The following is a 243,793-nucleotide window of genomic DNA, read 5'->3' as shown; positions in this document are numbered from 1 at the left end:
AGGATGACGATCTCGACTCTCGAGATGGAGATCTGCGTTCCCAATGCGATCTGCGTGACTCTCGGCTGGAATGCGATGAGTTTGGGGACCGCACGTGCTCTCCTTGAACGGCCCGGATGTGGTGTTTTCTTGTGTCTGAGCGAGACGATCTTGTTGTTTCACCTCGCCTTTCCTTGTGGTAGTCCCCACACATTGCTTCGAAGTGGTTCGATCTCCCACATTTCCGGCATCGCTGGCCCATAGCTGGACAGGAGTCTATGTGAGGATAATCATATCCACATCGGTAACATCGTCTAGTCCTTTCTGGTTTCCGATCTCTTCGCCCAGGTTCTTTTCTTCTGTATTCCGGGCGTCGTTGGTGAGATGATTGTCTTGGTCTCCATTGCTTCTCTTGTGAATACTTTCGTCTGCTACGGTGTTGTTCCTGGACGCGGTGTACTTTCTCATGACTCACACTGTGTCCTGTTTCAATGGTGGCGGCGTGTTCTTCCGCTTGGTCATACAGGCGAGTCATCTCCTCAATCTCTTCTAACTCGTGGGGTTTTCTTAGCAGCCGCCTTCTGAGCGTTTCTGAGTGGCAACCGGTTATGATTTGAGACTTGATGGCAGCATCAGGCGAGAAGGTTTCGAACTCACAGTGTCTCGACAGCCGTCGTAGCTGGGTGATGAATGCACTCATCGCTTCCTCCTTTCCCTGATGTGCCTGATGGAATGTATGGCGCTCATAGTCCATGTTTCTTTTATGAAGAGACTTCTTATTTAATGCCTCACGTACCTTGTCATAAGTATCAGCATCCGCAGGTGGAATGTCCTTAATTAGTTTGCTCACTTCTTGACCTGCTAGGTTGCGGAGGGCAATTAGCTTTTCCTTATCTGCCGTTACTTTGGACCCCTCGATGTAGTCTTCAAAGTCTTCCAGCCATTCTTGCCACTTGGGGCCCATGCTCCCTCCGGTGGTCACGGTCAGGGGTTCTGGCGCTTGCAGCTGTGTTCCTCCCTTGACTTCATTTCGCGGTGGTGAATTGGCTGGGGTCGTCATTGTGTCGCTGTGTCCTTATTTATCCTCACCACTGTTTGTGTTTTTTTTCTATTCGCCAATGCTTGTTTATTTGCTCTTTTCAATGCTTGTTTGTTTCTTTTCGCCAATGCTTGTTGGTTTCTACTCGCCAATGCTTGTTTACTTGCTCTTGACAGTGCTTGTTTCTTTCTATTGGCCAATGCTTGTTTATTTGCTCTTATCAATGCTTGTTTGTTTTCAATCGCCAATGTTTGTTTATTTGCTCTTGACAGTGCTTGTTTCTTCCTATTAGCCAATGCTTGTTTATTTGTTCTCATCAATGCTTGTTTCTGCTGGGTGCCTGACTTCAAAATGGCCGCTCTGCAACAATCAAGGGTTCAGTCCTTAAAAGCGCCTGACTTCAAGATGGCCGCCGTCACTGCAGGCACACACGAGGCTTTCTCTCCAGGTTCATTCAACTCTAATTCACTCAGGACTCACCTGCGGTCGACTTTAGGGGCAGTCCACACCAGGATTCACTCTTCTTCAGTCACTGCGACCATCAGGTGAGGTTGGGGTGGGCTCCCACCTTACTTTCAAAGTTCCCTCTCTTCTGCTAAAGCTCACGCATCGGGCGTGAGGTTTTCCGACCTCCGACGGCACCAGAGCTCCGGTTCCAACGCGGTCAGCGGCACTTGCCAGCGGTCTCTCGGAGACAGCGTCCTCCACGCCAGGGTACCTTTGTCTTGCTCTGGGGGCGCTGGGCAGGGTCGGAGTGGGCTCCCGACTCCTGCTTCTTCAAGGGTGCCAAGTCTCACGCATCCGGCGGGACTTGCGCTTTCGGCGCGAACAGCTTCTTCCCTCGAGCGTTTCAGCGCTCGTTACAGTGGCTCCCTCTGGGCTCCTCTTGGTCACTGGAGGGGCAGGGTCACCTGCTGCTGACTCATTTTCCAGGCAGCAGGTTCCTTTTCTCGACGCTGCAGGGGACAGGGCACTTTCATAAGGTTCCGTGGGCTTCAGTCATGCCGATCCCACCCTCGTCGCCAGTTGTAGCATTGTGCTACAAATAAAGACAGGCTCTTCTTGGTATTCTACTGGAGCTTTATTACGTACTTCTAGTGTCGACCCTGTCCCTACTCTAACTGACCCTCATCCTGTCCTGACCCCTCCTCTTCCCCTCAGCCCACCTAGCTCCGCCCACCCCAGCTACTAGACTGTCAACTGTATTACAAAGATTAATACAAATACATCCTTAAGAATTGAAACGTGTAAATGCAAACTCCCATGAGTGCTGTGATTCACTGCAGCTGCGTATTAAACCAATTTTGAAAGTGAACAACCCCAAGCACATTCTCGCTCTGTCAATGATATAGGCTCTCTTCATTTGAATTACCTTACATCTTCTCCATCTGCAGCAGAGTGTAGATACCAGCAGATGCAGGGTAAACACAGTACTTGTACGACTCCATACATTTGAAGGGAATATCTTCAGTAGTGCTTCCCACGTGTCACCTTGACACCAATCTTGACAGAACCACACCCCACCTTTGTGGCACACATGAAATCATTCACAGCATTTAGACTTTAACCCACAACTCCAGTGGTACATGTGAAATCATTCACAGAGTTTAGTCTATAACTCATTTGAGCAGCCACTATTCCTTCACGCTGTAGATACATCAATACAGCAGATACTAAAGGAAGTGGTAGAGTGAATCATTCATACCCTAACATACAGACCATACCTGTGGTCAAGTCCATGGAGCAAATTCAGGCAGGACACAGGTTGGGGCCGTCCGCTGACAGGACACTCGTGGGGCTGGCTTGCCTTTTACTCCATTCTGCTTCATGTATTTTCCTTCTTTTTTCTTTGTAGTTGCGCTGGTTACAATGGTCTCTTTATAGTCTCTGGGTTTCTGTTAAATCCTTATGTACGCTTGGGTCTACGTCCGCTCGTCGCCAAAAGATGTTGTACTCTCACCACTCATCGACACAGGCACCCAGGCATTCCATTCATCACAGTCACACCAACATTCCGTCACAATCTCTCACTCTGGCTGAGCAGCTAGGAGGACCTAGGCTGATTCACATAAGAATGTAAACCTTAGGATATAACAGAAACAATTACTATTAGTCCATATCAGACTTAATAGCCATTGGGTTCTGAACCTTCTCTAAGTTGGGAGAATCGAAGGAATATTTTTTGAGTTATCTAGCCGCAAATGAACTGAATAATATGTTATCTGAACAAAAGAAAATAGTTTTATTGCATGCCTTAGGTTATCTGGGATTGTTTTGTACAGCCGAATCACTAAAGCGTTTGTGGGTGCTGATGTTTTTTTCTTTACTTCAGCCATTATAGATCTCAACAGTTATTTTACCCTACAAATATGCATAGATATCATAAGGTACACCAGCAAGGTAAATATGAATCTGTTGATGGACATATGACTAAATTTAAAAACGTCTTTCGAATTGAAGTTTGGCATTCTACATGATAATTTGAGTAGAGGTCAAGTTATCATGAAGGCTCGTAATCCTGTCATTCAGGAACGCTTACAGGTGAATGGGGATTCTGTGTTTGATGATGTATTAGCTATTGTACGCAAGGCTAGATTTCAGGAAGATGTGCTGTTGCTTTAAAACGTGAAGTGAAGGAGTGTGAGATAGTAAAACTAAAAGCAATGACATTTTGAAGGAGAGCTCAGAACACAAGGAGCAAACCAGATATTATCAATGTGAGAGCAAAGAACATTTGGTAAACAGAAATAAATATCCTGCATTGAAATAAATGTGAAGTAATTGCAGTATTGTTGAACATGTTGCTAAATGATTTAGGAAAAACATAAAACGTATCAAATGTGTCGGTAAAGTGGATGATGAGGATGAGAAGAATGATTCAGAGTGCAGAGACTAAAGCCATAAATGTTATGAGGTTGTGTGGCACTGGCAACTATTTCTGAATGTGAATGAAAATTCTTGTTGAACAAATCTGTGTGTTGGTTGACAAATAGGGCTGTACATTTAAAAGCCTTTGTGGGCTCGGGTTCTCCAAATACTTTTATTAACAAGAAGATCTTGGGGAATACATTTGTTGTTCACATTTAAGTTTAAGAATAGGAATATTCAAGGCGGGAAGGAAATGGTGCCTGCGGCCGCTGAGGCAGGAGCCTAGTGACCCCGAAGCTGCAGAGACATCGGTGTGGGACCCCCAGTTAGCAGCCGCCACAGTGAGATTGCGTGGGGCTTCCCGACTGCCCAGGAGAACGAATGGTACATGTTACGAATCGTGGCACTAGAGAACTACCCACGGTGACAGACGGCAACAAAATGGTGCCCGCCGCCACCGGTGTGGGACCCCCAGTTAGCAGCCGCCGCAGAGAGATTGCGTGGGGCTTCTGGACTGCGCAGGAGAACGAATGGTACATGTTCCGAATCGCGGCACTGGGGAACTACCCGCGGTGACAGACGGTGACAAAATGGCGCCCGCCACCACCAGAGCTGATCGGTGAAGCCCGCAGCCCAGCCATAGAGACACTGGTGTGAGACGAGACCCCTCCCCCCGCTTGCAGTCACCGAGGCGAGACTGCGCGGGGTTCCCGGTCTGCAAAGAGTGGCAATTGTCCTGTATACTGGCACCGGGAACCTACTCACGGTGGGAGTCAGTGACAAAATGGCACCAGCCACCGCCGGGGCTGCCCTGTGATGCTCGCAGCGTGTGGGTGTTTCGGTGGATCAACAGCGGGCGGCGGCTGAACTACAGTGGAGCTAATAGACGGACTGAGTCTACAGCACGTTCTGTCTGGCCCTGAGGTGAGCCCTCGGGGGTGAAGTGCTGAAAGGAGAGCAGGTTGGCGGTGCGGCCCGTCCCGCTCCGGGAGGCCGGGATCCCAGCGGGCACACAAGAGAGGAGGCGGGTAGACCCCAGGAGCGGGACCCAGCGGTGGCGGTCGAAGCCGCAGGGAGCATCAACAGCGGTCCCCAAGCGGGAACAGGTCAGTGTCGGGCCTGGGGACGCGAGTTTGACAGCAGCCGAGCGGCGGACGGGGCAGACCTGACCTGACCTGGTGACAATAAAGGAGTGGCCTGCGGCAAACATCACCCTATAAAGACCGGCTTGGAGCCCGGGGGCCCAGAGGGGATCTCAAGGTTAAATTCAGGCCTGGAGTGTATGGAGGGACTCACTATGACAAACACACGAGCCCCTGCAACAAGGATAAACCCTAACAGGGTAATAAACTTTTTTAGGAAAAAGTCCCTGAAACAAGGATAAACCCTAACTGGTAAATAAACTTTTTTAGGGAACAGTGTCTGGAGGGACTGCCCTTGTGGGTTCCCCTGTGGACTGCGGTGTGACCGAGACGATTGTGACGACCCTGGGCGGTCGCTGGCCAGCAACCGAGTGGACATTTGGTGGCCCCCCACTCCTGTACGAAAGAACTCCCTTGTGGTATTACTGGGCCAGACCCAACACAGAACCAGCGCGCAGGTTTTGGCCGCGAAGGACAGCGAATTTCCGACTGCGTGGCCCAGTGGAGTGGCGGGACAAATAGCGAGGGAACTGCCTGTGGCAAGGGGCGCAACATCTGCCTTGTAGAGCGAGGTAGCTGTGGTCGCTTTCTGGTGCCTGTCCAGAGTGCTGCCAACAGGAGTGGCACAGTGGGCAGCGGCTCGGACTGAGGTGGAATCCAGGACCATGGGCTGCAATAGACTCCTCACGCAGGGACAGGTCAATCAGATTGACAGGTACACAGTCAGTGTGGGGAGGGAGGACGACCCACCAGGAGGGAGCCAGCCAAGCGAAGGTGCAACTAGCGGGGCAGACCCTTAGTTAAAACACATTATGGTGGCCATCATGGAGATGCGTGGCGCCATCAAAGAGATGAGGGGTACCATGAAACCCAAGCTTGATTCGGTGACTGAGGAGGTTGATCTAATACGGGCTGACTTGGGCAAAATGTCGGACAACGTTGCGGAGATGGAGTGTGGGGTTGGCAGCCTGCGGTCCAAAACTAAGCGACTTGAGCAGGTTGTTAAGCTCATGAAGAACCAAGACCATATGTCTGCCCGCCTGGAGGATCAGGAAGGCCGGGCGCGGTGTAATAACATTCGAATCGTGGGAGTGCCGGAGGGCATGGAGGGCCTGTCCACGGACTGGTTTGTGGAGGATCTCATAAACAAACACCTCCAGCCGAAGCGTCTGTCAAACTTTTTCTCAGTTGAAAGAGCGCAAGCCCGGAGCCCCTCCGCGTACCATCAATGCCCGTATTTTTAATTACAGGGTCCCTTCTGGCGGATCTACCACAGGGAACTATGATATTGGGGGGGGGGGACACTAACACGGTAATGGACACAGTCCTGGATCGCTAGGGGGAGAGGCTGGCCTGCGAAGTTTCACCTCAGCACTTGGTCTCTACGACATATGGCAAGCACATCACCCTACACAGAGGCAATACACTTTTTATTCTGCTCGGCATGGGACCTTCTCTAGAATAGACCACATTTTCGCTAGGGTGGACCAGTTAGGAGACTTTATGGATTCCTGTATCTTGGCCCGGGGGATATCGGATCATTCACCGGTCGGAGTCACTCTTCAAGGGGTGGCGATCGTAAGGGCGGCCTTCCAGCGGATAGACGCTTGGTGCCTCAAAGACGACTTCAGAGCAGACAAAATGAGGGAGGGCTCCCAGTTGTATTTAGAAGAAAATCATGGCTCGGTTGATTCCCAGGTCATCCTGTGGGAAGCTTTCAAGGCCGTTTTGAGGGGCCAAGTTCAGGCGCTGATAGAGGCGCAGATGAAGAAAGAGGCGCTTCAGACGGCGCAGTTGGAGAGGGAGGTAGAGGCGTTGGAACGGGAGGTGGGGGGGGGTCCCATCGGCGGAGCACAGCCACATGCTTGCCCTCAAACAGCGGGAAGTTCGTTCATTGGCGGAGGGTGAGGCACGGGCCTATTCTTTTGCCGTGCAACACTGGATATATGATGCTGGGGATAAAAGCATGAAACTGTTAGCTTGGCTGGAACAAAGAGATCAAGAGCGTTCCTGGGTTGCGGAGGTGAGGACCAAGGCGGGAACCCTGGTATCGGCGGGCGTTGACATAGCGGAGGCCTTCGCTTCCTATTATGAGGCTGTAAACACTCCGGTATGTACCAGGTCTGAATCAGACTGCGAGGAGTTCCTTCGGGACTTTGCGCTCCCCACAGATCGACAGCCTAGAGGCGGACCAAACGGTCCTGGAGCTGGGCGAAGCCCTTAACGCGCTCCAGATTGGGAAGACGCAGGGGCCCAACGGGCTCCCGGTCGAAATTTACAAATGCCAAGCCAACGTCACGATAGATCCCATGTGGCGAATGTTCTTCGAGGCAAGGCAGAAGGGGTGGTGGGGTTGGATGTGGTGGTGGATGTTGTGGTGGTGGTGGATGTGATGGTGGTGGATGTGGTGGTGGATGTGGTAGATGTGGTGGTGGATGCGGTGGTGGATGCAGTGGTGGTGGTGGTGGATGTGGTGGTGAATATGGTGGATGTGGTGGTGGTGAATGTGGTGGTGGATGTGGTGGTGGATGTGGTGGTGATAGTGGATATGGTGGATGTGGTGGTGGTGTTGGTGGATGTGGTGGTGGTGGATGTGGTGGTGGATGTGGTGGATGTGGTGGTGGATGTGGTGGTGGATGTGGATGTGGTGGTGGTGCTGGATGTGGTGGTGGTGGTGGGTGGTGTAATGGTCTTGCGCCAATAGTAAAGGAGAGTGCACGGACGAGGCCACGCCTCACTTCAGTGGCCACCAACCGTCAGGTTCCCTAAGCAGGGTCTCTGAAGTACGGTTGAGGAAATTCATCTCACTAAATCAAGTGACGCACCTTTTTCAAAGCGAGGTACTAATCAGATTGACCTGATCGCCATCCTAACTTGTTACTGGGTCATGCTGATATTCGCACAGGAAGAACTAGGTAGCAAATCTTACGAGCGAAGATCCCGCGTCTGAGAGGCAGGAAGAGGCTGCAGCGCGGAGAGCCAGTGACGCATCTGAAAATAACAACCCTTGGCAGTACACACACTAACACTGACACGGGGAGCGAGCTCAACCCCTCCCCCCACGGACAGGAACGTGACACGCTGAAAATAACAGGCGCGAGGTGTTCGCTCAAACACAGAGGGGGAGTGGCCTATAAGCAGCGCAAGACACCGTACCTCACCCCCTTAGAACCTGTGACGCTGTAGCACAACAAAGGTGGAGGAGGGATACACACAAGCTTAGGTACATGAGCACAGAGACAACCCCTTTAGGCCTCCTTTCGCAAACCAGTGACACAGGTCAATTCATATAACACTGACTATTTATGCAATCACAAGGTGATTGCACAGATTTTAATTTTTTTTTTAAACGCGACAAAATTCTAAAGAGTCGACCGAAAATAGCAGGTACACCCCTCAGGAAGGATCCTGTAGAGGCAGTCGCATGCATTGGGGGATCCACTCGTCCACCGCGTTCGTTGGTCACACCAACATGCACAGGCATTTTTAACACAAAGACGGCGGCAATAGCATGGCTCCTCACAGCACGCCCAGCAGTGTGGAGAGGAGGCGGCGGGCGCCTTTCCCAGGCTCACCGGGCTGCAGAGTGCGTACCCGGGCAGGGTGAGACACAGCGAGTTTACAGGGAGGGGGCAGCTCACGGGTCTCCTTCCAGCAGAGACAGCGGCAATGGCGTGGCTCCTCACCGCACGCCCAGCAGTGTGGAGAGGAGGCAGAGTGCGATCCCGGGCAGGGTGGAACACAGAGAGTTTACAGTGTGTCTGCTCACGCTGCCTGCACGCGCCAGTCGGCCGTCTGATTGGTTAATAAGGAACACCAATGGTAGTGTTTATTTGGTAGTTGTCAACGAATCAGAGAGCCGACTTGGGCGTGCAGGCAGCGTGATGGGGGGCGTATTTTGGACTGAGGATGTCACGGAGAAAAAGGTCCGAAAAAACACCCCCCAATCCGAAAAAGACGGGGCTGAAATTGACAAACAAACCTCTTCTCCAATGGCTGGCTGCCGTTTAGGAAGCCAGCCAATGGAGAAGAGAGGCGGGTTTAAGCCTCACTACTAAGAAACATAAATCTCGCCAGCGAGACTGCACAAATGCAGCCTACGCTAGCCGAGACCTAAAAACTGCCGGACTCCGCTCCTCTGTACTAGTCATTCAGCGAAAGCAAAACAAGCAGTGGCGGAGGCAGAGCTTGTATTTCCACAAGAGACAACCACCCCTACATGTGCCCAAGTCTGCTCCTCCCCTCGCCCATTACATGACTAGAGCTCTGCTGAACCTGTCCTGGGCCAAGGCAGTAAACGCCCCAAATCAAAACATATGTATCAGTGATATAAACGCATACGCCTTCCACAGTGATGTCTCCTCTGGTTTGTGCCATCAAGACAAGAAGCTCCTTCGTCTGGCACATGTGCAGGTGCAAAACCACCCTCCGATCACCTAAAAACTAAATTAGACTCCTTCATCCCTGAGTACCTATTAGCTCTTCGAGTTGAGCTGCTTATTAGTTCTTCTCCTCCTCCCCCCATGATTGAAGAGCGACACCCTTCCGCCCCTTAACACCAACTGCCCCTGCTCAGCTGGCATTATATATCTTGGAGGCTCCAAAGGGTGTTTAGGGGACTTAATTGCAGGAGAGTGTTTCAGTCTAATTTTGGGAGTTGTTGAAAATGTCATGTCAGAAACCTCAATGTTGATCTCCCTGGTGACTTTTAGGAAGATTTTGTCACTAGTGCTGCCACTGAAGACTAGCACAGCGACATCGAATGAACAAACCTTAGCAACGGCGAGCGGTACCTTGTGAGTTGCCTGGATCGTAGTAACGTCATGTGTCTCGGCCACAACAAGTTTGTTATGGTGTTGATGTTGAACTCATCCGGATGGTAATCATGTCAGTGCCAATGCTCTTGGTGACAATGCCATGATCTTTGAAGGGAAATGGACCGATCAGCAGTGAGAATGAGGCAATGATGGTTTCTCTCACCTCTGTAACTTGTTTCGGTCTCTCAACCACCCTGTGTGCGGGCCATAGGAGATTTTTTTGCTTTCCTAGTGGAACTAAAGTATTCCTTGGAGGATTTTACGGTCTTTTTTTCTACTGAGCCCTCAGGTCTTCCAGCTTGCTTTTCAACTTTTTCCCCTCTCTGTCCTTAAGCGTCCGTATGGACATTTTTGGACAAAACAAACTCTCCTCTAAGGAATGAGAACAGGGCAGCCACAGCACACACCTTGCTGGGGTCCAAAAGCATCATTCTTCCTCCTACAAAAGGGAAAATTCACCGAGGGATGTTTTTTGATAGAAAGAATACTTAAGGAGTGCAGGAAAAAGGCTGCATACTGATGTTCAATAAAGATGTCAATGGAGAGCAGAGAGAAAAAAAAGGCTTCAAAGTGAATATTCTCCGAGATAAAGGCATGAAGACACCCAGTGTGTTCCTAGGATCCGTGTCAAATAAGCTAGAAAAAAGAACTGACAGTGTAAGGCAATTACTAGTGCAATACATAATGGGTAGTGAAAGCTCCTGGAACCATAAAGGTACAGAATACTATATAAATTTTTAAATGCATGCCTACCAGATGCACTTTATCTCATTCCTTATACAGAACATAGCATGCTTTTACAACAGGTACTGCAATTGAGAGTGAGAAAAGGTTTGTTTTCGCTTATATTTTAAAGTCTGGAAATTGGTAACATTGCCTAGAATGGGCTTCCAGAAAGTGTTCATCAGCATATAGACATACTGAAGTCGTCGTCTTTTTCTGATGAATTATGGACAAATATAAGACATATATAGTTGAAGAAATGCTCTGGTCAACGTCCATCTATGATACAAAGTAGCAGCCAACTTCCAGTGGTGTAGGAAGGGGGGTGCGGTGGGTGTGGGCCGCCCCAGCAAATTGCAAAATATGTGTTTTAAACACATATTTTTGCCATTTTGTCAACCTGTGGGGGGTGATAAGTGTCAACACTGAGGGGGGTGACAAAATTTAAAAAATATGTGTTTTAAACATATTTTTGCCATTTTGTCAAGCAGGGGGTGACAGATTTTCTGCACCGGGTACCACCTGACCTTACTACACCACTGCCAACTTCACAGGTCTTTTATCAGACAGTATGTTTCTTGAATGGCCACTGATTTCACATGCCTAGTAAAGGATAAGTTCAGGAGTGTTGAGGCAGTGTGTTGCCATAAAATGTTGTGAAGAACAACTATCCTGTAAAACAGGACTAGGAGGACTGGAGGGAATGAAGGCCTACTCTATCTCCCACAGGTGCAAATATGAAAGTCCCTCAGAATAAATAACGAAGTACAGACTTCTGTCTACCTCTGTGGCAGCCTTGTGAGCAGCTGGTATTTGGGTCATTTGTGTGCAGAAACCAACACGCTCCTTAAATGCATCTAGCCCTAGCCCAGCGGGTACTTATTGCTAAACAGGCCTTTAAATGTGGTGGAGAAGGTACAGGAGGACAGAAGGCTTTGGAAGAGAGGGAGTTACAAAACGGATTGAATGCTGGCAGTAGTGCTTGCATACACACTGGGCTTATAGGATTGGGTAACTTGGTTTCTGGTATGAAAATTGTTCTGCACCTACCTGGTAATGTGAATTTTGACATGACAGTGTTAGTGGTTATATCTGGGCAATGTGGATTCTGGTATGATTGCCAATGGTGCTATATAAACCAGGGTAACATGGAGGCTTGCACTGCAATAGTTCAACTTGGACAATACGACAGTGGTGCTTTACTTGGACAGAATGACAATGGTGCTTTACACAAAGGGTCAGTGTACTTCTGGATACAGATGGGGTGTTATACATACTCTGGCATGGTAGGACCTGCCTAATAATGGGACATTAATGAAACTGGCGTCTGGCACTACTTGCAGCCTAATTGATGCCTCCTTGACATTAGCGTTAACTGCACCAGTCTTTCTGAGCAGCCTATTTAAGCAATAAGCCGTCTCCTCTCACAATGAGCAAAACTGGCCTTTTTGAGTATTGGAGATCACTTCTTAGAAACTGATATTTTTAGCTGCACTCTTGTATACTCGAGTGGCACATTTGAAAGATGGCATATTTAGCATTAAATTAATAGAACCACAAATTGTTGAAAGACTCTTGATTGGCATGCCACAGTGATGGACATTATGTCCTGACACATGTGAAGCTTTTGCTGCTTCTCTTGACATAGGATTCTGTACAGCAAACAGCATGTGATTGGTGCTGTATGTGCTTTGATATTAGTATTTGTTTACTGTGTATCGATTTATTTTTTTCTATCTGGGACATACATTTGTTCATAGACACATACATGCTTTCGTGTTTTTTAGAAATACTGCTTGTGGGTGGTATGAAGTACTGGAATAGTCCATTAGTGCCCTAGCTGAAATTCCTGTAAATCCAGAGGCCATTGGCCTATATATTCGAAAAATTGTGTTGCTAAACATATTGGTTCGCCTCAAATTTTCTAAAATTTAATTTGGAGACAATATTAAGCCCGCATTCTTCTGGAGAGGGTCAGGTTTGCTTGCTATGGTCAGTCATGAGATGGATTGTGCACTGTTTACAAAAAGTTTGCGAGGGCTGATACAATATGCTTTCGGCCCTGGACACAGAGTATTCACACCATCATCTCACACCTGGGCAAGACTTAGATGATTGTGACTTGAGGCACATTGGCTTGCGTGTCTAGTGAGGCTTACCTGACATGTGACTGGTTCTGCCCCAGGACCATTTGGGTTTCTGTCACTTTCATTACTGGCCAATACCTTTCAGTTGTGAGTGAACATAAAATGAAAAAAAGCCCTTTGGTCTTTGGGTGCTCTGGTCTGCACTCACAAGACTTAGGCAACTTTACCAAGCCTCACTCGGCTGTCATGTTTAGAGATTTCAGAGGTGCTAGATGTGTAGGCAATCCCAGAATGGCATTCTGTTCTGTGCTTCGTTTATTTGACAGGCTGCTAAGTGAAGTGGCAGAAAATTTCACATCTGTGAGGATAATCATTTTGAACTTTATCGCATTTGCACACATTGAACCATTTAATGTGTTAGTGATCCCCCTCTGATCCATCACATGTGTGCAGTGTTTAATTTAGAAAACAATTAAGTGATAAAGCTAAAGATTTTCTTAGGAGGCAGCATCTAGTGCCACCTACTGCTGGCACTGCCCACTACAACCACTGGTACAGCACTTATTTTTAGGTCTCGACTGGCGTTCACTGAGCAGCCGAGATTTTTTGATCTCCAGTCCTGGGGCTTTAACCCGCCTCTCTCTTCCATTGGCTAGCTCCATAAATGGAGGCTAGCCATTGGAAGAGAGATGTGTCAATCATTGTTGAGGCAGATTCGTGGGCGTTTCTGGTTTTTTAAAGCTCGGCCCCTTTTTTCCGCCATGCGGCGGTGGGCGTTTGTTTATTTTTTTCTTTTTCTTCAAGGCATGTTTAGGTCATTCCTAACGTGTCTGTTGCAGGAGTCGGCTGCGCGATTTCTGTTGCCGGGATGGATTTATCTATTTGCGAGTAGGTAAGCAGCATTTTGTAATATTTTTTTTATTTACCTTGTACATCTACCCCGTCTCCTGTCGTCTCCGTGTACGGTTGTCCGTGGCTTGTCTCCGTCTTTTTTTGTTGTTTACTTTGTAGGTCCTACCCTGTGTCCTGTCGTCTCCGTGTATCGTTGTGCGTGGCTGTTGTCTTCGTTTCCGGTCGTCTGGGTGTCCTGTCATCTCCGTGTATTGTCGAGCGTGGCTCGTGGCTGTCGTCTCTGTCTTCCGTCTTTGCCTGGTATGTATGCTCCCGTTTTTGTGTTTAAGGTAAGCCATCTGTTCAATGTTAGTAATCTCATCTGTTTTGTTCGTGCTTGCTGTCCTGCCCCCCCCCCCCCCGTTGGTCGTTGTGCTTGTTTAATCCTTGTTATTAATGCATGCGTCCTGAGACTTACTGCTGTGCTTTATAAATCTACACCTTTGCTGTGAGCGAGTCCCTTGGCTTCCTGGAAAGCATTTCGCAGTGTGTGCAAATCTGATACAGCGTGGGCGCGACAGGTCTGTGAGGCGCTCAACGGGGAATACCATTTCTGTTCAAATATTAACTTCTAGTCCTGTGTTTATGCCCTTAGCACATCAGGGGTACCAGAACATCCCAGGGGACTTGCAGGGGGCACTGTCTATGGCTGCAAGCAAAGACCCCTGTGCGCCATCATTACTCAGGGTGGATTAGGAGTCCGTCCTTCCCAAAGCCATGCTCTGCCATTTGCGCCTCACTCGCTGCAGTGTAGATTAGGTTTGGACCGAAGTAGAGAGAGAGCCCCGCGTTGCCCCCACCCCCTCCCTCGTCGGAGCTTCTCAGAGTCCCGGCTCTGCCAGTGGCCCCCTCCCCCAGGCGATGACCTGAGGCAGGGGCGACGGGATAACACAGATCTTCACTACTGAGGGGGCTTGCTTGGGGTGGGGGAGGAGAGACTCTGAGGGAGCTGTCCCTTGCAGGAAGCTGGACTCTACCTAGCAGCTGTGGAAGTGTTCGTCAGGCTGCGGTGAGGTGGAAGACGGCTGCCGGAGAGGAGTGGGCTTGGCGGGAGGCGAGGAAGATGGCTAATGGGGAGGGGCATTGGTCGTGCAGGGGAGAGGGCTGGGAGGAGAGCGAGGCCTAGGCAGAGGCATACAAAACAAATATTTCCAACGTTTCTGCAGACGTGAAGCATAAACATACTACGAATTCAATTGTAGAACATAGCTGTCTAATTATGTTACCATATCACTGCTGTAGTAGCGCAAACACAATTTAGGTTCTATACTAAAACCCAGCGGGTACGCGATAGTACTCTGCAACGTCACGTGACGAACCTGGATGTGAGTCTGTGGCATCATGTTGCAATGGAACGTGCGGAAAAGGACCCTCCACCATATTTGATGGGGAAGACGGGGGGTCTCTGCCATGTTGGTGAGGGGGGAAGCGGTTCTTGGCGCCCTTTCCTGCTCTCTAATTGCAGCATGGCAGCTCTGAGCGGTATTACCAACGGGAAGCTGGAGGGTGGCGACGGGGGCAACCGGGTGACAGTAGTGCTGGGCGCACAATGGGGCGACGAGGGCAAAGGGAAGGTAGTCGACCTGCTTGCCATGGACGCGGACCTGGTGTGCAGGTGTCAGGTAAGAGCCCGCTTAGAGGAGACGGAAAGCACCGCCCATCACAGAGGTGGAAGTTTATTGATTGAGGGGTAGATGTGAAGGTCAGTTAGTCAATTTGAAGGACAGTCCACTTTATTGAAATGTACATTTTAATGGGAGACTGCGGTGAAAGGATAGCCATTTTCAGGTCGGAAGTGATCTTTTGTCATATTAATACACATCTCACACGGCGAATACGCTATAATATCCCCATAATGCATCATCAAAATTTTGCAACTCTGATTAAATGCTGCATCATTCTCGGACGATGTGTCGACATTGCCCACTAGGGCATTTCAGTGAAAAATATTTCTTCAGACACTACGTTACCAAATGAAAGACTGCCCCTATTAGATCAGGTGTACTGTAAGACAAGGCAGTGGCAGTGGCGTTACAGGTGTTTCGTGTGCCCTGTAATACCACCCTCCCTTTCCTCCCGCTGTTTGAACTGTGGAATAGTCATACTGAAGGTTCAGTCAGTGGGCCCCTATGGGTCACAGCGCCACTGCACCCGCTACACAAATAAAAGCTACGCCCCAGGACAGTAGTGACAGCCAGGCACGCCCTTGAGCTGCATGGGTATCGACTGAGTGGCGCAGGTGTTGTGTAGCAAGGGGAGTCTGGCAATGACCGTGCCACCTTTGTGTTTTGGCGGGAAGTGGACTAATTTGACATTTTACAGTAATCCCCTTTTGTGTTTTAATTATTCTGCTGCTGTTTTACTGCTCCTGTTCTCTCTGTGAGCTAAACGTGCACCATGTAGTCTTACACCGAGCCTGTTCTCGGAGTGAGAAAGGGAATCCTGCCAGCCTGAATAATGACTGTTTGGCACCTGTTCTTGGGTGTGAGGCAGCTTGCAAAGTTGCCACCATTGCCAAGCTTGGTCTGTGTGTGAAGGAAGCTTGCACTGCATCCTATAGTGCACATCTGTGGTGACTGCATGAGGGATGCATGTGCAACTGGCTCCGAAGCTCTCCCTGTAATGTGAGTGGGGAGCTTAGGATGCTACTGTGAGACCTGCACCTGTTCTGGCACAGCTCTCTGTGCAGTCCTTGCTCCCTGTGCGAGAGGCGCGGTCTGTGCTGTAGCCTTATGTGTGTGGGAAGCTCGCTCAGCTCCCTGTGCAGGAGGAGACGCAATAGGTCTTGCATTTGCGAGAGATTAAGCTATTGGCATTGTAAATGACAATGCCATTTATTTATCTGTTTTCAAAACCAACACATAAATAAAAAGTTTGTCATTTACAATGCCAATAGCTCTAACTTTTGCAAAGGCGAGACCGTTGCATTGTAAATGCTTGTTCTGTCCTTCTCTCGGTCCTACTTTAATTTTTCTGAGCAAAAGAACAATGGAATTAACCTAGATCTCTTGGGGGTGAATGTTAGATTTATTCAGCATTCCGTCCATCATTTGTTGCTGCAGCACTTTTCACTCTCGGTGGAATGGGTATGCCCAGACGTGGGCCCCTAGGTCGCTGTGCCACTGGATTCAAGCTAGCCTGGCTGAAGGGTGGTGATACCCCGAAACTGGCCACAGGATTCTTGTCTCTGGTCCAGGGAGGGCCTGACATAGCAGTTCGGAGTGGACTGTTCCCATGAGGAACAGGTCAAGACTGATTTGCATATAGCTGGGTCCAAACTGGGGTGGCATAGTGAGCAAAAGAACGATGGATTTAACCCAGATCTCTTGACTGGGGTTGAATTCAGTATTCCGCCCATCATTTTTTGCTGCAGCCATACACAGCGCTCCACATATCCTCAACAAGATTTGCATAGCACTCTTGAAATATCAATACATAGGTTACAATTTACCATTTAGTTCAAATAAGCAGTGTTCCAGATTCACTCAGAGATATAATGAACCTGAGTTGTACCTTGGCTGGTGTGAGTTAAGCCTGTGAGCTGGAAGTATAGTTCTGGCTTTCCCCGCCTTGGCTAAAATCAGTCAACAGAAGGTGAGTAAGAATCTCTCCATGCTTGGGTTGTGTTAGGGTTGGGAGTGGCCTTGTGCGCCAAAGACACTGCTGCCATTGTGTTATGTTAGTAGTACTGTTCTTGAAACAAACCAATTGTGTTTGTCTCTCACAATTATTAATGCTTCTCCATCACAGCCACATTTTCATGCACAATTTTCAACTAACAACAGCACAGTAACTGAACTCATGGATACAAGGACCTTAATTAAGTCTAGATGTATTTAAATGAGTCCCGAGCTGTGCTTAGCAAGCACTTGCTCAAATTAAGCACTGCATGTGCGGCAATTCTGTGGTTAAAGAAGCAGCTTGTAAATTTATGGTACGGCCTTAGCTCTGGTTTGGTTTGGCTGTGCCTTTAGTAAAGAAGAGACAGAGACAAGAAATATGGCTTGTACATTTGTAGAAAAATGCATAGAAAGTAGACCTTTAATCAATGGTGCTGCATCAACACAGGCAGAAAAGTGAACTATTCTCTTCCGCGGGACTACGACCTACCCCAGGAGATCTTAAAGCTTTGAAAAAAATGTTAAGGAAGACATCCATAGCTATACATGCCATGCACTAGTGGAGGCTATGGGCGATTCACATCTACTGGTGAAAAACCTGCCACAAACAAAAAGATCCCTCAGCTTTCCTTGCCATGCACACCACAGACTGAGAGAAACCTTCTCTCTGGCATGCAAAAAAATCTGAACAGTAGAGGCATCATGGTGTGCCATGCATAAGCATAGACTAGGGGAAGACATCCCTCTCTCCTACGATTCACCAGACCACCCTCAAAGGAAGTCTCTCACTGCTGGCTGTGCATCACAGGGAAAAAGACCGCCATGTAGCAAATCTGGCCAAATGGGGCGATTTATATTTGTGATGCATAGGAAGACTTAGGGCGCTCTCCGGCTATGCTCTTGAATAAACTGAGGGAAGCCTCCCTCTCATTTCTCTACATGCTCAAGCACAGACTGAGGTAAACTTTCATCTCTCCTGCCATGTTCTGGCAGTGATGGTAGGAGATCTCCATCCCTCCTGCCAAGCTCTGGCACAGACTGAGGGTGGTATCCATCTCTCGTGCCATGCCCTGGCGCGGACTGAGGGAGATACCCATCTCTCCTGCCACGCTCTGACACAGACTGAGGGTGGTATCCATCTCTCCTGCCAAGCTCTGGCGTAGACTGAGGGTGGTATCCATCTTTCGTGCCATGCTCTGGAACAGACTGAGGGAGATATACATCTTTCCTGCCATGCTCAGGCACTGACTGACTGATGTATCTATCTCTCCTGCCATGCTCAGGCACAGACTGACAGAGGTATCCATCTCTCCTGCCATGCTCTGGAACAGACTGAGGGAGGGATTCATCTCCCGTGCCATGCTCTTGCACAGACTGAGGGAGGTATCTGTCTCTCCTGCGTTGCTTTGGCACAGACTGAGGGAGGTATCTGTCTCTCCTGCCATGCTCTGGCACAGACTGAGGGTGGTGTCCGTCTCTCCAGCCATGCTCTGGCACAGATGGAGGGAGGGACTCATCTCTCGTGCCATGCTCTGGCACAGACTGAGGGAGGGATTCATCTCTCGTGTCATGCTCTGGCACAGACTGAGGGAGGAAGTCATCTCTCGTGCCATGCTCTGGCACAGACCGAGGGAGGTATGCATCTCTCCTGCCATACTTTGGAACAGACTGAGGGAGGTATCCATTTCTAGTGCCCTGCTCTGGGGCAAACTGTACCGAGATCTCCTCCTCTTTGCCATACTCTGGCGCAGGCGTAGACAGACCTCCTGCTATGCTTTGGTACTGACTGGGGGAGACCTCTCTCTTTCCTACCAGTGCAGATTGGAAAACCCACATTCCCAGCAATTTATTGTACATGCTGAAGAAACCATCATACTGCCATGCAAAGGCATAGACTTAAGGGAACTCTCTCCCGACTAGGCATTATTAGTAAAGGGTGCTTGTTCTCCCTTGCATGCAACAAACAGTAAAGGAACCATTTTGCTTATGCGCAACAGAACATACTCAAGGGAGTATTCAATGCTGTTTACCAGCACACCTTCCCTCTCAGGCAAGCAGTAGCACTAACGAGCCCTTATTTATCTCTTCCATGCACTAACACACACTGACAGGGATCATGCGCTTTCATTGGTCGAGGACATCACTCTTCCTTGCATGCAATAATAGAGTCTGGAGAAGCCTCCATATACCTGAAAGAAACACATATTGAGACATCCTTTGTCTGCCTAGACACAGAACAGACTAGGACACTAAGTCCTGAAGTGGCCAGCACTAGCTCAGATTCAGGAGTCCCACTTTCTCCAAGTGCAGTAAAGGCACAAACTGAGGGCTCCAACTTGCCCCGAGTATGGAATTAGCGCAGACTGGGGGGGCTAACTTTCTCCCACTCTGGTATAAGCACAGATTGAAGTGGACATAACTTACTCCCTTTTGGATATCTCAATTGCAAGCATATTGCCTATAGGAGTCACTGTGGCACCAGTGACTGGATTGAGGGCCATGAAATTACTCTCTTATTGCTCTTCACATAATGCAGCAGCTGTTCCTCTGCAGCGCCCCCTGAAGGCCTGTGCTGGAATGGTTATTTTTGCAGCCGGAGGCCGCAGCACTCAACAGGAGTTCCTTGAAGAGGAGCACAATGTGCCAGTTGTACTTGGCCGAGCATTCGATGTAGCCGCACTTCCAGCTCTTCTTCACCAGCAGGGAGACTGTATGGCGGGAGGTGAATCGGTGCTTCTGCAAATCTCGCTTGTTTCCCACCACAATGATCGGCATCTCATTGGGGAGGCCTGCCCTGGGAAGGTGAGAGAAGTGATATTAAGTACAGTGTAAACGGGAAAGATGATGTTCCAGGGTAAGGCATCAATTTCCTACATAAAAGCTGAAATTTGAAAAGAAACCTTCTTTTCCATTGCCCTACTGCACTCCGCTATGTATTATTTATCCTCATACTTTACCTTACCCTTGGTGTTCCCCAAAATGCATGACCTCATCCTTGTCTTCCCCCACTCCACTCCCCTAATTTACCTTTCCGTCTCTACCATTTATACTTTCCTCTAGGTACATCTCTTTGCTCGTGCTCCTCTTTTTTCTCAACTGGTTGCCCACTCCCATACATCCTACCTACTCCGATCAAATATTCACCCCTTCATCCTTGTCCTTTGCTTAGTTATTCTGCCCAAGTAGCTACCATCCCATCTACTGCTCTCGTCTTATGTCCCCTCCAACTATTCCACTCTCCTCTCCTTCCCTTCACCTATATTCTGCATGAATCAGCCATTACCAAGAAAGACATCATCTCCGACTCTACCTTCTTCACAGGGACAAAGCAATCTCTCTTCCTAGTAACAGTGGCCTGAATTGCTATTTATTCCATGTGTCATGAAAAAATAACGAATCTCTAATGTACACCATGGTTCAGTAAAGTAAATCTTACACATAAATAATTTAAGCACTTATGGGTGTCATGTTCTAAAACACAGGAAACATAAGGCAATGAAGGTACAAATTAGACAGGAGGGTTCTCTAAATTATAAGAAAAGGCAAATTACTCCGCATAATGCGACACATTCTAGGACAGTAATATGTTGCTAATTTGTTATTTCAACACTCATTATTATTGTCAAATGTTTACCCTTATTACTACCAGTTTCACACCTAAATGCAGCAATCAGCAACTGAATAGTCATCAGTTACCCTTGGCAACGGCTCCTAGCACAATTCTCCGGCCCAGACTGTGGGAGGCCTCCCTCTTTCCTACCATCACAGATGGCAAACCCACATTTCCAGCTATTTTCTGTGCATTCCGAAGGAACCATCAGACTGTCATGCAAAGACAGAGACTTAAGGGAAACTTCTCCCAACTAGGCATTACTAGGGAAAGGAGCTTATTTTTTCCCTTCCATGCAACACACAGTAAAGGAACCATTTCATTCATGTGTGTGGATTTAAAAAAAAGAACTTTTCATTTGTGTGACGTAGAAATAATATTCTGCTTGTTGAAATCTGCAAAATATGCAAAAGAGTATATGGGAATTGTGTTGAATCCATAATTTTGTGTAAAATGCAGAACTTGTACATTGTGTAATTTCAGTGGCCCTGGTCATGATTCAGCCATTATGCCATCAAATGCAGCGGCCTAGGGACCTCTCATGACCCTGTCTGCAATATGAAAACTAATCTGAAACTAGTGCTGCACGGTTTCAAAATGGACCCATATAACAATACGTTCCAGGCTTTGCTTCAAATGAAGTGCTGTATTCTGCAAGATGTTTGCCTTCCCTGACTCAAAGCTGGAAGCAAACTCTTTAAGCCCTACATTAGAACTTGTAGCATGCCTGCAAGTGCCTTTTCATGTTTTTTCTGGCGCTTCCACTCCAAGCATAGAGTTGAATCAATCTTTTTGAGTATGTTAGACGACATAGATGAGACGATGGACAATGGTGACCAAGTGGGTCTCTTGCTACTCAAGCGCTCTGCTGAGTACAAGACTGTCGAATAGTCAGCTGGCTTGGAAGGTCCCTTTCTGGAGTGGTTCTGACCCTTACTGGGTAAGTACACTCAGGTGGTTTCTTTGTCTTCTTTTCATCCAGATGAGCTGCTTGTCACCTACGTGGTCCCTCTAGGATCTGCAGTTTCTCTCATACTTTTCCAATTCTAGGTGTAAATCCTGGTTGAGTTAGTCCAATCGTCTGGCTTCGATATAATCTATGCTGACAAGAGTAACGTCTGCTGAGATCGGACCATCAAACTGTATCAGTAACTCTGGAGGATGCCTGGCTGCCTTCCACAATAGGATGACTGAATACTGGCAAGACCGAGGTTCCCATCAACGGAAGTAAGTTATCTTGTTGTAGGCTCTACCTTGAACTCGTGATCTTGTGTCTCTGGTTTGCAACGCAAAAAACCTGAGCATCTTCAGGGACACAGATCTCAGCGCTGATACCAAGGTAAAAAGAGTATGGTCTTCCTTCTTGCTGCATACCCTCCAAAGGAGACTAAAGAAGACACTACTAGTGCAGAAACACAGTAATATATGAGTGTTGTCTCCGCCTGGGCTTGTCAAAATATCAAAGCTACCACTGAACATGATGGCTAGACGTCTGTAACAAAAAGTATTAACGCTTGCTACCAAGAATTATGCAATTTGTTGTAAACTGACATCCAGTGCTGTTGGATTTATTGTAAGGGCTGTTTCTTTTTTCTATTGGCTTTGGAGATATTTTAGACAAGGACTATGTAATGTGCTTTGTAATGTATTGTAAATGTATACTTAGAGCGTTAATAGGTTTATATTTTGATATATATAAAATTAAGAGGCAGGGTGAATGAATATTTGTGGTTGAAATACTGATCATATCTGATTTTGCAGAATCCATCCCATCCTCAGCCGTGTTTCCATTGTCCATCACACCTCTGGCCATGCTTTAAATATGTTTTAAAATATAGGTCTCTCCAATAATCCATTACATCTCCACCCTCTCCTGTGTTTCGAATATATATCACATCCCTAGGTGTCCTCTGGGAATCTATTGCATCTCCTGTTTTTCTCAGGTAACCATATCACCAAAAGCCCAGCTCCAACTATACTTTAACCTCTAGTCTATGTGTTTCTCACGCATAAAGCATGCCCCTCAAACCAGTCTCTCTTCCTGATACGGATACAGAATCCAGCTTACTCTTAACAGTACCCCCAGCAATTATTTAACCGTCATCTGAGCACCAAAACCCATCATAAATTCAATGGTGCAACCTGCCCCAGCTGCCTTTATACTCTTTCTATAGGATTTTTCAAACATATAAAACAGATGCACATGCTGTACCATCACGTTGCCATTAACAGTATTACAGGTAGGTAGAAAAAGCTTTATTCGAGTTATACACTCATAAAAGCACACACATAAAAATGCATACATTTCTAAAAGCATCAACATCGTATGACAATAATTTTATAATTAAAAACACATAATATATAAGATAAAAATTGTTATCAATTAGAATTAAAAATAGCTTTTTCATAGTATGCGGAAACTAGATGCATGTTACAATATAGCAACCTCCAATTTGCGGACCATTCCTAAATTTATACAATAGGAGCTGATGCCATACATATTAGCCGCATTTTTAAATTTAAAATTCATATATATCTCCCAGTTGTTGCCTGCAAGGATAAGTCGTACATAGGAAAGTGTAAAATTCATAACACATTAGAGGTTAGAGCCCTCCTCCTAATAGACCAAGCCCACCCCAGATATTTAGCAGTTCCAACTACGATTGGTATTTCAGTGGAGGAACAAATAATTCTCAGCCCCTCAACACCACTTTGGACACCGAGGTTCCTACAAACTGGTGCCAGCCAAGAATTTCTTGGATTTACATAAGCAACGCATAAAAAAAGAAAGTGTGCGATGCTTTCCTTAGGGGCCCCACATGTCGGACAACACGAGTCACTATTAGTTCTCCATCTCGACGTCATGCACCTCAGGGGGAGAGAACCTGCCCTTAATTGGAAAAATAATTTCCTGTCTAATGGGACAGTTATGCTGTCCCAATATTTTTCTAAGGAAGGTCTTTGTTTAATTTCCAAAAATCTACCCCCCATGGATTCCGAGGATACTCTCCTCCAGAGTTTCTGGTCGACATAATTCCAATATAGTTCTTTAATACTGGATTTACTTGGGAATACTTCCCCAAGGGGGTTTTCCCATAGTTTGGAGAGCCCAAGCTCAGCAAGGGTGTCCCTTAGCATTTTTAACCATGTGATTTTGTGAAAAACATCTAATTTGGCTAGTGCTAAGAACCCCTCAGCGTAGTGTCTAATTTCCATTGTAGTCCATAGGCGTCTCCAATAGAGGATAGGCCTCAGACGGGCACGGTCACTAAGCGATCTTCTACCTAGATAAAAACCAAGCGGTATCAGTGGTGTACTTTGGGGTAGGCTGGTTATCCCTCTCATGAACCTGTTCTCTGATCTTTGTAGGGTAGTAAGACTCTCAAAGCCCCAGACTTCAGCCCCGTAGAGGGTTGCGCCCAAGGCTTTAGCGTCGTAGACCATCAGAACAGGTTTTACAGGCCTGGTTTTGGATTTTACTTGTTCAACCCTAAGGGCTCCCGAGATCTGTTGGTGTTTCAACACCGCCTTCTCTATGTGACGTGACCAACCAAGTTTGCTTGAAATCTCAACCCCAAGGTATGTGAAAACATTTACCAACTCTAATTTGGCGTTATTCAAAAATACATTGGGTCGAGATTGACGCTTTTGCCCAAAGGCCATCAACTTTGTTTTGTTTACGTTAACCTCAAGACCCCTTTCTTTGCAGAATGAGTCAAAAATGGTCAAAGCTCGCTGAAGACCCGACGGGGTTTTGGACACGATCAAAGTATCGTCAGCGAACATCAGAATTGGAACTCTGATGCCCGCTAGAGAAGGTGCGTCAACCATTGCACCCGTCATCCTGTCTACAATGCCATTAATGAACAGGGAGAACAGCAGGGGTGCCATTGCACATCCCTGCCGGACCCCCCGCTCAACTGGAAAGGTGGTAGTGGTTTCCCCATTCCTCCCCCACTGGACCTTTGCATAGTTACTTTCATGCAAACGCATTATCAGCGTAAGCAAATCAGGTGGGACCCCTATTTTGGACAGAACCTCCCACAGCGTGCACCTGGGCACCAGATCAAAGGCAGCCCTTAGATCAACAAATGCTACATAAAGGCTGCCTTTGCCCAGGAGTACAGTCCCCCACCGCAGCATGGTGAAGCGAAAAATTTGGTCGACCGTACTAGTTGCACGTCTGAATCCTGCCTGGAAGGGGGATAAAGCATTATTATCATCTACCCAGGCCATAAGTTTGTCGACCAGCATCTTCCCCACTACTTTTTGCATGGTGGCCAACAAACTTATTGGTCTATAATTTGCCGGGAGTGACCGATCCCCTTTCTTGAAGATCGGTATTATTATTGCCCCCTTCCATATACTTGGGATTTTTGCCCCTTTCGCTAGGCCGTTTCCCAACAAGGTCGCGTATTTTGCCCACTGGACCTTGTCGTGTTTAAAAATATCTGAGGGGATTCCGTCAAGCCCAGGAGCTTTTCCCCCCTGCAAACTTGCTATTACGTGTTCCGCGTCCTTAGTTGTGAACAAATCACCCTTGCAAAATACCAAAGGGATTGGGTCAATGGCCATTGTATCCCTACTCTCAGCATACTGGGGTTTAAAATATTCGACCCACAACGCCTCATCGACATTGTTGTCGGGATTGTTAGGGGCGCCCCCTCTTCCCCATTTCACAATTTTCCAGAAAAGTCTGGAATCCTTTTGTCCTGAAGCCTCGAGTAAGTCCTCCCAGTGCTCCTCATCCCACCGCTTCTTAGCCTTATGGATACTGTCCTTATAGAGTTTCCTGGTGGCGCTAATCGAGGCCTTGTCCCTGCTTTTGAGTGCTCTGCCCAACTCCAGTCTAGCTACCCTGCACTGTTTGTTGAACCAGGTCGCCATTGTAATTGGTGCTTTCCTGGTAGTCTTTGGAGGCTTGGTAAAGTGCGGTTTTATCAAGGAGAAGAATGTGTCGTGTATGTCAGCTATTTGGGCAGAGTCTGGTGTTACCTTGTCTACTTTTGCCATGGCATCAATAGCATTGACTATCTCCATATTAATGGACTCCATAGTGGACGAATTGGCCAGGACGTATGGCCATCTCACCCGTCTTGAGTCATTAGCCATAACAGGTACACTCCCACAACCTGAGACTAGGTTAGTTCGTGCAGCCTTCCACCATGAGTGGGAGACACAGAGGGGGTTATGGTCACTTTCTACTCTCCCCACAATTTCCATGTCGCCCACTCCACACCATAACTCAAGACTACAGATGACATAGTCAATCCTACTTTTATTGTGCCCATTGTCGAATGTACAATTGCCACCTTGGTCACTTTTTGTCCTGCCATTGAGGGCCCTCAAACCATACTCCAAGCATAACGCGTTCAACAACAAAATGTCTTTTGTCCAGCGCTTCACAGGTATGAGGTTTAGATTTGGGATGCCCCAAAGGGCATCTTCCTCAATTCCTATTGGGTATGCATTGTTTTCTAAAGGCTCAAAAGTCCTATTCAAATCACCAGCCAAGATTACTTTGTTTCCAAGTGACCGGGATTCGAGGGAGGCGGCTAGGACCTCTAGGGTAGGAGAATTCCCAAGACTCCTGCCCCTAGCATATATATTGTAGATGTCTATCAAACCACCCTTTCCTACGGATAATCTCAATAATTGTATGTCCTTGCAACCTAGGTCAATAATTTTTGCTTTAACATTAGAGTTTTGTTTGATCCAAATTGCGAGGCCACCCATAGGTCTACCCCTGGGGCCTCTCGTAGCTGGTATAAAAAAATTTAGATATCCTTGGAGGTAAATTGGGTCAGAAGCCCACGTCTCTTGGAAAAGGCACATTTCGAATCCACTTACAAAATCAATCCAATGCTGTGACAGTAGTCTGGCCCCCAACCCCGCTATGTTCCATGACAGAAGTCTCTCCAGAGTGTTTTCTATACAAGTGCCCTTTTCGTTACATGCCATGGGCAAGAAATCATCCAGCTTCCCACCATCACAATCCTCTCCTAAAACAATATTTACACAATTTACATCTATTACCTCCTTCATACAAATAGTGGTTGAAATGCCTAGTTCACCCGCACAACCTGCCGGACTTGCAATGGTGCTCCCATCATTCACCTTCACTACTTCAGATGATGGGCTCGTTTCAACTTCGTTGTGTATCATTGTTTCAACAGGGTTACTCCACCCAGCTTTTTCCCCTTCCAGGTGTAATTGCGTGACTGATCTATGTCAACATCCCCATCTCATCTGCCCCGGCCCATTTTGGGGAATAAATGCTGGTATATAGCAATTATTTGGTCTTGGTATGGGAGCGGCTATGGGGCCAGCCTCTACCCCGGTATAAGGACTGGATCTCAGTAGCTCCCTACAGCCCCCTAGGTGAATGACCGGTCTGGGATAAAAGAAAGTGAGGTCCACAACCCCAATCCCACCTATATTGGTATTCCAGCCAGGTCCCGTTATCAACCCCACAACCCTTGGATCCTGGAAGTTAATTATAATGCACTCACCCCCCTGCTTTTTTAAAGTATTCCCTATCCAGTTAACCCTTCTTGCCCCAATTATCAAGCCATCCACTCCCCCTGGCAGGGGTCTATTGACGCTAAGCCAATGCATGGCCTTATTTTTTAGCATGTCATAGGTTTCTCTTTGGCCCTCCATTAGTGGTGGTACATTCATAAGTATGGCCACATATGGGTGGGAGTCCGGGGTGAGCTGTACTGGGGGGATCCTAGTCGGTGGTTTAATTATATGGGATTCTGGTTGTGCTTGCTCAGGAGGAGCACGGCACTGTGTAAGGATGTTTTCCACTGCCACAACAGAATTAGTCCCGTTCCCGGTACTAGGGGCATCCCTTGTGGGACCACCACCCATTGCTATCTGGGATGTAGGCCCCCCCTTATTCCCGTTGCCATTGCTACAATGGATTTTGTCCTTTCCTGGCCCTTTGGCCGCAATTTTCCCCGGTCCGGTCGGCAGAGGTGTGGCATTTTTAATAATAGTGGTGGGCAGGTTTTTCACATTATCCTTGCTACCCTTGTTGGCAGTGTTATTGGGCTTGGTTTTCCCACTATTGCTAACGTATTTGGTGGACACTAAATCAGATACATCCTTGCTATTCACCCCTTTATTTCCCTGGACAGGAATAACATTTGCAGGCGCGAATTGTAAGTCTACCAACGCGACTCCCTGGTCTTTATCAACTATCTGTTGGTGTTTCCCAATCTCACCCATTTTATTGCCAGCCTTAATTAGTGATTTGATAGAAAAGAAATTATCTAGGCTAGCTTGTTCTAGGTGGTCAAGTTGTTCAGTTAACTTTTGCAGTTTAAGCTCAACTGGATGTAGGAGGGAACGCATTATTTTTTCCACTTCTACCAGGAAGTCATGTTTGGGAGATAGTGGCCCCGGCATTACTATGGAGGTTGGATCTACGGCTGGTGCCACCAGTTTTGTAGGAGGCACCATAGTTACAGGGACCACTTCTGATTGAGCTGCTATGGCCTCCCCCGTTGACATTACAAGGTCATTACTTGAGAATGGTTTGGAACCCACCTTCCTATGCTTTCTAACAGGTTTTTGGGGTTGTAGTTTTTTGGCAGTGACTCCCCATTTCCTTTTGACACCGGGCTTGGGTTTAGGCACTTCCAAATACACACTAGATTTTACCACATCTCCTTTCTCTTTGGATAGTTGGCTAGTTACATCAGATTGCTCAACAGATAGACTAGTTGCTACGGAGACTAGTGGTAAGATGTCAGTTAGCTCATTATGGGAGGATAAGTCAAGTAATAAGTCCTGGGTGACTGGTAAAACAATAGATGACAAAGGTGTGACCAGCGCAGGAAAGTTCAGACCTTGATTTTTATCAGGCGGGTTTTTCAAAAGCTCAATCGACAGCCTACGCCCAGCTCGCCTTTCCGCCAGTGCGATTTCTTTATCTATATCCTGTGGCAAGCGTTTAAAGTAGGAATCAAGGGGCCCCATAACAGCCGGCTCCGTCTCGGCCATTGGAGGTAGGAGGGTGGAGGTGCTTGTTGAAGATGCCATAGTAGAGGGATCCCCCCTTCAACCCACCAGTAAGCCCACAAGACACACAAGTCACAAGTCAATTGTTATATCAGTGGGTGGGTCAATACCTGGACCGTGGATGTTAATGGGGTGGCCCAGCCCGGCCTCCAGCGGCCCCGGACGGCCACAGATGGTCCCGCCCTTGTCCCGGGCTTCTCCCGGCGCCCTCCCGCGCGCTCCCGCGCAGCGGGGATGCAAGGTGCGTAATGAACGTTATGAACACAGATTGGTGCAGAAGGGGGAGGGGTCGGGGAGAGCGGCCCAGGTGTAAGCAGTCAAGCAGGCAGGCGGGCGCTCCTGGGATATGCAGTCCCAGTTTAGCGCGCACACTCGCTCGCAGCCCCGTCAAAAATCCTTCCCTCAGCGTCCCCTTCTGTAAGACAGCAGGCAGCACTCCTGGCGCAGCGGGACCCGCGGAGCGGGTTCCGCAAGAAGTGGGCTGGTGACGAACTCCAACAGGTCAGGTGGCGAACTCCAAGCAGGTCAGAGCAAAATGCAGAGAGGCGTCCCACTCGCCAGATCCAGGGAAAGAGTTCATAAGCACTCGTTGAGAGGGGGGAGGGGTCGGGGAGAGCGGCCCAGGTGTAAGCAGTCAAGCAGGCAGGCGGGCGCTCCTGGGATATGCAGTCCCAGTTCAGCGCGCACACTCGCTCGCAGCCCCGTCAAAAATCCTTCCCTCAGCGTCCCCTTCTGTAAGACAGCAGGCAGCACTCCTGGCGCAGCGGGACCCGCGGAGCGGGTTCCGCAAGAAGTGGGCTGGTGACGAACTCCAACAGGTCAGGTGGCGAACTCCAAGCAGGTCAGAGCAAAATGCAGAGAGGCGTCCCTCCCTGCAGTAAATCAAACATGTTGCAGTTGCGTAACCATTCCTTATGGGGCACATGACATATTGCACTAGCTCTCAGCTGATATCGATGAAAGAAATGCTGTGAACGAACTTCAGATGTCTTTCGGTCTAGAAGGCTGTGGAAGCCATCTGCGTAGAATTTAAAGCTGGTCTCTATAGTATGCCATGTCTCGTAACCATTGGTCAATTGTGGGGGCTGCCCTCTTGCCCCAGTAGACAGCCCCCTTCTTTTTGTTAATAGCAAAGCTACCGCCACCATATTTCGACTGGCGGGCTGCAGTGGTTTAACAAGGACAAGCACACACATTTGGGGAGGTCATTTTGCATGCTACACTACTATATATCGGAGAAGGCCTGCACCACTCAACCCCAGAATCGACACAGAGGATCACATGCCCAGGCCAGATGGATATAAAGTCCACCTCTAAGGTTCCACACCGGACACAATATGCGTCGGCACGAAGCCCATATTTATACAATTAAACAGGAGTATGGTACACTTGCAGCAGGCATTTAAAGTTAATGATTCTTAAATTACAATTGGAAGTAAGCTTGCCCATAAGAGCACAGCAGAAATCCTAATCCTCTTGGCTCAGTGGTTCCTCTAGGCAGGTGTTCCATCTTTCAAGCATGTGATTCAGGGTCACCCTCATCTTTTTGTGAGGCATTGCACAGTCTTTGATGAGGCTACTACATGTGTTACTCGTGAGTAAGATCTGCAGTGCCCCCAGTGTCGATGGTTGGTCTGGGAACTGTCGGTTCAGTGCCCTCATGGCCATTAGGAGTCGGTGATATGTAAATGTATATGTCAAGAGCGGGGTCAAAAGAGATGTTTGTGACTCCTCATCCAGAGTTTCCCACCCAGATAAATGTCTCCCATTGTCCTCAGCCCTGCCTTCGCAAGCATGGTCAGTGCTCTGGGTTTTTGTGTGGCTGGGATGGCCTGTTCATGGAGCAGCGACAATGCTGGTGCACATAGAGGGGACTTAGCTGCCTCAGCACTGAGAGCCCTCCAGGCCTGTGTGGTGCAATGTATAGTACTTGATTACTGGTATGCGCTACGTCTGTGCGCATATGTGGAAGGATGGCCTTGAGAGGTATGGGGTCTGCTTCATCCCCTTTTATAGCCAGGTGAGGTGTGTATTTTGGGGGCTAGTACCAGTAATGGGCGAATTGCGCTTCTGAGCACAAATAATATAGGTGGAAGCAGGCGCAGCCAGCACAGGTAAGAGGTGGGGCGGGACACAGTTAGGGGGTGAAGTCAACAGATGACGGGATAGGAAAAATTAAATAAATAAATAAATAAAACCTCTTACATTGCGCTTGCCGCATCGGCGATACGGCACATGCAAGGTAAGTGGTTTTATTTATTTTTGATTTCATTTTACCTATTCCATCGTCTGTCGCCCCGCCGCTCTTGCCTGTGCCGGCTGTGCCTGGGTGGAAGTCTGGAGCACTAAATCCATCTTGGTCAGAAAGGCGTGTGAGCGTGCTCCAGTTAACTCTGGGTTGTTTCCTTACCCAGGCTAGTGTGATCATGTATGGCCTAAGGGTTTCAAAAAGGCTAGCGTCAGAGTGAGTGGGATGTTAATAAAAATTTAGAGAAACTTGGGCAGGACTATCATTTTCCTGATTGCCACCCTCTCTGCAAGTTGACAAAGGCAGGCGAGACCAACGAGCCACTTGATCCTCTAGCTTTGATATTACTCTGCCATAATTGCATTGAGTGATCAATTCTGGGTCCCTATGTTCCCAGGTACCTAAATATTTAATAGGATCCGTACACCATTCTAGCTGGAGGTCCAGCGACTGAGGCTTAGTGCTTGGGGTCAAGGGGAAAGCGGTTGATTTAAACCACTTAATGCACAGGCTCGAATACCACTCATATCGGACATGACCGGCACCTTGTGCTCAGCTGGATCGGGTACATAGAAAACCACGGTGTTGGCATATAATGATATGGCTAATGGACTCTGGCAAAACCTAAGTGCAGCGTCTGCATGGCACTGCCGTATCACACATGCCAGGGGCTCCAATGCCAGCGCAAATATTAGGGAGAACAATAGGCACCCCTAAAAGGTGCCCCTATGTATTTTTAGTGTGCCCGAATTGTTGCCATTAACACGCACTCGCGCTGCCGGGTCCACATATATAGCAGAAGGATCCATCACAGGAAGCCCAGCGGTATTATCATGCGGTGGAGTTCCGTGAACATGTAAGTCCACTGTATAGAATCAAATGCTTTGGCGGTGTCCAACAAAACCGCCGCTGCCCGTACAGATGCATCAAGTTGGTGTAAGAACTTTTGCGCGGTAGAGCGGGTGGGAATGAAACCGGACTGGTCAGGCAAGACCAGCGTGGTGAGCAATTGCTGAAGTCTGGCTACTAGTATTTTAGCCAAAATTGTGGCATCTGTGTTAATTAGGGACAGTGGCCTATAGGATTTGCACCGCTCAGGTGATTTGTCAGGCTTCAGCTGTGCTATTATTAAAGCTTCCCTGAGAGAAGGTGGCAATAGCTGTTTGTCATAGGCTTCTGTACACATTTCATGTAGGTGTGGTACTAATAAGTCAGCATATTCCTTTTAGAATTCACTGGGTAGGCATTACCCACCTCAGGCTTTTCCATTAGGAAGTGTGCATATCCCCTCCTTCACCTATTCCTCAGTAATTGGCTGCACCAAGTATTTTCTTTGCCACGGTGTGAGCCACGACAGAGCCACATCATTCAGACACCTTGCGTTCTCTTCCTTCTTAGCAGATTCGCGGGCTCCATACAATTGCACATAGAAGGCCACAAATTCTAACAGGATGGCTGGTGTGTCATGATATGAGCTACGGTCTGAGGATGTGATTCCCATGACACTTTAATTTACTAGGCAAGTTGCGGCCTGGTCGACCCCCTTCCCCGTAGGCTCTTGCAACACCCAGCCTAGACAGGTGTCTCACTTCTTGTGCTGCTGTATCATTGTAATTTGAGATTGGTTCTCAAATTTCTGCCAATGTGGTGGGGTTCGAATAGGCCTCATGCTCTCGTTCTAAGGACCCCTGATTCTTTTCTATGGTTTACTTCTGGGAGCGTATGGACCTCAGAACTCCCGCCTGCAATCCAACACATACTCCTCTAATGGTGATTTTGAATGCTTCCTGTTGTGTTCCTGCTCCTTCTACTGAGCCTTTATATATCTCAAAGTATTCAAGGTTTGCCGTGTGCACTCAATCTCAAAACACTAGATCTAGTAGGGCTGTGGCCTGGTGTCTCCATTGATATTGGATGGGTAAACGTGTGGGAATTGTGAATACTAAGAGCGGAGGGGCATGATCTGATAGTGCTCTCGGAATGTGACGCGCATCTATCGCCCATGCACTCACCTCTCGCGTCACCAACCAATTGTCTGGTCTGGACAATGTACCATGTATCGAAGACGTGAACGTCAGATACAAAAGGCCATAATCTTCCATACCCTCGCCCAGCACCCGGGCTGACTGTTTGCCCTGCCAGTCTGTCATAGTACAGAGATCTAATTCGGGCCATGGTATGCTTTGAGATCTCCACCCCATATAATAGCAGATGGCTGCAGTCCATGTAAGCAACTCCAGATCTGGGTGTAGAGCTCAGGGTCTTCAATAAGGGACACATATGAATGTATTATATTACTGGGGTGGCACGGAGACATCCCTGTGCAATCACGTATTGGCCCTGATCATCACACTCAGTGGGTGGCAGTGAAACGCACTCCTTTCTTGAGCAATAGAATTACTACCCTTGAGTATGATGAGTATGGCAAAGCCACTCGGACTCCTGCTCACCTAGCACCTTTGTCCTGTTCTGTGTGACGTGAATGATGAGTCTCTGTAATAGTCCTACTTGCACATGGTGTTGGTCTAGATAGGCGAGTACCTGGCATGTTTTTTTGGGGCATTAAGCCCCCTCATATATTCCATTCAAGGAAAGTCATGAAACCTACGGCTGGGGTCATCGCACAGGAGTGTGAGCTAGTATTATTCTAAGCAACAGTAGAGGCATTACCTGCCATGACACCTGACAAATGAAAGCACTGGCGCATTGGTGGCATTTGAGCAACAAACATATCCCCCCCCTTCACTTCAGCATCTCAAACATGCTAAAGATTCCCCTGCAACAGAAAGGAAAAAAGAACCAACATCCTGACATACCCTCACAGTACATAGCCTAAATCATATCATCACATTTTAAAGACGTGCGGTGTACCCTCGTTGGACTTCTAGAGGCCAAGGTTTCCTCCTGGTGGTCGGAGGTGGCCAGGAACCTGCATGTAGACTGTGAAGTACAATTATAATATAAAGGAGTCATTAGTGTGTCATCTATGCCTGGGACCACGGTCTTCACTTCCCCACCAACCACTGCGGAGCATGAGTCGAAGCCGGAGGGAGCTGGTAAATACTTTGAGTGGATTTTACCAAACCTGGTCTGTTCCAGCAAGCCGTATTGTGGTCAGTTCTGTGGGGGGCCAATTCTTACAGCGGCAGCGAATCTGCATGCAGCAGGCCCCATTTCAGGGTCTATATGGCACCAATTAGCTACGATCAGCATCTCTTTCCGCTCCCGGGATCAGTGGTCCTTGGATTCTGACTTGTATCTGAGCGGGCTCCGATGTGCTTAAGTGACTGTCTTGACAAAGTTCATTGCCGCTTTCAGTGAGGTGAATACTTTCTCTGTACCACAATGTTCAATAAGTATGCAGGTCGGATAAACAATGGCAATGGGTATTTCCACTGATTGCAGCCTCTTTCTTTACCGGGAGAAATTTCTTGCAGGCAGCCTGCATTCCTGCTGTGAAATCAGGATAGAAGGACATATTGTTCCCTTGATATTGTATTGTTTGTTTCTCTCTTGATAGGCAGAGTACTGTGTCCCAGTCACAGTAATTCAGTGATTTGGTGATGATTGGGAGCGGGATGCCCCAGGGGGAGGTCTAGTCAGAGACCTGTGCGCCTGCTCCACTATTTACACAGAGGACATTCCCAAATATCTCCCTCAGCATGGTCTCCACATAGTGCTCTAAGTGTTGGTGGATTCAGGAATACTTGTGATTCTCAAATTCTTATAGCGGTACCATGCTTCCAGGTCTTCCATTTTAGCTTGGATCACCACCAGCACCCTTTCCATGTTCAAGCATTTAGTCGTGACCAATTACAGGTCATCTCAGCTCTCTATATGCGTTTCTCCGCCGTTGTGATCCGTATCACTGGTTTGTCCAGTTTTGCAGTCATTTGGTCCATTCGTAGATTTAGTGAGTCAATCTTTCCATCAATTGATGGCAGGCTTTGCAGCATAGCCAGCAGTGTGGTCTCTATGGACGAGGTGCCCTGTGATTGTAGCTCTTGCTCCGAGTCTGACAGTGCATGTTGTTGGAACCGAGGCATGCGCCTGGTTTCAAAAACGTGAACCGGGATTGCGGTTTGCCTGCTTTCTTCATCATTCCGGTTGCATCACCGCTGGGAAGTGTATACCTGCGGGGCCCATCCACCTGCAGGCTATCACCCAGGTAAGGCCCCTGGATAGTCCAAGCACAGGAGGCTGCAGCTGCTCAGAGGTGGTGACACCCAATATGCAATGCAAAGGTTTTGAGTTAATCGGGCTGCTAGGCCTCAGAGCTAAGCAGAAATGTTAGTCCTCGAACCTCCATAAGCCCTGACCTTCAGTCGTAGCAAGTATCCGGTCTGGATATACTTTAGGATGCAAGTGCTGCTATATGTCTCTCGCAACACGCTCGTGACAGATGGAGCACCTAACTGCCCGCCTGCCTCAGCACACGTCCATAGCTGCTTCCCTCAGTGAGGCATGGGGGGCTGCAGCCTGTCGATTGTTATTGTTCTGGAGGTATTTTTCAAGGCAATCTTCTGACCCCATCGCCTTTGATGAACATTCAATTTGGACGAATCCTGGGCTTACTCTGTGTTCCACCTGAGGCGCTCGGCCAGGCAGCCCGGCCTCACAAGCCCTGTTCAGTCACTCAGCGCTGTGTCCCACTCCGCACTAAATTGGGCAGCATCGCACTCACCGCCCGCAGCCAGGCTGCCCCGCTCATAACTTACTTGTTGCAGTGTTCAGGGGCTCCCTGCTGAACTGCGCTGACTGCCACACTCCAGCTCAGCATCTCCTGGGGCACCCCGCAGCCTATCCCCGCTGCACCCCACACTGAACTGTTGCCGCAGCTCCACAGCACACGTGCCCGTCAGCCCTCCATGAACTACCTCAGCACCCACGTCGCTGTCCCCGTCCACTGACTACTATTATGGCTCTCTGCACCAGCCCACTGCTGTAACACGGGTTCAGCCATCCGGGTGCGGGGCTCGTCTACGCCTCTTTTCGCCAGCCGTCAGAGCAACCCACAACCTCAGTCCCTGTAACTTTAGGGACTGGGACCACCGAGCCACCTTTAAAGTTGAGTCACTTTACTGCCAGCTGTTAGCCGCCATCTTCTTGCTGGTCATGCCCACACGCGACATCCCAGCCCGAGCATTATCTTGCTGCCACCTCTGCTCTGGGCTTTATTTCTAGGCTGTGCAAACGCCAGTGGCTGCTTAAATATTATGTCCCCTCAATTACGGGCAGATGGCCGTCTGACTGTAGGAACGTTGGTGGATTGGAGTTTCTGGCCAACAGAGCTACACTAGAGTGCGGCCATCTTGCAGTGGGCTCTCTAGCGCCCCCAACCAGCCCCAACTGAGTTGCTAACAGTGCTCCCAATATTCACCAAATGTCTAACTGTACGTGAAGCACTGATTACATCTTCTGCTCTACAAAAGCCCAGCAACAATCACAGGTCCAGCTCTATATGTGGAATCTATAAAAATTCAAACTATGGGCTTGGAATTAATATGTGTATGTCTCTACAAGCAACAACTATAAAAATAACTGACCGACCACCATGGAACACACAAGATACACCTACACCAGGCTTATACAACCACCTAAGCGCCAAAATGATGGCACCTTTTCACTATTCAACAGCTCAAAAGCAACATAAAACACAAACATCAACACATTACCATTCAAACATCATAAAATACTACCACCACATTATTGTGCACCCAACACAGACTAAGGGTCAACAAAGGGCGTCAGTTTGCCAGTAATCATGCCCATCAGAGGTACTACGCAGGCAGTGGTGCCCTTTCCATGTACTTTCCCACAAAGGAATATAGACAAACCTTTGGCAGTATGTTGCTAAAAACACAGCACTCAGTTTACTCCTGTTCTGCTTACACTCCTTCACAGCCATCTCATCACAAGTTCAACACTACATCCCGTATCTAAACCACTTCAAAAGTAGGCACAAAGTCAAGCAAGTTATGCTATGTTCAGTTCTAAAGTCAATATTTGCAACTCCTACAAATTTAAGTGCAACATCAAACATGTCTCCCAAAGAAAACTACCACTATACCTACAAGTTTAAACTACCACTATACCTTCAAGTTTAATTTAAGCAATACAAACAAAACAGGATATATCGCTACAGACTTGAACCAAGGATCATCATATTACCTCACCAGAAGAAATCCATAGGAGGCACTGCTTTCTCAGTGCAAGCCGGCAAGCTCTGAAACTCACTACCAGCTAAGATTCAAAGCATTCAGAAGCATAAACACTGTAGAAGACATCACCCCACAACCGTGGCACAGACCCCGGACCCCTTCCAATATAATTTACACCCCACCGATGTGGAAAAAAAAACCCAGCACACTTCTTTCTATATTGCGGTAAGCTTATAAGAGCTGATCTAGCCTGGGAATTATATATGGGATAAAGTACCTCCTGCCGTACATTTTAAAATATTGCAAGTCATTGTGGAGTTCCATACCCATGTAGAGGAAAAAGAAATAAGGCTGAGTTCCTTTGTAAGGTTATGGAACACCGAGGTGACTTGCAATATCCTCATGATGTACACCGCGGTTTACTTTAAACCATAAAACACATGGAAACACCATCACCTTTTCCATAAACCACTTAAAAACCTTGATGCGTAGTTCTTACATATGAAAAAGCGAGCATCTTTGCAAACATGAAGAATAAAAATAAAATCTGTAGTGCAAATTTAAACATATCAAAAACCGGTTCGATATTTGTTGCAAACAGATATTAGAAACAGTTCAATACAAGCCAATTAAAAAAAAAGTGCAGTAGGTCAGAATGTGTAGAAACATGCACAGATTCTAGCTTTTCTCTATCTAAGGAGTGCAAAAAATAAATATATTCTCTCTGCATGTCATTGTAAGCAAGGCCATTGTAATTATGCACTCGAGTGGCTGTGGCAATTTTCGGGACCTCGGGACCTTTTTACTCTATTTTAAAAAGGTCCTGAGGAAAGCCAGATTTAGTTTAAGGCACTGGCTGAAACATGTCGACCAACTGATGGATGTAGGAGGTAGTAACTCGCCTCACTTAAACATCCCCAAGCCTTTTTTTAACCGCTGACGGGGGGCCCAGTTATTAAAATGTAATTTACCCTCGGGTACTGGGACCCTCGCAAGCCGTTTTAACTCACACTTCACGTTACACCTCACATTGCACTCTCAGTAAAATACCAGCTCCGCTGTAGTCAGGCGTCGCAGTACACCCGGGACACATTAGGTGTCACTGGGTGGGCCCGATGATGAAGCATGCCACCAACCAGGTTGGTGGATGAGGGCTTCATGAACTCACCAACGAGGTGCCCATGACAAATCTAATCAGAGTCCTAACAATATTGGTCATATTTAAGCCAACAGTAATGGCTTGCCCGCCAGCTGATAAGCCAACTTAATACAGGAAACAATCCATATGGAGATGGATCTCTTGACAGCTGGAAAGCCTGTTCTCATTGAACCATAGTTGACAGAGCTGATCCGTCTTCCTAATACTTTTGGTATTTTCCAAATAAAACTTAAGCACTCTCTTAAGATCTAAAGAGTGCAGAGACCGCTCAGCCGGGGTCGTAGGGTTTGGAAAAAAAGATGGAAGAGAAATGGACTGATTAATATGAAAATCAGAGACCACTTTAGGTAAAAAGGATGGATGTGCTCTTAAGACTACTCTGTTGTGGTGGAAAACAGTGTAGGGTTCTTTTGTACACAGCGCTTGTATCTCACTTACTCTTCGCGCTGATGTAATTGCCACAAAGAACGCAACCTTCCAAGAGAGGTGTAACGAGGCCTTGTGAATGGGCTCAAAAGGAGGCCCCATCAACTTGGATAGAACCAGGTTCAACTCCCAAGGAGGAGAAGGATTCCTCACAGAGGGATAGACTTTCTTCAACCCCTGAAGGAAATCCTTGACCACTGGAACTTGAAAGAAAGAAGTTTGGCTTGGTGATTTCCTATATGCTACAATAGCTGACAGATGTACTCTAATGGAAGCATACTTCAACCCAGATGTTGCTAAGGAAAGGAGGTATGGTAGAACAACCTCCTCCTGCCCCGTAGTAGGGTCAAGATGACGCTCTCTGCATCACATATAAAACCTCTTCCACTTGAACGCATAAGACGCTCTTGTGGAAGGCCTCTTAGCTTCTTTTAAAATGTGTATACATTCAGGAGGCAGGTAGAGATGTCCGTACTGCAGGACTTCAGGAGCCATGCTGTCAGGTTCAGTGATGGAAGGTTGGGATGCAGAATCCTCCCGTTCATCTTGCTCAACAAGTCTGGTCTGCAAGGTAGACGTTTGTGTTGACACGCAGACAGATGAAGAAGTTCTGGGTACCACCACTGTCGTGGCCAGTCCGGAGCTATTAGAATCATCTCCATGTTCGACCTGAGGAGCTTGGAAACCACATTTGGGATCAGTGATAGGGGAGGAAATGCGCAACCAAATGTCTCTGACCAATCCATCAAGAGAGCATTCCCCCGCGTCCATGGCCGGTGGAATCTGGACGCGAAGGCATGGCATTTTTTGTTTTCGTCGTCTGCAAACAAGTCTTTAGTCGGACGACTCCAACAACGAAAATGCTCGTCTACCACCTCGTCGTTTAGCACCCAGTCTGGCTGATCTTCGAAATGCCTGCTGAGTGCGTCTGCCTTGACGTTTAACTCTCCTGGAAGGTGCACTGCTACCACTGTGAGATTTCGAGCGATAAGCCAGTGCCAGATCGCCTGTGATTCCAGGGAGAAAGGGCGTGACCTTGTGCCTCCTTGTTTGTTAGAACATGGTGGTTGTATTGTCTGTCTGAACCAGGAATGAGTTGGTCTTGATCGCTGGAAGAAAAGCTTTGAGCGCAAGATGCACCGCTTGGAGCTCCAGCATGTTGATATGGTAGGTCTGCTCCTTCGCCGACCACCGACCTTGAATCTGAAGGTACCCCATGTGTGCCCCCCAGCCTTGTAGAGAAGCGTCTGTCACTATTGACTGCGTTGGGAGGGGTTGGTGAAAAAGCACTCCCACCAGAACATTCTGCGGTCGAGTCCACCATTTGATGGGAGTCTTTGCTGTTTGGGGCAGACTGATCCGGTCCTCCCAACGCCCTGTCGCTTGGTCCCATTGGTCCTCCAGAGCCTGCTGTAAAGGACGCATTCTCAACCTGGCGTTCGGTATGAGAAAGATGCAGGACGCCATGGAACCTAGCAGGGAGGCAACCTGTTGGACTGTTGGGTAACTTTCGAGACCCGAGCAGGACTCTGCATTTCTGCCGCATAGAAAAAAGTCTCTCCTCCGAAGGAAACGCTTTCCCCAATTTTGTGTCCAGAACAGAGCCTAGGTAGTGGATGGACTGTGTTGGCCGCTAGACTGACTTCTCCATGTTGACGTGGAGCCTGAGTTTGTGCAACTGGCGCAGGCAAAGCTGGAAATCGTTTGCAACCTTTACAGGAGATGGACCTTTTATGAGCCAGTCGTCCAGGTACGGATAGATGAAAAGTCCCTTTTTGTGAAGGAAAGCCGCTACCACTGCCATGCATTTGGTGAAGACTCGTGGTGCGGACTTGAGACCGAAGGGCAGCACTTTGTACTGGTAATGTTTGTTGCCGATCACAAACCTCAAGTACTTTCGGTGACGCAGTGCAATCGGGATGTGAAAGTATGCATCTTGCAGATCCACCGAAAACATCCAATCCCCGACTTGCAGATGTGGACATATTTGGTGAAGAGCTAGCATGCGGAACTTTTCTTTGACTATGACCTTGTTTAGAAGACCAAGGTCTAGGATGGGTCTGAACTTGTCCTCCTAATCTCTTTTGGGAACAAGAAAATACCTGGAGTAGACTCCTTTTCCCCTTTGAGAGGGAGGTACTTCTTCTATGGCTCTTTTTTGCAGAAGAATCTTCATCTCTCTCCGGAGCAGTTCCAACTGGTGGGGAAGAGACTTCTTCGGAGGAATGTTCTTTGGGAGTGCACAGAAACGTAGCGTGTATCCATTGCGCCGTATATTCAGCACCCAACAATCTTTTGTGATGCTGACCCACCCTGCCAGATGTTGTGAAGCACTTTCTCCCATTGGAGTGGGCAACGGCGCCAGAGGAAGCCATTGCTCAAGCTTTTCCTCCCCTCGCTGTGCTAGAGGACTGCTGGTGACCTCCTCTACTTCTGAACTATTTGCCTCCTCGAAATTGGGACTTGCCTTGACTCTTGTTTTGGGACCACTGAGGGGTTTGAACCTTCTGTTGAGCCCCTTTGCCCTTGTTGGTCTTAAAGCGGCGCTTGAACTCCTTTTTCTTCTCTATACCGACTGCTTTCACAGTGCCCAGCTTGGTCTTCATTCGACTCATCTCCTCGTCAGCGTGTTCCCCGAAGAGAGAAGAAACAGAAAAAGAAAAGGTTTAAGATGCGTTGTTGTGCATCGGGCTTGAGGCCTGTGAGGCGCAGCCAAGAGGACCTATTGGCACAAACTCCATGAGAATAAGAATGAGCCGCTAGCACTGTGCCGTCCGCCGTTGTGCTAATTATTTGATTAGACAATAGGCAGCCTTCTGTCAGCGTTTCCTCAAAGTCCTTCTGGTCCTCTTTTGGCAGTTTGGACTTGGACTTGAAACGATCCATGGAATCACATAGGGCTCTATCATATCTACCTAATAGATCAGCCGCACTGGAGATCTTTAGAGAAGAAGAGGCAGAATTGCATACTTTTCGACCCCACGAGTCCTGTGATTTGCTGTCTTTGTCTGGTGGCACCGAGGAGGAGGCAGACACTGCATGTGTCTTCCGAGCCGCTGCTACAATCACAGAGTCTGCTGGAGGGTCAGCCTTCACAAAGACTGGGTCGGAGTCAGCTGGCTTGTATTTTTTCTGTATGCGATCCGGCACCGCCTTAATAGTCGCTGGAGTTAGAAAAATGCCTTTAACAGGATCCATAATACCCGGAACCAAGGGTAGTAATGGACGTGAAACAGATTTTTGATGCAACGTTTCAAAAATCACTGTCGTAGCCACTTGGGGGGCAGACATTTCAATGTTCAGTTTCTTAGCCCCTCTCTGCAAGACATCTAGATACGTGTTGATGTCGTCCACTGGAGAAACTCTGGAGATAGGACTATCTGTAAGCGTGGAAGAATAATTTCTCCTGGAAGATCGGGTTGAGGAAGAAGAAGGAGAAGAAGACGATGGAGTTCTTCGACTCCTGTGATGAGAACCATGCCTCCTTTCACGCGATCTTCTTGGATGCTCCTCTCTTCTTGGAGAGCGAGATCTGGCTGGATCTTCCCTTCTGGGAGAACGAGATCTGGCCGGCTCTTCCCTTCTGGGAGAACGAGACCTGGATGGCCTCCTCACAGGCGATCTTTCAGCTTGGCGCCTGGGACGGCTGCATCTGTCCACTTCCGCCACCAATCTTTGAAGTGGAGACCTGTGCTCGGGACTGGCGTACTCTCGCATCCGCTTTGCAGCCCCTGAGTCTCGCCAACGATCCAACGGTTGGTACCATCTTGGGGACAACCTCACCCCCTCCGAAGAAGGATCTGTCCATCGTAAAGGTGTTTTATTGACCGGACCTCTGGACCTGGAGGGTGATTTTGAGGAGCCAGAAGATGAAGAGGAGTGGGGCGAAGCCGATTCAGCCACCATAATCACAGAGTCCCTTGCGTCGAATTAGCCCTTTCATGAGGCCTCGACGTCGGGTGTTCTGATGTCGAATGCCTCGACATTGACAAACGTTGGTCTCTCGGCGTCAAACAGCGTTGCACTGCTGATGATGGAACCTTTTCTCTCGACGTCGGAAACCTCTGGGGCGTCGACGGAGCAAGTAATCTCAGAGTCGAATGTCTCGACGGCGAGCGATGCGAGGAATGATGGTCCCTCGACGTCGAACGGCGATGACCAGCCGACGACGGAGCTTCCTCTCTCAACGTCGAATGTCTATGCGACGACGGCGGAGGGGTAATGGCCACCCACGACGCCGAGCGCCGATGAGACGCCGACGAAGATCGTCTCCTCGGCGCCGATCGACGCCTGGTTGTCGGCGACGGAGGGATCTTGGGCCTCGACGCCGATCGTCGCTTTGTTGACGACGGCGAAGGGGTCACCCTTCTCGACGCCGATCGTCGTCTGGATGACGACGGAGAAGGTGTAACGTCCCTCGACGTATATCGTCGCCGGGTTGACGACGGCAGAGGGGTCTTTGTCCTCGACGCCGATCGTTGCCGAGTTGACGATGGCGGAGGGGTGATGGTCCTCGACGCCGATCGTCGCCTGGTTGACGACGGCGGAGGAGTCACTTTTCTGGACGCCGATCGTCGCCCTGTTGACGATGGCGGAGGAGTGACCTCCCTCGACGCCGATTGTCGCCTGGTTGATGATGGCGGAGGGGATTTCGACGACGGAGCTGGAATCCTAGACGTCGGCGACGAACCTGATCTTCTTTTCGATGGCGAGCCCGCCGTCGACGGTCGTTTTTTCGATAAATGACCCACCGGTAGCTGTTTCTTCAGCGCCGAGCCCGACGCTGAAGCTGAAGGACGTGAAGACTTGTCCCTTGAAGGTGATCTAGCCCTCTTGGAGCCCTTCTTCACCGGAGATCTTCCTCTGGATGACCTTTGGGCTAGGTCATAAATGTGATTCCTCTCCCTGTCCTTAAGAGTTCTTTCTGACAGGCGCTCGCAGTGAGGACAGGTCTTTGGGTCATGATGATCAGGCAAACAAAGTATACAGACATCATGACTGTCTGTTTTAGCCTTCTTGTTGCCACAAGGGCAGTTAGCACAGAGTGAGGGCATTTTGAGAGAAATTACCTCAAAAAAACTGCCAATAAAGACAGATACTTACTTGACTTGATGTAAAATGTCAAAGTAAGTAAAAAAAAAATCAGAATAATGAAGGAATTTTCTGACAGAAAGCCAGGAAAGAGTGCAGCTGAGTTACCAGGGTCCTTCCTGAAGGAGCCGGAAAGAACAACTGACCTAACTGTCACCCCTTTTAGACTGTAGTTTTGCAATGCAGCCTGGGAGCTTCCTATGCTTTCAGTGTTTTATGAGAATTTCCACTGCTTTCTTTGCATTAAAACAGTTCTAAAACAAAACTTTTGTTGGCTTTCATGTTTATAATGCATGTTTGTCATGGAAATTCTTTACAGCATAATTCAGCTCTGGTGTTTATTAGGCTGCAATTGCTTATTTTTATATATATATATGTTTATATATATATATATGGATTTATATATGTGGGGCACATGTAATATAATGTTTCCGGGGTCCCGCCCATGGGCGGGAATATTCTAATGCTTATGACTATTGATGAGGATCCCCTGGAAGAGAATTCATCTTTCCTTTATTTGACAGCTCTAATCAAACTTTTATCTGTGTACAGTTGTCAAAATGTTCAACTCTGTGTACCCAATTTCACCCCACCCCCAGAAACGATGCAGAAACTGTCTACCCCAAAATGTGCAAGCAGGCCCAATCACACTACTCGCACACCCGGCACACTCCACATTTCAATTCAGTATCCTTCACACCTGTTTTCCATTATTTGTAGTCGAAGGGTCTTCACATACTCGAAGCTCTCAAGACTGCAGATGTCATAGACTAAGATGTACGCACAGGTGTCCCGAAGACCACGGCACTTCATGTCCGACCACTCCTAGAAAGAGAGAACAAGAAGCGAGGTGTGTGAAGGAAGGTCTACATGTGTACACCTGTGAAAGGAAGCAGAGAAAATGCAAGCTTACAGTTCAGTGTAATTTTGCGTGAACAATCATCCTTTCTTCAAGCTCATCCATTCTCCATAGCAAATATTTGTGTTATTAAGATGTGTGGCCATGAATAGGTTGCTTTACTGGTGTGTGGCACTAAGTCAAAAGCAAGTTTCGGTATTGTCTATGAGGTGTTGAGGTTTTGGGGTAGTCAACGCTTTTGTGCGTCACAGTTTTTCATTATGTGTATGCCCATACTGGTGAGCGATTTCACCGTTCTGGAAATAAATGGAAATTAATGGGTTTCTGGAGTGCCCAGTAGGCGTGGTACCATGTCTGGGTGCCAGGAATATCTCTTAGCTACGCATTAAAATTCTGCCTGGACATAGATAAGGGACACCATTACATCAGCAGTTCCCCAAAACCAACCCACACATAATTGAGATGTTCACTTGCACTGGGAAGCCCCCTGGCGTAAGTCAGCATCACTTACCAATAAACTGCATCTCAGACATAACAAACGTTGGCAAAGCCAACAGGTCTCGCCTTTATGAAACGAGGGCTGACCTGATGGCTTTACCAATGTTTGTCTGCAAAGCATTGTTTAAATGATTTAAATTTAAAGTAATAAAACGTTTCAAAATAATGGAGGAAAAGCAAACACAAATGTTAGGGTATAACAAAACAGTACAGTGAATCCATTGTTTTCAATTTATTTTATACATGGCATGGTTTGTTTTTCAAATACTTTTCAATTAGGAAACTCCAAACAGAAATTAAAAACAATAAGGAAGCGACCGAATGTAAAGAGAAATGCTTCCCAAGGCCGAATTTACTTTCCACATGATTCAGCCATTTCCTCCTCTGCACCTACCTTGGGAGCAGGTTTGTGGGTCTCTAGAAGTGTCATGCTAAGTGAAGTTTCTGTCTCACACGCATGCAGAGTGAGTGCAGCAGAAGCCCTATTCCCCAGCGCCATGAAAGCATAAAGGCCTTTGTGTGTCAAAGCTTGAGCTTTGCGAAATGCAGGAAATAAAATACACACACCTTTAAAGACTTCTTTTGCGTCATACCCAGCAAAAATAGACTGGTTGCTTGCTTTTATGGACATGCTGAGAGAGGAGGGGTGTGGGGAGGGGTGCAACAAAGAGCGGGGGAGGAAGTTTAATTTGGTGAAACAGCACAAGAGGAAGTAAACTAGCAAACACATGCACTCTCAAGGGGTGTTGAATGTAAAGGTAATACCATAAATGTAAGAAGCGGAAGGATACAAGTCAGCTAATCAAAAAGATCGTAATCAGGAAATGCTCAAAAAAGGTAAAAACACACGAGGGAGACAAGCCACTGAATAAGAAACGAGCAAATGAGAGGGCCAAAGCCAACCAATGGTCATCAATGGGTGGGCTGTAAGCCCACTGTAGGCTCACGATAGCGCTTTTAAAACCCTATAGCTTATGCTGTCTGGTAGGTTTGACCTAATAAATATGACCAATGGTAGGCCGCCCCCTCCCCTGCGTCAATTACCAGTAGCTCTAACAATGCAGTGGGAAATTGCAGCAAAATATGAACTCTAGGCAATAACACCTGGGCATAAGTGAGTCACGCTTCAGGGGTAGAGGACCAGACCGACAAACTGGCCCGGGCATTACTAGGCAGGACACAACTTGACATCGATGAACAGCAGTCTAGTGCTGGCCATGCAACTCTTACTCAAAAATAAGTTGCACACTAGCTCGAAGCGGTGAATTATTTACTAAAATGAGAAGAAATCTGGCACTTGACTTGATCCCAGCAGCACCACTGATAATGGGCAGCAGCACCCAGCCGTTCATTAGCAGAGTACTAGCACAGCTCTCCAACATGCTTCCCATTCTTCACATAATTATGCAGCACCATGGCACAAGCTAGATCCTTCACATGCATAGTTTATCAGCATACACTGGTGTGGAAAAGAAAGGATCTGGATCAGTTGAGCAGGACGTGGAAATTTAACAACTGCTTCTCTTTGGTCTTACTATCACTCTTTGACTGGGCAGTTCCCTGGAGTACCGGAGCAGTGCCCCTGGCACCAAGGTACCTCTCAGAAGAAGGGAATAGTAGTGAGCAGCCCTGTGCAGTTACATGCTATCATTGAGTGGCACTATAGACTTGGTCATCCCTGGGTGTATTAATCAGGTCAGTATTTTTAACTGTTCAGATAGGCAGTATTAAGAGCCACCCGGCATAATTGTGACACATATAAGCAATAGCGAGACTAATGGGAAGACTCTGGTTATAAGAGAGCACCGTGGGTATACGCGTCCAGCCCTTGGGCAAAATGAGCAGCAACGCTAGCATAGAAAAGCAGCATCAGGCATTAGTCCCCAGTGGAATATGTCACTCTATTATATTTGAGTAGCCCATTTTTAATAATTAGTCACAGTTTTGCTTACATGGAAGCTGATGGCACTTCCGACAAGCCAAGCAGGCGCTGCCACCAGCAAACAAGTGTGGCTGGCAGAAGCTGCTTTGGAGTGTTGGGCCTCAGATCCTCTCGGGGTCACTTCCTGCAAAGATACAAAACATACAATTACTAAGTTGGTCTGAAGAACCAAACATATAACAATAATTGTGCTCTAAGATGAGAGAAATGTAAAGGTGAAATATCAGGAGCTGACAAAACGCCTACACTGCCTAGATTGAAAGATCCACTCGCCGGACTGCCGCCAGTCAATTTAGCACCTGGGGTATGTTTGACAATTCTTTGTCCAAGTTCTTCCATCTTCATCAGCAGGCATGAACAGCCAGGGAATCCCATACAGCATGAGGACAACTATTCTAATATGCAAAATCAAACCATACCTGGCCGACTTAAATTTCAGTACACACCCCGGTCCACTCTCACTTGGGTGATGACAATTCCTTAACATTAATCTAGCTCTACTTAAAAAAAAGGCAAGAAAATGTATACCACAACACCCTCGCCTGGAATGAACACTCCCGGCATTCCCCTCTAGGATGTATAACTTTCAAGACCAGTTGCATCATCAACAAGACAACAACCTGCAACCGGTCACCCAATGTAGAAGAAAAGATTCCACGAGGAAGGTTTGACCAAGAGGTGTGCAAGGGGGAAAAGGTGAGAGTGCTCTTGCTGTGCAACTAGGATCTAGATTAATAGTCTCTCTCAGATCCAAGTTGCCTCGTTCAATATCGATATTGCTCCTAGAACACTAGATTCAGACAGCGAATGATAAGAAACTTTTTTTCGGATCTTGCTTTTATCATGTTTGTTCCCACATTCATGTCCAGTACTTTGCTGCTCACCAACTAAATTTGCGTTCTATAAGATGCATTGGAAGATAACAAGTAATAAAGCCCGACAGGCATTTATAAACAAAGTAAAAGCACTTAAATTAGAAGAATGATGTCTACACACCGCAAAGCAAAGAAATTGCCATCAACTTCACAAAGATCCAACATGAGGAATGTCACAGGTTTAGACTCTCTTCTTAGCCTGTATGGAGGGTGAACACGATGGCAATTGTTCGTGGTCCAATAAGGGAAATAATAACTGCAATTGTGGTAACCCAAGTGCAACAATTTGTGGCTCAACACTGCACCACAAAGTGCGCCTGTGAGATCTCTGCTTCTACACTTGTCATTACCTATAACCATGCTACTGAGCACGACGGCGTGGCCAAGCATTGATGGAGTAGGGTGCAAGAAACTGAGCCCCCACAGCCGGTGGGCCCCATTCAGCAGAATATTGACTCCCTTAAGGAGTAGGGGCCCATAAAGTGATGGGAGCCCCTCTTGCCCCGGAGTGAGTGCAGAAAGTGAGAACATTTCTGCATTCACCCCAGAGGGGTGAAGCGGAGGGCAGCGGCCACATGATCGACTTCCTTAAATAGGGGACTTCCTTAAATGGCGGCCGGGGATGGCCAATGAGCAGCAGATGCAAGCCTCGAACGTGTGTGTTGGCGGTGCTCTTGGTGGATGGCGATCTGGTGTGCGGCATGTTGGGTCCCTGCTGGAGAGGCAGTGACAGACCTGGGGCAGAATTGGCCCCGCAAATGAGACCAATGGCCAAGGCAAGGCAACACCTGGACATGAGGGGGGTTGCCAGCAGCCATGAATCACAGAGAGCCGGCTGGCAAATATGGGCGTCAAAGAAGCTGACGGAGGGGTGCGCTGGAAGGAGGGAGGCCTGCACAGCAACCCACAAGCTACTAGAGAGGTGTGGCATAGATCTCAACACCGGGGGTCGCTAACAGTCACAGCTGGTGTGGCAGCTGCCAACTAAAAGGGAGTGGAAGGCCTGAGAAAACTCTCTGCTGTACCCCTATACTCGGAACGCTGCATAATGTGCCTGGATGAGGTCTCCTTGAGCAGTACAGAGGGTGGTGTGGCCTAATACCCCAGAGAAGGAAGCGGCACCCTTGCCCCCCCACTCTGACTGAGGCAAACAAAAATCGGAAAATCGGACCGAGACTTGTGGCCGTATTGTTGGTAGCGCCAGAGGTGTTCCAAGAAAACTGCGAGGAACCCCCTCACTCAGTGTTTGAACTGGTGTGACCCCAACTCAAGGGTCTACCCTGAGAACTGCTGTACGTCTGCCTGAGAAGCGGGAGCAACTGGGTGCTGAACAGAGATGAGAAAGGGACGCCCTTCAGGAACTGTGAGTAACACCCCCACCGCCCCCTCCCTGGTGACGGTTGGCTTGTATGGTGGGAGAGTGAAGGGTGGCCAGCCCTGCAACGGGGCCCAACCGAAACAAAAGGTGACTGAGGGGAATGGCGAGGAGGTACTGATGGGGATCACGACAGACCTGGATGTCCTTCTTCAATGGTGTTCGCACTCAGGAGACCTACAGGGCTAGATGGCTCACCAGGTGTGAAACGGTTCAGCCATGCAAAGGTGTGAGATCAAAAGCGGGAACCAGGGGCACAGTTGTTGACATCAAGCAGTGAAGGGTGAGTAAGGGTCCACCGTTGACCACCCCAATGGGCACTGGGCCTGGCAGAGGTGAGATTGCGCCAACTTTGATGGTACCTGACACTATGGTGGCAGTTCACAATAGGGAAGTATGGCGGCAACGAGGCACATGAAGAGTTATCATTAAGCTGCAGGTTGCCGACTACTGGAACACGAGTGGAGGGGGTTCTTCCTACTCCATCCCCCTACTGCTCCTTAGCCACCTATGGGGAAGGGAGGAGCGCAGCGGTGTTGCGGTACAAAGATACGACTGGATGGCCATAATCATGGGTAAGCTGATGTAATCGGAATGAAGATGAATACTCTAGGATTGATTCATTAGTTACTTTATTAATTAAGATGTTAAGTTATAATGTTAACCCCATCAGGAGCAGCTGTCCTGCTGCTCAGCCCTCACTCAACTGACATTCACAGCACAGCAACATTCCAATCATCAAACATTCTATTTCACAAGCACTCTAGCTGAGCAGCAGGAAGATTCAAGATACAACATATCTCCCTTCGTTATGGGTACAATTGCAATGAGCAATAAAATGGTTGTCAATAAAAATGCACTTTAGTACACATAGTCAAAGATATTAAAACAATGCACCAAAGTACAAATGGACAACACAACAAAATATTTTAACACATCCCGCACGCCACAGTCTAAAAAGGATTCCTGAAATAAACAACTATCTTCATCCTACATCCTTATGCCACTAATTATACAAGTTAGCCAGACAAGTATAACAAGCAAGACACAAAGGAACAAACTTAACTCAACCAATATCAGGAAACAACGCGCACACCATAGACTAAGAACAAGCACTCACATAACTCATTCTCGCCCTAAACAAAATAATGAGTGGCAATATACGGCATAACTAACTCCTACACGAGCTAATGAGTGGCGAACTTCACACCAACTCACACACAACATTTGTCGTGAAACAGCTCTTTTGACCTCATATATGAACTGATGCGTGGCCTTGCCACTGCACACCAACTCACACACAACATTTGTCATGAAACAACACTTGGCGAAATAATCACCCATCTCCTACATGAGCTAATGAGTGGCCTAACAACCCTGACGCCAACTCACACACACTACCAGTGTGGGACAGCTCTTAGTAAATCAAACAACACAACCAAGGAGTGATCATATACAGCATAACCATCTCCTACATGAGCTAAGGAGTGGCCTAACAACTCTGACGCCAACTCACACACACTACCAGTGTGGGACAGCTCTTAGTAAATCAAACAACACAACCAAGGAGTGATCATATACAGCATAACCATCTCCTACATGAGCTAATGAGTGGCCTAACAACCCTGACGCCAACTCACACACCACCAGTGTGGAACAGCTCTTAGTAAATCAAACAACACAACCAAGGAGTGATCATATACAGCATAACCATCTCCTACATGAGCTAATGAGTGGCCTAACAACCTGACACCAACTCACACACACTACCAGTGTGGGACAGCTCTTAGTAAATCAAACAACACAACCAAGGAGTGATCATATACAGCATAACCATCTCCTACATGAGCTAATGAGTGGCCTAACAACCCTGACGCCAACTCACACACACCACCAGTGTGGAACAGCTCTTAGTAAATCAAACAACACAACCAAGGAGTGATCATATACAGCATAACCATCTCCTACATGAGCTAATGAGTGGCCTAACAACCCGGACGCCAACTCACACACACTACCAGTGTGGAACAGCTCTTGGTAAATCAAAAACCTACACCCAAACAACCAAATTCACAAATAAGACTATACAGCAGTCACCCCATACACAAACACAAATAAGGGTGTACATTTTTTTTTTTTAAAAAACACTTAAGAATAGTACAATAGTACACCACAAGTACTGGAAACATAGTCTTGTTACTGCAAATTTACATTTTCCACTGCACTTCTCGTACGCCGATCTGCTTCTTCCTATTTCCTCAACCACGAAGTTCGCAGCTCAGGGATACCAAATACTTTTCCTTTTTAATTCTTGACAAGGCTTATATCGATCCTGAACGCTGTGTCAATAACCACTGAGCGTCTTTCTGCTTCAATGTAAGTCTCGTGATGACTTCCTTAGCAAAACGTTTTTTCCACATTTCTTTTAAAATGTCATTTCATCTTTTAAATTTTCACTAAACGCTCGACTACACACTTCCTTTCCTCCTAGACAAAGTTAATCAGTACCTTTTACACATCCCAGTGTGTGGTGGCATTCTCCTCAAGTGCGATTGTATTCTGCGATTGTATTCTCCTGTCAACAATACTTGGAATTTCCTTCCTCCATAATGGATGCACGCAAACCTACGTCGTGCCGGTTGGTTCACGGCTCGAACACGCACTAAGTGATGTCGGACTATCGTCATAAGGAAAGACGCTGAAACCCGCTGATGAGGTAATCCTGCTTCTATTCTTTGTCATGTAGATTTAAAAAAAATGTAAAGTTAAACCGTCAACACTCCCCTCCGAAAACAGCGGTCCAAGTTGTAGCAATATTTCTTTTTTTTTTATTCCAAATCTACGATAACTCTCCAGACTCATAAATGCCTCACATACTTTCCACTGAGGCTCGATTTCCTGCCTCTGAACAGTTATCAAACTACACAGCATCTGGTAATTATCACTAAATTCACGCTGACAGTTCACACGGAGCTGGGTCTTTAGGCAACATTTTCTTTTCTGCCATCAAATACATCGCTCCGAGGCCTATTTTACTGCGTCAAATCCACAAACAAATGAAACAGCAACAGATATTAACCTCTTGGCTGCTAGGCGTTTTCCCGCTGTGTGCTGGAAAATGCCATTTTAGTGGCACTATGACGAGCTCAGCTCGTCATCAGCACACGACACCCGTGGGTGATGACGAGCTGAGCTCGTCATCAGCATCGAAAGGGTTAAGCCTGTACTTCAGTCCGAGGCTCGATTTCCTGCCCCCGATCAAACACGGCACACTGCAGCTGATTTTAATCACTGTAACTAAGTAATAATCACTTAATTAACGCTGACAGACCACGCAGTCCTGGCTCTTAGGACAACAGATGGTTAAATGCCATCATAAACATAGCTACGAGGCTCGATTTTCTGCCTCCGAAGCACAAAATAATTTTTTTCAGCAACTGTTATTATGCTACTCTTCTACGCAGATGAATCTGGCACACCTGGGTTTCTGGGCGACCAATGTCCTGGTCACTGATGGGGTATTATTGCCAGACAACGTTACACACACACTTTTAATTACCGATAAAAGTCATTTACCTCGAGATCTCCTTTGTTCCGATTTTCTTTACCTGTCAGATATCCTTTTCCAACAGGCTTTTACTTCGCTTTCCTGTTTCTGTCAAGTCTCTGTTAGGCTTTCATGTTCCTTAATGTTGCATGCATGGATTCTTCTTTAAAACATCGCCAAATGATGTAATCGGAATGAAGATGAATACTCTAGGATTGATTCATTAGTTACTTTATTAATTAAGATGTTAAGTTATAATGTTAACCCCATCAGGAGCAGCTGTCCTGCTGCTCAGCCCTCACTCAACTGACATTCACAGCACAGCAACATTCCAATCATCAAACATTCTATTTCACAAGCACTCTAGCTGAGCAGCAGGAAGATTCAAGATACAACATAAGCCCCCCAGGAAAAAGAAAATTCCCACTTGGGGCCATCCTCAGGTCAAGTTAATGAGGTTCTGAGTGGCGAGGGGACACCTGCTTCGCAGCCGGGGTCCTCCAAAGCGACCATCCTCGAGGGGACATTGAAAATAGACCACATAGGCATGACTTCACAGTGATAGGCCTGCCCAAGCATATGGAGGGAGACCACATGCTCGATTTTCTTGAACACTGGGTAAGAGACGAGGTTGCACTGGAGGGGCTCTCTCCCTTCTTTGTGCTAGAGGTCCAAAAGCAGCGGTCAACATTTCTGGAAGCTAAAAGGTGACTCTGCCAATGGGAAATTAGCTATGCAATGTTGTTAACGGCCAGATTGCGAGTAACAATGATGTGGGATGAGCAGTTCTTCCTGATGCCACTGGAGGTTGATGAGTCGCTCGCTTGACAGGCACACACCACCTGAAAATAGCCAGGCGCACCAGAGTAGAAAACAATGTAAACCAAGTCGAGGCGCAGAACCAGGAGCTACAGCAGAGCAGCCCCCTCAAAAGCAGAAGTTCAACAAGAACAGCTGTGGGTGGTGGAAGTGGTGGGGCCGATGAGCGTATCAGGGGTGAGCCCCCCCTCGACCCTGGGAGAATATTATGCCTGGGACTCAGTCTCTAACCATAGGTAAACCTCCGGAGAGGGCATCAATTCTGTGCTGCCTGTCATGACACCAGGAATGGCTGAACTTCTGTGGCATGAACACCCTTTGCTGTCATGGCTCCAGTCACTGATTGAGGTCCCCATTCGGACCCTTTAGAGAACACAAGGACCCCCCCTTGACAACCTGCCAATGATTGCTATAAGTTGCTGGATGGCGAGTCACCAAACTTGGGAGGCTCAGACCAGCACAACCCTTTTTTGCTGTTTGGTTGGGAGTTGTTTCCACAAAAGTCGTTTCCACGAAGGTTTACCGAATAAGCTACAACCCATGGAGGGTGTGATATGCAGGAAGGCCAGGGCTAGCATTGGATGCAAGCTGTTGGGCAAGTGAATTTCTAATGGAGCGTTCCATAAACTATTCGTTCATATCCTGGAAAATTCAGGGGATAATATGGCTAAGAGGTACAACGTGTTTTCCTATCTTAAGAGGAGGGGGGTCCATATTGCCCTATTCAAGAACCACACCTCACGGCTCAGGAGGGGTTGTTGCTCAAGAGGAGGTGGAGGGGCCTGGCATTCTACAACACGTACTCTGCCTTTGCAAGGGGAGTACCTATTTGGTGAGTTACAGGGTCTCCTTCCAGAAGACTGGAAAACTGGTAGACCCGGCAGCCCACTATATAGTGGTAACGTGAGGCTTAGCTGGACGAGATCTGGCAGTGATTAATATTTATGCCCAAACATGGAGGGGAGTATTCATTGAGGACCTGTCTAGAGTAGTGGCACCCTACCTAGTCCTCATAGGAGTACTACAACTGTGAGGCTTATCCTGAGCTGGATAGGTCCCATTCCCCACGGAGAGATTCCCCAATCATTAGGCCTGCTCGTATGTTTGCAGGGTAGCAGGCCCAATAGGGACTGGTAGACTCTTGGCGCCGCACCCAACTGGCGCCCATGGATTCTTTTTTCTTTTCAAGCCTTCAGGAACTGCATGTGCATTTAGACATTTAGACACCTTCCTTTGTTCCCTCAATGTGCATGGATTGGTACACAATATACAATACCTAGCAAGAACTATATCGGATCATATTCAGCTACTGCTATAACTGAAAATGGGAGCAGACTCAACCCTGTAACCCTATGTGGAAAATGAAGGCGGAGTCCTTGGAGGACCCAATCTTCCAGTCCACCATTGGAGATAGTATCAGACAATAGTCTGAGGGCAGTACCGGCACAGCATTCACCCCACAGCTGGAATGTGACGCTTTCAAACCAGTGATTAGAGGGCAGTGCAAAGCAGAAATAGCGGGTGTCCGACGCACGTTGTTAAAAGAGGTAGATACACTAGAATTGGAACTGAGGAAGGTAGAAAAGCAGACGCCGGGATACCCAGAACTACAACAGGCTCTGGTAGACTCTAGGAAACTCTTAATGTGACAAATAAAAAAACTTAGATGTTTCTACTATAGGGAATACATGATCCGGGCACATGCAAAGCGTGACAGAGCTGGCTCGCTAATCCGGCTAAATGGAGATCAGTGATAGTTGAAATGGAAACAGACCTAGGGTAAAGACTCTATAGGCAAGCTGATATTAATGATCTCTTCAAGGAGTATTACTCCCACCTATATGAGAGAGCTTCCACACACCCAGTGAGTGCCTCAAATGATTTCCTGTAACCACTGGCCATGCCAACACTCACACAAGAGGAGGCTGAAGAATTAGGCTCTTTAGGAAATAGGAAAATAATAAGAAAATAAGAGCGGCACTGAAGAGCATGGCATGGAAGAAAACATCTGGGACAGACAGGCTCCCTGTTGAATTCTATGTTACATACGAAGATATACTGACGCCCAACTTAGTAGAACTACAGGGCTGCAAGAGATATAAGGCACCTGCTGACCTCCACCTGTGAGGCCTTAGCGTATCAGTTGCAAAAAACAAGGAAGTCGCCACATGATTGCAAAACATATCTACCACGGTTGATGCTTAACATCGATTATAAACTGCTTAGCCGTATTTTAGCATTAGGCTTCTACCCATCTTGACTAAGCTAGTGCACCCAGATCAAGTTGGGTTCATCCCAGGCTGTAACACAGCAGTTAACATACGGAGGCTGAGGACGCTGATGGCAGCTGACACCTTTGACCGAGGAGACGCAGTGATATTTGTGGTCGACATAGAGAAATCTTTTGACAGCTCAGAGTGAGACTTCGTCTATAAAGTAATGGGGAAATTATGAGTGTAAAGGGGATTCATTGGCTGGACCACACTGATATATACAGACCCTACGGTCCGAGCGAAAACTGGCCGAATGATCTCCGAGGGGTATGCAGTGGAGCAGAGCACCAGGCAGGGCTGCCCACTATTGTCACTGCTCTTTGCGCTGGTGATGGAACCATTAGCCTGCAACATGAAAAAGGGAGACAATTACCGGGGGCCAACTTCATCATGCTGCCCTATATGCTGGCAATCTGTTGCTATTGTTACGGTATACTGACGCATAGCCAGAGGGAACAAGGAGGCTTCTGGATATATTGGAGTCATAATCTGGCTTAGTGGTGAATTAGCAGAAATCACGACTGTTCCTGGTGACAGAGGTCCAAAGGCACCCAGAGGTGCAACGGGAACCGTGATACTCCGCAGTACCCAAGGTTGAAAATATTCCTTGACAAGTCCCTACTACTAGAAGGGAATGTGGGGGTGGCTGTCTGATTCCTCCTGGCGAGTGGTGATTTTTGGAAGACGCTTCCATTGACAGTAGCTGGGCATATAGCTCTTAAAGATGGTGACCCTCCCCACACTGCTAAACTTTTTCATGGTCCTGCCAGTGTGTATTCGCTGATTATAGCCTGTATCTGGGGCATGAGCTGCCAGAGAGTGGCACTAGCGACCTTTTAATGACCTGTGGGGGTAAGTGTACTAACAGTCCCTGACTGTAAATCCTACTACATTGTGGCGCAGTTACAGTGCCTCACGGAATTTGTGGTTGGTAGGTTGACCCCGGAACGGGAGGTTAGACCATTTGTACCAGAGCTTCAGCAGCTATGCCGGGTGCTCCTGGCTACCGACAACCTTTTCTGAAGTGCACTAGTGAATTCAAAGTGATGCAGCGCTGCTGGATAAGATACTTACCAAAAATATAGGTGCAATTTCCGTACTCACCTGACCTACCCACAGTCATTTTAGAGTTGATACCACATGGGAGAGACTGGCGGGGGCTGTTTGACTGGATAACTGCAGGTGTGGCTCGTGTAGGTGACCTGTTTCGAGCAGAAGAACTGCTCTCAATCGAGAAGTTCAACCTAGAATTCGACCAGCCCCAGGGGCACTTTCTGATCCACAGGGGTAGAGGCGATCAGGAAGCACTGGGAGGTGGCCAAGTCATAGCAACCCAATTATAGGGGTTGCCAATTTATTGGCCAAAATGTCTGGTACCTTCAATGCGGTCTCCTGCTTAAACAGTGTGATCAGAGCAGACATAGTGACACCACTGGATTCAATTTCAATTATGATTTGGAACTCCAAGGAGTTCCAAATCCAAAGGAGATATAAGGAGATATACAATAAAAGCTCCAAGTGCAAAATTCATAGCAGCAATGATCAAACATAGAACACACTCCACGTATGGTAAAAGTCCATGACGTATAAAACGCCAGTGCGACAGACAGTGTATATGGAGACAACTGCGCAAGTCAATTACAGTACAGTGCAAAGTCAGTACAAGTGGCTTTAAACCATTTAAATACTCTAACAGCGTCAGCAGTACAATCCAAAATGCCCTGAGATTCTACTTATAATGTGGAAATTATGTTACCCAAATTGGCCATATTCAACATACCAGAGCTAAACACAATATAATAATCATTTCTAAAAAATATTTTAAAATTGTTTTAAAAAGCTGAACATTTTAAAACATGCTTATTCAGAGGGAGGGGCCAAAAGACAATTCCGGCCATCCACCGCCGTATTGATGTTATACTTTAAAAACACTGGTCTTAAAAATCAACGTCGTAATGGCTGAAGTGGGGGACAGACCAAAAACCCATGATTTAAATCCAGCACCAAGTATCCACACAGGTCAGAAAGTCTATCCTCCCTGGCTAATCCCTCCCATGCTCCTGTTATATCTTGCAAGGGGAGCAAATTCAGCCTTATTAACAGGATACTTCTACGCACTCCATGGGGAAGATTCCAAGTGACATATGGTTGGGGTTCTACTCTCCACTTTTGTGTCATTCCTTAAATGCCTTAAACACAGTAGAGTATCTCTTTTTGTGAATGACTGCGTAGACTGTTTTTTATGAGAGTTTAAGACCTGCTTTATAAGAGGGCATGCTCCACTTTGGCCAATTTCAAACAGGTCTAAGGCTTTCTCATAATTTCTATAAATAATGCTTTTTCCCTTCAGGCAATGTTTTTTTTCCATTTTAGCGCACCCCATATAGAACTCTTATCCCTATTCAATAAAGCATTACCCCACCTTAGGCTTGCTGCCATAGCAAATACATAGGTAGAAAGGAGCACAAATTCGAGCCCAAGGGCAGCTGGAGTGGCTGCATGATTCAGGTTATAGATTTGGTGCCAAATATGCCCTTCCACCTTTAAAAAAAATCCTACTGCTGTTCATCCACGGTTTCGCAAGCGTAAATCAGAATAGATGGCTGCTATCTTGTCCAAGAAGAATTTAGTTAGAGTGTTACACCTATTCTCTGAAGGAGGGGTGGAAGCTGAGACTCAATCCAATGAAGAGAGAGCATTAACGATGGTAAAAATCTCTCTAGATGTTATTGCCATAGAATTTCACTTGTATATTTAACGGCATTGGGGGAGACTCTTAGTCTTTTCCCTCCCCAAATAAAATCTAGCAGCCCCCTTTGAAGTGCAACTATTTTTCTTAGAGGTGTAGGTATCGGAAGCATTTGGACGCTGTACAAAACCCGGTTAGGAACTGCCTAAGTTGTGGCAAGTTAGTTTTCTTCCACATCTCTAGGTGGCTGGCTAGCTTGAGCACAATGTATTTTCTTGACTGCTCAACCCACAGAAAGGGGATTTACCTTCTGTAGTATTCTGGCTTCCGCGACTGGAATCAATCTGCTGAGAATAACTTATGTTTGGTTGGTAACTTTGAAACCAGAGGTCTAACAGTTTAATCGTGGCCATGAGTAGGATGGTGGAGCTGGACAACCTGAAGATTGAGTCATCAGCAAAGTGTCATGCTTTATATTCCACCCCTGAAGGGACTACCTTTTTTCCCAAACACCCTCGTATGTTAATGGCTAAAGGATCTGACACCAGGGCACATAGAAAAAGGGGCCGGGGGCAGCCCTGCTTCATGCTTCTGTATACCAAAATGACGGGAGCAACAAAAGTCTTGACTCACACAGACACTACCGGAGCATTATACCATGTTGGGATCCAGCCTTCTGTGACCACATGTCTCGAAATGAATGTTCCTTTAGGATTTGTCCCTGTACCATTCTAACACCTCAGGATTCCAGTGACCTACTGTGGGCCTGTGTTCTCGTCAGGCTTTGCTCAGTAGCAGCCTCTAAAATATCCTTGCATGCGGGCCCTCCGAGGTCTATTATTCAGAAGATCCATTGGTTTGAGTTCACATGCGGATTAGCAGTCTTCAGACCCTAGTTATGCAGCCCTTACCCAGTCATGAAAGAGTTGGGCCTCGGCTGAGCCCACAGGCGATCACACAAAGTCCAAGTTCCCAACTGGCCTTGGCTCGACAAAGGGGTAATCATTTAACTTTGCCCTGTCACAGACTACTTCAGAGATTTCCAGCCGACAAAGATTGCGCCACAGGTTAATCGCTATGGACTTGCAGTCCCCCAGAAGTTTATCTTGGTAGTTCTAATATAGTGTGGCCTTTGCAGTGAGGCCAGGCTCTCTTTCTACTGCCCAGGACTCATGCGTTATGGTCAGTAATTTGTGTTTGCCGTCTAGATGGCTGTATTGCCTTGCAACACAATGACAGGAATCACAGATGGCTTAAGAGCACAGCTGTTTCTAGATGTAATCTGATCTCCCTAAGAAAGAGAGAGGCTATAGCTCCGCCCACATGCTGGTAGCCAAGAGGCCATATTTCTCGCCGCCGTCAAAACTTACCATCGGGCTGTTTGTCGAGCGCGGGCAGCCTACTATGCCGCTGAATTCGGCAACAGCTCTAACCCCTCCAAAACCATCTTTAAAGTGATGAAAGATCTTCTGGCAAAGCGAGCCTGTGTTCCGACGACTGGCTCGACCACTCACTGTGAGGCTCTTGCTTTGTTTTTTCTGGAGAAGGTCCAAAACATCTATAAGACGTTCACTTACACAGGGCCTCCAGTTGAGTCTCCGATTAACATCTATGGAGGTACCTCTTTGCACGTGCTGCCCCCATTGACATCCGAGGGGTTTGACCTCCTGGCTCAGCAGGTTAAATCAGGGTCCCCCGCTGATCCGCTCAGACCGACTGTTTTCAGAGATCAGGCGTTCGTGGGCCGGACCGCGGTACACTCCATGATTAATATCTCGCTGGAGTCAGGCACGGTACCTGCTAGCTGGAAGCGGGCGGTGGTTTCTCCCATCTTAAAGAAACCCTCCCTGGATCCAGAGAAACCTGAAAATTATCGGCCCATCTCCTTGCTCCCGTGGCCGACCAAGATGTTGGAGGCCCACGTCAACAAAGTTCTTTCGGCCCACCTCATCCATGCTAACATCTTGGATCCCACCCAGAACGGGTTCTGTGCCGGGCACAGCACGGAGACCGCCCTTCTCTCCATGGCCGAACATCTTCGCATGGTGATGGATGCGGGGCAGACAGCAGCGCTTGTCTTATTAGATCTGAGCGCCGCGTTTGATACTGTCTCGCATCCCATCCTATTGCATCGCCTGGAGGAGATTGGTCTGAGTGGTTTGGCTCTCCAATGGTTCCGGTCCTTCTTAGACGATCGTTTCTTTAGCATTGCCATCCCACCGTTCCAGTCCCAATTCCATCCTTTGAAACAGGGGGTGCCGCAAGGCTCCTCGCTGAGTCCCACGTTGTTTAATCTCTACGTGAGACCGCTGGCTGAGGTCGTCAAGCAATGGGGCATGACCATGGTCTCGTATGCCGACGACACTCAGCTAGCGGTTACGATCAGCGGGGATGCGGACCGGGATGCCCCCAGGTTTCAGAGTGGACTTAGGGCGGTGGCGAGCTGGATGAAGAACAACGGTCTCCAGCTCAACTCAAAGAAAACGGAGATCATGATCGTCGGTAGGAGGCCGGAACTCTGGGGGGACAGATGGTGGCCAGTGGAGCTGGGCCCGGCCCCCATTCCGGCCACAGAACTGAAGAACCTTGGAGTATGGATGGATCCCTTCCTCAGCTTTGTGGGCCATACGAAGAGAACCGCGGCCTGTTGCTTTGGCATACTACGGTCGCTGCGCCCTGTTTTGAAGTTCTTTGACCATCACACCAGGCAGCTGATAGTCCAGGCTACTGTGCTATCTCGCCTGGACTATGCCAGCTCGCTCCTGGTAGGGGCTAACGTGGCGGAGGTCACTCGCCTCCAACGCGTTCAGAATGCCGCGGCGAGAGCCATTGTTGGCCTACCTCGAACCTGTTCCGTCTCCGGCACATTGAGATCCTTGCACTGGTTGCCCATCAGAGCAAGAATCCAGTTTAAAGTGCTGTGTCTGGCGTTCAAGATTCTGAGGGGTGGGAGTCCTCAAATTCTTGCGAACCTTTTGACTTGGTATGTGCCTACCCGGTCCCTGAGATCCCTGGGTCAAGCTCTTACGGTGATTCCCCGATACAGGCTGTGTCGGGTTGGCGGCCGCTCTTTCAGGGTTAGAGCGGCCAAGCTTTGGAATTCTCTTCCTGTTGAGATGCGGTTGCTCGTTGATCTTTTAGCTTTCCGTAAAGCTTTAAAAACTTTTCTGTTTGAATAATTTGCCTTTGTTCCCTTTGCTGTTATGTTCCCAGTAGGTGTTGCTTTTTTCTTGCCATGCGCCAGGACGCCCCTTAGCTGGGGCAGCTGTGCGCAATACAAAAGCTTATAACATAACATAACATAACATAACATAACATAACATAACATTTGAGTGTCCACTGTTTGTGCTCCAGACCTCCTGATATGTTCTCAGGGTCCAAAGGGTCCATCTGCTCTAGTCTGCCCAGGGCCCGAAGTACACCGGTCCCAAAAGGGCATGGTTGAAATGCACAGCTTTACCTAGGTGTGTGTCCCCGTCCCCCAGTTCCAGCACAGGTGATGTTAGTCCTGATTCTAAGAGGGCCTTAGAGAATACCCCAAGCCTCTTTCCAAATACCCACGTGGTTTCCTTTATACTCTGAGGGAGCCTAGGTCCACAATTTCTCCTATGGAACTAGTTCAGCTACCTAAAAGGCTCCCAGACACAACAATCATGTCCAAATTGCCCTAGGGCCCAATTCGGCCTCCTGCAGTGCACCTTTGTTTCGGTCTTCGGGCTCTGTGCTTCACTCTGGCACCTCCACCAACCCCTTTAGGCCACCCTGGATTTCCAGTTCTACTTCAGGGTCTGGGAGGGGAAAGGCGGAGAGCAAAGAGAACAGGCTGCCTGCCCAAGCCCCAGGGCAGGTCCTGGGCCCACCAAGCCAATCAAATATCTTCACAGCTACATTGCAAATGATTCTTCCATGCTTCCTTGTCTCGAGAGGAGGCTAGTAGCAGCTCTTCTTCATAGTGCTAGGGTGGCTCTGGAGCCTCAGAGCTGGCTGCTATTCTATCCCCCGTGATGCTTTTCACTGGGGATGTTGACAGCAGGAGATGCATATCTTCTCCAAGGGTGTCAGCCCACTGTGCCACTCGAGCCTCCTTCAAGATAGCAGGCATCACAGATGGTGATGGTGTACCACTAGGGCCACAAAGAATCAAAGGGCATTTTCTATCTCTTGCTGCCTCTTCTGTGGACTCAGAGAGGGGCTGATCTGGCCAGATGGTGGATGCCGGAAAGGTTGGGATGAAGCAGAGCTTCAGTTACTTACGTCTCACTCTATGCCAAGTCAAACCACCTCCCAAACATCAGTTTTCAACAAATATATACAAATTCCTGAAACGTGGATTTTTTTCTAGACTGAGAGAAATATTCTTTCAATTCATTTTAATCTTATTTAATCAGGGTGTGAACCTCAACGTATCCTGCGACAATTCATCTACAATCAATTCAGTGTCAATTGTTTGAACCACAGCCAGTGCTTTATAAAAAAATAGAATTTTTTGTGCTATAAAAATGTTTTCCTGTTTATAGATGTTTTAACTTCGAAGATAGCATACAGGTTAAGAAGGAAATCAGAACTATTGCAGACAGAGAACTCTCTACACTTAGTAAGAGTTCTAACTCAAGCTCAGTCAATGTGTCCAGCTTGGATTCATTCAGTTCTTTTTGTTTGGTCCATAGCCATAGGACAAGCAGAAATTAGTTTAAATTAATTCAGTTAATTTTGCTAGATGCACAGTTTTACTTTTAAGCTACAGTTCACCTGGAGTGGCTAATAGGCATCGACCGACAGACAGTCTTATGTAACTTTGCAGTAATGGCCCTGAAAAAGTATAAAACATTTTCTCGGACTGTTTATCTGTGTGTGTTTGTGAGTTATTATGTGCGTGCATGTGTTACTGTGTGAAAGAGAGAGAGAGGAGAGGGGCAGACAGGGCTCCTATTTATCACTGTACACCCACAGCCTTGTTGGGAAGGGTAAGTTATGAGACTAGAAAGATGTATTTTACTGGACTCTTTCTAAGTCTGTTTTAGTTCCCAACCAAGACAAAGCTGCGTGGCACCGAGTCCCTCGAGATAGAAAATACACAGTTCAAACTATGTGCTTTAGAACCCCCTTGGTACTTGGAAGAGGAAACAGGAGCTCAACTCTGAGAACTGGCTCTTGGAGTTGCACCAGACAACACTGGGTTGCATCCAACTGCAATGCAGCAGACAGTAAGATATTCTTCCACTTACTAAATTACCATTACATTGACACATGCATACAGTTTTGCTAATAAAACTGTACAGTGCACAGACAAAAATGTGTGGAAAATGCATCACCTAGTGAAATTATGTTTTGATCATATTCAAGTAGTTGTGCCAACACACTTCAGAAATAACAAAAAAGGTGCTTCATTTGTGTTCCTAATTCTGATGTATTCCGAAATACTTGTACAGTTCATTTATATGTTGTTGTGTGCTAGAAAAAACTCTTTCCTACTCCCAGTATCCAGCAAGATTGTCACATAAATCCTCTCACTTAGAAGTCAGAGAAAAAAAGTAAACAAGCGCCCTAGGAAGACAGCACCTGACATTTGACCTCGGTCAAAAATGCACAGCAAATAAGTGGCGTACAGTTGATTGGTTTAGAGTGCAGGGGCATAGTGTTAAGTGTTAGAGAGTAAAGTGCATTGACACAGAGTGTATTGGCCATCGTGCGCTCTACAAATAATTTCATTCATTCATTCATTCATCACCTTGTGAAATTATGTTTTGATCATATTCAAGTAGTTGTGCCAACACACTTCAGAAATAACAAAAAAAGGTGCTTCATTTGTGTTCCTAATTCTGATGTATTCCGAAATACTTGTACAGTTCATTTGACCTCGGTCTAAAAATGCACAGCAAATAAGTGGCGTACAGTTGATTGGTTTAGAGTGCAGGGGCATAGTGTTCAGTGTTAGAGAGTAAAGTGCATTGACACAGAGTGTATTGGGATAGAGTGCAGTGGGATAGAGTGCAGTAACATAGAGTGCTGTGTTATAGAGTGGCGTAGAGTGGAGTAGTGCAGAGTAGATTGGTGTGGCCTACACTGGAGTAGTGTAGATTTCAGTGGAAAATAGTGCAGTGGTGTAGAGTAGAGTGGTACAGGGTAGAGTAGAAAGGCATGGAGTGCAATGGCAAATAGTGGAATGGCGCAAGGTGCAGTGGAGTGGAGTGGAGTGGTGCAGAGTAGAGTAGAATGGAGTAGCGTAGAGTGAAGTATTCATGGTGCGGTAGCAGACTACCATTACAGACAACACATTTTCTTTTTTTTTTTTTTTTTAAATTTTTGAAAACCTTTATTGTGCATGAAGAGTGGTACAAATACGGGCCTACAACCGTCAGGCCGGCCACAATACTGTTTAGCACATAAGTAGGCAATACGGTCCCCCAGCGACAGCAGGCAATAAGGCAACAATTAACAGTAGTTACACTGAACGGAATAGTATCGCTAGGGAATAGGAGCATTGAAGGTTAAGATTTTTTAATTTTTAGTCTAAAGATAAAACAATGAAGAATAAACCAAGGAGAATCGAGTCCGTACATTAACTACACCACATGGGCAGGCAGCATCAAGAAGTAGCATCAATAACGAGGAACCTCCCATCAAATCGGCGGTACAGTATAAATCAACAGGAGAGTCATTCGCATTTACGCACCACCCACAGTGCTATCCACCCTCACGAATCCCTATCACAGACCCAAAACAGAAAGAAGAAAAAATTATAAGAGAAGATCAGACATAGGCACCATAGAAACTAACTAAAACTAAATATAACCCCCCACCCTACACACATGCAAAGGCTACGGCCTGCCCCCCCCTAGCAGAGTGTCTGTCGCCCCAATAAACCCGAAATTTAGAAAGAAGAGAGAAGTAAAGAAAGGAAGAGAAAGAGGAAGGAAAGAAAAATTAAGGAAAGAGAAGAGAAGGAAGTTAAAGAAATATAATGAAAGAAAAATATAAACCAGTGATATAGGGAGCAAGAAAGGAATTCCATCTTATAACTCCCACTAAAGAAAGGCCGGGAGGAGGGCTAGTTACACATATGCGCGGACACCGCCGGTCCCTCAAACATTCTCCACCCCAATATTGGCAACAAATAATTTCAGCAAAAGTCTAACAGTTAGGGAGAGGCAATTAACATTGTGCAATGAGACAAACCGAATTCGGGTCCCTCACAATCTCCACCCGCCAGCGTATCAGTGTAGCAAAGGGACCACCTAGCCCTGGCCCGATCTGGGACTCATCCTCTCACCCACTCTCCGTAGTAATCCAGTGCAGGCCAAGTTGGAGATAGAAAATGGCCGCTTTGAAAGGGGGGGAGGTGCATACGCACAGAAGTATCGTCGCCTGTCCCCTGGAAGTGTACCTCCCCCAGACACAAACTGCTCCGAAACGCCCAGACGACCAAAGTCACGAAGCAGGGAGATCAAAAAACCTAAGAAAAGAGCAGGTGAAGGGCCATAAGGACCGGCTGCTGTCGTCCAGAGCAGCGAAGCTGTTAAACGTGGCGTACAGTCGGGCTCGGGACAAAGGGGATACAATGTTGCAGCCACAGTCTTGATGGGTGGCGATGAATCGCTGCACGCCGCAGCAACAGCTACTGTAACTTCGGCAGTGTCACTCAGAGGCGGTAGTGTGCTGATAGAATGTAGCGATGCAGAAGCAACACTCTGCCAGGGATGTACCTCCTGCTCCCGGCATAGAGCACGGGCACATGCATCCAGTCTCGCTCCCAACAAGCTGCAAGTACGCGCCATCTCTGATCTTAGCTCACCCAAAGCCGTTAACACATCCTTGTTGGTCCAGTCAGGATATAGTTCCAGCAGCTCTGAACTCACGAAGGAAGACTGTGCTCCGGCCCGCTTCACGGTAGTAAGCTCGCAGTCCCATGCTGAGGGCTCGTAGTCGCCCCCACCGTGCAGGATAATAGGCATCGCCATCTTGTCCTCAGTCCACCGGAGTGCTGGGGGAGGGGAAGGGGGGTCGCAGGGCGCGACCGATCCACAGCTGTCGTCCCCAGAATATTCGGTATCCCCCTCGATCTAAAGCGTAGGCAGGGAACCGCAGGCAGGATAGTGGATTAGGCAGAGTAGAGAGGGAAACACCAATGCCGGGCAGATCAACACTGGGAGCCGATCAGTATCATGGCGGCCACGAACAAAGGAGCCGCGGGCAAAGCACGTCTCACCTCTGCTCCCGTGTAACTCAGTGTACACGCAATGATTCTTGGCGGCAGGCGTCGGCCAGGCAGTATGGAAGTAAAGATGCCTCTCCACTGTTACAGTGCCTCCGTAACAAATCGGCCGTCTCGAGGCACTCGAGGTCCAACAAAGCACTGTGGAGCGAACGGGGTCCCGGGCTTAGGCGATCCGTCCGATATCTTCTGTCTCCGGGCGGGTGGAGAAATCGGAGGAACACCGTCGAAATCAGCGCCGCTTCCCGCACCTTACAGTTCGATAAACATCAGGATGGCAAGCAGAATTTCAGTGCGGGAATCCAGGGCCGGCGGTGCCGAGGTGCTGCACGTCCGCTCAGGTCGCCATCTTGGCTCCTCCCCACAGACAACACATTTTCATTTGAAATTACATTACATTGACACATGCATACCGTTTTGCTAATAAAACTGTACAGTGCACAGACAAAAATGTGTGGAAATTGCATCACCTAGTGAAATTATGTTTTGATCATATTCAAGTAGTAGTTCCATCACACTTCAGAAATAACAAAAAATGTGCTTCATTTGTGTTCCTAATTCTGATATATTCCAAAATACTTATGCAGTTCATTTATATGTTGTTGTGTGCTAGAAAAAACTCTTTCCTACCCCCAGTATCCAGCAAGATTGTCACATAAATCCTCTCACTTAGAAGTCAGAGAAAAAAAGTAAACAAGCACCCTAGGAAGACAGCACCTGACATTTGACCTCGGCCTAAAATTCCACAGCAAATGTGACGAGATAAAAAGAAAAATTACTGGCCTGTTTACAGAAAGGGAGCACTTGGAAGGATACAGTTAATAAGATTTGGGCAATGGAAGGTATGAACTCGAGCTGGACAGCCTAAAACAAATAAAGCCAGCAATTGGATGCAAGAAAACGTGAGTTACAAACCAGAAAACCAATGGCAAGCAACAGGCAGAATGTATTCCTAGGTCAACGTTCTGAATGACACCAAGATGTCTTTAGCAAACCAGACAGCTGCGGTAGGCTGCCACCTAAAAAGTGGTGGCGGATTATTGTCGTAAAGTACTGGGCGTAACATCTGTTGTGAAGCTGTGCAAGAGAAACCAGCGAGTTTGACTTTCTAAATGGGTGGTTTGGTGTGCCTATTCTCAAGAAATTATGAAAAATTCTCTCAAGTACTGCAGGTCACAGAACATTTTTAAGATAAACTTTGTACAAAAAGACAGAGGCTGTGAAAGTGCTCATGAAATATTCCAATATTTGTAAGACACTGTGCCCTGCCATTGGTACTAGTGCTGACTGGAAGCGCCACGTGAGATAGACGTGAGACCCGCTTGAAAGCCCACTCCTTTCAGACATAGCACTGCCTATCAGGGCTCTGGATACACAAACTGCAAATGATAACCTGGGTGAGTTCTCCTTGTCAGCTAAGTCAGGCGCAGTTTGTGTATGTTTTTTTTCTCTTGTCTCTGAGAGTCTGATGGTGCGGTGCACCCCCTCAAGCTCTGACTGAGGGTGGGGAAAAAGTGTCTATCCTATCGTGACTGTTGCCACTAGTGTCCAAGGGCCCCAGTAATGGCGATCTCCGTTTGGATAACCATGTCATGCCCTTTGTACACATCACTCTCAAGGGTAGTGATTTTGAACAGTCAAAAGGCTTTCTGTAGTCGGCGGTGGTACTGGGCGCAACGTCAACTAATAACATTAGTGGCCGTTGATGCAAGAAGATATTTTTCGCTGAGTCTCACAAAAAGCGCTATATTACTGATCACTAAAGCCCACTGCACAGCAACGTACTGGCTCATAACATACTACACTTAGTTGCTAAATACTGGTTAAAAAGAGCCTCCATTGTAACACCATGCAAAACAAGCATTGGCAAAACAAATAGGTCTGGCTTACGAATGAAAATGCGTTTTGTGGTATTGATTGGTCTAGGCACTCAAGTCATTTTGCATGCCCTCTGTCACTCCTTTTTGCACTCGTGCATCTTTTCATCCATCCACTGATTCATTCTTGTATTCATCCTCTGACACAACCGCAATAAAAACACACACAGACTAAACAACATATAATCACAATTATGTGTAGAAGCTTACATTTTTGCCCAATTAAAATATATACACTTGGCTACCAACAAGTGGGCAGAGCTAAAGAGCCTCTCTGTGGTTCACCTGAAAGCCATTTTATAGGGTGATCACATTACGTCTAGCAACAGCTGTGCTGTCAAGACAGACCTCAAAACAGTGGAATAGACTTTACAGTTTAAGTATTCAAGGTAGCCTGGCTGAAGAGGGTTATGAACCAGAAACCGGTCCCAGGATGCTTGTTTCCGGTCCAGGGAAGACATGGCTTGGCATTTAAGGCTGGACTGTTCCCATGAGGCACAGGCTCAGACTGATTTGCATATGGCCATGTCTGAACTGGGGTGGAGAAGTGAGCTAAAGAATGATGATGGACTAAACCCAGATCAGTTGACTGGGGGTGTTTGATTTGCTCAAACGCTCCGTCCATCATCCCCTTTGGTATCGCTTTGTTCGCTTGTCTACTTTTTTTTCTCTGACTTCAAAGTGAGAGGATTTATGTGACTATCTTGCTGGATACTGGGGGTAGGAACGAGTTTTTCTAGCACACAACAACATATAAATGAACTGTACAAGTATTTCGGAATACATCAGAATTAGGAACACAAATGAAGCATCTTTTTTGTTATTTCTGAAGTGTGTTGGAACAACTACTTGAATATGATCAAAACATAAATTTCATTAGGTGATGCATTTTCCACACATTTTTGTCTGTGCACTGTACAGTTTTATTAGCAAAACTGTATGCCTGTGTCAATGTAATGGTAATTTCAAATGAAAATGTGTTGCCTGTAATGGTAGTGTGCTACCGCACCATGAATACTTGGCTCTACGCTACTCAGCTCTACTCTGCACCACTCCACACCACTGCACTCTACTCTGCACCACTCCACGCCACTGCACAATTCCACTAGATGCCACTGCACTCCATGCCGTTCTACTCTACCCTGTACCACTCTACTCTATGCCACTCTACTCTACACTACTGCACTATTTGCCACTGAAATCTACACTACTACAGTGTAGGCCACACCAATCTATTCTGATCTACTCCACTCTACACCACTCTGCAACACAGCACTCTACGTCACTGCACTCTATACCAATAAACTCTATGTCAATGCACTTTACTCTCTAACACTTAACTCTATGCCCCTGCACTCTAAACCAATCCACTGTACGCCACTCGAATCTACTTTATGGCACTCTACTATCAACCACTGCACTCTGCGCCAATTAACTCTACACAACTGCACTCTACTCTGCCACTCCACTCTACACCACTGCGCTCTCATGCTCTACTCTGCAACACTACACTCTTCATCACTGAGCTCTACACCATCCTACTCCGCACTACTCCACTCTGAGCCACTGCACTCTATGGAACTATACTCTACTATGTCCCATTCTATGCTACTCTACAAAACTCTACACCAATGCACTCTATGCCACCCAACTCTACTCTGTGCGACTACCTTCTAAATCACTCCACTCTGCAGCACTCTACGCCACTCTTTCCTACGCCACTGCACTCTACGCTGATCCACTACACACTACTATGCGCCATTATAATCCACTCTACTGCATTCTACAAGGCTGAATTCAAAGACACTGCACTCTACTGCACTATATTCTGCAACACTATTTCATTCTTTACTATTCCACTCCAGTGTATGCCCCTCTACGAGACTCCACACTATGCTACTCCAGCTCACATCAAAACTCTCCGCTACTCTACTCTGCAACACTCTACTCCTCTCTTCACCATTCCCCACTCAATGGCACTCCACACCACTCTCCTCTACGCCACTAACTTTTAGCCATGCTGAACAGCAGCCAGGCTGGAGAACAACGTGGCTAAACACATTGTCAAAGCCAATAGCTCTTGCATAGGCAAGACCTATTGGCTTTGCCAGTGCTTTTTGTACATTCCCCCCATACGCCTTTTACTGCAAGGACTTTTCAGGCCCAAGCATTCTAATGTGCTATATGGCTTGGCAGGCAGCATCAGTAAAGCTTAGTATGTTCCCACTGCTTTATTATATGTGGAGGCATTGTTAAGAAACGGGAATACAACTCACTTAATGTGTGAGTTTGGCCCCTTCCTCTGCACTCTAGTCCCATTCTGGTTTGGTATCTGCGTACACTGTAAATGTGCATGCATGAACGCACGCTCACATTTGCGACTCGCATTCCAGTGGCCACCCACACAATGCAATTCAAACCATTATAAATCGGACTCATTATTCAAGTTATGCCATTAAAAAAGCCATCACAAAAGGCAATAGCGAGTTTCTTGGCTTTGTGTAACCTTTTCTAATTTTCAACAAAATACTAAGTGAGAGGGCAGGGTTATGGATTAATAAATATACAGCTCTTAACCTATGTGAAGGTAACAAAGCAGGGAAACAGCTTGCTTCCTATCTGAAACACAAACAAAACCAGCTTGTCATCTCATCCATCAAAGACTCCAACAATAAAACCATACCAAACACAAAGACATCCTTAGGACCTTCAAATAATTCTATCAGGAACTCTATAAGAATGACCAGGCCCTAAATCTAGAAGACTGTACCTTATACCTAGAAAAATTCAACCTCCCTCAACTAGACGCTGAAGATAAAATCAGGCTAGGGCAGGAAATTAACTACACAGAGACCGAAATTGCAGTCAGATCCCTAAAGGATAACAAAACCCCTAGCCCAGACGGGTTCACAGCCTCGTTCTAAAAAACCTTCTTAGACCACCTAAAATCAACCATGAAGCAAGGTTTTAACTACACAGCATCTAAAGGGAACACGCCACACACCACGTCGGAAGCAAACATAATAGTCATTCCGAAGGAACGGAAGGACCAACTCTCACCCAAAAATTATAGAACTATCTCACTGATTAACGTAGACTGCAAAATATACACGAAGATTCTAGCGGTCAGACTCAACTCTGCCCTACCAAAACTAATAAGCAATTCCATGGTAGGTTTCCTCCGCACGCGCATGTCTAATGATAACACCCGTCTTCTGTGCCACATCATAGGGCATGCCGCCAGTAAGGATGTACCCGCAGTAGTTATCACCCTAGACGCTGAGAAGGCCTTTGACAGGGTTTTCTGGGATTTCTTGGAATGCTGCATGATTTCTTTCAACCTAGGGGAGGAATATATACGTATGGTTATGGCCTTTTATGGAAACCCATCAACCTGCAATGTCTTGAATGGCTCACTCTCAAAGCCCTTCACGTTACAAGGTACTAGGCTAGACAAGGATGCCCACTATCTCCATCCTTATTTTAACTATCATTGGAACCCCTTATCAGGGACATCAAATCAAACGACAACATCAAGGGGGTGGATATCAATGGCGCCCAAATAAAATTAGTTGCTTATGCAGACGATATACTAATTGTAACTGAACAACTGAAGACATCAATTGAAGCTCTGATGGACACAATAACTAGATATTCCGACCTCTCAGGGTACAAACTCAACAGAGAGAAATCAGAACTCACGCCATTAAACATCCACTGCACAAGGGAGATCCTGGGAGGGTCTGGACTAGCAAGGTAAACAGGAAACATAAAATGCCTAGGCATCGAATTTGGCAGCAACATGATAGATACCCTACACCAGAACGAGAAAACATTATTAGGCAATATAAAGAAGCTTTTGGAGTCTTGGTCACCAAAATGATGATATCCCCCCCGATGGATAACTACCTCATCAGTATGCTCCCGCTCCTTCTTACTGACGACTTCCACCGCAAACTAGATATCTTCATCTCTAAATTCCTCTGACACGGGAAAAAAGCAAGGATCAGTACCGAGAAATTAAGACTAGATAAAACACTAGGAGGGGTGAACTTAGCTGACTTCAGGCTATATCAGCTGGCTTTCCTGGTGAAACAAGGCTCCCACTGGATAACACCACCTACCGGCTACACCCGGCATGGCTCAATAACCTAAGCCCCCTTGCACTGCTAACAACAAATAGACTATACCCACATACCTCCAAATCCATTTTTACGTCTCGGCTAGCGAAGGCTGCGCTTGCGCAGTCTCGCTGGCGAGATTTTAGGTTTCTTAGTATTCGGCTTAAACCCGCCCCTCTTCTCCATTGGCTGTCCTCCTAAATGCTGGCCAGCCATTGGAGAAAAGGTTTGTCTGTCCATTTAAGCCCCGGCTTTTTCGGATTAGGGGGTGTGTTTTTTAGGTTCTTTCTCTCCTCTTCCCATTGGCTGGAATGTAAACAACAACAACAAGTCAAAACACGCCCGTTGTTTATATTCCAGCCAATGGGAAGAGGAGAGAAAGAAAAACACACCCCCCAGTCTGAAAATGACGGGGCGTTTCGGAGATCCATATATGCTTGACCGCCGCCGGAAGAAGAAGAGAAGCTGCCGGTGCGGGGCTCCTGTGGTTAAGGGAGAGCCCCGCAGACGCCCCTGGTGCAGCCCGACGGCTGAGGGGGCGCGAGACACATTGCCGGTGCCTGCCCCCACCGCGGGAGAAGCAAGGGACGAAAGGGCTGGCAGCTTAAGGCGCCAACCGCTGAGTGGGGGCAGAGCGGGTGGCGGTTTCCCCGAAAACGAGTCCGCAGGCAGTGGAGGTGAGATGTGCAGTCGAGAGCCGGGTTCCGACCCCCACCTCACGTTTGACAAGCTATGCAAAAAAATGCTTTGTTGTTTGAAATGTACTCACCATATGGCGCATGTCTCCTTGCCGGGTGGCCACAGGGTGCTAGAGCGGCATGCCGACCGCGGCCAAACGGGGCCAGTGGCATCGGGTAAGGCGCATTGTTTAGGCGGGAGACTCCAGGGCTTCGCACTCCCCTCCCTCAGTGGAACTATTAGTAGCATGCTCCGAAGGCAGTTTAGACTTAAACCATAGGGGGGCAGGCTCGAACGGGCAGCGAACGTCTGCTAAAATTCCGCTCATTGCCGCCGAGGGAAATTCAAAGTGTACCTCCCCCACAGTTGGCGCCCCCGTCGGTAAAAAGGTAGTGGCGGCGTGGCTCCAAGCTCAGGTGGGCGCATGATCTGAACAGAGAGAGACTGAGACCGATTTGGCTTTACCTTCAAAAAACGTGCATCCAGGGTGCAAAGAATATCACCAGCACCTTATAACGCACTGAACCATCCTGGGTTAACAGTGGGACACCTGGGATAACAGGGATACCCATTTCAGTTACGAGGCATAAGTTACGGCACAAAGGAGCAGGAAAGGGTGAAAATGACAGGGCGTTTCGGAGATCCATTTCTGCTTGACTGCTGCCGGAAGAAGAAGAGAAGCTGCCGGTGCCGGGCTCCCGTGGTTAAGGGAGAGCCCCTCAGACGCCCCTGGTGCAGCCCAACGGCGGAGGGGGCACAAGGCACATTGCCGGTGGCTGCCCCCACCGCGGGAAAAGCAAGGGAGAATGTCAAGAGTCCTCCGCCCTAGGCAGTGAGTGCTCGCTTTTCTTGCCTCTGTTCCCTGGTTGTGATAGTTTTTCTTGCCTCTGTTCCCTGGTTGTGCTAGCTTTTCTTGCGTCTGTTCCCTGGTTGTGATCGTTTTTCTTGCCTCTGTTCCCTGGTTGTGATCGTTTTTCTTGCCTCTTTTCCCTGGTTGTGATCGTTTTTCTTGCCTCTGCTCCCTGGTTGTGCTCGCTTTTCTTGCCTCTGTTCCCTTGTTGTGATCGTTTTTCTTGCCTCTGCCCCCTGGTTGTGCTCGCTTTTCTTGCCTCTGTTCCCTAGTTGTGATCGTTTTTCTTGCCTCTGGTCCCTGGTTGTGCTCATTTTTCTTGCCTCTGTTCCCTGGTTGTGATAGTTTTTCTTGCCTCTGTTCGCTGATTGTGATCGTTTTTTCGTGCCTCTGTTCCCTGGTTGTGATCGTTTTTTCGTGCCTCTGTTCCCTGGTTGTGATCGTTTTCTCTTGCTTCTGTTCCCTGGTTGTGATCGCTTTTCTTGCCTCTGTTCCCTGACTGTGCCCGTTTTCTTGCCTCTGTTCCCTGGTTGTGCTTGCTTTTCTTGCCTCTGTTCTCTGGTTGTGATAGTTTTTCTTGCCTCTGTTCCCTGGTTGTGATCGTTTTTTCTTCCCTCTGTTCGCTGATTGTGATCGTTTTTTTCTTGCCTCTGTTCCTTGGTTGTGATAGTTTTTCTTGCCTCTTTTCCCCAATTGTGCCCGTTTCTCTTGCCTCTGTTCCCTGGTTGTGATCGTTTTTTCTTGCCTCTGTCGTTTTCTTGCCTCTGCCCCCTGTTTGTGCTCGCTTTTCTTGTCTCTGTTCCCTGTTGTGCTCACTTTTCTTGCCTCTGTTCCCTGGTTGTGATCGCTTTTCTTGCCTCTGTTCCCTGGGGCGCTATTGGGCAGAGGTGGGCGTGTGGTGAGGGGCAGTGGGTGCCCAAGGCATGGACGCTAGCGCACCGGCTGACCTGGACTGAGGGAAGCAACGGGTGAGCTCTGGGAGTTGGTGGGGGCCTAGAATAACCCATTTGTAAATAAGGAGAGTCCCCCGGGGTGAGGGTGTGTGTTTGTCTCTATGGCTTTCTGTGTGTGTGTGGCTCTGTGTTTGTGTGTGGCTCTGTGTGTGTGTGTGTGTGTGTGTGTGTGTGCGTGTGTGGGTGGGTGGGTGTGTGTGTGTGGCTCTGTGTGTGTGTGTGTGTGTGTGTGTGTGTGGCTCTGTGTGTGTGTGGCTCACTGTGTGTGTGTGTGTTGGGCTCTGTGTGTGTGTGTTGGGCTCTGTGTGTGTGTGTTGGGCTCTGTGTGTGTGTGTGTTGGGCTCTGTGTGTGTGTGTATTGGGCTCTCTGTGTGTGTGTTGGGCTCTGTGTGTGGTGGGCTCTCTGTGTGTGGGGGGGGGGCTCTGTGTGTCTGGGGCTCTGTGTCTGCTAATACTCTCTACTACTGCTCACCTATTGCCAATGTAAATGACAATACCATTTATTTATGGGGTTTTTTAAAACAAAAAGTGAAAAAATGCCATTTGCAATGCCAATAGCTCTAACTTTAACAAAGATGAGACCATTGTATTGTAAATGCTTGTTATTTGTTCACACAAAGATTGCACTGCTTAAGGTTGAAAAAAAAACTGGAAAACAGCATTAAAGGGTCCAATTCAGAATCCCTCTGGGCCAATGGCAAGATTAAGTACAAAGGCAAAAGCCCAACCCTAGACACATGGACCAAGAAGGGAATCTTCTTCCCTTATCAACTAGGAAACACCACATACCCACTCACTTTTTCAGACCTCCAAGTGAAGTATAACATAGCTGACATTGAATTCTTCAACTTCTTAAAACATTAAAGCGGCAATCACAAAATCAAAACTATCTACCGTCTAACCTTCAATCTCCTCATTTGTGACGTATATTAACAAACTGGATAACCAGGTATTGCAGATATTTAAACTTCTCTGCCTAAAATCTGACAAAGTCATAGCCTACTGGGGACAACCGCCCTCAGAGTCCCCAAAAGAGCAGGAATGGCCCTCACTATGGAGAACCGTCTCACATAACAAGATCACCCCGGTTCTCTCCCAAACCATATACTGGTTACTACACGGGGCATTCTGGACCCCTGCTCGTTCATTTGCATTAGGGCTCCAAAACGATGCAACATGTAGGCGCTAGGGGGCGCACAGCGGAATGGCTGCCTGAGTAAGCAGCTCCACCGGGCAGATACGGATCCAGCGCTGTAAAATCATCCAAAATGGACCAAAAACCAGCGTGAACTACATTGCAGTGGATGGGAAGATCTGCTGCATAGATGGAGCGGAGTATACGCACGTTGCAGGCTCTATTTTCATAAAAAACGGCACCGGAAAAGTAACAACTGGGTCGACACAACATGGCGACCGTTAGTCCTCGCAGCCCCTGAAGAGCCACTACGCACCGTCAGACACAATGTGGAATGGCCGGCGCAGATCGCGATCGACTGCTGCCCGGATCTCAAGGTGGGCCAGCTCCGAAACCGGAGATATTGAAGTATGACATCAAAATACATGCTAGACTGCAATAAAGTGGTGGAGGACTCGGGGGCTTAAAATGGCGGCGCCCATGTCCTCACAGCACCGGTGACGACCGGCGTCCGGAACTGGGGATGCGGCAGAGAGGTGAGCAAGCGGACTATATTCTACAAGAGGCAAACACTTGCGGGACAGTGGGGGCGCATGGTACAACTGCTAGATCCCCACTTTATTAAATCACCGAAGCGCTAAACGCATTCTACATTATTATTGAAGGCGGACCCACAAATTGGTGGCGCCCATGTCACGAAGGCGCCAATAGACAGTTATAAATATACACTGGTGCCTGCAACACGAAATAAAACCGGAGTATCAGTCAGGATTAGCAGATGCATATGGAACGACTGGGGTGATTGCTTTAAATGATGGTGCCAACTGTCTGGGTTGCGGACTCATTCTCGCGCTGTGGGCCCATCCCCACTACACTGGCGATCGTGCATCGTTGCGGATGGCAGGTTCCATGGTGACAAATCGAATCATATGGCTGAGGTAACACGAAGGCAGCTATATGGAGCCGGCAGATAAGGGGGCGTGGCTTGGGCGCCGATGGCGATGGTCGCCTGAGAGCTCGGCTCCGGGACTGAGCCCGGATTTATCCTGTAAATCGGAGGCTGCGGGGCACCCCAGACCCCGCATTCGGCTGAGCGGACCGACGGAGACCTGCCGGGGCCCTTGGTGGGGCTCGGACGAGGGTTGCTCCGGAGTGCGACCGAAGTTTGCGGAGTCGCGGAGTGCGACCCAACATGGCGCCCGGACTTCTTTGTCCCCCTGGTCGGACCCACTGACTTGGAGGAGCGTCGCAAGCAGCGACTTGCGCCCGACTTCGCCATCCCCGACTGCTCTGTGCACTGGCTGTCTATTGGATCGGATTTCTCACGACGAGTTTGCACTCGGTTGGGTGGCCGGGCGGATGCCAACATTATAGGGGACCCCGGGAGCGGACGCCCTGCGATCCAGGCGGTGGCCCGTCTCGCGACTCCGCACCTAGCTACGTCTTCCCGGCCAGCCCACTTCCATGGGAGGCGCGACACCTTGGCGCTACACATCGTCCGGTGGAGTTGGAGACCCTCACCCTGGATCTCTAGCGGGTGAGCGGGCCTGCCCGACACGGCGACGGTTGTCTCCGCCTCCTCATCGGTGCCCTCGGACGCCGTGGCGGTGGCGTGAGTCGAAGCGGAGAAGTCTCCACAGGCCCTGGAGACGGAGGTCTCCCATACTCGATCTGAGGACCAGCAGCCGGGAGGGTCGTGCTCGACGTCTGCACCCGGAGACGCCTACTCCGGGACCTTCACGGAGTGCCCCCGGCGACATGGGGAAACCTAGAGGAGCCAAGGGGCCTACCCCGACCGCCTCGGACTCGGAAGCCCAGGACAAAGAAGAGCTTGGGGACCCAAAGAGTTCTGATGGCGCGTCGATGCAACGGCAGTTCGACCGCGTCCTAGAGGCGATAACGACCACGAGATCGGCCCTCCAACAGGACATTGCCCAGGTGGCGACGAGCCTAGGTCTCCTCAGAGCGGACCATGGCAAACTTTCGGACCGGGTCAAAGAAGTGGAGAGCTCGGTGAAAACCTTGGAGCCGGCGCAGCGCACCTTGGCTGCGACGATGAAGGATGCCCTGTCCCGAATAGCGACCCTGGTGTGGTGGGCTCTCTGTGTGTGGGGGGGGGCTCTGTGTGTCTGGGGCTCTGTGTCTGCTAATACTCTCTACTACTGCTCACCTATTGCCAATGTAAATGACAATACCATTTATTTATGGGGTTTTTTAAAACAAAAAGTGAAAAAATGCCATTTGCAATGCCAATAGCTCTAACTTTAACAAAGATGAGACCATTGTATTGTAAATGCTTGTTATTTGTTCACACAAAGATTGCACTGCTTAAGGTTGAAAAAAAAACTGGAAAACAGCATTAAAGGGTCCAATTCAGAATCCCTCTGGGCCAATGGCAAGATTAAGTACAAAGGCAAAAGCCTAACCCTAGACACATGGACCAAGAAGGGAATCTTCTTCCCTTATCAACTAGGAAACACCACATACCCACTCACTTTTTCAGACCTCCAAGTGAAGTATAACATAGCTGACATTGAATTCTTCAACTTCTTAAAACATTAAAGCGGCAATCACAAAATCAAAACTATCTACCGTCTAACCTTCAATCTCCTCATTTGTGACGTATATTAACAAACTGGATAACCAGGTATTGCAGATATTTAAACTTCTCTGCCTAAAATCTGACAAAGTCATAGCCTACTGGGGACAACCGCCCTCAGAGTCCCCAAAAGAGCAGGAATGGCCCTCACTATGGAGAACCGTCTCACATAACAAGATCACCCCGGTTCTCTCCCAAACCATATACTGGTTACTACACGGGGCATTCTGGACCCCTGCTCGTTCATTTGCATTAGGGCTCCAAAACGATGCAACATGTAGGCGCTAGGGGGCGCACAGCGGAATGGCTGCCTGAGTAAGCAGCTCCACCGGGCAGATACGGATCCAGCGCTGTAAAATCATCCAAAATGGACCAAAAACCAGCGTGAACTACATTGCAGTGGATGGGAAGATCTGCTGCATAGATGGAGCGGAGTATACGCACGTTGCAGGCTCTATTTTCATAAAAAACGGCACCGGAAAAGTAACAACTGGGTCGACACAACATGGCGACCGTTAGTCCTCGCAGCCCCTGAAGAGCCACTACGCACCGTCAGACACAATGTGGAATGGCCGGCGCAGATCGCGATCGACTGCTGCCCGGATCTCAAGGTGGGCCAGCTCCGAAACCGGAGATATTGAAGTATGACATCAAAATACATGCTAGACTGCAATAAAGTGGTGGAGGACTCGGGGGCTTAAAATGGCGGCGCCCATGTCCTCACAGCACCGGTGACGACCGGCGTCCGGAACTGGGGATGCGGCAGAGAGGTGAGCAAGCGGACTATATTCTACAAGAGGCAAACACTTGCGGGACAGTGGGGGCGCATGGTACAACTGCTAGATCCCCACTTTATTAAATCACCGAAGCGCTAAACGCATTCTACATTATTATTGAAGGCGGACCCACAAATTGGTGGCGCCCATGTCACGAAGGCGCCAATAGACAGTTATAAATATACACTGGTGCCTGCAACACGAAATAAAACCGGAGTATCAGTCAGGATTAGCAGATGCATATGGAACGACTGGGGTGATTGCTTTAAATGATGGTGCCAACTGTCTGGGTTGCGGACTCATTCTCGCGCTGTGGGCCCATCCCCACTACACTGGCGATCGTGCATCGTTGCGGATGGCAGGTTCCATGGTGACAAATCGAATCATATGGCTGAGCTAACACGAAGGCAGCTATATGGAGCCGGCAGATAAGGGGGCGTGGCTTGGGCGCCGATGGCGATGGTCGCCTGAGAGCTCGGCTCCGGGACTGAGCCCGGATTTATCCTGTAAATCGGAGGCTGCGGGGCACCCCAGACCCCGCATTCGGCTGAGCGGACCGACGGAGACCTGCCGGGGCCCTTGGTGGGGCTCGGACGAGGGTTGCTCCGGAGTGCGACCGAAGTTTGCGGAGTCGCGGAGTGCGACCCAACATGGCGCCCGGACTTCTTTGTCCCCCTGGTCGGACCCACTGACTTGGAGGAGCGTCGCAAGCAGCGACTTGCGCCCGACTTCGCCATCCCCGACTGCTCTGTGCACTGGCTGTCTATTGGATCGGATTTCTCACGACGAGTTTGCACTCGGTTGGGTGGCCGGGCGGATGCCCACATTATAGGGGACCCCGGGAGCGGACGCCCTGCGATCCAGGCGGTGGCCCGTCTCGCGACTCCGCACCTAGCTACGTCTTCCCGGCCAGCCCACTTCCATGGGAGGCGCGACACCTTGGCGCTACACATCGTCCGGTGGAGTTGGAGACCCTCACCCTGGATCTCTAGCGGGTGAGCGGGCCTGCCCGACACGGCGACGGTTGTCTCCGCCTCCTCATCGGTGCCCTCGGACGCCGTGGCGGTGGCGTGAGTCGAAGCGGAGAAGTCTCCACAGGCCCTGGAGACGGAGGTCTCCCATACTCGATCTGAGGACCAGCAGCCGGGAGGGTCGTGCTCGACGTCTGCACCCGGAGACGCCTACTCCGGGACCTTCACGGAGTGCCCCCGGCGACATGGGGAAACCTAGAGGAGCCAAGGGGCCTACCCCGACCGCCTCGGACTCGGAAGCCCAGGACAAAGAAGAGCTTGGGGACCCAAAGAGTTCTGATGGCGCGTCGATGCAACGGCAGTTCGACCGCGTCCTAGAGGCGATAACGACCACGAGATCGGCCCTCCAACAGGACATTGCCCAGGTGGCGACGAGCCTAGGTCTCCTCAGAGCGGACCATGGCAAACTTTCGGACCGGGTCAAAGAAGTGGAGAGCTCGGTGAAAACCTTGGAGCCGGCGCAGCGCACCTTGGCTGCGACGATGAAGGATGCCCTGTCCCGAATAGCGACCCTGGAGCAGAGGGCGGAGGATGCGGAAGGCCGCAACAGGCGGAACAACATTCGTGTAGTGGGCCTCCCGGAAAAAATCGAAGATGGCGACATGGTGACATACTTGGAGACCTGGCTCCGTGACACGGTGGCCCCGGAGGGGCTATCCTCCTTCTACACTCTGGAGCGTGCCCACAGAGTCCCGGCGCGGCCGCCGCAACAGGGACGCCCCCCGAGGCCGGTGGTGGCGCGATTATTGCACTTTCGGGACAGGGATTTAATCCTCAACGCCGCCAGGCATAATGGTCCATTCAAAGTAGCGAACAGTCAGGTGAACATCTTTCCGGATTACACCTACGAGACTCAACGCAAGCGTTTCTCCTTCCTGGCGGTCAAGCGCGAGCTCAGGAGCGAGGGCATCCAGTACTCGCTTCTCTACCCTGCAAGGCTCCGCATCATAGTCGACGACAAAACTCAGTTCTTCGACACCCCGGAGGATGTCTGTGCCTGGCTCGAGCTTTATAGGACAGGGAAAGATGGCTTCGGCTCCTCGTCCCAACAGGCAGATGAGCCGGAACAGAGACGGCGATCCAGGAGGATCAGGAATCGCCGCGGCCGCACGGGAGGGCCCTCCACTGCGGAGACGTCGTCGGAGCGGAGGGGAGTGCTGGAAGTGTTGTCGGAGTTGTCGGGTGCACGGGACGAAGCCATCGAGGAGGAGGAAAACCTGGGTGAAGAGGTGGCGCCATCGGACTCGGAGGACTCAGTGACTGATAGTGCCCATACACCGGTGATCACACCGAAATCGGTGGAGGACCTTTTGGATGGACAAGGGTAACGGTGTGTGCTGCCTTATTTTGGGTGGGGGCCCGGCAGGGGGGAGGCGGGTGCCGTCCATAAGCTGCTGACAACAAGGGAGGGGGGGGGGGGGGTGCCCCTGTTTCTGCCCCGGGAGAGGTTGTCGACACTGTTTAGGGCTTGCTATGGTCCTGGTGGCCTAAGCGTCGAGGGCCCACTGCCTCCGCCCGGCCCGCACCTGGCCCTTAAGGCCTTCCCACGGTGGCGACCGTGGGATTAGTAGGGGTTATTGGGTTGATAGAAGGCGAGGTTTGGATGGGATCTAGATGGTATAGTTTGGGTCCTGTTCTGGGGTGGGTGGGTGAGGGTTTGGTTCGTTCTCGGGTGGTTTGGTTTTGGTTGGGGGAAATGGCCGCCATCAGTGCTGGGAGGAATGATGTCTTTTCCTTGTGGGGACCCGGATGGGGAGATTGTGCGAGAACGTTATGGGACAATGGCTGATGTTGCTAACTTGAAATGTGTCACTTGGAACGTGAGGGGGCTTCATACTATGTCCAGGCGCCACAAGGTCCACGCTTATTTAGTGCGTAGGGGAGTGCAAATGGCGCTGCTGCAGGAAACTCATCTGAACAAGGCGGAAGGGGCGGCGCTACAGCGTAGATGGCGGGGGCAGGTCTTTTCCACCTCGTACTCCGCTTATGCCAGAGGGGCGCTAATCTGGATCAGGGCGGGGGTCCCCTTCCAGGTCACGAGGACAGTGATAGATCCGGAGGGGCGATACGTGGCCATCTCGGGAACTCTAGGAGGGAGGGACTTGAACGTTTGCTGTGTGTATGCTCCTAACATGGACCAGACTGCCTTCCTTTCCAGGTTATCGGGCTCGTTGGCCCACTTCTTCTCCGGGCCCCTTCTGCTTGGCGGAGACTTCAATTCCGTAGTGGACGTAGACATTGATCGCTCGCATCCACCGCTTCCCGATTCTCCGGTTCGTCGCACAGCTAAGGGTCGTCAGGATTGGCAGACTCGCTGGGGTTTGACGGACATCTGGAGGGCACATCACCCCGCAGCTCGGGATTATTCATATTTCTCGAGCCTTCATGAGTTACATGTCAGACTGGATGGCTTTCTTGGGTCGCCCGAACTGGTCTCGGCGGCGGTCCGATCCGAGTACTTATCCAGGACCATTTCAGACCATAACCCCCTCCTGCTGGACCTTCGCTGGTTCCCCGGGAGGCCGGCGGTGCCCACCTGGAAGCTGCAACCCGAGACCCTTGAGGACAGTGTTTTCAGGGCGGACCTGGGGGACAAGGTGGTGGAATTTTTTGCATCCAACGGCGGCACCGCGAGTACCAGAGCGTTAGAGTGGGATGCTTTTAAGGTAGTGGTGAGGGGTTACTGTATTTCTAAGAAGGTGGGCATGAGGCGTGTTATCCTAGCTGACTTAGATGCAGCGGATCGGAAACTCCCCGAGCTTGAACTTCGGCGCCCCGGACACCCGGAATTGCAAATACGAACGGCGGAGGCGAGGGAGAAGGTGGCGGCAGAGGTCGAACGGCTCCGCTGTTTTGACTATAAGGCCTACACGGTCCGATCCATCGCAGAGGGGGACAGATCGAGCGCGTTGTTGGCGTGGTTGGCGAACCCTACGCGCCAATCCCAATCGACGACAAGTATGCGACAGGCAGACGGCACTGAGGTACACACCCAACCGGAGATTCTTAGCTGCTTCCGGCATTATTACGAATGTTTATACCGTAGTCGCTCCGCACGAGACCCTGACCGACTTGAGGATTATTTACGTCCACTGGAGCTCCGCACGGTGGAGCAGGAAGTGGCGAAAGCCCTGGGATCCGACATTGAGCTGGGGGAGATCCGCGGGGCCATCAAACGGATGGCGAGAAACAAGACCCCGGGCCTAGATGGCCTGCCGGTGGAGTTTTATGCAGCTTACGCTGACCTCCTAGCCCCTCGACTATTGGTGGTCTACAGGGAGGCGAAAAGGCTGGGGCGACTCCCGAGCTCGATGTGTGAGGCGTTGGTGGTTCCTCTCCTTAAACCAGGCCGAGACTCGTCCGACCCGGGGTCTTACCGTCCCCTATCGATGCTGACGGTGGACTATAAAATACTGAGCAGCATCTTGGCCTCGAGGCTGCTGGGACACATGAGTTCCCTGGTGCATGTGGACCAAGCTGGTTTCATCCCACGACGGAACACGACTATGAATATCCGCAGGTTGTTCCGTTTGCTAGGGGAACCATTCGTGGATGCCCCGTCCCCGGTCGTCCTATCGGTGGACTTAGAGAAGGCTTTTGATAGCCTGGAGTGGGACTACCTCTGCACGGTGCTGCGGAGATTCGGCCTCGGGGAGGGCTTTATCAGGTGGACCACGGTTCTATATGCCTCTGCATCGGCCAGGGTCCGGGCGGGACCACTGATCTCCTCGCGGTATCCGGTAGAACGAGGCACGCGGCAGGGGTGTTCATTGTCCCCACTTCTCTTTGCGCTGGCGGTGGAGCCACTCGCGCTGCACCTTCGATCGGGAGCCCATTATACGGGCTTGTGGACGCCTGCGGGCCCGCATTATGTTTCACTGTATGCAGACGACCTGTTGCTCTTCCTGGAGGACCCGCTCGACGCTTTACGTGGAGCGGCGGTGGCGCTCACAGAGTTCGGGGAGGTCTCGGGTCTCCGTGTGAATTGGCCCAAGACCTGTCTTTTTCCGATACGCAAGGGCACTCCTGCCCCTGCCCTAAGTAGGGAGATTAGGTGGGAACCCGACTGCTTTAAGTACCTCGGGGTATTTGTTTATCACGACCAACCTGACCTCCTAGATGGGAACATTGCCCGCAGCATTCGGGCACTCCGAGGCTGCATGGCCTTTTGGGCCACGCTGCCGCTTTCGGTGGCGGGACGGATCGCCCTGCTTAAAATGGTGGCGCTTCCCCGGCTATTATACTATTTCCGGACTCTACCGATCTGGGTCCCACCGGCCACGTTTCGACTGTTACGCTCCATGGTGGTCGGATACCTCTGGGGATCGGGCCGCCGGCGGGTAGCCCTCAAAACCCTGATGAGGCCGAAAGACGAGGGGGGGGCTCGCGGTGCCGGACTTTGAAAAGTATTATCTGGCGGCGCAGCTCCAGACCTTCACCCAGGAGGTCGCCAGGGAATTCCGGGGCCCGGAGGACGGGAGGGGAACGGGCATGGCCAGGCATGTTCTATCCTTTATAGCGCTGCGACAGCGATTGGCCCTTCGGGACTTGTCGATGGAGGAGCGGACTGTCCGCCTGTGTTGGAACCGGGCCCACGCCCGGGGCCAACTGAGGATCCCGTATGCGCCTGAAATACCGTTGGGGATGTTGACGGCCCTCCCCCATGGAGGGGATTGGTCACGCTTGGCGGCCTGGGAGGATGCCGGCTTACAGCTGGTTGGGGATCTGTACGAGGACGGAGCGCTCTTGTCCTTCCAAGATCTTATTGACCGCTTCGAGATCCCCCGTGGTGACTTTCTGCTACACTCGGCCATTATGAGAGCGATCCAGGCACACTGGAAGAACGGGCAGGAGGAACCCCCCTTATCTCAGGTGTGCCAGTACGTGATGATGTCGGCGGGCACGGTGAAGGCGGTCACTTGCCTCTACGGCAGGTTGATTAACGAAGGGTTAGCTCCTCTCACCACTCTCAGAAACCGTTGGGAGGAGGACATTGGTAGGGAGATCCCGGAGACGACTTGGTCCCAGTTGGTGAGGCGAGCCTGGAAGGGCACACGCAACGCCCATTTCCAGCTGGTACACTATTACGTTCTCCATAGAGCGTACCTAACCCCGGTGAAAATCAGGCGATATTTTGCCACGAATTCGGCGGCATGCCCTAGGTGTCCGGCTCCGGAAGCGGACCTCCTACATATGTTATGGGCCTGTCCAGGTCTGTCATCTTACTGGAGGGAAGTAGAGACGACCCTGGAGGAGGTGACGGGGAGAGCCTTATCATTCGATGCGGCGGTGGGGCTCCTGCACTGGTTCCCCCATACCCCCAGAAATAAAATTTCTAGTAAATTTATCGACCTAGGGCTCCTCCTGGCTAAGCGAGAGGTGACCAGGAACTGGAAGGCACGGGTTGGACCGACAGGCAGCAGATGGCACAGTGAGCTTTTGAAATGGGCGGCGGGGGAGAGCGCGCTGAGATATCAACTAGCTTGGAGGCAGCGTAATGAGAAGGCGCAGGAGGCCGCGTTGGAATGGGAAATGTTGGTGCAGGCCCTCAGGGATTATTGTGCCCCCAGCGACTCTGAAAGTGTAGAAGCGACTCGCCCCGAGTCCCGGTAAACGTTTGTACTGATGGTCCTATTGCTTTCCCCGTGGGTCCCAAGGCAGATCCTGTGTAGGTGGCTCCCTGGCGCTGGTGGTGGGGTTGGGTGGGTTTTCTTTTGTTTAGTAGTCCTTTGTGGGTGGGGGTTCTTTTTTCTTTTGGGTTTATAGGCTTGTTTAGAAAAGCAGATGACGGACAGTGAATCATCCGGACCAGCTCAAGCATCCTACTGATCCCCCTCTGTATTTCGCCGCCCGACCCCAGGGTTGTGGGCCGGATGGCTGCGTTCGGGACTGAAGGTGGGGGGCCAGTGGGTCTTATTCTGTTGATACTGCTTATGATACAAAGCTGGTCGATACTGTAACGATTTACTAATTCCTGCAATAAAAATATATTTAAAAAAAAAAAAAAAAAAATGGAGCCGGCAGATAAGGTACCTCTCCTGTGTTTATAGCGCGAGAGCGGCAGGTTGATGACAGTAGAGGCGGCACAGACGGTCGCGGTGATGCACGCTGGCAACTGGAACAAAAGCTGACCAGTTAACTACTTTAAGGAGTCACCGATATCTCCTCCAAGCCCTGGAATTAACCTCTATAAATATCGTAACCAAACGAGGGGGGGGCACAAACGGAGACATTAGCCTATGACGCCTGAATACTAACTCTCCGTCATATAATGGACCCATGACACGAGGAGGTAACATGGAGCCCTAGAAGTATCACAACGCACGGCGAGGATACCACCTACACCACTTCCTACAATGCTACGATACCCTGCAAGAGTTATACGGAGGGCACCAAGGTGAGCAGCAGCTCAGAAAACGAGGGACCCACTTAACATAGGGAAATCGGCACGCTATTAGCTGGAACATTCACCCGAATGCATATGGCGGTCATCTTTAAACACACAGGCTAGCTGTTCACAAGATACAACTGGTGCGAAGCCCGCTACGCAGGCGTAGCTAGCTTACCGCAACGGCATACACATTACAGGTAACTGCCGACCCTTGCTGGAAAAGACCCGATCAAGACCGTCTAGAGCTGCAGACATTGCATCTTTGCCAGTACAGAACTTGACTACAACACTACCAGGTGGCCACCCCGCCTAGATTAGTAAATTTACACTATAAGGCCCTTTCACGAAGACGGTGCTGAATAACCCCTACTGAACAATTTAATACAAAACGCTCCGCAACTGGGCACCATGGGTAAGCCAGACAAGCAACAAACAAAGATAACCTTGGAAGCAATTAAAACACCGAAAGGTCTGACTGAGCCCATAGACGACGAAGAGACTGGAAGCATGGAAGAAAGCAGTATGGAGAGTATTCTTAAAGCCATCAAAACCAACCTACAAGATATTAATGGCAAGATGGACAACCTAACAGGACGGATCGATAGCATGGCGGTCAAGATCGACAAGCAAGGGGAGCATTTGGAAACAGCTGAGAATCGCATATCTGCGGTGGAGGATGAATCACATTCCACAACAGCCAAATGCACCGGCATGGAAAAAGTCCTGGAGGTCATCAAAGCAAAAGCGGAGGAATTGGAAGCTCAATCTCGCCGGAATAACATCCGTATTGCAGGACTGCCTGAAACTACCAACACAGGGTGCATGGAAACATACATTGAGCAAATGTGCAAAGAATTATTCGGAGACGATTCCATGTCACCTATATTTATTGTCGAGAGAGCACATCGCTCCCTGGCACCAAAACCTCCACCAGGCACGGGCACCAAGACCCATAGTCGCCCGTGTTTTAAATTATAGAGATCGAGACAACATTTTGCGACTAGCACGTGAAAAAGGAGAGATTCAATACCAAGGGAATAAATTGGAGTTCTACCCGGACTACAAGGTTACAGTGCAACAGGCGAGACGAGAGTTCAACGAAGCCAAAATCAAGCTACGAGAATTGCAGATACCCTACGCCATGCTCTATCCAGCTCGGCTGAAGATTACCTGGGAAGGAAAAACAACCATTCTAACTACCCCAAAAGCTGCAATGGACTTCATCAAAAAGATTGCATCCAAAGGAAAAAAGGCGAACAGGAGACAGAGACAACCAGATTCTGACTGACGGTAAGGTATCGACCTAATGAATATATTTGTGAACTGTACAGCCACCCAGAAGTGTGGTTAACTGACTATCCACGTCACTCAAGGGATAGAATGATTGTTAGATAATGGCAAGAACACTCCGTGGTTACAATGCACAAGACAATGTTTGATTGTAATTCGTCTAGATGGATTGCCATTGAACCACCACACAAAGGTGAGCTGCATAACTTACCTTACATGTCCTGCACCATAACCCGCAAATAACAGTAGACTAAAAAAGTGCGGGACGGAACTGGTTACTGTAGGAACCACTGAGTGGAGATCTGAAACCTTCACGATGTATACATTCACGGTCAGGTTCACAAACTTTGGTATGAACTATACACTAAGAATGTCGTGCCTTTATAAGGAGTACTCCTTCCACTTTCCACATGAGGTCTGTTCAAGAGCAATAGATCTGCCCCCATCCTTCCAGTAGGATGGTGAAATGTGTCCCCGGCAGACCTCTACATGGGTGATCCCCACAAAGTTATGTTTTTTGATAAGGTTCATGGGGGGCTATGGCTTCGGCAAAATTGGGATGCTGAAGTGGGAGGGACTGGGGCAAGTTGGCGTCTAGTTCTTGAGCAAGTGCCAGGGCATTTAAGATGCATTGCTGATATCCATGTTGTGCTACGATTTGAGCGAGCAGGGTCAAATGAAATGTTACCAGTGAACATTGTGTCGATTGGTCTAGATGTGAGGTATGTTCACTTATATGCTACATTACAGCACAGGTACTTCAGGTAATAATAGCTTAAACCTGTTAACTTGGAATGTGCGGGGCTTTACGAATCCTAAAAAAATTAAACTCATTTTTGCATGTTTGGACAGATATCATATAGATATAGCACTATTGCAAGAAACACACATATGCCCGACGATGTGTAGGAAAATTGGGACGAAATGGGCAGAATCCAGCCACTCTGCTACCTATTCCTCCTACTCAAGAGGGGTAATGACGTTAATTAGGAAGGGAGTCAATTTCAAAATCACCCGGACAATCCTGGATGCAAATGGGAGATATGTAATTGTGTCAGGAATGTTAAGAGGACAATGTGTGACATTGTTAAATATATATGGTCCAAATGTAGACTCCCCCTAATTTTTTCAGGAAATATGGAACCATATGCTTGAATTCACTGACACAAACATCATATGGGGGGGAGATTTTAAGGTGACATTATGTGACTCACGTGATCGCTCTACTGCTTCATCGGAACCACATAAGAAGGCCAGGGGGAAAATATGTGATATCATGGAAGAGCTCTCCCTTAACCCCATGGCTGCTAGGCGTTTTCCCGTCCTGCGCTGGGTTTTATTGTTTTATATTGTTTTATGACGAGCTGGCCTTGTCATCCGCGCACGGCAGGTAAGCGCCATGACGAGGCCAGCTCGTCATTAGCCTCGAAGGGGTTAAAGACATCTGGAGAGTGAGATATCAAGATAGGACAGGGGCAACACATGTAAATATGGCACACAGTAGTTGGTCCAGAATAGACTATTGGTTAGGGTCAGATAACGCATTATTATGGGCACGGACTCTGAAAACGCTACCCAGGACCTTCTCCGACCACAACTCGATTATATTAACGCTACAGATACCACACTACACGCCACCTCCATTTAGTTGGAGGTTCAACGCTAAGGCACTTCTAGATCCGATATATGCGGATACCATAGCTACCGCTATCAAAGAATACTTCCAATTCAATGTCACGACGGTAGACGATCCAGGCACACTCTGGGACGCATTTAAAGCGTACTGAGAGGGGTATGTATGAGTACCACAGTTGGAATTCTGAGGGACATTAGAGAACAGATCACTAAACGTGAAGCAAGAATGAAAGAACTAGAAATGGAATATGAGCGTACAAAGAACATTGCACTATTGGGCGAACTCAGACAGATATGCACTGAACATCAGGTTTACGCTGCAGATGAACTAAAGTATGTCACTAAGCGCCCAATCGCTAGACAGTTTGGGAAGGTGGAAGGCCAGGTAGAGTGCTAGCAACGAAAATTTGCGAGGGGAAGGGACCACAAACAATAACACAAATACGAGATGAAGAAGGCACACTACTAACGCACCCAGAGGACATACTGCGTAGTTTCGTAAACAGCTACAGCACATTATATGAATCCAAACAGACAGCGCTCCCAGAGGACACATTCCGCCACCTGAATGATATAGCTATTGCATGGCTCTCAGACCATCAGCGAGAATATTTATCACTGCCTATAACCGTGGAGGAAGTGACGGAAATCATTTAAACGCTACCTAATGGGAAAGCACCAGGCCCGGACGGATATACATGTGAATTCTATAAAGCATACGTAGATATTTTGGCCCCTCACTTGGTTGCAATGTATGGCAATGCATTTGATCAGACAACGCTGCCCCCGTCACTACGAGAAGCAGTGCTAATAGCCCTCCTGAAACCAAATAAGGACCCAGAACTCTGTGAATCCTACAGACCATTGTCATTACTAAATGTAGATTCAAAAGTACTAGCCAAGATTTTAGCAGTCCGCCTGCAGCCCCTAATGACAAATCTGATCTTACCGGACCAGGCAGGGTTTATACCCACAAGGGCGACCTCGCACAATACCAGGACACTATTTGCGGTGTCTCACTACTTAACACCAAGCACAAAGGCGGTGGCGGTCATGCTCGATGCCGCCAAAGCTTTCGATTCGATAGAATGGTCCTACTTGCTGACGATCTTACAACGTATGGGATTCCCCTCGAGTTTTATAACCTGGATAACGCTTTTATACACAAACCCAATAGCCAGGGTCCGTGTGAATGGATATGTATCAGATCCCTTTCGTATTGCTCGTGGCACAAGACAGGGGTGCCCTCTGTCACCATTACTATTTGCACTCGCATTAGAACCACTGGCATGCATCATTAGGCAAACACATAACCACTCAGCCCTGCACTTCCCTGGACGGACGTTACACATATCACTATATGCAGACGATATGCTTTTATATATCCGAGACCCAGAACAAAACTTAAACCCATTATTAAGGGAATACATAAAGTTTGGACGACACTCAGGCTTACAAATCAATTGGGATGAATCCTCTATAATTCCACTCACCGACACTACTACACCGCATACCACAGACTTCCTACTAGACTGGCAAACTGAGTCGATTAGATATTTAGGGGTCTGATATAGTAGAGATCCGGAGGAAGTAATACCTACCAATTATGGTAGAGTACTGGACAAGATAGGAGAGAAAGTTAACAGGTGGATACAACTGCCACTATCATTGGCTGATCGTATTGCTATAGTGAAGATGAATATTCTTCCTAAACTTCTGTACCTATTTAACAATATACCAATACCACCTCCGAAGACAGTGTTTAAAAACATAACATCGTTAGTCCTGAAACTCATATGGGCAAGTTAAAATAGCACGCATAGAGCTGCGGACGTTGACACTACCCTACGAAAAAGGGGGTTTCTGCGTTCCGGACTTCTTCTTACACTACCTCTGTGCACAGGCACAATATGCTGCATACTGGTATCACACAACACCTTATTTAACACATACGGCGGTTGGAAAAGGGAATGCTTTGCCGATACCACTAACAGCGGTACTCACGCATAAAAGTCCACCGTTACACTCGGCGGACATCAACACAATTGACACGACCACTCACGTGTGGAGAACACAGGGGCGTTCGGCGCACAAAATGCCACTTTACGCACCGGCGTTGCCCTTACACTACCATCCTGAGATATCAGTAACTACCGAAAAAGTCGGTGTGGATCTCCTGAAACAAGTAGGAATCGATACGTTTGGGGACTTATATATCGAGGGTGGTTTTCGCCAAATTGACGACTTGTCGTATATAAGCAATCAAACCATGTTATTTCGCTTCACCTATTACAGACTGCAAAGAGCTATCCAGGATCTATATCCAGACTACCCGGCGGAACCACCGAGTGTGGAAGCACTACAGTTAATTTTAATATCCTCAAACACCACGCACCTAGTGTCGCGCCTATACACGGTGGGCCAGAATGTAATCCCATACACTTCCACTAAAGCAATGCTACGGTGGAACGAGGTATTGCCAGATCCGATATCAGAGAAAGAGTGGTACACCACATGTACATTAATTAGGCTGCTCACACCGAATGGTAACCTGCGCATCCTACATCTAAAATACCTACACCAAACATACCACACCCTGGTACGACTCCATAAATACGGACTACGGGAAGACGCTAACTGTAAAAGATGCGGGGGCGGGAGTCGGATTTTGTCCATCTGGCCTGGTACTGTGTAAAAGTGCATGACTGTTGGGAGACAATAACAGATATGCTTAAAAATATGGTAGGTGTGGAAATTGACTGCTCCATGAAGGTATGTTTGTTGGGTCTCCTATCAACTGTTAAAGATGAGAAACGTAAATTCTGTGCAATTGCTATGTTAATGGCCAAGAGGCAAATATCTCAATGTTGGGGGGGGCAAGAAAATACCAAGCCCTAAGCGATGGCTGCAGGACATGACATATTGCAGAGATAGGTTGTTGACGTACGAGGAAGAATTGCCAGCTAAATCAAGACCAAAGAACTATTGGAGCTATTTAATAGTTTACCTACAGAAAAATGATGTAAATGCAATGTTATAAATAATTGTGACCTATGCCTCTATCCTGACGCGTCACGTAATTGCTGCATATACTTTGTTGCTCTCTAAACTGCTTGACTCGCTAACTTATAGTATTGTTCTACCTGTGACAAACACAACTGGATGAAGAATGCAGAACTGACATTTTTTGTATTCCATTAACTGATGGTTATACTTTGTTTGTTTGATGAAAATCAATAAAAAGATTTAAAAAAAATAAAAATAAAAAGGAATCATATTACTGCCGTTCCATCTGTATAACTGTATTCAAGAGATATATTTCATGGGTACACTCACAAGTCTGTCATGTTATGTAAAGTTGCCAATATCGACCATCCTTGTGCAATGATATGTACAGATATGCAAATACGATGCTACAGCTCGCCTAACCGTAGCTCCTCCCTCTCTTTTCTTTTTCTTCGCTTTCTTCTTTCCTTTGCCTGTCCTGATTATCGGCTACCAATGTTCGCGGAGGTAGGCGTGTTTATCCTTTAAGACTCACCACCCTCACATTATGCATGCACATGTAAAATGTTGCCTTGGATACCTTTGCGTACCCTGCTATACGCCTTCTGTATACCTTGTGAAACACAGTAACGTATTTTGAAAAAATAAATAAAATAAGTGTGATTTACTACATTCGCTTTCGGTTTCTGGTTTTAAACTAAATTCTCTTTTAATGTGTTTAATTTTAGACTGTATTTTTTGTTTAATGTTTAACATTTCTGATTTTAGACTGTACCCTCTTCATGTGTGATGTTTCAGATTTTACACAATATTATTTGTTTACGTGTAATTTCTTGTTTTACACTAAACTCTTTTTTTTAACTTTACTGATTTTTGCGGCATATTCTCCTTTAATGTTTAACTTTTTTTTATTGAGTTTTTCAAAAACGAACAGATAAGTGAATAAACACAATGATAATAATAGACAATATGAAAACAAAATGATAATGATAAAAACAATAATAATGATAAAAACAATAACAAATACAAAGAAAACAGAAATAGAACCAACAAACATCAGATTGCTCAAGTGCCTTACCATGGGAGTCGCAGTTATGCTGTAATAACATACCGGTGGTCAACAATGACAGTTACAGCCGAATAATAGTGTAAAATACAATACATTACAGGGTTGTCGTGTAAGTACAATAACAGCGTAGTAAAAATAGAATACATTATAAAATACATTACAGGTGCCGCACATTTGAAATTGCTTTTGGTATTATCTTGTGTGAAGTGTGAGACAGTTTTCACAGTGGGTCATATGAGAAAGAGAAGGCATCAAGGGATTTCCAAAGTTTCCTGTGTGACCTGCGCCAAGGAGAGTCGTGAAGTGTACGGTACTTTAATGTTTATCTTTTTTTATTGTACACAGTATTCTATTTCAGTGTTTCTGCTGTTACCCAGAGATCTGTTTTAATGTTTCTTATTTTACAATAAATATATATATCTCTACATATTTCTGTCTTTATTCTTCTGTCTTTATTCCATTTTAATGTTCCTGAATGCAGTGTATTTTAAGTGTTTAATGATCATAAAAACCATTCAGCATTAAAAGACGATACAGTACACTATTAGACATCCATAAAAGAAACACAATGTGCGAAAACCTTATCTTTAACATAGAATACCATGGAAAGTCATACTGATTACAATTAAATGCAGCACACAATCAACACGTTATGAGAAAATGCAGCATTAAAAACACTAAGAATCCAGTGTAAAAACACAAATTGACACTGCATTATATGTTTGTGATAAATTAACAATTAATATATGGAATACCCGTACTGGGTGTCCTTTCTCTTGATACCTTACTGGATGAAAATGTAAATTTGTATAAGCGTTTGGTTTTCTTTCTAGACTTCATTCTTTGTGGAAGAGAGGGTGGAGCTCAAAAAGCATGGCTTCCGGACAGAAAATCTATTTTATATCTTCTATCAAGCAGCACACGAAATGCGTGTCTGTTAATTGAAGAGTCTGGTGTATCCAGCATCATAGGCAGTATACTTACGACCTAATCTTTCCTTTGCACTATGCCCAGTTGTCGTAATGAGGGAATCCAAAGAACAAATAACAAGCATTTAAAATGCAACAGTTTCGCCTTTGGAAACGTTAGAGCTATTGGCATTATAAATGACAACATTTGTATTTATGTGTTGCACCAGATGACGACGGTCATAGTATTTTATGCCTGGTCAATAAAATGCATTGACAGCCATCCGAGCCCTGTGTAGATTTAGCTGAGCTTCAGCAGAGACGTTCTAATCTTAGGGAAGGTAGGCGCAGGCCCCCGCCCGGCTCCTCTTCCCCCTCACGTAAAATGAGGTTACAATCCAGAGTTGGCGCTGGGCTGGGCCCGAAAGGAAGGTCTCCATGATGGACTAGGTTAATGAGGCGTTAAATCCTCACCTGCAGAGAGAGGGAGGGGTTCTGTCCTCGGAATGTTTTTTTTAAAATTATTATCACACTCCGCATTGTGAAGTGGCTGCTCAAGTGGGACATGGGAAGTGTTGGAAAAACAAACCCTGTTCGGGGTCATAAAGAGTGAGCGATTCCTGCCCCTGCTCCCTGGGGGGGCCGACGGCTCTTTGCAGCTCCCATTGCGGGGCCAGCGAAGAGATGTGTGCAGGGAACAGGCCGCAGACCTCCGACCCCCGCCCCGTCACATCGAGGCCCCTAACCCTGCATTTAAGACCCGTCTGTAGCAAGAGCTCTGTTACTTGGCGATCTGCTCAGTAACTGCATAAAGGGCCCGCCGCTTACACGAAGGAGATAGATACAACTATAAAGCACTGCTCAATCACAAAAGCCATTGAACTGAGTTTATCCACCAAACCTGGGCTGCCTGTGTACACTTGCGTTTTCAGAACTTCTCTTCCACGAAGGAGCTGGGATGTGTGCTCACAGCGGGTGCTGCTTTATCCGTAGACCCTGTCTTGACACCCAGAAGGGCCGGGACGCCTGCTCGATACCCGCCACGCTGCAGAGTGGAGTCCCTTAGTTGGCTGGGCCCGAAAGGAAGGTCTCCATGATGGACTAGGTTAATGAGGCGTTAAATCCTAGCCTGCTTATCTCCTTGTCCCCTCTTATTAAAAGTTTGTCACCTACATCTCTCACTACTGCCACCAGACTCCCGATGCAAAATACAGCTGTTGATGCTTCTCACAGTGGCCTTGAAACCACCAAGGACATACTTTGCAAACCATATTGGCCTCTATACCCCACCTGCACCCTACAATCAACAACTGAGCACCTCCTACACGAACGAAACTGCCATGTGCAGCATTTCAGAAAGGTTTTCCTCCTCACAACACTTCCTTAAAGCTTGTATACAGTCGAATCCCCCCTAACCCTGCCCACCGCTCTTACCTGCAGCGGCCGCGGCTGCTGCAATCATGAGGAGGGATTTAAGAGGGGGGGGGGGGGGGCGGGGAAGTAGGGAGTCTTTCAAGGGGGCATGAGCAGTGTAATTAAGGGTGTGGCTCAAAAACAAGTGAATTATAAATCTGTGCATAGCATATCGTGCCGCCCGACTGGTATTTTGCTTCTTCTGTCGTTGCCTTTAGATATGGAATACAAGTAACATTAAATTTACAACAACCCAGGACTATTGGCTTTGTCAGTGGTTATTAGCTGTATAAGATAAATAAGCAACAACTATGGCTTCACTGTATATAATATTGAAATTACTACAGTTCTGAACTGATGAGACTGAACGAACTAGAACGAGTCCTTACGCATTTACATCACAGGCAATGAAGGGTGGGATTGATGCAAAGTTGAGACAATTTTCATCCTGAGGGTGAGCGCAAAAAGGGAGAACCGATAGTGACCCTTCTCAGCTCATGCTTTATAGAACTGCCGGTTCTGAGCATCGGCAAGACCGGCACACTTAAAGCCCTGAACAGGAGCCATGAACAGCAAGCTAAACGTTTCACTAAGTACCCCATCCACTCACGGCACCGTTACTCAACAGACGTAACACTGCCGGCCCTTTAAATCGAGGAACAATTGTACTGGCTAAACGATAATAGTAAATGAAGATTGTTCTCTTTGTAATGTGTTTGCACTGGTCATCGAGTAGAGTCTAATACCTCGGCGTTGCCTTCTCACCACACCTCTGCTGTTGAGTACAGCTGTAGTCCAACAATGAAGCCCTTGCCTTGCCGGTGTTGTGTGATGGTTGCCTAATTACACTGACTGGATTATCGACAATTTGATACCTGCGTCTCATCTTTCTTCTCTCTCTCCAGGTGACCAAAGCTCGCTCTCGTGCTTAGCGACGGTACTCGAGGAGCTGGGGCGAGGCAGTCGAGACGCCAGATGAGTTTGTGTCTAGTGCAGTTTATTCAAATTTAGCCACAGTAACTTTTAGATACACCCTACATGCATTTTTTCTAGTAAAGAGGCCATAAGATTATCCCGTTTTATGAATTGCACTGGACGGTGCAGAAGGGATCTGCGGGTCTTTTTTTGCATTCTAGGTGCATACATGAACTCGAAGAAGTAAGTGCATCGGCCGCAGGCAGATCTCGGAAACTGGGGGTAGTGATAGCCCATTAACGTTTCCTAGCTCTGCAGTCATAAGCACATGCGCTAATTTATAGGGGTTGCCAGTTAACGTAGGCTCGGTCGGAAAAACAAACTCTGACCCCTTCTGTGTCAGCACAACTAAACAAGCATTTACAAGTGGTGCTGGAACGGTAACACAGAGAGCGGGGCGGGGGGGAAGGGGTCGGAACGGGCACACGGAGAGCGGGAGTCGGGAACAGGATAAAAACATAGGTATTAAACAATGCAGCTTACTTGATCAGCGGCTTCAGTGCACAGCTCACCCCTGCAAAAGACACGGTGGAAATGAAGAAAACATGGCGAGACCCCCAAAAAAATTGCACACGCCCACCGACGCAATGACGATTGGAAAGAGGTGGAGAGGGAAGAAATCGCGGGAACGGCCACGAATCTGGTCCGGCCATGACGGACAGATCTCTGTTCCAATGGCTAGCCTCAATTTATGAAGCTAGCCAATGGAACAGAGGGCGGATTCCCAAGCCACACAGTGTAAGACATAAGATTTCGCCTGCGCGAAAGGCTGCTTGCGCAGCTTTCGACAGGCGAAACCTAAAAATGGTGCAGCTAAGGTGCACTTCACCACCCTCCCCACATCTAGAAAGTGTAGCCAAAATTCATTATCCAAAGGAGGATCTAAACAAAGTCAATGTGATATAGATGTACTGGAAAAGATAGAAGTTTGAAACCGCATTTGGGACAAAGACTGGGGAGGGCCTGAGAGCCAGACAGAAATTAGGCTTGGGCCTAGACTATAACTCCCCCATGTAGCATGAAGTCATTGTAACCAGGGAATTGTGTTTGTTGAATAACACCTTGAGAGAGACCGTCAGAGATCTGAAAGGTGCCAACAGAAAACCCCCAGTGGACTAGAAGACATCCCAAGAGGGTACGGAAAATCAATACACTCTTTGCAATATCCCAGGGGTACAACATTCAATGATCCTTTTTCCAGACAAATGTTCTACGAAGGCACTTTCACCCACCACATGCTCCAAACAATTATAGCAGAGCCCTTGGAACAAACCTTAACTCAGAAATCTAAGACCGGATGTTGATTGCGTGCAAGCAGAAAACTGTCTTTTTCTGTTTATACAGGACAAAGAAATGTCAAATAAAAGGAAAAATACCTCATGTTAGCTGGGTAAGAAGGCTGATAGAGTGCAACAATTTTCTTTCAGAAGTCTCATCCATTAAAAACCACACCAAAGGGCTTCAGGCCATTACGAGTGGAGGAGGGAATATGTGGGCCGAATTGACCAGAGAAGAGGTGATTTCGAGGAAGGTCGACTCCAGAGAGTAGTATCAAGCACAATTTCCAATGCAAAAAGGGATCATAATAGTTCAAACAACCTCACTTCAAACATGCTTTACCATCAGCAGTTAGTTGATAATTGACAATTGATCCTTACAGTTAAAAAATCATCATGGACACCACAAAACATCAAACAATCCACAGAAAAATGGATGCAGGATGAAGTCTCTGGTTCAGACAGAACATCTGTTCTTGGAATCTACTCCATCCCCGGGGTGTTGCTGGCAGCATTAGAGAAACATGGTCCATGTTCTCTCAGACACAAATATTGAGCAACCGCCTCCAAGACATAGAAGCAGGTGGTCACTAATGATTGACATAGGTCTTGGTCAGAAGAATTGTCTGCTTTGAGTAACAAAAATACCACTTCAATTTCACTTAGAAAATTAGCATTGCATGCAGGAATACAGGAGAATATTAGGAGATAGAGGATCTTACTGACTCCACCTCTGATCAAAGTCTTTGGGCATCCAAATACTGCAATATTGCTCTGTCGTCAGCAAACCCTAAATAAACCTGGACATGGATAGCTTGAGCTGAATAGCGGCATCATAGTAGAGTGAGTCTGAACCAAGCAGAGCAATACATGGAAGTCCAGGGGCTTCGGATGGTACCCTATGCAGGTGATTGAACACACTAATCAAAATATTCTCCTGGACCGAATGACCCAAACTTTTCCAAGTTAAAATCCATAATCCATAAAGGAGTGTAGATAGTTGTGGGGTTTCTTATTCCACAAAGGAGGAAGTAAAACCCAGTCATGTGCAGTGTTGGGTAGATAGATAGCAGCATCCTGCGAGTCTGACGGAGATTGTTTAACCCTCTAGATGTCCAATGTCACCAGGTAATAAAAGCCTGCATGGACTCACGAGCTATCCAGTCAGACATGAAGAAATACACACACTCTGCAGAGAAGATGCGCTTCTGGAGCCATACCTTAATGATGCCTTTTGGGGAAAATGTTATAAATATCCATTCAGCTCACCTAACCCTAGTGACTAGGAAGAGGCGGGAAGTGAAACTGTGAGAAGTGGGATATGAAACTGTGTATTCTGCATGACTATTGCAGTAAGAAAATCCTCAGTGTTACCATGAGGATAATTCCACATACGGTCGCCAATCTGAACAGGGGGAGATCCTTTTAATATAGAATTAGGTGCCACTGCCCAGATATTTTCAGGATCAATATTAGTAAGCAGATAAATGCTCGATGTTTCAGTGGATTTCTGGACCCCACAGAGGCAGATCTGGGAATTAAAAAGAAAACCTTTTCCAATTACAACCAGGACAACATGTATTTAACACCTTCCTCCCACATCGGTAGAAAGCCCCAGAGACTCTATGCTACTGGCAAGAGAACATCCAGAGGAGAAGACTGGTGAATCATGGGATAGTCAGAAAAGGTGCATGTGGGTGGATAAAGAAAGCAACCTTTCAAGGTGTGGCTGTTCCATGCCCCCTATCACTGCAGAGAAGCCTCAATCTGGAAATGAGGCAGGGCAGGACGCATGAGCCAAAAAGAAAGGATGAGGGTAATCAACCCTTATAAAACACCCTTTTCTAACTAATGTTTATGTCCCCAGTCATGCAGCTTTCCTTGGGTTAGTTGTTCCAACGAAAACAAATCTGACTGCACACTCAACAGTATAAATATAACCCAGCCTTCAAAACACCTTTCTCAACATCTTAACAGCCTGTTAATTTAAAACATATGCTCTTATTTGAAATCCTCTCCAGCCTCTGGGAGAGCGCACTTTGTTAGGTTATTTTAATTTGATTTGTAGTGCGCACAGATACTCAAGAGTGTCCCGGTGCGGAGCAAAGAGGGGCAAACATCTGAAATGTATGGAAAGAGATATGTTTTCAAGTTCTTCTTGAAAATTAACAGGTCCTGAATGATCCGGAGGGCGAAAGGGAGAGCATTCCAAGCAGCAGCACCTTTCCGAGCTAGAGAGCTGCCTCCAAGCCTCTTGCATTTAAAGCCGGGGACCTGGGCGAGGCGCTGGGACATGGAATGCAGATGTCGCGCTGGAGTGTAGAAGGAGAAGCGTTTTTGCAGATAAAGGGGGCACCGCCCATGAAGAGCATGATGGGCCATAACTAAAGATTTAAACTTGACCCGTTTGGTTACGGGAAGCCAGTGCAGAGAGCGGAGGTGGGGTCTCATGCTAGTCCTAGCAGGAATCTCAAGAGGTCTGGCTGTTGCATTTTGGACTACATGGAGTTTTTTAACAGATATCCTAGAATGCCCACATAAAGGGAGTTGGCGTAGTCCAGCCGAGGCAGAATAAGAGCACAGATGACAGTTTGTTGCACCGGCCTAGGCAGGAGAGGGAGAAACTTCCTCAGAGATTTCAAAAAGGCAAATGCAGCTCCCAGCAAGTTTCCTGATCTGTGTAGAAAAGGAAAGATTCTCCTCAAACCACATCCCCAGGTTCTTGGCGGGTTTCTCTGTAGAAGTGGGGCTATGGAACTCAAGGGGCCAAAGAGCTTCTCTAAAATTGGACGGAAATTTTCCATATAGGAGAATCTCCGACTTATCTTTGTTGAACTTAAGTTGTGCGTCCGCTAGCCAATTAAAAATGGAAGACAGACAGTATTGAGCAGAGGAAACAGTATTGAACAGAGGAAACAGAGTCCACATTCTTCTCCCAAGTGAAGAGAAGCTGGGTGTCATCCGCGTAGGCCATGACCTTAGCCCCAAGGTCCTCAGCCAGGTACACCAAAAGTGTGACAAATGTTAAAAAAAAAGTGGACTAAGGGAGGACCCCTGTGGGACTCCTGTGGTCACTGCCTGGGAAGAAGAAGAAGACGGTGGAAGCAATAGCTGCTGAGCCCGTCCTTCTAAGAAGGACCTGAGCCAACCCCAAACAGAGCCCGACACAGTGATCTTGGTTAGATGCGAGAGTAGGAGAGAGTGGGGAACAGTGTTGAGTGTTGAACGGTGTAGGAGAGTAGGGTCTGCTTCCTATGGTCACCCCCACTTTTTGCTTAGATACACTGGTTTCTCTACTTTAGTGTGGCTGTGGGCCTGCTAATCAGACCCACAGCCCAGCTGTTCTCTCTCTAAATTCATACCATGTACTTTAGGTACATACCTAATTGGCTATTGGGTCACCTTTGTGAGCACCTGTATAGTGTACCATAGGTATCCAGGGCATAGGTGCATCCAAGGCCAACCAGGGGCTGCAGCATGTATTATGCCACCCCTGGTTGGCCATCCAAATTGACACAACTGGCTGATCACTCAGCTGGGGCAAGGTCGTGTAATCACCCTTTGCTTAGGTATAGTATCCCTATACCTACCAGTACATATAGACACATATATACCTATAAGTCACTCCTATGGCAGGCATTGACAATCCTGAAGGCAGAAAGCTTGTTTTTATGCAAGATGGTTCTCTGGCATGAGCTGAGCCTGTCTGCAGCTTTCGGAACCATGTCCTTATAGCTGTTCTATGATATAGCCATACCATATACCCTTAAGTGCATTATAATCCTCGCAGTTAATGCTAACTTTGGTTTGGCTTTATCAAAACATGGCGTGTAAGGTGTCATACGCTTTGGAATACAACCCCCCCCCCCCCCCCCCGCGCCAGTCCTGGCAGCGGGGGTAGCATTTCACTCTTCTAGAGGGAGAAGACATGGAGTTGTAGCTTTACCCGGTTAAAGTTAAACAGAGCCTCAGCATCACAAAATGGATGCTGCTGGCACACACACGAGTCTGACCTCCTACTGCTGGACGAAACTCCAGCAGGGAAGGCCTGGACAATAGGTTTCCTGCTTTCTGAGGGGCTAGCATCTCCCCTGACAGGCTATAGTGTATTGGGGCAGGGTGGGTTGAAAGAAATGAGATACTGCCTGGGGCACACAAGGTGCTCCATGCATAGCCCAGTTCAAACCAGTGCCTGGGGCACTCCAGCCCCAACTCTGGCGCGAAACTGGACAAAGGGAAAGGGGTGTAACCACCCCCTTCCTAGGTTCCACCCATAGGAGGGACCTAGCAGGTAATCCAGCCCCTTAGATTAGTATAAAGCTTGGAGCTGTGTCTAGAGACATTAGATTATCCTGAACTGAAACTCTGAAACGAAACTCTGGACCTTCGACATTCTACTGCAACTAGAAGACTGAAGAATCTCCCTTGTGGTCAAGGAGTGACCATCCTGTGCAAACAGGCACCATCAGTGACTTGCCAGTTCGCGTTGACGACGCTCCAGCCGGAACCTGAAGACTAAGCGACGCAGCCTCTGGACTTCCAGACGTCCATTACTCCGACCCACATCAAAGCTGAGACCCGTTGCGGACACGAGAGACGTGGGACCGGACTACCTGCAGTACCTGCTTTTTGCTAACGGTGCGGCTTCTGAGGCGTCCTCGAAGTTGTGCATTGGGACTTGAGAAGCCCCAACCCCCACCGAAGCTCACCCCTCCACGAGTGCCGCGTGGGGCCTGTGCCTGCATTTCTCCTCAACGCGTTTTCGCGGTTGCTAGCCCGTTGGCTAGTGGCCCTTCTGAAGACATCCTTTTGAATCAACACCGCTTGCCTGGTTGCTCGGGGCGTGCTCCTGCTTTCCTGTAAAGGGGAAGCTTCCCAGACCTTGCTGGTCTGAACAGAAGCCGATCTTCCCTTCCTGCGTGGGTTGCCTTTGCCAAGGCTTGTTGACTCCAATCCAGAAGCCAACACCAGCAAGATCCTTCATGGGACAGTCCGTATCCAGCTCCTGGGCGTCGTTGACGCCTCCTGGTCCACGTGGCTGCAGAGACAAGCTTCACTTCTTCACCTGTTTGCATCTCAACATCGCCTGGTTCCTTCCTGGTCACTGGCTAGTGACCCAGACTCTGTCCCCTCTGCTTTCAGGTTCTTCACTGCTCCGATCCTGCCCCTCAAGGGCAGATCTGAGGCAGGCGCAATTGGATTGCTCCTCTCTTGAACCCCTCAGACAGCAAGCTGCTGCTGAGGCTGCTGGGAATGCTACAGGTACCCACAGAGTGTATTGGGATGAAGGGCTCCTTTATTCAGAGGCTAGAAACCCCAAGCCTGGTACTTCCAGGAGGTTGGTCATACCTTTGGCATTCAGGGGCTTTCTTCTTACCTTAGCCCATGATATTCCCTTAGCAGGACATCTTGGCCAGAAAAAGACTTGGGACAGGCTTGTCCTTCACTTTCACTGGCCCCATATGTCAGAAGATACCAAGGAGTTTTGTCGCTCCTGTGACACCTGCCAAGCTAGTGGCAAATCAGGTGGAACCACAAAGGCCCCCCTTATACCACTACCTGTGGTGGGGGTGCCCTTTGAGAGAGTTGGGATAGACATTGTTGGACCAATGCATCCCCAAACAGCCTCTGGGCAAAGGTTTATTCTGGTGGTAGTGGATCATGCCACCAGATACACAGAAGCTATTCCCCTAAGGACCACAACAGCACCTGTTGTGGCAAGAGCCCTCCTGGGAGTTTTCTCAAGAGTGGGTTTTCCGAAGGAGGTTGTCTCAGATAGAGGTGCAAACTTCATGTCTGGATACCTAACTGCTATGTGGAAAGAGTGTGGAGTGAACTATAAGTTCACCATACCCTACCATCCACAGTGCAATGGTCTGGTTGAAAGATTTAACAAGACCTTGAAGGCATGATCAAGCGTTTACCTGAAAAGCTTAGGCGAAGATGGGACATCCTTCTGCCCTGCCTTAGGCGAAGATGGGACATCCTTCTGCCCTGCCTTCTATTTGCTTACAGAGAGGTCCCACAAAAGGGGGTTGGCTACAGCCCTTTTGAACTTTTGTTTGGGCATCCTGTGAGAGGAACCCTATGTCTGGTGAAGGAAGGATGGGAGTTACCGGTCAAAAAGTCTAAACAAGACATAGTGGACTATGTACTGGGTCTCCGCTCCAGGATGGCCGAATACATGAAGAAGGCTTCTAAAAACCTTGAGGCTAGCCAGGAACTTCAAAAAACCTGGCATGACCAAAAGGCTGTGCTGACTGTGTACCCGCCAGGGCAGAAAGGTTGGGTGTTGGAGCCAGTGGCCCCAGCAGCACTCAAAGACAAATGGTCTGCACCACCTCACTATTGTTGAGCAAAAGGGAGAAGTAACCTACTTGGTTCATCTTGGGACTCCCAGAAGCCCCCACAGGGTGCTTCATGTCAACAGACTGAAGGCATATATTGACAGGGCAGACATGGGCTTGCTCATGGCTACAGATGAGGGACAGGAGGAGGAGAGTGACCCTCTCCCAGACCTGCTTTCTTAGAACCCTGATGATGGTTCAGTTGATGGAGTGGCCTTGGCAGGCAGCCTCACTGACCAGCAGCAACAAGACTGCAGACAAGTTCTACATGCCTATAGACATATGTTTTCCCTGACCCCAAGTCAGACAAACTGGTGCATCCATGAGTTGGACACTGGTGACAATCTGCCTGTGAAGAGTAAAATCTACAGGCAACCTGACCATGTCAGGGACTGTATAAGGACAGAGGTCCAAAAGATGTTGGAACTGGGAGTTATTGAGCCCTCAGAGAGCCCCTGGGCCAGTCCAGTAGTCCTTGAGCCAAAGCCTCACACCCAAGATGGAAAGAGTGAGATGAGGTTTTGTGTGGACTACAGAGGTCTCAATGCTGTCACTAGGACAGATGCCCATCCAATACCCAGGGCAGATGAGCTCATTGACAGATTGGCTTCTGCCAAGTTTTTGAGTACATTTCACCTGACAGCAGGCTACTGGCAAATCAGACTAGCTGATGATGCAAAAGCCAAAACAGCATTTTCAACCCCAGGAGGTCATTACCAATTTGTGGTAATGCCCTTTGGCTTGAAGAATGCACCTGCCACTTTCCAAAGGTTGGTGAACCAAGTCCTCTCTGGGCTGGATGACTTTTGTGCAGCTTTTCTAGACGATAGTGCTGTCTTTAGCTCCACCTGGGAGGATCACCTGATCCACTTGAAGAAGGTTTTGGAGGCCCTGCAAAAGGCAGGCCTAACTATCAAGGCTACTAAGTGCCGGATAGGGCAGAGTAAGGTTGTGTACCTGGGCCACCTTGTAGGCGGGTCAGGTTCAACCACTGGAGAGCAAGATCCAGACCATCAAGGACTGGACTCCTCCAACCACCCAGACACAGGTCAGAACTTTCTTAGGCCTGTCTCGTTACTACAGAAAGTTTGTTAAGAACTATGGGTCCATTGTGACCCCACTTAATGACTTTACCTCAAAGAAAATGCCAAAAAAGGTTCAGTGGACAGTAAGCTGTCAAAAGGCATTTGATGACCTGAAGCAGGCCATGTGCTCTGCACCTATTCTGAAAAGTCCAGATTACTCCAAATAATTCATTGTCCAAACAGATGCTTCTGAGTTGGGTGTGGGAGCTGTTCTTTCACAATTGAATAAGAATGGTCAAGACCAGCTCATTGCTTTTATTAGTAGAAGACTGACCCCTAGTGAGAAACGTTGGTCAGCTATTGAGAGGGAGGCCTTTGCTGTGGTTTGAGCCCTGAAGAAGCTGAGGACATACTTGTTTAGTACTCACTTCAAGATTCAGACAGACCACAAGCCCCTCTTGTGGCTAAATCAGATGAAGGGTGAAAATCCCAAACTACTCAGGTGGTCCATTTCCCTACAGGGTATGGACTTTACAGTGGAACATAGACCTGGAACTGACCATGGCAATGCAGATGGACTCTCGAGATATTTCCACTTAGAACATGAAGACTCAACTGGTCACGGTTAGTTTAATGTCCCTGCGTTTGGGTGGGGGGGTTGTGTAGGAGAGTAGGGTCTGCTTCCTATGGTCACCCCCAGTTTTTGCTCTGATACACTGGTTTCTCGACTTTTGTGTGGCTGTGGGCCTTCTAATCAGACCCACAGCCCAGCTGTTCTCTCTCTAAATTCATACCATGTACTTTAGGTACATACCTAATTGGGTATTGGGTCACCTTTGTGAGCCCCTGTATAGTGTACCATAGGTACCCCGGGCATAGGTGCATCCAAGGCCTACCAGGGGCTGCAGCATGTATTATGCCACCCCTGGCTGGCCATCCAAATTGACACAACTGGCTGATAACTCAGCTGGGGCAAGGTTATGTAATCACCCCTTGCTTAGGTATAGTATCACTATACCTACCATTACCTATAGACACATATATACCTATAAGTCACTCCTATGGCAGGCCTTGACAATCCTGAAGGCAGAGTGCTTGGTTTTATGTGAGATGGTGCTCTAGCATGAGCTGAGCCCGTCTGGAGCTTTCGGAACCATGTCCTTATAGCTGTTCTATGATATAGCCATACCATATACTCTTAAGTGCATTATAATCCTCGCGGTTAATGCTAACTTTGGTTTGGCTCTATCAAAACATGTTGTGCAAGGTGTCATACGCTTTGGAATACTACCACCCCCCGCCAGTCCTGGCGGCGGGGGTAGCATTCCACCTTTCTAGAGGGAGAAGACATGTAGTTGTAGCTTTACCCGGCTAAAGTTATACAGAGCCTCAGCATCACAAAATGGATCCTGCTGCCACAGACACAAGTCTGACCTCCTGCTGCTGGACGAAACTCCGGATGGGGAGGCCTGGACAATAGGTTTCCTGCCTTGGGAGGTGCTAGCATCTCCCCAGACAGGCTATAGTGTATTAGGGCAGGGTGGGTTGAAAGAAATGAGACACTGCCTGGGGCACACAAGGTGCTCCATGCATAGCCCGGTTCAAACCAGTTGCTGGGGCATTCCAGCCCTAGCTCTGGTGCAAAACTGGACAAAGGGAAAGGGGTGTAACCACCCCCTTCCCAGGTTCCACCCATAGGAGGGACCTAGCAGGTAATTCAGCCCCTTAGATTAGTATAAAGCTAGGAGGTGTGTCTAGCGACATTAGATTATCTTGAACTGAAACTCTGAAACAAAACTCTGGACCTTCGACATTCTACTGCAACTAGAAGACTTAAGAATCTCCCTTGTGGTCAAGGAGTGACCACCCTGTGCAAACAGGCACCATCAGTGACTTGCCGGATTGCTTTGTCAACGCTCCCGCCGGAACCCGCAGACTTAGCGACGCAGCCTCTGGAAATCCAGACTTCTCTGACTCCGACCCACATCCACAGCAAAGCTGAAACCTGTGGCGGACACGAAAGACGTGGGACCGGACTACCTGCAGTACCTGCTTTTTTCTAACTGTGCAGCTTCTGAGGCGTCCTCGAAGTTGTGTATTGGGACTTGAGAAGCCCCAACCCCGAGCCGTAAGTGCACCAAAGCTCAACCCTTTACACTCCACAGGTGCCGCATGGGGCCTGTGTCTGCATTTCTCCTCGATGAGTCTTCGCGGTTGCTAGCCCGTTGGCTAGTGGCTCTTCTGAAGACATCCTTTTGAATCAACACCGCTTGCCTGGTTGCTCTGGGCTTGCTCCTGCTTTCCTGTAAAGGGGAAGCTCCCCAGACCTTGCTGGTCTAAACAGATGCCGAACTTCACTTCCTGCATGGGTTGCCTTTGCCAAGGCTTGTTGACTCCAATCCGGAAGCCGACACCGCCAACAGCGAGATCCTTCGAGCGACAGTCCGTATCCAGCTCCTGGTCATCGTCGACGCCTCCTGGTCCACGTGGCTGCAGAGACAAGCTTCACTTCTTCACAGGTTTGCATCTCGACATCGCCTGATTCCTTCCTGGTTCCTTCCTGGTCACTGACTAGTGACCCAGACTCTTTCCCCTCTGCTTTCAGGTTCTTTACTGCTCCGATCCACCCTTGGATCCATCCGGACATCTTCCTCCTGGTCGCCTGCAGCATCTTTGTGCAGCTCTCCATGGGATTCGACGAAGAAACCCGACACGAAAGAACACCTATGCACCCGGCTTCCCTGGATGAGGTAACTCGAGTACTCCGGTGCTCCCGTGGGTAATAACTATCCATGTGTCCTAATTTAACTGGGTTTTCCCGTAGTCCATACGGAAGTGCCCAAAATCAACTACTTTGTAAAATTTGCGTTCCCATTGAAAGTCTATGAGAACCCGCGTGTGTGTTTAGACACTGTACACACACCCTATGGGACTCCTACTTCCTAACCTTTGGTTGTTCAGTGTAGCCCCAGCGATTTCCTAGGCCCCAGGCCTACTCACTTTTCCTGAAGTGGTTCTTATACCACTTACTTAGTATATGGTTCGTGAGGCCCCTAGGGCAGAATTGTATTTGTGCAACTTATAGTATGCTTATTGAGTAACTTGAGCTGTATCTCGAACTCTGAACTCATAAAGAGTGCAGAGGGGTTGTGTAAGTAATAAATACACATATATTTGATATATATACCTTGTGTGGTGTCCTTTCATTTGATATTCAAGGGATTATTATTGGTAAAACAATCGGCTTTGCATGCTCTCTGAAGTATTAGCCTAAGACTGCTTTGTCCATGCTACCACTAGGATAGCTGGTCTATAAGGTTGACTTTACAACCATCTCCATAAGGGTTGTTTGTACTGATACAGGGTGCCCACTAGAATAGTGGATATCACATATCAGGCCAACTTCTCACAAACGCCGCCGACAGGTCGAGCAAAATTAATCCTGCCTTCCCGCTGGCATCCAGACACTCCCAAATTGCCTCCGAAACCTCCACCAGGGCAGACTCGGTACTGTGGGAAGCTCTGAACCCTGACTGAGCTGGATGCAGCAGGCCCTCTCTCTCAACAAACTCAGTGAGTTGTTTGTTCACCACCTTCTCGCACACCTTGGCCAAGCGGGAAGAAGGGAGATGGAGCGGTAATTCACTGTGCTAAGTAGGTTGAGCAATGGCTTTTGTAAAAGAGGCTGAATCTTGGACTGCTTCCAGGCCTCTGGAGCGCAGGCAGCCTGAAGAGACAAATTGACGATACCATTCATCTCATGGTATAAAAAAAATAATCAATGGTCATATAAAGACATACAGTTTGATATTAAGTGTATGTTGGCAGTATGCATGAAGTTCATGCCTTTCTTTAAAACTAAAAGCTTGAAGACACACCTCAAAATTGATGAGATAAAAAGAACTGTCTGGGATCTGTTCTAGGGACAATGAAATCCTGACATTCCTGTTTACACCCTAGGGATAGATTTATATATTGTGTACTTAAATGTGTTTTCAGGAACAAAAGGGAGAGGTAATTAAAAACTTCTAAACTTTTGTTTTATACACAAAAGATTTTTAAAACTTAAATACATTTTTTTTTTAAAAAGTTTCTCTAATCATATAGATTTAAATGCTTTTTGTTTACCCGGTTTCCCAAAAACTTCAAGATCCTTGATAACATGTTTGAGGACCAAAGCCACGCTGTATTGCAAGTAATTTCATGAATGTAATGTCTTCTTAAACAACTAAATCCTGTACCTTACCATTCTGCAGTTGAAAAAGGAATAATCAAATCAGCTTTCACTGCATGTATCAAAGCACATAGCTGGACAAAGAGCTGTAAAGACCTAATCCTTACTCTATATATCCAATCAAAAGTGCACTTTTGTTCGTTAATACACTCAATCGAGCTGGTAATGTTAATGTTATACGCTGTACATGGGCCTACATTACTTGTGTGTCCTGCATAAATCTTTTTCTTGACACGGTTTCAAACTACTCAGCATCAGTTATTAGTAAATACGAGATATACATAAATCCAAATAGTAAATAGGGCTTAAAAAGAAAAAAAGGTTAACTATTTTATTGCTGAGCCTGGGCTGGACACCGGCAAAACTACACATAACTTAAAATACTAACATCAGTGGCGGCTGGCGACATTTGAAAGTGGTGAGCATAAAAGTTTGAGATGAGTGCCTGATGGCGAGCGAGCGTAGTGAGCAAACCCGGCCATTATGAGGGGGGATTCGGGGAGTCTCCCTCTCCCCTCCTCCCCACCCCCCCCAGCAAATTGTGAAAAAAAGTGGGGGCAAATGGTGCTCTTTTCAAGCATATTTGAGAAAGCAAGGTATGCCCCCGGTCCTGCCACTTTTGTGCAGCAATGCTGACACTTGCAGCCCGAAAAGAGTGACACTCGGGGTAAAAAGCTTGCACCTCCTCCACCTTTAGCTCAAAGGGTTGTGTGAATATTGCAGTGATCAGCGAGTTATATGTTTAAATCACTGCAAGGCTGACTAAGTCTTTCAAAAGTCAATTTGACAATAACAAGTATTACTGCATACCTACAGATAAGCTATTTTGTGTCCAGGTTTTTAATATAAGAAACACAAACTGACAAACCAATGACATTGTACTATAGCGGCACACATTCATTGTTGGAAATATATATATATAGACCTGAGAGGCTATTGGTTGTAACTTAAGATGTTTTTAGGATTTTATTTCAATCAGAACAAGATTTCTTGACTTACAAAGTAAAGGTAACCAGTGGTAACCCATACACTCCTGAGAAGTGATTACTCATTTGAACAGTGATCCATCGAAGCCAGTTGCATTGACACACTGTGCTACCATAAAGTTTGCAACTTGTCATCTAAAAGTTTTTTGATGCCTCGTGATACACAATGCACTTGCTGCATGTGTGAAATCTTAACAACGTACAGGTTTATAACATGGTCTGGACGGGTCCACACTCACTGAACAGGGGGTGGGAACCTTTATAATACAACACTGAAGAACCGCCTCAGTCATAAAGTAACAGACAAAGTATGTTTTTTATTTGTGTGGTAACCCCCACCACCCCACATATAATGCACACTCTGTAGCGGAGGCTAAAGTGTTTTTGAGCTGCTGTCAGTTGAAGGACCAGTGGGTGGAAATTCTAGTCCCCGCTACCCTGTTGACGAGGGTGTGATATCCTGGTTCATCGTCACCTTATTCTTCTGAAAAGTCTTTGTCATACAGCTTCTACTGACATTAATTCAAAAAGATATTGAACCACCGCACCAACAGTTCTGAGTAAGCAAGGGTAAATAATCATGCAGGCTGTGTAGAGCTGTGGGGTCACAGCAGACAGAAAGCGGAGTGGCTGCACAGGTCTGCATGTCCTTATAATCTGACAGATTCTCATGTACATTGCGGAGCAGAAAAATTCAAATCAGGATTCCCGCCACAAGTAGCAGGAGAAGCCTTCCAAAAATGTTTCTCATTACAAAGTGTATTAAAGATGGTATAACTCCAAAAATCGTCTGAAAGGAGCTAACCAGTGAGAGCCGACATTTTAAAAAGTGCACTATTCCCTTCGTAGCACACATATGACAGATCCTGTGAACCAGCTCTCCAAAATGAAGCGGGAAGTTAGTATGGAGTAGTGTCTGTACCTCGCAACCTGGAGATCAATCGTCTCACTGGCTAAAGTTAAGGTCACATCCTTTTGAAAAAGCATGGCTTTCAGTTTGCTCAGAGAATCAAATCGTATGTTGAAAACCTTTATCGAAGGCCTTAGCATTGCCTCCCTAACTGTGCGAACAGGTGGAAACAATACTTGTGGGCAACAAGTGACTAGGGAATTAATCGTCACCAGATAAGCAATGCCCGGTTGCATTCCACAGCAACCTTGATCATTCAGCATCAAACATCTAACATTCAAGTGCAGCTTGAAAAGCGGATGAATCATGGCAGCCTTCAGATAACAGGACAAATTTGCCAATGAAGCATTGCATGCTCCCCGAAAAAGAAATATCCTTGCGAACTAGGGACCGACTTAAAGCATCCTCACAGTCTGAATCACAAAGGAAAACTTCTGAGTCCCCATTCCGGCATCTAACTGAATGGTAACTCCCAGTACACATGCACATAACCTTCCCCTAATACATCGTATCCGCCTACCTGCTGATATTGGAGACAATATTGGAATTGGAAAGATGTGACCGGTAGGGCAATGTAACCATAGATTATCCAGTCTGTGGATGATGTCTCAGCCACAGTGAAAGGTGATTGGTCTACTTTTTCAATGTGTAACATGGTGTACTTCGCATCTCTGCGTGCCACTACTATCTGTCTTTCCATTAGGTCGTATGCCGAAAAAAAGACTTGTGCTATTGATTACACGCCATGGGATGTGGCCAGAACATAGAGTTTGCAACGTCTAGCTCATTATTACAATGGACCGTAATTGTGACTGTGCATGCTGTAAAATAGACATGTCTGGCTGTATTATGTCAATTGCAGAAGACACTATATTGTCCAGTGAATACATTCTAGATGATAATGTGGTCATACCGTTGTCAACAACAGCCAAAGACTTTTCTAAATTAACCCTGTTGATCTCGCAGCAGCTTCCTGTTGAGAAATATTCCACAGCTTGTTGTATGTTTCCTACAAAAAGCGCTTTTGACGTGGTTTCTGGTGCCCTAATAAAAAATCCCAGAGATCCATGTAACTGGAAGGGACAGGTTTTGCTTCACCTTAGACAGTGTTGAGGTTTTTATCCAATCAAGGCACAACTTCCCAACACTATATGATGTCACCACCCCAGAGTGTTCTGTTTGTACTTATCGCTGATCAGGCCAATTTATATTAAACCCTGCGATGTTGCCCAGGAATCTAGATTGACACCCTTTAGTGTCCATAGGCCAAACCAACCATCCCTTTCAATTGGGGTCTGATGAATTGAAAGAATCATTACGTATCATGGTGTCTAATGCATCCTCACTGAAGTGTGTTAAGTGATGGCAGTTCTCGAAGAGTGAGAATGCAGGAATATGAAGTGTGTTCAAAGCCCTCATTTTGTCTATTCCAAGACAGGAAGTTTGTTGCACTGTTTTAGTCAGGAACATCATTTGATGTGGTATGGGCACGCTCTAAATAAGGCCCCCATTCCCTGAACCTGCCAATCTTTTGTCCCCCAAACAGATTTTGTGTCTATAGTGTCTTTCCAAAAGTCAAAACATTGTACAGACAGGTAGGAAATAAAGGAAGCAGAGTATATTAGCTTGAGGTTTGTTAGCATATTTTTCTTTGCAGGAGTAAGTGTAAGCCTATAATAATAAGAGGCTGGGTCTGATGTGTCAAAACCCAACAAATTTTTTAAATACCTTTTGGCCGCATTGGGCAGTGTTCCCATTGAGTGTAATTGAAAACAGCGCATGGGATACTAGCTTTGTGTAAAAAATGGTGACTATAATGTTGATAACAGAACATGTCGAATAGCACGTAATTTGTAAAAGAATAGGTGCCGAGGCTCACATTTTCTTCAGAACCCCGATGTTTCTTAATGCCTGGGTTTGTTCTCTGCGCTGGTCGATGTATACTTGCAGTGCACCAGTTATTTATGCATTATGTACGTGGCCTCAGGCGATCAAATAACCAAAGGCAACTCTTTTTATTGTTTATGTGTTTAGAAAAATTAAATGCAATTCAGAACTGCTAGAATTTGAGCCTTTGACATACAGACTGCATACAAATTAAAGCAGCGAAGCCTTTATTTACTCTCTGAGCTATCCCGCACTTTCGATGAAACTTTCTATATTAGTCATTCCAGTAGTGTAGTTAGGGTGGCATGAGCCTAATGTAATCATGGGAAGTAGTCCTCCCCGTCCCTTTTAGGAAGTAAAATGCTGCCATAATATACCAGGCGATTCATCCAACGAGTTACATCTTTTATTTTATTTTCAGTTCCGGACAACCACCAACTGGTGAAAAAACCTGTTGTCCTGGTCCCATAAAAAAGTGCAGGTGCTAAGCACCAGAAAGCACCAGCTCAAATTATAATTTGATGTACTATCATACAATTCATCATTTAAATGTTCTAGATCTGCAAGCAAATTATGCAGTTTCAATGATCCAATCATCAGAGAAAGTACTAAAGGTGATGAAATCAGTTAAGGACATTTTAAACAACTATAGAATTTGTAAAAGTTCAGTCGGACCATATACATCATATGAAACGCTATCCAATACTATTCCTTCCAGAACTGGAACTGCTGTAATGTTAACCAGAGACAGGTCCCTTACTTCAAGGTTCGATGATGCATGTGGTTTTAGAACCCAGGTCACAAGTTGTACTGCAGAGCGTCCTGGGAGATAGGATCTATTCAGTAGAAAAAAAGAGTTACCAAACCAATCCAGAGGACCGTGAAATGTAATTACATTTAAATCCAGAGATGTGTCCAAGGAGCAACAAAGTATGTCATTTTCAGCCAAAGACAGAGAGTAGCACTTGTAGCCTGAAAGGGGGAGGCAGTGGTGGCAGCGGTGGCAGCTCAGATTCACTTTAATCGGATGAGAATACGTGATAATGCACGAAGTAGCAAGATGCCGACCAGGCTATTTTTGTCAGCTAAGCGGGTTTTGTAGAACAGGGAGAGGACTCGTTCTTGTTGCATATTCACATAGACATCGTTGATCATTTGAATTGATATTTCTCTACTTGTTGACTTTACAGTTGTAGTTGTTTCAACATGAAGAAGTAACACTTCATTGTTGTTCACAGCTTCTCTCTGCATAGCGGAATACAGTTATTAAAGCTTCCATCTGAACCTCCTGAACGGTAGCGAGACGAGTGAACTTGCTACCCAGGAGCCCATGCAGCCTACTGCTGAGAATCAACCACATAGTGTGGTTTGATCAGATCAATTGAGGCAAACCTTTTGTCTCTGCGCCTCCTAAGGGGTGGAAGAAATACAGTTCTAGTACCTTTGACTGCCAGGACCGGTACAGGCGCTCTGTAAGATGGCCCAAGTTCTTTCTTGTCTACAGGTTTCTCTCTGACTAGGTCCCCAATCTTCGGGACTCAGGCTGGTCTTGCTGGTACGACCTTCATTTCTCGAGTGGTGGTACATTTTACTTGGACATTATTTTATGTGCCCCAGAATTTACTGAGTTCCTGTAAAACAGCTAAACGTTCATTGGTTCTCAAATGATGTTTCTACCACCACTGTGCAGACATTGTCAAGGTCTGGTACCCACATTCTCACACCAAACAGTAGTTCATAAGGAGTACAACCCCCAGGAATTTTTTTTGGCATGCTATTGAGTGCTCTCTGGACCCCATATAGGTGATTGTCCCAACTGCCAACTGATCCAAATACCCTTGCTGTTAAGGACTGGCTCAGGATAGTAAGGGGAGGAGTATTGCATGGTCACACCCAAACTTCCCATGGCTTCTTAGTAAGCCTGAGAGCTAAACACCGGGCCCTAGTCTGAATGTAGTGTGTCAACTGCGTATGTCCCGATAAAGATTTGCAAATCCTTTATAACAGTTTAAGGGTCAGCCGAGCGCAGTGTCCAAACCCACAGGAATCTGGAGCATGAATCCACTGCCACCAAGCTGTACCTGCAAGCCTCGTCTGAGTGTAAGGGGCCGCAGTGATCTATATAAACAACCACAATTGGCTTGTCGGAGATCAATGGGGCTGTCTGAGATGGGCGTGCTATGGTTAAGCTCTTTATCTGCTGGCAGATGTCACATTTGAGGACAAAGTCCTAAGTCTGTTTTGCAAGACCAGGCCACCAATAGCAATGCTTCAATAAAGAAACTGTAGCAGTGACTCCTGTGTGTGCTGACCCCAAACCCTCATGTGCAGCTAGTATTAAACCCAATCTACAATCAGTGTTTGGTAGTACTCGATCCCCCACTCCTGAAATCTGAGCATTCATAATATTTTGTGCATCTAACTTGTAGGGGTACTTGAGTGGAAAACCATTTTCAGCAGCATTGACGGCCACCATGATGTATCTGTCTATTCTCGTACTTGAACGAGAGATTGCAGCAACGGTAGCAGTTCAGACTGTTGCCTTAGTGGCTTAATCAGCCATGGAATTCCCTTCAACATGAGCGCCAACACGCTGATGACTCAATATGCAAATAACATGAGCCCATGGCAAGCATTCTTTCAGCTTTGGCACTTGTTCCCAAAGCAGCTTGTGCAACCCCTGGAACCTCTAAATCCATTTTGGCCCCAATATAAGATTTTCAATGTAGGACTGGACACAGTAGTTTGAATCACTCACTATCAGGGGGGGAATTTGTGATCCGTACTTTGTAGAGCCATTATCCTGGCGTTAAGCTCTGCCAGCTGCGCTTTACAGTCCCCTAGGGACTGAGTGTATGTTTTTTCAGGACAAAACTTCCCATTATGCATGCACCCCTTTGTGATTGCGCATGTCACAGAATATTGGTGTCATGTCCCTATGGCAGGTTGAGCAAATCAATTGGTATAAATGATGCATTCATATCGATCTAGAGGCATTCTTTCATTCGGCAGAGAACGTTCTTGTTCGCACTGCAGGAATGCTTGTGCTTTTTAGTGTAGAATCAAATCTGTAGTCTACATATGTTGCAGTGAGAAAGTTAGCCCATTGAATCCATTGTAAATGGCATTTAGAACGCTTGCTTTTGTATCGGCCTCAAAGGTCGGTATGGGGAAATGAGTATTCGCTTAACGTGAGTCAGTGCTCTCTCTCTTACCACAGCAGTCTGTACCGCCATGATTATCTCAGTAGGTGCAAAACGCATTTCAGCGTTGGTGTGCAAATGTGAATTGTATGAAATAGGTACCGTATCACCTTCATTGAAAGTGATATAGGTGTACCTGGTAGGTCCAGCGACTACGCAGATCACGTAGTTAGTTGTGTTTACACGTGTGTGCAAATATTTGGAAGCTATCATATCAGCTTGTTCGGAACGCAAACTGTTTGTATGTTCCTGTGACCAATGGTTATTGAATAATCAGGTCTGATTAAATCGTAGAACAGTTTCGTTCATTCAGCAAAATCAAAAATGTATGTTCTACCAAAATGTAAAAATCCTAAAATGTATTGTAGTCTCTTCAGAGTCGTCGGAGGTAGGGGCAGTGCACATTTTTCTAAAAAATGTGCTGCGTGGCTTTTGCCTTCACTTGACAACTCATATCCCAGAAAGAGGAAACTGAGGTGGGAAATATTTAATATTTTTTAATTAAATTTGTGGAACCCAGGAGAGCAAACCCCAGAATTATGTGGTTCACCCTGGCCAAAAGTTCCATTAAGTCATCTTCCGTCAGATTGATGTCATCTACACAGGATAACGCCCCTCATCAAAATTTGGAAGTAACTCTGTTACCCTGGCTGAGAACAGCCCTGGGCTGTTCTCATAACCTTGAGATAAACTGAAAAAGTGATGCTGTAAACCTAGCGCTGTCAAATATTTGCTTCCAGGAGCTATATTGTGGCAGAAAAATGATTTAGAGATTTCAGGACAAAACTTCCCATTATGCATGCACCCCTTTGTGATTGCGCATGTCACAGAATATTGGTGTCATGTCCCTATGGCAGGTTGAGCAAATCAATTGGTATAAATGATGCATTCATATCGATCTAGAGGCATTCTTTCATTCGGCAGAGAACGTTCTTGTTCGCACTGCAGGAATGCTTGTGCTTTTTAGTGTAGAATCAAATCTGTAGTCTACATATGTTGCAGTGAGAAAGTTAGCCCATTGAATCCATTGTAAATGGCATTTAGAACGCTTGCTTTTGTATCGGCCTCAAAGGTCGGTATGGGGAAATGAGTATTCGCTTAACGTGAGTCAGTGCTCTCTCTCTTACCACAGCAGTCTGTACCGCCATGATTATCTCAGTAGGTGCAAAACGCATTTCAGCGTTGGTGTGCAAATGTGAATTGTATGAAATAGGTACCGTATCACCTTCATTGAAAGTGATATAGGTGTACCTGGTAGGTCCAGCGACTACGCAGATCACGTAGTTAGTTGTGTTTACACGTGTGTGCAAATATTTGGAAGCTATCATATCAGCTTGTTCGGAACGCAAACTGTTTGTATGTTCCTGTGACCAATGGTTATTGAATAATCAGGTCTGATTAAATCGTAGAACAGTTTTGTTCATTCAGCAAAATCAAAAATGTATGTTCTACCAAAATGTAAAAATCCTAAAATGGATTGTAGTCTCTTCAGAGTCGTCGGAGGTAGGGGCAGTGCACATTTTTCTAAAAAATGTGCTGCGTGGCTTTTGCCTTCACTTGACAACTCATATCCCAGAAAGAGGAAACTGAGGTGGGAAATATTTAATATTTTTTAATTAAATTTGTGGAACCCAGGAGAGCAAACCCCAGAATTATATGGTTCACCCTGGCCAAAAGTTCCATTAAGTCATCTTCCGTCAGATTGATGTCATCTACACAGGATAACGCCCCTCATCAAAATTTGGAAGTAACTCTGTTACCCTGGCTGAGAACAGCCCTGGGCTGTTCTCATAACCTTGAGATAAACTGAAAAAGTGATGCTGTAAACCTAGCGCTGTCAAATATTTGCTTCCAGGAGCTATATTGTGGCAGAAAAATGATTTAGAGATGTCTAGTGTAGTTTTGTATTCCTCCTGCACAATGTTATTCATTAGTGCGGCACTATGTGCATTTTTTACTGCAAATATGCTTTTGGAAGAGTTCAGGTGTCTGTAGTCTAAGACTAGACTGTATGAATAGTCCAGTTTCATTACAGGAAACAAGGGATTATTTTTGGACGAGGTGCAATTTTCCATTACACCCTGGTATTCCACTTGTTTTAGGGTTTCCCTAACTTGTTTTCTAGCTTCGTGTTTTTTGGGTACTGTCTCTGTGTTTTAGGAATCGATTTTAATGGGATTTCGTGATGAGGTGATTCATTATCCCACCCAACATGAATGCGGTATAGTGCAGGTGCTAGCGCTAACCAATCCTGCGTGTATGAATGCTTAACTGATTCTGGAACTAGGTCAGAAAAAGCAGATAACATTACAGTTTCTCCCAGTGGGCATTATATCACAAACTTAGGTGACCAATCCTTTTCAGCCAAAAGAATGTCGTACCCGTATGTCAGGTTCTTCCAAAAGAGAGCCTTGATGTTTATGGGTATGTCCCCCTCCATTTGGAGTGTTATATTGCGTAAACGGTGTGGAAGACATACCCTTGTATTTGTTGTTTTCACTGTGATATTCTCATTCAGTGCTACTACCACCAGATAATCCATCAGATTCCGGCAAGCTATTGTGACTTCTGCCACGCTGTCAAGTATCGTCACTGCCCACTCCCCGTTCAGAACCAGAGTCCTCAGTAGTTTAGCATGTCTTATTTTAATCCTTGCTACCTTCTTTTTTTTAATTGGGGTTTTTGCGTATTTTGTATGTCCTCTTTAAGGATGTAAACTGAAGTGTGATGTGTTTCCCTTTTTGGCTTGGATTGCTCTTCTAATTTGCGCTGTGACCGTCCACCTCGCTCTGAACATTTATCGGCTGAATCCTGAAAGGATTGAGAGGAACGTGTATCAGTATCCTGATACCTGCCAGGCTTTCTCATATTATCACGGTTACTTAAAACACAATTCTGGTCAGTGGATTCCAGCTGAGAAGACCCACCCAATGATAATGTTTTATTCCGTTTTTTTTGTTTGACTCATTTCTTCTTAGAAGAATTGGGTGCTTGCTTGGAGTTATCCATTTCAGAATTACTCTTGACCTGTGGTTTCCCAGGTCTGGCTCCCAAATTACCTCTACCTAGCATAGCATAGATTTCTTCAATAATTTTAGTAATTCCCGCTCCTGCTGTGCCGGACTGAATTACCTTAGGCTTTGGTGTTTAGCCAATGCTAATGCTTCCCCCTTTATGTTACTTAACATAATTTTTGATACTGCTGCAAAGTTGCACATCAGTTTCATCTCCAAGTCCAGAGCAGGTCCTGATCCGTACTAATTCTGTACTTGTTTTAGCACCTCAGGTAAAACTACTTTTGAATTGGTACCATGAGTTTTGGTGTAAACTGATGCAGCGAAGACTGTACTCCAGGCGGCACAATCTTCCACCGGGGCAGCAATCCACATTGGCAAGGGTTTGTCCTGCGGTCACGTATGCGGAAACACCGATTCAAACTGGCTTGTTTTCTGTGCTATCCAGAACGTAATTTGCTCCGGACTGGTGGGAACCTTTCCCTTAACGGCATTCAGCGTTTGAGGGCTGATACTCCTAGCAGCAAAAGTGCTTGGGCAGCCTGAGCAGTCTGCTCAGGGTTAACTGTTAAGTGTTTGCATAATGTACTGCATGACATGAGATTTCTGTAAATTTTCACTAGATCTTTGTATAGTATTGTTACTTTTGCTCAATCTAAATCATGTGGTGTATAAGCAGCTAGGACCGGCCAAGTCGCTCCATCTATACTCAGCAGACTGAGTCTCACATTTTCTATGGTATTTGGGAGGGCGCCTTTAAACCAATTTATGTGTTCTTGGTAAGTTAATGTAATTTCTATATCCAAATTTGGAAAATATTCTTCTAGTGTTTCATCTTCAATATAAGTGTGAAACAATTGTGTGTGCGCATCAACAGCCGGGAATTTAAGCCAAGAGTAGAATACCTCTGTTCTGAATGCTTTGTGTTGCCGGGAGGTTGAAATGTAATAATTTTACAGTAACAGCATGTCTACAATTTTCCATAATATGTAAAACAATTTCATCCTCTCCACCTACTTCTTCATTTACGGACATTTTGTGAAGAGAGTAGATTTTTTTAGTAGATGAATTTATGGAGATAGGGTTTAAAACGTAAAATGTGTATCCTACAAGCTTGAATAACCTACAGCCAATACATAGGGTATACCTACTAAGCTGAAGCAGATTTTTACTTTCCACCACGGATGTCTTCGGTTTGGAGGTTAGCAGGAATTTCCGAGAAAAGCACAACTGAACAACTCATATAGACTGTTAAATAAGAACCCAACCAACGTTGGGGTGCCATATTGTGTAGTTCCCACTAGTCAGTAGGACCTGCATGTTTGTTGGACAACATAAACTTTGGGTGAGGTGCCTAGTCTGATTCCGAGCACCCCCACAGAATATACTGGCCTATAGACCAGCTAGCTCACAGTGCTACCACAAGCCCCCCTAACCTTACCAGGGAGCGAATGGTTTCTGGCAACCACTGAACCACTGAACATGACAACCCTAACCAGGGCTTGTGGAAAGAAAACAGAAAAATTTGCTCAGTCACTCGTGCTCACTAGGTTCAGAAAAATATACAGAATACACAGTGGGACGTTTTCAAAATATTTATGGAACCAACATTATTCTTGAATAGAATACATGTGCTGCGATAATCAGTAGATAGAAGCAGATGAAAGTGATTTTGAGCACCAAAAGAGTAAATAGTAGGTACAGCTCTACCATGGTGCTAAAAATGTGTGTATATATGCAGGCATATAAACAAGGCAGTAATCAGGTGTGCTCCTACTATGCAAACCATACTTTAAGTGTACCTAGAGTGTGTGCAGGAGTAGAGCCAAGAATCTCCCCAAGGGACGATCCAACCCCATTACCTGGTTGGAAAGAATGAAGGACCCCGTCTTGGCCATGAACTGGACACCCTTCAAGAAATGTCAGATCGCTGTGTGGTGAAGTCTCAGCATGCAGGAACCCTTGGTGTCAGCTGAAGTGCCTCCTCTGCTAATCTTATGGGATGTTCTTTATTTATAATAGAAAGCAGCCTTGGAATGGGTGTATAGATTAGCAATGTTATAGATATGTAGGTAGCCCTGTCACCACGTGGATGAAGACAGAAATGACACTTGTACATAGTGTGTGGAAGAACCTTGTACATGATGTTCAAGGCATCATGATAATGTTGTGTGAAGCCAGATGTGTAAACAAAGTTGTTTCGGGGAAAATAATCCAACATTATTGTGCATACAAATGTATGCAAAAATTCATGGCAGAAATGTTAATGTGAAAAATAGGACAATGCACGAAATGAGCAGCTTCGCTACATGGGTCTAGCCAAGGCTCATAACACTAGCCTGTGTGGATGGAGAAGTGTAGTAGTCAGATTGTAAGTATAGGAATGTAAGAGAGTGTAGAATTGAATGATGTAAGTATTTGAATGTATATTTATGAAGTGTCATGGAATGTCGACAGCAGTGTTGAGTTTTACTTGCGGCTGTGGACATCCCTGTATGTACGGACTTGTCAATAAAGGAATTACTTTACTTCATGGTGTGCTGGATTACTACATCTTTTTGGCGACAAGCTGGATTTTTGTACTTTGCACCCACTTTTGGGTCTACAAAGCATCGAATTAAGGTTGGTAATTTAGGATTCCCAAGGGTTCGAGGAACAAGGCAAGAAAACCCATTTTTGGATCAGCGTTTGCAGACGATATGTGACTTTTACATACTTCTCATGTGCACAAGCGCTAGAAGTACGTCTTTTTAATTAAAATTTGAGGCGTCGCCCACTTTACTGGTCAGCCCACAATGGCCCATTTGTAAGTCGGGTGGTAGGCATGGGACTTCAAATGTGGGGTGCATTCGGAGGACGCCGCCTTGCGCACAGGACTGAGAGCATGGAGTTCAGGAACGTCAACCTCTACGTTCACATTGGACATCACGCAAAGGTTGCAAAGTTCACGTACGTGCAGCTGTATTGAACGCTGTTTGGACATAAAGGTCACGTAGGTGCGGCCATTTTATATTTACTACTTTGTCTCAAGTGTGCGACCGGAGCATTCTATGCATCTAAACAGTTCTTTTACTCCATGGTGAGTAATCTTTTCACCGAATGAACAGTGAAGTCTCCATTCTTCATTGGTATTGTGTTTTTGTTTGTTACCATGATGTTTACAGATTACATTTTACAGTACAGACATTCACTTTTCGCATGCAGTAGCACAATTTTCTTTTAACCTGTTTACCGCGGCCCCGATTTTCCCGCAGTGCGGCACTTCCGCAAAACAGGCGGGGCCGCGTTGGCCATTGGCCGACGGCAGCACTGGGGAGGTAGTGCTGCCGTCGGCCAATGGGCGACGGCAGCAGGGAAAGGGTTAATAAGAACAATTGTTACTTACCTGTAAACAGGTGGTTCTCCAGTATTGGTGTCTTTCATAGATTCACATGCTTGAATATTCCCCGTCGTCGAAGTGGGAGTCCCACAGTAAATAAAATAGCAATAATGCAATATATATATATATATATATATATTCTCTCCACAAGTTGCCACAAGTAGAGCCACCACACAAGGAAGGGTTTCCGCTCTCGACGCCACAGGCAGTAGGCTGTACACCCTGCACGAGTCCCCTGCAACAGCCATACGCGTTTCGAGCTTGAAAGCTCTTGATCACTGGCAAATACGATGGAACAGAGCGGTGATTTCGGGACTTCTTTATTTAAGTGAAGAGTCCCGCCCATGTGGGCGTCACTGCAAGCATGCTGGTTGTCGTAGTCTTTAATATGCCTGCTGACTCTGTAGTTCATCAAAGCAAGTGCCTCGCTCATTGCATCATATTAAATAATGTCCCGTTGGGGCAAAGGTACTTGCAGCAAGGCTCCAGCTTCCCAAAAATGACCCGTGGCTCAGGCCCCCTCCTTTCCAATGGTGTTCGTGGTAACCAACACCCAGGATCCGCAACAGCGGCGGGGCAGCTCCGCGACCTAGCAAGCCGCTCAGTATTCTCTCCACAAGTTGCCACAAGTAGAGCCACCACACAAGGAAGGGTTTCCGCTCTCGAAGCCACAGGCAGTAGGCTGTACACCCTGCACGAGTCCCCTGCAACAGCCATACGCGTTTCGAGCTTGAAAGCTCTTGATCACTGGCAAATACGATGGAACAGAGCGGTGATTTCGGAACTTCTTTATTTAAGTGAAGAGTCCCGCCCATGTGGGCGTCACTGCAAGCATGCTGGTTGTCGTAGTCTTTAATATGCCTGCTGACTCTGTAGTTCATCAAAGCAAGTGCCTCGCTCATTGCATCATATTAAATAATGTCCCGTTGGGGCAAAGGTACTTGCAGCAAGGCTCCAGCTTCCCAAAAATGACCCGTGGCTCAGGCCCCCTCCTTTCCAATGGTGTTCGTGGTAACCAACACCCAGGATCCGCAACAGCGGCGGGGCAGCTCCGCGACCTAGCAAGCCGCTCAGTATTCTCTCCACAAGTTGCCACAAGTAGAGCCACCACACAAGGAAGGGTTTCCGCTCTCGACGCCACAGGCAGTAGGCTGTACACCCTGCATGAGTCCCCTGCAACAGCCATACGCGTTTCGAGCTTGAAAGCTCTTGATCACTGGCAAATACGATGGAACAGAGCGGTGATTTCGGAACTTCTTTATTTAAGTGAAGAGTCCCGCCCATGTGGGCGTCACTGCAAGCACGCTGGTTGTCGTAGTCTTTAATATGCCTGCTGACTCTGTAGTTCATCAAAGCAAGTGCCTCGCTCATTGCATCATATTAAATAATGTCCCGTTGGGGCAAAGGTACTTGCAGCAAGGCTCCAGCTTCCCAAAAATGACCCGTGGCTCAGGCCCCCTCCTTTCCAATGGTGTTCGTGGTAACCAACACCCAGGATCCGCAACAGCGGCGGGGCAGCTCCGCGACCTAGCAAGCCGCTCAGTATTCTCTCCACAAGTTGCCACAAGTAGAGCCACCACACAAGGAAGGGTTTCCGCTCTCGACGCCACAGGCAGTAGGCTGTACACCCTGCACGAGTCCCCTGCAACAGCCATACGCGTTTCGAGCTTGAAAGCTCTTGATCACTGGCAAATACGATGGAACAGAGCGGTGATTTCGGAACTTCTTTATTTAAGTGAAGAGTCCCGCCCATGTGGGCGTCACTGCAAGCATGCTGGTTGTCGTAGTCTTTAATATGCCTGCTGACTCTATAGTTCATCAAAGCAAGTGCCTCGCTCATTGCATCATATTAAATAATGTCCCGTTGGGGCAAAGGTACTTGCAGCAAGGCTCCAGCTTCCCAAAAATGACCCGTGGCTCAGGCCCCCTCCTTTCCAATGGTGTTCGTGGTAACCAACACCCAAGATCCGCAACAGCGGCGGGGCAGCTCCGCGACCTAGCAAGCCGCTCAGTATTCTCTCCACAAGTTGCCACAAGTAGAGCCACCACACAAGGAAGGGTTTCCGCTCTCGACGCCACAGGCAGTAGGCTGTACACCCTGCACGAGTCCCCTGCAACAGCCATACGTGTTTCGAGCTTGAAAGCTCTTGATCACTGGCAAATACGATGGAACAGAGCGGTGATTTCGGAACTTCTTTATTTAAGTGAAGAGTCCCGCCCATGTGGGCGTCACTGCAAGCATGCTGGTTGTCGTAGTCTTTAATATGCCTGCTGACTCTGTAGTTCATCAAAGCAAGTGCCTCGCTCATTGCATCATATTAAATAATGTCCCGTTGGGGCAAAGGTACTTGCAGCAAGGCTCCAGCTTCCCAAAAATGACCCGTGGCTCAGGCCCCCTCCTTTCCAATGGTGTTCGTGGTAAGAATACTGAGCGGCTTGCTAGGTCGCGGAGCTGCCCCGCCGCTGTTGCGGATCCTGGGTGTTGGTTACCACGAACACCATTGGAAAGGAGGGGGCCTGAGCCACGGGTCATTTTTGGGAAGCTGGAGCCTTGCTGCAAGTACCTTTGCCCCAACGGGACATTATTTAATATGATGCAATGAGCGAGGCACTTGCTTTGATGAACTACAGAGTCAGCAGGCATATTAAAGACTACGACAACCAGCATGCTTGCAGTGACGCCCACATGGGCGGGACTCTTCACTTAAATAAAGAAGTTCCGAAATCACCGCTCTGTTCCATCGTATTTGCCAGTGATCAAGAGCTTTCAAGCTCGAAACGCGTATGGCTGTTGCAGGGGACTCGTGCAGGGTGTACAGCCTACTGCCTGTGGCGTCGAGAGCGGAAACCCTTCCTTGTGTGGTGGCTCTACTTGTGGCAACTTGTGGAGAGAATACTGAGCGGCTTGCTAGGTCGCGGAGCTGCCCCGCCGCTGTTGCGGATCCTGGGTGTTGGTTACCACGAACACCATTGGAAAGGAGGGGGCCTGAGCCACGGGTCATTTTTGGGAAGCTGGAGCCTTGCTGCAAGTACCTTTGCCCCAACGGGACATTATTTAATATGATGCAATGAGCGAGGCACTTGCTTTGATGAACTACAGAGTCAGCAGGCATATTAAAGACTACGACAACCAGCATGCTTGCAGTGACGCCCACATGGGCGGGACTCTTCACTTAAATAAAGAAGTTCCGAAATCACCGCTCTGTTCCATCGTATTTGCCAGTGATCAAGAGCTTTCAAGCTCGAAACGCGTATGGCTGTTGCAGGGGACTCATGCAGGGTGTACAGCCTACTGCCTGTGGCGTCGAGAGCGGAAACCCTTCCTTGTGTGGTGGCTCTACTTGTGGCAACTTGTGGAGAGAATACTGAGCGGCTTGCTAGGTCGCGGAGCTGCCCCGCCGCTGTTGCGGATCCTGGGTGTTGGTTACCACGAACACCATTGGAAAGGAAGGGGCCTGAGCCACGGGTCATTTTTGGGAAGCTGGAGCCTTGCTGCAAGTACCTTTGCCCCAACGGGACATTATTTAATATGATGCAATGAGCGAGGCACTTGCTTTGATGAACTACAGAGTCAGCAGGCATATTAAAGACTACGACAACCAGCATGCTTGCAGTGACGCCCACATGGGCGGGACTCTTCACTTAAATAAAGAAGTTCCGAAATCACCGCTCTGTTCCATCGTATTTGCCAGTGATCAAGAGCTTTCAAGCTCGAAACGCGTATGGCTGTTGCAGGGGACTCGTGCAGGGTGTACAGCCTACTGCCTGTGGCGTCGAGAGCGGAAACCCTTCCTTGTGTGGTGGCTCTACTTGTGGCAACTTGTGGAGAGAATACTGAGCGGCTTGCTAGGTCGCGGAGCTGCCCCGCCGCTGTTGCGGATCCTGGGTGTTGGTTACCACGAACACCATTGGAAAGGAGGGGGCCTGAGCCACGGGTCATTTTTGGGAAGCTGGAGCCTTGCTGCAAGTACCTTTGCCCCAACGGGACATTATTTAATATGATGCAATGAGCGAGGCACTTGCTTTGATGAACTACAGAGTCAGCAGGCATATTAAAGACTACGACAACCAGCATGCTTGCAGTGACGCCCACATGGGCGGGACTCTTCACTTAAATAAAGAAGTTCCGAAATCACCGCTCTGTTCCATCGTATTTGCCAGTGATCAAGAGCTTTCAAGCTCGAAACGCGTATGGCTGTTGCAGGGGACTCGTGCAGGGTGTACAGCCTACTGCCTGTGGCGTCGAGAGCGGAAACCCTTCCTTGTGTGGTGGCTCTACTTGTGGCAACTTGTGGAGAGAATATATATATATATATATATATATATATATATATATATAAAAAAAAACATAATACATGATAAAGAAGAGGAAAAACAACTGAAATCCTCTACAAACGATTCCTACATAGAATTGCATGATAACAAGAAAAACTACTTGTAATGCATTAGTGTCATTTTGTTATTCCAAATTACAGCCAATCAGGCGCCAGCACTCTCTAGAACCTGCTCCTCAGAAGCTCATGCCCTCAGATTTTCGTAGCACAAGTAACCAAGAGTGTATGAAGAGAAGAGAGCCTCTGAGGGGAAGAGGATGGGTCGCATGTGAATCCATGAAAGACACCAATACTGGAGAACCACCTGTTTACAGGTAAGTAACAATTGTTCTTCTCCAGTATTAGGGGTGTCTTTCATAGATTCACATGCTTGAATAGAATAGAAAAGCAGTAACCTCCGAGAACTGAGATTGCCAGGCACATATATGGAAAAACCAAGACAGTAATAATAATAATACAGTCATGTACACATCATAGCAATCACAGCAAAAACACCAAGGAGGGGGAACAGAGGCTCACCTTATTGAAAGAGATGGCGCAGCACTGCCTGTCCCACTGCGGTATCCGCTTCATTGATGGCATCCAAACAGTAATGCTTGGTGAAAGTGTGACTGCTGGACCATGTCGCTGCACGGCAAATCTGATGAAGAGGCACACCAGCAAACAAGGCGGTGGATGAAGACATCGCCCTCGCAGAATGAGCCCTCACTGAAGACTGCAATGGTTTACCAGCTTGTTGGTGACAGAAGGCAATGGCTGAAGAAAGCCAATGGGCAATTGTTGGCTTGGAAACTGGATGTCCCTTACGCAGTCGTCCGGAGGCAGTTCTGGTAATGTAAAATGTAAGACATCGTTTGATTTCCAAAGAATGCAAGCGCTGCTCCGCTGGAGACTTTGGGTCCGGAAAGAAAATTCTCAGGAACACAGGCTCATTCAAATGAAAATCCGTAGGTACTTTAGGTAGGAAAGAGGGGTTGGTGCGGAGCGCCACTCCGTTAGGCCTGAGTGGAAGATAAGGCGGCTTGATAGTGAAAGCGTGAAGGTCGCTCACGCGACGAGATGAGGTCAAAGCCAAAAGTAGCACAACCTTCCAGGTGAGGAATTTGATATCCGCTTTATGGATAGGTTCAAATGGTGATTTCATAAGTTGAGATAGTACAACATTGAGGTGCCAAGATGGAGGAGGGCGCCGAACAGGTGGGAACTTGCAGAAAAGCCCTTTGAAGAATTGACGTATGATTCTGGACGAACAGAGGGAAGAAGAGCCATCGTGCCGGAAACAAGATATTGCAGCTAAGAAAACTCCCAAGGTAGAATGAAAGAGTCCTGACTGAGCGAGGCTTAAGAAGAATGGAAGAAGCTGCTCTGGAGTGGAATGAATGGGATGGACATTGACTGAAAAGCACCAATGACAGAATCTCTTCCACTTGAGCTTGTAAGTTTTGATGGTAGACGGAGCCCTAGCCTGAGCCAAGATGTCTTTGCATTTCTGTGATAAGTTCAGATCTGCGAATTCAAGGTGCTCAGGTTCCATGCTCACAATTGCAGCGTGGAGGGGTCCGGATGGCACACTAGGCCCCTGTCCATTGAAAGGAGGTCTGGACGAGGACGTAGAGGAATGGGCTCGCACTGGGACAGCAGAAGCAGTTCTGAAAACCATGCCTGTCTGGGCCAACGAGGTGCAATCAACAGGATGTGGCAGGGCAGTCTCCGCATCTTCCACAGCACCCGCGGTACTAATGGAATCAGCGGAAAAGCGTAAGCGAATAGATCGCACCAGTCGATCAAAAGGGAATTCCTGCGCGACCCGGGGTGGGGATGCCAACTTGCATAAGACGGGCATTTCCGATTCTCCGGTGTTGCAAAGAGGTCTAGATCTGGGTGACCCCACTGGCGAAACACAAGATCTAGAGTCGGTTGGTGTAGTTCCCATTCTTGTGTTGAGGAAGTGGACCTGCTCAGAGAGTCCGCCAGGAGGTTGGACACGCCCGGAAGGTGGACGGCTGTCAAGGTGATTTGATGGCGGAGAGCCCAATCCCAGATCGACTGGGCCAAGTGAGACAGATGAGGAGACTTGGTTCCTCCCTGTTTGTTCACGAAGTGCATACTGGTAGTATTGTCCGTTTGGATAAGCACTGAGTCCCCGTGAACTACAGGGAGGAATGACTTGAGCGCTAGGAAGATCGCCATCAACTCTAGCCTGTTGATATGCCACTTGCGTTGGGGGGAAGTCCACTTGACCTTGATGGATAGGCCCTGGAGAGGAGCGCCCCACCCCTCCAGGGAGGCGTCCGTCGTCAGCTTAAGATCTGGTGCGTGAACGAGGAAGGACGTTCCCATTTCCAGGTTTGTTGGCTGTGCCCACCAAAGCAAGCTCTGTCTCATGCGGGCTGTGACTGCAACGAGGTCGTTGAAGGACCCGGAGACCTGGCGCCACTGTAAATCCAGGTCTTCCTGAATGGGACGGGTGCGCAACCTGCAATTTGGGATCAGTGCGATACAAGATGAAGCCATTCCCAAGAACGACTTTAACGTTCGAACAGAAACTGACTGTTTTCTTTGAATGAGGGAGAGCAGACGAAGTATCTTCTGACGTCGCTCGTTCGAGACGAACGCTTTTGAGAGCTTCGTGTCTAGGATCGCTCCCAAGAAGGTTCTGGTTTGCAGAGGCGCAAACTGTGACTTTTCGACGTTGATGGTCAACCCCAGGGACTGAAACACCTGCTGGCAAAGGCGAGTGTCCTGACATAGCTGATGGTGTGATTGAGACTTGAGAAGGCAATCGTCCAAATATGGAAAGATTTGAACGCCTTGTAGACGCAGGTGAGCCACCACAGGGGCCAGTACCTTCGTGAACACACGAGGAGCTGATCGCAGCCCGGAGGGCAGAACTTTGAACTGAAAATGCATTGGCCCGACTTTGAAACGCAGGTACTGGCGATGTTGTCGAATAATTGGGACATGAAAGTATGCGTCTTGAAGGTCTATGGTGGTCATGAAATTCTCGCTGGATAGAAGACGCAGGATTTCCAGTAACGTCAGCATGCGGAACGATTGGGACTTTAGGAACTGGTTGAGGGCCCTCAAATCCAGAATGGGTCGCCAATCTCCGGTCTTCTTGAGGATGAGGAAGAATCGAGAGTAAAACCCCTCTCCTCTTTGATGTTTCGGGACCACTTCGACTGCACCTTTTAAAACAAGAAGACGGACCTGATGGTAAAGCTCCTCGAGATGTGGAGGAGGCGGGCCACCAGGTGGAGTACAAGGAGGAATCTATAGAAACTCTAGGGCATGACCCCGTCGTACAATGTCCAAAACCCAGCGGTCCGAGGTGATCGAGAACCACTGGGAATAAAACAGAGAGATTCGACCTCCAACACTTTGAGGGTGACAAAAGTCGTTGGTGCTTAGCGTTGGATCCACGATAAGAGGACTTTCCTCTGTAGGGTCTGGAGGGCTGCTGACGAGATTGCTGATTGGGCGTGTAACGTTGGCCGCTCTGATTGTAGGAGCGGTATTGTTGTCCTCCTCGAACGTTGGAAGAAGTGCCGCGTCCGCGCGCACCTCGAAAGGACTATTTCTGAAATTGCAACGTGCCCAAAGACTTTGCCGTATCGGTGTCTTTTTTAATGGACTCCAGGGCGTCATCGATATGGGATCCGAATAGCGATTCCCCATCATATGGCATATCCAGTATTTTGGATTGGACTTCCTGCCGGAAGGATGTGGATTTTAACCAACCCTGTCGTCGGAGTGCAGCCGCACTTGCAAGTAGCCGGATACCTTTGTTAGCAATATCGACTGCGCAGTCGATCATTTCTTCAGACGTTCTCTGACCATCTCGAAGAATCTGCTGAGCGTCAGCCTTGGAAGCATCAGGTATGAGTTCCATCAAATCTGAAATGTCTGACCACATCTGTCGGTCATAACGTCCCAAGATGGCTAAGGCATTGGCTGCCCGGACAGATGTGGAAGCCATCGTTGAAAACTTGAGGCCAATAGCATTTAGGCGTCGACCCTCTCTATCTGGAGGGGCTGTGATTGGAGCCGCTGGGTTCCGGGCTCGACGCTGTGTGGCCTGAGTCACTACAGAGTCCGGCTTGGGGTGAGAAATCAGGCAAGCTGGAGAGCCAGCTGGGGCCTTGTATTTTGTTTGGAGCATTCACAAGTTTTATTCCTTCCTTCCAAACAAAATCGATGATAGGAATTGTGTGGATCTGCTTATAAGGTTTATCTTTAAAATCATAAAGGAAACAGTCCTCCTCACGTTGTGATCTTGCTAATTTGAAACGCAGAGCTGCTTTATCCTTTAAAAGATGGAAACTGGCGATATCTACAGGAGGTGATTCACCAGAGTTCCCTGGCTGAGGTGAGGGCGTCTGTGCCCAATAATTGTCCCATTCCGCCATATCCTGGTCGCCTGCGTCAGTATCCGAATTGTCTGGTACCTCTCAGTCCTCAAGCTCAGGGACCGCCTCATCATCCGCATCCAGCGGATAAACTGTTGTATGGATTCTAATAGACGTCTGAACCTGAGACGAAGTTGTAGGTGGTAACATAGGCGGCAGAGAAGGTGGAGGCAGTGCTACAGGAGCCGGAGATGGTGCTGGTGTACTCTGTGGCGTTGCTGGGAAACGGCGGTTGTAATCATCCAGCATATGTTGGAGATTTGAGATTAGAGTTAAAGGAATGGTAGCCATAGGGACTTGGACCAGCTGTTCCTCAGGTTGAGACTGTTGATCTCCGTCACCTTCGTCAGAGTCCGAGTCCTGACATTTAATTATTAAATCAGAGGGACTATGCGCCGCTCCAAACGTATCTCCTTCTTGTTCTGAGTCAGTATCATGCTCAGAGGTAGTGGCAAACATTGGAGAAGGTGGTTGCGGCTCTGGATCAGAGATCTTCTGGCACGGAGCCTTTTTGCGACGATGAGAAGATTCTGAAGTCTTCAAAGGCACTAACGGTAACGAGGCAAAGGAAAGTGGTGCCACCGTCGACGGTGCTGTCGTCGTTAACGCCGACGATCGTGACTTGGTCGTCGACGAAGATAATTTTGAAGAAGTCATCGTCGACGGTACGGCCGTCGATGGAGTCGTCGTCAGGGGCACTGTCGACGGGCTATCAGCTGTAGACGGAACGGTTGTCGATGCTGGTAGAACCTCCGTAGACGGAGTCTTCGTCGACGAGGCTTTGGTCAACGATGTCTTCGTCGACGAGTCCTTGGTCGACGGTGTCTTTGTCGACGAGATCTTGGTCTACGGAGTCGTCGTAGACGACGACGAAGGTTTCTTCGAGACTTTCGTCGACGAGGATTCTTTCTTCTTCATCGACGAGGAGATGAGAATCGTCGACGGAACCGGCTTAGAAGGCAATGAAACCCTCGTCGACGTGGATGCCGTCGACGAGACCGTCGTCGAAGAAGAAAAAGCTGATGTTGTTGTCAGCTTCGTCGTCGAAGATGCAGAAAAAGCCGTTCTAGTCGACAGAACGCTCGTAGAAACTCCTGTCGACGGCGGAACTTTAAGAGGCATGGAAACACCTCGAGAGGCAGCAGAAGACGCCCGAGAGCCAGGTCTCGTGGGGTAAAGGTGGTAGGGGTGGCTGAAGACGCCACAGGAGCCAGAGGCATGGCCAATTTCATCTTTTTGAGGAAAGGACTGATTAGTATGCAGGATGCTATTATCTTCCAAGAATGTTGTGAGTTGACTGTTGAGAAAAGATTCAGTCAATTTAAACAACACAGGCAGCAGTGAAATAGGACGCAAGTTGGAAAGAATCGTGGGGTCAGATAGAGGTTTTTTCTGGAGAGGTTTGACCGCGGCTAATTTCCATTCAGGTGGGATCTCTGCAGTCGCAAGAGATGAATTAATAACACTATTGACAATGGGATTTACCTCATTGACCAAGGCTCTTAAAAACACGGGAGGACAGGGATCGAACGGTGATCCTGATTTGCAGGACAGAATGGCCTGATGTGATTCCTCTAAAGAAATGGGTGTGAAAACATTGAGATGGGGATTGTTAGGGTCATTCTTTCTGTTTGATTCCATCCTTTCATTGTCGAGGGAGGTCGGGGTTGGTGGAGGGAAGTCCTTGACAATATCTTGAATTTTATTTTCAAAATAATCAGCGATAGAGTTGCAAACGGGTAGAGAGGGAGGGATATCCTGTGCAAGTACTCTAGGGTTGGTAAAGCTATTGACAATCCTGAATATTTCTTTTTGTCCGTTTCCCGATGAGGCAATAGCCTCTAGGAAGTGAGCTTCTTTTGCTAGTTTAATTGAGGCATGATACTGCCTACGTGCTGCTTTGTAGATCCTGCGGGCGTCTTCCTCATAATTTCTGCGCCATCTGCGCTCTAATGATCTTACTCTACCTAATTCAGTCTTCAGGGTGGGGGAGAACCAAGGGGCGTTCCTTTTCTTTTTGGGGCCACCTGGAGTCTACACATTCATCAGGTCTGACTGCTTACTTAAGGCTGTGATCCATTCACAGAAATACTGATTGTCTGTCGTGGTCTGGCCAGATAATATGGGTTTGGTCTCTATTACATTCGTTAGAAGATCTGGTTGGGCAAATACTTTTTTTCAATCAGGTTTGTTACCTCCCACAGTTCTTTTTTTGTGTTTCCTTGGACATTATAGTTCAGATTTGATGTCAGGTCAAAAGGAATGAATTTGTGGTCTGACCAGGTTTGGACCAATGGGGATTTAATAGTCAGAGTATTGGAGTTTGAACAGATACAATCCAATATGTGGCCTGCACTGTGTGGGTTCTTGAGTCAGCAGGGTTAGGCCGAGGACATTAATTATTTCCATGAAGCACATTACTCCTGGGTCTTTTGGGGAGTCTAAGTGGAGATTGAGATCCCCTAGTAGTGTGAAATGGGCAGATCTGAGCGTAAGATCGCTCTGTACGTCTCCAATGCTCTCCAGGAAGTCTTGGGGTTGTCCCGGGGGGCGATATACTAGGGCTCCAGAAAAAATAAAGGAATCATGGATGTTTAAGCAGAAGGCCATTGCCTCTGCCCCCTTGATATCTGGCAGTTCATGGGTGGTACATGTTATGGTGTCACGATGGATAATAGCCAAACCCCCTCCCCTTTGTTCCTGTCTGTCTAAACTTTGGATTTGGAACCCTTGTGGGAGAGCCACTGCTATATCTGGATTACACCAGGATTTTAGCCACGTTTCTGTAATGAAAAGCCAATCTAAGTCGCTTTCCGAAATCAGATCGTGGATGTGTTGTGCATTTTTACACCGTGATCTGGCATTAATAAGCCCCCCTCGTAGGGTGATGGGTCGTGGCTTCCTATTAGATGCTGGCTCTGGCCAGAAGGTTGTCTTGCAGTGTTGGCAGTGGATTGGGCCATACCATATGTCAGGTTTAAGGGTGTCGTGACAGTGCGGGAGGGATTATTCAAAGATAGGAGATAAGCTCTAAACAAACCGGGGCCTCCATTGTGTGAAACATTACTCATGGCCCTTGGCGCTTCCTTAGGGCTGACGGGCGCAGACGGGCAGGACTCTGGCATGACTCCGGCGTGAGTCCGGCGTGTCCGCCAAGCGTGTCCGCTACGCTACAGTGGTCCAGCGTCAGGTGATGGAAGGGGACCAGCTTTGCACTTAAGCTCACCGAAGGAATTATTAGCCATGACAGGAGAACCTGCAGTTTTATGGAATGGCTGGAAGGAATATTTTCTTAATTATATTGCCAATTTGTAAGATGTTGGAGGGGCATTCACGGCTGATAGAAAGAAAAGAATGCTCATCTTTGCCTAGGACCAGAAGGCTTACGTGTATACAATGAATTGCAGAAACGTTTTCAAAGCTGCAATCTTAGATCGTTATAATCACTTTTGACTCTCGGTGTGCATTGCCATCACCAGAAATGCTTTCTTTGAAATGAAACAAGAGAAACATGAAAGTATTGAAGAGTACGTGTCTGCCTTGAAAAAACTAGCAGTTACAAGCAGATTTAGTTACCTACATGATGAGCTAGGACATGACCAAATTGTTATGTATACCAAGAATAAAACTATCCAGGAAAAACTATGGGTTGAAGGAAAAGGAAATCTCAAGGACATCATTGCCATGGTAAAGAAGGCGGGTTTATCAGAACATCGTGCAAAAGCCACTGTCACAAGACAAAAAAAAATGAGTCGGTAGGAAAGATTTTTGATGGTAAACGAAGTGGTGGACAGCAAAATGGATGTTACGGTGAATACAAAGGAGATAAAGAAAAGAGAAAATGTAAGAAGAACATTAATACTGTGTGTTACCATTGTGGTAGTCTTACACACTCTGCCAAGTATGACAAGTGCCAAGCAAAGCTTGTTACTTGTTTGGAGTGTCGTACCATTGGACATGACACCAGGGTATGCAGAAAGATATCTAAGAAGACGTACATTACCTTGGTTGCATGTGTGAGAGATAGCGAGGAAGAAGACTTCTCGGATGCGAGTTAAGATGAGGCAAATGTCAAATGTAATCGTGAAAAAGTGGTCTTCAACATCACAGGAGAAGGGTCTAGAAAACCTCTGTGTTGAGTATCATTAGGTGGAATCAGGATACAGCTTGCAGCACACTAAGGTTCTCCTTATACCATTATTGCAGAGAATGTAAGGGGATTTTTTTTTATTAAGATTGGTGTTTAGTTGGAACCGCCAGATATCTCACCTGAAAGTTACGCGGGCGAGAGAATACATATCTTAGGCTTCAGAGAATTGGTATTTAAATTCAAGGATAGACGTGTTGTTTGTAAATTATATATGGCCCTTCTGTTCTTGGATAGAGTAACCAGAAAAGTCTGCATATAATACTAAATCCTAACAGTGTGGAACAGGTACTGATAGCATATGTAAGTGAAGACACTAAGAAATGGGTGTTACAATAGTTCCCCACAGTATTTATGAGGGAAATGGGAAAACTCAAGAGGGTGCCACAGTCAAAGTGCACAAAGCACAGAATATATCCTTCATTGTCAGAGATGAAGTGAAAACAGAATTGGAGAGATTGTCAACATCTAACATCATTGAACCCGTGAAAGCCTCTGAATGGGTTCCTCCAATGGTTGTAGCATGAAAATCCAATGGCAATGTGAGGCTACGTGTGGACTTGAGGTGGTTGAACAATAATATTTTGGTAGATCAGTTTCCCCTTTCCAGAACTGATGAAACGCTACAGCTGACAAGATAGGCTAAGAGGTATTCCACATTAGACTTGTCCGTGACATACCACCAGGTAGTTTTGGAACCCAAAAGTAGACATCTTACAACTTTCTGTACACCTTTTGGATGTTACCAACTCAAGCGCATGCTGTTTGGATTGGCATCAGCCACTGCGGTTTTCCAAAGGTTAATGTCAAAATTGTTCCGTCATATTATTGATGTCACATTTTTCCAGTTTGACATTTTGATAATGGGGAAGAATAGAAAGCACCATGATGTCATTTTCAGGGAAGTACTTATTTTTCTCAGAGACAATGGATTGTCCGCTGTGTAAAGCAAGTGCAAGTTTGCAGAAAATGTGGTCACTATTTAGGGCATGAAATTTGTGACAAAGGGATAAAGTAAAAAACAAAGTTGGTTGAAGCAATTGTGAATGCTCCTGCTCCCAAAACCAAGGATGAACTTAGATCGTTCCTTGGTTTGGCTGAGTTCTATTCAAAGTTTGTAAATCATTTTTCACAGAAGACCCATGAGATGCGACTTCTGATGAAGAACTACGCTACATTTCTTTGCAATGAAGCAGTCAAAAGGCATTTGTTGAAATAAAAAACACCATCAGCAATGTCCCTACATTGCAGGGACTTTTTCCTTTTGGCTGAAATGTGTGTCACTACAGATGCTAGTGGAACTGGGTTGGGAGTCATTTTGTCTCTAAAGTCAGAACAAGAAAAGAGGTGGTGATAACTTGTGCTTCTTGCTCTCTATCTCCTACAGAAGAAAAGTATTCCGTTATAGAGAGAGGCTCTGTTTGAACAATGAAAAACTTTTGTAAATTCGTTTGAGGCAGGAAATTCACCTTTCGAACAGATCCAAGGCCATTAATCAAATTACTAACCACAGAGGGACTATCAAGGGCTTCTGTAAGGAGCGCAAGATTATTCATGAGGCTCTAGGATTTTGTGTATGAAATGCAATGCGTACCAGGGGTCAGAGGTCAAGAATGTGACTGTGGATTTTCTTAGCAGAATGTCCTTACCGATCAGAGAAAGTGATTAAGGTCTTTGGAGTGATTACTGTGTGGCTGGGAAAATTTCAGATACAAGCAGCTTGTAAAAAGAAGAATGGGATATGGCATACAAGGATGATGAGATTTTAAGGAAGGTGAAAAAACAAACTTGTCAATGGATGGAAGGATGATCGCAAGAGTAACTGGCAAGGAGAGTTAAGGTGTTTTGGCAAGTACGAGATGAACTGAGTGTGGATGCAGAGTTCATTTATAGAGGAGTGAAAATTATACCATCAAGGAAAATTCGTGGAAATATTATTCTGATGGGTCATGAAGGGTACCCTAGTATCACTTGTACCAAATTAAACATAAAAGCACTGTACTGGTGTCCCAGAGTAGACTTGGACATTGAGAGGTGTGTTAGAGTGTGTCACTGTGAATTAGAGGAGATTAAGTCTTTTGTAAAATTGGCAGGTATTGAGCAAAAATGTTCATCTTTATATCATCCATGGGGAAACACAGTTGTGGAGATAAATAAAAGAAATTATAAAACTGGCAAGTAAAGGAAAGAAGAATTGGGAACGTGTGTTAAAGAAGATGATGTGGTCATACAGAGTAACTCCTCACAAGACTGTAGGTGAGGGAGAGGAGTTGGCCTAATGGCTAGGGCGGTCCACCTCAAATCTGGGGAACTGGGTTCGAGTCTCGCCAATGACGCTGAACATCCTATGATTCTGGGCAAATCATTTAATCTCCCCACGCCTAACAAAAAAATAATGTGTCCTCATGTAATGCAACTGGTGCTATGTAAAGAATATAAAACTATTTATTTTTTATTTTTGATTGATGCGGGGCATGGTACCTTATTCAAGAGTTAACCCTGGATGGATGAAGAGAAGTAGAAAACTGCAGTGGGTTGTTAAAGATGTAAGGAAGTGCATTTTGGGAAGTACGAGATGAACGGAGTGTGGATGCGGAGTTCATATGGCTGAGATACCCGCCACCCCCTCTCAACACAATCCCCAAGGAATGGGAAACCGGAAACGGTTCTGAACTTTTGGAAGACGGGAGGCAGTGACCCTCCCGGCCGTATTTATTAAAATATGAAACAAAATTAAAACATTAAAATAACAGTTTCATATTATGTACAATTTCATTTCCATATTGCGATGTTTGGCTAACCTTAACATATTCTCTAATACAAAGGTTCACCTAGCCGAACTAACATCCTACAAAACATTTAACTTGAAATTGTACATCCTAACGTTTAAGGGCCAACGGCAAGGTCGTAACCGGTGTCAGATCCCTAAACCAGAAATATCCCCCTCACTTGTGAGGGGCGACCGCACAGAGGTGTACCTCACGTGCATCTACCAATTTCCCTTGACTTGACGGGGGCCCCAATAAACTCGACGCCATTTAAAGGTCGTCCGAGGACTCGTGTGAGGTGTCTAGAAGGTAGCGTAAACCCCCTCCCAAACCCCACACAACTTACCACATCTGCCGTCGCAGATGTCCTGGCCCCGGGAAATTCCCCAGGAGGGGGCTGTAGCCCCTCCTACCCAGGAAGGGGCCTTGACCGCCTTTCCTTTCCTTTCGGCGGCCCATCCTTAGAAGGGACCGCCTCCCCGTTGAGGGGCCAATGGCCACCTCCCTCGAGCGCTCCCATCCGTAATGGGTGACGCCCACCCATAGGGATCTTCCAATTACTGCTCACCGATCATGACCTTACCGCCCGACCAAAATAAATACGACAATTCTAACTAAATTACTAAATGACTAAATTACTAAATGACAGTAATAATTACAACTTATTAAAAGCATGATTACTGATCAACACTAGTGCAGAATTACTTTATTTGCAAAACATACTACAAATTGACCATTCTTTATTGCATATTCAAAGTTATCACGATAATCATCACAACCTGCAAGAAAATAGAGTTACCACATCAAACTTTATTCAAAAACCACTTGCTGTCCTCAGGGGCTGGTGGGTGGGTCAAAATTGGCTCTTCGTTCCGTCTCGAGCTCACGTGCAGCGAGGAGGTGCAGCTTCAGAGCACAGGAACAAGAGGATGCTTTCTTGGCTTGTTGCTCCTTTTATCCGTCTTCAGGGCGGGCATAAACCCGCCCCTGCCTGCCCCAAGGGCGTGGCCGGCCGAGTCAGTGTCTAGGCCAGCCCACTCCAGGGCGGGAAAAAGGCGCGCCCCGACTACGCTGCTACGGGCATACCAGCCGAGACTCGCCTCCCGCCCAAGATGGCTTCCCGGGGGGGATCGTGGTACTCCGCCATACGTTCGGGGGGACCGAATGGTCGCCCCTTTCCATATGGCTGAGATACCCGCCACCCCCTCTCAACACAATCCCCAAGGAATGGGAAACCGGAAACGGTTCTGAACTTTTGGAAGACGGGAGGGAGTGACCCTCCCGGCCGTATTTATTAAAATATGAAACAAAATTAAAACATTAAAATAACAGTTTCATATTATGTACAATTTCATTTCCATATTGCGATGTTTGGCTAACCTTAACATATTCTCTAATACAAAGGTTCACCTAGCCGAACTAACATCCTACAAAACATTTAACTTGAAATTGTACATCCTAACGTTTAAGGGCCAACGGCAAGGTCGTAACCGGTGTCAGATCCCTAAACCAGAAATATCCCCCTCACTTGTGAGGGGCGACCGCACAGAGGTGTACCTCACGTGCATCTACCAATTTCCCTTGACTTGACGGGGGCCCCAATAAACTCGACGCCATTTAAAGGTCGTCCGAGGACTCGTGTGAGGTGTCTAGAAGGTAGCGTAAACCCCCTCCCAAACCCCACACAACTTACCACATCTGCCGTCGCAGATGTCCTGGCCCCGGGAAATTCCCCAGGAGGGGGCTGTAGCCCCTCCTACCCAGGAAGGGGCCTTGACCTCCTTTCCTTTCCTTTTGGCGGCCCATCCTTAGAAGGGACCGCCTCCCCGTTGAGGGGCCAATGGCCACCTCCCTCGAGCGCTCCCATCCGTAATGGGTGACGCCCACCCATAGGGATCTTCCAATTACTGCTCACCGATCATGACCTTACCGCCACAGGCCGGATAGTTGACCGGCTATCCGGACCCCCCACAGCACTCCTGCCTAAAGGTCATGTCATAAAGTCTTTAGCCAAGCTATCAGGTCTCCTATGAGTAACTCGTTCCCCATCCGGGACAAATGAACACCATCCCCCAAATACATACTGTCCCCTTTAATACAACCATGCGAAACAGAATGCAGTGTACTTGAACGGAACAATCTACTCATTTTATTATTAATTTTCCTTACTGAATGATTCAGAGCAGAAACCGAAATAGCCCCCCGCCACACTTTCCGTGGAATCATATGGGACCATGCAATTGTGCACCCTGGAACTCTTCTCGCTAACCAACTTACAGTGGAAAGCATCCCCTCAAGAAGAAGTCGTTTACCAGTGGTCACCAAATCGTTGCCCCCAAGATGTACTATGACTACAGACGGCGGTGACCTCGTCCGCCCTAACAAACCCTCGAAAAATGATTGAAACTGGTCAATACAGAGCCCGCCCTTTCCGTAGAAGGACACACTGTACCCGTATTCCCCAGCCACGTGAATCATGTCACCTGCTTTGAATACGTCCGCGGCACGCCTCACGTATGAGTGGCCCACGACCCACACCTCCTTTTTCACAGCCGGTGATGTCTGACCGCTGGCCCCCCGGTGTCGGGTCGACTGCACAGCCCGCCCCGCCTCGTAGGCTCGCGCAACTGAAAACCAAACAAAAACAAGAAGCGTGAGTACATCATTACAGCTTCACAACATGTGCAACCGCACATACCTCTTATAACAGTTCGAGGACCAACGCCCCACACGTTTTACTTGTTCAACACTCAGACCCCTGGCTGTAGCCTCTGTAGCAGCCCCTATCCGAAAGGAATGGGTCCCAAACTCGCCGGGGTTCAAGCCCGCGGCCGAGATCGACATCGCAAGCACCCGCTGAAACTGAAACCTCGTCAGTGGGGTGGCGTCAGCGTGTCTCAACAAGGTCCCCCCCCATGATGCCACCCTTTGTGCTAAATATTCCTCTACGCACACCACAGGGCACATGGGAGACCCGGGAATCCTTTGTATGATTATGCAGTCCCCAATCGCACCCTGATCGGTCTTGGACCTGACAAACGAGACAGTCATTGTCTCCCCCCTGACCTGAACGTGCTCTCGGCACAGTCCCCCCATGGCATCCTGCTTGTTCTTCGCCACTAGTTCGCTTACCCGCATAGCCCCATGGAATGCTAGCACAAAAGCGGCTCGGAATAACACTGTTTCATACTGGGATGAACACGTTGCAGGAAGTACAGAAAATAACAGGGCCAACCTATCCAGACCTATCGGGCGCCTTTCATCTACTCTGCGACCCTCAAGGCGTTGCCACCCACGTAGCGCTTTTTGCACAACGAAAGACGCGGTCGGGTCCTGGATCCCATGAGCCCTTGCCATAAAGGAAATGGCGGCCCGATGCCTCTGGGCCGTAGCCACTGATGTGCCTGCCTGATGTAAAGACAGCAAAAAATTTTACTACTGACTCCTCCTGGCCCCAAAGCTCCCCCCTAGCAGCCCCCAAAAAGGCCCAATAGGAACGGAACGCCCCTTCATATGCCTTCCTCGTCCTGGGTGCTAAACTCTCTCCCACGAGGTTTTGTAGCTCGGGGCACCGAGAGACCAAAGAGCTTCGGGAAAGGGTGCCGCCACCGGGTCCGCTGTGGGCAGAAAACCCCAGAAGGCCTGCATACGAAAACGAGAAAGCGCATCAGCCGCTTGATTCATTACCCCCGGCACATGTCTCGCCTTAAATAGCACATTCAATTGCATACACAATAACACAATTTCTTTGAGCAATCTCAGAATCCATTTGCATCGTGCTGCCTGGCTATTGATACACTCAACCACGGTCATGTTATCAGACCAGAAAACCACAGAGTGATCTCTGAATCCCTCGGGCCAAGTTTTCAGGGCCACCAGAATGGGAAAAAGTTCCAGAAAAGCAATGTTACTTGTCAGCCCACACTCATGCCACCATGACGGCCATTTTTGAGCCGACCATTGTGTGCCGAATATGGCACCAAAACCAATGCTCCCAGCCGAATCTGTCCACAGCCCCAGCTCCTCGGAGGACACCGCTGGTTTGTTCCAGACAATTCGACCATTGAAATCCGCCAGAAATGCCAACCAAATGCGCATGTCCTGGCGAACCTCTGCCGACAGCCTCGTGCGATGATGACCCTCCTTCAGGCCGACCATGGCTTGAGCGATCGAGCGGGAAAAGGGGCGGGCCATCGGCATTACTCTCAGGGCAAAATTCAGCTGGCCCACCAATTGTTGTAATTGATGCAGTTTGACCTTAGACTCACTAATACACGTTTCCAGGGATGCCCTGAATCTTAACACTTTTTCTCTCGGTAATCGAAAACAACCTTCCTCTGAGTCGAGCTCGATCCCCAGAAACTCGAGGCAAGTCGAGGGACCCACAGTCTTACCTGGTGCCAATGGCACACCAAAATGCTTCATTAAGACACAAAATTCATTCAAAGCCTGTCCACATTCTGGATCCCCGGCTGCCCCCAGAAACAAAAAGTCATCGAGATAATGCATAACATGTTGAAAACCCGTCCTCTTTGTGAAGACCCATTGCAGAAAACAACTGAATTTTTCAAAATAGGCACAAGATATAGAGCATCCCATTGGCATACATCTATCCATGTAATAGTGACCCTGAAACATGAAACCAAGGAGACGCTGATCGTCTGGGTGTACCGGGAGCAACCGGAACGCTGACTCAATATCTGACTTTGCCATCAGCGCACCGGGCCCTAGGCGATTCAACATGGCAACGGCCTCATCGAAAGATGCGTACCGCACCGAACACACTCCCGGGTCTATCGCATCATTCACGGAAAGACCACGTGGGGCTGATACATTATGTATCAGTCGAAACTCACCCGGGTCCTTCTTGGGGACCACCCCTAAAGGGGAACAAACAAAGTTAGCCATCGGTGGCACATCAAACGGACCGGCGACTCGACTTCGAGTAACCTCCTTCCCAATTTTTTCCTGTACCACGGTCGTATGTTGCAAGACCGACAGTTGGTTCTTACATTTTGCTACACCCTGAAAATCCCCCACTGGGATGCGGAAACCATATGAAAACCCGTTCCGCAACACCCCAGCGGAAGCATGATCCGGGTATTCGCTGAGCCAAGGAATCATTGCCATGGTATCAATCGGAGTAGGTAAAGGCGCCCCTCGGACTATTTCAGACCTGCTTGGCGCTTCCCCTACCACCGTTATCACCCGTTTTGGCTCTGCACATGGACTCAGGATGGGATGGCTGCCCACACCCCCCACATTCGTGTCTAAACTTGCATGACCCCTGGGGCCTCGTACATTTACCCCTGTTAAAATTCCAACAAATCCCCCTTTTACCTGCGTTGCCATTCGGCTTTGAGTGGTAGTCGTTACCTGCACCCGATCGAAAGGGTGTCCCAGCGTATTGGCGGGAGGACTCGCCCCCGCTACTTCCTACCAATGGTACTTTCAACATTCCTGTACTCTCCATTTTTGACCATGAAACGGAGTCGTAACAATCCCAAGTCAAGTTTTGGTCGTGTTCTTTCGCTTTTCTAAAAATATTATCATAGCAGAACCACTGATTGCCCCCATATGATACGTAATACTCCATAATCCGTGACTGATAAATAGGCAATTCGGTCAACAACTCGGGCCTACGTTCGCCCACGATGGAGGTAAAGATTCCCCACGCCCTGCCCCAAGTGCCAATGTTTTCGTCGACCTTAAAGGCGGCCATTTTTGTGCGCCAAACACTCGGATGCATGAGCTCCTTTTGGCTCTTAACATGCTCCATCTCATAATGGTCGGTAAGCAAAGAAAAAATGTTTACATACTCATCCGCCCAAATCTTTTCCTTAATTGCCAGAGGAACATGCTGAGCCACCTTCTCCCTTCGTGAAGGTGCAGACCCCGCCCTCGCAATTGGCAATGGCCGCTTACCTGAACCAGTAGCTGCATCTGCCGCCGGACCTGGGCCTGTTGCTTTTTCTACCGCCGGAGACAGCGGGGTAACTGACGATGGTGCCTTCACCGCCTCCCTAGTTTCACGCAGTTGTCTCATTAAAACCCGGGCGTCGTCAGCCGTGGCGCCCTCGCTATCTTTCCCCAACCACGCTGCCAATTGTGCTGCTAACTCGGGAGGCATATCCTCCCCGGACACGGGAGTGACCACCACGGGAATCGGATTCCCCTCCTTCGGCACTGGGGTTGGCTCTTCAAGCGGGATATCGGGAACCGGGGTTTCCCCCCCAGGTGCCCCCCTTCTGGACCTCTTGCCTCTGCCTCCAGGGGCTGCTCCCGACAAAGGTCGTTTCGGTCCCCCTTCCCCGTCCTTAGCTGCCATCTGCTTCTTCAGATCGGTTACTTCTTTCATGAGCATGCGGAGCATCTGATCGGTACTGACTCGCTTCCCGACTTTCTTGGGCATTCTCAGACAGAGTATCTGTAAGACAAAAAGAAAGATTACCACGCTCAAAATTGGCTCTTCGTTCCGTCTCGAGCTCACGTGCAGCGAGGAGGTGCAGCTTCAGAGCACAGGAACAAGAGGATGCTTTCTTGGCTTGTTGCTCCTTTTATCCGTCTTCAGGGCGGGCGTAAACCCGCCCCTGCCTGCCCCAAGGGCGTGGCCGGCCGCGTCAGTGTCTAGGCCAGCCCACTCCAGGGCGGGAAAAAGGCGCGCCCCGGCTACGCCGCTACGGGCATACCAGCCGAGACTCGCCTCCCGCCCAAGATGGCTTCCCGGGGGGATCGTGGTACTCCGCCATACGTTCGGGGGGACCGAATGGTCGCCCCTTTCCATTTATAGAGGAGTGAAAATTATTCCATCAAGGAAAATTTGTGGAAAAATGATTCTGATGGGTCATGAAGGGCCCCCTGGTATCACTCGTACCAAACGAAATATAAAAGCACTTGTTTGTTAGAGCATGTATAAACTATGATAAAGCTCACAAATCTAAAAAAACATTGAATTCTCTTATGTCATCGTTAGAAGGTCCTAGGTTGCCCTTGGAAGAAATTGCATTGGACATTATGGGACCTGTGGTATGGCAGGGTGGTTTATGCAAGTACATATTAGGTCTAGTAGACATGTTATCAAGATGGGTGGAGTTAGAGATTGTCAGTAAAGTGGATACTAGCACCGTTATTACGTTTCTGGAAGAGGTACTTATTAGAAAGGGGTTCTCAGCATCTAATTTAACAGATAACAGGGTGCCATTTAAATTAGAGGAGATTAAGTCTTTTGTAAGATTTGCAGGTATTGAGCAAAAATGTACAGCTTTATATCATCTTAGTGACATCACAGTTGTAGAGAGGGTAACAGTGTAATAAAAGAAATTATACAACTGGCAAGTAAAGGAAAGAAGAATCGGAAACCTGAATTAAAGAAGATTATGTGGTCCTACAGAGTAACTCCTCACAAGATTGTAGGTGAAAGTCCTTTTGGATTGATGTGGGGCAGAGTACCTTATTCAGGAGTTAACCCTGGGTTGATGAAGAGAAGTAGAAAACTGCAGTGGGATGTTAAAGGTGTATGGAAGTGCATTTTGACATCACAGGACAAGAATAAAAGTTATTTTGATACTAAACGTAACACTAAGGATGTGCAGCTGAATGATGAACAAAGTGAAATCTGGCAGGAAAATTATCAAATGGCACAGTCAGTTCAGTGAACCCTAGTAAGGGTCATGAAAAACACTGTAGAGTAAGAAGATGGGAGCATTCATCACATGGGTCGCCTTTCTTTGGCAAATCATGGAAAAAGTAAATGTAGTACAGATGAGAATGATGGTGTGATGGTGAATTGGAAATTTATGAGTAAATATTGGTGGTTGAATGCCTTACCTGCACAGGAACAAGAAGGTCAGGAGTCAAACACTGGAACCAGCATTAGGACAAGTGCCAGACAGTCAGATGTCTCTTGCACATAAATGTATGGGTGGGGAGCCTGCTGGTGATGGTGGGAATGAGGAAGAGTGCGAGTTGAATAAAGAAATGACGAGTGGTGAAAAAAAACATCTAATTTGGAAGAGGAAGAGATGGGGTTGGTGAGTTATAACATGGGTGTAACTGGAAAATCCAGTAGGAGTGGAAGAATTGTCAGAGAACCCAAAGGTCTGGATGATTTTGTTTGTGAGAGAGTGCTGGGTGATGCGCATGTATACTAACTGCATGAAGTTGGTATCTCAGGTCCCATGAGTTTTCCCTTTTTAATTTTAAGTATCTAGCATTTCGCAGAAATTACTCATTTTTGTTTTTATTTGTAGAAAGGGGGAGTGTAGTAGTGGGATTGTATTTATAGTAATGTAAGAGAATGTAGAGTGTAGAATTGCATGTTGTAAGTATTAGAATGTGTATTTTTGCCGTGTTTTAGAAGGTCGACAGCAGTGTTAAGTTTTACTTGCAGTGGTGGACTTCCTTGTATGTACAGACTTACTTGTCAATAAAGGAATTACGTTACTTCATGGTGTGTTGGATTACTACAAGCAGCAGGGAGGGATGGAACAGTAGGTGCCAGGCCGCGAACAGACTTGGCTCCTTGTAACAGTGTATGGTTGGCAGCAGAGGGCGCACAATGTGATATGGTATGTATCCCGGCTAAAGTCATGGGCATTAATCAATTGCAGATCCCTCCCTGCTCACGCCTCTGATATCTGGTTATCACTCGACACCCATAAATGGGACATCTTGTTTCTTACTGAAACATGGATCAAAGATTCTTCCAAACCAGACATCCACCTTGCCACTCCCCCCGGCTATTGTTTTATTGGTATTAACCGAGACAACTCTAAGTCCGGAGGAGGTCTTGCGGTAATTGCCAAATCACATTTTAAACTTAATCTTACGAAAATTCCCAATCTCGGCCTCATTGAAGCCGCTTATTTTACGGTTGTGGACTCTGCTTGCACTATCTGTGCAGGCATATTGGTCTACAACCCCCCCTCTGCGACTTCCTCCTCTCTACACGCTTTGACGCATTCTTTTGCAGATTATTCTCTCAAACATTCCCATTTTACTGTATTAGGAGATTTTAACCTCCATATCGATAACCACTCTTGCTCACAAGCCTCCTCCCTGATAGAAACTTTACTTGGACTTACCTTGCCCCAATTAGTTATTGGTCCCACCCATATTGCAGGCCATACACTTGACCTCATCTTTTCCAACCATCCTGGCATTTCCTCTTCTCCTCCGATTCCCATTACTTGGACAGATCATTTTATGATTCCATTTACCATCATGGCCCCTCCCCCTCCCTCCCCCACCCCTCTTAACAGAGTCAGAGGTCGGAAATGGGCCAAGGTAACCTGTGATTCCTTGGAAACCCACTTACATTTCCAACTCAATCAGCTAGAAGATCTCGATACAGAGACCACTAGATTCAATTCGACTCTTTGCGCCGCTCTTGACGCTGTTGTCCCTTCTGTTCCACTCACTTCTTCCAGATCTCGTCCCTCGGCTCCGTGGTTTTCTCCTCTGCTTCGTGAGGAGAAAAGCAAATGTAAGCAGTTGGAACGTAAATGGAGACAGGATTATGACCCTCTAGCCAAACTGGCTTATAAATCAGCCCGGAACCATTTTCACAAACTGAAACGCTCCTCTATGAGAACTTACTTCTCCACTCTCATCCAACAGGCGCATAACTCCTCCAAAACTCTTTTCTCCATTGTGAAAGACTTTGTAAATCCCCCGGCTGCAAAATCCCAATGTATCCCCACTCAAGATCTGTGTAATGGACTCTCGGATTACTTTCAGGAGAAAATAGTCAAACTCTCCTCCTCCTTTGCCACGGTATCTTCTAACCTCCTTGTAGATAATCCATGTTCCACTCCCTGTTCTTTCAATTCTTTTAATGAGCTGACCCCGGACCTTGCGCTGTCTCTGCTACTCAGCGTAAAGTCTGGTTCCCCTTTGGACCCAGTCCCGGCTAAAGTCATGGGCATTCTTGCCCCGGTTCTAGTAAATCCATTTCTCTCCATCTGGAATACCTCCCTGTCCTGCGGACAATTTCCTTCAGTGTGGAAGCAGGCCAGGCTAATTCCCATACTGAAGAAACCTGGTGCTGACCCCCTACAATTTAGCAACTATCGGCCCATATCGCTCCTGCCCAAACCTGCTAAGATCTTGGAGAAGGTGGTACAGAAACAGTTGGCACAGTATCTAGAATCTAACCAGCTCCTACATGACTCCCAGTCCGGTTTCAGAACCGGTTACAGCACTGAGACGGCGCTGGTAGAAGTCTCTGAGATCATTAGGGAATCAGTGGATAGGGGCGAGGAGGCCATGTTGGTCCTCCTCGACCTATCCGCTGCATTTGATACTGTTTCCCATAATATACTTACCACCCATCTACAACAGTTAGGGGTTGGAGGCACAGTGCTGGCCTGGACTAAATCTTTTTTGTCCAGTCGATCTCAGAGGGTTACGTTGCACCCTTTTGAATCTGAGGACAAACCCCTCCTGTGCGGAGTGCCCCAGGGTTCGGCCTTGAGCCCTTTATTGTTTAATGCCTATGTGGCTCCTCTTGCCAGGGTAGTTGAGTCTTGGGGTGTCAGAGTGGTCTCTTATGCTGACGATACTCAGCTTGTTTTCTCCTTTAGAGACCACTCTGACTCCCTCTTTTCCAACTTTAGAAACTGCCTTGGCAATATTTGCACATGGATGGCATCTAATCACTTTGCCCTTAACACCGACAAAACGGAGGTTCTCTTTTTCAGCAAGAAATCCCCCCCTCCTGCAAATCTCTGGTGGCCCACTGTTTTGAATCCTCCCCCCTCTCCTGTACAAGCGGCTCGTAACCTTGGTTTTACTTTTGACAATGCTTTGTCTGGAAGGGTCCAAGTCAACAAAGTGGTAGGTGCTTGTTTCTCCAAAATGCGAATGATCAGGAAAATTTTCCCCTACCTCCCTCAATCATCTCGCAAAACAGAAGTCCAGGCACTCATTACCACTCACCTAGACTATGCGAATAGTCTATATGCAGGTGCCCCCCTATACCTAATTGACCGCCTGCAAATTGTCCAGAACGCGGCAGCTCGGCTCATTGGTAATATCCCCGCTCGTACCTCGGTCAGGGCCTACCGGGATGAGCTTCACTGGCTCCCCATAGCCCGTCGCATTGATTTTAAAATTCTGACCCTGACATTCCGAGCAATCCATGGAATTGGCCCTCTCTATCTGAGAAAACGTCTAATGATCTCTTCATCAGTTAGACACCTAAGATCTAATAGCTTGCGTCTTCTGACGGTGCCAAGATTTAGGCTTTCTCGTAGTGGCGGTAGATCTTTCACCGTCACTGCTGCCAAGCTCTGGAATAGCCTTCCTCTTGATCTCAGGTTCTCTGATTCCGAGCCAGCCTTTCGTCGCCAACTCAAGACCTGGTTGTTCACTATTCATTAGGGCTGCAGTTCTCTTAGGTTCAGTATTTTCTTTTTCCTGATTGTGATGTATCCTTGGTTTACTCTTTTGGGGACTCTCATGTAATCTTAGCGCTGGGACACTTCCGCCGGAGGTAGCCGTGCGCTTTATAAGCTTCAAATAAAATAAAAATAAAATTAAAAAAATGTATGTTTGAATGCAAAAGGTTTGGGTGGCAATTTCACTATGGAGCCTTCGCAAAAGGGCTGCGTAAGGAGTTCTAAAGCACGAGACGAAAATGGCCAAAGATTACGTGGCATAGACACTGCAATCAAAAGAAAAAAATGCACATGTGACATAGTGAGGGCAGTGCAAGTGCAACACACATCAATCCAATTATGGTAAATAAGAACAATGGGGGAGGTCTATCAGACATCCGTTTAATAGAGGTAAATACGAGTGATGTGAATGGGAAATTACCAGCGAGAGGGCAAGATTCAATAAGTTTAGGTTAGCGATAGTGGGAGCCAACAGGTGTTCAGGAGCAGTGGTGGTGCGTCCCTTAGGGGGTGGAGGCATTGCCCGGCTAATATATTTCGGCCCCCGGTGCCCCTTTTACATAGGAATATGTTTAAAATGCGTAAAACTGTTGTATTTTTTTAATCTGCCCGCTGCAGTCAGCATTCGAAAGCCAGTGCAAGATGATGCGGGCGGTTAATAATATTGACAGCAGATTCAGACTGACACCATGTTCAGCACATGGGCCCAAAGTGCGCTTGTCGGGTTGGACGGCTTCCTTTCTCCGTCCAACCCAACATACGCACTAGAGGCCTCTCCATCTTATCCAATAGTGAGCCGGTGAGAAATACAACAGCATCAACGTGAAAGTGCAGCATGACATGAAGCAATCGTCTTAGACAGTCGTCCTGTCCGCATTACAGAAACACTAATAATTAACACCAATGCTGAGGCTCGTTTTTTTTATGCACAGGCGCATGCTTTATATTAACATTAATGTGAAAGTACAAGATAACATGAAGCAATTCTCTTAAACAGCCGTCCAGTCCGCATTACTGACACACTAATAAATAGCGCCAACGTCGCTTTTTTAGGTCTCGCAGAGGCGTGGGCGGAGCAGCTAAGCTGCTCCCATGCCTCTGTGAGAGATATTGTCCTAAAAAGGGTACTGTAAGCCCCACCTCCTTTTCCATTGGGTAGCGTTGGCGTTTATGATAAACGCTGGCTTCCCAATGGAAAGGAGTGTTTCTGGGTGCCACCCTGTCCGTTTTTCAGACAGCCCCTCCGGACCCCGTGGCCTGATTTGCAGCTTGTCATGAAGAGTTTTCTTATCTGCTTGTTTATTTAACAAGCAGATAAGAAAATTCGGAGGCGCAGGGGGGCACGGGAAGTGCCGCTCTCCCCCCACCCACCCCAGCCAGCAGCCACTGTAGAAGGGGAGAGTATCTCCCCCGCCCTTCCACCTTCAGCCTCTTCGGTTGTTAACGCTCCTCCTTGTTGCATCCTTGTCTTCTGTACATTCCTTTCTTTCCCTCGTCCTTGCTGCCTTCACCTTACCTCCAACCTCCCTACATCCCTCATCTTCGTTCTTTCTGTTTTTCTCCCTCTTCCACCGCCTTGTTTATTGTTATATTTCTGCCCAGGCTGCAGTGTTTTAGCAACACTGACCAGGGCTCCCAACAGGCAGAGAACATCTCAACCTTGCCCTTCAGTTTGATATGAAAAGAAACCCGTTGTTTGGGTGCAGTGAGCGCCTCCCACCTCTGAGCCCTTATCACTACCCCTGTGAGGCACCCCTGGTCAGTCCCGGCTGCCCCCTCACTTGTGCCGGACCTCCCTCGTCATTAGATGGAGGGGGTTGAGAGCGCGTCCCCTGAGACACACGGCCAGTTGCCGGTCATTAACACAGCCTTGCTCAGGACTTCCCTTCTGCTAGCATAGCGCGAAAACTTCACACAAGGATTGCTGCTCAGCCTAGAAGTGTGTGACTGTTAACCAGGCCACAGGTCACACGGAGACACCCCCTGAAGCCCCTTCCCATGATGTGCCAGCACTCTCTGGCCGTGCCCTAGGCGCAGGCTGACCTGTGCCACTGGCATGTCGGCCCCTTAAGGAATGCGGCTGCCCGAGGCCACCCGGTGGCCATCAGGAGAGCGGGCCCGTAGTCACAGAGGGCCTCCCCCGCCCCCTACCTTCGGTCATCCACTCCTCCCCGGGCAGGTGGAGTCCCGGCGGGAGGGTGGTCGGGCCGGTGATGCACGTCCGGGGCGGCAGGCAGGGTGAGGGGTATTTAACTTCCCCTCGCCATTTTAGAAGCCTATTTGCCGCTCCGGACGCTGCGCGTCTTGCTTCAGGGACACTCTTTTCCTCTCATCGGAATTGCGGTAAGGTGGTCCTTGGGGCCATTCTCTTCCCCCTCCGCCTACTCCCTCCTTCTCGGGAGGTCGAGCTGGGCTAGGCGGCCTGCATAGCAGCGGGCCGCTGAGGAGGCTGGGGCAGCACCGGGAGTCGGGGTCTGTGAACCCACGTGGGGGGGGGTCCGCTGGCGGGTGCTGTGGGTAGTCTCGGGACACGCATTCCCTGGGGTTGCCCGTCGGGGTTTTGCAGCAAGAACTGCTGATAGAGGTGCTCCTATCCCTCGCATTGGTAGCACATCGGTGGGAAGCTGGTAGACACCAGCATTTTATGCGGCTGACTCATGGTCCAATCTTCGGCCTGCCCTGCGCCTTTGATGGCGTCCGTTCTCCGGCAAGTGGTGCGGGACGTCCCTCATTGGCACGAGACCCTGGCGGGGCTGGGGTTGGCCAGGCATGGCACGGCGACTTGATATGGCGCCGGGCGGTGACTAGAGCAAGCCAGCGGCTGGCAACTCGGCTTTCAAAAGGGCACGGGTGCCACGCGCCGAGGGCCGCAGGGGCGAGAGACAGCGTGCCCCAGCGGGTTCCGTCGCACAAACGAATATGATGGACAGGCGCGCACAGTTTTCAGTCTGGGCCACGGGGGGCCGCCCGGCTCAGAGCGTTCGATCATCCAGAACAAGCGAGCTGCATTGGGGCGTCATCTTGCCTATAGCCAGGCGCCGCGCTCCATCTCACCTAATATGGCATTAAGGCCTCGCTGTTGCTGCGCCTGCGCTAGCTTATCCCTGGGGCGTGCCTCCCAAACTTAGATGGTGGATTGACCATAGAAGCAGAGGACAGACCGCAGCCTCTCCGGAGGCGTGGTTGGGCCACCCCTGCGGACAGTAGGCACAATAATGTCGGTATGCAGGGGGGTCTCTTCAGAGACCCCGGCGCCCGCCGCTGCCTGTTACTCCAGAACGCCCCTGTCCCCAGGCCCCCTGGTATTGCGCCTCTGAGGGGAGGGGGCCGGTTCTGGCGGCCAACCGCTTTTCCTTGTTGGGGCCGGCCAGCGCCTGACGGCTAACAGCAATTTTACCACGTCCGTGCGGGGGGCATTGAGGAGTGTCAGCCTCCCTGGCGTGGGGCACGGAGTGCTGGAAGGAGTCGACCGGGCCACTCCGCGGCCACTGCCTGGCACTTGCCCCAGGGGCATGCGGTGCTTTCGGGATTCCATACGGGTGCGAGGATCTTTACATGCCCATCGGACAGAAGGATGCTGGGGTGGGAAGTGCACCATTCACATGGCGATTGCTTTTAGGATCGTGTCGGGTACACCGCCAGGGGCACGCGCCACGTCGTGAACGGCGGCAAGCTTCCGCTACCGAAAACATAATTTTCTGACCTGTGTAATATAATCCAGCGCTCAGTTAAAGCGCTCTTATGCCCTGGTCCAAGTTTGTGGCTTCAAAGCAAGCAGACTATGAGTATGTGCCAAACTAAAACGTACAAACTAATATCTATCTGTGTAAACACTGCATAGATGCCGTCTGAATCCCCAAATGTTCCGATTACTTCACACACAAGATCATTACAGGATAGAAGTTAGCGACTGGAACGTTCACTTATAAGCTACGATACTTTTACCAGAGTGGTGCTGCCCAGTAACATGTTGACGAACACTGCTTCACGGGGACCTTCTTAGTTTACTTGGGCATAAATCATTAATGATGTTTTAGCAAACATTCTTTGGTGCCTTTGCTACCGAAAGTATCTCACACACCGCTCTGGTTCGTAGTGTTCCGGTTTGTGCGGAGGAAGGGGGATGAATTTCCCAGCCGGCTGGGCCCTTGCGGGCAGCCGCAGCTAGGGCCGTATGGTCGGCGGGGTACCGCGTGCCCCACCATGTGCCTCACATGGAGCACCAGCGGTGGTCGCGCAGGCCCCCGCAACATATCCCACCAATCAGTGTGCACTCATGGTAATATCTCCCTGGGAGGGCATACCCGGCTGGTCACTGTGAGCTTAGGCCTGGTTCGGCACTGAGCGGTGGATCGTACAATCCACCTCAGCGGCGAGTCAAAATACTGAGTTAAGGTATTGAGATGACCTATCTCCTGTTTTCCTTCTGCAATAAATGTAACACGCAGAGTCTGTAATAGGGTGACGTCAACTGCATGTTATCTCATTTAGGGATTTTGTGGTGCAGCTACCAATAATAGGTCCTGTCTACCCGGTGTCTTAATGGTGGAGGTAATCCTTATACAAGAAGGTGGGGGATTATTTCCACACGGCCTCAATATCTGTGGTTTGGAGGCGTCCGGGACGGTGTGCATAGAGTGATCTGCTACAGGCTACAGTGGCTCCCCGGCAGTGAAATAGCCTCTCTTCACAACGAGTATACGCTGAAGAGCAAAGACAATGTTATTGGGATGTTTCCCAGCGTTAGCACGACACGTGTACGCAGTTTCAGGTGTGCGATTATTCTGGACGGGTATTAGAAAGGTCGGCATCTAGCTCGGATCGGAGATCGATAGTTGCCTGTCGAGGGCACATAAAGGTGGTGCTGCCGAGCCTCAGCATCCACTCGCTAGAACTCCACCCGGCATGGGGGGGTGCCCCCCGCTCTGCCAGGCCCGGTTACAGGCAGGGCACCAGCTGGTAGGCGAATTCCGGTAATTTTTTGATTGGGGTGGGGTGAGACGGGTGCTTCCAATCTTGGGGCAACGATGTCTCTAACCACCACTGGAAACCCCCCCCCAGTGGACTCGCGTATAGGTACAGCGAGTTAGGGGCATTTCCCATGTTTCCAAAGATGTGTAGATTCAAACATTTTAACATTGCAGGTTGTTTTCAGGTTGGTGAGCTACTTATCCCTGATCAGGGCAATGCCGTGCATTGACGAGGGAAGGGTACTTTGAACTAACAAAGTCAGGACTAACTTTTGGGCTCTTAGGATGTTAATTCAGTTTGAAGTATCATTCTCTGTGGGTTTTGCGCCAACAGAGGGCGCAGCTCCACTGTTCCTTTGAAGATATAAGCGGGTGAGATAGCGCAGCTGGGCATTGGCCCTGCTGTAGACGAGTGAGAACAAGCTATAGACCACAGAAGTGCACAGTAACGACAGTCAGGCATCTTAGCACTGAGGTTACTCCTGTGTCTGTGCCGTACAGCATTACTGGTACTTGAAATGGTCCTATCTAATCCCTCACTACCAGCAGAGTAATAATTTGAGGTACTACTAAGCACGAAAAACAGTCTCCAATACATGCATGAAAGATAGTTATGAATGTAGGCACACTCATTCTGCCTAAGCCATATTTTGTCAGATTAAAAAGGACATAACCCCATAACGTTTTCATCGCACATCGACCTATACGGCGAAGGGGGGGATGTAAAGGGTCTGAGTGCTGCAGTGTTCAGCGGGTTTGGACCTCAGCACTGGCAGTCATAATAATACTTGCTGAGGTATCCGAGAAGTCATAATTTGCATATTAAAAAGGGAATATCCCTCTAACGTTTACTCAAAGATGAGCCTGTTCTCCAACTCTGCCTGACTTTGCTAAGATGGGAGGTGACCAGCAGTGTCAAAAAATCTTCCTGCCATAGATCAATCATTTTCCGCGGCCTTAAGCGAAAGCTTCTCAAGATTATTATATGCTATCCACTGAGCCGCCATTCTACCTTGGGCCCTAACAACCTGTCCCTAAGTACAGACCGGCATGGCAGCAGGAGCAATGGGTATATTAAAACTAAGTGGCCGCCTGAGGGGATACCAGGTAGAGGGCTGCAGAAGTGTCAGGTTTAGGAGTTGTGATGCAGGATCCGCAGCATGGCAGGAACAACAAGGGGTACCAAATGGATTGATGTCTGCCTGGCAGGGTCCCCATGCAAGCACTTACGTGTGTTTCCTGGGTGGTCTTGGGGCACAGCAGGGGCTCAGCATTGCATGCTCCCAATGTCAATTATATGGTACCATTGAACGGACAACAATAACTAGGTTGTTCAGCGCCAATATACCAGGGTAGGAACTCATCCACAATCAGCCGGGATGGACATTTTATGGAATGTTGTGGTATGCTGTAGGCCCACTCAGCAGTGTATAACTCAATCGTTTTACACATCTTCCATATGCTGTTTGGGTGGGCAGGCAGTAAGTTATAGCCAGCCGAAACAGCAGCGCACCCTATGCCGGATGCACAGTAGTCATATTTACTGGATGGGGTTTTATATTGGACAGGTTTTCATTTTAAGGGGTTATGTAGCGCTGGCTAGACCTTAACGCAGCAGAGTGCTTTACATGTGTAGCAGACCATTATGGTCACATCATTACAAAGTATACAGGGTCAGAACACAGTTACATTGCTATTCGAGTAGCCAGGGCAAGCATTCAGGGGAATACTTTCATACATGTGCTATCCAGATTGAAAGCATTCTACTGCTGCCGTAGTTAGCTCCCCTATGTGTGCTGAGGCGCCAAGTGTGTGCATGAGGCCCTAGTTAGCTAGAAGCACCTGACCTGTAGCCCTGGCTGCAGGGAGAGTAGGCAGTTAGCACCTTTTACAGTGCTCCGTACTTAAGAGGTTGGGCGAAGCACTGGTTTAGAGCATAGGGGCAACATCGGTGTAGTAGGAACACCTGGCATACAAAGGATCATATGATTGGGCAGGTATTGGTCATATTGTCCCGTCCCCCCCCTTTTTTGTAACTTGGCTGCTCCAGCCACGATGCCAAGTTGAGAGGGGCCCACGATCCAGCTAAAATCTCTCGTAATCAGGGCAGCATTGAAGGGCTGGTGGAGGGAGGAACCGAGGGTCCCGGACGACAGTTCCCCCATAGATTTTCCTTCCTTGCAGGCTAGGTTAGATGCCCTACAGGTAGTGACCCACTCCCACTTTGAGGCATCCCTTTTTGCAGCAGGATGCGGCCTAGCGTCTTGTGGGCTTTCCAGAGCAGCAAGATAGTGAGAAGCTCCATGAACGACCGCACAAGGGACGCCCTATGTGTCGAGGACATCAAGGTGGATGGGTACCTGGCCATTACACTCTGGAAGTCCAAGACTGATCAGGCTAGGGAAAAGGATAGGGATTGTCCTTGATCCGCTAGGGGACCTCAGGGGTGGCGGACATTAGCATAGACAAGAGCCTGACCTTCTCTCTCAGGAGGTCTAAGACAGACCAAGTAGGTAAAGGGGCAGTTATTGTGTTGGCCCCCCTCGGGGACCGTGGATATGGTCCAGTTTCAGTCCTCCAGGCCTATCTCGCCCAGCGTCCAGCAATGCTAGGTTACCTGCTGTTACATGCAGACCTAAGCCCACTCACTAAGTACCAAATGGACAAAATCATGTTGGCATGCCTCGCCAGAGCAGGACTGTTGGGTCGGGAGAAGAAGTCTTCTAGCCACTCTTTCAGTAGAAGGCTACTGCGGCCTTCTAAGCAGGCATGCAGCCAGCTTTGCTACAAGCGGTACATCCGCCCATGATGCTCAGTTGACCGTCACCAGGTTGGGTCGATGGGCTGCGATCAGGAACTGGACACAGGGTTTCTCAAACACGGAATGTGTGTGGTTGGGTTTCCCTGGCATGCGCTGGAACAGCCTATTGTATAGAATAAAGGAAGCGCTATCAGCAGTAGGGGCCCGCCTCATCACTTGGTCATACACTATTGCAGAAGATGAACATGGACCTGGGGGAAAGCTGCAGATTAGTGGGGGGGTGTGACGTTTGGTGGTCTGAAATTGTGCCACGCAGGGTGTGGCAGGGCGCTAATCCTTGTGATGCAGTAGACAGGTCTAGGAGTAGAATCATCAGCGCTATGAGAAAATTCACCCATCAGAGGGGTATGGGTTTCATCAGGCATGAAATGATTCAGGACAGGATCAAGGGTTACTTTGGGGTGGATGGGGTCCATCTCTCACCTGTCGGTTTGGACTTGTTCCTCTTGGACTTACGAGAAGCTCTGCAGAGCAAGGGTTGCAGGTAATCTAGGTAGCGAAGTGGTGGGGGGCCCAGACGACGACGGGAGCCGCCGGCCGGGCTGTGGCGGAGTTACCGGGCGATCCGGAAGCAGAGAGGTGCAGCACTGTACTTCAGCGGGCACATAGAGGTGCCAGTGCCTAAAACCTGGAACCTCAAGGGAGGTCCGGGAACCCGTGTCGGCGCCCCAGTAGTCCTTCGGGCGGTTGTGTGCCTGTGCAACCAGGGGTTTGCCTAGATACGCCCCGCAAGGGGCGTGAGTATATTTATTACCATAATGGTGCAGCATATGGGTGGTTCGCCACGGTGCTGCTTGGCTCATCAGGTGGGCAGGTGGCAAGAATGCGGCCTGCCCTTGGATCGCCCGTAAGATAACCCACCATGAATACATAACGTTGTATGTCATAAACCTGCAGTAACTTTTCCCAATCTAACGCTGGTGTCTTGTGTCTTGTGTATTATTTGCGGGATGTTCGGGTATGTTGCGGGGCGGGGGGTTCTGTTGACATGATGTGATTAGGACGAGAGGTGGGGTTTTAACCGGGCTGAGGCTAACTACTAGTGACTCCCCCTATCCACCCCTTCCACCAGCCGCTGTGGTGATTAGAGTCACCCACTGGTGATTAGTGTCACCTGTGTACGCTGTCAGCAGCTCAGTGCAGGCCGTAAGCATAGACTTGCATGAGAGCCAGGGGCGGATTGGCAAGGCGGGCATTCGGGAATGGGCCGAAGGGCCGGTGCCTCAGTGCCCTCTGTGGGCCGTTTTTTTTCTCCCCTGTCCCAGTCCACAGAGAGTGGACTAGGAAAGGGGAGAAAAAAAAACGGCCCACAGAGTGCACGGAGACAAAGACTGAGAAAATTAAAGCAGCCTCGCTGTGCCGCCAGACAGCGATTGTCAGCTGTGGGCTCTGCTTCACCCCTACCCTGCCAAGCAATCAAGCTGAGGCTGGGCTGGAGAGGGGTGATTGTTTGCCATAATCAGCCTCCCTGGGGGTCAGGTGTTTCTCAGGCCTTTGAGCCATTTGCACCTCGGCCCCCTGGCGCCCATGCAGCCCAGAAATGGTGTTAGTCTTAACACCTCGCCCACAGCCCTTCACACTCAGGGCATAGTGGGCGAGGAAGAATGGGTCTTGCTGTGGGGGCCTGCTGATGTTTGGAATTGTTTTGTTTTATTTATTTATTTATACGATTTTATATAGCGCGGACTTTACCCGAAGGTGTCAGAGCGCTTCACACTAGGAACAGCAATAATACATGAGGAGAAAATTATAAGTGGACAAATTACAAAAGCAAACGTTAAGTTACATGAATCAAAAGTGACAATAGTGAGCAACCAAAATACAAGAGGAGCAAACGATACATTACAGGAAGAAAAAGAGATATGTGTGCAGGTTACAAAAGCGTACAAAATATAAGTAGAGGTATAATACTGCAATTAATGGCAGACACTCCAGCACAAGAACAAACGTTACGTAGGCAATGGTGGCACTTGTGCAAGTATCTAAAGCAAACAAAAGTGAGAGGTAGCAAACAGTGTGTTACAAGAGAAAAGTGACTTGTGCAAGTTACAAAAGGGTACCATACACAGGTACAAGGGTAATATTACAGTAAATGGTAAATACTCAAACTGCCAGAACACACTGGGAAGGCACTTCCCATGCACCAGCTTCACCTCAGCCTCCCCCCTGGCTACCTGGCTACCTTGGATGTCCCAGAAAGCTGTGTTTTGTGCTCCCCTGCCAGTACATTTTCCCAAGGCCTGGAGGGTTGATTAATTTACTAATTGCCGGGGGCTTACCTCTGTATATGTGCTCCTGAGCTGAAGGTCTGGGGAGGGCTGAGTAGGTTAGTAATAGCAGGGGCTTTGCTGCTTTTCAGGTGCTCCTGTGCTGGAGGGCTGGAATAATTTTGTGACAAAAAGGGGCCTTGCTATTTTTTTTAGTTGCTCAGCATGTAGGCCATTGTCACCTTGGCCCTGTGTTGTGTGCAAGAACAGTATCCTCCCACTTTCATTCCTTGTCTGTGCAAATGGTGTTTCATGAAAGGGCACGCCCCTTGAATGTGGGCCACGCCCCTTGAATATGGGCCACGCCTCTTAAATGTGGGCCACTTTTTAGGTCTCGCCTGTCGATGCGCATGCGCATCGAGCAAGCGAGACTATGGGGGCTTATCCACTCTTTGTCCAACTTGCAAGGAATCGTGGCGATTCCTTGCAGTGCCCGTGACTTTTAAGCTCAATGCGCATGCGCATTGAGCTTAAAAGCGCGTGCACATGCCCCCAGCCGCCTGCCTTGCCTACTCTCCCGCCCCCTCACTTCTTGATTGCACGGCCGCTAGGCCGTGCCTCCCCTACTCTCCTCCTCCTACTCTCCTCCCCTCGCCGTCTGTTCCCGCACTCCTCCCACACCCCCGCTCCGCCCCCTCCCCTGCCTGCCATGTTGCGTCGCATTTCTCCTCCCCCCTCCCCCCAGCCGCCTGCCTTGTTTATTTTATGTACTAGAACATCCCTATTATTTCTTAGGCCCCTATATAACTATTTGCTTCTATTTTTATTACCCAAGACTGTTTTCTGATCCCGCCGGTGCCCCACTGAACGCTCTTTTCCTTTTCAAACTTTTTTCATCTTGTTCACTTGATAAATACTAATAAACCCAGCATGGTCAAATCCGCATTGAAACAAAAAATACGATATGCTGGGTGGTAATCATTTCATTAGCATCGAAAGGGGGAGTCTGCCCCGCATACATTAAGATCTGTGTCCAGCAAATGATACAAAATAACCTGCAACTGGCGCAGTAAGTAGCTGAGCCCTCCCATGTAATTATTGCCTTTTAAAAGGCACAGCATGACACACGGAAAGAGTCGCAGCGAAAGGATGCGCGCAGAAGGGAAACGCTTGGTTATGAGGCGCTCCTCCCATCTCTAAATTTAAATGGTCTTCACTTTTGTTTCAGTGTCCTTCTCAGTCTGGCACCGGCGGATACAGAAGGCTTGTCACATTTTGACACACTTGTTGCCAGTGCAGCGCCTAAAGACTCAAGTACTGACAGTTAGAGATGAACAACGACACAACACTAAACGGAAACTGAGATGTCGTTGGGAATAGAAACCAAGGAAAGACCAGGATGTGCAGCCATCTTGGACGTTAATATTATACTTAAAAGGTTTTCTGCTGATGGAAGTATGAAAATGTGGCGGCCATCTTGGTCTTAGATTTATTGTATGTCGGTAACAATTTTTCTAAAGCAACACACGTTTATTGACCTTTTTGAAAGTAAAGCAAACCACTTATGTTACAAATTCAAAGATAGACAGTAAACAAAATAAAATATATTGATAGGAAATTATCTACGTAACATATATTTTAAAAGTAAACAAAATACGTAAAGCTAAGAGGGCTTTGACTTTTTAATTGGAAATTTGTTTGGTACGAGAGCGGCTGCCCCTGCCCGCCGTGTCGCATTTCTCCTCCCCCCTCCCCTTATCTGGCTTCCCTCCGTCTGTTCCCTCTCCCCGCTCCGCCCCCTCCCCTGCCCGCGCTGCCCTTTTAACCCCTGCAGGCCTTCCACCTCCACCCAGCTGCTGGAATGTGGGATGGCCTCTCCCTATTCTGTGCTATGCACGAGCAGTGGGTGGAGGTTTCCTGTTGACGACAAACTAAAGCAACACAAATAACCCTGCTACGAAAACCTGTGGCCTCGCATCCTTTTTTTTGCGCTGCTATTTTGAAAAACTGTTGTCACAAGTTAATTGATTCCTTGCTTTTTTTATTTTTATTAATTGTTGCTACGCCTAACTAGAAATACCCCCCCCCCCGATTAAAAAACAATCCTCATTCGTCCTTGTTTATTCAACAAAACATTCTGCATTTTTTATTTTTCGTGTTTCATTTCTCGACCATCGCCAGTTTTAAGTCTGGTCTGACACAGCAGCGGTCTCAAAGTCTTGTTACCAGCTCTTTAAAATATGCACAGGGGGCTTTACTTTTTACTCGGGGTGTAATGCTACCGTATTTTTGTCTTCCAAGAAGTATTTCTTAGAATGCGGGGCTGACTTGTATCTAAAGAAACACTCAATCCTCATGTATACCGTAAGCCTTTATTTTCTACTTTGTTCCGGCAGTAGCCAAACCAGTATGTCTGGATTTTAGTGCTACAAACGGCATTGGTACACGTGAAAGGCGCTTGTGAATGGCTGCATGCCAGGCAGCCATACCCCAGCAGAGCGTGCAGTCTATCGACGTGCAAGAGGGGCCCGTGGGGGGGTCTCCGAGGGCCGTCGGTCACGGGTCTCTTTCATGGCCGCTCATTTTAAAGTCCTCATGTGAAATGTGCTTTTGCAACGACCGGCTCAAACAAACCCGTCTTTCCGAATCACCATGCTGCTGGTGTCTGGACTCGGACAGGCTTGAAGTCTTTGCCGTTTGGAGGTGTGGCTACCAGTTGAATGTTTGACATCCCAGTGAATGACCCTGGGGCACGCCCCCTTATTCCTTTAAACGTGCCCTTCAGACATCTCACATAATCTTGGCACAGGCCTAGTCTTCCTGTCATTCTCGCTCGTTCCATTTCTCCTCCCCCCTCCCCTTATCTGCCTTCCCTCCTCGAGGTTCTCTGACGCCCCGCACCCTTCACTTTCCGGCCCACTGCTTGTGCTCTCGTCAGTCACTCTTTGCCGGCCTGTGTATGCCAGGCATGCCTCTGCTCTTTGGTAGCCTCGCTGGGCCCCTCTATGCCCGAGCTTCCTCCATTCCTTCCGTATCGCTGCCTGTCCTGCCCCCCCACCCCTTCGTCCCTCCCTGAGCCCCCCCTCCCTCCCAGCAGAGCCCCTAACCTTTGCACCCCGCAGCTGATGCGCCCTCCCTATTCTCCTTGTCTTACCAATTCCTTTACTCTGCCGACCCCTTTTTCCTACCACTTACCCCTTACGCCGGGTCTTCTGTGGCTGCCTGCGTTGGTGCCCCATCCCCCCAATCCCTTTGGCGCCCTTTCCTTCTACCACAGTTTCTCTTTTGCACCCTGCTATCACCCCGAGCCCAACCACCCGTACATTTCACTGGGACCGCTCTTAATAACATTCTATGCCTTAATCGCTCCATTTACTGGTCGCCTCTGCTGGGAGCCCCCACCAGCTCCGTACTCACAAATATATGCCTAATCCCTCCAGTATACCTTGCGTGCCTCTTCACCAACCAGTGACCTCCAACAATATGATGTTGCTACACATGTAATATCCGCCTCGTCCTTCCCTTTAAACAGTAACTTTCACAATTACTTGCCACCCAGCGATGTCCTTGCCTGCGTGCAGCACAAGACCCCTTGCCCCTACTCCGCCCATCACCAACCCACAAGCTAGCCTAGGACCGACCCCCACGGTCCCGGGCCAGTGAAGCCAGCACCAAGAACCCCAGCTGCCCCCCCTATCCTCCGATACCCCTTGCTGTGCTTCTCTCCCCTGCTGCACTCTCCTGCTCTCTAGAGATGTGGCCTAACGACCAGAGCTGCCATCTAAGTCACGTAAATACAAAACATGTTGCATTCCAAATGCTATAGGTGTCACATTCGCGAAAGTTATAACTATTGGCATTGTAAATGACAAAGATATCAATTTAGCTATTTTAAAAACTAACAAATAAATAAAATATTTGTCATTTACAAGACCAATAGCTCCAACTTTTCTAATGCGAGACCTATTGCATATTTGCAAATACCGATTTTTGCAAGGGTGCAGGGGGTGTCACTTTGACACCCTCTGGCACCCCGATTTAAGGCATGTGTGACATGTGGCACACAGACATGCCCCAAGGGCATGTCCGTCTGTCACATGCCATAGGTGTGCATGCACACATGTGCATGCACACCTGAAATCAGTATTTTGCCATCCAATTGGATTGGGTGGTAAAATACCGATTCGGTAAGGCCTGTGGGACTCAGAAGAGTCCCACCTACATTTCAAAATTACCGAATCGGTAAAAATACTGATTCGGTATTTTACCAATTCGGTAAATTTACAGATTCGGTAAATTTACCGAATCGGTAAAAAAGGGCCCCTACATCTCAAATGACCATTTACCGGTCGGTAAATGGACACCTACATCTGGCCCATAGTCCTTGCTTACAAGAAGCAAGGATGGCAGTAAAAGAGTCATAGTTACTGCCAGCTTTCCTACTCGTAAGCACCGACTAAGTACAAAGTGTGTGTTTACGCACCTTTTGCAGGTTTTTAAAACCGATAAATAAAAGGCATTGTCATTTACAATGCCAATACTTCAAACTCTTGTTAATTTATAGAAACATCCCATCAAAACAGTTATTTTTCATCCAATCACGAAAGCCTTTGTATACATAGAGGTCAGACAACACACACTGCCCTGGTGCAAATTGCAAACAGTGCTACTGACCACGAAGGGCTGGATTACAGTGTGCTCGATTATAACTTTGTACAAAATGCGCCTGTGCTAAAAAGCTTCAGCCTATTTTACATACTTACACATTCTTAAGTCATGCCCTGGTTTGAAAATTATCATCTGAATGTCAAAGTTCGACTGTTTTAAGAAATTCACAGAAAAAACAGTGGTCTTCAGGTATAAAATAGCAATTTCAAAGACGTTTTAGGTTTGCCAACTATGGCCCTGCTTTTTTTGCATCCGAATGTGTAACACACCTTTGTAATTTAGCGCACGAAGGGCCGAATATACTATTATGTGCACTGAAAGGCGTTGTAATGTACTAATCTGTGTCTTTGGTGTAGAGTAAGAAAAGAGGCAGCCAGCAGAACAGATGTGTAGAATCTAGAATCGGAAGGAGCCACAGAGAAGACAAGCAGAGAGAGAGAAAACAAGTGTAATCAGGTAGAGTGAAAATCACATTGCACCAGACAGAGGCATTTAAGGGCATATTATCAAGAGCGGGGCTAAAATTATCGCCGCTTTAGTGGCGCAGTGATAATGGGCTTGATAATAGGCCCTTGAGAATTCCAATAGAAGTCCATGTTCACACAAGAACATGGGCTTCTATTGGAATCTCAAGGTCATATTATCAAGCCCATTATCACCACTTTAGCGGCAGTTTCCTGCTGCTAAAGTGGCGATAATTTTAACGCCGTTCTTGATAATATGCCCCTCGGTTTTCTATTTGGCGTGGGACAGGTAGGCAACGAAAATTAACAAGAGTGGGATTGACATGAGTATGGTGTGTAAAGTTTAGGTTGACCCGAGCTACAGATGCAGGAAAGACAAGCATCAGAAGGAGCAGGAAGTCTGAGATAGAGTTACAATAGTCCAGACTGGTAAGTGAGCTTTAGTACATACTGTAGATCCATTGGTGATGCCAGATGTTATCAGACAGTATCTCTTAGATGGCTAGTCAAGCAGTGTCAGCTTAAGGATTTGGGGGGCCCTGGGCAAGAAATATTTTAGGGGGGCCTCTTCGGAACAACTTTCAATTTTATTACCCATTTTTTGATAATTCAAGCAATGTTGGCTAACAATATTGAAGTATAATTTAATATTTAAGCATCAAAAATACACAGAACTGAGCTAAAGTGTAAATGTACTTTCCCAGGGGGCCCCCTGGAATGTGGGGGCCTGGGAAATTTCCATGCCTTAAAACGTCTCTACTTCTGGTAACCGGAACCCTCAGGGGACATGTGACACCACTTTATACCCTCATCACTGGCAAATACGGACAGGTGCACCTGTGCCTTCGAACAGCCTTATCTCCGAAACTCTGGGCTTTTACCGATGGATGAAACAGTTCCAGATTCGGGGGTAAGCAGCCTCCTGCAAAAACTAGGGTAGAAGGGAAAATGCATGTGTCACTTTATGGAGGCGATTGTGGTGATCTAGGCTCACACAAGGTCGGAGTGGTACACGGAGGGCCATGGAGAATAAAGCTCACAATTTTCACATGTGCATTAAGTCCCTAACCCTTTGAAATCACACTCATCCTTAGCTCCTTTTCGACAATTTTGCTCCAGGCACTTGTGGCTCCAAGGCAGGACCATCTTCACGGTAAGGTGTGGCAGTAGTAATGGTGAGTGTGTGGGTTTTTTCATAAGATGGTTGCTAGCTCCTCTCCCAGCGGTACATATGCATATGTCTGTCCCTCTGCACTAACGAATCAGCCGCCACAAACCGTTACTATTCTCGTAGCTGGTATATAGGAAGTTTTCGCCCTCCACTATAGTTTATTGCAAAAATGGTCGGTACTCTCTGACACGCATCTTTGTTCTCTGGGGGGGGGAACGTAGCCGAGGGGGAGGGCGGGTTACAAAATAGCCAGGAAAATGAACAAGCATTGAAGATGCAATGTCTCACCTTTGATTAAGCTAAAGCCATTTGCTTTGCTAATGGTATTGTATACTAGCTTTGCATTATTTTGTGTATATTTGTGATATGTGCATATATTTGCATATATTTGCCCTCCCCTCGCCCCTTTTGTCTGCCTCATGCTAACGTAATCCTCACTATACAAAATGAACACACATACTATTTGTCTATTCATTCACCTCCCAAATCTGAAACACTGCTCTTTTCCTACTAACGCTATGCTTTAAACTACTGCACAGCTAACAAAACAATTCTAACTACATACAACTACAACATATCACAAATTTACACTAAATAATGCAAAGCTAGAATACAATACCATTAGAAAAGTAAATGGATGTAACTTAATCAAAGGCGAGACCTATTGCATTTTCAATACTTGTGTTTTTAGGTATGGGCGCCGTGCTTTATATCATCACAGCTTGTTTTTGTAGTTTTAGATAGTGTGAACCAGACCCAAACAACACATTCATTATTTGGTAGGCATGTGGAGATTAAGTGATTTGCCCAGAATCACCGGCTGTTGACCCGACGCCGAGGCTCGTTTTTTAAAATCATTTGCATGGCGCCCGCTTCACATTACTTTTCTCTGCACGGGCGCCGTGCTTTATATTACTATCAACGCGAAAGTACAGCATGACATGAAGCAATAATCTTAGACAGTCGTCCTGTCCGCATTACAGAAAAACTAATAATTAGCGCCAACGGCGAGGTTCGTTTTTTTTAATGCACGGGCGCGTGCTTTATATTAACATTAATGTGAAAGCACAGGATAACATGAAGCAATTCTCTTACACAGCCATCCAGCCCGCATTACGGACACACTAATAAATAGCGGCAACGCCGTTTAAAAAAAAACAACATTTTTTATAGGTACAGGCGCCCTGCTTTTATTAATATTAATGCGAAAGCGCAGTATGACATGAAGCAATCCTCCAAGACCGCTGAAAATGTTACCTTTCAGACAAGGCCGATACACACATCCTAAAGTTATCGAGGATTGTGGACGGACTGCAGTCTGCCGAGCTTGAGCTGTGTGGCACCTCCCTCTCTCCTCCCACAGCCATCACAGCGAACGCGCAACTCTCATTACATTCCTGAGGCCATGGTGGAAGTTTACAGACGTCAGCATGATCTGGTTAAAGGCGAACACTCCGCCGAATTCTCTGCATAATGGGATGAAGGTTTGGGGATGACGGCATTAGCTCTTTCCTGCTCGTTGTGGTGAGCAAGAGCGTGCTGACCAGCTACAGGTGAGGTTCGGGAATGTTGCACAACATTAGAAGTGTAGCCAGCACTGTACTTTGAGCTCCTATTGGGAAAGTTGAGCGCCTGCATCATGTGTTGCTTGCCTGGAAGCATAATACTCTGTACCCCGAGCATCACTACTGACAGCACAGAGCCATTCTTTGCCATTTGCTTTGCTATACAATACCATTAGCAAAGCAAATGGCTTTAACTTAATCAAAGGCGAGACCTATTGCATTTCCAATGCTTGTTATTCTATGCGAGTGTCCACTGTAAAAAACTTTTCTGCCGCCATTCACGGCGAGGGAGAGAGGCCACGCCCACTTTGAGGCCACGCCCACCCGCCGCCCACGGTATATAAACGCTGCTATCAGCGCCCCTCACCAGAATCTCGAAGCTCCTGAGGCGGAAGCCGGGAGACTAGCAAGCACTTTTTAAAAATATTGTATTTCTGTGTCACGCCTAATTCTTTGCATTTTAAAACCTTCACTCACCCGTCTACCACCACTGGAGCGGGCCCAGAAGCGCCGAAACAGCGACCCCTTCGCTGCAACTTTAAAACCAGCAAACAAACTTTTCTGCCGCCATTCACGGCGAGGGAGAGAGGCCACGCCCACTTTGAGGCCACGCCCACCCGCCCCTTTCCCACACATCAAAGATGTGCAGTTACCGGACGCGCAGCGGACGGGCGCAGCGGGCGCGCCGTCAGCGCGCCGAAGGCGCGCCAAAGGCAAGCCCGTCTGGGCCCGTCCGGGCCCAGACGGCCCTAGGACCTGTCACTATGCCCGATTCACAGCCCCTCCTATCCTACCCCCCGGATACCCTTCGTCTCTGGAACACAAAGAAAAACCCACTGTGTGAATTCATCCTGAAGGATGACACCACGTTCACAGGATGCCCCCTCTGCGACACCCCTGAAACCACGAAATTTAGCAACACGCTTCGACTGGGCCTATTGAACTGCAGGTCGCTAGTAAAGCACTCACATGAGGTAAACCTCCTCACCCTAACCCTTTCGCTAGACGCCCTATTCCTGACCGAAACATGGCTGACCCCCAACAACGGCTCAGATTTGGTTAATGCAACCCCCCCAGGCTACCAAATCTGCTGCCTTAACAGACCAGTTGGAAGAGGTGGCGGGCTCGCCATTCTCTATAAAGACCATTTTAGCTGCAGGATAACCGACGGTACGGTCAAGGACTGCGAAAATTGTAATTTCTCCCTTCAGATCTCGCCTACCACTTCACTATCGGGTCTTCTGGTATACCGACCACCAGGCTCAATAGGTGATTTCTCGAACACCTTGATGGATCACATCCTGCTAAAAACAATAGCAACGCCTAACTTTCTTCTCCTAGGGGATTTGAACCTACACTTCCTAGATCCGGCAGACCACACCGCCGCGAATCTTCTAGCAGACCTCGCGTCAGCTGACCTCCAGCTCCTGAACTCGAAACCCACTCACGAGAAAGGTCATCTCCTAGACCCAGTCTTCACCAACATCAGGAATTTCCAAACCCAAGACCCCTCCCCCCTCCCATGGACCGACCACTTCCTGGTCCCAATGCACTGGGCCTATCAACCCGCCTCGGTCCCCAAACAGAAAACTAAGATTTGAACCCGACGCTGGCACAAGTTAAATCCAGAAAAATGGGAAGCGAAGCTCAGGGATTCTGATGGCCCCCTCTCAGCTGACCCTAACACCGCTGATAGGGAATTTAACAGCTGGCTCACCAACCCCCTAGATAACCTCATTCCATTAACACACTCTCTTAAACACGTAAAGAGGATCAATCACGCTCCCTGGTACACCCCGGCCTTGAACATTCTTAGGAAAGAGTGCAAAAAGACGGAACGAACATGGAGAAAAAATAAAACAGCGACGGATAAAAACGCCTATCAATCTGCCATGAAGGCGTATAAACAAGCCCTCCATAGCGCTAAAAGCTCGTTCTTTGAGGTAAGAATACAAAATTCCTCGTGCTCTGCTAAAGAGACTTTTTCCATACTTAAAGAGCTTCTCCATGTCCCAGCCCCCCCGCAGACACCCTTAGACCCCAAAGCAGCCGAGGAGAAATGTGTGAACCTGGCCAATTTCTTCGATAGCAAAATCAAGAAAATCCTATCCTCCCTACCTGCTACTAATCAGGCCACCCCTGGAATCGCTAAGAAGTGTACCCTCACGTCTGGCAATCCCATGGACAAACCTGAATCCCCTTGTTTAACCGCATTCGGACCAGTCTCAGAAGAAGAAGTGGCAACCACTCTAGCAGCCACGAAAAGCGGAGCCCCTAGTGACTCAGTCCCCATACGGTTCACGAAAAACATAGCACGAACCATCACAGCTAGACTCACGGCCCTCATTAACACCTCTTTTTCCCAAGGAATGGTCCCACAAAGCTGGAAGGAGGCCGTTGTTAAAGGTCTGCTGAAGAAGCCGTCACTAGACCCCACGGACTTATCCAATTATCGACCCATCTCGCTCCTCCCCTGGATAGGTAAGGTCGCAGAGAAGCTCGCAAACAAAAAATTGTCCCACTTCCTGGAAACAAACCACTGCCTAAAGAACTCCCAAACAGGTTTCAGACCAGGTCAGGGCACAGACACCGCCCTCCTGGCGGCAGTAGAAAAAGCGAGGGAAATCATGGATACAGGAGGATCAGTGGCAGTGGTCCTCCTGGACCTCAGCGCAGCATTCGACACTGTCAGCCACCAGGTCCTAGTCCAGCGCCTAGAGAGCACTGGCGTACAAGACAGTGCGCTGAGATGGCTCACATCCTTTCTCTCCCGACGCTCCTTCCAAGTCTGGGAAGGATAAAGCCGGTCTCCCGCAATCCCCCTCCGGTGTGGAGTGCCTCAGGGCTCCTCACTGAGCCCCACACTTTTTAACGTGTATATGGCCCCACTGGAGGAGCTGGTCGCCCCTTTCGGAGTCACGATCGTCAGCTACGCTGACGACACTCAGCTGGTGGTGACCCTCTCCCACCCCAAGCTACAGCCCTCCAACCTGCAAGACTGCCTGTCCACCGTCCATCAATGGATGGGCGATTCTGACCTAAAGCTTAACGGGTCAAAGACAGAGATCTTGCTGCTCGGACACAAAACCCCGAGTCTCCCTCCTAACATCTGGCCCGCATGTATGGGTGACCCCCCCTCCCCTAAGACAGAGGTTAAGAGTCTGGGAGTGTGGCTAGAGACAGACCTCACTTTCCGGACACAGGCCAGGAAAACAGCAGGCATCTGCTATGGGCTCCTGAGATCTTGTAGAAAAGTGCTCCCCCTACTGCCATTCCAGTCCCGTCTTCTGCTAATTCAAGGTTTAGTGCTAGCAAGGCTGGATTACAGTAATGCCATTTACCTCGGGGCGCCAGAAGCCACCTTGCAAACACTACAAAAAACCCAAAATGCCGCAGCCCGCTTGCTCACAAACACCCCAGCAAGAACTTCGGCCAAGCCTGCCCTGAAAAAACTTCACTGGCTCCCCGTGAGGGAAAGAGTCGTTTTCAAGGCCCTCTGTCTGGCACACAAGGTCCTGAACAACGCGGGTCCCCCCATTCTGAGCTCCTGGATCACTCCATACAGACCGTCGAGAGCGCTTCGGTCCGAACAGGGAAACCTCATTGTTGTCCCCAGGGTGAAGAAAACCCGCATAGGCGGCCGCAGATTCTCGGTGAACACGGCCAGAAAATGGAACGCTCTACCCTCGAACCTCAGAGCTGAACCAAACCTCCTTCGATTTAGAAAGTCCCTCAAAACCCTCCTTTTCCCCTGATTTTTCTTCCATTTCCCTGTGCCCCCCCGTTAGGAGTTCGAGGTTTTAGCGCTGGGATACTCAAGGGTGACTACGCGCTCTACAAAAACCAAAAATAAATAAATAAATAATAAATAAAAATAATCGGACAGGGCTGTGTCTATGTTTAAATATATGGACAGGATTGGGAAGGCTTAAATAGACTTGGAGGGTGGGGGTATCGCATGGCTTCACTATGAAGAGTTCAGGGCTAAGCCTTGTGAGAAACTTAAGTGGCACCCAAGGCAAAACATTTGTGGGGACCACCATGGTTGGTAACCAAATCTCACAATTAAGATAAAAAGGTACGTTGGTGATAAAAAACAAAATATATAGCGCTGCCAACTGGATGGATGTGTTCGTTCTTTTAAAAATGCCAAGGTCAGGACTCCAAGAAGCATGGAACCTGGGGAAAAAAACCCTGTCTGCCCTTACTTTGTCACGGTCCTGTGTACAATAGCTATCACCGACCCAAGCAAAAAACATGGTGTGCCTGCCAAATACACCACACAATGCATCAGGAACTCAACTGCACTTTTGAGGAGAAGCAAGCATGCAAAGGTTCTAGGAGCTGCACTTCAAAACAAGCATTGTCAAAGCCAATAGGTCTTCCCTATGCAAGAGCTATTCTGCTTTTACCGCCCTCCACTAGGACCCGATCCCTTAATCTGCTCCAGTTTTCATTTAGTTCTTTTTTAAAGTGCTGTTGCCTTTGGCAGTAGGCCTCACAGACAAGACCTACTGGCTTTGCCAATGTTTATTATAATCATCACTTACAACAAATTCAGTGCATTGCAATCTATCGCTTGAACTCTTCATGGTCGCCCACTACAGGTTATCCTTTGCATAGGCACAAAGACAGGTTACATCTATACTGTATTATTTTGCAGCTTGTGTAACACGGAATGCACCAAACAAAGTTTACCCTGGAAGACATTACAGTATTTTTACTAAGGGCATTGCTTCTAAATATGGGTTGATGACCCATTGGTAAACATTTATAACACACATCTTTCTTCTTATAAGTAATTTTACGTGAGTAACATACATGTTAATGAAGAGATTCAGTCTTAAGAAAAAGAAAAACTCACTGTGCACTTATTTTGTAGTGGTTCTAATGAAAGTACTGCAGGAAGTTGGCTCTGTAAATGGTACACCACTAGGTGGTTATACCTTGCACAGAGTCTAGAGATTCCCCCAGAAGTGTACAGGGTTCAATACAAACCCAAGTTGCTCTATTATTGGTAGTGTGGTCGAGCAGACTTATGCCTAGCACAGAGGCGTGTATGACATGTATTACACACACATGACCAATAACTGATACACAACTCAAAAAGAAGATCTTCTCCAATTTTAAACAAAAATAAGCTTTGTTTGTTGTTTATTTTAAGGCCAATATCTTCGCAAAAAGGGAAGTACATTTTTAAATAAAAATATTTTTCAGTTTCAAAAGTTGACAGTGCCATTTTCAAGAGTTTAATGTTATCCTATGGACGAAAACAATAATGAGGTTATACAAGTAAGCATATAACTTACAGTTCCAGTCTTCAGGATCAAAGATCAGCAAGGGGCAAAGGTCACATAAGCACCAAAACTGCACAACCTGCGGAACAGGATGGGCCGGGTGCAGAGTCAAAATCGGGGTTTGGCCCAATACGTTTCAATGGAGACGGGTGGGTGCTCGAAGCCACACGGCTTGCAGGTAGGTAAATCGATTGCAAGGGTTTTGCTTTTGGGGTAAACACAAGCACAAGGGTGGGGGAACTAAGCAACACAGCCAGTGGCACAGGGGAGGCCGGATGCAGGGTGCAACTTCAGCATTGGGGGCCCAATGCTTTTCAATACAGAACTTGCTTCAGATAAACAGGCTGCAGGCATCGCACCGGAGGTTGCAGGAGGGAGACTATGAGAAAGTGCCCTCTTTCTGCATGGAATGCCCAAATATTTTGCTGAATTGCTGATGTTCTTTGACTGAGGGTGCCCTGGGCTCCTGCTAATCAGGTACCCAGAGCCTATGTTCCTTCCCTAAAATTGCATTGAAGCCTGAACAAATTGGCATCTCTGGTCACATGTCAGCCTCTGGCAAATGGTACCACAATTACCCAGGGCACTGTGATCAGAGAATGCCTCTAAGGGCTGCAGCACTTATTGTGCCACCCTTAGAGGACTTGCACCCTGACACACCCACACTGCCTTTGCAGGCTGCATGTTTCAATGCAGAACAATGTGAAGAGTCAGCATGGCACACATCTCTGTGTGCCATGCCCACAAACCACTGCCCAGGCATAGATCAGTTACCCCTCTGGCAGGGTGCACTATACCAGTGGTGAGGGTTTAGGTGCATGAGCCCTGTACCCCTACAGTGCCCAAGTCCATTCTTGGGCATTGTAAGTGCAGTGCTGCCATTAAGAGTATATGGTGCTGGGAGTTTGTCATTACGAACTCCACAACACCTTACTGGCTACACTGAAGACTGGGAAGTTTGGTATCAAACTTCTCAGCACATTATGCCCACACTGATGCCAGTGTGGGATTTAAAGTAAAATGCACACCAGAGGGCATCTTAGAGATGCCCCCTGAAACTCGACCAACTACTAGTGACCCAACTGAGCGGCTGCTTAGGCTGCCACCAACAGACATGTTTCTGGACTCCTAGGTCGAGAGCCTGCTGCTCACGGGGGCCTGAAACAATGCACATCCTGGGATGAGGTGCCAAGCCTCCTCCCCCAGGATAGACAGGGTTCACGAAGGGGAAGCTTTAAAGGCATGCCACCTTTGTGAGCCTCTCCAGACCATTTGCTGCTTTCAGCAACTGGTCCCCACTGGTTCTACTTTGGGCGGGAGAACCGGTGGGAAAAACAAGTGAGGGAAAGAGGTGTGCCCACCTCTGCCAACTCCACCCCTCACGTGGGGGAGGCGAGGTGAAGCACAACCTCGAGTCCCCCCATCTTGAGGATGGGGCGCCCAGCCAATCAGGGACAGGCTCCTGCCCCCCACCCACTGGAGAGGGGCAGAATAGGGGGTGTACCCACCCCAGGAAAGGGACCCATTGGTCCCTTCCCTTTACCTACCTATAACCCCCTTAAATTTAGTATTTAGGGGGCACTCTGAACCTTGCTACCTCAGATCCAGAAACGACAAGAAGAAAAGAAGGAGAAGGACCGAACAGCCGTGCAGCCAGCTAACAAGTGGAAGACGCCCACTGACTTGTCCCTAGCCCTACAGGCCTGTCTCCCCTTGAACCTGCTCCTGCGAAATCCCGGTGTGCCTGCAGCCAGTAACCTCAAAAACCCCGGAGGACCTGCCTACCTGCCGTCCCTTCCAAAGACTGCTTCTCCTATGAACACCGGATTTGTTCAACTGCAACCTCTGGCAGCAGCCGGAGACCGTAAATCCAGCCCACTCTGCCACAGCCGAACCCGGCCCAAACTCGAGTGGAAAAACATCACGAGGAAGTCACCCCAGCGATCCTGACCCGAGATCCCGCAACCCCTAGCCTGCCTCAAGCCTCCAGCCGACGCCTGCAGCCTAAATCCAGAAAGCCCCCCTGACCGCAACCCAGAGCTTGTAAGAAGATACGACCCCAAAAGGCACCCCTGCACCCGACGCCCCACGGCCTTGTGGGCCCAAACCAACTGTGCCAAACCAATCCTCAACTTCCCATCTTCCCTCTCGAAGTGGTGGTCACACCCAGAAGTCCTTCATCTCCCTGCCTGCTATGCATTTACAAACCGGAGGTTGTCCATAGAAAAAATCAGGGCACCCGATGGTTAAACAGCACTCTGCACCCGGCCGAGTGCTGTTTCGACGTCGAGCCGCTGAGGGTGCACCTTTTGAGCTACTTTGTTTCCCCATTTGCCCTGACCTAAACCCTAGGAACTTACCTCCCACAACCCAGTGGCCTGCTTGCAAGTAGCCACAAACCGGAGGCCCCCTATCCCCAATTGGTTAACATTGGGCCTCAACACTCTGCACCCGGACGCCCTAGTGCCGCTGAGGGTGCAACAAGAGTGCATCACTGACCCTGGGGGACCCCTGAGTCTAACCCCAGAACCATAACTCCCCCAGTCAATAACTTACCTGTGAACCGATTACTTGATTTTCCTCTATAGGATAACATTGACAATGTTCTTCCAAAAAGTTTCCAAGTGTGGAGTTTTGAAATCTAAAAATATTCTTTAAAAATCGCACGAATAACCAAAACGTATTTACTTACCTGTTGGCAGGAAATTTCCCAGTGCTGAATCTAGGTATCCAGCACTGAGTTAGAAAAGTAACGTAAAAAGTAACTTACCTGTTATTTACTGAACAAGCCTATTCATTTCAATGTACTGTATTTGCTAAGTGTTGCAACCTACTGCATCCCTTGTAAAAAAAAAGTACAAGTTCTATTGCATTTTCAAACTATTCTTAAATCAGCAACGTATTACTGTAAAGTATTTAATGCTTACCTGTGCCAGGCTTGCTTGGTTCTAAATATAAAACAACAGTATAATTTTTATACAAAAACAATTGGCCCAGAGCTCAGTTCTTGAGTGTGTGAATTATTTTGCTGACTGAGTGTGTACATCAAATGCTTAACACGGTCCTCTGATACTGCCTTACTGCTCAACCACTCTACCACAAATAGAGAGTAAGGTTCTATCTAACTTTAACCTCTGCCTACCTCTGGGGTCAACTTGACTCTATGCACACTATACCTCATTTTGGTGTAGTATATATAGAGCCAGTTTCCTACAGAGACCAACGACAGCACAGGTAAGTAGACATATAGGGGGCTGTAAGGGCACTGTCAATTCAGCTCACCAAGGCTCAGGGGCTTCGGTGCTGGGGTGCCTTTATATGTCATAGTCTACTTATCGTAGCAGGTCATGGTCAGGGGAAGCCTCTGGATTCTGGCTGCAGGCATCCTTGTGGCGTCTAGGAGGGGTCAGCCAATGCTAGACTTGAGGTGAGGATCGCTGGTGAACCTTTTCTGGGTCGGTGGTCCAACTGGACATGGGCTGGATGCATCGGGTGCACAGTGTGACGCACTCGTGGATCCTGAGGGCACTAGAGTCCTTTGTGTTGGTTTCTTGGTGGCAGAATCGCTGGCCTCCGGAGTTCTGTTTTATTTTTTCAAAGTTCAGGCAGTCTTTCTCAAGTTTCTGGAAGTCGCTGGCTGCAGAACAGGCGTCTTCTCGCAGGGTCTTTGAAGCTGGAGACAGGCTGGTAGGGTTGGGGACATGTCAGTCGTCGTCTTCAGGCTTCGCTGCATTGCGTCTTCTTGTTCCTTCTTCTTAGGTCACAGGTAACTAGTTTCAAGGTCTGAGGGAGCTCCTAAATACTAGGGTTAGGGGCGTTTTAAGAGAGTAACAGGTAGGACCAATGGGCACCTCTCCTCGGGTGACTACACCCTTTATTATGTCACCCTCATGTGAGAGGGGGCATAGTCCTAGCCCTGATTGGAAGAGTCCCCTCATCTTCAAGATGGAGGAGATTGAAAAGTGTGCTTAACTTCACCTCCTCCACCTGAGGGGTGGAGTTGGCAGAGGTGGCCACACCTCCTAGTCTTTCTAAGTTTTCCCGCCCAAAAGGGGGGTGTAAACCAGGGCCTGCCATCTGCTGCTAGCAGCAGAGGCTGTGGGGTTGCATTACAATGGTGGCAGGCCTTTGAAGCTACCCCTTCGAGCACTGGATCCATCCTGGGGGAGGAGGTGTGACACCTATGCCCATGATGTCCATTGGTTCTGGTACAAAAGAGCAGAGGCTCTAAACCCAGGGGTCCAGAAACATGTCTGGTGGTAGCAGGCAGCCTAAAGCCAGTCTGTAGCCACACCAGAGTTGGTATATTTTCAGGAAGTACCTCTGAGGTGACCTCTGAGTACATAGTTCAATAAATCTCACACTGGCAACAGTGTGGGTTTATTGAAAGGAGTAGTTAGGTACCAAACACTCCCGGGTTCAGTGAAGCCATCATGGTACTGTGGAACTCGAATTGTCAAGTTTCCAGTCCATGTACTCTCTATGGCTTCCCTGGCACTTACAATATTAAGGAAGATACGCTAATACTGTAGTGGCATATCTGCTCATGCAGATATGCCCACACCTGTGATATAGCGCACCCTGCCTGAGGGCTAGTAAGGCCTGCTAGATGGGTTATTTACCTATATCTTGGGCAGTGCTAGTTGGCATAACACACAGGAAGTGCCATGTCGACCTTGTTATTTTTGTCTGCACCAGGCCATGCATGCTGCTGTGGCAGTCTGCATGGCCTAGGTGAGGGGTCCCTAGGGACCCTCTTCAGTCCCAATGTAGGTACCCATGTACCTTTACCAGTGACTTACAGGGTGCCTGAATGCCTAACTGTGGATCAGGTTTAGGGAAAGAATACTGGTAGTGAGAACATAGGCAGCAGGGACCCAGTACTCTACATTAGAAATTGTATCAAAAGCCAGGCAAAAAGTGTGTGTGTAGGGCGGTACTGCAAAAGAGCCCCATTTTCTCACGAGTACCAAATGATTTGTATCTAGCTTAACCCCGAATTTCAAATTATAAAAATCCGAGAAATGTATTTACTGAATTTCTTAACATACAGTAAAACTTGTATGAAATGTGTCTGGTCTGTCCTTTGCCTTGATGCAACTTTTCTGCAACATGGGTCGTCGTAGCAAGTGTCCATACAAACCTCTGTGCAAATAGCTATATCATACCTGCCAATTTGAAGAATAGTCTCACCATGGGAGGAAGGGGTGGGGTCTTGAAGGGGGCGGGCCTCGGGCTGAGAAGTACCTACGAGACACTTTTGAACCCCAACCCTAAATCCCCTCCTCCCAAAACAAACAAAAAAACAAGCTTGCTGAGGCTGCTGCAGAAGTCCTGGGGTGTTTTCACACCCCTTAATGGACGTCGGCAGTTCCAAGCCTCGGAAAATCTGGGAAACCACTACTTACAGTGGTTTTAGCTCTTTTCCCTGCCACCGTGTGATTTGGACTCCTCAATGGGTGACAGTGTGATGGGAGCCGATATAGTGTGTCACGCGGTGGCACCGTGTGAGTTGGTGGGTATGCTACATCATGGCCAAAACTGGCGTAGTTATAGTTTTTTACGTTCTTTCTTAGTCATTTACACGTGAGTGGAAATCAGGTGTAAATTCCACCTGCACCCCACCGTAAATGTTTGTATTGTGGCATCTGTGCCAGTTACTTATACTCATATGTAAATAGGCCATTGTTTATTAGGCCAGTAGCGTGGGTGCTTCCTGAGCCTGCCATTTGCATTTGTTGGTCCTTTTGTTGATTCGTTGCGTTTCATGCCACTGGTATCCTCTTTTATGCAAACACTGGCTCGGCATGTAATGGCTTGCCTTGCATACAGATTGCATGTCTATATCCACTGTGGTGCTCGATCCTTCGTCGTCTTCAGATTTAACATAAATCTGAATTTTCAAAGTATACGAGGGGGGGGGGGGGCAACGACCTCAGCCCTCTTCAAGCCTTGCAGAGGCTCTCAAATGGGGGTAAGCTTCCATATGGGCCAGTACGCTGTGGGGTTTTGGCACCTTGAAGTTGAGGAAGTGAGAGAAGGTGCTGACCCCTGGCTGGCTAGAATGGTCGCTGACCCAAAACTCGCTCGAACCCAAACACAGAGAAGAATTGTGGCCCCGGTGACTGACACCCTTTCCGTTGTGATTTAGAGGCCTGTGATACTGCACAGACAACAAGACCATGGTGAAAATGAAACGAGGCCTATGTATTGTTTATTTGGTATTGCAGTGCTCTTGTCCCCTTAAAACATGTGGTCTGCTGGCTAAGCTACTGACTTGGGGGCCTGGGTTTGAATCCCATCCGAAGCAGCTGACTAAAAATTATGAGAATCTGATCATATCCCCTGTGCCTATAAATGTAAATATGTGAAACCTATAAAAATTCAAAGACGTAAATTACCACTTGATGTATGAGGTATTGCATCGTCTCCCAACACTTCACATAATGAACAGCACTGGCTGTGGCCTACATCCACACACTTCATAAGGCCCTAAACATTGTTTTTTATTGGCGTATATAGAGTTTTCAGAAGAAAATATTCTATTTCACCTAAAGAATGGAATATCCTTGCACACTTCCTGTCACCAAGGCAGGTTGTTGGTGCTCTAGCTATTGCAAAGCATTATTTCTATAGTGCTTTACTACCCTTTGACGAGGTATCAAAGCACCCTCCCAGTTGCTCGCACAAGTATCTAGTCAGCAGAACGTGCATGGAGAAGGATGTTGATAGAAATGTCAAATACGTATGCTATATTTTTGTATACCGCCATGGCCCCACGGAATGTGCCCTGCACTTGGCATCAGTGCTTTAAATGGGCCTGTACTGTCCGGCACGGAGTACCACCATTTCTTTAATTTAAAATGGAGAGTACCTATCTCAGCACTGCTGCAACCCACTTAATGGGAGAGCACCAGGACTTCTCGGGAGCAAAGAGGTAATCTAAATTGTGAGTACCCTCACTTTTATATTTACATTTAATGCATTGATTAGCACAAAAGTGAGCAGAAGCTTTAAACGCACTGAGTGGGAAGCAAGAGGAATGTGAAGGATAGTTTCAAATGCTGAATGAATATATAAACAAGTCTAACTTATTGTCCAAGAGTCCCCAGCATGGTTCTGGGAAGAGCCTGGTCTTTATGCGTTTTGCTTTCTCTGAGGTGCAAGTGCGGATGAAGGTACAGGGTTAAGGTTGTCAAGGTTTCTTCACATTACGCTCCTGTTGTGCCTCCTTTCGAGTGCAAACGACCACTGGACATCCTAGCTAGGACTTACCTATCAGTATGCCTTCACTGGTGCTAAAAAGCTGCACCATTCATCGTGGCTAAGCATCTTGCTCCTCGCACAACCATATTTCGCAGGAAACATTAGCTCAACTACGCAACACCTGCACACGCACACACACCATGATCCCCAAGATATATGACTGGCAAATGATACAGCCCCAACAATATGGACACGTCAAACAACAGGACCATTTACACATCTGGAACAAAATAAACAGCGATGGAGGTGTTGCACACACCCACACACAAATTAGACCACAAATATCCACGTCAGGATCGGAAAAGCCCTATCCATTGCACTAACACTTACTAACCATTGCTAGACATAGATCAAGCGCACTGAACTGGTCTATATGATTGCTGTTTGTTGGGTGGCACTGAACTGTTTAATGAGTTTTTATGTTATATGTTGTTTAGTTAGGTTTTGGATGATCCATGATATTTATTTCTGTCCTGTGCACATTCTAAATAAAAACAATGACTTCAGACCACCTGATTCTGGTCAATGTGAATTCACCGAAAGATACAGAAAGGTTTTCAAAAGCATTGGAGTACCATGAAGATATCAGATGTTCGCATTGCATGGCTAAACTGCTCAAACATAGCATTGAATTTGCCCTGACAAGTGCCCCTTAAGTACTGCAACTACGGATGGGCTACTCTTTGCACCATTGTTGGTTATTTGTCTTCGTTTGGCTGCTCTCTACAGCAGCTCTATTTTCAAAGCAGACACCTCAGTACACTGTCAACATATGCTACAAAGTAAACACATTGTACAAACACGGAAGGGGCAGTGCCTTACCTGAGAGCTATTCACTGGAAAGGAAGAGAGTTTTGGAACATCCATGATCTTCACGTCAAACATGGCCCCGTTTAGTATAACCGAGGGCCTGTAGACGTCCTGAGAAATGGTTGGGCTGTAGGCTTCACTGAAGTCGTGGTGCACGAACTGTCGGATGATGGCAGTCTTGCCCACCCCGGGGGCACCCAGCACTGCCACCTTTAGTGTCTCCACCATGTCCATCGATGGTGCATTTAAGAGCTCCTCGCCCCGCCCACGGGGAGCCAGGAGAACCTCCAGTCAGAGGAGCGTGGGCACCATGTTTAGTTAATTGTCTCCAGGAGGACAGGGCTTCCCCTTCCAACATGCAAAAGCAGACCTCTGGAGACCGCCTTGATATGACTGTTCCCATTGGAAGCACAAGCAGTGCTTGAAAGTATCCTGAGATAGTGAGATCCTCTTCAACTAACAATTAATTTAAAAATCAGTTTAAGATGCGCAAAATCACCCTGCAAAACAAAAATCCTTGGACCACGAATAAAAAGAATAATTTCGTAACAGAAAATTGTCCAATGTTAATTCAGCAAACCCCGGGTTTGAAACAAGGTGACGTAAAGAATGGCAAGTTTTAGGTTAGAAGCCAACCTTTTCATCTTTGTGTTAAATGCCAAGCTCCACACCAAATGACACGTCTCATGTCAAATTCCAAGTTCCCCATCAAATGATGTGTCAACCACCAAGCTTCAAGACAAATGTCCAGCATCACCTCTTCATATCAAATACAAAGCTTCATATCTTCTTATCAAATTCCCCGCTTCACCTCTTTTTAGCAAATGCTAAGATTCTCATGCTTGTATCAATTTCAAACCTTCAAATGCCAGTCTCCGCGTCAGGCTTCAGGCAAAATGTCAAGTCTTATATCCTCATATCAAATTCCCAGTTTCAGGTCTTCATATGAATTTCTAAACTTCAAATCAAAAGCCAAGCTTCATTACAACCACTTCAGGGATTTTGACATTTCTAATGTTAAAAGTAATCCAGTGAAGCTCATGGGATTTGCGTTATATTTGGGTTTCAGGGACATCTTCTCAACTACCAATCATTGATCGTTTGGACAAAGTAATATCTCCCATGGCTTCAATCCTCGCACCAGGTCAGCTCCCAGACTGTGGTGACCTTGAGTATATTGCAGATGAGGTGTCTCAGGAAGGCATATTCGTGGGTCTTTGTCTCAGCGGAAGACTTTGTAAGTGTGAAGCATTCGGGACTTCTTAATCAGGCTGGCAGGAGTCTGAATTCCATACACCAGCATGCCCCACAACCACAAGCCACGAGAGGGAAGTCACTCCGGTTGGGTTTGCAGGTGCAGCGGCCTAGTAAGCAGTTGCTTCATGCAGGGCATAGCCTTCGGCTACTATCAGACCACCGGGAACTTTTGGTTCCGTCTAAAACAGCGAGGACTCCATCAGCGGAGCCCGCAGGACCAGCGCTGGAAGCTGGCATCCAGCTCTGTGCCACTTCAACGCACCAAGCAAAAGCACAAAATAAAATAAAAATATCAGGAAAAGGTAAAAAGGCTTCTTATCGTGGACATCCAGCTGCAGGCGCCCGGTGTCCCAGGGGGGTCAGTCAGTAGGTGGTGCCCACCACCTGCCGCGAGCTGGGAGCAGAAGGAACTCTGCAGTGTGAAGCCTCCAGTGCAGATGCAGGCTCGTCCGCCCCCTCAGATAGCACTAAGCCATCGGCAACCGTGTCCGTGGAGAGGAGGGGCACAGATGTGGAGCTCCCGGGGTTGATAACCAATCAGCTTCAAGGGGTCAGGGGCCTCCAGCACCCTGGCGCGTACGTTCCCCTTGTCCTGGAGTCCCAGTCCAGCTGCAGCTTCATCAACTCGGATTCCACGCAGCCTGCCCTCTACTCTCCCTTTCTTCATCTCCCTTTCGTACCCTTGCTTCTTCCTCCTGCTCTCGCTTACTCCTCCTTCCCTCACCGCTTCGTCCTTCTCGTCTCCTCTGCCTTCTCTCACCTCCTCTTTATTACCACGCCTCCTTTTTTGGCTACCGCACGCCCCCTTTCCGCTCTTTTTTCCCCCTTACTTCAATTCTATTCACTCCCTTCACTCCTTCTTCTTTCCCACATCTCCTTCCCCTTCTTTCAACTCCTTTCCCATCCTTCGCCTCCTGCGTCTTCTCTCCTATTTCTTTCCTTCATCTAGTCCTCTTTCCCTCGCCTCTGTTCCCTTGCCTTCCTTAGGCTCCGCCCGCCGCCTCGTTCACTCAGCTCAGAGCCTCGGACGGTCCGTGGCGCGGGCTTCCCCCGCAGGGTCCGAGCTCCCGGTGCAGGAATGTTTGAGCAGCGCCGTGCTCAGAATACCAATGCGATGCTGCGTGCTCGGTGCAGAGGTCAGCCTCGCGGGGAAGGTTCCGCTGCTCCTGGTGCAGGCTCCGCCCCGGGAGGCACGAGACGCCGCTCGCCACAAGGGCTTGATTTTCACGAGCATATTACTACAATCTGCTTTATTGAGCCTTGGGTGACTCCCCCTTCCAGTCGTCTGCAGTCTAAATTACAAGGGAGACCCAGGACAACCGACAGTACGGGAAAGCATAGCTTCAAGTACAGTACGGCGCGTGGGAATAAAAACAAAAGAGCGCATTTTGTGATGGAGCGTTTCTTGCCGCAGGCGTTGTACTATTTTTGCAGTTTTATATAACATGGTCATGGCCTGAAAGCACCAGAGTGTGTCACAGCAGTAGCATGATACAAGACTACAGCAAGTAACAGTTACAATAATTACGTTCAGGCATATTGCGGGATATAATGCAAAAACTATCTACAAATGCGGTAATTGACACTATGAGGTAGTCGGTTCACAATAAAAAAAAAGTGCCTCCTGCTGTAACCAGTGCACATGACAGACACGCAGTGCAGACAAGAATAGACTTTTGCTGCAGTGTGCCATCAAACGCAGCCTGTAATGCAATAAGGGTGCTTCTTGTTGCCTCGGAAGTAGCCAGATATGATGAAATTATTGTAAATAAATTATGCACATAAGTACTTTTATGACTTTATAACAGCTATGCATATTTGAAAAACAGAATTGGCCCACATTTTTACTAGTTATTAGCACTCAAGTTTGCGCAATGCAAACGGCAGCACCAATCAAATTTTGTGCACATAAAGATTTTTTTGTAGGTGAAAAGTGGACAAGAGCAACTGCCCCAAATGTCAAGTGCAAACCTCTGATAATCAATGCAAAGGGGGACATAATGAGGCAGGAACAGCGCAAGCACCCTTAGAATTCCAAGCAAAGCAGGGTCAAGAAAAGTAGCATGACTGGCTTTGCTTGAAATCCTAGTAGCCAAAGAAACCGGGCATAAATAATGGGTAACTGGAATATCATATGAAATTTCAACATGTGTAGAGAAGTGCCTTTTTTGTACGGTCACCCTCTTTACTTTTTGCCCTAATGCAGATAGTGGACTCTGAAAGTACACTGGAGCCTGCTTGACCAGGCCCCAGTGTCGGTGTGCTCGCCCTAAAACTGATATGTGGGAATTGGTAACCCCTCTTATAAATCCCTAGTATATGGTACCATTAGTACCCAGGACATGGGTTTTAAATGGGGTCCCAGGGACTGAAGCACTGTTTGTGCCACCCTTAGTCAATCACGGCCGGCATGACCCGCGGGTGGGGGCTGTGATGGCAGCGTTGTGATTGGCTAGGACGCCGTCCGTACAGGCGTCTATGGGGAGGCTGTTTTCTCCATGCAAGCTGCACAACAGCCTACATGGAGAAAACAGAGAGTGCTATGACTAGTTTGGTCGGCCCTGGGGCCGAACAAACAGTCAGCGCCTAAAACATTGGGCCAGCCACTTCTCCCCGACCACCCCCCGCCCCCAACAAGGCATACCCTTCTTCTGCTTTCTCGCAGTGCTCCGACACCCATGTGAAGGAGCCGCCCCAAGTAAACTACTGCCAGCAGGCCTGCCATTGCAGACTGCAGGAGCATTTTAAACTGCACAAGCTCGACCTTGACCTTACCATATGTTGCAAAGTCAATGCATTATTTTTAATATATGCCAGTGAAGACCCAGGTTTTAGAACCCAGCGGCGCCAGGGGCTCGCCCAATGTCTTCGAGTTCACCTGTCTTAGAATACAGAGACACGGGATACTTCTCGGTGACGTTAAAGATCAAATTTATTGGTTGCAACCAGGAACAGAGGTCTACGAAGCACGACACGGGTGGTTCGCCAGAGACTGTACTGTACAATTTCGCATTGCGAGACATCATCTTTTATGCCAAAATCACATTCCTGACTAGCACCAATTATTTACAAACTGTCCAATCACAAATGACATTGCAAAAGGTATCACATAACGACAAGCCCACTTTTCAGTTGTCCAGCCCACCATCAATTACACGGGAAGGCCCAACATTTTTGCTCGAACAGGCCGGACAAACCCATAATAAAAGACCTCAACCCAAACCATAAATAGGCCATAAAAGAAGGAACAGAAACAGACGAGAAGCAAGATAGAAGGGTGTGTGCATGTACCATAAACTCAGCAATGTCCTGCTCTTTGATCTCTATCTTGACCAGCTGCCGAACAAGGAACTGGCTCAACAAGTTTAGCTTCGGGCAATGGAGTTAGTTTGCTCAGGTCACACAGAAGTCAACTAAAGATGTACGTGTCCCAAGGATTCGTTCGGCCGTAGTCATCGGCCTATGTGAGGGCAACCACAAAATGGCTGCCGTACACAAAATGGAACCCGAAGGTTCAGAACAAAATCCCTAATTTCATGGTGAATCTATCACTCGAACATGACGAAAACACTCGTACATACCGCACTCGTCATTTGCGGTCCGCTGTTACCAAAATCGTCACGACACGACAACCTTTATGAAACGGGTTCAGAATCACAGAACCTCAGACCCTCCTTTTGCCCTTACATAGGCAATCACCTAAACTCACGTCAGTCTGAATCCAGGTCTATATTCATCAGATCATCAAGATGTCGCTGTAGCATCATCCTATTACTTAGTAGGTCTCTCTGGACAGGTCTCCTCGCACACAAGGTTGCACAAAGGCCACATATAGCAGGAGCACACTACACAAAACAGAACAGGAAAAGAATGGCTAATACCATCCCAATTATCATCAGAATCTTCCATCCCCAAGTGGATAACAATCCCCAAAACCATTCCATTAACAACCAATCTCCTTTGTCCACATGTATAGATTCGGAGATCTTATGCAGCTTGGAAATGGCTTAGTACACTGTCGGAGCGTTGTCTGGAATGAAAACGCAGCAGCTCGATTGAATCAATTTACATACCCCTCCTCTATCTGCAAGTATGACATCTAACGCAACTCTGTTCTGGAGAGTCATAAGACGATCCGACTGGAGCTCAGCAGTCAAGTTACTAAGGGCACCGGCAGTTTCAACTACGGTGGACTCAACCACTCTCGTCAATTGCCGTATGTTCCTGCTGTTAACGATAGGTCCCCAAAACGGCAGAAAACCCTTCAAAAAATCTCCTAATTCTTGTCCTGTAGTATCTTCCTTACTGAAGACACCTCTAACAACTCTCGTCTTGTGGTAATCTGCCGCAGCTGTATAAGTAGGAGGCAACAGGAATGAGACAAAACATGTGCCCGAGAAATCAGGGGGCAACCATGTGTACGCTCTATCGTAATAGACAAAATAGGTACCCTTAGCTGCTAGAAACGATGGGGAAGTCTGGGACGCAAAAACATATGTCTCAGTGCAGATACTCTTCCCTAACTGAGCTCTCGGATTCTTGTGCTGCTTTCAATCCCGACAGATTGACAAGCCCAAGAATACAGCCCAGCCTAGACGATGGATACGAATACCATTCTCACTTCCTTGTTGGAGAGCTTTACAGAACTTCAACAAGAAGTCCAAACCTCTCGTGCAGAGAACCAGGCTTTATATAAAGAGGTCTCTGATCTACGTAAAGAGATGTCCGACCTTGCACATAAAGAGCAGGTTGTGAAACCGTTGATTAGGCCGGCTACCTTGCCGCCGCCTTCTTCCTTCCAAACAGGGGGTTCGTTTGCAGCCCCTTCCACTTCTACCGAGACCAATCCCACGGTCCATATAATCCAAAATCATGGAAAACCTCTAGCTCCTCCCGAAAGGTTTTATGGAGACCCTCGAAAATTTGAGACATTCTTGAATCAACGTCGTCTTCATTTCCTATGTAAGCCTATGGTTTTTCAGGATGAGGCTTCCAAAACAGCCTTCATGATGTCCTACATGGGAGGGAATGCGTCCAGTTGGACCATTCCCTTACAGGAAAAGAATGACCCTGTTTTGCATAATTTCTCCGATTTCTGCCTGGAACTACGTAAATTATTTGACAGGAAGTCCCATATGTTGTCCCTAGATCGCGAATTGATGACCTTAAGACAAGGATCCCAGGATCTGTTGTCCTATATAACCACATTTAACCGCCTTATCGTTGAAACGGATTGGCCAGCTCAGAAGCGGATTTCTTTGTTTTATCAAGGCCTCAGGGGAGAATTGAAGGACGTATTAGCACAGGTGGTGCAATTGCCTTCTACTTGTGAGGAATTAATAGATTTGACCGTCCAACTGGATCACCGATTGCTGGAACGAAAAGGGAATAGAAACAGGGGAGACAATAGATACTCATACCCCATGGTTAAACCCCGGCCGGGGGTGAGGAAAAAACAAAGACACCAGAAGGACCGGAACCCATGCAAATCGGGGGAATCTGGGGTCCTCTCACTAGGGAAGAAAGGGACAGGCGACGGAGACTCAAACTTTGCCTATATTGTGGCAAAGGTGGGCATTTCATCAATGAATGTTGAGCCAGGAACTACGTTCCGGGGAAGAATCCCCTTCCTCGAGTACAGGCCGCTCTTAGCTCAAGTGAGCCGTCGGAAAACTGAAGGTCTCGGATCAGATAGAGACCTCCGATTTGAGACGACCACCTAACATGGTCTCCCCACATGTGGCAAATACCCTTCACCCTGCAGTCGCCCATATGAACGTGAGTGTTTCTCTATGGGTAGCTAATCAGGACTCTTTAAGAGTCGATGCCTTGTTAGACTCTGGGACTACAGGGAACTATATTGACCAAGACTATGCATTCCGCATGGGTATCCCCTGTGAAAAGAAACGTACGCCTGAGACCGTTAAAGCAGTGGATGGTACTGTACTTTCATCAGGCCCTGTAACGTACCATACGCTTGCTTTATTAATGAGATTTTGAGAGGATCATTGTGAGTACATCCAGTTCGACCTCATAGATGCCCCACAGTTCCGTCTCATTCTGGGTATGCCCTGGCTAACGCTGCATGACCCTAAGGTAAGCTGGTCATCTCGTACAGTCAGTATGACTTCTGAGTATTGTAAAGAACATTTTCGGGACGAGATAAACCATGACTTCCCACCTAATCCATCACCCGCTGCTTATTTAGCTGGTGCATGTTCCGTTGATTCCTTTTGCTGTGCAACAGCATTACCAAATGAGTACCGTGAATTTCACGCCTTGTTTGACAAACAAAAGGCCACCCAATTGCCTCCTCATCGCACCTACGATTGCCGGATAGACCTCATTCCGGGTGCGGATATCCCTTGCAGCAGGGTGTATGCTCTGACGGAAAAGGAGACATTATATCTAAAGACCTACATAGAGGACAATTTGGCGTCTGGGTTTATTAGACACTCCACCTCTCCTGCTTCTTCGCCCGTTCTTTATACCCAAGAAGGACTGCGATGAGTTACGACCTTGTATAGACTATCGTGCCATAAACAGAGTAACAGTCAAGAACCGTTACCCTTTGCCCCTAATTCCTGTGTTGATGGATCAGTTGAAAGGAGCTCGCTATTTCACCAAACTTGATCTCCGCGGGCTTACCATATCATACGCGTGAAGAAGGGGGATGAGTGGAAAACTGCGTTTAGAACTAAGTTTGGCCTCTACGAATACCGGGTGATGCCCTTTGGCCTCTGCAACGCCCCAGCTGCCTTCCAGTTTTTTATGGACGAGGTGTTAAGGGGGTGTTTGGAGTCATTTTGTGTGGTTTACATTGACGATATTTTGATATATTCTGCATCTCTGTTAGACCACATCACACATGTAAGAACAGTGTTGGAACGGCTACAACAAAACTCGCTGTATGCTAAGTTCGAGAAATGCCTTTTTCATGTTCAACAAGTTGCCTTTTTGGGATACGTGATCGATGCTCAGGGGTTTCGAATGGACCCGAGTAAGGTCAATGCCATCCTAACTTGGAAAACGCCACGAAACGTCAAGTCAGTGCAGAGCTTTCTTGGTTTTGCCAACTATTATAGACGATTCATTCAGGATTTCTTTAAGGTCATACATCCTATCACTGCCCTTTTGAGGAAAAATGTGCCTTTCAAATGGGGGGAAGAAGCTGAGAACTCATTTCAACTTCTTAAAGAGAAGTTTACCCAAGCACCCATTCTCCGACATCCAGACCCTAAGATGCCATTCGTGCTGGAAACTGACGCCTCACAGTATGCCCTCGGTGGAGTTCTGTCCCAACGTCACCCTACCACAGGTCAGCTTCATCCCGTGGCATATTACTCTAAGAAGCTCACACCGTATGAAGTCAATTATACCATCACTGACAAAGAGCTCCTAGCCATCAAGAGAGCATGTGAAGAATGGAGACACTACCTCCTAGGGGCATTACATACAGTAGAAATCATCACAGATCATCGTAATCTGTTGTTTTTGAAAACAGCAAAGGCTTTGACTCCTCGTCAACTGAGGTGGACCCTCTTCTTCTCAGACTTTGACTTTGTGATCAAGTATAGACCTGGGACCCGTAACGGAAAAGCGGATGCGCTCTCCAGGCTGGAAGATGAAGAAGCAGTAGTTCCTATTGAACCCCCTTCCATTCTTAAGGGGACCGAACAATCGGAACCGTCAATTGCCTTAATCACCTCCGAGGATTTTCTAGAAGACGTTCGAGTCGCCCTAACTGACCAGGACATAGCATCTTGGGTGCAAGAAGAGCCTGCCAACCGATGCGAAAAAGATCAGTTAGCATATCATTACCATGCCTTATACATACCCCGAACTGTGTTACAACGCAAGGTTTTAGAATGGGCACACGATTCTGCTTTAGGGGGACACATGGGCATTCACAAGACCACCGCTAATGTGGAACGATCATTTTAGTGGCCTGGTGTCAGAGCTGATTCCAAGGAGTATGTCAAAAACTGTGCGATCTGCGCACAGGGAAAAGCCAGTCATACCAAACCGCCAGGACTGTTGCAGCCATTACCGATTCCACCCAAACCATGGCATACCTTGTCTATGGATTTTATTGTGGAAATGCCCCCTTGTGAGAAACAGACAGTCGTTCTGGTGGTAGTTGACCATCTTACAAAAATGGGAAATTTTATCTCTTTACCTGGTCTGCCTTCCTCCAGTGAATTAGCTAAAGTCTTCCTGCAACACATCGTGCTACCACACGGATTGCCGAGTGTGTTAATTACGGATCGGGGAACACAATTCACCTCTCGTTTTTGGAAGGCTCTATGTACCATTCTGCAGATAGATGCGCGTCTCTCGTCCAGCTACCATCCGCAAACGGATGGTAAAACGGAACGTCTGAATCAGACTCTTGAACAATACCTGCGATGTTTTACGTTACAAAACACCACTGATTGGACCACCCTTCTGTGGTTAGCGGAATTCGCCTATAATAACGCTGTACATACCACCCTGGGTTGTTCTCCGTTCTCTTGCCTTTATGGATTCCACCCGAACATGCTTCCATTTGAATGTCCGGCTGAATCCTTGGTTCCTGCCATCCATGAACATCATGCTCATCTTCGGGCGATTCTGATCGAGGCTCGGAACAATTTGGAAAAAGCCCAAACAGCCCAGAAGCTTTTTGCTGATAAGAGACGAACCCCGGAACCTGAGTATAAGGTTGGAGACAAAGTCTGGCTTTCTACATGCAACCTGCATATTAAGGGACGTACGAAATTGAAGCCTAAATATGTTGGTCCCTATGGTATTTGTGAGGTAATAAATGCGGTAGCCATGAAACTCTCGTTGCCAGTATCGTGGACGATTCATCCTGTGTTTCATGTGTCGCTCCTAGGTCCTTGTCTTCCAAGCGTAAGGTTGCCCGAACGTCCTCATCCTGTGGAAGTTGAAGGCCATGAGGAATATGAAGTACTGTCCATCCTGGACTCTCGCATGGTACGTGGCAGGATTAAGTACCTGGTCGATTGGAAAGGATTTGGCCCCGAAGACAGAACCTGGGAGCCTGTGGACCATCTACATTGTCCCGATTTGGTTGAACAATTCCATGAGCAGTATCCCGGGAAGCCAGGACGTCCGCCGGGACGGCGGTCCTCGAGAGGGGGTTCTGTAGCGATCGCTACCATCGACACAGCCAAATGCAAAAGATTCCGTACTGAACGCCCCTTACGGAAATACTAAGTCCCAGAAGGCCATCCGGCGCTGGGGGTTGAATCAATGGGAGGACCTTATTTAAACTCCACCTCTGGAACATAACGGGGCTTGTCAATCTTGTTCCGTATTCTCTCGTTAGCAGTATTGTTTGTTATCTCGGAGTTGAGTTACCTTTATCTACGCCGATGAAAAGCCTGCGTGGTCAGTATTCGGTTAAGCAACGACGCCGACGAAGAGCCAGCGTGGTCAGTTATCTGATAAGCAACAACGCCGACGAAGAGCCAGCGTGGTCAGAACTCCAGTAGAATCATTGTTGCAAGCCTTATCCTGCCGTGCAAGTATACCTGAGGAGTGCGGGCTCGCCTCCTACCATATTGTTTTGTTGGTTATTGATATTTGTTTAGTTTGGTGCAGGAGCATCTTCCATTATAGTTTATGTAACGGGGGTTCCAATTCTCTCTGTCCGTGTTTACTAACACTAACTGCTACTTGGGCTACACCTTTCCACAAGGAGTATTGTGGTTCTCACGAAGCGTGTCTTTTAACGCTGAGTACAATTAGCCCTCTTATATATACCCTATTGTCAAGACTTCCAGAACCATAGCCAGCATTAGATCAGTGCCAGCAAAACCTCAACGGTCATTAAAGCAGGGCTCCAAATATCCACGTTGGCGAAGGCAGCATAGAGTCACCACGTTGTTCCTGCGGCGCTGTGTACAGAACCTGAAGAAGCGAGTATCCCAACATGGCCGCCGTAGGGAATTACAAACAGCGAGGAGTGAGCGCTCTAGTCTTCGAGAGCGCGCAAGCAGCTGTGGAGATGAAGCGCACAGCCGCTCTGGAATCTGCGCACTTCAACTGACCTCTTCACCGGAGTCACAGCGCGGCTCTGAGTGAAGTTCTTGTTCTGAGGAAATTCCTGTCAGCGCTTCTGTTTTGGTTGTTCTTATCGCATGCGCAACGTGGGATTCTGGCAAGTGACTTTATTTGAAGAATTCGTAGTATGTATTTAGTTGGTGCCACTTCACGAAATTCAAGTTAGTTATCTCTGGTATCAGAATTGGGGTCTATACTCCTTCACAGTTCAGTCAGTTCAATAGGACAATATTAGTTTACTCATAGCTAGGTTTTAAGTCATTTAGTGTCTACTTCATAGTTCATTCCATTGAGTCGGGACTTACTCCATTATAATTCCACAAGAGTGTTGTCAGACCATTCTACAATATTCCTTCACTTGACTCTTGTGAGGATAAACAGAACATTGCCTGTCATCAATCACCTCCTGGGGCTTGTGCAGATTATCCTGAGGGTAAGAGACTTCATCTGTTATTTTCCAATTAATTCACAGCAATTGTCCAGAGTGTTTCTTGAGTTCTTTTTCAGAGGTAGTGGGCATAGGAATCAGTGTCGACTCCAGTGTTACTTGAAGCTTCTGACAGATTGAAGTGCCAATCTTTCACTCGAGTCGACATGACTGAGGGATTTGACATGAACTCCTTGGCGGGAATCCTAGAAGGGTTACAGGCCCAACTTACACGTTCCACAGAAGAGAATAGAGTCCTGAGGGATGAGATAAAAAGGTCCCAACAAGAAACTCGTCACGTTCAACAGAAATTAGAGGAACTCTTAGCGGGTACAACTCCTTTACCTAGCTTCGACTCCTCTCAGAACTCTGGTGCAGAAGTGGCCACGCAAGTAATTCATTCAGTGGCACCTATTGTCCCCTTAGCCAACCCAGAACGCTTTAGCGGGGACCCCCATAAGGCCCAGATTTTCCTGACCCAATGTTCTCTACATTTCTTGTGCAGATCAGTAGTGTTCAAAGAGGATCAAGCCAAGGTCGCATTCATGTTGTCTTACTTGAGCGGCGACGCCGCAGCCTGGTCTATGCCGTTGGTCTCTCGAAACGACGCAGCTTTGTACGATTTCAACCGTTTCAAGAAAGAATTTCTACGAATATTCGACAGAAGAACGGCCAATCAAGCCACCGACAACGAACTCCTAGACCTTAAGCAAGGCAATCGAGAATTGGTAGCATATATAGCTCAGTTCAACAAACTAATCGTCGAGACAGATTGGCCCGACAGTAAACGTGCGGCGATATTCTATCGTGGCCTCAAAGATGAAATAAAAGATGCATTGGCGCAGATCCCGAAACGTCCTCAGGAAATCTCAGAACTCATTGATTTAGTTCTTCAAATCGAGCATCGATTGTTTGAAAGAAGGTCAGAAAAGAAGCGAGACTACAAGTCGTTTGTGCCACGCCTAGATCGTATGACACCCGAACCCTCAAAACCTGATACGGGTACCGGAGAGGAACCAATGCAAATAGGTTCCATCAGGGGCCCTCTCTCCCAAGAAGAAAAAGATAAAAGGCGAGCAAATCAGTTGTGTTTGTATTGTGGTACCTCGGGACATTTTGTGAGAGAGTGTCCGAAGAGAAACAAGAGTAACCAGGGGTTAAAAGATCGATCCCACCAGTAACAGGAGTTGCCCTGGTGGGATGTTCCGAACAGTCAACTCATGAACCTCAGCAACTGATCAACACATTGCAGTCAGCGGCTCCCCATCTTACAGTATTTTTTACAGTCAAATTCGGAACCCAGAAGTTGGAAGAAGTCTCAGTCATGATTGACTCGGGGGCCACTGGGAACTTCTGTGACCTGAAATATGCGCAAGAAATGGGCATAAAGGCGATCAAGAAGAAGAATCTCGAAGTCGTAAAGGCAGTCGACGGCTCCAATTTGACTTCAGGACCCATAGTAGAAGAAACAGAGACCTTAGAATTGGAAGGGTTGCAGGGTCATCGAGAATTTATTAGATTTAACCTCATAGACGCACCCCAGTTCCAGCTGATTTTAGGGTTACCATGGTTGACCACGCATAACCCGATTATTGATTGGGAGAGGAGAACGGTCAAGATGAACTCGGAATTTTGTCAGAGGAATTGTTTTACAAGGAACTCAGAAGAGTGCGAGGGATCGCCGGCTACGGAGTTGGCCAAGTTGTCGCTCCACATCTGCACTGTTAGCGCAGTGGAAATACCAAAAGAATATCAAGATTTGGCGAGTGTGTTCGACAAAAGGAATGCTGAGAAATTACCCCCACACAGAAGCTATGATTGCAAGATCGAATTGGAAGCCGGTGCCAACCTGCCCTGCAGTCGAGTTTACGCACTCACTGAAAAGGAGAACATCTACCTCAAAGAGTATTTGGATGAGTTTACCAGGATGGGATTCATAAGGCCATCACAGTCTCCAGTTTCGTCTCCGCTTTTCTTCCGGCCAAAAAAGGATGGGACTCTCCGCACGTGTATCGATTACAGAGCATTGAACCAAGTTACAGTGAAAAATCGGTACCCATTGCCACTAATCAATCAACTATTGGATCAAGTCAAAGGAGCAAAGATTTACACCAAGCTTGACCTGCGTGGAGCTTACCATTTGGTGAGAGTGGCCGAGGGTGATGAATGGAAAACAGCCTTTCGGACCAAGTATGGGTTGTTTGAGTATCAAGTGATGCCTTATGGGTTGAGCAATGCCCCAGCAGCATTTCAAAACTTCGTTAATGATGTTCTGAGAGAATTCTTGGACCGAGTGGCTGTCGTCTATATTGATGACATATTGATTTTTTCCGATAACATGGAAGATCATGTCAAGCATGTGCGAGCTATACTCCAGAAGCTTTTGGACAACCACTTGTACGTGAAATTGGAGAAGTGTGCTTTTCATGCCGAGAAGGTAGAGTTCTTGGGATTCATGTTGTCCGCAGCTGGTGTCGAGATGGATAATTCAAAGGTCCGTGCCATTCAGGAGTGGTCATCGCCAGGAAGTGTGAAGGAAATCCAAAGTTTCATTGGTTTTGCCAATTTTTACCGGAGGTTCATTCCTAATTTCTCGTCTAAGGTCACTCCCATCACTCACCTGCTAAAGAAGGGACAAAAATTTGTGTGGACTGCAACTGCAGAACAAGCCTTCCAGGACTTGAAGACGGCCTTCATTAGCGCCCCCATTCTAATGCACCCTGATCCGGAACAAGCCTTTTTCGTTGAAACTGATGCATCAGACTTCGCAACCGGAGGAATTTTGTCACAGAGGAACAAAACGACGGGACAACTGCATCCGGTGGCCTACCGGTCCAGGAAGCTGTCGGACACGGAGCGCAATTACTCCATCGCCGACAAGGAATTACTGGCTGTTCGAGAAGCATTCCAAGATTGGCGACACTACTTACTGGGGGCCAAGCATACTGTCACTGTGTTTACAGACCATCGCAACCTTCAATTCCTAAAGTCTGCTAAAACACTTTCGCCACGTCAATTGAGATGGTCCTTGTACTTTTCAGAATTCGACTTCGTGATCACGTACAAACCAGGTTCGAAAAACGGGAAGGCCGATGCTCTTTCGCGCATGAACCCCACAGCCGAAGAGAAATCTTCAGTCGAAGAACCCATAGTTCCATTGAAACAAATAATCGGAGCCATGCAAATGAAAGAATTCGATGAACAAATTCAGCAAGTCTGCTCAGAAGAGGATCTTCGTAAGTGGGCCGAGGCAGATGGTAAAAGAAACCTTGTCGAAGGACTCCCATATCATGAAGGCAAGCTATATCTTCCAACCAGAAAACTCCAAGAAGAGGCTTTGAGAGGTTGTCACGATGATCGAATGGCAGGCCACAAAGGGGTCAAGAAGACCGAAGAACTGGTCCGGCGACACTTTTGGTGGCCAGATCTGGCAGCCCAAGTAAGACAATATGTTTCGACCTGTGAAATCTGCATCAAAGGGAAGCCCAGTCGTCAGGCCCCGCAAGGGTTATTGCAACCCTTACCTAACGCACCCTACCCCTGGCACACCGTGACATTAGATTTAATAGTGGATCTGCCCTCTAGTCAAGGTAACACAGTGATTTTGGTGGTGGTGGACTCATTTTCCAAAATGGGACATTTCATTCCTTTCAAGACTGTACCCACAGCTTCGCAATTAGTACAGACATTCAACCAACACATCATTCGGGCTCACGGAATTCCACAAGTAATCATTTCAGATAGGGGGTCACAGTTCATGTCGAAATTTTGGAAGACCTTTATGCACAACTTAGGCATAGACGCACGTTACTCAACTAGTTATCACCCCGAGACAGACGGTCAGACCGAGAGGTTGAACCAGGAGCTAGAACAATATTTACGCCTCTATCTGTTAGAGCAGGATGTTGAATGGTCCGAATTACTGTGGACTGCAGAATTCGCATACAATAACGCAACTCATGATTCCACAGGGTTCACTCCATTTTACTTGAACACAGGCAGACATCCAGCTATCACACTGGGGAAACAGATTGGGGAGGTCCCTGCCGTGGCTAGAGTAATGGAAGAGCTACAGAGCTCTTACAAAAGAGCTTTGAGCAATTTAATCAAGGCCAAACAATCCTATAAAAAGCAGGCAGACAAAAAGAGAAGACAAGGCCCACAGTTTAAAAAAGGTGACCAGGTGTGGCTATCCACAAAACATTTGAGATTAAAGGGTAATCGGAAGTTTCAGCCTAGATTCGTAGGGCCATTTAAAATTCAGAAGATCATAAATCCTGTAGTGGCGAAGTTACAATTACCAAAGTCATTGAAAATTCATCCGTCCTTCCATGTTTCCCTTCTGAAGAAAAGTCCAGACAAGGTCAGGTTAAAAAACTCTCCACCCGCCATAGTGGTAGAATCAAGCGAAGAATACGAAGTCAGCAGAATCTTAGATTCCAAGGTGGTGAGAAACAAACTGTATTACTTGATAGAGTGGAAGGGGTACGGACCTGAGGAGAGGTCGTGGGAACCAGCAGTCCATGTAAATGCCCCACGACTAGTTGAAGCCTTTCATCAGGCACACCCTAACAAGCCCGCTGTGGAAGGACCATTCTTGAAAGGGGGTACTGTCAAGACTTCCAGAACCATAGCCAGCATTAGATCAGTGCCAGCAAAACCTCAACGGTCATTAAAGCAGGGCTCCAAATATCCACGTTGGCGAAGGCAGCATAGAGTCACCACGTTGTTCCTGCGGCGCTGTGTACAGAACCTGAAGAAGCGAGTATCCCAACATGGCCGCCGTAGGGAATTACAAACAGCGAGGAGTGAGCGCTCTAGTCTTCGAGAGCGCGCAAGCAGCTGTGGAGATGAAGCGCACAGCCGCTCTGGAATCTGCGCACTTCAACTGACCTCTTCACCGGAGTCACAGCGCGGCTCTGAGTGAAGTTCTTGTTCTGAGGAAATTCCTGTCAGCGCTTCTGTTTTGGTTGTTCTTATCGCATGCGCAACGTGGGATTCTGGCAAGTGACTTTATTTGAAGAATTCGTAGTATGTATTTAGTTGGTGCCACTTCACGAAATTCAAGTTAGTTATCTCTGGTATCAGAATTGGGGTCTATACTCCTTCACAGTTCAGTCAGTTCAATAGGACAATATTAGTTTACTCATAGCTAGGTTTTAAGTCATTTAGTGTCTACTTCATAGTTCATTCCATTGAGTCGGGACTTACTCCATTATAATTCCACAAGAGTGTTGTCAGACCATTCTACAATATTCCTTCACTTGGCTCTTGTGAGGATAAACAGAACATTGCCTGTCATCAATCACCTCCTGGGGCTTGTGCAGATTATCCTGAGGGTAAGAGACTTCATCTGTTATTTTCCAATTAATTCACAGCAATTGTCCAGAGTGTTTCTTGAGTTCTTTTTCAGAGGTAGTGGGCATAGGAATCAGTGTCGACTCCAGTGTTACTTGAAGCTTCTGACACCTATACACCTGTAGAGTGTTTTAGGTCGAGAAGTGAAGCTAACTTCTCCGTACTTCTGGCGACATCTTCACAAGAGTGCAGAGCGTATTCATGGATTCATTCTCGGATACATGGGGTTGAGAAACTGGTGAGTTTAGAATCAAGGGGGGGGACAAGAGTTCAGACAGTTACAGTTGTGGTATTAATTTCTTGCTCTCTGTCCTCTCCTCCGTCTGCAGTGTCCCAGTACCGGTAACCTCGTGGGTATATCGACCAGACGATACCAGAAGTACCAGATCCCCCGATGCCAAACCACCTCCGGCCCCTTTCTGTACATGCTCGAATAGTGGGTATATTCCATTGTTTGGGTTTGTGCAGTGCGGAGTTGGGAGGACTATCATCTATCGTCTCTGCTGGCCATAGGAGTCAGGTTAGTGGCGCTTGTGGGTTCTTGTGCTGCTTTCAATCCCGACACCATTACCTTGCAGACAAAAATGACCCTGATGGGGTACGATCCAAATCGGAGAGGATCTTTTCGCTCCATGGTTCTCACTCAGACTAACTCCATATCCAGTCACATTCCATCCAATATACGCTAGTGTCTCATCTTTCGGGATTGTCTCATAGGAGCTAATTCCTCTAATCATATCGACTATACCCTTAACTAGAGCACTATTCTTTGGATTGTGTTTCACAGAACGTAGGGGGTAGACTTCACGAGCATAGATGAACATCGTTCTGTATGCCCACACAGAACCACTATAGCTGAATGGCAGGACCAGGTAAGGAATACCTTTACCAGTAGTATGAGGCATAAGGCCACACACCCAACAGTTAGTCGTGTTCACTACTAGCTGGTGTTTGTGCAAAAGCTGAACAAAGAAGTTATTAACAAATTCCAATCTTCTAACGGATTCATGTTCAGGCAGAGGATGAAAAGAATGCGAACAAACAGTAGAAGAAGGTATGGGTTGTGTAGTGGGTGCCAACGTCACTTGAAAAGAGAATATAATATATCCCATCAAGAACAACATCAAGCTAAGTAGCATAAAAAGACATAATATCAAGAAACACTTTCTACTCATAATTTGGCACATTTTGCTCTTAAAGCTAATTTCTTCAACAGGTCTCTCCATCTCGAAAAACTCCATCCTCTAACCGTGCTGTTCGCGGCAGTTGGTTTGATTCGCTCAGTGTCCCTCTGAATGTCCCAGGGAACGCCCTAGAACAAACCAGAACCGTTGACCTTGTGTCAACACGGCAGTACGCTCTAAGTCTTTATACCGCGACCCTACAGCTGAACCCGGATGGCGGTTCGAAAAACAAAAATCGGTCAAAACAGTTTGTCAGATGGGAGAGCTTAGCTTCAAAAATAGCAAAGAAAAGAAATTTTACTTTATTAGTCCCACGACTCTTGGTCGCAAATCATATCGGCCTTTACCAGGGAATGTCTGATCACGAAACAAAAGTTCAGGCTCAGTAGTGTCCAGTCGAACTGACGGTGGCACAGCTTCTCGCAGAAGATCGTCGCTTTCACGCTCAGAACTTGTCCCAATTAAACGTGCATCGCTAAAAGGCAGAAAACGAGGCACGGTGTCAGTTTCTGAATCAGGAATACCCTCCTGGACCCACCGGTAGTACGGCAGAGGCAAAGGAGCTCTCTTACAATGTACGCCGTGGATCCAGTTCTTTTTCCCGTGCACTCGCACTGCAGATCGCTTAGATAATAGCACCAAGTAGGGTCTGGTCCAGCGGGCCTGATCGTTCTTTGTCCGCTGAAAATTATTGACCAGGAACCAGGATCGATGGCGTGTCCTGAATCTTCAGAAGCCTGAGGCAATGTATCATGAACCTGTTGGTGTAAGACACGCAATGTAGCCGTCAAATCATACAGATAGTCAAGCAATACAGGGTGTTCAATCTCACTGAATTTGGTCGGCTCGGCACTCCCCATATGTTTGCCGGGCGACCAAAAACAATCTCATATGAACTAAGTCCCACTCGAGAATGTACAGTCATCCTAGTTGACAAAAGTGCTAATGGCAAAGCATCAGGCCATTGAAGACCAGAGCTCGCCTGTATCTTGGCCAATTTCAATTTAAGGGTGCCATTATAGCACTCAACTAAACCAGCTGATTGGGGGTGATTTGCAGCATGGAATTTTTGACGAATTCCTAAACCATCAAACACTCTCTTCATCACTTGACCCACAAATTCACTCCCATTGTCACTCCAGACCATTCTCGGCATACCATACCTAGGGAAAAACTCCTTAACAAGGGCTTTAGCTGTGGACAAGGCAGTATTATCTTTCAGGGGATATGCTTCTACCCATCTCGAAAAGGCACAAACAACCACGAGTACGTATTTCAGTTTGTTGCATCTCACCATGTGGATAAAATCTAATTGCAAAACCTCAAACGGATACGTCGGAGGCGCAAAATGACCAGCTGGAGTTGGAGTTCCCTTACCAGGATTGTACATCAGACAAACCATACAATTCTTGACCACATTCTCTGCACACTTAGGAATTCCAGCATTTTGCCATACCGAGCCAACAACTTACAAATCCCTTTCGCACTGATATGAGCCATTCCATGCGCCATCGTAACCACTGCAAGCACGTACGCATCGGGTAACAACCATCGCTGATGCTCTGACAACTCATCCCAACAACCAATCAAATCAAATTTACCCGTACTCTCTCTCCATACGCTCAACTCTTTCTCTGTAGCTTCAGCTTGAATTGACTTCACACTTTCTATCGTATCTTCACACATACTTCTATCTGGAACCCATCTCGCCGGACCTGCAACATACATTCAACTCATCACATCCCTCGCCACATCTTTCGCAACTTAATCCGCAAACGCATTACCACGACCAACGTCATCGGTAACCTTCTTATGTGCACTGCATTTCACGATCGCAACTTGCAACGGCAAGGTAAGTGACTCAAGAAGCTCATTCACCAACTGACCATACTGTATCTTCGTTCCATGAGACGTGAGGAACCCACCTTCCTTCCATAAGCGACCAAAACTATGAGCCACACCAAACGCATACTGGCTGTCGATATATACAGTCACTCGTTTCCCTTTCGACAACGCACACGCTCTTGTTAATGCAATCAACTCTGCTGCTTAAGCTGAATTATGTGGGATATGTGCAACTTCAACAATCGTATGCAAAGTCGTAACAGCATATGCCGCAGTCGTATCACCATTCGGAAGCTTGAAGCACGAACCATCCACCCATAAGGTACCATCACACTTCACAAGAGGAGTGTCCCTAAGTTCTATTCTCCCTTTCATTTCCTCCTCTGTCCTAAGAAAAGAATCATGCTGTTCAGAAACATCTGTCTCTACTGAAATCGGCAACAACGTAGCTGGATTCAACGTATTGCATCTCTTTATGTGCACACGACTCGCTAAGAGTGTCAACTCATAACCTGACAATCGAGCACTAGTTAAGTGCTGTGTCTTGGTCCTGTTTAACAAGGTATCCACTGCATGTGGAACCATCACAATCAACGTATTATCCATCACCAAACCAGCAGACTGTCGGATAGAAACAGCTACTGCCGCTGTAGCTCTCAAACAACTCGGCAACGCTCTAGATACCGGATCCAAAGTCGACGAGAAATACGCAAATGGACGTTGCTTACCGCCGAACTGCTGTGTCAAGACTGACAATGCACATCCCTCTCTCTCGTGGACATAGAGTGTAAAAGGCTTACTGTAGTCGGGGGTACCCAACACAGGAGCCGAACAGAACGCATCGCGCAATTCAGAAAAACTCTTCTGGCATTCGTCAGTCCAAGGAATAGAATTCAGAGTATCCTTAACAGTAAGAGCTATCAAAGATTTCGCAAGAAGCGAAAAATTTGGAATCCACTGTCTACAACATGACGTAATACCCAGAAAAGCACACACTTCTCTCTGTGTAGTTGGCACACTCATTCTCGCAATCGCTTGAATTCGTTCTGGGGTCAATCTTCTTCCCTCCTTCGATAAGAGATGACCTAAGTAGGTCACTTCTTGTCGACAATACTGTAACTTCGAAAGAGACACTTTATGATGGAAGTCAGACAAATGACGCAACAACGACAAAGTAGCTTCTTTACAAATCTCCTCAGTATCAGCAGCAACTAACAAATCGTCGACATACTGAATAAGAGCAGCACCATCAGGTAAGACAATCGTATCAAGTTGTGTTTTCAAAGCCTGACTATAGATCGATGGACTCTCACAATAGCCTTGAGGAGCGCGCTTGAACCGGAAACTTCGACCTCCTAAAGAGAAGCCAAAAATATCTCTACTCTCCTCGGCAATCGGGATGCTGAAGAAAGCATTCTTCAAATCAATCACCGAAAACCAGGTGGCTGAAGCTGGAATCATGGTCAGCAAAGCAGTGATATCTGGAACAACAGGAAATTGCGGAACTACAATCTTATTCACCTCGCGAAGATCGATCACAAACCTATATACAGGGGGTTGCGAAGAATCAGTACGTTTCAGAACAGGCAAAACCGGACTATTGCACACATTACCTCTCGTTTCTTCAATCACACCTTTCTCAATCAGATCATAGATGATCGCTAGTAACGCTCTTTCACCATCACTAGAGATCTTATATTGGGGAATACGTGGCATTCTAACATTCGCTTTCAGCGTCACAACATATGGCGGTATCTCCAAAAGACCCACATCATTAGGACCAGTAGCCCAAAGAGTATCAGGAAGAGAAGACAATTCTGCCGGAAGTCGATCCTTCGACAAATACATCGGAGAGATCACTCTCTTACCTTATGTAAGTTGTACTCCTGAAGGAGAACAATGTAGTGTCGCATACAATCTTTTCAACAGATCCAATCCCAGCAAATTCTCACCACATCCTGTCGTCAAAATAAGGGGTGCTTTGAATTCACAAGGTCCAACAGAAAGAGACAAAGGACTAGAAATCGGGTTTCTAACTGGGGCGCCAGAAAAACCTACTGAAACATTCGTCAAGCAGACAAAGGTGCGCCAGGGAGTTTAGAGTGCATGATAGAACTCTTCGCAACACCGGTATCCAACAGAAAAGGTTCTGACACACCTGATGTAATCACTTCAACATAAGGTCCACTCTGATCTACTGGAACTGAAACAACTCCCTCTCTTTGTCTACGGCTGTCCTAACAATCATTACCGTCCATATTCTCACCTTCGACATAGTAGTCGTCAGCATAGTACTGAGTTGTCCTACCAGACGCACCATTCTGCTGATCAAAACAATTCATCGAATTTTGTGGAGGAAAGGAGCGCGCATTCTGGGGGAACACGCCATGTCCCCTACCTCTAGAAGCTTGCTTAACATCTCGACCTCTCACACCAGAAACACCATTCGCGCGCTGTAACAAAACCGGGCAACTATTTTTAAAATGACCCTCTTCTTTACAATATGCACTCTGATTAGGGCCTACAGGAAAACGCGGTTGAGAAGACTCGAACCTTTGCGAGTTTCTCTGAAACTGCTGAGGTTGCTGATAATCACGTTGGTTATTACGAAGCGGATACGCTTGCTGCAAAAGAACCTTCGTCTTCAAATCTTTAGTCTTCTTGTCCGCTCTATCCTTATCCCTATTTTCGTAGTACTGTGCAGTAGCCAATATCTGTGCCGACGAGGAAACAGCCCAAGAACTCTCTGAATCCTTCAACTTAGTACACAACTCGGGAAGCAAATTATGCACAAACTTATCAACAAACAACCGTTGACCACCTTCCGTACTCATGTCTTGACCACTATGGTCAATAAACGTCTCTCCAAACCTAGTAAAGAAATCAGACACACTTACATCTTTCTTCTGCTTACACGCAGACAATTTATCCCAGTTTACTCGCATAGCAGGCATTAAAGTCTTCATGTAAGTAATGATCTTACCAGGAAGTTCTGCAACTAAAGGCTCAGGTTTAGCACCACCAACATGTTGACCATCCGCAGCACTAATATTATTCCATGTATCACCTAACTCTTGCGCATGATCCGTATGACGAATCAACCCCCATAAAGGCTGTGGAACCACATTTCCAAACAACATGTCTATATCAGCTAGATTCATAACACATGAGTCTGCAGTCTGTGATAATTCCTTATAATACCCTGCAGGATTTTTACGGGGGTCAGGCAAAGTCTGCTGAAGAGCCAAAACTTCAGCTCGCTTCCACGGAACAGGTACCCAAACACACTGAAAATGAGCCGGCGCAGCTACAATACGAGCATTAGCATTGGCCTGAAAGGCCTCTTTCCACACCGGAGGAACCTCTCTCATCGGATATTGTCGCACTTTCCTCCTAACAGAAGGAACAGACTCGAACAACGGCTGAGGAGGAGACTCGCTCCTAAATGAAAGCAGTGTTGCTACTGCTCTTTCAACGTCGATACCCACAATCGTACCTCTCTCAAACTCGGACTGTACACGGAACAACTCAGACAGAGTCTGTCCCAAATCACCATCTTCCCATTCTTCACGAAGGAAAGTACACATCTTGTCAAAAACATATCTCTGCTTCGGTGCTTCCCACTGACGGAAGACATCCATAACAGACTCAAAATCATATCTTAAAGAATTAGTAACCCATTTGCGCGCCAAATGATCCAATACTGCCTGCTCTTTGGGACCAGGCATTTGGCTACGCAACTGTTTATGCTCTGAAACAGGGGTCGTACTCAATGACCCAAAGAAAGGAGACAAAAGACCAGTAACAGTATCGGTCATTCTCTGTCGAACAGAAGGAGAAGTTGACAGAAGGACAGGAGACAAAGCAGACTGAGAGGAAACCAATGTAGGAGCAGTAGCAGAAGAAGTAGCAAGAACAGGAGAAAAAGTCGTAGGAATTGGAAACGGAGCAGGTAACAAAGTCGGCGGCCCCTGAGAAGGCTGCACCAGAGGAATAGGAGCCAACTGAAGAGGAGCTGGCGGCTGTGCAATAACAGGAGGCAAAGCAACCGGAGGTTGCGCAACTAAAGGTTGCGGAGGTGCTGTAGCACTCTGCACATAAGGGGGTGGCGAATTCAACAAATGTGACATCAAAGGATCTTTCTCAAGTTCCTTCGTCGCACCTTGCTGAAGAGGCGGCAAAGCTGGATAACATTTATCAATCGCCATTTTATGTTGCCTGTGCAACTGCTCACTCGCTTGTTCTTCTTCGTTATCTTTAAACTGTATAGCAGCCTGCATTATCGAGATACCCTTTTCTCTTTTATTTCTCTTCGCTAATTTCATTTCTTTCTGTTTGGCTTCCTTTCGCCATAGGCGGAAAGAGTCAAACATCGCCGGCCGGGCTTTCTTCTTGAAGAGTTTAACCTCCAGAATTATCTAAAATGTCCGTGTCATTACTACCATATTGGGGCCACTTTAGGATGCCATCCTTCCTAGTGTAGCAAATCCACACTTCATTATAGGTAATGGGGCCACGCCATGTTTCAAATAGAGCTCATAGATTGGAGTTCCAATCGGAGGCACCGGACACGAATCCTCCAATCGGGAATCCCTATTACAACCACAACAAAATATCTTTCCGAGTCTGCTAAGACCAGGCATCTTCGCTCACTAGTCTAGCTTCAAACTTCAAGGGATTATCGAATACGATAGTCTCGCGAATACACGAGTCCCTCGGCTTTGGAGCTTGCAAGTTCCAAATCAAAGATCCCAAGGGATACCCAAAAACTAAGGACTGGGAGGCTCTCCACTCATACTTAACTGAGGTATCGATGACGTCACCAGAAGACCCGTCTATCGTCTTGCTCTACAAATCATCAAAGGGTCCAAGACAGGGCGACAGTCAGGGAAGCAGTCCTTCGTAGCCGTTGGAAAGCGGGGAACCTCGCAGCAAAGACTTTCGGACCACGACGACATACAGGGGTCGATGAAGTGGTAGGCCTTCCTCCAGAATTTTCACACAAAGCTCCTCACGATCGTCAGGCTTGGATCGGTACCGCTGAAGTCGCCCCACGTTGGGTTTCAAAAGAAGAACCGGGTTGTAGAACCCAGCGGCGCCAGGGGCACGCCAATGTCTTCGAGTTCACCTGTCTTAGAATACAGAGACACGTGATACTTCTCGGTGACGTCAAAGATCAAATTTATTGGTTGCAACCAGGAACAGAGGTCTACGAAGCACGACACGGGAGGTTCGCCAGAGACTGTACTGTACAATTTCGCATTGCGAGACATTATCTTTTATGCCAAAATCACATTCCTGACTAGCACCAAATATTTACAAACTGTCCAATCACAGATGACATTGGAAAAAAGGTATCACATACCGACAAGCCCACCTTTCAGTTGTCCAGCCCACCATCAATTACACGGGAAGGCCCAACATTTTTGCTCGAACAGGCCGGACAAACCCATGATAAAATACCTCAACCCAAACCATAAATAGGCCATAAAAGAAGGAACAGAAACAGATGAGAAGCAAGATAGAAGGGTGTGTGCATGTACCATAAACTCAGCAATGTCCTGCTCTTTGATCTCTATCTTGACCAGCTGCCGAACAAGGAACTGGCTCAACAAGTTTAGCTTCGGGCAATGGAGTTAGTTTGCTCAGGTCACACAGAAGTCAGCTAAAGGTGTACGTGTCCCAAGGATTCGTTCAGCCGTAGTCATCGGCCTATGTGAGGGCAACCACAAAATGGCTGCCGTACACAAAATGGAACTCGAGGGTTCAGAACAAAGTCCCTAATTTCATGGTGAATCCATCACTCGAACATGACGAAAACACTCGTACATACCGCACTCGTCATTTGCGGTCCGCTGTTACCAAAATCGTCACGATACGACGACCTTTATGAAACGGGTTCAAAATCACAGAACTTCACCAGTCATCAATAAGGAAGGAGGCATGTTGCATTACAGTAAAGGTATGGACATGTAAGCAATAACAGCTGGTGGATTTTGAAAGTGATGGGGCGGGAATTTTATACCAGAGTATCATGAACGAGAAGGGTATCCAAATATATAATTTTAAAGCAAAAGTGCGAAGAAAACATTAGAAAAAAGTAAGAAAATGTACCTAATCCAGCCCGTATTTGCTGTTGGTTGCCAGTCCACCTCCCGCCTGTCACTGCTTGTCCTGCTTAACTCCGTTGCACAGATCCCCTCTTCCCCCGAATGCTGCTTTTCAATTTTTTTTGGGTGCAAGTTTATGTAGCGCCAACACCACCCAAAGGTAATTCAGCGCTTTACCTTATCACCAGTTACTTTTTTTGTGCTGTTCTATATAGCGCCAACAGCACCAAAGGGGTTGCAGCGCTTTACATTAGCACCAGTTCTTTTTCACCAGGATACATTCATTTTTGTAGGCATGGGGAGATTAAGTGATTTGCCCAGAATCAAAGGATGAAGCGATACAAAAGGGGATGATGTACCGCTTTTGGCCACCATTAGTGTGGCAGGGTATACTCAGATGTGAGTCCCTTGCTCACTTTGCCACTGGATTCAAGCAAGCCGGGCTGAAGACGGCTGGAATGCCAGAAACCGGTCCTCGGAAGCTTGTTTCCCGTCCAGGGAAGACATGGCTAGGCAGTTTGGGCTGGACTGTTCCCATGAGGCACAGGGTCAGACTGATTTGCATATAGCCATGTCTGAACTGGGGTGGCAGAGTGGGCTAAAGAACGGTGATGGATTAAACCCAGATATTTTGACTGGGTGTGAGTGTTTGATTGATTCAGATGCTCAGTCCATCACCACCCCCTTTTGTACCGCAGAATCAAAGGATGTCAAGCTGACGCCGGAAGTTTAAACCTGATTTCCCAACTCCATAGTTGACAGCTGAGGCCCATATGTCACATTCTCTCCTAAGACTATGCCACATCGTCTCCCTAGTCTTGGCCCAAAATCCACAGGTTGTGATTATGGCCAAATAACTTAATCTTTCAATGGCAGCCCGCATTTGCTGTTGATTGCACATATACCTCCCCCGTCACTGTTTGCCCTGCTAAAATCCATTGCACAGATCCCCTCCTCCTCCTCTGGTTTTCTAATTTTTTTGGGTGCAGTTTTATGTAGCGCTAATACCATCCGAAGGTATTGGAGCACTTTACATTTGCAGCAGTTAATTTTTTATGCAGTTTTATACCACCCGAAGGTAATGTTGCGCTTTACATTGACACTAGTTACTTTTATTTCTGCAGTTTTATATAGCGCCAACACCAACGGAAGGTATTGGAGCGCTTTACATTAGCACCAGTTACTTTACATATGGACACATTCATTTTTGTAGGCACGGCAAGATTAAGTAATTTGTCCAAAATCAAGGATGTGAAGCAGACGCTGAACCTCAAACCCGTTTAACAGCTCCATAGTCGGCAGATCTGGTCCTTATACCACATCCTCTCCCAAAAGGACACCATATCTTCTCCCTAGCTTCGGTCTTAGTTCCACATTTTGTGATTACGGATAAATCCCTTAATCTCCCTGTTTCTGACCACAACCAATGGCAAAGCCAGTAGGTGAAGGAGCCCGAGGCCTAGCCGCGTGCCAGGTTCCACAATAACACGTGCTAGATGCCATGTGTGCGGCTACTGTAAGAGAGTCACCCATGCACTCATCACCAGCAAACTCGACTATGGAAACGCTCTCTATGACGGCATCAACAAATCCCTACTCCGTAAACTCCAGATGATACAGAACACTGCAGCCAGACTTGTCCTTGGCATCCCACGGCACGCACACATCAGCCAACACCTGCGCAGACTCCACTGGCTCCCTGTGGAGAAGAGTCACCTTCAAAATCCTCACCCACGCCTACAAATTTATACACAACACCGTACCCAAATACCTCCACAACAGAATAAAATTCCACGTGCCCAAACTAAACCTCCGATCTGCCAACCTCGCACTAGCTGAAACCCAGCGCATCCACAGAGCCAGAGCAGGCAGAAGATCATTCTCCCACATTGCAGCCAAAACCTGTAACGAGTTACCGACAGACATCAGACGCGCCCCCTCCCTGAACACCTTCCAGAAGACTCTCAAGTACTGGCTCTTCGGCCGAAACTGATATGAATACCACCCTCGCGGGCGAGTAGCGCACTCTACAAATCCCTGACTGATTGATTGATTGACTGAGATTGAGAGGGCTTCAAGTGAGGGAAGGCATGGTGAACTGCAGCAGGCCAAAACATAACTTCACACAAATCTCACTCACCTACATACTTATTCTTCCCGGATCTGGTGACTGGACTGTAGTGGCACAAACTATTAACCCACACTGTAGAAGAATGTGGAAGGAAGCTGCTGGACTCCTCCACCAGACCCCAGCCCACCTATTGTGACAAAATCAACAGGAGTTGCTGGGTCTCGATGGACAACTGACACACCCACTCCTAGATTGTCTCAAACGGCCTGCCCTGCTCCCAGCCATTGAGATTAATGGAGGTCTACCGACTCATCCCTGGGGCATGTGAATAAGGCCCAAAGTAAAAGTCTATTTGCGGCAGTAACACAGGCACACCGCTCCTACCAGTGTGTCATCGCTGCCCTGATTTATGCCCCCAGGTCAAGGAAAACCTTGCCCAGCCAACGCATGTGCAGGGGCAAGGGCCATCCTCCCCCCGAAAACCCACAGATTGACACATGTTTGTCAACGAGCAGCAGCACAATTTAATGTTGGCTGCTCAGTGTTTCTTCTCACCCCTTTGTTACTTCCCCAGAGTGGCAGAGCGACGCCCTTCTCGCCCCTTGACACCAACCATCCCTGCATGTAAGTGCAAGCTTATATGTCCCATATGGTGGCCTTTACCAATAAAGGACACTATAAGTGATAGTCCATAGGATAACATGGGCTGGCACCCAGGCTAACCCGAGGTTGTCAGCTCCATTATGCGCTAGCCTAAATATGTCGTGTTTGTTATCAAACACAGTGCCTCATCACCCCTGAGACAAATCTTGTGTTGAGAACGATGTGGCATGCATCCAGGTGACTACCTTAGAGGTTGCTAACCTGGTTGCTACAGCTTTTCCTGTGCTCTGGCTGCCAGCCTGTGCTTGCTGCAGCTAAGAAACAAATTCGACACCCTGCCAGGAGGTGTGAACTCTCCCAGGAGTCAGAAACAATGGCCTGGACAGGAAGGAGTTTACACCTCCCTCCCTGACAGGCTGGCAGATCTTTTGACTGGGTGTGAGTGTTTGATTGATTCAGATGCTCGGTCCATCACCACCCCCTTTTGTACCGCTTTTGGCCGCCATAAGTGTGGCAGGGTATGCTCAGACGTGAGTCCCTTGCTCACTTTGCCACTGGATTCAAGCAAGCCGGGCTGAAGACGGCTGGAATGCCAGAAACCGGTCCTCGGAAGCTTGTTTCCGGTCCAGGGAAGAAATGGCTTGGCAGTTCGGGCCAGACTGTTCCCATGAGGCACAGAGTCAGACTGATTTGCATATAGCCATGTCTGAACTGGGGTGGCAGAGTGGGCTAAAGAACGGTGATGGATTAAACCCAGATCTTTTGACTGGGTGTGAGTGTTTGATTGATTCAGATCCTCCGTCCATCACCACCCCCTTTTGTACTGGCAAGTGAAGTGGCACATCAAGGCGGCGAGTTTCAAAGGCTGCAATGCCTGTGATGTGCAACCAGGCTGCCTCACAAAGGAGAAAACAGCCCTCTCCTTCCCCAGGCGCCTTTGCACCCGGGCAGGCTGGAAAATTAGGTATGCAGGAGGTGTACATCCCCATACGGCTAGCCTCACCTCTAGGGTGGCTTCTTAGTTTGTACAGCTAAGGAGGACGTCTTCCATTTTTAAAAGTGGTAGAATAATGGATTATGAGTATAAAAGGTGACCTACACAGCCAGATATGGTCACCTCACAGGAGGATTAGCCACTGGGGCTAGTAGCCCATTGACCACTTCTCCTATGACACCCATAAATCTAGGATTTAAGGGATACCCCTGACACCAGAACCTCAGTTCTTAACCAACTTGCATCAAAGAATACAAAGAAGAGACATGAGGCTGTGACAACAAGTCTTGCACAAACTAAAACGGATATTCTGCACCTGTTGCAACACTCCTGGAACTGAACAAATACAACTTGTCTTAGGCTGAAGCTCGGTTCCCCCAGACAGAGGGACCCCTGTGAGAGCCAGAAGCAATCTCAGACTCCCCTGGACTAGTGGCACTAGTCCCCTGCAACTACAGGTAAAACAGTGTAACAGAACCAAAGAATCGCTGGCTATTGGGCCCTCTTAGAAATCGCCCAGAAGTAGATGGTCCAGTGCATTAGGGGAAATGTATTCCTGACCTCCATGAAGTTTCAGTCAGCTACCGTGTTCGCCAGGACCTTGAATTAACTTCCTGCTGTGCTTACTGCTGTCAAGGCTTGTCGGTCCTCAGTCCAGCAACCACCCCTTTTACTCAACGCTGCACTTCTAGGGAGCCCCGCGAAACATTCAATGGACGTCAGCAATGGCTTCATTGTTGACTTTTTGCACCCTGTTCCTCACCAGCACCATGTAAGCGGTGAAACCAGCTAGCCATGGCTCCCACTTTAGCACCACGGACAGCCACGACAACTTTGCACTTGGGAGTCTCGAGCGTAGTAAAATTAAACTGACTGTTGTTGCGTGGTCTTGGGACCCGCATCACCGTTACCCTCCTTGGATTCCACTTAACCCGACCTGCAAGTGAGAGATTCTCACTGCCACTTTTTCCCATTGACAGCAATGCAAAAGTCCTGCAGTAGTAAATTGTTGTGATTTATGTTTTCTTCTGAAACCCATAATTCCGGTTACATGGATCTGATCACGTTCATTTAGGTGTCTAAATTAATATAAAAATCTGCTTTATTTTTACCCAGCTCACAACAGAGGACACGCTCAAGGCCTTGAAGAGCATCCAATCAGGAGCCCTGACGGATCCTTGCCCGAACCACATACTCCACTGAGCAGCTGCCACCATCTCCCCCGAGCTTTGCCGCACCACCAACTGCTCCATCGAAACAACCACCTTCCCCGATGACTGGAAATATGCAGAGATCAACTCCCTGCTGAAGAAGCTGTCCTCAGACCCGAGAGACCTCCAGAATTTCAGCCCCGGTAGGGGGCGTGACCAACCGAGAAAGATGGCCGCACCTCGAGGCGGCTCCGTCCGAGCACACCCGTCCAAACACAAATCCACCTTAAGATCCAGAAATACTGGTACCGCAATAGCTCCATTATGTACCGTAACCCTCAGTGAACATTCTGCGCCAAGAACCGGGTGGATTTGACAAGTAGCGACAAAGAACGGCTTGCCTGCGTGTTTGATCCAGTGGCGAAGTGCAAGTGCAGGAGGAGGAGTGCTCTGAACTCAGCCGCAGCGGCGCCAATCGACGCTGAGACAGGAGGGAAGCACAGCACCCGGCGATCTGAGAAGCCCCGTGAGACAGTGATCGAGATCCACTCCGGCTGGAGCCTGAACCTCGGCGGCCTCTCCGGTGTGGAAACCATTGGTGTGCTGCATGCTGGAGTCAGGGAACGGCCCTTGTGAGGCCTGGGCTGAGCAAGCAAAACGAAAATGAGAGCGGCGTCATACCGTTTCATCAGCCGAGGCCCGAACACGACTGAGGAACTCAGGGGTGAGAGTTGATTAGATTGAATTCGTCCTCTAGTTTGGTGGGTGCGGGAAAGCCCAGATGAAGACTTCGAGCGAGTGCCTGCAGGGCCCTATTGCATTGTCTGCGCTTGCTGACAAGACGCATAAACGTCCGTCCCAGCCGGCGGAAGAACACCCTAGTGCGAGCTTAACGGCTGTGAGGCCACACCTAATCCTAACAAAGGCTGGGGCAGAACAGGCGTCAAGTTGGCATCGAGTTGATTTTTGGTCTCAGCCCGGGGCTGTGGAGGTGGCCCGCAAAGGACGTAGATGTGCCTGCTGGGCTCAATTGTCTCCACCTATTACTGGATTGGCTGCCAAAACCTGAATAAGTAACACCCAGGTGGATGCTTGATAGTCGCGAAAACGCACGCAACTCCGACCGCGACAGGGCTGATGTTGGTGTCAAACCTGTACTTCGCCGCTTTGGTGACCCGGCCGCAGGGGTGCTTCCAGCTGCACTCTTAGTCAGGGAACCTACCGGGTCTCAGAATAAACATTTAATTGCCTCATTCCAAGCAGCCCTGTCCAACTCCCCCACTCCCCCAGTACCACAAGCAGGGAGGCCCAGAGACGAATGGGCAAACATACAGCCAGGGCAGGGCTGAGGGGACATTCAGGACGTAGGCACCCGCAAAGTGCGTAGCAACTCACGGCAGTGACTAACGAATGCCGTGACAGAGTATTGGGCCATCTGCATCTACTCAAGGGGTGAAGATAACCTGGTAAACCTCGACAAGTGGGAAAGAGGGATCCCCTGGCCGGAAATAGATAGCTGACCTGAAAACTCATACGACTCCAACATGGCTGGAGGCCGAAATACCAAGTCCACCATGCTGGCCAAACTAGAAAAATATGCCTGGAGCAAGGGTGCAGGCGCTAAAGACAAAGAAGTTGGCGATGGGCTTGAGAAGAGACAAGAAGTATCTGATGCGCCAGAATTAATCCTTCATGACATAATGACAGTCATTACGACGGTTAGGACTGTCAGGGTTTAAGCCCATTGCGCCTGCCTAACTACATTTCCCAGCAGACTTTGGCATTGAACTACTGTTCCCAGCATGCCCGGCGGAACAGGATATCCTTGGGCGGAGCCTTCGATCAGTGCTCGTGATTCTGGGAGGCTGAGGTAGCGGCTGCACTTCTGCTCCCGGTGTTCTACAGGATACTTGGAGTCCTTCGTTGGTTTACCCGAGCTTCTGTTTCTGGTAACGTTTTTGTAACACGCCGTTTGCGTGTAATTCCAGCTGCGTTTATTGGTGGCGCCTCCGCGCCTTTGGAGCAACGCTGCCTACTTGTTGTTTGCCCCTCGCGGCTGCGAGCGGGGAAAAGGCTACGTTTCTGGTTGATGGAGGATCCGCGCTGGCTAGCGCGCTCTTCATTTTCTGATCTGGGGTAGTGCTTACTGCCCACTGAAAATTCGTATTTACTTGATTTACGGGATACCCCTGACACCAGAACCTCAGTTCTTAACCAACTTGCATCAAAGAATACAAAGAAGAGACATGAGGCTGTGATTTACTTTGCCTCGCTGCTGCGAGATGGTTGACCAATAGTACTGTGAGTGGTAACTGGTGCCAAGTGAGGTGCCTTGGAGACCTTCAGTACCTGTCGGTTTAGAGGTACAAGTGGCGGAGTGCAGGGGGGTGTAGACCTCCGCACTGCCGTCACGAAGTTGAGGGAACTATTGGATTTATAAATACCAAAGCGGATGACTGTAGTGATTGAACTACGTCATGCCGTGTTTGGGTGGACATGGTTTTGTTTAAGTACCTGAAGGATACCCATGCACTGGCTTATACCGCAGGAGGTATACACCACAGAGTTATGGCACAGGTTTTGACATTTAATTTGGAGCAATCGACTATTTCTTTGGATCTATTCTTCAAAGCCTTATTTCTTTGCACCATGGGGTATGTTGTTATCGTCTAGGAAGGCTTTTGTTTCTGGAGTGTTACTGCTTGTGCTTAATATATTCTTTTGTGTTGTGCAGGAAGGAAGGAAGACGGGAGAGACAGCTTTTGTGTGTTGTTGGGCGTATGAGCTACAGGTGAATTTAGGGGTTTTGGGACTAGTGAGAATTACTGAGAGTAGGGTTAAGTATTGTATTAACCTTTGTATTTTTGTCTTACAGTTTCTTTATCCCTGCTGCCCCTTTCCTCCTCCTCTTTATTCTTTCTGGGTTTTTTCCCCTTTTGGGGTTTTTCCCTCGCCGTATCGTCTGAACACCCTGTGTTTATACTTCGGGGTGTTCGGAGGGTCCGGAGGTGGAGCATTGTTGCTGCAGGCGGATCCCGTGGAGCGTGACCTTGACAAGGACGTCACTGGAGTCCAGATTTGATACTGTCTCTACAGAGATCTCATTGATAACAGCCAGCATGAGATCAATGAATACTAGACTCAAAGAGGTTGAATCGACCACAAGTTCCCTGGTCAAAGACACATCCACCCTTTAACAAACAGTGAGCGACCTACAGTCTCGCAGTGAAAGGACGGAAGCTCAGCTAGATGAATATGAGGGGCGTTCAAGGCGCAACAACATGCGTATTCTTGGGGTCCCAGAGAAAGCGGAAGGACAGGCAATAGACTTGTTTGTGGAAGAACTTGTTACAAACTATCTAAAGCCATCAAGATTGTCAAAGTTCTTTACGAAAAAGAGGGCATACAGAGTGTCTGGGGGTAGAACAATACCCAGTGCTCCCCAGGCCTAAAGTAGTGAGAGTCTTCCATTACAGAGACATAGACATCTATCTACAAACAGCTCCCACAGCACCTCCAATTGAACTCGAAAACAGTAGGGTGTCTTTCTTCCCAGATTTCACTCTAAAGGTGCAGCGTAAGCAACGGAGCTTTCTTGAAATTAAAAAAGCCCTGCGTGAAAAGGACATAAATATGTGATGCTTTTCCCGGCCAAGTTGTAAGTAGAATCGGGGGAAAGGTCTTGTTTTTTTTTTAATCCTGAGAAGGTATTGGATTGACTGGATGGTTGGAAAACAGCAGGAAAGAAGAGTCGCCAACAAGCGGCTGATGGCGATAAAGAGGACTAGTCATGATGCTTCACTTCTTTTGTAAAATTACAGGAACTCTGTTGTTGCACCTCACACAAACTTGAATCCCCAGCTGGCAAGCATTTAGGAGGGAGGTGAGATAAAAATGGGCTACTGAGCAAGAAGGGCAAGAGACAACGTCATTTACAGTAAGATGGTGCTAATTGAGGAATCGGAACATTGAATCAGTATTTCTATAATGTGATTGTTGGACGGATGTGTGGTTCACACATGGATCACAAGTTAAAGGGGTGGGCAATAGGCACTCTGCAAGTTTGGGGTGGTCATGGGGAGATTCCGAAACTGCCATGCAGGGAGGGGGGTAAAGTTCTATGCAATGAGAGGGGTGGGTCTCCAATCACCGATAATCTCCAGTGAATACTATATTGCATCGGAATTCATTGGCGAAAGGAAGCATGTTGGGGAACGTTTAGTTAGGAAAGTAGATAGTTTGGACAAGGTAGACACTACACGGAAAACTGGAGATAGTACCATCCATGCATTGGGAAAGCTGAGATGTACAACTGGCAAGTCGAGTTGGACGAAAGGCCTTACACAAAGAGAGAGGTGAGAAGAGGTCTCTCCTTGATGACGCAGATCAATAACTCATGCAAACATGGTTATAGCATCGAAACAAGGGCTTAAATTGTTGTCTTGGAACGTAAATGGGTTAAGGAATAAGATAAAAAGAGGAGTAGCACTCCAATATATAAAACAACATTCCCCTGACGTGATTCTACTCCAAGTGACCCATTTATTAGGTAATGCATGTAAAACACTAGCGAGATGGGGATTCAAACTTGTAGCACATTCTGCGTTCGGTTCAGGTTCCCGGGGATTAGGAATAATGACTCATAAAACATCCCAGATGACATCTGAGTGCACATGGACAGATAACTTCGGTCGGTTTGTGGCAATCTCGGGGACGTGGGTGGGACGTACATTAAGTTTAGTATCTGTATACCTACCACCGGGTCTTCAGGCCCCGGCACTAAGAGACCTTGGTGACCTCCTGCTCACCCTACCAGAGGGTAGACTCCTAATTGGGGGCGACTTTAAATCAATTGTTTCTGATTCCTTAGATAGATGGCCTCCGAAAGCATTACCACCCGCTCGTACACAAATTCACAACTTTCTGGAAGCAATGGGCCTAGTAGACAGACACCTGGAGGATACTCCAACCCGGGGAAAAACAGTACACATTTTATTTAGGGGCTCACCGCAGTATGTCCAGGATCGACTATATCATAACGCTGGTGGACCAGTTAGAAAACATCAAAGAGGTGAGTCACCTTGCCAGAGGTATATGAGATCACTCACCCGTCTGGGCCCGGATCGAGGTGGGAGAACCCAGAATTGGTAGGGTAGCCCCTATTAATCTGTGGTATCTTAAGAACCCTCAGATAAAAGAGAAAATTATACAAGACACATACTGTATTTCCAGGAAAACGAGCATTCGGTGGATTCAGCCCAGACACTGTGGGAAGCATATAAGGTTGTAATTCGTGGGGCCGCTAACTCTCAAATTGCTGGGGTTAAAAAACAAGCAGGTAGAATTAGTGCGTTTAGAAACAGAAATACTGTAACCAGAGGGGAAGCTCCGAGATGTGAACCTAGGCAAGACAAGGCACGCCTTAACATTAAAAACAAAATAGTATTCTGCAGTGGCCGCTGATGCGGCCAAGACACTGCACAGGGCAACGCTCTGCAATATTTATGACGTCAGTTGTAAAGCTGGGAAACTGCTGGCCTGGTTAGACCGTAGGGAACAGGCAAGTAGAGGAGTGGCGGAGCTCGCATTGGAGTCCGGGGAGATACTCGCTGAGCCGCAGGAGATCACGGATGCCTTTGGTATCTATTATTGTGGTATATATGCGTCTCAGATGCCACAAGTAGAAAAAGACATGCACTCCTTTTCGAGGGATATTTCCTTGCCTGCTCTCTCGGAAGAAGAGTGGTCAGAACCTGACCTGGAACTGAACAACATAGAGGTCGAGGAAGCCATACTCGACTTACGTGTGGGAAAGGCGTCGGGCCCAAATGGCTTGCAGATTGAATTATATAAGCTAGCCCGAGTAAGATCGCACCCGATCTCACTGGAATGTTTTGGGAGAGCAGAGAGGCGGAATTGCTTCCCACTGACCAGAGGTTGGTGACGATTGTGGTAATTCATAAGAGTGACAAACCCAAGAATCTGTGATTGTCTGGGGGGCACTATAGGGCGCCAGGGAAAATGGCCGCGCGTTAGTGCAGCTCTGCCGACCAGAGTGACTATCCGGACATTATCCTGCAGTTCCAGCACGCAAACTGCACCGAAACTGAAGCACTACTGATGTGAAGCCCAGCTGCTGCTATAACGACAAGAAAAAACGGCTTTGGAAAAGTACGATGGATGCGGCGACTCTCCCTGCGGACCCCACCTCCCAAAATGGCAGACTGAATAACTCTCCAACACTCGGAGTGAACCTGTGAGACACCCGGCACACTGGGGCTGCTGTGAGAGGCCGTGGGATGAGCGGCTGCCTAGTGGACCTCCCGGTGAGTCGGAGGGTGTGGGCTGCTGAGGCGAACGCAAGTGACACCGCCGGTGTGTGTCGCGTGCCCTCGGCATTCGCTGCCGCTGGACTCCCGGGTGCCACGGAGCGCTTGCGCTGATCAGCACTGCCTTAGCCCGGCGCAGCTGTATCTGGCATAGTGGTGGCTGGGATCACACCGGTAACTGGGGCCATCCTTTTAACCAATACCACAGAGCTGAAGGAGAGAAGAGGAGGCCTATGCTGAAGCCTGCAGGGCTCTGGGGATCCTGCTCCCGAAGTGGGGGGAAGCGACGCTGTCACCTCTTTGCCCTGCTTTACGAGTGCTGAAGGTGAACGCCTGAGTCCGAGGTGGCGCGGGGAGGCCCACGCCCCAACTGAGCGGCGGACCGCCAACGTGGACTGCAATCTGTGATGCACGGCCCCTTTGCCGATCCGTGATTAGGTGAATGCCGACTGGTGGTGCTAGGCCTACAGTGCGTCACATAACACGCGGTGTCTTAAGGTGGGGCCCCATCCTAAGTGCTGCCCGTACTGATCCTGTACAGAGAGGGGCCTAGTGATTGCGCCGTCGCAGTGGGGAACTTTCAGCCCGCCGCAGCGCTATTACACTGGTGCGTGGTGTGCCAACCCCCCTCCCTGTTGTGAAGCTGTGGCCCAGAGAAGGGGAAAGGCTGAGAACTCGTTTGCCTAGTCTTGGTGAAACCCAGCCTGGGATCCATCGTAGTGCTGCCCGCGCTGTCTAAGGGGATTGAACATGCACTGAACAGAACCAAGAAGAGTTGGACCCTCACTACAGAGGTGCAGAGATACCTGCCGCGCTCCTTCACCCCCACCTCTGACTAGACGGAAAAACAGTACTCAAGGGCACAAGATGCACAATGGGCAAATCGGAACGAGGGCAGCCCCGGCTCACGTTTGAGGCTAGAAAAACCAGCAAGACGCGACAACATGCCACATCGGACTCTGAACTAGATAACCCTACGGACAGTCTGTCGGCGATTGCAAAAACACTTACTGTGGTTCAAAGTAATCTCCAGAGTATAGATTGTAAGATCGACAACCTCAACTTGCGAATGGACCACATGTCAACTAAATTGGACAAACACGCTCTACGACTAGGCGAAGCGGAAACGCGTATTTTGGAAGTCGAGGTTGGGTTACAGCAGGTGACCACAACGACGATGACCATGGAGAGGGTGCTGGAGTTGATACAGGCCAAGAACGAAGACCTTGAGGCGACCTTGAGACAAAATAAAGGATTGCTGGAATCCATGAACACAGGCCGCCTCCAGATGTACATAGAGTCTCTACTACAGGCGGGTTTTGGGACAGAAAACGTATCATCTGTGCTGATTGTGGAATTAGCCCCTCGCTCCTTAGCTGCCAGACGTCAACCTGGGGCACAGCCGTGACCCATAATCTCCCGCCTCCTCAATTACAGAGACTGGGATGCTGTCCCGTCCACGAGGGCAACAGCTTGGCCTTCTATCCAGAGTTCACTGCAGCTGTGCAGGCAGCGCGAAAAGAATTTCAACCGGCAATGAAAATACTAATGTCCGAGAAATTCCCGTATGCACTGCTGTATCCTGCCCGACTACGCGCTGACACGAATGGCAGATCCAGAATTTTTAATACACCTAAAGAAGCAATGGAATATGCAAAATCGCTAAAACGCAAAGCCAAGACCTCTCCCAATCAGAATGAAGATGCAGATGAAGCAGGCTCGCGGAACACGATAGACTGACAGCAACTTCCACATACAAGAACAAAAAACGACTCTTCCTGCTGAGAGCAGTACCATTGGTGGGAACTAGGGACGGTCCTGCTCGGCGGAGCCGGGTGCACAAAGGATACTGGCTCGTTGGCTCGCGCTTAGACATGGCAGATAAGACCTCATCTTTATCAAAAAATGATTATAGCCTTTCCTATTGTTATTCATATTATATAATGAATCATGTGTTGGCTAGGGTGGGAACTAGTATAACTAGACTCCGTTCGTCTCCCTTAATATCCGGGAGGGATGTTGTGTTCCTGCACCCCCTGCTGGTGTTTCTCACTGGTATTAAGGGATATCCTTTTTGGGGGGATACTGTTCGGGGAAGTTCCGGATGGCTTTGGCAGGTTGGGGTCGCTAAAGTGGGAGGGGGGACTGGGTGGGAGGGGGAACAAAGGAAATAGATTGTTGTGGCTAATGAACGCTAGGAAATACGCTTGCATGGCATACAGTGACAAAAAAAGACTAGTCTGTAGTACCTGTCATACTTCACATTCAAAGGGGTTTGATGGCTCATGAAAAAATTGTTTGTATAACGCGGAACGTGCGCGGGCTAAATACACCCAAAAAAGATAAGACAGACATTAGCTTACCTGGATCATCACAAGGTGAACATTGCATTCAAACAGGAAACACATCTAACACGCTCCACGGCAGGCGTCTTCATATTCATCCTGTAGGAGAGTAGGGTCTGCAATCCTATGATCAGCCCAGATTTTTGCTTTTTGCTTCACTGGTTTACGACTTCCCTTGCTGTGGGCCTGCTAATCAGACCCACAGCCTAGCTGTTCTCTCACTAAATTGACACGTGTACCTTAGGTGCATTTACCAATTGGTACTGGGCCACCTTATCAGACCCTGTAACTCAGGGCATAGGTGTACCCAGGGCCTACCAGGGGCTGCAGCATGTATTATGCCACCCCTGGCTGGCCATCTAAATCTGACACAACTGGCTGCACAACAGCTGGGGCAAGGTGGTGTAATCACCCTTTGCTTTAGATATAGAATACCTATATCTAACCCTAAAATGGACACATATATTCCTATCAGTCACTCCTATGGCAGGCCTTGACAATACTGAAGGCAGAGTGCTTGGAAATATGTGAGATGGTGCTCTGGCATGAGCTGAGCCTGTTTGCAGCTTGCGGAACAAAGTCCTAATAGCTGTTCCATGATAACCCGTACCATATACTCTTAAGTGCCTTATAATCCTCGCGGTTATTTGCGAAATTTGGTATCGCTTTATCAAAACATGTCGAGTAAGGTGTCATACGAATTGGAATACTAACCCCTAGCCAATTCTGGCGACGGGGTTAGCATTCCACCCTTCTAGAGGGACACGACATGTATGTAACTGTGAACCCCGGTTAAAGTTAACTCAAGCCTCAGCATCACAAAATGGATGCTGCCACCACAGACACAAGTCTGACCTCCTGCTGCTGGGAGTCCTTCCAGCGAGGAAGGCTTGGACAAAGGGTTTCCTGTCAGGGGCGGTGCTAGCACCATCCCAGACAGGGTTTTGTGTATCCTAGGTAGGCAGGGCTGAATAGGAAGGTGACTGCAAGTGGCACCCCGGTGCTCACTGTGCATATGCCGGCTTGAACCAGTTCCAGCCCCTGAGCTGGGGAAGTCCGGACAGGGGAGAGGGGTGTAACCACCCCCCTTCCTGGTCCCACCCATGGGCAAGACCTAGTCGCGTACCAGCCCCTTTCTTTAGAATAAAGGTAGGAGCGGGGACCCTTCCAAATTAGATCATCTTTGAATCCTGAAACTACTTTCTACCAAAGGAACTCAAGACTTCTTCTCAAGATTTCTCCCTTGTGACTAAGGAGTAGTCACCCTGCAGCAGCAGGCACCAACTAAGTATCTTGCGGTTTGCTGAAACGTCCTTCCTCCGGAACCAGTCTGACCAGCACGACGAGACCCGGACTCCCTGCCCTCTCTGACCTCAACCTGCCTCTACAGCACAGCTGAGAACCGTGGGTGCGACGAGACCAGAGGACCCGGCGACCATCAGAACCAGCACGACACTGACCTAGCACGACCACCGAGGGACCCTTGAGTGGGTGCACTGGGGTAAGAGAAGCCCCAACCCCAAGCAGCACGAGCACCGAAGACCAGCCCCCCAGCATCCACCAGATCTGCGTGGGGCCCTTTTGTTTCTGTGTCGCTTGCCACGTTGTCCGGTCACTTGCCCGTTGGCTAGTGACCCTCCAGACGACGTCCTACGTTTGTTTCACCGCTGGTCTAGCTCCTCTAGACTAGCCCTGGTCTCCTCCTGAAGGGGACCCTCCTCGGACCCTCCTGGTCCACTCCAGACGCCATTTTGTGTGGCCACGTGAGCTTGCCATAGCCAAGGCTTGTTGCCTCCTTCACCGGATCCAGCATCGCCAGCAGCAGACATCCGACGTGGGACAGCTCGCAGATCTCCAGCCTGGTGGACATCAGCGCCCTGGTCCGTGCAGTAGCAGAATCCAGTGTCACCTCTTCACCTGGCTGAGTGACCTCGACCGGTGCCATCCTGGTGCCCATCTAATCACTGGATAGTGATTCAGAACTCGGTCCCCTCTGCTTACAGGTATCCTTCTTCACTGATCCATCCTTGGATCAGCCCGGAACATCTTCACTGGTCGCCTGCCAGCAACTTCCACTTCAGGCTCCTGGTTCATCAACGAGGATTCCCGACGACACTTGAACCCTATGCAGCCGCAGCCCCTGGGCTAGGTAAACCGAGTACCACGGTGCTCCAGCGTAGAACCACTCTCTAAGTGTCTAGATCCACTTTCGTTTTTGACCTACCTAGTCGGGTTCGCCCGAGAACACTAACTTTGCATTTACTAGTATCCATAGACTTTGTCCCGCATTACGCGTGAGAGTTTCCATTCTGCACACGACGTCCCTAGGCCTCCTGCTTCTAATCTAAGGGTTCAGCATTGTAGGCCCAGCGGTTCCAAAGCCTCTGAGAGTAGTACTTACCTGCTTGTAATTTCTCATTCCACTTTTGTAGTATATGGTTTTTCGTGCCCCTCGGGCATTTGTGTAAATTGTGCGACTTTCAGTATTTCTTTAAGAGTTTTGTATTGTGCTTAGCACCCTGTCCTCATAAAGAGTCCAGGGTTGTTGTGTTCTAAATAAATATCCTTTTATTTTCATAACAACTTGTGTGGTGTCCTTTCACTTGGTGTTCAAGGGGTAAATGTGATGGTATAACAGCTGGCTTAACACGCCCTCTAGAGTTTAGCCTAAAGACTGCTCTTGTCCATGCTACTAGGATAGCTGGTCGATAAGGTTGACTTACAACCAATCATCAATAAGGGTCGTTTGGACTGATACATAGTGATCACTAGAATAGTGAGCACTGCATATCAGGCCAACTTCTCACATTGGTGAGCAGCGGTTGGGATTTGAGCTTGCTGTTGTTTTACCACACGTATCCTAAGAATATCATTTGAAAGATCACATAAGTACCAAGGTACATATAACTAAGCTTAGAATACTCTGAGTTCTACTGAACCAGCTGTTGCAGTTTAACAGGGCCTAGCACACCCTGACTACAACTCTTAGCAAGGGATCAGTAGGCAAACAAATAGTGTAGGTAAGTGCACCACTTACACCTCACTAGAAAAGCATGTCAGACAAAGGAGGGAACTCAGAGGCCCCCCTTGTGTCAGTTGACCCTCCACAGGTCATATCAAGATATGCAGCTCTTAGCTTCCAGGAGATGAGACAAATCTGTACATCCAGGAAGCTAAAACAGGGTTCTAACCCTACAATCCCATTTCTGATTGGTCTCTTAGAGACTTATGATGCCAGGAGGGCTTCTAATACAGGCCCTTCTAATCCAGATGGGAGCATGCCCCCCCTTAGAGGGAACCCTTGGGGACCCTGACCTCAACCTCAATGAAGCAGTTAGTGAAGGTGAGGAAGAGGATCAGGAGTTGTCAGGGGATGAGGCAGACAAGGGTCAGGTAGAAGTCAGTAGACTCACCAGGACCAACTTAAGTAGGCATGAGAATGGACTTGGGGGACCCCCAGGCCCACTCTCAGGCAGGCTTAACATTGGGAATGGACGAGTTAGGTCTCTATCCAGAGGCTCTAACAGATCCATTCGAACCAATGGCTCTCAGACCTCTTCTCACAGAGGGATGACATCCCCTCAGAGGAGAGAGCATGAGGCCAAGATGAGGGAAGTCAATCTGAGGATTGAAAGGGAAGAACTTGATCTGGCCAAAGAGAGACTTGCCTTTGCTAGAGAGCAGAAATTGAGTGGGACAGACCCCACTGGTGGCAGCATTTTACCTAGAGAAAAGGACAGGAGTTTAGACACTAGACACCTGAGTAAGATAGTGCCCCCCTTTAAACAAGGGGATGACATCCACAAATGGATGACTGCTTTGGAGAGGGCCTGCACTGTCCAGTGCGTCCCCCAGAGTCAGTCGGCAGCTATCTTGTGGCCAGGGCCGGCCCAAGGCATGTGCAAACTGTGCACCTGCACAGGGCCGCCAAACCCGAGGGGCCGCCACGACGACCGACCGAGCCGAGGATCGGATTCGGATCTATCACTGGCGGCCCCCTGGCAGGATTTGGCGGCCTCCGACCGGACAATGGCTTGGCAGCGAGTGAATTTGTCAGGGAATGGTAGTATTAAAGGATAGTAAGGGTTTCTTAAAGTTCATGGATGTGTAGTGTAGTGCATGTTTTAAATGGTTAAATAAATAATACAACAGTATTATGTTTAATTTCATTTAAATGTATTTTTATGTATTAAATTATTTAATCTATTTATTTAATATAGCGTGGTTTTAAATGACCTTCCCTGAACCCTACTTCCCCTCTCCAGCTCCCACCGCGGGCCTGTGCCCATGGTTGAAAGTCACCCATCCTTTCTGCGACTCCTCGTGGGCTCTTCCGCCCACGTGGCCTCAACAACGCTGCGCTTCCCTTGTGCGGCTGTTTGTCCCTGGAGAAGTTACCCTGTGAGAAGCGGCACCAGATCTTACTCTCCTGGATGACCCGGTGTCTTTTCGCGCTCACAGAAGCGTATATTGGTAATTTTGAGTTTCTGGTGGCTTGAGGCGGCACTCACAGCTCGGAGAGGTATGGTCCTTTCCTTGTGCCTCTGATGGGTGAAGTCCCCCTGCCTGCCCCCCTCACTGCTACGCTACCAATGAGAAAAGCAGTGCCGGCACTTAATTATGAGGGCCGGGTCTATGGATCTGCTACGCACGTCACATCTTAATGTTTTTAAAATGTACCTTACTGTACTCGCAGCGTGTTTTTCAGGAAGGGGGGGGGATAGTCTGATTATTTTCTATTGTCTGCCAAGCAGTACCTCTTTTGGTTTCAAGCTGCCCACGTCTTTTTATAGCTTAACAAGGCAAGGCCTACTAAAGGACAGTTTGGTACCTGCGTGTAACATGGACGCCTCCTTAATGAAGTTCAAGGCTGCATTGTCTTCAATCCACCTCATGCTTTTTCATCCTCCATCAGACACTCACTGCCCATTTTTCTCACCCTTGAAGTTTTGTTTTTCAGGAACAGAAGTAGGGCTTCTAAAAAGTAGTTTCATAATAAAGCTGCATATGTTTGCTTTTTTTTTTTACCGTTTTAAGCCCTGGTGAACCTAGTTTTTTATGTTATGCCACTAAAAGAGTATTAATTGGGGTTTGCACAGTTGAATCCATTTTGTCACCATTTGCACTGATGGGACAAAACAAAGGGAGCAACTCGGAAGGGTGTTCCTGGGGTTGCAGTCATCTGTCACCAGCCAAGACCACTAGAGGTGGAGAATGAAAAGCCCAGCTCTTATTTCCTTGGATAGTACATCAAAGAGTAATCGCAATATTTTCCATTCAAGAACGCTTGTTTTTCTCTATCACATATACGGTGTTGTGTAAACGAAAGTGCTATGTTACCAGACTGATTTTCTCTAATAGCATTTATAGGGGCGAAGGAAAATGCTATATCACTAAAAAAACACACATACAGAATTTTGCAAATGTTTGTTCTGTCACCTCATCAAGTATGCAATATAAGGGAAAAAGGGGATTGCACCCATCTTAACCTGTCCTATCAAAATCTAACTATGAGGAATGCTCCTTTGCTGATATTCAAATCGGTTATTACATCTGACGGTTAGCAGTATGTGCCATTTGAAGATGTGGTGGAGCTAATAGAGTAAGTGGGTGAGGCCAGTGGAGGAAATGGGTGGAGCCGGAGAAAAGTAGGTGTAGCCTCCAACAAACATTTGAGCACCTGCACTTCATATTTTACAAATTAAGCACTGGCAGCGACTGCGCGCGTGAGCGCGCTTGCTTACATAGTCAGTTTGGTTTCACTTAAGTTCTCCAGGCAGCAGCCAGCAGTTGGGTCTCAGGGCCGTCAATCTTACCCTTTGACGACGTGACGGCCCTGGAACAGCCCCCGCGCGCTGTGCGCAGTGCGCAATTTAGCCACGACGTCATGCTCCGCCCTGCGGCGCCTCACTGAGAGAGTGCGTCACTGTGAGCGGTGCGTCGACTCCGACTGAGCTCGTCACGGTCACATCGTGTAGAGAACAAGAATTAAAAATCATATCATATCATAAAGATGAATTAACCGACTCCTGGTCCTGTCGCAGGGCCGGCCCAAGGCATGTGCAAACTGTGCACCTGGCTGTCGCCTGATCATCGTTGTCGATAGAGACACTAGAACACCTGAGTGTCCTCCGCTCCGACAAGTCTCTTCCCGAGAGTCCGACTAACGCCGGTGAGACTGAGACTGTGCTCACAAAATATATGTATAAATTAATGACTTGTAATAATCGCCTGGCCTGCCTGTCTTTCCAGTTGAGCTGCCTACTAGTATAGTAATGTAATGAATATGATTTATCATGAGTGTGTAATAACATGATGCGCAGCGTAGTCGTCAATAGTACTGAATGGTATTGTTTTTTTTCTCTGCGCCACATTATGGTCACGACACGAGACACGGGGGCCCCACCTACGCTCCCTGCACAGGGCCACCATGAGCCTAGAGCCGGCCCTGTTGTGGCTCTCCTTTGAAGGCAAAGGTAGAGATAAGCTCCTCACTACTAGAGCTGAAGATGCTAACAATTACCAAGTCCTGAAAAATACACTGATTGAAGGGTTTGGCTTAACCACTGAGCAGTACAGGTTGCTGTTCAGGGATACCCAGAAAATTCAGTCTCAGGATTGGTCTGATTTTGTGGATTGTGCCACTAAGGCTTTGGAAGGCTGGTTGCTGGGCAGTAAGGTTACTGATTATACAGGATTGTACAATCTGATCATGAGGGAACAGATTTTAAATAACTGTCAGAACCAGTTGTTGTATCAGCACCTTGTTGACTCAGATCTGACCTCTCCCCAAGAATTGGGAAAGAAGGCAGACAGATGGGTCAGAACAAGGGTCAAGCAGAACCAGACTCGGAACCAGGGTGGTCAGAAGAAAGCAGACCAAAAGGGTAATAACAAGAATGAGCAAAATGACCAAAAGTCTTCGACAGGCCCCCAACAAACCAAAGAGGGTGGGGGTCAGGCTTCACAGCAGAAAAAGAAGACTCAAGAAGGCCAGTCTAAAAGGTGGTGCCAATACTGTAAAAGTAAAACTCACTGGTTTAGTGAGTGCACTAAGAAAGGAGGGCAAACTCCTACCACTACAGCCCCTAAGGCACCTGCAACCCCTAGTACAGTCAGTAGTGGTAGTGCACCTCCCAAGGGATTAGTTGGGTTAACCTTGGGATCTGAGGGGTATGACAACTTAGTTGGCACACTCACTCAGGCTGTCCTTGTCTGTACAGGGGATGTGGATATATCCCCTGATGCAAGTCCCAATACTTTGGGCAAATACAGGCAGACACCTTTTATAAATGAAAAAATGGCTCAGTCCCACAGGAACACTTGTGCCAGTGTCACAATGGTGACACCTAACTTTGTGGACCCTGGACAGATCATACTAGGTACAGACTACCTAGTGACCAATGCCAGCAATGTCACTACCCACCATAGTATGGCAATTGTTGATTTCTCCTGGGGAGGGGTAAGTGGCCAAAAGAAAGTTGTGGTTAGTTCAGACCTCCCAGTTGAATGTTTGTTGGGCAAGGATTAGGAAACATCACTATGGTCAGAAGTGGAGCAGAGGACTCACATGGAAATGTTAGGCTTGCCAGCACATGTGCTTGCTGTGACTAGGTCACAGGCCAGAATATGCCCCACTGAACAGGTGCTGGATCCTGGAACAATGGACCAGACACCTTTCAAGAAGAAGAGCAGTAGGGTTAAGGCATTGCCTTCCGCCTTGCCCCAGGTTGAGGATCAAGTCTCAGAGGAGGCTGACCTTAAAGAGCTGAGGGAAACTAAGCCTAAAGAACTTGAACCTGCTCAGGTTGAGTTTCTGGGTTCAGGGGGACCCTCCTGAGAAGACCTGGGGAAGGCACAGTTAGACTGCCCTTCTCTTGAACCCCTCAGACAGCAGGCTGCTGCTGAGGCTGCAGGGAACGCCACAGGTGCCCACAGGGTATACTGGGATGATGGACTCCTGTACTCTGAAGCAAGAGACCCCAAACCTGGTGCAACCAGGAGGCTGGTCATCCCCTTGTCACAGAGAGGTTTCCTTCTTACCTTGGCCCATGAGATTCCCCTTGCAGGACACTTAGGCCAGAATAAGACTTGGGACAGGCTTGTCTCACACTTTCACTGGCCTCAAATGAATGAAGATACCAAGGAGTTTTGTCGCTTCTGTGTCACTTGCCAAGCCAGTGGTAAGTCAGGTGGCACAACAAAGGCCCCCCTCATACCACTACCTGTGGTGGGGGTACCCTTTGAAAGAGTGGGGATTGACATTGTTGGTCCAATGGAACCCCAGACAGCATCAGGGCACATGATTATGCTGGTGGTGGTGGACCATGCCACCAGGTATCCTGAAGCTATTCCTCTTAGGACCACTACAGCACCTGTTGTGGCAAGAGCCCTAGTTGGAGTGTCATCCAGAGTGGGCTTCCCTAAGGAGGTTGTCTCTGACAGAGGTGCAAACTTCATGTCAGGATATCTGACTGCAATGTGGAAGGAATGTGGTGTCAACTACAAGTTATCCACACCCTATCAGCCACAGTGCAATGGGCTTGTTGAAAGGTTCAACAGGACCCTAAAAGGGATGATTCATGGACTACCTGAAAAGCTCAGGCGTAGATGGGATGTCCTGATACCCTGCCTTTTGTTTGCTTACAGAGAGGTCCCACAGAAGGGGGTTGGCTACAGCCCTTTTGAACTTCTGTATGGGCATCCTGTAAGAGGACCCCTGTGTTTGGTGAAGGAAGGATGGGAGAGACCTCTCAAAAAGCCTGCAACCAACATAGTGGACTATGTACTTGGTCTCCGCTCCAGGATGGCTGAGTATATGGAAAAGGCTTTAAAAACCTTGAGGCAAGCCAAGAACTCCAAAAAGCTTGGCATGACCAAAGGGCTGTCCTGACTGTGTACAAGCCTGGACAGAAGGTGTGGGTGTTGGAGCCAGGGTCCCCAGCAGCACTCAAAGACAAATGGTCTGGGCCCCACATAATCATTGAGCAAAAGGGAGAGGTCACCTACCTGGTGGACCTTGGAACTCCCAGGAGCCCCCTCAGGGTGCTCCATGTGAATAGGCTCAAGGCATATGTCGACAGGAAGGACATGAGCTTGCTCATGGCCACAGATGAGGGACAGGAGGAGGAGAGTGACCCTCTCCCAGACCTGCTCACTCAGAACCCTGATGATGGGTCAGTAGATGGCGTTGTCTTTTGTGGCAGCCTCTCTGAGCATCAGCAAAATGATTGCAAACAAGTTCTTCAATCCTTTAGACATATGTTCTCTCTGACACCCAGTCAAACCAATTGGTGTACCCATGAGGTTGACACTGGTGACAGTCTGCCAGTTAAGAGTAAAATCTACGGACAGCCTGATCATGTCAGAGACTGCATTAAATCAGAAGTGCCGAAAATGTTGGAGCTGGGAGTCATTGAGCCCTCAGATAGCCCTTGGGCTAGTTCAGTAGTTCTAGTGCCAAAGCCTCACACCCAGGGTGTTAAGAAAGAGATGAGGTTTTGCATAGACTACAGAGGCCTCAATGCAGTCACTAAGACTGATGCCCACCCAATACCAAGGGCAGATGAACTTATAGATAGATTGGCTTCTGACAACTACTTAAGCACATTTGACCTGACAGCTGGGTATTGGCAAATCAGGTTAGCTGAGGAAGCCAAGCCCAAGACAGCATTTTCTACCCTTGGTGGGCATTATCAATTTGTGGTAATGCCCTTTGGTCTGAAAAATGCACCTGCCACTTTCCAGAGGTTGGTGAATCAAGTTCTCACTGGGCTGGATGACTTCTGTGCAGCATATCTCGATGATATAGCTGTCTTTAGTTCCACCTGGGAGGATCACCTGGTCCACCTGAGGAAAGTGTTAGAGGCACTGCAAGCAGCAGGTCTCACTATCAAGGCCACAAAGTGCCAGATAGGGCAGACACAGGTTGTATACCTGGGCCACCTTGTTGGTGGAGGCCAGGTTCAGCCACTGAAGAGCAAGATACAATCCATCAAGGACTGGGCTCCTCCAACCACCCAGACTCAGGTTCGAGCTTTCTTGGGCCTGACTGGTTATTACAGGAAATTTGTCAGAAATTATGGATCAATTGTGACTCCACTTAATGACCTGACAAGTAAAAAGATGCCAAAGAAAGTTCAGTGGACAGCAGGCGGTCAAAAAGCATTCGATGACCTAAAGCAGGCCATGTGCACAGCACCTATCCTAAAGAGTCCAGACTACTCCAAACCATTCATTGTCCAAACAGATGCTTCTGAGTTGGGTGTGGGAGCTGTTCTATCTCAGCTGAATTTTGATGGTTATGACCAGCCCATTGCTTTTATTAGCAGAAGGCTGACCCCCAGAGAGAAAAATTGGTCAGCTATTGAGAGGGAGGCCTTTGCTGTGGTTTGGGCCCTGAAGAAACTGAGGCCATACTTGATTGGCACTCATTTCAAGATTCAGACCGACCATAAGCCCCTCTTGTGGCTAAATCAGATGAAGGGTGAAAACCCCAAACTGCTTAGGTGGTCCATTTCCCTACAGGGGATGGATTTTACAGTGGAGCATAGACCTTGCACTGATCATGGCAATGCAGATGGGCTCTCCAGGTATTTCCACTTAGAGCAAGAAGACTCACCTGGTCAAGGTTAGTTTATTGTCCCAAAGTTTGGGGGGGGGTCATGTAGGAGAGTAGGGTCTGCAATCCTATGATCACCCCAGATTTTTGCTTTTTGCTTCACTGGTTTACGACTTCCCTAGCTATGGGCCTGCTAATCAGACCCACAGCCTAGCTGTTCTCTCACTAAATTGACACGTGTACCTTAGGTGCATTTACCAATTGGTACTGGGACACCTTATCAGACCCTGTAACTCAGGGCATAGGTGTACCCAGGGCCTACCAGGGGCTGCAGCATGTATTATGCCACCCCTGGCTGGCCATCTAAATCTGACACAACTGGCTGCACGACAGCTGGGACAAGGTGGTGTAATCACCCTTTGCTTTAGATATAGTATACCTATATCTAACCCTAAAATGGACACATATATTCCTATCAGTCACTCCTATGGCAGGCCTTGACAATCCTGAAGGCAGAGTGCTTGGAATTATGTGAGATGGTGCTCTGGCATGAGCTGAGCCCGTTTGCAGCTTGCGGAACAAAGTCCTAATAGCTGTTCCATGATAACGCGTACCATATACTCTTAAGTGCCTTATAATCCTTGCAGTTATTTGCCAACTTTGGTATCGCTTTATCAAAACATGTCGAGTAAGGTGTCATACGAATTGGAATACTAACCCCTCGCCAATTCTGGCGACAGGGTTAGCATTCCACCCTTCTAGAGGGACACGACATGTATGTAACTGTGAACCCCGGTTAAAGTTAACTCAAGCCTCAGCATCACAAAATGGATGCTGCCACCACAGACACAAGTCTGACCTCCTGCTGCTGGGAGTCCTTCCAGCGAGGAGAGCTTGGACAAAGGGTTTCCTGTCAGGGGCGGTGCTAGCACCATCCCAGACAGGGTTTTGTGTATCCTAGGTAGGCAGGGCTGAATAGGAAGGTGACTGCAAGTGGCACCCCGGTGCTCACTGTGCATATGCCGGCTTGAACCAGTTCCAGCCCCTGAGCTGGGGAAGTCCGGACAGGGGAGAGGGGTGTAACCACCCCCTTCCTGGTCCCACCCATGGGCAAGACCTAGTCGCGTACCAACCCCTTTCTTTAGAATAAAGGTAGGAGCGGGGACCCTTCCAAATTAGATCATCTTTGAATCCTGAAACTACTTTCTACCAAAGGAACTCAAGACTTCTTCTCAAGATTTCTCCCTTGTGACTAAGGAGTAGTCACCCTGCAGCAGCAGGCACCAACTAAGTATCTTGCGGTTTGCTGAAACGTCCTTCCTCCGGAACCAGACTGACCAGCACGACGAGACCCGGACTCCCTGCCCTCTCTGACCTCAACCTGCCTCTACAGCACAGCTGAGAACCGTGGGTGCGACGAGACCAGAGGACCCGGCGACCATCAGAACCAGCACGACACTGACCTAGCACGACCACCGAGGGACCCTCGAGTGGGTGCACTGGGGTAAGAGAAGCCCCAACCCCAAGCAGCACGAGCACCGAAGACCAGCCCCCCAGCATCCACCAGATCTGCGTGGGGCCCTTTTGTTTCTGTGTCGCTTGCCACGTTGTCCGGTCACTTGCCCGTTGGCTAGTGACCCTCCAGACGACGTCCTACATTTGTTTCACCGCTGGTCTAGCTCCTCTAGACTAGCCCTGGTCTCCTCCTGAAGGGGACCCTCCTCGGACCCTCCTGGTCCACTCCAGACGCCATTTTGTGTCGCCACGTGAGCTTGCTGTAGCCAAGGCTTGTTGCCTCCTTCACCGGATCCAGCATCGCCAGCAGCAGACATCCGACGTGGGACAGCTCGCAGACCTCCAGCCTGGTCGACATCAGCGCCCTGGTCCGTGCAGCAGCAGAATCCAGTGTCACCTCTTCACCTGGCTGAGTGACCTCGACCGGTGCCATCCTGGTGCCCACCTAATCACTGGCTAGTGATTCAGAACTCGGTCCCCTCTGCTTACAGGTATCCTTTTTCACTGATCCATCCTTGGATCAGCCCGGAACATCTTCACTGGTCGCCTGCCAGCAACTTCCACTTCAGGCTCCTGGTTCATCAACGAGGATTCCCGACGACACTTGAACCCTATGCAGCCGCAGCCCCTGGGCTAGGTAAACCGAGTACCACGGTGCTCCAGCGTAGAACCACTCTCTAAGTGTCTAGATCCACTTTCGTTTTTGACCTACCTAGTCGGGTTCGCCCGAGAACACTAACTTTGCATTTACTAGTATCCATAGACTTTGTCCCGCATTACGCGTGGGAGTTTCCATTCTGCACACGACGTCCCTAGGCCTCCTGCTTCTAATCTAAGGGTTCAGCATTGCAGGCCCAGCGGTTCCAAAGCCTCTGAGAGTAGTACTTACCTGCTAGTAATTTCGCATTACACTTTTGTAGTATATGGTTTTTCGTGCCCCTCGGGCATTTGTGTAAATTGTGCGACTTTCAGTATTTCTTTAAGAGTTTTGTATTGTGCTTAGCACCCTGTCCTCATAAAGAGTCCAGGGTTGTTGTGTTCTAAATAAATATCCTTTTATTTTCATAACAACTTGTGTGGTGTCCTTTCACTTGGTGTTCAAGGGGTAAATGTGATGGTATAACAGCTGGCTTAACACGCCCTCCAGAGTTTAGCCTAAAGACTGCTCTTGTCCATGCTACTAGGATAGCTGGTCGATAAGGTTGACTTACAACCAATCATCAATAAGGGTCGTTTGGACTGATACATAGTGCTCACTAGAATAGTGAGCACTGCATATCAGGCCAACTTCTCACACATCCTATGCCAGAGGGGCTCTTACCCTCATCAAAAAAAAAACTACCTTACACTATGCTCAAAAGTTACACAGATGACAATGGCAGATACGCCCTAACTTAAGGCAAGATTGCGGGATCCCTTATCACACTGGTTAATGTATATGGCCCCAATGTCGCCGACCTTGATTTCTATGAGCGCATATTCTCGATACTGCAGTGTTCGAAATGGGATTTCTGGTAGGCTAGGGCACAGGCAGAAGCCAGGCAAAAATCACTACTCTAGTCAGGATAAGGGAGTTACACTCCTACAATAACTCCTGCTCGCCCCCCTTGGTAGCTTGGCATGAGCAGACAGGCTTATCTTAGTCAAGTCAAGTCAAGTCAGAGAATTTGTATAGCGCACTACATACCCAGAGGGTTTCAAGGCGCTTAGAAAGGGGAGGAGGATTACTTGTCAAATATCCACGTTTTAAGTTGCTTTCTGAATGCTAGGTGGTCTTAGGTAAGGCGAAGGTAAGCGGGGAGTGAGTTCCATGTTTTAGCAGCCAGGTATGAGAAGGATCTGCCTCCCATGGTGGTCTTGTTGATGCGAGGTACAGTGGCGAGGGCTTGGCTGGAAGAACGTAGTTGGCGGGAGGGGGTGTAGAAGGACAGTCGTGAGTTGAGGCATTCTGGTCCGATGTCGTAGAGTGATTTGTGTGCGTGGGTTAGCAGTCGGAAAGTGATCCTCTTATTGACGGGCAGCCAGTGGAGGTCTTTAAGGTGACCAGAGATGTGTTCATTGCGTGGGATATCTAATATGATCCTGGCTGAGGCGTTTTGGATTCGTTGGAGTTTTTTCTGGAGTTTAGCGGTAGTGCCTGCGTAGAGGGTGTTTCCGTAGTCCAGTCGGCTTGTGACCAGAGCATGGGTGACTGTTTTCCTTGTTTCGGTGGGGATCCAGCGAAATGTTTTTCTGAGCATGCGAAGAATGTTGAAGCAGGAAGAGGATACGGCGCTGACTTGTCTGTTCATTGAGAGTGAAGAATCCAGGATGATGCCTAGGTTCCGTGCGTGGTCTGTCGGGATGGGTGCTTTTCCGAGGGCTTCCGGCCACCAGGAGTCGTCCCATGCAGAGGGGGATGTACCTAAGATGAGGACTTCAGTTTTGTCTGAGTTCAGTTTCAGACGGCTTTGTTTCATCCATTCGGCAACTTCTTTCATTCCTTCGTGTAGGTTAGTTTTGGCGGTGCTGGGGTCATTGGTGAGAGAAAGGATTAGTTGAGTGTCATCAGCGTAAGAGATGATGTTGAGGTTGTGTTGGCGGGCGATGGCCGCGGGGGGGCTCATGTATACGTTGAAGAGGGTGGGGCTGAGTGAGGATCCTTGTGGTACGCCACAGATGACTTTAGTGGCCTCGGACTTGAATGGTGGGAGGCGGACTCTCTGGGTTCTTCCGGTGAGGAACGAGGTGATCCATTCAAGTGCTTTTCCTTGGATTCCGATGTTATTGAGGCGTTGTAAAAGGGTGCTGTGGCAGACTATGTCGAATGCTGCAGAGAGGTCGAGGAGGATGAGGGCGACTGTGTCTCCATTGTCCAGTAGAGTTCGAATGTCGTCTGTTGCTGCGATGAGGGCGGTCTCAGTGCTGTGTTTTGCTCGGAAGCCAGATTGTGAGGAGTCGAGGGATTTGTTGGCTTCGAGGAAGGCGGCGAGCTGGTTGTTGACAGCTTTCTCGATGACTTTGGCCGGGAATGGAAGGAGCGAGATGGGGCGGTAATTTTTGAGTTCAGTGGGGTCCGCTGTGGGTTTTTTCAGAAGGGCGGTGAGTTCAGCGTGTTTCCAGTCTTCCGGGAAGGTGGCGGAGTTGAAGGAGCAGTTGATGACGTCTCGGAGGTGCGGTGCTATGACGGAGTCTGCTTTGTTGAAGATGTGGTGAGGACATGGGTCTGTGGGGGATCCTGAGTGGATGGAATTCATCAGGCGGATTGTGTCCTCAGTGGAGATTGGGTTCCAGTCGTTGAGGGTGTTCAAGGGGGGAGAGTGTTCAGCAGATGGTAGGGTGGGTTGGTTTCCGGGTTGGTTGTCGAAGCTGTTGTGGATGTCTGCAATCTTGTTGTGGAAGAATGAGGCTAGGGAGTCGCAGAGGGCTTGAGAGGGGGTGTTGTCGTTGGAGTTGGCCGAGGGATTGGAAAATTCCTTGACGATGTTGAAAAGTTCCTTGCTGTTGTGGGCGTTGTTGTCAAGTCGATCCTTGAATGCTGTTTTCTTGGCCTTTCGGATTAGTTGGTGGTGAGTGCGGGTGGCGTTTTTGAAGGCGTCCCTGGTGCTGGTGTTTGGGTCTTTTTTCCAGGCCTTTTCAAGGGAGCGGCAGAGTTTCTTGGACTTCTTAAGATCATCGTTGAACCATGAGGCCTTTTTGCTGCCAGGTTTGCTTTGGCGTTTTTTCAGTGGTGCCAAGGTGTCGGCGGTGTTGGATAACCATAGGGTGAGGTTGGCGGCGGTTTCGTTTGCGTTAGAAGAGTGGGCTGGGGTGTTTAGAAGGAGCGATGCGGAGATCTGGTCCGTGGTGATTTTGTTCCAGTTTCTTTGCAGAGTTGGTTGGAGGTGGTTGGTGGGTTTTGGTTTGTTGTAGGTGAAGTGAACGCAGCTGTGGTCAGTCCAGAGGAGATCCGTAGTGTGGCTGAAGGAGACATGATTGCTGGAGGTGAAGATGGGGTCGAGTGTGTGACCTGCGATGTGGGTGGGGGAAGTGACTAGTTGTTTAAGTCCGAGGTTGGCGAGGTTGTCTAAGAGGGTGGCGGTGTTGCGGTCGTTGATCTTTTCAAGGTGAAAGTTGAGGTCTCCCAGAAGGATGTAGTCTTTGGAGGGGAGCGCGTGTGGGGTGATGAAGTCCGTGATGTCATCACTGAATTTTGCGCGGGGTCCTGGTGGTCTGTAGAGGAGGGTGCCTCTGAGTGTGGTCTTGGGGTCGATGTGGATCTGGAAGTGAAGGTGTTCGGAGTTAGCGAGGTTGGCGTCAGAGCTGGTTGAGATGCGGATTGATTTCTTATGGACGATAGCGATTCCTCCTCCTGTGTGGTCGGTGCGGTCCTTGCGTGTGATCTTATAGTCTTCAGGGATGGCAATGGTGATGTCTGGGGCGGAGGAAGCGTTCATCCAAGTTTCTGTAAGGAAGGCGATGTCTGGAGAGATGGTGTCTAGTAGATTCCATAGGTCTATGGCGTGCCTGTGGACCGATCGAGTGTTGAGAAGGATGCACTGTAGGTGGTTGGGGTCGGGAATCTGTGTTGTGGTCGTAGCGGAGATGTTGTCGGTGCCGATGAATTTGCGTCTTGGACGCAGTTGGGGGCGCGACCGGGGTTAAGGGCTAGGAGGGTGGCGGCATCGTAGGTAATGCGGGGGGGCTGGGAGGGACGGGGGCCAGGAGGCCTGGCGCTGGGCGCGGTCCAGGCGCGGACGGGCGTAGACGGGCTTACCTTTGGCGCACCTTCGGCGCGGATTGGGCGCGGACGCTGCGCGTGAACGCTGCGCGCGGGAGGAGCTGTCATATATGGATAGTGGAGGGGGAGGGGCGAGGGCGTCTCAGCTGGGAGGCGGGTCGGGCACACGAGGAGGACAACAAACAAACAAAATGGAGGCGGGGGGAGGAGCAGAGCGGAGCGCTATTGGCAAACGCGCAGACAATGTTAATAAACAGCCAAATTGAATATCTAGAGCGCTAATTAGGCAAAGCGCTAGCCAAGGCACACAGCAGGCGAAAACAATTGCAGGTATGAAAGAGATCCTTCAGCAGAGCAGCGCTACGATACCAGGTTGCAGCCAGGGGCACAGGGAGCGACCACTCTATTCGTGAGGAGGCGCGAGTCACAGCGTTTACAGCAGAGCAGCGCTGTATTAAGTTAGTGGGAGGGCGTCTCAGCTGGGAGGCGGGTCGGGCACACGAGGAGGACAACAAACAAACAAAATGGAGGCGGGGGGAGGAGCAGAGCGGAGCGCTATTGGCAAACGCGCAGACAATGTTAATAAACAGCCAAATTGAATATCTAGAGCGCTAATTAGGCAAAGCGCTAGCCAAGGCACACAGCAGGCGAAAACAATTGCAGGTATGAAAGAGATCCTTCAGCAGAGCAGCGCTACGATACCAGGTTGCAGCCAGGGGCACAGGGAGCGACCACTCTATCCGTGAGGAGGAGCGAGTCACAGCGTTTACAGCAGAGCAGCGCTGTATTAAGTTAGTGGGAGGGCGTCTCAGCTGGGAGGCGGGTCGGGCACACGAGGAGGACAACAAACAAACAAAATGGAGGCGGGGGGAGGAGCAGAGCGGAGCGCTATTGGCAAACGCGCAGACAATGTTAATAAACAGCCAAATTGAATATCTAGAGCGCTAATTAGGCAAAGCGCTAGCCAAGGCACACAGCAGGCGAAAACAATTGCAGGTATGAAAGAGATCCTTCAGCAGAGCAGCGCTACGATACCAGGTTGCAGCCAGGGGCACAGGGAGCGACCACTCTATCCGTGAGGAGGAGCGAGTCACAGCGTTTACAGCTGAGCAGCGCTGTATTAAGTTAGTGGGAGGGCGTCTCAGCTGGGAGGCGGGTCGGGCACACGAGGAGGACAGAGCATGTGCACAGAACCCACAGCAATACAGTGTATGCACTACAAACGGACATCACACCAGTTTAGAAAAATATCCAATAATTTTATATAATTAAGAGAAGACCAAAAACAACAAAAATACACAGTACTATATGAAAAAAAGTCTGTAGTTACCAAAATAAGTTTAAAACAAAGTTCCTCAATGTCTGTAGCTCCGTCCGGAGCAACCAAGGCGTTGTGAACAACAAATCCAACAGTTCTGGCTGGTCGCGGGCCAACTACGGTGTCGGGAAGACCCACAAACAGTACCTGTGATGAGTCCCTTGAAGTCACTTGTGTTACAGGTCGAGCTCCTATCTGATGGAATCAGGAGCGCTGGCGTCTGGTGCTGTGGTGTGAAGTGCAATGGTGTGGCGTGCGGTGGCCCCAGGTCGCGGTGTGAGCAGCGGCTCAGTGGCGGCATCAGATGGCGTCATCGGTGAGACCAGGGTCGTGGTGCGAGATGAAGGCGGTGCTCGTCACGGTGCTGGCAGGTCATAATGCAAGCAGCGGCGTGGTCATATCTGAAGCACTGTCCTAGGCTGACGAGCAGGAGTCGATAGTGTCGGTGGGTCAAGGCTGCGTTGCGGTATGAGAGCAGTGCTTCCTGTGACTCATGAGCGGTGCCTTCGAACCACGGTGCAAGGAGTGGCATCGATTTCATGTGGAGCGGCGGCGTCGGGGAGGCCAAGACGACCATGTGAAGCAAGGTGGTGCGGAGTGCGGTGTCCACAGGTCGCCGTGCGAGCAGCGGCTCTGTGGTGATGTTAGCAGGCGTCGTCAGTGAGACCAAGGTCGAGGTGCGGCGTTACAGCAGTGCTCTCTGCTAGGCCAAGGCTCCAGCGTGAAGCGGTGCGGAGTGCGGTGCCCTCAGGTCGTGGTGCAAGTAGTGGCTCAGTGGCGTCGGTGAGACCAAGTTTGCCTTTCTATGGCACTCCACCTCTGTTCCCTGGGGAGTAGTCTCCGGCTAAGGAAGACTACAGGCTGGTCTAGGCCCTCTTCGTTCAGCTGTCAGAGCACTGTTCCCACTCCATGCTCTGACGCGTCGGTCTGCACGACAAATTCCTTTGAGAAGTTGGGGGCCTTGAGCACGGGGCTGTGCACATGGCGGCCTTCAGGGCATCAAGTGCCTTCTGGCAGGACTCAGTCCAGATCACCTTTTTTGGCTGCTTCTTGGAAGTCAGCTCCGTTAAGGGGGCAACAATGGTGCCATATCCCTTAACAAACCTCCTGTAGTACCCAGGGAGTCCTAAAAAGGCCCTCACCTCTGTCTGGATCTTGGGGGCTCCAAAGCCAGGATGGTGTCAATCTTGGGCTGCAGGGGCGCCAACTGCCCCCCTACCCGATGTCCCAAGTACACCACCGAACCCTGCAAGATCTGGCACTTTCTGGCCTAAATTGTGAGGCCTGCTTTCTGCAGCGCCTTTAACACTTCCCCGTGGTGCTGCAGGTGTGCGTCCGAGCTGGAACTGAACAATGCAATGTCGTCCAGGTATGTGGCGTTTAATTCCTCCAGCCCGGCCAACACCTGGTTGACCAACCTCTGAAAGGTGGCAGGGGCATTCTTCAACCCGAAGGGCATCACACTGAACTGGTAATGTCCTTCCGCGGTTGAGAATACGGATCTTTCCTTGGCCCCCTCAGTTAGTGCAATCTGCCAGTACCCCAACATTAAATCAAACGTACTAAGGAATTTGGCAGCTCCCAACCGATAGATGAGCTCATCAGCTCGGGGTATGGGGTGTGAGTCCGTCCAAGTGACGGTGTTGAGCCGCCGGTAGTCCACACAGAACCGTAGTTCGGGTGTGGCACCGGGTGCTGTAGCCTTCGGGACCAAGACATTGAGGCTGGCCCATGGACTGCTGGACGGCTCAACTACCCTTTACACCAACATCTTCGAGACCTCCTCTTTGATGCTGGCTTTGACTCGGTCAGCCAACCTGTAAATCTTATGTTTCACAGGGGGGCTGTCACCAGTGTCCACATAGTGGGTACACCAGTGAGTAAAACCTGGGGTCAAGGATAACAGCGGGGCAAACTGCCCCAGCAACTGGCGACACTCGCTCTGTTGCTCAGCGATCAGGGTCAGGGAGAGGATCACACCATCCACAGACCCATCCCCCTCTTGGGCAGACAGGAGGTACGAGAGAGGCTCACTCTCCGCTTCCTTTCCGTTGTCCGTTGCTAAGAGCATGCTCACTTCAGACCTCTCGAAGTGGGGCTAGAGGCGGTTCACGTGGAGGACCTGTAAAGGGTTCCGGGGAGCCTGCAAATCCACCAGGTGGGTGACTTTACTTTTGCGCTCCACCACCTCAAAGGGCCCAGTCAACTTGTCCTGCAAGGCACAAGGTTCTACTGGGGCCATAACCCACACTTTTTGTCCAGGTTCAAACTCGACCCGTGGCATTCTAGTCATACCACTTCTTCATTTCTTCCTGACTGGTTTCGAAGGTTCGTCTGAGCGCGTTTCCTGAAGCTGGCAGTTTGGTTTCGGAAGGCCAGCATGTAGCTAAAGACATCCTAGTTTTTTTTCCTGGGAGCGGCTTCCCAACCTTCCTTCACAAAGCTTAGAGGTCCTCTCACGGGGTGCCCGTACAGAAGCTCAAAGAGACTGAACCCAAGAGACTTCTGGGGTACCTCCTGGTACGAAAGGAGAAGGCACGGTAAGAGGACGTCCCACTTACGCCTTATGGGTTCGGTGAGACCCTTGATCATGCCCTTTAAGGTCCTGTTGAACCTGTCTACCAGACCGTTACTTTGGGGGTAGTGAACTAGTAAGTAACACCACACTCCTTCCACAGGAATGTCAAATACTTAGAGATGAAGTTGGTCCCCTGTCAGAAACCACCTCTCTGGGGAACCCCATGCGGGAAAAGATCCCCATTAACACCCGGCCCACCTCTGGCGCTGTCGTTGTCCTGAGAGGGATTCCCTCCAGGTACCGGTTGGCATGGTCCACCAAGACCAGGATGTACATGTTGCCCATGGCTGTCTTGGGATCCAGTGGCCCCACAATAGACATCCCTACCGTTCCAAAGGATGTCCCAACGACGGGGAACGGTTGGAGAGGAGCTTTGACCTTCCTCCCACTCTTGCCACTTGCCTGTCAAGTTTGGCAAGACCGACAATGCACATCCGACTGCCTTCGCATTAAAGAACTGTGATCTGGTCGTGTAAATAGATTGACTGATGGGTCCTAGCACCTTGACACATGAGAGTATGACAAAGAGAAAAGCAGCAAAGCGCTGGGATAAGCTAGTATGGAGTCTAAACAGCTGGAGCCTAAAGAGAGGCTGCTGCCTCCTCCTTGGAAGTCTTGAAGGCGAGAAAAGAGGTCCAGACTGAGGGTGGCCTTCATGCCGATTCACACCCAGGCGCTGAAGTCAGACGTTCTCTAACAAGAAAAGCAATGTGCTCTTTTTCTGTGGTGACTTTTGAACTGATCCACATCTAAAGTCCACATGAACTAGGGCATGACACTTTGCTTATCCTGTATCCGGCCACTGCATTTGCTACGGGGAACAATGGACTCCCCCCTAGTGAACTGCAAACTGTGACTCAAGTGTCTGGCACAGCCTATCACTAATTTCACTCAGTGTGAAAAGATTGGAGCATTCAAGTCCTCTGAAGCAATGATCAGCACCCAGGGCCACCATTGTTACCACTTTTATTTAACATCTCCTTGAAATGGCTTTGTCATATTCTTGAATATCACGGTTTGACTTCCCATTTCCAGGCAGATGAAAAATTCCAGATTCAATCCTAAGTGTGATCTTCAATTTAATAACCATAGCCTGTTGGTGGTCTAAACACACGAGGTGGAAAGGGAGAA

The 243,793-nt window shown here is 48.1% G+C and overlaps 1 protein-coding gene across 3 annotated transcripts; it reads right to left on the bottom strand.

The window, feature by feature from the left end:
• Nucleotides 1-17,544: 17,544 nt before the first annotated feature.
• RASL10A (RAS like family 10 member A) lies at nucleotides 17,545-184,369 on the bottom strand. 3 transcript variants are annotated; one of them, XR_015300898.1, is made up of 5 exons: nucleotides 182,259-184,369; nucleotides 47,202-47,315; nucleotides 44,593-44,717; nucleotides 18,500-19,960; nucleotides 17,545-18,456 (listed from the first exon to the last, which is right to left on the bottom strand). XR_015300898.1 is itself a non-coding variant. In XM_086943237.1 (4 exons), exons 1-4 carry the CDS (start codon nucleotides 182,478-182,480, stop codon nucleotides 19,690-19,692), a joined length of 732 nt encoding a protein of 243 aa, XP_086799363.1. In that variant the 5' UTR covers nucleotides 182,481-184,369; the 3' UTR covers nucleotides 17,545-19,689. The 3 variants fall into 3 exon arrangements, 2 of the variants coding, with proteins under 2 accessions (XP_086799363.1, XP_086799364.1); XM_086943237.1 differs by having other exon boundaries at nucleotides 17,545-19,960; XM_086943238.1 differs by lacking the exons at nucleotides 17,545-18,456; nucleotides 47,202-47,315 and having other exon boundaries at nucleotides 19,552-19,960; nucleotides 182,259-182,618.
• Nucleotides 184,370-243,793: the final 59,424 nt, after the last annotated feature.

The sequence above is a fragment of the Lissotriton vulgaris genome, chromosome 11 (assembly GCF_964263255.1).
Source record: "Lissotriton vulgaris chromosome 11, aLisVul1.2, whole genome shotgun sequence".
In the NCBI taxonomy this organism is placed as follows: Eukaryota; Metazoa; Chordata; class Amphibia; order Caudata; family Salamandridae; genus Lissotriton; species Lissotriton vulgaris.
Note: the sequence above shows the minus strand (reverse complement) of the source record. Positions and strands in the feature narration are given on the sequence as shown.

Coding starts and splice junctions, on each gene's coding strand:
- RASL10A (XM_086943237.1), bottom strand. CDS start 182,480: ATGGACATGGTGGAGACACTAAAGGTGGCAGTGCTGGGTGCCCCCGGG. Junction 47,316..182,258: donor TTCCAGTGAATAGCTCTCAG/GTAAGGCACTGC, acceptor GTATCTTTGCAG/GAAGTGACCCCGAGAGGATC. Junction 19,961..44,592: donor CTACAAATAATGGAAAACAG/GTGTGAAGGATA, acceptor TCACCTTCCCAG/GGCAGGCCTCCCCAATGAGA.